General features: G+C 39.9%; 1 protein-coding gene, 1 long non-coding RNA gene and 2 pseudogenes across 3 annotated transcripts; 1 reads left to right on the top strand and 3 right to left on the bottom strand.

The window, feature by feature from the left end:
* The first annotated feature begins 7,782 nt into the window (after positions 1 to 7,782).
* Positions 7,783 to 9,967, top strand: LOC139360664 (olfactory receptor 13H1-like; annotated as a pseudogene).
* A 64,533-nt stretch (positions 9,968 to 74,500) lies between these two features.
* LOC105481435 (uncharacterized) lies at positions 74,501 to 207,641 on the bottom strand. 2 transcript variants are annotated; one of them, XR_986941.3, is made up of 15 exons: positions 207,276 to 207,641; positions 205,447 to 205,542; positions 202,307 to 202,450; positions 173,560 to 173,700; positions 163,358 to 163,510; positions 149,889 to 150,036; positions 148,119 to 148,271; positions 135,942 to 136,090; positions 129,585 to 129,737; positions 124,010 to 124,162; positions 116,567 to 116,719; positions 93,210 to 93,332; positions 91,004 to 91,097; positions 87,291 to 87,434; positions 74,501 to 75,977 (listed from the first exon to the last, which is right to left on the bottom strand). It is a non-coding gene; the product is annotated as an uncharacterized lncRNA (long non-coding RNA). The 2 variants fall into 2 exon arrangements; XR_011618300.1 differs by having other exon boundaries at positions 87,325 to 87,434.
* Positions 78,948 to 82,880, bottom strand: LOC139360798 (small ribosomal subunit protein uS15-like). The gene has a single exon (XM_071088840.1). The coding sequence runs from the start codon at positions 80,964 to 80,966 to the stop codon at positions 80,397 to 80,399; it is 570 nt and encodes a 189-aa protein (XP_070944941.1). The 5' UTR covers positions 80,967 to 82,880; the 3' UTR covers positions 78,948 to 80,396.
* LOC105481434 (probable hydrolase PNKD) lies at positions 176,156 to 182,196 on the bottom strand (annotated as a pseudogene).
* Positions 207,642 to 288,358: the final 80,717 nt, after the last annotated feature.

Raw genomic sequence — 288,358 nt, 5'->3', positions numbered from 1 at the left:
AGAGTTAATTGCAAAGCAGGGACATCCTATAAGTTCCCAAAGTGGAAACTTTTCTTCAAGACTGAGGTTATCAGTTCTTAAACCACCACATGATTATCTACATTTCTAAACATTATCTTACTCTTGCATTTGAATCCTGGCTCCTTTTAATGCTGCTTAAGTATTTTTGGTCTGTATGTAGACTATACTTTGGCAAACACCAACATTTTTAAAAGATTTCAGTGTATTCAGAAAGGACATCTCCTCAATTTATTTTTCTGTAGCTGGGAACACAGTAACAGAATTTAGAACACTAAAAGAAGAAATATCATTTTAATATTTGTACAGGCAAAGAAAAACTGCGTGTCATGAACTGGCATCTATATTAATATTACATATGCGAGAAAATGAATTTTTTATTGTTTCTTGGACACCAACCTTTCATGGTCGCCTTATTACATGCCACCTCTGTGTAAATAAAAGAAAAGGATATTTAAACAAGTAGAAATAATTGTGCATGATTCACCAGCACAGTTAACTTAAGATTTTCCAGCCTTATAACCAGAACTGATAGGAAGATTTATTACCACAGCTGCTTGTATTAAACTTCTTTTCCTTGCAGTTGAAGGAATCAAATTTCTTCTCGGAGATTAGTCATTTGTGGGGGTGTCGCCAACTGCAAAATGCTTCTGTTATGAATGAGGTGCACTTCTCTGTTGCTGTCCTCCAGCCCTAAGTCAGTGAGTAATTTTCATCTCTTTATGTGTCTTTCCTGCCTACCATCAGGAACAAATTTTAATGACTTACACAGTCAAACTTTCTTTAGTTGTTGCTCAAACCTAAAACTTCAGATTATATTGTTTCTGGTAATGTGATAACCTCACAAGGAAAGGTAGGGTGGAATGACATTTTGGCAGGTGTTTATAAAATGAAATCCAAACCGTAGGGAAGGTCTGCATGGGGCATGAAAGCAGAAGTTAAGGTATCTTGGGTGGCTATAAATGTACCGGGCACATTTATTTGTTTGTTTGTTTGTTTGTTTATAGAAATTATCTTATCTAATTCTTAGAACAATCCTGCAAGAGGCTGGGTGGATTCCCACTTCACATATGAGAAAACTGACTTTCTCAAGACTGTGCAGGTTTTAGTGACTAAACCAAAAGTTAAGCTTAGATCCAGCTGGCTCCCTTGCTTTCTTTCTGTATTTCAACAGTTTGCCTTTTAGTTAAAAAATTACAAGGAATTACACAATTATATACAACACTAATATAACTATACAGTATGGTGAGATTGATGCTGTTTCTAAATATGAAAATTCTAAAGCCAACAGACACTTCAATTGGCCATATCTTTCACTCCCTAATAAAACCATGTAAAACTGAAAAGGCTCTGTCTTTTCTTTTTGAACAGTCCTGGAAACATGCATTCAAATTTTGCCTTGTCCCTTTTCACAATTGCTAGTAACTGTTGTCTGCATGAAATCCTTTTATCTGTTAAGATTTCCCCATCACCCTTTAAGCTCTTGTTCGAAACTATATGGAGATGATAGGATCTGCACATAGTAAGCTTCTGTCAGTCGAAGATAAATGTCAGAACAATTGAGCAAAGAGTGAGATTTCAGTAAATCCACCAATTGCTTGGTTTATTGCATGTCAATTTGGCTACTGGTATTTTTCCATTGAATTGACTAGATGGTTTAGCTACATATACACTTTCTAATTCACCATATATAGGTGGTTCTAATATGACATATAAGGGGAAAAGAGGGTTGAAAAGTAAAGAAGTATTTCAAGCATTCAAAACTGTATCCTTGAGTTTAAAATTAAAAATTATTATTAAATTGGTGAATCAACTTAAATAAAGCTGGAAAACATTTTTGTTGGACAGATATAGCTTATTTGCCCTTTTTTCAGTCAAGTGTAAAATCAATCATGTAGCTAAACCCCTTTATGAGAGTAATAATTCTATTTGACTCAATGTCAATGTAAGTACTTCTATTTGGGTTTTAACAGTCCATACAACTAAATCATGTAGAGGACTACGTGCTCACAAACAAGGCATTCCCGATAAGTCCTGCTCTTGCAAATGAAGCAGGGCGTTGGGGGCTTGTTTATGTGTAAACATCTTGAAAATCCAGAAAGTCAGGGAAAGGTCATAAAAACAACAATGTGTCTTGTGACTTGGCAACATTCCACAAACGACTGTATAAAATAAAGCAGAGCGCGCCATTCGAGGCGGCCGCCATGTTTGTCTTGTCTTGTGTTGTCTTGTGTGTTCATTCCTTTGTTTAGGAAACACGCGGACCCCAACATCTGGCGCAGCGAGCAGGGTCCGTGGCTCCAAGAGAGCAAGGAACAGGAGGGGGAACACCCCGGGCAGGTAAATAAAGAAAGGGGGACTCACGGGAAAATTATGGGGAATTCCACCTCTCTGGCCTCTGAATATTTGCGGTTACTCCAGGGACTGTTGATGTCTATAGGAGTAGAAGTTACTTAAGGAACATAAGACTTTGAAGCGATTGTCTGCCCATGTTGAACAACATTGTTATTGGTTTCAATATCAAACCAAAGTGCAGTTAAATCGAAAGGAATGGTTACAAGTGGTTGAAGTCCTGCGTCGAGCTCATCAGCGAGGGCGAACGATGCCTCTGACTTTGTGGACTTTGTGTAGTTCCATTACTCAGGCATTAGAGTCACTTGAAACTGACTCAGAGCATGGCAATACTGCCACAGGAGGTGAGGCATCTGAAGCTTTAGAGAGGAATGATCCTAGAGAGGAACATATTTACGCCCCGGTTGTTGAGGACAAGGAACTGGAAAAAGAGCTAATGCCTCCTTCATCTGAAGGAAATTCTGATTTGCAGCGCATTTTAGAGATGTTACAACAGTTGTTAAAATTGCAAGGTACTGCTGCTCCTGTTTCTCCTATCTCTCCGCCATGAGCCTTCCCTGTTACCTTCCCTTCTGCTCCTTTGGAAGAGGACTTCCCTTTGCCTCCACCTCCAACCTCTTTGCCTATGTCAGGTCAGGTTTTCTCTATGCCTCTTCCTCCTGTAGGAGAAAAGAAGGAATCGAAGGAAAAGGATGATTTTGAGGAATTAGATTTATTCCCAATAACACGGGCTGCTTTCGGCCCCAATGCTTAGTTCCCAAACGGTGGCCAGAATGTGACTTTTACAGCCCTACAATTTAAATTTTTGAAAGAAATGCTAATTATGGACCTCAGTCACCGTTTGTTCTTGGCCTTCTCGATTCCTTCTCTTTAGAACGCATGATGATTCCTATTGACTGGGAAACGTTGGGACAGGCTGTCCTTGATCGTTCGCAATGGCTTCAATTAAAAAGTTGGTGGTGGGAGGAAGCAAGAGTACAAGCTAAAAAAAAATGCTACCTGAAATCCCCCAGGACCTACTGAAGAGCAGCTTATGGGTTCAGGACAATACACCACTCTTAATGCTCAGGCAGGCCTAGATGATATTGCTCTCACTCAGATTAAAGCCTTGTTTATAAAAGCGTGGACCCGTATCCAGATTTTGTAGCCCGTCTTCAACATGCTGTATTAAAGACTGTAGGTTCAGGCCCTGCTGCTAAAATTCTTTTGGATACTCTGGCTTTTGAGAGTGCTAATCCCGAGTGCCAAAAATTGCTGCGTCCTCTAAAAGCTAGTGGAGCTGATTTAGCTGAATACATTAGGGCTTGTGCAGGTGTTGGAGGAGCTATTTACAATGCTCAATTGTTTGCTGGGGCACTTTCTAAGGCTTTAAAAGGCAATTCTAAACAAAGTATATGCTATCAATGTGGGAAACCCGGTCATTTTAAAAAGGAATGCTGGAAAAAATTAGGCTCTTCTGCTCTAAAAGAAAAAAGGTTACCATCTGATGTGTGTAAACGATGTGGCAAGGGTCGACATTGGACCAATGAATGCCGTTCAAAAACTGATAAAAGTGGGAATGTATTGTCAACCCTCTCGGGCAATGGGAGCCGGGGCCCACAGGCTTGGGGCCCCAACAACTACAGTGCAGGCCTACCCCAGTACCCAGTGAGCAGTGGCTTACAACATCAAGAAATGACCTCGAGTCCTCCTTAAAGACATCTTACCCTACCCCAGTTTCTCAGCTTTATGCTGCCACTAAGCAGAGTGCCGCTGCTGACCTAGCTATTGTCCAACCTTATACTTTATCTCCTAATGGAGGAATATATAAGTTGGCTACCGGAGTGTGTGGTCCTTTGCCAAAGGGACATGTAGGACTTTTACTAGGTCGAAGCAGCAGCGCTATGCGGGGGTTAATGGTGGTCCTAGGAATTATTGATCCTGATTTTACTGATGAAATCCTTATTATGGTACAAGTCTCACAATTTATGCGCCTAGAGGCAAGGGAACGTATTGCACAATTGCTTTTATTGCCTTTTTTTCCTTTCTTATCTAGAGATGTGTCTCATCAAGGAGGTTTCGGTAGTACTGGGAAAACTGTTTTCTGGGAAACTTTAGTTTCTGATCAAAAACCTTTATGTTCATTGCAAATTAATGGGATACTTTTTGAGGGATTAGTCAACACAGGAGCGGATGTATCTATTATATATTTGGCTCAATGGCCTGATCATTGGAAAAAGAAGCAATTATCGGTTACTCTATCCGGCCTAGGTACTGCTTCTATAGTCTAACAAAGTGTCGAGCCCCTGAACTGTGTAGGACCTGAAAGACAACAAGGAAAAGTGTTCTTTTATATTGTTCCCATTAATATTAACCTTTGGGACCGTGATCTTTTACAACAATTTGGTGCCTTTTTAAGCATTCCTCATATTTCTTCAGCTGCCAAAAATATGATGTTCAAAATGGGCTACAATCTTTTAAACTCTTAGCCACTGTCCACAAGCCTCAAGCTTTACAATTAAAGTGGAAAACTACAACTCCTATTTGGGTGGAACAGTGGCCATTATCTAAAGAAAAACTTAAGGCTTTAAAGAATTTAGTTAAGGAACAATTGGCCGAGGGGCATATTGAACCAAGTACTTCTGCATGGAATTCCCCTGTGTTTGTCTTGTAAAAAAAAAAAAAAAAAAAAAAAAAGGAAAATGGCACTTATTAACTGATCTTAGAGCTCTAAATACTTGTATTCAACCTATGGGGACTTTATCCCCTGTAGCAAAAGAAAAATTGTCATTTGTAGAAAATAAAATTAGTGAAGCTCACGTTGATTATATTGCACCCAATCTTCCACTTTCGTTGTGTCTTTTTCATACTCCCCATTCGCCAACGGCCGTTTTACACCAAGATAATAATATTCTGGAGTGGCTGTTTTTGGCTAATAAAGCCATTTAAAAAAATTCACCCATATATTGATAAATTGGCTAAATTAATTATTAAAGGACGACATCGAGCTCGTCAGTTGCTTGGTGCTGACCCTATAAAAATTATTACCCAATTATCTAATCAATACATTGAATCTCTGTTGGAAATTCATAAGGGTTGACAAGTGGCTTGCGCTGAGTATACTGGTTCTTTTTCTCAAAATAAATTATTTGCTTTTCTGCAACAATATTCTTCACTGCCATATAATCCTATCTCTTACACTCCAGTTAAAGGTCCTACCTTTTTTACTGATGCTTCAAGCAATGGAAAGGCTGGATACTGGACTTCAGACAATTCAAAAATTTCTCACTATCCATTTGAATCAGTACAACAAGGAGAACTTTTTGCCATTCTTATGGTTCTACAAGACTGGCCTATATGTAACTAAATATATTTCTCAGACTTCTTTACCATTATTTCCTCAAACTCCTTTACAAAAATTATTTTCTTTATTATTTGTAACTCTTACTTCCCGCACTGCCCCCCTTTTTTATCCCTCATATTCATTCTCATTCAGCTTTGCCAGGACCTTTATCTTTTGGCAATAGTCAGATTGATTCTTTACTTATTGGCAGTGTCCAAAGGGCTCAGGATGAGCACCAACTACATCATACTAATAGTTTAGGATTACAACGGCGATTTTCTATAACACGCCGACAAGCCCGAGCTACTGTCAGAGCCTGCCCACCTTGTGCTCCTATTATTGCACCTTTTTTAAGTCCAGGTATTATCCTCAAGGCATTCAACAAAATCACATTTGGCAAATGGATGTAACTATGTTCCTTCCTTTGGTCGTTTAAAATATGTTCATCATACTATTGATATGTGGTCACATTTCCAGTGGGCTCTGCCATTACCCTCTGAAAAGGCTGACTCTGTTATTTACAACTGTTAAAACAAAAAGGGGGAGATGGGCGAGATTCCCCAAAACATCAAATTCTGAAAGCCCTTTTTACTTTAAATTTTCTCAACCATTGGCGCCAATTACAGCAGTCTGCAGCGGTGAAACATTTTCAACAGCCTTTAGAAAAGCCACAAAACAGTAATCTGTGGGTGTATTATCCTTCATTACAAGAGAAATATTTAAAAGGAAAAGTTTTACAATGGGGCCGAGGCTATGCTCTTGTCCGTACAGGTGCCGGAGACGAGTGGTTTCCATTTCGACGGTTGAAACAGTGCCATAGCAAAGAGGAGCCGATCCGTAGAGTTCCTGAAGGAATTCCAGGAGCTAAATCTGAGTGCTCAGAGAACATTCACCTTCGGAACTCAATGTGCGGAGCCCCCGACATGGGGACAACTGAAAAGGTTAAGAAGCTGAAGGGGTTGTTCAACAAGCTGGGCAGCCCAAAACCCCACTGATTTTATTCCTGGCTATGCTGGCCGTAGTAAATTGTCAGGTAATGGCTAGAGAATTTACATACTGGGCTTATATTCCTTTTCCACCCTTATATCAAGGTGTGGCCTGGGGAGACAGAGAAGTCCCAGTATTTACTAATGATACTGCTTGGATGCCATTGCCTTTTTTTAAACCAGGATCCTGAATTAGACACTGGCACAGTAAATAGTTCATATCAATTTGGGGTTGAAGGGTTACCTATATGTCTTTGGGGTAGTCCACATTGTCTGCATCTTTCTCATGAGGCTTGGGCTGTTCGCTATAACCATAGTCATATCTCTGCCTTTACTATGATTATTGTGGCTCAAAGTTTTAAGTATAATCATACTGCAGTACTTAATGAAACTCTGCCAAGTACATTATCTTTATGCCCTATCCCTGATGTGTCCGGAGGTGTTTCCCAACTAGAGTGGACTAGATGTAGAAGTAGTGGGCCACGATTCTTGTTAGAAGTAAAAGGGAAGAGTTGTAAATACCTTATTACAGATTGGAGTGTACATGGAGATTTTCAGACTAAATTCAGCCATGTCAACCTGCGTTGGCATAAAGGTAATCACAGCATTTCTGCAGATGGCAATGAAATTATTATTTGGCATGATGGTGGTCTATCACCCCCTATGCCACATTTGGCTAATACCTCACAAATACAAGGTCATATTTGGAAGTTGCTAGCTGCTGGTAAACCAATGTTCACTTTCATGGGAAACATGTCCTTAAATCTTACTAATATTGCTAACCCTTTCCATATATCTTTGCATCGAAATAGTTCTAGATATGTTATTGCATGTGTAAGAAAGCCTTACTTGTTGTTGACAGGAATTTTTAAATGGGATAATAATACAGGGGTAGTTAACTGTACAAACAATTGTACATTCTTAAGTTGTATAAATACTACTTGGTGGAATAATAATTGGAATGAGTCTCATTCCAATTTATATATACTAAGAGCCAGAAAAGAAACCTGGCTACCTATAAACTTAACATGTACTTGGAGTGAATCTGCTGGAGTTACTCAAATTTACAAGGTTATGCAAGATCTTGTCCACCGCAGTTGGAGGATGGTTGGAATCGTCGTGACCACGGTGATAGGACTTGTAGCAATTGCCTCCACTGCCACTGTTGCTGGATTAGCTCTACACCAGAGTATACAAAATGCAGAATTTGTGCAACAATGGCATGAACAATCACATTTGTTGTGGCAGCAGCAACGAGACATAGATGCTCATTTGACTGAACGAGTGGATAATCTGGAGCAAGTGGTTTCTTGGTTGGGAGATCAGCTAACAGTGTTGAATACCCGAGCTTTGTTGAAATGTGATTGGAACACTACCCAATTTTGTATTACTCCTGTTCCTTTTAACAGCACTGTACATAACTGGACTGAGATAAAGAGACTTTTAATTGGTCATAATAATCTTTCCCTAGAAATACAAGAATTAACACAGAACATTTCTGAAACATTTTGCAATCAGTTACCATTGCTGACTGGTGCAGATTTGATGACTGGTATTGCACAAAGTTTGATGTCTTTGAACCCTATGAGCCCTGTAAAAACCTTGCTGACCTCTGTTTCTAGTAATGTATTGATTGTTGTTCTTGCCTTTGTCATTTTCACAGTCTGCTGGAGACGGTACCAAAGGGCAAACACTGAATCCCAGTGAGCCCAACATGTAATGATGGTTTTAAAAGAAATTCAAATTTGTAAATAAGGAAAGGGGAAATGTAGAGGACTACGTGCTCACAAACAGGGTGTTCCCGATAAGTCCTGCTCTTGCAAACGAAGCAGGGCATTCCCGATAAGTTCTGCTCTTGCAAATGAAGCAGGGCATTCCCGATAAGTCCTGCTCTTGCAAACGAAGCAGGGCGTTGGGGGCTTGTTTATGTGTAAACATCTTGAAAATCCAGAAAGTCAGGGAAAGGTCACAAAAACAACAGTGTGTCTTGTGACTTGGCAACATTCCACAAACAACTGTATAAAATAAAATAGAGTGCACCATTCGAGGCAGCCGCCATGTTTGTCTTGTCTTGTGTTGTCTTGTGTGTTCATTCCTTTGTTTAGGAAACACACAGACCCCAACAAAATCAGACTGTCCTAGGTCATATAAGTTTCTACAAGACAGAAAAGCAAAGAGAACATATATTTCCACCACTGGATACTTGAACAGTTAAACCCAATCCCGTAAAATAAATGATGCACAGTAATTAATTAGAGCTCCAGAACATGAACTATAACAGGCTACTGAGATGCTCTTCCTCTTATTTCTTCATGTAGATGACATTGTTTTGTCTCTTTTCCCAACACTTGAGACAAGTAAATGGGCGGTCTAAAAAGAGACAATGCCTCTGAGATGACCGAACTCATCCTTGTTGAATTTGCCAACACCCTGAAACCCAGACTGCCTTCTTCTTGGAACTGCTGTTTCTCTACTGGTCACAATGTTTGAGAACATCCTTATCGTTGCTGTAGTGAGATGAGATTCTCGACTTCATACTCCTATGTTTTGTTTTTTTTTTCTTCAGTAACTTATCCTCCCTTGAAATGTGTTATTCCACCAGCTGGGAGCTGTAAGTCTTGGCTCAATGCATCAAGGACTTCCCCACCATCTCCTATAACAGCTGTTCTGTTCAGATGATCACATCCCTCTTTCTGGGGATGACAGTGTCTCCTCCTTGCTGGCATGGCTTACAACAGGTTTATTGGAATCTCTTATCTCCTGCATTACACTATTATTATGAACAATCGGGTCTGTATACAGTTGGCCTTGGGAATCTGGACCCATGCCTTCTTAGCAGCAGTCACACTAATCATTACAATTCCTGCTAGTTATTATTAACACAATGTCATCAACCATTTTACCTTGAGATCCAGGCCCTGCTGAATCTCATCTGCTCAGACACCCTTGTCAGCCTGATTCTGGGTCTGGTTATCAGTGTGTTCACACTGCCCCTGACATTCTCCTTCCTCCTCATCTCCTAATTTTTCATTGTTGCTGTGCTGTGGAGGCTAGGCATGAAGCTTTCTCCACCTGTGGATCTCATCTGACTGGAGTCACCATATTTTATGGGGCAGTCATCTACATGTACTTGAAACCTCAGTCAAAGGGAACTCAGGAAGAGGATAAAGTTGTCTCAAAACTTTATGGAGCAGTTACTCCCATATTAAATCCCCCAATTTACATTCAGAGAAATAAGGATATAAAAGGTACACTTAGAAAGTTAGCCAAAGGAAATGAAAAATCCTAATCGTTCTCTTTAAACTTCTGCAAAGTACAGGAAAAACAGTGAAAACTTGGCCCATTATTTTAATTTATGTTTCTTTAAAACACACGACAAAATTGTAGTGAGCATTCTTTCCATGGTCCCCACTAGGCACTCATTAACAATTTACTATAAATATTACCATAAAATTTACCACAAATATTAACATTTTGTCAAACCCCACATTAAGATCTAAAGCCATGGATGTGCCCAAAGTAGTTCACAGAGAGAATAATGGTAGTAGGTATGTGGAGGCAGGCGCAACAGCCATAGTAGCCTATCAGGGAGAGCCACTTCTCTTGGGTATAAGCCATAAGATTTTTGTAACCAAACATCTTTGTACTTGCCACACAAAGTGGGAAAAATTCATATACAAGACAGTGGTTACACAACCATAATACAACATTTGCTTCTCATAACACATTTTATAGGTGTCTGCACCAATTTGAACCTAATGGACAAATGGCCCCTCAGTTCTCCCATTTAGGTGATAACATTCCATGGCAAGAAGTGCCTTTTGTATGTAAAGTACTTTATCTTTTAATAAGTGCTTTTAAATTATATTTATAATTTCTTATTTTAAAGTAGTCTTCTCTCAACCAACATTGTTTCTACAAATATTAAATTTCCATCATATCAATTTCTTATAGAAATGTCTATACTGAAGTTGTTATTCTTTTGCCTTCTCCTGTTTCTCTGTCTCCTCTTCCATGATATGCTTTAGTGACCCTCTGGCCATTTCAACTCCGACTTCTCATACACATTTATGAGCTTTAGTATTTCTGCTCTTCCCAAGAGTCTTCATGACCAAGATCGGGATTATTTTTATCCTTTTTCACCATTTAATAAGATGCTATATGCACTTTCTGTTATAGGCAGCCAACATTTATTATATACTTTGTGTCATAGTAACTTGTTATTCTTTTTCTCATCTTAACTTTGACCAACTGACTCTAAAATTCCGCCGTAGCACATTCAGAAGGTGGATATGTATGTCTTCTTACTTCTAAAACCTCCTTTCCTCTCATGACTTTTCTTGGGTAGATGGCTTTCTGGTCACAATATTTTCTATACTTGGCTTTTTTATTTACTTTCTTTATGAGGATTGATGCTTTTTGGGTTCTTAAAAATACTTTACAAAATTGTCTCTTCCCATAAGTTTTCTGCCATTATCGTGGGCAAATGGAGTGTGACGCTTACTCCTTGATTGCTGTGATTTGCTGCCAGAGATCAAGAGGCAAATTCATTGGAAAGAACAATTCTCCATTGATTCTGCCTGACCCTCCTTCATTAGGGATTTTCTTCTGAATCAGTTTTTCTAGGTTTTAAGAGGGCCAGGAAAAAGTCCCTGTCAGTTCCACACTGCGCTTTGTTTGTGGTACCATGTATATATAATCAGAATATACTTGCTTCAATGGTGGGCAAAGGAATCAGAAAACTTGAGTTTGAATTCGAGCTCCACATTCACTAGCTGTTCCATTACAGCTTAGGCAAATTACTTAACTGCTCTGTACATCACTTTCCCCATCCACAGAATAAAAGTAGTAATAGTATTCCTCTTTTAGTGTTGTTGGAAGGATTAAATTTATGGTTCATGTAAGGCCCTTATAACAGCCCTTAGCACAGGGTAATCATTCAATAAATGTTAGATACAATTGCTATTTTCTATGTTTCATCCAAATGCTCCTGTTCTTTGTTTTCTAAAGTCTATTTCCTTTATGAATCTTTCCCTCCAGACTTCCCAATGAGGAGCCTCGCTGGCCCATTCTCTAATTTTAGAAACACTGTAATATCATATTTCCCTTTGGCTCTCATTTCTATGGCTTTGCTCTTAATCTGGGTGACTCCTATTCCAGTTCCTCTGACCTATGCTTGATATATTTTAAGTAGAGACAGCCCCAAACTTAGGAATGAGTTATGTCCAAAAGCTAACTCATAAGTCATCAGCTTGGAACTCAGAGCACGTTTTCTCTACTGAGACAGGGTGGCTACATTCCAAGGGCAGCTTACCAACACCTATTTAGGTCATCATTTTATCACTAATAATACTAAAAGTCCTAGGACCATACTTTTGAAAGTATGTTTATTGGAAGATAGGTGTTGAGTCCCCGTGCAGAATTCTAAAAACACTGACACTGTTAGATGAGATTTCTGATCCCCAAAAAAATATTCCATGAGGGTCTCTGCCACCACGCTCATGTCCTAGGGGGTGTATAAGGAATTCTCACAGCAAGGTATGAGTGGGACTTAGAGAGCTTCTCTAGAGACTATAAAAATAAAAACTCACTTCTGTGTATAAGTCACTCACAAGTCAGAAGACTTCTGATCCTCTCTTCATTTCTTTTTATGCTATTTATTACTGGTTTGGGATGACTTGATAACGCTCTACCTTGGGCCAATCATTCCACAAACATTTACTACATGTCTACTGTGTGTTAGGGATGCAAATCCAAATAAGACATTTTTACCTTTGAGAGGATCACATTGGAGCTGGGGAGCAAATATTCACCAGATACTGTGATCCACATTATTTATGAGGTACAAACACCAGCTATAACTGGGCCAGTCAAGAAATATTTAGTATTTTATCAGTCTTGAAAGAGAGTTTGCCAGTTGGATAAGGGAGGACAATTTTAGTGGACATAATGTAAACAAGTACAGAGGTACAAAACCCAGCTTGGTGTACTTCCAGATACTGCCAACAATTCAACATTACTGCAGCAGAAGGTGTGGGAAGTGTTTCTGGCAATATGTACGACCTGAGAAAAAATCAGTAAGCCAAATTAGGGGGAGACTTGTTATTCTCTATTAAAGAGCTTGCACTTTCTTTATTCTAGAGATCAACAAATTACAGCCTGAAGGGCCAAATGCAGCTCTTGGCTTGTACAGCCCACGAGTTAAGAATGATTTGCAAATTTTTAATGGATGTCAAAAAAAAAGCAAAGAAAAATGTTTTTACAAAGACTGTGTGTGTCATACAAAGCCAAAATTACTATCTGGCCCTTTACAGAAAAAAAATTGTGGATTTGTGCAACAAGTAAGTGGTGGATAATCACTGAAGGTTTTGAGCAAGTCAGTAAAATGTTCAGAATTGTGCTTTAGAAAGATCATTTTCACAACAAATGTGAAAAATTGATTGAAGAGATGCAAGACTGGACATAGGGTAATAAGGTTCGAGCAATAATCTGAGAGCCAATGTGGACCTGAACTGAGCTATAGCAATAGAGATTTGGAAAAGACCTGTATCATAGAGTACCCCTTCCTTTTTTCAGTTTTACATGCAATTTCATACACATTCCAGATACATTTTCTCAAAAGCAGCACAGATATAAGGGGCTTCAGTGATAAGATAATCTCACCTTCAACATCACTCATTTCTTTCCTCAAACTAAACGAGCACAGAGATATGGAGGGGGATAGGGTCTAAAGGCACATAGTTGTGTTTTATTCACATACTACAGCCCCTTTTCTATTCCAGAATAGCTCTGCGTGAGTTATAAAATTGCATTTGGTTAAAATAGAGTGTTTTTGTTGAGAGATAATAAATAGCCTCTCTGGCGTCTTACGTAATCTCTGAAGTTCACTGATCACCTTTAGACATCGTTTAGATGCGTTTTATGCATCATGAGTCATGCCACCATGAGTTTTTAATAGGAAGATTTCTAAAAGCATTGTTTAGAAATGTCAGTGACTTTCAGTTTCTAAGTTTTTCTTTTCTCAAACATCACTCCCTCTCCTTGTTTTATCATATTGGTCATTTCCTTCTTATGCCATATACCAGAGAAACCCACAGATAAATGTTTGCTCAGCCTATCCCAAAAAGTCTTGGAATAATAATATCTAAATGTTGTTCAAGATATTTGCATAAATGTTATCTCATTTGAGCTTCATAAAAACATGAGGTCTCTGTACAGATGAGAAATTTAAGAATCTGGAAACTAAAAACATTTGTCCAGAGTCACATGGCTGTTTACGTAGTAGAAGCGGGACTAAAAGTCACCTCTGATCACAAAGCTGGTAGATTTATCACTGTGCTGCATCTATAAGGGTTGCAGATCCAGATTTTCTCATCAACACCTTGTTCATGATGTTCACTCACATTTTGAGCTGTGAAGTCTGTTGCTGAGTCATTCCTTGATTTTCTGCTTGGTTTTGCGTACCCCATTATTAGCCTACATCCTTTCCTGTATTACAGCTCTATAAAGAACTCTCATAAATGACTTGAAGTCACCTTAACCTAACTGTCTAAAATATCTCAAACACATGACAACTTTCTTCTCTTCCTGAACGTGAGAAAATGTCAGTAGCCGTCCTTGCCTTTGCTGCTTCCTACTGTTACCTTGACTCTTTCAGCCCACTGCAGATATTTGTCATTTGCCCTTTGATTTTCCCTATTTCGGTTTTAATTTCTTTATTATTTTTTTTTTACTGTGCTCTTCATTAGTTTGTTCTGAAATTGAAAAATATCTATTTTTCTCTTCAAAGTATTTGGCTTCATTTCTTTCCTTGAGAGCTTTCCTCAAATTATTTTCTCATCTGTACCAATCCTCTCTGACAGCTTGGAATGAAAGCTGGGCTTCTCTCCTTGACCATTCCTCATCATTTTCAATGCCTTCTCTTAGTTATATGAATTTGCTCATCCTCCACTTACTTCTGCCAAATTTCCAAGCTTTTAAGAAATTAATTTCAGCTAGTACCATTGCATGATCAGAAAAAGTGCTATCTTTCATTTCATATGTCGGACCTCTACTCTCTCTTGCATATAAATCCTGTCAGCCCTACTGGATCACTTCTTTTTTTATGTAAGCATATTGCAAATTGTTAGCATGCACTTCCAAATAATCTTCTTTCAAGTCTACATTTTTGCACACAATTTTCTAAGTATTCAGCTTCACTGGTCAATTTCCAATTATCTCTGGCTCTATTCCCTTTTCTGAGATGTAATTGAAATGTCTCCACTCCAACATAAAATAGAGTGGTTTACTTTATTTTATGAAGAATGAAAAAAGAACACCACATCCTTAATTTACAAATCTGAGCTGTTCTCCTCCCTAATTGTCATCCTTGATCATGTCTTCCAGTTGAGATCTTCTATCTATCATCAGACCTTTGCATGATAATGTTTAACCCAAAATCTTACCCCATTGTTGTACTCTTTTCCTCCTTTTCAATAACAAGAAACTCAAACTTAGCCACTTCATTTGAATAATTGTCAAGTAGTATAAGCAAGCACTCTATGTTGTAAACATAAAGGAAATAGATAAATTACTTGTACGTAGGAAGAAATGTGGAATACTTATTTAAAATAGAAGAATTTGAGCAAGGTTAATGGAATATTTCTTTTAAGAGAGAAGAACTTGAGCATAGGTAGGATTATAATAATCAAAATGAAGTGCGGGATATGATTCTACTCCAAATGGCAGGAAAAAATGTGCACAAGTTTAGGGGCATGCCATGGGGTGCATTTTCAGAATGGCTAGTTCCTGTTGGCTGAAAGATAGCCTGCAAGTGATATACATCAGGAAAGATAAGGTGGGGGCATGTTGTAAAGCATATTGTTAACCAAAGTAGTTTAGACTTTATTCTATAGTAAAGAGTAAGCCATTGGAAATTTTAAAAACAAAAATAACATAGTAGACTCCAAAATCTTTACTGAAGGAGTAGGTGGATGAGTTGAAGATAAATCCAAAATGTTTCATTTGGATGACTAGAAAGAGAGCAACACTCTAAACAAAGAAGGAAAGGAGGGGACTTGCTGGTTTTAGTCAAAAGAAAACGGGTTCAGCTTTGGATATAACTGAACATAAGGTGTTAAAAAGCCATTCAAGTTGAGATAGTAATCAAATACATGGATATGCAGGTCTGAGAGTTTGGATACACAGATAAATTTTGGAAGTCAACCACATAGAGGGGATAAGAAATGTTGTAGGGGTATGTAAAATCACCATGCCTGAAGTCAGAGACAAGACTAAAAGGAGTGTCCATGGAGAATACCCACGCTTATAGGGTAGGAAGGGAAAGGGGCAGTTTAAAGAGAAAAAGTGGTTGTATGGAAGTTAGTGGAAGAATCCAAAGACTGAGCCAAAGGAAGAGAGAATTTAAAGAAGAGGGAGGGTGATTACCAATGTCAAATGTTTCCAATATATGGAGGAGGAAAAGTTCTGAAAAGCATTCAATTTGACAATTAGAAATTCATTAGAAACTGTCAAACAAGATGTGTGAGTAAACTGGAAGGTTCAAAAGCTAGAAAGTAGGCATGAGAAAGCATAGGCAACAATGTAAACTACTTTTTAGTGAAGTTTGGTGATAAAAGAAGGTGAAAAATGAGATAGCTCATTATTATCAAATAATTTGAATTTATCAGGATTAAGAAATGCATGCTTTTAGAACTGAAGAATCATCTGTATGATTGCAGGTATAAGGAAAGGAGCTTGGTACAAAGTAGGAAATGTATACATTTATGTATATATGTATATATTTTTTCATTAGAAAGGGAGGTAGGGAAGCAGGGAGGCAGGGAAGGGAAGGGAAGGGAAATATAGGGTAAAATATTTGTAGCATAGAAAACAAGGACAACTACTGAAGCAAGACCCTGAAAAAGCAAGAGGTGGAATTAGCTAATCATGCACATGCCATGGGTAGCTCTGGCAAGAAGGGAGGTGGGGGCTTCTTTCTCAGAAGCAGAAGGAAAGAATAAGTCCAGATACAGAAAAGAGTTAAAGTTGAAAGGAGAGAAAGGACCAAACAGATCTTATTCCTCTCTGATCGATCTAAATTTCTATTACGCACATCTATATTCCTCCGACTTCTGTGACTAGGACTCCACCTTCAGGAAGCCTGTAGCATTTGTTTCCTTGTGTGTGTCTCTTTTATTCCTGTTCTGCAGATGTTTTCTGTAGCAAGCCCACATCACAATTTCTCTCAGTAGCCATTAGTTTACCCCAGCTGTTTCTTGCTGCCCTGGCAGTTTTATTATATTCCTTTACTCCTTTCTCTACCCCTACCTAACATCTATTTTTATTCTTCTCCTTCACGTAAACCCCTCATCCACACATTTTACTGCCTGAATCTCTTAACTCCCTTTCATACAAACCCTTCCTGACTAGTAAATACTATAGCTAGTGATGGCTACATTTTTCAGGAGGTTGAACTGTGATAGGAAATGATAGCCAGAGAAGGGATAGCATAGTTGGGGGGAAAAAACCTTGAACAAGTTTACGGAATAAAGAAAAGGAGTCAGTAGAAAAAAAAAGAGGGAGATGTTAAAAACAAAATAAAGGAAATAATTTGATTCCAGAGCAGGTAGGAAGAAATGGAATTCAGAGCACAGGTAAAATGATAATCTTAGGCATAGAGATACTCCTGCTGAGGCGGGAAAGAGGAAGTAATAATGGGTCAAATGCATCCACATTTGTAGGAGGAGACATGAACTTTAAGAATTCCAACCTGATGACTTCTATTTCCTGGAGTAGTAGGGAGGCCAAGTACAGAGAATTAAAGTGGAAGTGATGGAGTAGTGATGGGAGGAGGCTCATGAAAGTTTCAACATGCTTTTGTGGAAAATGGAGGAGAGAGCAGTCTAGGAAAAATTGAGATTATCAAACAACATAAAGGATCCAAGCAAAATTGGAAGCAAAAAATATGTAGAGGCATAAATCCACATGGATGTGAGACTGTTATCTTAGTAATACTTAGCAGTCTACATGTAGGGAAATATGGCACAAATGAGATCTACATAGAGGAAAAGAGTTGAATTAATGTAGGTGAAATTGAAATAGGAATGGATTCCAATGTCCCAAGGGAGCATGCCATGCTTGAAAAACTACAGTAGCTTGCTATAGCTGGAAGCATTGTATATAAGACTAAAAAGTTAGTCAAGGACCCAACAAATGATGGTTTTATATGCTTTGGCAATGGAAATCCACTGAAGGGTTTTGAACTGGGGAATGACTTGATTTCATCTGTGTTTTGAAAACATTACTAGAAAACATCTACGGAGCGGGGAATAGAAGGAATAGACAAATGGCAAAGAGGCCATTTAAGAGGTTATTTCAACAGTATAGATGGGAAGGCCTGAACAAGGGCACAGAAGCGGGCATGAAAGGAAGAAATGGATTAGAGAGACCTACAGAGATGATTAGTTGAGGATAGGTTTGAGAAAACGTGGTGACTAAATGTGATTTTAGGTTATTTGAATTTCATTTCTTCCTCACAGATTCTTCTTCCTTACTCCCCTCTGCAGATGATTCTTCCTTTGACAGAAGCCGAAAAAAAACTAGTACTAATTGCATATAAAACTCATAAAGCATCATTGAAAGTTTAACAGTATAATTGAAAGAGTACAGACTTAGGAGTTTCACGTTCTGAGCCCTACTCTACCACTTAATATCTTCATGATTTGGCACAGTTAACCTCACTTAGCTTCAGTTTCTTCCTCTGTAAAATGAGGATCATATCTATTTTCCAGAGCTATTGTAAGGTTTAAATGAAATACTGCAAACACGTATAGAAAGTAGTTTGTTTGAATGCTTCCTGGTACATAATAGATGTTCAAATGGTAATTAGTTCTGTTTCCATTATTTTTGTTACTCTTAGTATCTTTGTTATTATCTCAGTGTTCATGGAGTGCTTTTTCCAGGTTCTGCTGTCCCCTCCAAGGCTGATTTCATCATGTTTCATTCTGCCCCTGCCTTCTCTTCACTGAAGTCGTACCAAGTCACATAGTAGATAGGTGATTCCCTAAATATTGCCCAGCAAGCCACATAGTGTGAGGGACCCTCCCTGACTCCAGTCCAATCACTGAGCCAGCTGGCCCTAGGTTCACACCAATGGCAGAGGCTGTCCCTCAAATCAGGCCGTATTTGGCTGGACAAGGAAACCAACCACACAAAGATGGCCTCTCAGATCATTTGTTTAACTATTGCCATATACTGACACATAAACCTCATATCATTGTGTGTGTCATAAGTGAATATGTTATATTCTCATATGCTCTGTTCTCATATATCATATTCTCCCAGGCATGCCTCATGTCCAACTACCTGAAAACATGCCAACCGGAAGAAGCCCCTCAAATCTCAACACATAAGGAGTGCAAAAAACAAAAACAAAATCTTAGCAGCCAAGGCCCCTCTGACTGAATCATGGCCAGCTGTCTTTAAAATAACATATGCCAATTTTATGACTGCCTACAGAGATTGCCCTGCAAATAACCTTAGGTAGGTGGTTATGCCTCTAATTATACCCCGTAAGTGACAGAAATCATGCTGCATCATGACTCTCTTCAGATTGCAGAAAAACAGACCTAATTAAAACAGTTTCCTGATGGCCAGGCACGGTGGCTCATGCCTGTAATCCCAGCACTTTGGGAGGCCAAGGTGGGTGGACCACCTAGGGTCGGGAGTTCGAGACCAGCCTGACCAACATGGAGAAACCCCATCTCTACTAAAAATTCAAAATTAGCCAGGCATGGTGGTGCATGCCTGTAATCCCAGCTACTTGGGAGGCTGAGGCAGGAAAATCGCTTGAACCTGGGAGGCAGAGGTTGTGGTGAGCCCAGATCGCACCACCGTGCTCTAGCCTGGGCAACAAGAGTGAAACTCTGTCTCAAAAAATAATAAAAATAAAATAAAATAAACAGTTTCCTGTTTTCCTCTGAATAAGTCCAGTATGATCCTTTTAACAGTAGCAGCATGTTTGAGGTTCTCTCCTCAAGAATCTACTAAGTTGTTGTTCAAAATGATTTTTTTCCCAGAACTAAGAATCAACCTGATATGGGGGTACAAAACAATTCATGCACAAAAGGAGAGCAAAATGTCAGGCATTTTCCAGAATTTCCCTTTGGCATCAGCCCTATGGTCTTAAATTGGTAAGAGCTCTAGTAAGACCTTTTTGGGTGCTCTTTACCCTACAATCTTCCCTTGCCCAACCTAGAACTAGGGTCAGTGGCATTCTCCATGCTCACATTTTCCTAATTATACTGTAGAACCACTTCCAAATTGCTAGAATTGGAATCGAGTGGGATAGTGAGAAGAGGGGGAAAAAGTGATCTATTTAACCTCATCTCACCCTTCCAAAATCCACAAGGCTTCTTTCATGGACAAAGATTTTGCATAATGGGAACCTTTACAAAGCGTGAGTAGTCTGCTTGGTTATCATAGGAGCAAAGAGTTTTAAGCAATAGATTAGGAATTCACATTAGGGTAAAAGCAGGTAGAACCTCTGTTAGCCTGGAGACTTCAAGGACGTTGATGACAGCAGTACCCATGCATCTTACTATTTGAAAGGGAGCCGAATGTCTATGGAATGTAGTATTAAAAGAAACTAGTAATTTTAATACATCTCTGTAAACAATCAAAATTCCACAAGGCTACTCTCAGAGGCAAGGATGGGAAGCCGTAGCAAGGAATGTCTCTGTTCTAGTCCTAAGAAGATTTGTGTCACTTTCCCGTAACCTCAAGTGTTTACTTGCTCTTGCAACAAATCAGGCCTAGACTATCACTGGTTAACAATTTTCCAGTATGCATCATTTTCATTTCAGCTCCTGCTAGTGTACCATGCAAAGCACCTGGGCATAGTAATTAACTTTAAGCATTTATGCATGCTAGCAAACAATTCTAGCACAACCTTGTGGTTGTGTTTCACTATTAAATGAGCCATTTTGGTTTTGCTGAAGTCCACACGTGTGCTTATGTATGTGTGTGTTTACATGTATCTGTGTAAACAATAAGTAACAAGCAAAAACAAGACAGTGTCCTACAGGAATGAGAGCAGTGAGTTTTTTACTATGTGCACCTGTTTATCCTCGCTCCAGGCTAAATTGTGTGCCCCTGTGTGTTAAAGTTAAATAACCATTACTACCTATGAAATCACATAACACTTCCACTTTAGGATTGTCAAACATCTGCTAGCATTTTCTTAATACATTCGATTCAGTAGCTGAATCCCAGGAATTCACCTATGAACACTGAAAGATTACTTCTGATGGCAGACATGAAATTAGTTGCTCCAATTTTTGAACTAGATGGAACCAACTGGAATAGACTACAGGGTGAGAGTATACATGTGAGTTTGAGTGAATATGTCATTTAAACCTAATTTTTGTCTCATTTTCAGGCGGTTATATAGAATATCATTTAAGAAATACTGAAATATAACTGAGACCTTGAAGAAACTAAAGGGTATGACAGTGTAATTGAAATGGAAAAGTTTACTTTCATCTTTAGTTTCTCTAGTGAAAGAAGTGACTCTATGTCTCCCTGAAAGCCCAAATTGGAGAACAACTAGGTCCCCCTGAACTGGTCGAGAAAATTAGGGATAAAGAAGTGCCATTTGTCAGTCCTACATCACCATTATTCAATTTCTAGTGGTTGGACAAAGTGTACCCAGCATGGAATTTTGAAAGGCAGGCAGATGAGCCTCCTCCGCAGCTCTTTGTTGGTCTACCTCTCATCTTCTAAAGAACAGTGTGCTGAGGGAAATAGCTAAAAATGAAAAACATTGAACAAAGGGTCACAAGTTACAATAGTATTAAAGATTTTGAGTCAGAAAAGGTCACTTCGAGTCAGATAAGGCCAAATACTAGCTCGAAACAAAGAAAGTAAGAGACTGAAAACATAAGCAGTTTACCATGACCTTCTACTTAGGCTCCGGGATAAGGTCTCCGTGACAGGTACTCACTGAAAATGGAGAGACAAAGAAGTAAACAATTATAATTCGGGGTGGAAAATGCTGTGAAGGAGGTAAATGCAGGATTCTACAGGATTACATTGACACCTTCCACCAACTTAAAGAATAACGGTAAGCAGGGAGGGCTTCCTGTAAGATATGACATCTGAAATTAGTTTCTAAAGACAAATAGGATTTTTCCTGATGAAGCAGTCATGGCAGGCATTACACCTGGAGAGAAAATACTCTGTCCAAAGCCATGAAGGCATGAAAGAGGAGAAGCATGTGCTAACTGCAAGTAGCTCCGTTTGGCTGGACTGTAAGGTCTGAAGTGGTGAGGAAGAGATGGAAAGATGGGGAGGAGAGTGAATAGGAAGGTAACAGGCTGCAGCAGTGAGCCAGAGCTGGATCATGAAAGGCCTTCTGTGGCATTATACTGGAAGCTGCATATAGGCCATGACTCTTAATAGCTAAGCTTCATGGGAACAGAAGCTATGTATATTTCATTTGTGGGTTCATCCCCAAAATAGATGCCCCAATAGCAGCATGAATGAATTCCATGCCAAAGCATTTAAACATTATCCTGAAGGCTAAGAAGATCCATTCTATGGTTTCAAGCATCTAGGGACATTGCTAAATTTCAGTTTTATAAAGGCTCTGGTTGCAGGGTGGAGAATAAATGGGAGGGATCAACACTAGATGTGAGAAGCAGGTCTATAGGGCTATTGTAGTAATCCAGGTGAGAGAAGATGGTGGGCAGGGATGGGGGATTTGGAAAACTAGGTAAATTTAGGAGGCATTAAGGAAATTGCATTAACAGGACAGGGTAACTGATGAGAAAGAAGATGGAAAGAAGAATGTGTCAAAGATGGTACTACCAGTTTGATGATTTGAACAAGGTGGTACTATTTACTAAAATTGGGAATATTGGGAACTGAGTGGGTTTGTGAGGCAGAGAAGAGGTATCATTGGTGGGGCTATGGCATCGGTGTGGGAAAATTGGAGGCAAGGAGAGTAACGAAAACAGTTCCATTTTGGAAACATTGAGTTTAAGGCATCTGAAGGATATTCAGGTGACTGTATATTCAGTACCCAGTTGACTATATATCTGAGGCTCAGCAGAAAAATCTGGAAATATAGATATAGGAGTTGCATATAGATAGCAGTTGAAAGTATATGTACCTTTTGGTTGGCTCATTTTTTGTTGTTGTTGTTTGTTTGTTTGTTTTGAGAAGAGTCTCACTCTGTCACCCAGGCTGGAGTGCAGTGGTGTGATCTTGGTTCACTGCATCCTCCGCCTCCCAGGTTCAAGTGATTCTCCTGCCTCAGCCCTTCAAGTAGCTGGGATTACAGGCGCGCACCACCACGCTCGGCTAATTTTTGTGTTTTTAGTAAAGGCGAGGTTTCGCCATGTTAGCCAGTTTGGTCGCGAACTCCTGTCCTCAAGCGATCCTCCGGCTTCAGCCTCCCAAAGTGCTCGGATTACAGGGGTGAGCCACTGCGCCTGGCCTGGTTGGCTCCCTTAATGATTCCTCTTATACCCCTGGCCCAGTGAGCTCTGCCTAAAAGCTAATTCACCACAACTCGAATTCCTAATGAGTATTTAATCTTCTTCCTAATGTCTTGTAACCCAGCCCAGGCCCCAGCGGTACCATCTAATAAGTCTCCCTCAGAAGACTGAGCAAGATTCCGCATCCTAAAGTTAGTGCCGCTTGTAGCCACAGCTCTCAGCTTCTAATAGCACAAGAGTGCCCTCTAGTGTTCAGCATGATGCATACAGGGGCACAGAGCACTGAATTGTGAACCTCGCCTTTCAACCAGGATCACTACCCTGCCACCTTCACTTCTGGGGAAATTCACTAGCCACATACAACCTCAAATTTGGAGGGACTCTAAGTACTTCAGATTCTAGCAGGGCATGAGGAGAGTCAGGCAAGCCATACTCTCTTAAGGCAATGTATTTTTTCAGTTGCCCATCACAGTTAGGGAGCAGCCTGTAGTGCCATCTCTTGAGTAGAACCGTCTGGGTTCTCAGTAAGCCTCAGGGGGGAAACTACAAGATAGATTCATCAGAGTTATACTCTTATTTCAGAAATAATAAGCCACTGAGTGTAGATACATATGTGTCTACAAAACTAGAGAACCACAAGGACACATACCACAGGCCTCCTGGATGCACTAGTCTCTGAATATATCCTAGCACAGGGTTAACCACTTTGTCCACAGATGCCACTCCCATCACTAGAAACTTTTGTATACTAACCAGAGAGCCAGGGTGAAAGTGGAAGGATCATCTTTTACCCTTACCTACAAAGGGCTGTGGGAAGGGCAGTACATCATAAGGAATTCTAGGTGGTACATTCACCTTTACACTAGTGAACTGATACCCTTGTACATATAGCAGATTAGGAGGAATAGACATCCTCCTATAGGATCGGTGTGCTCATGAGATAAGATGGAAAAGGAATCGGGGTGCTCATGAGATGAGATAACATGCAACAAAACCCCAGTATTATTACTGTGTTACTCCTTTTACTTAACCCTCTACAGAGTGGAGATCCAAGCGCCTACCTCACTATAGCCTAAGAAAACCTATGCTCTAAAAAAGAACAAAATCATGTCCTTTGCAGCAGCATAGATACAGCTGGAGGCCATCATCCTAAGTGAATTAATGCGGGAACAGAAAACCAAATACCGCATGTTTTCACTTATAAGTGGGAGCTAAGCATTGGAGATACATGGACACAAAGATGGGAACAATAGACCCTGAGAATTCCAAGGGTGGGGGCAAGGGAGGGGGACAGGGGTTGAAAAACTACCTATTGGGTGCTATGTTCACTACTTGGGTGACGAGATCATTAGAAGCCCAAACCTGAGCATCACACAATATACCCATGTAACAAACCTGCACATGTACCCCCTGAATCTAAAACAAAATGTTTTTAGAAAAGAAAAAAAAAAAAGAAAACCTATGATCTTCATCTTATTTTGCAACACTACCTTAAGTTCTAATGTGGCCCTCCACCATCTGTCATTTCCTTACCTAGGATTCCAAACAAATATGCCAATTACCAGAAGACATTTTCAGAACTGAAGGCAGAACTGAAAGTATGATTAACCTGAGTACGATGTCAAGCACTTGAATTGTTTCGCTAAGGCTAAGGTCAAGTCCTTTCAACAATATGTAGATAATAACTATGGCAAATGCACATCATGTCCCAGTACTAGACATATTTATGAAATGTCTGCCTATTCCAGTCATTACCTCAGCATCACAACAATAAGACTTTGCCCATACCTATTGACTCAGGGCCTCCCAGATCATCTTGGCAAACCATAACTTTGTTTTTAATCATTTTGGAGTTTGTTTGAATATAGTAACATTTACCCATTTTGAATGCACTTTATAATAAGCATTGACAAATTTATATACCCCCTGGAAATAACAACTCCCATACTCAAAATACAAGACACTGTCATCACCTCCTCCACAAAATTCACTTCTGCCCATCCCAGTCACCCAGAGCCCCACTTCGAGCCTAAGGTAAACAGTATTTTTGGTTTTGTCACCTAAAACAGATTTGCCATTCCTGAAGTTTCATATAAACAGAAGCATACATGATATCCTCTTTTGTGTCTATCTTAATTTAACGAAATGTTCTTGAATTTCATGTTCAAGTTAAAGTTATGTCCCACTGTGGTTTTTATTTGAATTTCCCAAATGACTGATGATGTTGAGCATCTTCTCATGCGCTCATTGCACATTTCTATTCTTTTTTTTAAGGAAATTTTGAACCATTGTTTTTTATGAAATGGATTTGTCTACAGCATGAATGAGAGTGATGTGTGGAAGATGGTAACTCACATGTGCCACAAGCAATATTTTTTTGCTGTTTGCCTTATTAAGTACCCCATATATTTTCAGAAACAGATGAATTAAATCCCATATGACCTCATCATGAGATCATGGTATCCTTTTCTTTTTTTTTTTTTTTAAGACAGAGTTGGGAGTTGCTCTCTTGTCACCCAGGCTGGAGCGCAATGGCGTGATCTCGGCTCGCTGCAACTTCCACCTCCTGGGTTCAAGCAATTCTCCTGCCTCAGCCCCAAAGTAGCTGGGATTACAGGTGTTCGCCACCACAACCGGCTAGTTTTTTGTATTTTTGGTAGAAATAGCATTTCACCATGTTGGCCAGGCTGGTCTCAAACTCCTGACCTCAGGTGATCCACCTGCCTTGGCTTCCCAAAGTGCTGGGATTACAGGCATGAGCCACTGTGCCTGGCCAATGATATCCTATATTTTATTCCTGATAATGAGATTACAGAGTTTCCTAGCCACTTGATGTAGCACCACTTTTGGAATAATCCTGCAAGAGGCCTACTTAAAAGTTAAAAGATAAAATTTTTGGACCATGTTCTATATATTCCATATGATGAAGATACGTCACTGTCTATTATGCATCAATCACATTAAACTTAGGAACACTCCAGGTAAATGAAGTTTGTCCTGAGATTTCTGGCATTTATCAGGTTCTACCCACAGTTCATTCCTTATGTTATTTTTCTAGTTAGTCCAATAACTTATTTCAAGAAAGGAACATAATTCGTTTCATTGTTAACTTTACTTACTGGGCTGTAGGTTTGTGAAATAGTGATCTTCTCAGCCCTTAGAATGGCCATGAAGACTTACGGCATCCAGAGCATGGGGGGAGTTGCCTTCAACTTTGAATCTTGCTGATTTCCTTAGTATACCATACACATACCGTTTTCTATGAGTGTTAACACATGAAATTTTGGGGAGCACTAGTTTAGTCCCCTATCATAGATATAGCCATCCAGCACATGAAGGTACTATTTTCTACCCTCATTCTCTCTCCTACACATAATCCTCCTCCCTAGCCCTAACACCAGCCTACTCCAACCTGGCAAATTCTTTGTTTATTTATTTAAGGTTTTTTTTACCATTATACTTGAAGTTTTGGGATACATGTGCAGAACGTGCAGGTTTGTTACATAGATATACATGTGCCATGGTGGTTTGCTTCACCCATCAACCCATCATCTACATTAGATGTTTCTCCTAATTCTGTCCCTCCCCTTGCCCCGACCCCCCGACAGGCCCCAGTGTGTGACATTCCCCTCCCTGTGCCCATATGTTCTCATTGTTCAACTCCTACTTATGAGTGAGAACATGCGGGGTTTGGTTTTCTGTTCCTGTGTTAGTTTGCTGAGAATGATGGTTTCCAGCTTCATCCATGTCCCTGCAGAGGACATGGACTCATTCTTTTTTATGGATACATAGTATTCCAACACGTATATGTGACACATTTTCTTTATGCAGTATAATATTGATGGGCATTTGAGTTGGTTCCAAGTCTTTGCTATTGTGAATGGTGCTGCAATAAATATACGTGTACATTTGTCTTTATAGTAGAATGATTTATAATCCTCTGGGTATATACACAGTAATGGGATTGCTGGGTCAAATGGTACTTCTAGTTCTAGATTTTTTTTTTTTTTTTTGAGACGGAATCTTGCTGTCACCAGGCTGGAGTGCAGTGGCAGATCTCTGCTCACTGCAACTTCCGCCACCTGGGTTCAAGTGATTCTCCTGCCTCAGCCTCCCGAGTAGCTGGAACTACAGGCACGCGTCACCATGCCCAGCTAATTTTTGTATTCTTAGTAGAGACAAGGTTTCACCGCGTTAGCCAGGATGGTCTCTTGACCTCATGATCCACCCGCCTCAGCCTCCCAAAGTGCTGGGATTACAGGCGTGAGCCACCGCGCCTGGCCTGTTTCCTGACTTTTTATGATCACCATTCTAACTGGTGTAAGATGGTATCTCACTGTGATTTTGATTTGCATTTCTCTAACGACCAGTGATGATGAGTTTTTTTTTTTTCATATGTTTGTTGGCCGCATAAATGTCCTCTTTTGAAAAGTGTCTGTTCATATACTTTGCCCACTTTTTGATGAGGTTGTTTTTTTCTTGTAAATTTGTTTAAGTTCCTTGTAGATTCTGGATATTAGGCCTTTATCAGATGGACAGATTGCAAAAATTTTCTCCCATTCTGTAGGTTGCCTGTTCACTCTGATGATAGTTTCTTTTGCTGTGCAGAAGCCCTTTAGTTTAATTAAATCCCATTTGTCAATTTTGGCTTTTGTTACCATTGCTTTTAGTGTTTTAGTCATGAAGTCTTTGCCCATGCCTGTGTCCTGAATGGTATTGCCTGGGTTTTCTTCTAGGGATTTTGTGGTTTTAGGTCTTATGTTTAAATCTTCAATCCATCTTGAGTTAATTTTTGTATAAGGTGTAAGGAAGGGGCCCAGTTTCAGTTTTCTGCACATGACTATCCTGTTTTTCCAACACCATTTATTAAATAGGGAATCCTTTCTCCATTGCTTATTTTTGTCAGGTTTGTCAAAGATCAGTTGTCAACCTGACAAATTCTTGTACTGTTATGAGAAATGTCTCTAACTACATAGTGATGACCATCGTATACTCAGAAAACCCCTAATTTGGGGAACATACACCTCAACACCTATCTGTTTAAGAAGTTAGCTAGACACAAAGTCAACCATATTTTATGAGACTTAGAATACTCACCACCAAGGCCTTCCTTGGGACTTAGAGGTGATACTTCACTCAGAACTCCATAGCTAAGAACAGCTAAGGCAGACCCAGAGCTCAGTTTGTACCAGCTATTCATTCTAGAAGTATTACTAAGTGCTTAGTGTGTATCAGGCACTGGTGCAATGCTTGATGGACCACATTCGCAGAATTTTTTGGTCTTACTAGGCAGCCCAAATCACCAGGTCTTGAGGGCAGATTATCCTCCTTAGCAAGCCTGCCCTGGCAGATTATCCAAACTATGAACTTTAAGGCCATCTATTTCCAACTATAATTAATCAGAATAATCTGGCAGAGAAAGTAGGCACACACGCAGGCATACTGATGTCAGACTGAAAGTCAAATATACCCAGAAACAATAATGTAAAGTACAGAATAACAGGCTGACCCCCGTTTAGGGAGGCCTGTCCTTAAATACTGTGCCTATGCAAAGACATTTATGTCTCGTGATTATTAAAGATATTGATTAAACTCTACAGAGACTTTTGAAGGATCCATATTTATTACTGCATCCTCCAATATAACGCATCTAGAAAACCTGTAGTCAGAACAAGAAATACTTTTAGCAATTCAGAAAAATAATACACCACTCACTTTCCCTATGTGTCTCTAGGATTCCACAACATTAAAATGTATCTTTAATTTGCTCCATTTCCACTGCCATAACTTCAACCTAGTGATTATGTAATTATTCACTAATATGGCACATTTTATTCATATACTGGTTTTTTATCCATTGACATTAACATAATACTGTAACTTAAATTAGCTATTTTGTTTCCAGAAACTCTGATGTTTTCAACTATGACACCAAGATTGAAGAATAATATTGAAGGCCTTTTGTAATTGCATCTACTATACATGGCTAAATGCAGCACAACCAGTTTTTTGAGGAATACTTCTTCTGTTCTGCTTACAGACAACTCAACAGTTCAACCTGCTTCATAGAGTTTGGCTGCAACATAAAACATTCACAGGAAACATCCCCTTCAAAGAAACCATTATACTAGAAAAGAAAAAGAATCTCAGGAAAAGAGAAATGGACAGGAACTTCCTTAACTTGCCAAACAATATCTCTGAAAAATACAGGTCATATTATTCTTAATATTGAAAGACTGAATGCTTGTTCCTAAAAGCAAGATCAGGGGAAGGATAACTATTCTTGCCACACCTATTCAGCACCATATTGGAAGTGTTAGCTAGTGAAAGGCTAGAAAATAAAATGTACACATAGGAGAAAGAAAGAAACAAAACAGTCCTTGCTTGCAGATAATATGATTGTCTACATAGAAAATACCAAGGAAATCATAAAAATCTCCTAGTTAGTAAGTTGCAGGATACAAGATCAACATACAGAAACCAACCGTGTTTTTATATACTAGATAAGAACAGGTGGATACCAAAAATAAAAAATACAATGCCACTTACAATTGCTCAGAAAGTGGAAGACTTAGGGGTAAATCTAACAAAACTTGTAAAGAAATTACAAACTGAACACTACACAATGCTGATGGAAGAAATTTTTAAAATCTAAGTGCATAAATGGAAAGACATAGTATGTTCGTGGACTTGAAGACTCAAGACAGATGTCAACTCTACCCAAATTGACACACATATTTAATGTAATTCCTGTCAAAATCCAAGCAAAAAATGTTTATATATAGGTTATATATATATATATACACACACACACACACACAATGGATAAGTAAATATGTGATATAGACAATATACCTACAAAAATGCCTAGATTTTGGTATGAATTTTTGCAAAATGTATATGAAAAGTCAAAAAACTCAAATAGCTAAAAACAGTTTTTTAAAAATACAAAGTGGGAAGAATCAGTGTACCCAATTGCAAATTTTATTATATAACTACAGTAATCAAGACTGTGTGATATTGACAGAGTGATAGACACATAGATCAATAGAGCAGCACACAAAACCCAGAAATAGACACACACAAATATGATCATTGATTTTCAGCAAAGGTGCAAAAACAATTCGGTGGAGGAAAGATAGCATTTCCAACAAATGGTATTAGAGCAATTGAAAATCCATAGGGTAAAAAGTGAACCTCAACCAAAAACTCATACCCTATACAAAAATTAACTAAAAATGTATTGTGGACTTACATGTAAAATGTAAAATTATAGAACTTTTAGGGAGAAAACACAAGAAAAGCTTTGGCATATAGGGTTGGGCAAAGAGTTCATTCACTTGATACCAAAAGCACAATTCATGAAAGAAATTAAATGATAGTTTGGACTTCATCAATATTAAAAACTTTAGTTCCATGAAAAAGGATAAAAAATCTTTGGCTCCATGTTAAAAAGATAAAATATAGCCTATAGAGTAAGAGAAAATATTTGCAAATCACAAATCTGACAAAATACCTCATATCTATAGTATATAAAGAAAAAATAAGCAATCCCAATTAGAAAATAAAGAAAAGACACAGACATTTCACAGACAAGGATATACAAAGGTAAATAAGCACATAAACAGATGTAAAACATCATTAGTCATTAAGGAAATGCAAATTAAAAGTGCAATGAAATATCATTACACACCAATAAGGATAGATAAAATAAAAATAGTTACAACTTCAAAAACTGGCAAGTATATAGAGGAACTGGACCTCTCATACATACTTGATGGGGATATAAAACAGTAGAGCCACTCTGAAACAGAATTTCAAAGTTTCTTAAAAATGAAACACAATCCAGCAATTGCCCTTCTGGGCATTTATCCCAAAGAATGAAGCCTTCTGTTATGTATACATACACATGCACAGCTCCTTGTACACAGATGTTTGTAGTAAATTTGTTCATAATTTAAAAAAAAAAAAAACTGAAAACAACCCAAATGTCCTTCAAAAGGTGAATTCAATGAGTCAATGCAATGGGTTATGCGACTGTGGTATATCCATAACATGGGATATTTCTCAGCAATGGAAAGGAACAAACTGATGCACACAAACCTGGATTAGCCTGTGCATAATTATGCTGAGTGAAATAACTATTCCCTAAAAGTCACATACTGTATCACTCCATTCATATAACAATCTTGAAGTGACAAATTATAGAAATGGAAAACAGATTAGTGGTTGCCAGAAGTTAAGGAGCTGATGAGAGCAGGACGGAAACTAGCATGACTACAAAAAGACAACATGAGGGATCCTCATGGCTATGAAAATGTTTCATATCTTTACCATATCAATGCCAATATCCTGTTTCTGATATTATACTACAGTTTTGCCAGTTGCTACCGTTGGAGAAAATTAGGTAAAGGATGAATGAGATCTGTGTGTATTTTATTTTGCAACTGCATGTGAATCCAAAATTATTTCAACATAAATGACTTAATTAAAAATAACAATATCCATTAAATATCCATAAAATTGAAACACCTTTAGCTAGACTGATCAAAAAAGAGATAATTCACAAACCACCAATGTCAGAAATAAAAGAAGGAGTATCTACCACAGAGGCCACAGACATCAAAAGGATAATAAGAAACATTGTCTCAGTAAGATTGGTTGAGTTACTATAACAAATTACCATAGACTGGATGGCTTAAGCAATAAACATTTATTTCTCATAATTCTGAAGACTGTAAAGTCCAAGATCAAGGTGCCAGCAGATCCAGTGTCTGCTGAGGGCCAGTTTCCTGGTTTGCAAATGGCCACTTTCTGCCTATACCCTTATGTCTTTTCTTAGGAGAACACTAATTTTATTCAGAAGGACTCCACCCTTATGATTTAATTACTTCTCAAAAGCCCCACCTCCTAATATCAACACATTGGGGATTAGGTTTTCAATATATTGATTTGGGCAGGACACAAACATTTAGTCTATAATATTCTATTCCTGGCTTCAAAAAGTCATGCCTTTCTGACATGCAAAATACATTCATTTCACCCCAACAACCCCAAAAGTCTTAACTCACTCCAGTGTCAACTCTAAAATCTGGAGTCCAGAGTCTTGCCTAAATATCATCTAAATCAGTTATGGGTGAAACTTGAGGTAAGATTCATCCTGAGGCAGAATTCTTCTCCAGGTGTAAACCAGTGACACCAAACAAGTTATGTGCATCCTAAATACAGTGGCAGGGCAGGCATATGATAGACATTGCCAAAATAGAAATTTGGTGGGGGGCGAGGAAAGTAAGAAAGAAGGAAGGAGTGATGAGCTCCAGGTAAGTCCAAAATCTAGCAAAGAAAAGTCTATGAAGTCTTAAGGCTTGAGAATAATCCTCTGGTTTGATCCTCTGTCTTCTGGACCCACTGTGGCAGTAGTCCTGCTTCCACAGCTCTGCTGAGTGGGAGTTAAGCGCCCATGGCTCTGTCTAGCAGATGTGATAAGCCCACGGTGAGATTATGCGAACATTGGTTCAGCCCTTTGAGACTGAGGTGAAGTAGACCTGCCTCTCAGGCCCGTGCATTATGGGCCTGTAGTGAGAGTCATAGCCCTGATGATCTTTGAATCACCTTTTGGGCTTTCTTTCCTTGTCTGAAGAATAATGCATGTCCACAGCTGGAACAGATGTATGATCTGGGTCTGTAGGCCCTGAGAAGTCTGATGGTCTTCTTTTACTTGGTCCCGTTTTCTGTTTTCTTTAGTCAAAGCTGGAAGCGTTTTTGCTAACATAATGGCTTCTGCTGAGATAGCTGAATAGGTCCATGTTTCACACCTGCACTAATCTCCTTAACAAATGATTGCTCTACCACACCCGTAGTGTTTTCTTCTGAACTCACTTTCTCACTTTTTGTTATGCATAGGCTGAGAATTTTCCAAATCTTTAAGTTCTCATAACTTTTTGACAAGTAATTGTGTCTTCAATTCATTTCTGTCCTCTTGCATTTTACTATAAGCAATCAGGAGGAACCAAACCACTCCTTAGACACTTTGTTTAGAAATTTCCTTGGTTAAATACCCAATTTTATTGTTCACAAACTCTAACTTCCACAAAACGCTAGAATACAAACATAATTCAGCCAAATTCTTTGCCACTTTATAGCAAGAATCACCTTTCCTCCAGTTTCCAATAGTGTGTCCCTCATCTCCATCTCAGACCTCGTCAGAATGGCCTTTACCATCCACGTTTCTATCAACATTCTGTTCATGATTATTTATGCATTCTCTAAGAAGACAAAAGTTTTCTCTACAGATCTCCATTTTTCTTTCTGAGCTATCACTAGAATCATCTGTAAAAATCTCTTCACAGCAATTCTGGCTTCTTTTGGCATGTACTGCTAAACCATTCTATCCTCAACCCATTACCCAGTTGCAAAGCCACTCCACATTTTTAGGTATTTGTTACAGCAGCAGAACACCACCTCTTAGTACCAGTTTCTGTCTCAGTCAGTTCAGACTTCTATACAAAATTACCATAGACTGGATGACTTAAGCAGCAAACATTTATTTCTGACAGTTCTGGAACCTGGAATGTCCAAGATCAAGGTGCCAGCAGATCTGGTGTCTGGGCCCACCTCCTGATTTGCAGACGACTGTTTTCTTGTTAGATCCTCACATGGTTAAGTGCAAAAAGTAAGAACAAGCTCTCATGTCTCTTCTTATAAGGGCACTAATCCCATTCAGAAGGACTCCACCTTAATGACCTAATTAGTTTTCTAAGACCCCACCATCAGATAAATAGCAATCCCCCACGAAATGTTTCCAAAAAAGTAGAAGTACATGCTTTGAAATAATTTTATGAGTCCACATAACACAGCAACTAAAATCAGGAAAAAAAGGTATTTAAAATGAATAAAACTGTAGATAATTTTGCACTTATCCCCATGTATACAATACTTTTTACATACTGGCATATTATGTATAAGAAGAAAGATAAATTACCAAATGAAGTATATTCAAGAAATGAAATATATGCTGCTAAGCAGGCTCTCTGGCTTTCACTTTGTCTTTATTTACTATCTAATCATGTTCAGTTTTTAGTATCTTTCTCCAAAGCATCAATAACCCCAATAAAAATAATTCAATTTCTTAGCTTTCATGTTTATTATGTCCCCGTGCCTCTCAAACATCAAAGACATTGTACCTACTAGTATATGCCTTGCATTAATGCTCCATCCCACTTTACCATCAGTACAAGTTTCAACAAATGCACGACAGAGGATATTAGTGTTTTACCTACCATCAGTGAAGGGTCCTTCTTTGTGAGACGGTCAGCAAGAATTCAGTTGGAAATCCCATTATAGTGTTGCTTCCCAAGTCTAACTCCCACAAGATGGGTGCCTCAAAGAACAGAATCTGAGAAAAGAATTTGCATGTAGGAAATGTATTGGTGGCCAGGGGCAGTGGCTCACACCTGTGATCCCAGCACTTTGGGAGGCCGACGTGAGTGGATCACTTGAGGTCAGGAGTTCGAGACCAGCCTGGCCAACATGGTGAAACACCGTTCGTACTAAAACTACAGAAACTAGCCAGGCATGGTGGCACCTTGTAATGCCAGCTACTCAGCAGGCTGAGGTGGGAGAATTGCTTGAACCCCGGAGGCAGAGGTTGCAGTGAGCTGAGATCCTGCCACTGCACTCCAGGCTGGGCGATAGAGTGAGATTCCATCAAGAAGAAGAAGGAGAAGGAGAAGGAGAAGCCTGTCAATCCTATGGAGAGCTCTAGAACTGGGGTGAATCTAGAAAAGTGACCCACATTGAGACAAGGGGGCTGGGCTTTTATACTTTTATACTCCAGCTTGAACCAGTGAATGGATACAGGCTTCCCCTGAAAGGGAAATCATAATATTTGAAGAAGTGGCTCCAATTGTCTGAAGGAAATTTTTGAGAAGACATTCAGAGATTCATCTACGAGTTGTCAGCATGCAACACTATTGGCAGCTGGGGTAATAGGTGTCTTAGTCCTGAGAGGGAAGAGAGGGCATATGGGCAGTACACACAGCATCCACTACTACACACACGTGCGTGCACGCGCACACACACACACACAGTATATATATAGTATACATATATACACTATATATGTATATATGTATACAATTACATATGTATACAGTATATATACACACTGTGTGTATAAATATATGCACATACTTTGTGTGTATATGTATATATTCAACAACATGCTTATTAGCGTAACAACCTGCTTCATCCCTTCTTCATTACACTTTTGCCCCACTTTCATTCATGTCCATATTTCTAGCATCATATCCTGTTCTAATTCCTTGTTTATGAGCTAGTTCTGACTGCTTCCACATCAGATTTAAGATATCTCTAATTAATTGGGATCCATGGAGAGGATGTCATCGTCATTCTCGGAAGCCTTAGTGACATAGATAGGAATAACTCAAGTTTACCTGAACCACCCAAGATGGATGTCTACGAAAGTCCTGCCTTTGCAAGTGCTCTATATGGGTTTGGAGTGAATCTAGCAGAGGTCATATGCAAGAAAGCCAGTATGTTTCATTTGTAGACTTTTGAGACTTGCCTGGATCCAATGAGAGAAGCAGAAAAGTGAAGAAGAGTTTAAACTATGGTCAATGAGAGAAGCTGGAAATCAGAAAAGCCAGAAAAGGCAGCACCCATAATTGAATCTGAGGAGTAAGGCAAGGTCACAAACATGAAAACAAAGTAAAAGTTTCTTGCAGTAACACCAGTTGGAACTTCTCCTCATTAACTGTGCCTTTTTCCTAGAAATTTCTGCAGAAAATAAAATAAGAATGCTGCGGTCAAAAGGGCAGAGTATTCAAGCAGAAAGCAGAAGAAAACTGCTTTCTCCGTCCAGAGAAACTAAGCTCTGTCACTTACTAATTATATCACATATGGCAAATCACTTAACCTATCTAAGGCCCTCATATTTTCTTCATATCTAAAGTGAGAATATGAATATAGGTACCCATTTCCTGAAAAATTTTTTCAAGATTCAATGAATTAGCAAATATGAAGATGTTTGGCTTCATAGTAGTGTCTGCTTTCAGAGAGATCTATAAGATGCTTCTCCTTGAGCAGGGGACCTGCTGGAGGACTCCCCTAAATGTCCAAAGGAGGCAGATAACCCTGAAAGGGAGAAGAAAGAAGCAGCCACCTTGGAGGGTGAGAGGACCCTTCCTGTGGAGTTGGAAAAGAACAGCACCCTCTCTGAGCCCGGCTCTGGCCGGGGGCCTCCCCAAGGGGAAGAAGAGGAGGAGGAAGAGGAAGAGGCTGCCAATGAAGATGCTGAGGTCCCAGGCGTCAGAGATCATGAGAGCCTGTAGCCACCAATGTTTCAAGAGGAGCCCCCACCCTGTTGCTGCTGCTGTCTGGGTGCTACTGGGGAAACTGGCCATGGCCTGCAAACTGGGCTCTCCTCTTCCACTCACTATTCCCACCCCAACCGGCTCTCCTCTTCCACTCACTATTCCCACTCCAATCCCAGCCCATGGAGATTCACCCGGATGAAGCAGGTCACCTAGCCCTCTCTTCTAGGTCCCCATAACCGTATTATCAGAGTCAGAGCCATGTCTTCTGCTCCTTCGGTTGAGATGAGGCTATTATGTTCCTTCCACTTGGAGCTATTTTCCAGGCTTCTGCTGGGGCCTGGGCCAACTGTTTCCACCTCCTGATATCCTTCTCCCACTCTCCTAGGTATTCTGGAACTCTGGGTTGGGATCAGGGGTAGGAATAGAAAAGATGGAGCATAAACAGCAGTGTGGGCTTGTGGGGCCTGGGAGGGGCAATCCTCAAATGGGAGGTGGGGGCAGCACAGGAGGGTGGCATCTTCCTGAGCTCCTGTCCCCTGCTACACCTATTATCCCAGCTGCCTAGATTCAGGTAAAGTGGGACAGCTTGTAGGGAAGGGGCTCCTTCCCATAAATCCTTGATGATTGACAACACCCATTTTTCCTTTTGCTGATCCCAAGAGTTCCGGGAGTTGTAGTTTATCATCAAAAGATTTTGGGGCTTCCAAGTTGTTTGGGCCAAGGACCTGAGACCTGAAGGGTTGACTTTACCCATTTGGGTGGGAGTGTTGAGCATCTGCCCCCGTTTAGATCTCTGAAGCCAGAAATGGGATGCTTGGGAAGGCCCCTAGCTGCCCTTTTCCCTCTCTGCACTGTGCTCAAGGCCAGCTTATAGTTATATATATCACCCAGACATAAAGGAAAAGACACATTTTTTAGGAAATGTTTTTAATAAAAGAAAACTACAAAAAAAATGTAAAGACCCTTAACCCTTTGTGTGTTCTGCATTCTGCTCCTTCCTTCCCCATCGTTGCCCCCATTTCTGAGGTGCACTGAGAGTCTCCCCTACTATTTGGGGCTTCATGACTTTCTTTTTGTAGCTGGGGCTTTGGTATTCCTTCCAGTGTCATTTCTCATCCACATACCCTGACCTGATCCCCTTAGTGTTGTCACCAGATCTGATTTGTAATCCACTGAGAGGACGGAGGAAAATAAGTGCCCTCTCCCACCTTCTTCCTAGTGGTCTCTCTATGCCTCTCTTCAGTATCTGGTCTCTTTTACCCTGGCACCTCCCCATTGGGCTCTGATGAATAATTGCTGACTGTAGCTTTGGAAGTTTAGCTCTGAGAACTGTAGATGATTTCAGTTCTAGGAAAATAAAACCCATTCATTTCCCCCCGCCAAAAAAAAAAAAATAGAAGTAGAAGATGCTTCTGAGCATATCGAATCACCCTGGGCCATCTGAAAAGGCACGCCTTTTCAGTTTGCATTCATAAAAATTAGTTCCTGAATGACTTCTATGCCTTTTTTTTTAAACTTTATTTCAGGTTCAGGAATATATGTGCAAGTTTGTTAATACTGGCAAACTTGTGTTACAGAGGCTTGGTGTACAGACCATTTCGTCACACATGTACTAAATAGAGTACCCGATAGTTATTTTTCCTGATCCTCTCCCTCTTGCCACCCTCCTCCCTCAAGTAGGCCCCAGTGTCTGTTGTTCCCTTCTTTGTGTCCGTTGATTCTCATTATTTAGCTCCCACTTAATAGGTAAGAACAGGCAGTATTTGGTTTTCTCTTCCTGAGTTTGTTTGCTAAGAATAATGGCCTCCAGCTCCATCCGTGTTCCTGCAAAGGACATGATCTCATTCTCTTTTATGGCTGCATAGTATTCCATGGTGCCTATGTACCACATTTTCTTTATCAAGTCTATCATTGATGGGCATTTAGGTTAAGTCCATGTCTTTGCTATTGTGAATAGTGCTGCAGTGAACATTCACATGTATGTCTTTATGGTAGAATGATTTATATTCCTTTGGGTATATACCCAGTGATGGGATTGCTGGGTCTAATGGTAGTTCTGTTTTTAGTTCTTTGAGGAATCATCACACTGCTTTCCACAATGATTGAACTAATTTACCTTCCCATCAATCACATATAAGCATTCCTTTTTCTCCGCAACCATGCCAGCATCTGTTATTTTTCTACTTTTTATTAATGCCATTCTGACTGGTGTGAGATGGTATCTCATTGTGATTTTGATTTGCATTTCCCTAATGATTCGTAATATTGAGCATTTTCTCATATGCTTGCTGGCCACATGTATGTCTTCTTTTGAAAAGCGTCTGTTCATGTCCTTTGACCACTTTTTAATGCGGTTGGGTTTTTTGTAAATTTGTTTAAGTTCCTTATAGATTTTGGACTTTAAACCTTTGTCAGATGCATAGTTTGCAAATATTTTCTCCCATTCTGTAGGTTGTTTGTTTGCTCTGTTCATAGTTTATTTTGCTACGTAGAAACTCTTTCATTTCATTAGATTCAATATGACAATATTTGCTTTTGTTGCAATTGCTTTTGGTGTCTCTGTTATGAAATCTTTGCCTGGTCCTATTCCAGAATTGCATTGCCTAGGTTGTCTTCCAGGGTTTTACACTTTTGGGTTTTATACTTAAGTCTATTCTCTCTTGAGTTTTTGGGGGTTTTGTTTGTTTGGTTTTGTTTTTATTTTTTGAGATGGAGTCTCACTCTTGTTGCTCAGGCTGGAGTGCAGTAATGCAATCTCAGTTCACTGCAAACTCCACCTCCTGGGTTCAAGCAATTCTCCTGCCTCAGCCTTCCGAGTAGCTGGGACATAGGCGCCTGCCACCATGCCTGGCTATTTTTATTTTTTTAATGTTTAGTAGCAACAAGGTGTCACCATGTTGGCCAGACTGGTCTCAAACTCCTGACCTCAGGTGATCCGCCCACCTTGGCCTCCCAAAGTGGTGGGATTACAGGCGTGAGCCACCATGGCCAGCCCATCTTGAGTTGTTTTTTGTATGTGGTGTAAAGAAAGGGTCCAGTTTCAATCTTCTGCATATAGCTAACCAGTTATCCCAGCCCCATTTATTGAATAGGGAGTCCTTTCTCCATTGCTTGCTTTTGTCAGCTTTGTTGAAGATCAGATGGTTGTAGGTGTGTGGCCTTATTTCTGGGATTTCTATTCTGTTCCATTGGTCTCTGTGCCTGTTTTTGTACCAGTACCATGTTGTTCTGGTTACTGTAGCCCTATAGCATAGTTTGCAGTAAGGTAAGGTGATGCCTCTAGCTTTGTTCTCTTTGCTTGACTTGTATATCTCTTGTAGTAGCTTGGTCTCATGTTTCTATTAAATAACTCTTGTGGTGCTCTCATGAGGTCTTTTTCTGCTCAACTGCCTCCTCCCAGGCTCAGGCTGCATTTCCTTCGTTGGTGAAAGACTCTAGGAATCTCAGCCTGCTTTCTCATGTTCTTTCTCTCTCTGTCTCTCTCTTTCTCTCTCTCTCTCTCTCTCTCTCTCTCTCTCTCTCTCTCAGCTTCTATCTTCTATTTTCACGCTTAGAGTTCTGCTGCCTTCCCTCCAAGTGTGGCTATAGATGCTTCAGTTTTCCCCTTTCTTGAATACAGGATCTTACTACTGTAAATGTTTTACTGAAGATCAGTGCAGAAAAAAAAGACATGAAACATAATATAATTCAGGGAGTATCAGTGGATTACAAGCCACAGAATTCTCATAATAATTTCTCTATCATTCCAAACTCCCTTGTGGGTTGGGTCTTTTCTCCCGGTAGGTGGAGTTTCAGAGGTGCTTCCATCCTGATTGCCTGATTGCCACTTGAGGGTACATCCTGTGATGCTTGAAACCCCCTCTTCTCATCTTGAATATGGAACATAAGCATGTTCCAGAAACAAGATATCCTAAATGTCCCTTTCTGCAGTGGGCAGCAGGTATCTCTGACCTCAGAAATATCACACAAGTGACCCATTGCTAACTAAGCCTATAAGTATTTTATTGCTCACACTGCTACTCATAGCATGTGGCTTCTCTGCTTCTCGGTTTTTCAATTTTATAATAAAATTTACCCTTCTTTCCAGCTTTCAATCTTCCTGCTTTGTTTTTGTATTCTGATTAGTGTCCTACTTCAATTCAGAAGAGGTTTGGCCATTTCCAAGACCAAGGTAAGCCCTTTGGCCTTTTCCATTCCTCTAGGTATTCTAGCACCAAAGAACAATTGGTCACAAACACAATTCTAATACATTCTCTGGGCACAGCCATGTACAAGACTTGAGCTGGCCTCACTGCAGCCATCTCCATGGAAACCAGGAAAAAAATGTGCATTTTGAGAAGCTGGAGGTCAAGTCCCTCTGGCACATGTTTTTTCCACAATGAATGACACAGGTCAAAGTGACCCAAGCAAAAGTCATACAAGATAAGTCTTAGATGGACCTGCTTCTCCTCAGCCTACCATCAAAGGTCACCCTGAGCTTTTTCAACTTCTCACACTACTACCACCTGACAGAGAGTTATCACAAACTTTCTTAGCCTCCCTGCCCAGCTATCTAACTTTTTAAATTGAAATAACAGGCCTGGAGAATTAATGGACTTTTTTCTCCATCATCCAAGCATAAAATTATCTGACCCAAGGGACCGTTCATACTTTCGAAACTAAAACAATATTATGCCAAAGGAATTCACAGAATTGTGCACGGTTATGTTGTGCTAGCCCCTGTCATATGTAAATATCCTTGGGATTAAGCTACAAAGTGCTATAGAAAGATACACTATCTGCAGACACTACATATGAAAACGTAATCAGAGATTTTTTTTTATATTTTATTTTTAATTTTTGTGGATACATAGTGGGTGTATATATTTATGGGGTGTATGAGACATTTTCATACAGGCTTGCAATACATAATAATCACATCATGGCAAGTGGGGTATCCATTCCGTCAAGCATCTATCATTTCTGTTATAAACAATCCAATTACACTCTTTTAGTTATTTTTAAATGTACAATTAACTATTTAGTCACCCTGTTGTGCTATTAAATAGTAGATCTTATTCAGTCTTTCTAACTATTTTTTTACCCATTAACCATTCCCACCTACCCCCCACCCCAGCCCCCTATTGCCCTTCCCAGCCTCTGGTAACCATCCTTCTACTCTCTATGAACAAGAGACGAATTTTGATTTTTAGATTCCACAAGTAAGTGAGAACATGTAATGTTTGTCTTTCTATGCCCAGCTTATTTCACTTAACATGATGATCTCCAATTCTACCCATGTTGTTGCAAATGACAGGATCTCATTGTTTTTTATGGCTGAATAGTACTCTATTGTGTATATGTATCACATTTTCTTTATCCTGTTATCTGTTGATGGAAACTTAGGTTGTTTTCAAATCTTACATATTGTGAACAGAGTTGCAACAAACACAGAAAGGCAGGTATCTCTTTGATATACTGACAACTGTTCCTTTGGGTACATACTCAGTAGTGGGATTGCTGGATCATATAGTAGCCCTATTTTTAGTTATTTAAGAAACCTCCAAACGGATCTCCATAGTAGTTGTATTAACTTACATTCCCACCAACAGGATTTGAGGGTTCCCTTTTCTCCACATCCTCACCAGCATTTGTTATTCCCTGTCTTTTGGACTTAAGTCATTTTAACTGGAGTGAGATGATATCTCCTTGAAGTTTTGATTTGCATTTCTCTGATGATCAATTATATTGAGCACCTTTTCATATATCTGTTTGCTTATTATATGCCTTCTTTTAAGAAATGTCTATTCAAATCTTTTGCCCATTTTTTTGAAAGGATTATTAGATTTTTTCCTATAGAGTTGTTTGAGCTCCTTATATGTTCTGGTTGTTAATCCCTTGTCAGACGGGTAGTTTACAAATATCTTCTCCCATGTTGTGGGTTGTCTCTTCATGTTGTTGATTGTTTCCATTACTGTACAGAAGCCTTTTAACTTGATGTGATCTCATTTGTCCATTTTTGTTTTGGTTTCCTGTGTTTGTGAGGTATTGCTCAAGAAATTGTTGCCGAGACCAATGTCCTGGGAAGTTGGCCAAAGTTTTCTTGTAGTAATTTCATAGTTTGAGGTCTTCAATTTAAGTCTTTAATCCATTTTGATTTGATTTTTGTATACGGTGAGAGATAGGAGTATAGTTTTCTTCTTTTGCATAAAGATACCCAGTTTTCCAAGCACTATTGTATCAAAGAGACTATCTCTTCCCCAGTGCATGTTTTTGGTGGCTCTGTCAAAAATGAGTTCAAGGTGGCTGTGTGGATTTGTTTCCACATTCTCTGCTTTGTTCCATTGGTCTATGTGTCTGTTTTTATACCAATACCATGCTGTTTTGGGTACTAAAGCTCTGTAGTATAATTTGAAGTCAGGTAATGTGATTCCTCCAGGTTTAGTTTTATTTACTCAGGATAGTTTTGGTGATCCTGAGTTATTTGTGGTTCCATATACATTTTAGGATAGTTTATTCTATGTTTGTGAAGAATGTCATTGGTATTTTGATAGGGATTACATTGAATTTATAGATTGCTTTGGGTAGTATAGATATTTTAATGACATTGATTCTTCCTATCCATGCATGGAATATCTTTCCATTTTTTGGTGCTCACTTGAACTTCTTTCATCAGTGTTTCACAATTTTCATTATAGAGATCTTTTACTTATTTTGTTAATTCCTAGGTATTTAATTTTATGTGTGGCTATAGTAAATCTGATTACTTTCTTATTTCTCAGATTTCCCAATGTTGGCATATACAAACGCTACTGATTTTTATATGTTGATTTTGTATCCTACAACTTTACTGAATTTATCAGTTCTAATTTTTTTTTGTGGAGTCTTTAGGTTTTTCCAAATATAAGATTATATCATCTGCAAACAAGGATAATTTCACTTCTTCCATTTCATTTTGGATGCCCTTTATTTCTTTCTCTTGTCTGGTTGTTCTAGCTAGGACTTCCAGGACTATGTTGAATAACAGTGGTGAAAGTGGGCATCCTTGTCATGTTCCAGATCTTAAAGGAAAGACTTTCAGTTTTTCCCCATTCCATATGTTACTGTGACTCTGTTGTATATGGCTTTTATTATGCACAGAAATTCTGAGTGGTCTGCACCTAATGCAATATGTTCAAGTATGTAGAAATGTATTATCTACACACCAGGAGGGTAAAGAAAGTCTATTGAGAACCAAAGACCTACTATACCCTCTTATGATCCCCAAGGGTTCCTGCATGATTGTTTCACTGGACTCTCTGTTTTAATTCAGTCTAGGGCTATGTTCCACTTTTTCATGACACATACACTGGTAAAGACTACACTTTGCCTTGGTGCATTATTTTATTAGCCAGGATCCTTGAGGAAAACAGATATCACACATAGACTGGGTAATTTGATAGCAGTTTAATAAAACACTTTTAAGATAATTAATGAAAGTGTGGGAAGAATTTCTAACTAAGTATTCTGTTACTGACAACAGGGAAGAGCCATTACCATGCCTACTTTGGAAGGGTTGGGGGGTGGTCACTGGAATCCAGAGAAGATAGCAAAAATGTAGGTAACATAACAGGAGCCATGACAGTCACCAGGCAAAGTAAAGTCAACAATGATGACTCTTCAGGGAAGAAGCCAGAAGAATAATACTCTGGCTTTAATTTTTCCCCACCTCCCAACATTCTCCCCATGTCTTCCATTGGCCAAACTCAACCAGGGACAGAAAACCAATGAGGAAACATTGGACTTAAACTGTATTTTAGACTAAATAGACCTAATAGACTGCTATGATTTCAAAGCCCCCTCCAAAACTCATGTTGAAATTTAGTTGCCATTGTAACAGTATTGAGAGTAGGGGCTTTTAAGATGTGATTAGGCCGTGAAAACTCCACCCACATGTGTGAGTTTAATGCCTTTAAAAGGAGGGCTTTTGAGAGTGATTTCTTACTCCCTTGTTCTGCTTTCCATCATGTGATGATGCAGCAATAAGGCCCTAACCAGATCTGAGCCCCTCAACCTTGAATTTCTCAGCCTCCAGGACTATAAGAAGTAAATATCTGTTTTTAAATAAATTACCAAGTATCCGATATTTTGTTACAGCAGCAGAAAACTGACTAAGACAGAAAATTGGTACAGAGATGTATGAACTGTCTGACAAGTAATTCAAACTAATTGTTTTAAAGAAGCTCAGTGAAATTCAATAAAATAAAGAAAACAATTCAAGGCCACGTGCAGCGGCTTATCCTGTAGTCCTAGCACTTTGAGAGGCTGAAGTGGGTGGATCACATTAGGCCAGGAGCTCAAGACCAGCCTGGGCAACAGGACTAACCCCTGTCTCTCCTAAAAATACAAAAGTTAGCCAGGTATGGTGGAGCACACCTGTAATCCCAGCTACTCAGGTGACTGAGGCATGAGAGTCACTTGAACCTGGGAGGCAAAGGTTGCAGCAAGCCGAGATTGTGCCACTGCAGTTGAGCCTGGGTGACGGAGTGAGACTCTGTCTCAAAAAAAAAAAAAAAAAAAAGACAAAACAATTCAATAAAATCAGGAGAGCAAGAAATTTAACAGAGAGACTAAAATTTATAAAATGAACAAATAGAAATTCTGGAGCTGAAAAATAAAATGAATGGAATGAAAAATGCAATACAGAGCATTAGCAGCACAATTGATCAATTAGAAGAATCTGTGAATTAAAGGATAGATTATTTGAAAATACATAGTCAGATAAGAAAAATGAATAAAGAGGAATAAAGAAAGCTTACAAGATTTATGGGACAGCATCAAAATAGCAAATATTTGAATTACAGGATTTCAAGAAGGAGAAAAGAGAGACAAGGGATGGAAAGTTTATTAAGAAATCCAAGAATGATGTAAATACGCAGGTATAGGAAAGTAAAAGATCACCAATCAGATTCATGCCAAACAAGACCACATCAAGACATGTTATAATCAAACTATCAAAAATCAAAATCAAAGAGAGAATCCTGAAAGCATCAAGGAAAAAGAAAAGCATATCACATATAAGGAAATCCAATAAGGCTAGCAACAAACTTCTCAGTAGAAACTCTACAGACCAAGAGAGTAAAATAATATATTCAAAGTGGTAAAGGAAAAAAACACTACCAATCAAGAATACTTTGCCTGGCAAAGCTGCCTCTTACAAATGACAGAGAGATAAAGACTTTCCCAGACAAAAGCTGAAAGAGTTCGTCACTACCAGACTTGTATTACAAGAAATTCAATGCTTCCAATTTCAAATTGAAAGAAAAATATGCTAATTAGTAATATGAAAACATATGAAAGTATAAAACTCACTGGCAAAAGTAGGCAAACAATCAAATTCAGAATAATCTAATACAGTAATGATGGGTTGCAAATTACTTATATCTTTGTTATGAAGGTTAAAAGATAAAAACGATTAAATATAATAATAACAACAATAATTTGTTAAGTTATACACAATATAAATCAATGTAAATTGTGACATCAAAAATTTTAAATGTGGGTGTATGGGGTAAAAGTGTAAAGTTATTTTATGTCATCAAAGTTAAGTTGTTATCAGCTAAAAATGTCCTGTTATAAGGTTTTATATGTAAGACTTGTGGTAACCACAAAGCAAGGTATTTTATGTAAGCCTTGTGGTAACCTAAAAGCAAAATCCTATAGTACATACACAAAAGATAAAAAGTAATGAATCACAGCATACCACTAGAGAAAATTATTTAATCACGAAGGAATACATCAAGATACGAAGAAAGAAATAAAGAATCTGCAAAACAACAGGAAAAAAATTGACAAGAGAGTGGCTGGCAAGATGGCTGAATGGGAACAGCTCCGGTCTGCAGATCCCAGCGAGATCAACACAGAAGGTGGGTGATTTCTGCATTTCCAACAGAGGTACTAGGCTCATCCCATTGGGACTAGTTAGACAGTGGGTGCAGCCCACGTAGGGTAAGCAGAAGCGGGGTGGGGCATTGCCTCACCCAGGAAGTGCAAGGGGTCAGGGAGCTCTCTCCTCTAACAAAGGGAAGCAATGAGGGACTGTGCCTTGGGGAACAGTGCATTCCGGCCTAGATACTACACTTTTCCCATGGTCTTCAAACCCACAGACCAGGAGATTCCCTCGGGTCCCTACACCACCAGGGCCCTGGGTTTCAAGCACAAAACTGGGTGGCCCTTTGGACAGACACCGAGTTAGCTGCAAGAGTTTTTGTTTGTTTGTTTGTTTATTTTCATACCTCAGTGGCTCCTGGAATGCCAGCAGGACAGAATCATTCACTTCCCTGGAAAGGGGGCTGAAGCCAGGGAGCCAAGTGGTCTAGCTCAGCAGATTCCACCCCCATGGAGCCCAGCAAGCTAAGATCCACTGGCTTGAAATTCTCGCTGCCAGCACAGAAGTCTGAAGTCGACCTGGGACACTCGAGCTTGGTGGGGGAAAGGGTGTCCGCCATTACTGAGGCTTGAGTAGGCAGTTTTCCCCTCACAATGTAAACAAAGCCACCAGGAAGTTCAAACTGGACTAAGCCCACCACAGCTCGGCAAAGCCACTATAGCCAGACTGCCTCTCTAGATTCCTCCTCTCTGGGCAGGGCATCTCTGAAAGAAAGGCAGCAGCCCTGGTCAGGGACTTATAGATAAAACTCCCATCTCCCTGGGGCAGAGCACCTGCGGGAAGGGGTGACTGTGGGCACAGCTTCAGCAGATTTAAACATTCCTGCCTGCTGGCTCTGAAGAGAGCAGCAGATCTCCCAGCACAGTCAGTGCTCAAGGTCTGCTAAGGGACAGACTGCCTCCTGAAGTAAGTCCCTGACCCCTGTGCCTCCTGACTGGGAGACACTTCACAGCAGGAGTCGACAGACACCTTACACAGGAGCGCTCAGGCTGGCATCTAGCGGGTGCCCCTCTGGGATGAAGCTTCCAGAGGAAGGAACAGGCAGCAATCTTTACTGTTCTGCAGCCTCTGCAAGCAATAGCCAGGCAAACAGGGTCTGATGTGGACCTCCAGCAAACTCCAGCAGACCTGCAGCAGAGGGGCCTGACTGTTAGAAGGAAAACTCACAAACAGAAAGGAATAGCATCAACATCAACAAAAAAGGTGTCCACACAAAAATCCTATCTGAAGGTCACCCATATTGAAGACCAATGGTAGATAAATCCAAGAAGATGAGGAAAAACCAGTGCAAAAAGGCTAAAAATTCCAAAAACCAGAATGTCTCTTCTCCGAAAGATCACAACTCTTCGCCAGCAAGGGAACAAAACTGGATGGAGAATGAGTTTGACAAAATGACAGAAGTGGGCTTCAGAAGGTGGGTAATAACAAACTCCTCTGAGCTAAAGGAGCATGTTCGAACCCAATGTGAGAAAGCTAAGAACCTTGAAAAACGGTTAGAGGAATTGCTAACTAGAATAACCAGTTTAGAGAACATAAATGACCCAATGGAGCTGAAAAACACAGCACAAGAACTTCATGAAGCATACACAAGTATCAATAGCTAAATGGATCAAGCGGAAGAAAGGATATCAGAGATTGAAGATCAACTCAATGAAATAAAGCATGAAGACAAGATTAGAGAAAACAGAATGAAAAGGAACAAACAAAGCCTCCAAGAAATATGGGACTATGTGAAAAGACCAAACCTACATTTCACTGGTGTACCTGAAAGTGACGGGGAGAATGGAACCAAGTTGGAAAGCACTCTGCAGGATATTATCCAGGAGAACTTTCCCAACCTAGCAAGACAGGCCAACATTCAAATTCAGGAAATACAGAAAATACCACTAAGACGATTCACCAAGGTTGAAATGAAGGAAAAAATGTTAAGGGCAGCCAGAGAGAAAGGTCGGGTTACCCACAAAGGGAAGCCCATCAGACTAACAGCAGATCTCTCTGCAGAAACCCTACAAGCCAGAAGAGAGTGGGAGCCAATATTCAACGTTCTTAAAGAAAAGAATTTTCAACCCAGAGTTTCATATCCAGTCAAATTAAGTTTCAAAAGTGAAGGAGAAATAAAATCCTTTACAGACAAGCAAATGCTGAGAGATTTTATCACCACCAGGCCTGCCTTACAAGAGCTCCTGAAAGAAGCTCTAAATATGGAAAGGAAAAAGCAGTACCAGCTGCAAAAACATACCAAATTGTAAAGACCATGGACACTATGAAGAAACTGCATCAACTAACAGGCAAAATAACCAGCTAGCATCCTAATGACAGGATCAAATTCACACATAACCACATTAACCTTAAATGTAAATGGGCTAAATGCCCCAATTAAAAGACACAGACTGGCAAATTGGACAAAGAGTCAAGACCCATTGGTGTGCTGTATTCAGGAGCCCCATCTCACATGCAAAGACACACATAGGCTCAAAATAAAGGGATGGAGGAATATTTACCAAGGAGATGGAAAGCAGAAAAAAAGCTGGGGTTGCAATCCTAGTCTCTGATAAAACAGACTTTAAATGAACAAAGATAAGAAAAGACAAAGACATTACATAATGGTAAAGGGATCAATGCAACAAGAAAAATTAACTATCCTAAATATATATGCACCCAATACAGGAGCACCCAGACTCATAAAACAAGTTCTTAGAGACCTACAAAGAGACTTAGACTCCCACACAATAATAGTGGGAAGCTTTAACAACCCATTGTCAATATTAGACAAATCAATGAGACAGAAAGTTAACAAGGATAGTCAGGACTTGAACTCAGCTCTGGACCAAGCAGAACTAATAGACATCTACACAACTCTCCACCCCAAATCAACAGAATATACATTCTTCTCAGCACCACATCGCACTCATTCTAAAATTGACCACATAATTGGAAGTAAAACACTCCTCAGCAAATGCAGAAGAAGAGAAATAATATCAAACAGTCTCTCAGACCACGGCGCAATCAAATTAGAACTCAAGATTAAGAAACTCACTCAAAACTGCACAACTACATAAAAAATGAATAACCTGCTCCAGAATGACTACTGGGTAAATAACGAAATTAAGGCAGAAATAAATAAGTTCTTTGAAACAAATGAGAACAAATGGAGAGTTGAAAAAAAAATAAGTTGAATTATTTATTTAAATAAATAGTTACACACACACACACACACACACACATATTCTTTTCTTTTTTGAGACTGAGTCTCGCTCTGCACCAGGCTGGAGTACCGTGGCACAGTCTTGGCTCACTGCATCCTCTGCCTCCCAGGTTCAAGCAATTCTCCTCCCTCAGCCCCCCAAGTAGCTGGGATTACAGGCACACACCACCACGCCCGGCTAATTTTTATATTTTTAATAGAGATGGGGTTTCGCAGTGTTGCCAACCTGTTCTCAAACTCCTGACCTCAAGTGATCTGCCAGCCTTGGCCTCCCAAGGCTGTGATTACAGGTGTGAGCCACTGTGCCCAGACAATCAATAGGTATATTTTAGCAAGACATAGATTGAGATTCCTACTCAGATGTAAAATTGCAGTATGACACAATACATACCTCAGACGAAAGCTTTAGTTCTTTCTCCAGTGGGTCTTGAAGGTGGCAAGAAACACATATGAAATAAATACTCCAGTTTAGTGTCTCTGATTATTCAGATGGAATGAAAATGTGCGGGAAATTGATGGGCTTGGGGAAAAGTGATTATAAGAAGTTGGGAGTATATATAAAGAAATGAAGAGCTGGAAGTGGGATGTAATAGGTTTTGTAACTTGTCTCACTTAGAAAGGATGTAGGATTGGTTTTAGAGTTTCCAGCAGGCCCAGTTTTAAGGGATGTGTCAGAAGAATCAGCTTGCATCTTGTACTCCATGATTTACACTGGTTAGTAGTGCTAACCAGAAAGATCCAAGGACCAGAAAATTCAACTCGAGATCCTTCTGAAGATTATATACGTTCATCCTTGTATAGACCAATGCCTGATATCAAAATGGCACTGGCTGGTATAGAAAATGCAGGGTTGAAATTCATAATGACTCTGAAAAAGGAGACCCTACATGGACAAGTGAATGAAAATTTATAAGCTCTTTGAGTAGTACATTTAATTCACACATTTCTTCTGGAAATTGGTTTGAGGGTTTGAGGTCATGGATATTTAGGTTTTAATTTGTAGGGCTTAAAAGTGAACCCCTCAAGACAGAATAATTTCGATGTGATTCAGCCTAATGTAAACCCTGGTTCAGAAAGCAATACACTAAATATCAAAGAATTATAGTATCTAGTGAATATGTACGAGCAGAAACCAGGACAATATGAGTGACAGTGAAGTGTTAACATCAGGAGATGGCAGAATGTAAGTCCAGATATAAGAATTCATTGCCATTGGGGAATTTACCTAGGAATAGGAATATTTTTTAACTTTTACTTTGACGTAATTTCACACTTAACATGAGCTGGAAAATGGCACAGAGAATCTCCAGATTCCCAATGTGTTGCAATGTTAATGTTTTTACCACATTGCTTTATCATTTACCCCTCTCTTCCTCTCTCATTTCCTCTCTCTTCCTCCTTTCTTCCCTCTTTCTTTCCCTACACATACACACACACACACACACACACACAAATTTTTCTTAACTGCCTGAGATTAAGTTGGAGACATAATACCCTTTAACCCTAAATACTTCAGTGTATATTTCCTAAAATCAAAGTCATTCTCTTACACAATTATAATACAATTAACAAAATGAGAATATTAACATTAATACAATGTTTTTAGTGAATTTATTCACCTTAACCAGAGTTAATCAGTTGTCCTAATAATCAATTGCTCCTTTACACTAAAAGAAAATCACGGATCACGAGTTGCATAAAGTTATCACATTCATTTAGCATACTTAATTGAAATTTAATGTTCTGGCAAGGCTAACTAGAGCCAGTGCTAATATTTGCTTGGGATGGCTCCGTGAAGCCTGGTCAGGTTGATAGCCTACAGTAACCCAGGTAGAGAGACCCAAACTGTCTTGATATAGTACAAAAAAGTAAGTTCAAGGGATTAGCGTTGAATTACAGTGCAAGACTTGAAAACCCATCAACTGATTGTACATCCATGTACACGAGGAGCAACGAAGACACTCTATTAAGTAATGTGCTAGTGATGGAAGCACTAGTATCTTTGAGAGGCTCAGCAGTGGTTGCTGCCTGTAGATTGGGGTCAATGCTCTATTTTGTCATGGAACTGGGCTGTATAATATCAATGTGGATGATGAGATTCTGGAATGCCAGAGGCCACATGGCAACACTGAGCCATTAAACATAATTAATATGATGTGCAGCAAGGCTAGAATGGAAATCACAATGTCTTACCATCCAGGAATCTGTGGCAATTGAAAAGAGGCCATGGTGTTCTCAGGGGTAAGATAGATGGGTAGTCAACTAGCTATTGTTCAATTTTATTATGATAAAAACTAGCTGTTGGTGATCAGAAGGTTGATGTCAGATGCCACGTGCAAAATTGCTCCTCTTCATGCAGTTTCTAGATCTGAATCAGTCCACAGACCCAAAATCCATTGATTCAAGTTGATGTTGGGTTACTTCAAGTATAAACAGTGAATATTCCTTTGATGTTTCCCCCAATGAGGGCTTCAGCCATTTTCCAAGGTAACTGTATGCTGTGGAAAAGGGAATATTCAGACTTCTCTAGAAATATATATACATTTTTTTTTGAGACAAGGTCTAGCTCCATTGCCCAGGCTGGAATGCAGCGGCGCTATCTCAGCTCACTGCAAATTCTGCTTCCCAGGATCAAATGATCCTCCCACCTTAGCCTTGAGTACCTGGGACTACAGGTGCACACCATTATGCCCAGCTAATTTTTGTATTTTTTGTAGAGATGAGGTTTCACCATGTTGCCCGGGCTGGTCTCAAACCCCTGAGCTCAAGCAATCCACCCATCTCAGTCTCCCAAAGTGGTGGGATTACAGGAGTGAACTACCGCACCCGGCCTAGAAATATTATATATAAGATTTGAACTGACACTATCACAGAGAATCTGAAATACATTTTCCTTTGATTAGTGCGGAGGATCATGGAATCCAGGCAAGAAATGGAGTTTTGGCTCAAGCCCATCTCATAAGGGATCAAAGAGCTCCACACATCTGCACTGTGGCTCTTTCTCTGGTCTTTGAGTGTGTAACTGAAATGCATATTCTCAAATGCTGGAAGTCTTCTCCCATTATTTTCCTGACCTGTGAATTAAGGATGATTATAATAGGAAGAATCACATGAAAGCTCCCCAAACCTCCGGAAATCTAAATCAGGAGAAATATCACATTGCTAGGGGCACTGCAGAACTTAGTCTCACCATCAAAAATTTAAAAGATGTAAGGCTAGTGGATCCGATTACATCTTTCTGAGTGCCCCAGTTTGACCTCTACAAAATCAGGTAGTTCATGCCTCATGAGAGTGGACTACTGTAAACTTAACAAATTGAAGTCCTGATTGAAGTTGCTATTCTGGATGTAGTGTTTTTATGAAAGATGAAAGCAGCTCAACAAAATTGTAGGCACTTAATATAATGCTATTGATTTGGCAGACTACTTTCTTTTTGATGCACATCAGCAGGAAACATTGAAAGCCATTCACTTTTGCATGTCAGAGATAGCAGAGTATATACATTCTCTTGCCTGAATGCTATGTTAACTCTTTGTTATTTTACATAATATATCCATCAGGACTTTGAATATTTTGAAATTCCTCAGAATATCATTCTGATCCACTTCATGTTAATTGAACCTGTTGAGCTAAAAGTGACAAATATCCTAGATGCCTGAATAAGATACATGTATACCAAAAGATAGGAGATAAATTCTGTATTTTGGATCTGCTGTATTGTTGAAATTTTTAGGGATTTGCTTGTATGCCAAAAAGGAGGTAAATAAACCTCATAAAGGTCCATGGGTCTGTCATATTGGTAACGTTTTGGCAGGATGGTCTTGGATGGTACTGTGACATTTTTCTAAAGTAAGGAACAAGTTGTTGCGCCTTATCACTCTCACGACCAACAGAGAGGAACATATATTTGGCCTCTAAAAGAAAGTCACAAGACAGACCTCCAGGACTTGCACAATGTGCTCATGGAAAAAAGGATCCCAACTGTGTCTGACCCCAACAACATGGATTCTTTTTCAACAAGGTTAATCCTTCTGCAACTGCTGAATGTCCCAATCCTCCAGCAGTGGAGACAGGCAATACATCTCCAATATGGAACAATTACTTGCCAGACACCTGGTAGAATTTCAGTTATATCAGACTCCTTTCAATTTTGGAAGAGCAGCAACTCATCTTTATCTGAATTGATACATAGTGAGATACGTGTTTGCCTTCTTTGTCTGCAAAACCCACATCATCCCCACAATACAAGGGCTTAGAAAATGCCTGATCTTATTGACATTAAATTGTACACAATAATGTACTGTACCAAAAGGCCCATTATATTGCAAAGGAGGTGCAACAATGGGCTCATGAAGAAGAGAATTCCTGGACTTACCATATCACTCAGTATCAGCAAGCTTAAAAGAACAGTGGACTGATGTGTTGAAGTCTTAGTTAAGGTACCAGCTCAGTCACAATATCTTGTGATGTAGTGTAATCACCAAAACTGTAGCCAATATATGCTGTTTTTCCTGTATAGCTAAAAAATTGAGGTCCATAAAACCCCAATGATTGTCACAGCAGTGACTCACTTGTGGAATTTGGGCTTCCTCATTCCTGCAAACATAGGCTATGGTGGATTTGAGATACTGGTTCTAAGAGTGGGAGGTCCAGGCCTGGCACAGTGGCTCACACCTGTAATCCCAGCACTTTTGGAGGCTGAGGCGGGCAGATAACCTGAGCTCAGGAGTTCAAGACCAGCCTGGCCAACATGGCGAAACCCTGTCTCGACTAAAAATACAAAAATTAGCTGGGCGTGGTGGCATGCACCTGTAATCCCAGCTACTTAGGAGGGTCGAAGCAGAAGACTCACTTGCACTCAGGAGGTGGAGGTTGCAATGAGCCAAGATCGCACCACTGCACTCCAGCCTGGGCAAAAGAGCAAGACTCCGTCTCAAACAAACAAACGAACGAACAGTAGGAGGTCCACTTCCACCTGATGACATAGTAAATGCTTCAGTGAACCAGAAGCCTCTATCACTATCTTGCAACTTTGAGCTCCTGATGCCAGTGGAATAACAAGCAAAGAAAAATTCCTATACTTACAGAGGTACTCACCCTCATTTCTGTCAGCAGTTAAAGTTGCTACTGTACATAGAGATAAGGAGGATTATGTTTGAAACTCAGGGGATCCACTGAAGCATTTCTTAGTGCATCTATTTTCAGTGATAACTGTGAACATCCAATTGCACCAACCATGGCTCAAAAAGAGAAAGGCAACTGAATGCTTAAACCCTTCTGGGATGATCCCACTAGACAAGTAACTTAAATTAGCCAAGGTGTTAACTAATTGTGAGGAAAGCCATAAGAATGGTGGTTGTAGACGGAGATGAGTAATATAAACTATGGTTCTGCAATAAGAATACATGGACACAGGGAGGGGAACATCACACACTGGGGCCTGTCGGGGGATGGGGGGCAAGGGGAGGGAGAGCATTAGGACAAATACCTAATGCATGTGGGGCTTAAAACCTAGATGACGGGTTGAAGGGTGCAGCAAACCACCATGGCACATGTATACCTATGTAACAAACTTGCACATTCTGCACATGTATCCCAGAACTTAAATTTTAAAAAATAAAAATAAATATAAATATAAAAGCAATATGGTTCTGGGACATGATATAGTAACAGCAACTTTATGTTGGCATAATAACCCTCATTCAATAAGCCTTTTTAGGAGAGTGTAACTGGCCACCAATTTGAAGGATTGCTTCTTCATCCAGGAAAAGAAATGAGGACATGTTGTTCTCATAAAATGATGGCTCCAAATTATAGTATCAAAGGGTAGACTGCATCAGCCTAAATTTATACCCCTATTCCGTTTACACAAGAGGAGTCTTTGGCCTGCCAAATTCTTGGCTGCTTGCTCAAAAGAGATGTCTGGCTGTCACCACTATCACTTTGTCTCCAAATATCAACAATGCTCATGGCCTCTCCTGGGCTGAGATCCAAACTCCCTCCAGCAGATCCTTCTTTATGCAGCTTCAGCACAAGGTCTGGCTTTTCCACTTCTTCCAGCCTCAGATGAAGTGCCATTCCATACTCTGCAGGATGTGACTTTCCATGGATTACTGGAAAGGGTGAGGTAAAACAATCTGGGAGTTCAAGGGAGTTAATCAGCTGAACCAAGGTATGGTGGGTTTCACAGTGCTTATCTAGACATATCCAAGGTGACAGAGCAACCAACTATGTTTTCTCATGATGTAGAAATCTCTGTAATGTGCTACTTTATATTTTCTATCCCTTATTCCTTGCCACATTACCTTTTTCTGTCCACTCTAACTGCTCTGTAATTGCAGCCCTCAATAAACCCCTAACACAAAGCTTTACTTCAACCTCTGTTTTCTAAAGAAGTCAGGCAGAGACACACTATATCTCTTGATCATCAACACCATACTATATTTCCATAGGTCACAAGCCTGAAGATTGTTGCTAGATGCATCCCTCTCCCTTCTAGTTTTATATCTACCTCCATCACCTACCCAGCAAAGTTTAAGCACTGAAATATGATGCACAATGGCCTCTGCGATGCAGCTTCTACATCTCTACAACCATTCCTTTTGGGGTTTTCCTCCTTATGTGGTTCTCTCCAGCTACAGTGATCTACCTGCAGGATGTTTTATGCCTCCTTCTATACATCTTCTCATGATACCAAATTCACCCATCTCTGCTCACAGCATCCTCGCTGTTCCCTATGTTCACTTGGTTAAAAAAAAAAAATGCAGCCGGGTGGGGTAGCTCACGCCTATAAACCCAGAACTTTGGGAGGCCAAGTTGGGCAGATCACCTGAGGTCAGGAGTTCAAGACCAGCCTGACCAACATGGTGAAACCCAGTCTCTATTAAAAATACAAAGTTAGCCAGGCATGATGGCACATGCCTGTAATCCCAGCTACTTGGGGAGGCTGAAGCAGGAGAATTGCTTGAACCCAGGAGGCGGAGGCTGCAGTGAGCCGAGATCACAACGTTGCATTCCAGCCTGGGCAACAAGAGCGAAAGTCCGTCTCAAAAAAAAGCTACACAACACTCAAAATGGAGCTCATGGGTCATATCCTCTGTGAAGCTGTACCCAACACTGCTGCTAAATATATAAAATATGAAACAAATACAGCTAACACTTATACGGTAGTCCTTATTCTGTGCCAGGTACTGTCCTGAGGGCTTTGCATGGAATGTGCTTACTTAGTTGTCACCACAACCCCGTAAATTTGGTACCATTACTATCTGCATTTCACAGATAAGGAAGCTGAGGTGCCGAGGACACATAGATATTCTGGTGCAGATGCTCCTGGACTTATCATTGTAAGTTGAAAATATCAGAAATCAAAATGCATTGAATACATCTAACCTACCAAACTCCGTAGCATGCCCAGAATATTGACATTAATGTAGCATTGGGAAAAATCATCTAACACAAAGCCAGTTTTATAATAAAATGTTAAATATTTCATATAGGGGTATGAGTTGTGCACCCTCATGGTCACATTGCTGCTTGAGAGCCGAAGCTTGCTGCTCTGCCCAGCAGGGCAAGAATCTGGTACTGCATATCACTAGCCCGGACAAAGGTCAAAATTCAAAGTACGGTTTCCACTGAATTCACTAATTACGTATCACTTTTGCATCACCATAACATCAAAAAATCTTAAGTGAAATCATCATAAATGGAGGACTATCTATATTTAAATGAACATTTATGCTCTTCCTAATCACCTTCTCTTGCCTCTCCATTACACTGGTTGGCCTGGTCGGGCATGCTGTCTTCTCTATGGTCTTCTATCAGAGCACTAACCATGTTTGCATCTCTTCTTTGTTCATATGTGTGCCTCTTCAGTAGACTGAGTTGCTGGAGTTGAATATGTTGATATTATTTCTGTGTGCCTAGCACAGAGCACAGGATCTAATGCAAAGATGCAATCTGATAAATGTTGGATAAATTAATTAGTTAATTAATCTGGTACAATCTTGAGTACAAAACACTCTCCCAAGAGTTATCTTCTTTTGTCCTTTCTATATTTTGGCAAGATATTTATTCTTAGCAAGGCTTGAATACAAATATTTGTACACAAAACCCTATGCTTTACCTAAGTGTATATATTGGCTCATCTGGTGGTCTCTCTGTGACATTAAGAGACATATTGGAAACAATTTCTCAATCTTCTGTCCCACAAGCTAGGTAAAACACCTATATCTCTGGAATTCTTTAGGCAGATAATCAGGCTTAGGCAGAATTTTATAGGCCCAAAATTATGTTTTATCAAAGTAGATACATTCCAACAGAAAATAAGATTAAACACGCCATCTAACGTAAAGAAAAATTATGAGTTGTACTGGCTAATATATACAAATGTACTGGGTCTCCAATAGTTAAAGAGAATAGTACTAAGCATTGCAAAAGTCCTTACTTTTAACATTAAAGATCCTTCACCTCCCTCAGTAACGATAGATCAGAAGCTATTGAAATTACCCTTTGTAATCCTCTTAGCAGGATTTACTAACATTTAAATCTATTACATATGTCCTTTAGTTGAACTGTTTAAGCTCACTGAAAGTGTTATTAATGCGTTTTTCACTCAGACAACTTAATGGAATGGGCCAGAATTAAAATCATTGTCACAACTTGAAAATGTGAATGTCGCATCTTGACAATTACCATCTTTCACATAAACAAACAGTCGTGCAAACATTGACTAAACTTCTAATATGTACTAGGCACTGTGCCTATCCAGATGGAAACAAAATTAACTCCATGTGAGTGAGGATGCTGTTTAACTCACCATTGTTTAAACATAAATTAGCGCTATGCTTGGCAAGTTGGAGGCACTCAAAAATATTGACAGAATATATAAGTAAAATATGACAAATGCATTGTCCCTGCCCTTAAAAATATTGCAATATAAAATATTTGAGCCACACGAGAACCTATCTTGAGCCCATGGGTAAACTCATGCTCCACAATTGTGCATGAGCATGTGTGGAGCTGCAAGTCCACTTCAGGAAAGCTAATTAGGTATAATGGGATGTGGAGAGCATGTGGTCATGATGGAACGTGTTAAGGGACACGTTCTTTTTAAGGGTTGTTTTGTTTTGTTTTGTTATGTTATGTTATGTTTTTGATGGAGTCTCACTCATTCACCCAAGCTGGAGTGCAGTGGTGCAATCTCGGCTCACTGCAACCTCTGCCTCCTGGGTTCAAGTGGTTTTCCTGCCAGTAGCTGGGATTACAGGCGCCCACCACTACACCCGGTTAATTTTTTTGAATTTATAGTAGAGACTGGGTTTCACCATGTTGGCCAGGCTGGCCTTGAACCCCTGACCTCAAATGATTCACCCGTCTCGGCCTCATAAAGTGCAGGGATTACAGGCATGAGCAACCACGCCCGGCCCAGGATTTCGTTTCTTCAATTTGTCCCTTTTGAGAAAAAAATGAGGTTGTGGGATGTGGAAGCTGCTCATTTGTGAAGAGTTCAGATCTTACGTCTTGTAGTTTGAGTCATTCTGTGAACTCTGTCACTCAGAGGGGATCCTAGCACAGGGCCATGACGTAGTAGGTGCTTTGTATGTATAGTGGAGTGAGGAAAATTGAGTTAGATGAAATAGCTGCTCTCAAACTCAGGAGTCAAAGAGGAGACTTCCAGGCAAGCTCTCTATCACCATCTTGTGGTCTCTACCAGCATCTTACGCTTGTGCAGGACACCTGATCCCAGAAATAAGAGCAATGCACATTTACAGAGGGGTGAGAGGGGAAAAGAGGGTGGTAATAGTGTGGGGGCAGAAAAGGTCAGAAATGTTCTCTAAGGGCAGGACTGGCTCCCACTTTGGTGAATCTGCCCCAGGATTCGGTGGGTACATTGACCCACAAGCAAGGGCCTTAGGAGTCCATTCTCTGTTTACAAAGGCACATCTCTGGGATGGAGGTAGGCCGAGAAAGTGACTTACTCTAAGGTGTCGAGGTCATCCCAGGACTAGGAGAAAACAGTCCAGGAAAGTTCCTGCCATGTCTTCCCAATGGCAAAGCTAAGCAACTGGGGTGAAGGTGAGAAATTGAGCGCCACATCACAACTGTGTGAAAACAAAAGGAGGCTCCTGATCTGAAAATGGCAAGATTAGGAGAACATGTGGTCCTGGTCCTGAAACAAAAGGGACATATTGTATAAGGACTTGTTATCTCAATCCTATAATGTTACATTTGCCCGAACTATTCATACACCTCAAAAAGACAGAGATGACATATTACATTTTGTTTATCCATTCATCAACCACAAAAAGGAATGAAGAAAAAATTTTGATACATGCAATTACACAAGTGGACCTTGAAAACATCATGGTAAGTGGAAGAACTTAGAAACAAAATGCCACATATTGTATGATTCCATTTAAGTGAAATATACAGAATAGGTAAATTCATAAACACAGAATAGTGGTTGTCAGGGGCTGGGAGTAGGAGTCGGGAATGAGCAATGACTGTTTGATTGGTATGAAGTTTTCTTTTGAGGTGATGAAAACGTTCTGGAATGAGATAATGGTGACTGTTGCAAAGCTTTGTGAATATACTAAAAAAAACACTAAATTGTGCAGTCTAAAAGAGTGAACATTATCATATGTGATTTAGATGTCAATTTTTGGAAAAGATAAAAAAAGAAAATGTAAGACAGATACAGGAAGGAAATTCCGGGGCAACATGAATATGGTGCACAATTCTCTGTGGCAGGTGAGCCACTGGGAAACCATAGGGCCTGTCACTACTCATTATCAAGTAGCATCATATACTTGAGTGGGCACAAGATTTCCTGGGGAAAGCTTAGTTAGTGTTGCCTGGGCAGCATTTTCTGTGTGGTATCTGATTCTGTGCTCCCAGGATCAAAGATTTATGCTAGAGGGGAAAGTTTTTGAGTGTGAATTGAGGAATGAGCTTCTACTGTCCACGTTCCCGGAGAATACTGCAACTCCAAAAATATACTGTTAAGGCCTATCTCAACCAGCGCATAGTAATAAAATCAACACTCAGACTTTGTAGAAAACTCAGACCAAAAAGCAGTTACCAACTGCCAGACATAGTTGATGACACCAGAGACACAGTCCATAGTCGAAACCTAAGAGCTCAAGATGGGAAATGCCAAGAAAAACAGATAATGACTGAGGCTTTACTCTGCAGGCTAAGATGACAAATTAGAATAGGTAACATATATTGGGTGCTTGGTTATGTACCAGGCATTGTCATAAGTATTTTAGAAATATTCATTTATTTCAGCCTCACAATAACCTCATGACATAGGTACGCTCTGACAATCCTCATTGAGTACATGAGGAAACCTGAGCATAGGGAGGTTAACTAACTAGCTCCAAGTCAAACAGCTACTAAGATGTGACACCAGTCCTCAGCTAAGCCTACAGTACTGTTAGTTGTTGGCGTCAATTATGCTGAATTCAAAAGAGCAGCTGAACCTCCAGGCCCCCTACCACATGGGGAGGGAGGCAGTAGGTACAAGAAACACGGGGACAGCCAAAGACAGCGACATCCCCAGCGCCTATACTATCCATGTTATTCGTGGAAATGCTCAGTCACATTGTACGTCTGGGAGGGGAGAGGACTGTAAAGGGAGGAGTATCCCAGGTGGCAGCAGAAAGTGGTTTCCAGCCTTCATTCCTTCTCACATTCCTGTGAGAGATATGGGGGCACTGGTTGGTCCTGAGCCCTAATTTCACCCATTGAACAGGAAAAACAGCCCTGGAAGAGGTAAGATGTCCTGCCAAGACCTCTTTCGCCATCTTGTGGCCACTGGGATGTATGACACACAACTCAGAACCTGCCGGGGTGGGGGAAAACACCCAGGTGGGAGGCTGAGAGATGTGGGGAGCAGGGGCTCCTAACCCGGGGCTTGGTAGGGCGAGGAGCTGGGAGGTTCTGAGAAAGCAAAACTCCTAGAATCCTCTGTATCAGCAGTTCTGGTGCATTTTCCCGAAGCTGCCATGAGATCCGCAGTGGGTTTTGGAACACACACAATGTAAGGGCCACGGCTGGAGGGTTGGGGAGTGGTGGCAAGAGAAGCCTGCTCCTGCTGCGGGTGGCTCCAGCTGGGGGAACTCCACCCACGGGAACTTCTTGATGGAGTTTAGGCTGTCTTGGCATGGAGAAGACAGGGGCGGCCCCTTCCCTGACAGAATCTTGTTGAGCCCTTCGCCTTTTGTTGGCCATCAGGGCCTGGCCTGGAGCTCCCGGAGCCCTCCTTCTGCCCAGTAGCCTGGGTTCCCTCTGACGCCGGGCCCAGCCCATCATCCTTTCCTTCCCGCCCTCTGGAGTAAGGCCCGGGGACCCTGCCTTCTCCCCTCTCCATAGCTGCCACCTCCTACTCCACCCTGTGGGTTCAGCTGTCCCTCCGGAATGTGGCTGCCAAGAGGGGCCGCAGCCAGCCCAGCTCCTCCCTTGCCTGGGACCCAGATGGCCGGCCCTGACCCTTCCTGATCATAAAGGCTTCACTCCACTCCTGCTCAGGCAGGGAGGCATTCGGGGTACACACAGTCAACTGACACCTCCGGGGCCACAAACAGCAAAGATGCTTCCAGAGGGCTCACAGTCACCACCACTGGCCTGCAGGTTCTTCCTGCCTTTTGACTCAGAGATGCCATGTGTAATCTCTCTATATTTCAGAATAGCAGCTCCCCTACTTTATTCCTGACCCCAATCCATCCTACTATGCACTACTTATCTGAAGCAATATGTATTCCTTCTCGGCACAACCCTTATCCTCACACTTGCTTCCACCCCAACTTGAGCTCTATCCCTGATTCCAACCTAATCCCTTACCCTATGTAAAATTGGTGCTTCCTATTATCAAGGAAATGAAAAACAGACATCTTCAACCCTCACAAAAGTCCAAATACATCCCATCCCTAACTATGATCCTAACATTCAGAATAACTGCAAAAATCCTGCGTTGTGAACACACCTGATCCTCACTCACCCCATCTCTGACTCTTACTTGATCCCTGACTGCTACCAAGACCCTTTTCACCTATAGTGAATCTTTTTCAACATTCATGTGATTGCCAAAGCACACATCCCTGGTTTCATCCTGTCATTAGTCCTGACCATCTTTAACTGTCACCAACTAGTAGACACACACCTAATCCTTTATCTTTTTTAATGCCAATGATTATGTGTTTATCAAGTAACATAAGTAACATTCCCAAACTTTAATCCATCCCTAACCATCATTCTATTTAAAATCATTCTTTTTGTTGAATTATGGGGACACAACTTTGTTCCATAAATTGAAACAAGAAAAAAAAATCATTATTTTAGGAGATTGAGATGAGAGTAGAGGTTGTTTGTTTGCTTGTTTTTGAGATGGAGTCTCACTCTGTTGCCCAGGCTGGAGTGCAATGGTGTGATCTAGGCTCACCGCAACCTCCGCCTCCCCTCCCGGGTTCAAGCGATTCTCCTGCCTCAGCCTCCCAAGTAGCTGGGATTATAGGCACCCACCACCATGCCCAGCTAATTTTTATATTTTTAGTAGAGATGGGGTTTCTCCATGTTGGCCTGGTTGGTCTCAAATGCTTGAACTCAGGCGATCCGCCAGCCTGGGCCTCTCAAAGTGCTAGAATTACAGGCGTGAGCCACCATGCCCGGCCGAGAGTAGAAATTTTAATGAATAAGAGAGAGAGAGAGAGAGAGTATGTGTAGGGGAGTTCACTCTTTCTTCCTCTCTCCTCCTTTCTCTACCGCCCAACTCTTATCCTCACCTTCTCTGCCAATTCTAACTGTCCTTTGTCATTTAGCACCCTCATCTTCCAAAGTCTGGCTGCAGGGGATGTACAATAGCCACTTCCCACTCCCCCACTTTGAGACCCCAGATGGCCAGCACCTAGAAAGTTCTTATTTTGAAAATGTGACCACTGAGCCTGCAGGACAGCATTCTGAGCATAAAAGCCCTATCAGATGCAGAAACAAGGGTTTAAAAGAATCTAACAGAGTTTGCGAAATCAACATCTTGGGTCATAGGTTCCATAGTTTCCAACTTCATTTTGAGGGCACTATAATCCTGACCCAAGATCCCAGTGGTCTCTCGCATGCTCCTCTATTTCCCCTCCTCTCACCTTGCTGTCTTTTAAGAAATCAAGGCTGGAAGATACGCAGTAGTGAGATGTCCAGGAGGTGCCCCCTTGATTCTGTGGTCTAGGAGGTCCTCCAGAAAGGGTAAACCTTCGTGCCCACCCACGCACCCCGGCTCCAACCCCATTTCCTAGGCCTCTGCCTTTCATTGAGGAATGATTTCCAATGGTTTCCTGTAAGGCCATGTCACAGATACGGTTAGAACTTGTGTCTGGATCTCATTCTACTCTGCTTCTGGGGCCTGGCCTGACATGAAATGCTAATCTGGTCCTGCTTATGTTTACGTCAGTGAAGCCATCCTCATGAAGAGGACGTGCACATTAGACCACAGTGAGGTTTCTAGAACATGTCCTGTCCCTACATAGGAGACACTATGGGTCAGGGTATCTTTGGTCCTAGATGCAGGTGATAGCAGACTCTTTGTGTAAAAGGCCTGATGGTGAATCATTTAAGCTATGTAAGCCACAGGTGACCTCGGTCACATAGCCTCCATTTTTTCAAGCAAAGCTTTAAAAATGTAAAAATCACTCTTGGCTTTCAGGCCTTACAAATACAAGTCACTGGCCACATCTGTTCTGTGAGTCAGCTTGCCAACCCCTGGCTTAGACATTCATTCTCACCTCTCAAATCCATCAAAGCCCTCCCTCCTCTCCTGGGCTTTCTGCAGTACAAGTGCAGGTTTATAATGAATTTCCTCACCATGACTACCTGAAAAGAGACTATGGAATTGAGTTTTGTCTACAGTGTGAGGGAGAAGTAAAGTTTCATTTGCACGCACGGATGGCCAGTAATCCCAAGACCACTCATTGAAAACTCAGTCATTTCCCCCACAGAATTGAAATGCTGCAGCTGACATATATCACATGTTTTATTTTAAAAGCTATGGCTTTCTCATCAGTGACTATGGAGGCTACAAGACAGTGTCACGTCCTCTTGAAAGTGCTGATGGGAAAAAAGTCAACCCAGAGTTCTCTATCCTTGAAAATATCTTCACAGATGAAGGTGAAATAAATGTTTTCACATAAAAGACAACTAAGATTCTTTGTCACTGGTAGGCATACAATAAAATAAATGCTATAGGACATTCTTCAGGTTGAAGAAAACTATATCAGAGGAAAATTCAGCACTTCCAGAGCCAGAACATGTTCCAGAGTAAAGAACATCAGAAAATGTTAGTGTCTGAGCATGTACAAAAGACCATATTTTCACTTAGTTCCTTTAAAATACACTTGAATGCTTAAAGCAAAAGTTCTAACATCATTTTGTGGTGTTTATAATGTACGTACATAAATTACATATGACAATAATAGTATAAAGGACATTGAGGAATAGTAAAAGTATATATGTGTGTGTATATATATATATATATATATATAATTACAAGGATTTTACATTCTGTGTGAGGTGGTAAAATATAAACTCTAAGTCTATTATAAAAAGTTAAGGACACATTTCACCATGTTAGCCAGGAAGATCTTGATCTCCTGACGTTGTGACACACCCACCTTGGCCACCCCAAGTGCTGGGATTACAGGCGTGAGCCACCGGGCCTCGCCAGCTTCCCTACTTTATGGGGTTTGGGGATTTGGAATGGCTTCCTGATTCCTCAGCTTGCAGATGGCCTATTGTGGCACTTCACCTTGTGACCGTGTGAGCCAATTATCTTAACAAACTCCCCTTCATATATTCATCTATCCTGTTAGTTCTGTCCCTCTAAAGAACCCTGACTAATAGATATGTCACATTTTGTTTATTCACATACATGGCGATGGAAATTTGGATTTTTTTCCAGGTCGAGGCTGCAATAAATAATGCTACTACAAATATTTGTGTATGTCTTTGTGCGGACATATATTTTCATTTCCCTTGGATAGTGTTGTATTTAGAATGTGTCCTCCAAAATTCATACGTTGAAACTTAATCAACAGTATGATAGTACTGAGAGATGGGGCCTTTAGGAAATAATTAAGTCACAGAAGAAGAGCCCCAGGGACAGAATTAGGGCCCTTATGAAATGATTTGAGGGAGTGGGTTCATCCCTTCCTGTTGCTTCCACCATGTGAGGACACAGCATTTATCCCTTCCAGAAGATGCAGCAACAGGGCACCAGCTTGGAAGGCGAGAGACTGGACCCTCGCCTGATACCAAACCTGCCAGCACCTTGATCTGGAACTTCCCAGCCTCCAAAACTATGAGAAATAAATTTCTATTGCTTATAAATTACCCAGTCTGTGGTATTTTGTTATAGAAGCATGAATGGTTTAGGACAAGTAGATACCTTAAAGGAGAATAGCTGGGTCATACCCTAAGTTTATGTTTTCTTTTTAAATAAATTGCTTGTGCCTGTAATCCCAGCACTTTGGGATGCCAAGGCAGGCAGATCTCTTGAGGTCAGGAGTTCGAGACCAGCCTGGACAACATGGCGAAACCCCGTCTCTACTAAAAATACAAAAATTAGCCAGTCATGGTGGTGGGCGCCTGTAGTTCCAGCTACTTGGGAGGCTGGGACGGGAGAATTGCTTAAACCTGGGAGGTGGAATTGCAGTGAGCCAAGATCGTGCCATTGCACTCCAGCCTGGGCGACAGAGCAAGACTCTGTCTCAAAAATAGAAAAGAAAAGAAAAGAGAAAAAGAAAAAGAAATAGTCAAGCTTTTCTCCAAAATGGTGAAAAAATTTTACATTCTCACTTGCATGACTGAAATTTCCAGTGTCACTGCACCCTCAAAAATGTGAAATTGTCTGGTTTTCTTATATAGCCATTCTAATGTGTGTAGTTTTATCACCTTATGGTTTCAATTTGCATTTTCTTAAAGGCTAATGATGTTTGGGCATATTTTCATGTATTTTTATCTATGCATATATCTTCTTTAGTAAAGTATCTATTAAATATTTGACTCATTGTTATGAACTGAATGCCTCCTAAATTTGAATCTTGTAGCCTAATTCCCAATATGATGATATTTGGAGGTGAGCCCCTGGGAGTTAGTTCATGAGGGTAGAGCCCTCAGGAATGGGATTGGTGTCTGAGACGAGGCATGACAAAGATGATCTCTCTCTTAGCCATGTGAGGATATAATAAGATGGAAGCTGTCTCTAAGTCAGGAAACAGTCCCTCACCAGACACCAGTTTTGCTGTCACCTTGATCTTGGACTTCTCAGCCTCCAGAATGGTAAGGAATGAATGCTTGTTGTTTAAGCCACCCAGTCTATGGTATTTTGTTACAACAAATCTACCTATTTTAATTTTTTTATTATTATTGAGTTTTGAAAGTTCTTTACAGAAGACTTGCATACAAGTCCTCTAACAAATATACGTTTTAGAAATATTTGTATAAGCTATGGCTTACATTTTCATTCTATTAACAGTGTCTTTTGAAAAGCAGAATTTTATAATTTTGACTACGTCCAATTCAATTTGTCAATCTTTTGTTTATGGATTAGCCTAATCCAAAAACAAAGATTTTCTCCCATTTCCTTCTAGAAGTTTTCTAGTTTTTGCTCATATACTAGGGTCTGTGTGGCCAGGCGTGGTGACTCACACCTGTAATCCCAGCACTTTGGGGCGCCGAGGCGGGCGGATCACCTGAGGTCAGGAGTTCGAGACTAGCCTGGCCAAAATGGTAAAACCTTGTCTCTACTAATAATACAAAAATTAGCTGGGTGTGGTGGCACACACTTGTAATCCCAGCTACTCGGGAGGCTGAGGCAGGAGAATCACTTAACCCTGGGGGGCAGAGGTTGCAGTGAGCCGAGATCAGGCCACTGCACTCCAGCCTGGGCGACAGAGTGAGACTCTGTCTCAAAAAAAGAAAAAGAAAAAAAAGTTTAGGTCTGTGGTCCATTCTGAGTTAACCTTTATGTGTGATGATCTGAGGTTTAAGTTCACTTGTTGCATGTGGATAGCCAAATGTTCCAGCACCATTCCCTGAGAAGATTGTCTTTTTTCTTAATGATTTGTGCTAGTATCTTTGCCAAAAATCAAATGAATACAGATGTAAGGATTTATTTCTGTACTCTCCATTCTGTTCCATTTATGTATATGCTTATACTTTTGCCAATTCTATACTCTCCTGATTACTATGGTCTTTTGTTGTTGTTGTTGTTGTTGTTGTTGTTGAGATGGAGTCTCACTCAGTCGCCAAGGCTGGAGTGCAGTGGCCTGATCTCGGCTCACTGCAAGCTCCGCCTCCCGGGTTCACGCCATTCTCCCGCCACAGCCTCCCAAGTAGCTGGGACTACAGGCGTGCACCACCACGCCTGGCTAATTTTTTGCATTTTTAGTAGAGACGGGGTTTCACTGTGTTAGCCAGGATGGTCTCGATCTCCTGACCTCGTGATCCGCCCGCCTCGGCCTCCCAAAGTGCTGGGATTACAGGCGTGAGCCACTGTGCCTGGTCTATTATGGTCTTATGGTAAGTTTTGCAATCAGTTAGCATATCTTTCAACTTTGCACTTTTGCAAAAATTGTTTTGGCTATTCTAGGTTATTTGCATTTCCATAAAAATTTGAAAATCGTCCTATCAATTTCTATTGGAATTTTGATGGGGATTGATTTGAATTTATAAATAAATTTAGGTACAATTGCCATCTTAACAGTAATGAGCATTTCAATTTATAAACATGGAATGTGTCTCTGTTCATTACCTTCTTTGATTTCTCTCAACAGTGTTCTCTCAACTATAGTTCATGGACAAGTCTTGTGCTTCTTTTGTCAATTTTTTTTAATTATTATTTTGAGACGGAATCTCACTCTGTCTCCCAGGCTAGAGTACAGTGGCACGATCTTGGCTCACTGAAACCTCTGCTGCAGGGGTTCAAGCTACTCTCCTGTCTCAGCCTCCCCAGTAGCTGGGATTACTGGCACCAGCGACTGTGCCCGGCTCTTTTGTCAATTTTAACCCTAAGTATTTTTTTTCTTGTTGATGTTGTGGTGAATGGCATTGTATTTTTAATTCAATTTTCTGATTAATTGCTAGTATATAGAAATATCAGTTTTGTATATTGATATTGTGTGATGTAAATTTATAAAACTCAATTACTAGTTCTATAGTTTTCATGCATTCCTTGATGTTTTCTAGAAAAAAAAGGCATTTTAATATTCCCTTTATAATCCAAATGCATTTAATGTCTCTTTTTGAACTTGATTGCACTGGCTAAAAAATCCAGTAAAATGTTAAAACACAAGTGGCAAAAGTGAACATCTGTGCCTTGTTAGTAAAGTGAACATCTGTGCCTTGTTAGTGATCTTAGGAGGGAGGAAACAATACCTTTCTTCAACATTAGCTGTGTTGTTAGCTCTGGGTTTCTCATAGATGCCCTTTATCAATTTGAGGAAGTCTTCTTCTGCTCCTAGCTTGTTGAGGCTATTTATCATAAATGCGTGTTCCATTTTTATAAATACTTTTATGCATCTACTGAGAAAACCATGTGATTTTAATCCTATATTCTACTAATATTGTGCAGTACTTAGTTGACTTTTGAACATTAAACCAACCCAGTTTTCATGGGATTAATCCCACTTGGTCATGACATACAATCTTATTTGTATGTTGTTGGATTAAGTTTACTAATATTTTAAGTGTTATGTCCATGTCCATGAAGGATATAAAGGGTCTTCTGTTATTCTGATGTCTTTTTCTGGCTTTGGTGTCAGAATAACACTGGCTTCACAGGATGAATCAGAAGTGTTTTCTCAGCCTCTATTTCTGAAACAGTTGTGAAGTACTGGCATTATTATTTCTTTTAAAAATATTTAATATAATCCACCAGTGAAGCCAACTGGGCTGGGATTTTTCTTAGTGTAAATATTTTTGATTATTAATATATTTACTTCTGTCGTAGGTCTAGTCAGATTTTTTATGGTTTTTTTGTTTTGGTTTGGTTTTTGTTTTTGAGGCAGAGCCTTGCTCTTGTAGCCCAGGCTGGAGTGCAATGGCGCTATCTCGGCTCACCGCAACCTCTGCCTCCTGGGTTTAAGTGATTCTCTTGCTTCAGCCTCCTGAGTAGCTGGGATTACAGGCACCTGCCACCACACCTGGCTACTTTTTTTTTGTAGTTTTAGTAGAGACGGGGTTTCACCATATTGGCCAGGCTGCTCTCCAACTCCCAACCTCAGGTGATCCGCCCACCTCGGCCTCCCAAAGTGCTGGAATTACAGGTGTGAGCCACTGTGCCCGGCCAGATTTTTACTTTATTCTTAAATAAGTTTTAATAATTTGTGTCCTTTGAGAAATTTGACCACGTCATCTAACTTGTGTAATTTTCTGTCAGATTCATAATATTCCCTTACAATCCTTTTAATTTATGTAGGATAAGTAGTATCCCAATGTCCCATTTTCATCACTGAGTTTGATAATTTGTACCTGTTCTCTTTTTTAAAGTTCTTTTTTTTTTTTTTTTTTTTTTTTTTTCCTGAGATAGAGTCTCGCTTTGTCACCCAGGCTGGAGTGCAGTGGCACCATCTCGGCTCACTGCAAGCTGCGCCTCCTGGGTTCACGCCATTCTCCTGCCTCAGCCTCCGAGTAGCTGGGACTACAGGCACGCACCACCACACCTGGCTAATTTTTTGTATTTTTAGTAGAGACGGGGTTTCACCGTGTTAGCCAGGATGGTCTCGATCTCCTGACCTCGTGATCCGCCCGCCTCGGCCTCCCAAAGTGCTGGGATTACAGGCGTGAGCCACCGTGCCCAGCTTTAAATTTCTTTTAAAGAGATTGGGGCGGGGGTCTCACCCTGTTGCCCAGACTGGAATGCAGTGAGGTGACTGTAACTCACTGAAGTCTCAGACTCTTGGGCCCAAGCAATCTTTCGCCTCAGCCTACCACATAGCTGGGACTCCAGGCACGTGCCACTATGCCTGGCTAATTTTTACATTTTTTGTAGAGACAGGGTCTTCATTTGTTGCCCAGGCTGGTCTTGAACTTCTGGCTTCAAGTGATCCTGCTGCCTTGGCCTCCAAAAGTGTGTGTGTGCGTGTTTTTTTTTTTTCTTGGAGTTTTAAATATTTTTTGGCAGGGCATGGTGGCTCGCACCTGTAATCCCAGCATTTTGTGAGGCCAAGGACGGCAGATCTCTTGAGGTCAGAAGTTTGAGACCAGCCTGGCCAACATGATGAAACCACATCTCTACTAAAAACACAAACATTAGCCAGGTGTGGTAGCACGCACTGGTAGTCCCAGCTATTCGAGAGGCTGAGGCAGGAACATCTCCTGAACCCAGGAGGTGGAGGTTGCAGTTAGCTGAGATCATGCCATTGTACTCCAGCCTGGGTGACAGAGCAAGACTCCGTCTCAAAATAAATAAATAAATGTTTTTCAATTTTTGTATTTTTTTATGGAATGAATTTTGATTTTATTGACTTTCTTCTCTTGCTTTACTGTTTTCTATTTCATTCATTTCTATTCTAATCTTACTGATTTACTTTCTTCTGCTTGCTTTGGACCTAGTTTTTTTCTTTTTCTAGCTTCTAAAAGGGCAAATGAGGTTTGAAATCATTCTTTTCTGATATAGTGTTTAAACCTATAAATATCTTTGTAAGTACTGCCTTAGCTGCGGTCCATAGATTTTGATATGTTGTTTTAAATTTCATTCTACTAAAAATATTTCCTAATTTCCTTTATGATTTCTTCCTTAACCCATCCCATTTGTTATTCAGAACTATGGTGTATAATTCTGTGGAATTTATGGATATCCAGATTTTATTCTTTTATTATTTTCTAATTTACTTCCATTCATACTTTGTATGACAGGAATCTTTAAATTTCCTGAGGCTTGTTTTGTGGTCCATCACATGTTCTGTCATAATGTTCCATGTGTACATGAAAAGCAGGTGTATGCCACAGGCTTGTGTGAAGTGATTTTATATATCAGTTAGGTGAAGTTAGTTGATGTTGTCTTTTCAAGTGTTATATATTCTTCCTGGCTTTCTGTCCACTTGCTCTACCAGTTATTGAGAATGAGGAATAAAAATGCTCCCCCTCCTTTTTTTTTTTTTTTTTTTTAATGAGATGGAGTCTCGCTGTGTTGCCCAGGCTGGAGTGCAATGGCACAAACTCGGCTCACTACAACCTCCACCTCCTGGGTCAAGCGATTCTCCTGCCTAGCCTCCCAAGTAGCTGAGATTACAGGTGCTGGCACCATGCCTAGCTAATTACTGAATTTTTAGTAGAGATGGGGTTTCACCATGTTGGCCAGGCTGGTCTCGAACTCCTGACCTCAGGTGATCCACCCGTCTCTGCCTCCGAAAGTGTTGAGATTACAGGCGTGAGCCACTGCACCCAGCAAAATGCCCCATTATTATTGCTGAATTGTGTAGGCCTTCTTTTGTTTACGGCACTTTTTGCTTTATGTATTTTGAGGCTTTGTTGCAGGCATATATACATTTATGACTGATCTAGCTTCTGGATATACTAACTCTGGCACTATTATGTAATTTTTATCTGTGTATTTCATAATATTCTTATCATGAAACCTTGCCATAAATCTATTTCTTCAGATATTAATATAGCCACTCTAGCTTTCTTATGATTACCATTGACACTGTGTATCTTTTTTCCATCCTTTTACTTTCAACCTATTTGGGTGTTTGATTTAAGACTGGTCTCCTGTAGGTAGCATAAACTCAGATCTTGCTTTTTTATCCCACCTAATAATCTCTGCCTTTTAATTTTGGTGTTTAAATCACTAAAATTTAATGTAATTTTTGATATAGTTGAATCTGAATTTGCCATTTTGGTATTTGGTTTCTATATATCTCCTGTCTGGATTTGTTCCTCTGTTCCAGATTGACTGTATTCTTTTGTGTTCAGTAAATATTTTTAACTTCTCACTACATATTCACTAAATATTTTTATGTACCACTTTAACTTCTCTTTGAATTTTTAATTATGTTTTTGATTTATTTTAATAGTTGTTTTAAGGGTTACAATGTGCATTTTAACCTATCAGAATATACATCAGCTTAATACTAACTTACTTCAAGTAAAACATAGAAACTTTGCTCATATTTATTTCCAAACCCCCCCCAACATTGGGCTGTTATTATATAAATTACATTTATATGTTTTAAAGCCAACAACACAATGTAATAATTATTGCTTCACATAATCTTAGGTCATTTAGATAATATAGAAAAATGAAAAAACAATACATAGAGTCTTTTTTATATTAACCCAGCTATTTACCATTTCCTGTGCTCTTCATTTGTTCTTGTGGATTCAAGTCACCATATAGAGTCATTTCCTTTTAGACTGAAGGACTATTTTTAGTTATTTCTTATAATACAAGTTTGCTAGTAAGGAATTTTATCAGTCTTTATTTCACTTTGGCAGAATCTCCCTATAGATGGACCTGGGAAAGAGGAATATGGAAGCAGCCACAGGCCAGACCAAAACAGAGTTTGTATTAGTGCATTCTTGCATTGCTATTAAGAAATACATGAGACTGTGTAATCTAGAAATAACTTATAGATTGTAGCTAAGGAAGTTGTTACAAAGATATTTATAGGTTTAAAGACTAAAGACATTTAATTGACTCACACTTCCACAGCCTGTACAGGAAGCATGGCTGTAGAGGCCTCAGGAAACTTACAATCATGGTAGAAGGCAAAGGGGAAGGCCTGGAATCAATAGAACAGAGTGTCTGGGTTAATATAAGGTGCTGTGGAGACCAAGGTTTTTATTACATAGATGAAGTCTCATAAGTGGCTGCCCTCAGAGATAACAAATGGTGAATGTTTCCTAAGTAGACTTTAAAAGGTGCTAGAATCTCAGTTAATCGCTTCAGGTTTAGGAGGGCCTGGAAGGGGAAAGATCTAGTTATGTTCATGAGCTGCTTTACAGATGCAAAATTTCCCCAATTGCCTTGCAGGGCCATTTCAAAATATGTCAAAGAGACCTATTTTGGGAGTAAAATATTTTTATTTCCTTTTTTATCATGTGAAGTCATACTAGAGTCAGGTTGGAATTTGGTATCTTATTGCTACAAAGAATCTGTTTTGTCAGTTTTAAGATCTGTTTTAATATTGATTGTCATGGTCTGAACTAGTTTTTCAGGATTCTTTGGAATCCCCTTGGCAGATGAATGGAGGGGAATTCAGTTGATTGGGGGTTAGAATTTGATTTTTCTGGTCAGGATTTAGCAGAGGAGGCCAAGCGTGGTGGCTCACACCTGTAATCCCAGCACTTTGGGAGGTCGAGGCAGGTGGATCACCCAAAGTCAGGAGTTCGAGACCAGCCTGGCCAACATTGCAAAACCCTGTCTCTACTAAAAATACAAAAATTAGGCCAGGCGTGGTGACTCACGCCTATAGTCCATCACTTTGGGAGGCTGAGGCAGGTGGATCACGAGGTCATGACTAACATGGTGAAATCCCATATCTACAAAAAATACAAAAATTAGCTGGGCCTGGTGGTGCATGCCTATAATCCCAGCTACTCAGGAGGTTGAGGCAGGAGAATTGCTTGAACCCGGGAGGCGGAGGTTGCAGTGAGCCGAGATCATGCCACTGCACTCCAGCCTGGATGACAGAGCAAGACTCTGTCTCAAAAAAAAAAGAAAATACAAAAATTGGCCAGGTGTGGTGGTGCACGCCAGTAATACCAGCTATTTGGGAGGCTGAGGCAGGAGAATCACTTGAACCCAGGAGGCAGAGGTTGCAGTGAGCCTAGAATGCACCACTGCACTCCAGCTTGGGCAACAGAGCAAGTCTTCATAAAAATAAAAAAAATAAAAAAAAAAAATTTCCCAGAGGCAACATCAATGGCCAAACTATCATTTTGTCCCATACCATTGCTGGGGTGGTGTGGTTATCTGCCCTGGGTCCATCCTATCCCTTGGTGGGGACTCACAGCCAACAGATTTAGAGCCAAAAGACTTACAGCCAATTTAAATATTCTAGGCCAGAAGGGAATGGAAGTGGAGCAGGCATTTATCAAACCTTAAAATTTTGTAATGTAAGCGTCAAGAAACAAAAGTCAAAAGGCAAGGTTACAAAATTGACTTAGCTGTAAATTCTACGCATTAAGCTAGAATATCCTCACTTGGCCACTTGAGAAGTGCCTTTCTCAAACATTTTATATTTTATGAAAAAGTCAACAAGAAAAACGCAGCTCTGTAAAATATTCTTTAAATTTTATTCTGAGCCAAATATGAGCGACCATGGCCCAAGGCACAGTCTCAAGAGGTCCTGAGAACATGTGCCCAAGGTGATTGGTTTACAACTTGGTTTTATATATTTTAGGGAGACCTAAGACATTAGTTAATACATGTTTTAGTTATAGACTTGTAGCAATTAGCTTGCAAAACATAAGTATTTTGTTAAAACTTTTTAAGCTACAGAATTTAGAGACTTCTGTTGTGTCACAATGCTTTTGGCAGTCTTTTTAATAGTTTATCCTAAGGTGTTTGATTTTAAAAACTTTATATAACAATCTGCATAAATCTCATAACTGGGAGCACTATACCCAGGCGGTTTTGTTACCAGGTATGTTCATATCCTCTTTGCAATTTTCTTTTAATTCTATGGGAAAGAAGAAATTATGGTTGGGATGGATGAAAAGGGACCACATACTGGTCCAGGAGGTAAAGTATCTTATTTTGCCAACTATTTGGGCATCTGTGTGCCCATTTTTGATTTGGAAGATCTAAATTAATTTTGTTGCTCGAAAATCAACCTTACACACTTACCTCTTCCAAGATAGTGCCTGAGCCTAGGGGGAAGGTGCTTATATAGTTTTAGCAGTGGAGCATTAGCATTGAAAATAGATTGGGCCAGTGGGATTCTAAATAGTTTTAAATTTCAGCGATATTAAGCAGAGACAGAGCAAAAAAGTAACCTTTGTTTTTTTACCCAATTTTGCAAGCTATGTATCAAGTTAGTAATGTTTAAACAAAAGGGACTTAAGCCCTGCCTAGCTCTGACAATGGCAGGAAAAGAAAACTCATAGGTAACTAAACATTTATCTAGTAAGGCATAGAACAAATTATATTTAGATAGAGGAAACATTATTCAATGATTATTTATGCCTTTGTATATAGGCCTGGTCCAGTGTCACATGAAAGCAGTTCATTTTGACTGTCATCTTCTCCAAGGTCTGAAGATGGAACTTTGGTCAACTTGAATTTGATGCCAGATATCAACGTTGACTGTTAAGATTCAGTAGGCATCAGGGTTCCCTTTCGGAAGAGATACATGTACCCAGGAGTCAAAGCCCTGCAACTTAACAGCACAAGGGTTAGTTAATAACATTTCATACAGACCTTTTTTAAGTGGGGTTAGAGGGAGTCTCTCAACTGATGTCTAATTGTTAGGCTGGCGGTGGTGATACTGGAGTTTATGACTTGTTGGCAGCTGTGGAAAGATTCTATATCCTTAGGGTGATTAATTTTTATAGTTTTAATAAGCCTCCAGCAGTAAGTCCAAGTCAGAGACTTAATTTGGGATTTGATTTTGAGGATGTTTGTCAAAAACGTTAAAAGTCTCAAAATATTTTATTAAAACAGAACCATATAACATTATAAAATAATAGTTAATCATTTAACAAGAGTCATAATCAAAAGACTTCAACAACAATATAGGAAGTTACACAAATATAAAAACATTAACCCTTTCTAAGTTTAGTTAAGTATTTTTAAAAAACCTAATTAAAAAAACACAGGAATTATTTCGATAAAATGTAAAATCGCTGTTCCTTAGGCTAATCACCAAAAAAGTAAAACAACAACAACATAAAAGACCTATGGTAGCAATTATTTTTTCCTTATGGGAAGCTTATTTGAATAACCTGAAAGTTAAACCTGCATCCCAGGCCTTCTCAAAGAGAGAAAGGCTAAAAACATCAGGGTACAGCAGAATTTGAACTTCTAAGATATCAATCTCAAAAATTTCAAGTTTGAAAATGGTTACATAATTAAAAATTTAAAACTTCTTGCAATTTCATTGAGTAACTCAATATTTTAAGAAAATCTATTCTAACCAAGACTTTAGTTTTATATTAGTGTACTTTTAGTATCAAAGCACAATTTCTAGAAGGATGATTATAAATAATTTCCAGTATAGCCAACTTAATCACATACAAAATTTCTTTTATAAATTCTGTTTTTTATGAACCCTATTATGAATCACACATACTATTTATGACATGCTTGAACTTTATGTTTTATTCTAGGACAAAAATTTATCATACAAGATTCTTTTTCACACAAAATTATTTTCCTTCTAAACTCTATTACCAAAAGTACTGCTTTTATAGCTATAGCTTTCTTTACATTTCTTTTACTTACTAGCTATCAGCTCATTTTACCTTGTTTCAAAGTAACCTTTGAATTAGACAAAAATTATTTTCCTTTTATTAGGAACACATTTTTATGTCTTATAATTTTTCTTATTTTCATCAGAATACACCTTTCTTTGGCATTTTTTTATATGTAGAATTATATATTCAATTCAATTTTTATTTTTAGTAACCTTAATTTTTTGTGAAGACCTAGAAAATAGGAAATCTTAAATTGTTTGTCACATGAGCATTTTATAGATGAAAACCATTTTATAATTAATTTGTTTGAAAATGTTTTTGTATATATAATCTTTTAAAACAATTGGACATGATCCAGATATTTAATAATTATCTCTTATTCAACTTAACATAACTTTAAGAGTTTAAAATTACAGGACAAGTTTATTTATAAACATTTATTCCATTGCATTTATTTGACTATTTATTTTTAATAGTTTACCTAGAGTACTTATGAAAACTGTGATGTCAGACAAAACTAGTCATCATTTAAAGTTATTTCTCTGTTAACCAGTTTTATAGCCTGTAAATATCAGGTGTTTAAGTATGAAATTTACAGTTAAATAAATGTTGGGGTTTTTTTGTTTTTTGTTTTTTTGCTGATAACTCAGGATTTAGCTGTTTTCATTAGACCAACAATGTAAAATGCCTTATTTATCAAAAATTACACAAAGATCATAGGTTTGGGGCTGAGTTTATACTTCCATATCCTTTGTGCCAAACTTTAACACCTTATAAAATATCTGCAAGAGATAAACATAAAACCGCTTGACCAGTAAATCTAGACAAAATGTGTGCTGACAATTCAGAAGACATTTTTAAAGTAGGCTTATTTGTTAAAGATTTACCTAAGTCACATGAACTGGAAAAGCATTGGGCTTATTTACTTAATTTATGAGTACTCCTTTACTGTAAAGCCAATTTGGTACTTTGTGGCCACAACACATTAAAAAAATGCATGTACATACACACAAACATACCTAAACACACATACACACATAGAAACGAAGATCTTATAGCTTTTATTTCAGAACTCTAACCATGAGATAAATACAAACTCACCAGTTTGATAAAACGAAAGAAAAATAAATGGTTGAATGCAAACAGTGGTTTTTATCTCAACCCCAGTAGAAAAATAACAGCAGATTTAAAGCAGGCAGAAAAGAAAATAGAGAAATACACATAAAACTTTAAAAACTCTATAGTCGCAGGTCGACTTTTGACCTCTGAATTTTTCTTGATGTAATTTAGCCGCAAGTTTAAAATGTGCACAAGAATAGACCATAATATGTAACCAACTGGAGTATTAGAAAACCTGGTATGCCTTCAAACTTTTCCATTTACACAAATGCTTGCAAGTAGAGGCATCGTAAAACCAAACAGCATGCCCAAAAGGGGGTCGTTATCTTTGTATTTCCTCATTCTTTGATTATTTGTTTCCCTTTTTTTTATTTTCTTTAAGGGAGGAACCAAACTGTAGTCTGCGTTTCAGTGGAGTGGAGCTGAGAAGTTCAGTCTCTCGTTGATTTACACAAGGGACAGTTCAGTTTCTCAAGCAAATGCACAAACAAGCCAAGTGAGATTAATTGGAGAGAAAGAGGCAATGGAAAAGATCCTTCAGAATGCACCTCTGAATCAAAATTAAGATCCTGAACAACAACTTCCTAGGAAAAGAACCAGATCAGAATAAACCAGAGGACTGTCAACCGAGAAAGAGGTTCAGGGCTGAGGAGGACTTACCAGTTTCACTCAAGAAGAAGCTTGGAGTTGGGGGGCTTTCAATGGGCCCCTACTGGTACCTTAGTTCTGGGTTTGGGTGACTCTTTTAGGGTTCTGAGTCTTCTCTGAGGCCCCATATATAGGGTGCCAATTAATGTTGATTTAAAAAGCCAAACTGTAACATATGTAAAGAGGTTTATTCCAAGCCAAATATGAGTGACCACGGCCCAAGACATGGTCTCAAGAGGTCCTGAGAACATGTGCTCAAGTTGGTTGGGGTACAGCTTTCTTTTCTATGTTTTAGAGAGATATAAGACATCAGTCAATACATGTGAGGTATACACTGGTTTGGTCCAGAAGGGCAGGACAACTTAAAGCAGGGGAAAGTGGGTGCTTACAGGTCAAAAGAGGATTCCAAGATTTTCTGATTGGCAATTGCTTGGAAGAGTTAAGTTATTTTCTAAAGACCCAGAATCAATTGAAAAGAATGTCTGGGTTAATATAAGGGGTTGTGGAGACCAAGGTTTTTATTACATAGATGAAATCTCAAAAGTGACTAGTCTTAGAGATAATAGATGGCAAATATTTTCTATTTAGACTTTTAAAAGGTGCTAGATTCTCAGTTAATCTCTTCAGGTTTGGGAAGGCCTGGAACAGGAAAGATCTACTTATGTTAATGAGATGCTTTACAGATGCAAATGTTTCCCAATGACTTTGCAGGACCATTTCAAAATAGGGCAAAAAAAAAATACTCTGGGGTAAAATACTTTTATTTCCATTTTTATCATGTGAAGTTATACTAGAGTCAGGTTGGAATCTGGTATCTTATTGCTACAAAGAGTCTATTTTGTTAGTGTTAGTGTTAAGATCTTTTTTTTTTTCTTTGTTTTTGTTTGTTTGTTTTGAGAGGTGGCCTCACTTTGTCACCCAGGCTGAAATGCAGTGGCACAATCTCAGCTCACTGCAACCTCTGCCTCCCAGGCTCAAGCGATTCTCCTGCCTCAGCCTCCCAAGTAGCTAGGACTAAGGTGTATGCCACCATGCCTGGCTAATTTTTGAATTTTTTGTAGAGACAGGGTTTCACCATATTGTCCAGGCTGTTCTTGAACTCCTGACTTCAAGAGATACACCCATCTCAACCTCCCAAAGTGTTGACATTATAGGCATGAGCCACCTCACCGGACCAAGATCTGTTTTAATGTTCATGCTGGTCAGTTATGCCTGGACTTCAAATGGGAGAGGGTATAATGAGGCATGTCTGACCACCTACTTCCTTCGCGTTATGGCCTTAACTAGTTTTTCAGGTTTCTTTGGAATCTCTTTGGCAGAAGTGGGGGATCCATTCAGTCAGTTGGGGGATTAGAATTGCATTTTTTTGTCACGAAACTTGACCTTGAATGATATTTTATGAATATGAACCATTTTCTTTTTTATTATTATTATACTTTAAGTTTTGGGATACATGTGCAGACTGTGCAGGTTTGCTGCTTAGGTATACACATGCCATGGTGATTTGCTGCACACATCAACCTGCCATCTACATTAGGTATTTCTTCTATTTTTTTTTTTTTGTTGTTGTTGTTGTTGTTAAACAATCATTTTATTGCTTGAGTACACAGACAAATTTATGCGACCAGGGCAGAGGCTATAGATGATTCATATTTCCAATTGGGAGGAAGGACTCGCTTGGTCTTATAATATCGAGCCAAATGGTGAATCTGGCTCTCTATCAGAATCAGACGGAATTGAGCATCCTTATCCTTTCTGTTCCTCTCAAGATGCTTTCGAACAGCAACTGCTTTCTTAATTAAATGGTAGAGATCTTCAGGAAGATCAGGAGCAAGTCCCTTAGACTTAAGAAATCTTAAGATTTTATTGCCTGTCACAAAACGTACTTGTGCAACACCATGTGAATCTCTCAGGATCACACCGATTTGTGAAGGAGTCAGGCCCTTCTTGGCCAGTTTGTAAATCTGCTCCTTCACGTCGTCAGATGTCAACTTCAACCAAGTGGGGACTCTGCGTCGATAGGGCAAAGCCGACTGGGACAGGCCTTTCCCGGGAGCATGCATGCGACCCATGATGGCAGCGGTCAGGCAGCGAAAAGAGGTATTTCTTCTAATGCTATCGGGATAGCCCCTAGCCCCCAACCCCTGACAGGCCCCGATGTGTGATGTTCCCCGCCCCGTGTCCATGTGTTCTCATTGTTCAACTCCCACTTATGAGTGATAACATGTGGTGTTTGGTTTTCTGTTCCTGTGTTAGTTTGCTGAGAATGATAGTTTCCAGCTTCATCCATGTCCCTGCAAAAGACATGAATTCATCCTTTTTTGTGGCTGCATTGTATTCCATGGTATATATGTGCCACATTTTCTTTATCCAGTCTATCATTGATGGGCATTTGGGTTGGTTCCAAGTCTTTGCTATTGTGAACATTGCTGCAATAAACATATGTATACGTGTGTATGTGTCTTTATAGTAGAATGATTGATCATCCTTTGGGTATATATCCAGTAATGGGATTGCTGGGTCAAATGGAAATTCGGGTTATAGATCCCTGAGGAATAAACACACTCTTCCACAATGGTTGAACTAACTTACACTCCCACCAACAGTGTAAAAGCATTCCTATTTCTCCACAACCTCTCCAGCATCTGTTGTTTCCTGACTTTTTAATGATCGCCAAATACCTTTTTAATGATTGCCCCAAATACCTAATCCCGATGGTAATGGTATTAAGAGGTAAGGCCTATGGGAGGTGATTTGGTCATGAGGATCTGCCCTCATGAATGGGATTAGTATCCTTAAAAAGTGGCCTGAGGGAGCTCTTTTACTTCTACTACCATATGAAGACATAGCTAGAAGGTGCCAACTTTGAAGCAGAGACTGAGCCCTCATTGTACACCACATCTTCTGCCACCTTAATGTTCGAAATCCCTGACTCCAGGATTCTCAGTAAATTATGTTTTTAAAAATTACCCAGCCCAAGATACTTTGTTATAGCACCCTGAAAGAATCAAGGTAGAAATTGATAGCAGGAAGTGGGGTGCTGCTCTAACAAATACCTACAAATGTGGATGCAGCTTGGGAACTGGGTAATGGGTAGAGGCTGTAAGAATGCAAAGGATCAGGCTAGAAAAAGCCTACGTTTCTGTGAGCAGAGTGTTAAGAGTGATCTGGTTATGCCTCAGAAGAGGAGAGCTGTAAATAATGCCTTAATCTTCTTAGAGATTTCCTAAGAGATCATGAACAGACTTTTGGTAGAAATCTGGATGGTAAAGGCCATTCTGATGAAGTCTCAGGTGAAAATGAGAAATGTTATCAGAAACTGGAGGAAAAGTCATCCCTCTTATAAAGTGGCAAATAACCTGGCTGAACTGTGTATGTATCCTAGGGCTTTGTAGAAGGTAGAACTTGTGAGCAAAAAGTTGGTGAAATAAATATCTAAGCAAAGTCTTGAGGGTGTAGTATGGCCTCTCTTGAACGCTTGTAGTAAAATACAAGAAGATAGAAACAAATTTAAAAGAATTTATAATCAAAAGGGAAGCAGAATGTAAAGATCTGGTAAATTCTCAGTGTGGCTATGTTGTAAAGAATTAATGAAAAAGCATATTCAGAGGAGAATACTAAAGGTATGACCAAACCACCATTTGAGAAGATTAGTAGGGATAGAAGGAAGCCAGATGCTATTCTGCATGACAGTAAGAGAATGACCCTAAAGGCATTTTAGAGACCATCCAGTCTGCCACTCACATCACAGGCTCAGAATACCAAACCTGGGGCATAAAATGAGGTCAAAAGAGGGACCATGGGCACCCAAGGAACCTCAATGTTTGCTGCCCTGAACTACCTCAAGTCTCCACTCCCTGCATTCTGGCACAGCATTTTTCAGCTTCCTCTCTCATCAGATGTGTCTCAAGTGGGCCCAGATGTGGTTCAGGCCACCACTCTAAAGTGCACAGGCAGTAAAAATCTTGGCAGCATCAACACAGTGCCATCTCCATAGGAGCACAGAGCAAATGAGCTGTAGGGACATGGCTACCTCCACCTATATTACTAAGAGTACCCCAGAGAGCTGCAGGGCATGGACAAAGATGTCCCACAGAGACAGGACTACAATAAAGAGCCACCCTTAGGCCAGGCGCGGTGGCTTACGCCTGTAATCCCAGCACTTTGGGAGGCCGAGACGGGCGGATCATGAGGTCAGGAGATCGAGACCATCCTGGCCAACACGGTGAAGCCCCGTCTACTAACAATACAAAAAATTAGCTAGGGGTGGTGGCGGGCGCCTGTAGTCCCAGCTACTGAGGAGGCTGAGGCAGGAGAATGGCCTGAACCTTGGAGGTGGAGCTTGCAGTGAGCCGAGATTGCGCCACTGCACTCCAGCCTGGACGAAAGAGCGAGACTCCGTCTCAAAAAAAAAAGGGCCACCATTGGGGCAATGCCTATTAAAGCCATGGAGGAACCACCATAAAGGCAAAGTCTGGTAAAACCATGAGGGCATGGCCATCCCAGAGACCCCAGAATGGTAGAGCCACCAGTGTGCAACTCCAGCCTAGGAGAGCCACAAACACAAGACTCCAACACATGAGCACTGTGGCATGGGCTATGCACGGAAAAGTCATTGGGGGCCCAATCTTCATCCAAGTGTGTCTGAAAGGCACGACACTGAGTCAAAGAAGATTCTTCTCCAGGCTTAAGGTTTAATATTGCTTGTACTCTTGGGTTTTGGACTTGCTTGAAACATACTACCCCTTTTTCTTTCTTCTCTCTCCCTTATGGAATGGGAATTTCTAACTTATGCCTGTCCCACCACGGTTTTTTGGAAACACAAAACTCGTTTAACTTCAAAGGCTCAGAGTAGAAGGGGAATTTGGCTCAGAATGAATGATACCTTGAGTCTCACCCAAATCTAACGTAGATGATATTTAGATGAGACTTTGGACTTTAAACTTTTGAGTTGCTGCAGAAAGAGGTTAAGAATTTGGGGGCTATCAGGATAGAATGAATATATTTTGCATGTGGGAAAGACACAAATTTGGGGGGCCCAAGGGTGGGAAGATATGTTGTAAAAGTCTGTATTCCCAAAAATGTATATGTTGAAACCTAACCCCCAAGGTGATATTATTAAGAGATGTAGCCTTTGGAAGCTGATTAGATAATGGAGGGTCAGTCATACTGAATGGGATTAGTTCCCTAATAAAACAGACCTGAGAGAGCTTGTCACCTCTCCTGCCATGTGAACACATAGCTAGAAGGTACCATTTTTGAAGCAGAGAGTGAGCCTTCAACAATGAATGTGCTGAGGCCTTGATCTTGGACTTCCCAGACACCAGAAATGTGAGCAGTAAGTTTTATTATTTATAAAATATTATAAATTACCTAGCTATGGTATTTTGCTATAGCAGCCTGAATGGACTAAGACAAGGCTGACATATTTTATTGTTAATTTCAAAGAATCTGCTTAAAATTCATTGATTATTGATTTTTGGCTTTCTATTCCAGTGACTTCACTTTCAAAATGTTTGACTCAATTTTTCTCACTTGTTTGGATTATTTGTTTATTAACATTTCATAAGATTAGCTCTTTTCTGTCTTATTACCTTAATTTTCAAAACTGTTTTATATAACACTTAGTTGAGCTTATGATAATAAATAAATAAATAAGCGTTTTAATAAAGTCATTAATGGATAAAGGCTTTCCTCTGAGAAAAGTATCTGCAGACGTAATAGGATTTGACTTGATGTATTTTGCCTTTAATTATTCTCTGGATATTATGTAAGTTCCTTTCCATTTCCTATTTGAGTAAAAGAGAAGCTTAAACATGTTTAGTTTATTAATTTCAGATTAGATAAGATTTTGGTAACATTTGTTTACTTCCAAATTTATTGAACAGACAAATGATATGGATGGCTAAATCTCTACTACTTTAATATATTAAATGATTTTGTGCCAAATGACTGATAAACCTATTAAAAGTTCTCATTCTCGCCGGGCGCAGTGGCTCACACCTATAATCCCAGCACTTTAGGAGGCCAAGGTAGGCGGATCACTTGAGGTCGAGAGTTCAAGACCAGCCTGGCCAACATGGCAAAACCCCGTCTCTACTAAAAAATGCCAAAATTAGCCAGCGTGGTGGCAGGCACCTGTAATCTCACCTACTTGGGAGGTTGAGGCAGGAGAATCGCTTGAACCTGGGAGGTTGGAGGTTGCAGTGAGCCAAGATCAGGCCACAGCACTCCAGCCTGGGCAACAGAGCAGAGCCAGAAGTCCGTCTCAAAAAACAAAAAATCTCGTTCTCTAATTGTGAGATGTAAGGTGCTTTATTTAATATGTAAATTGTGTTTATTGATTGAATAATTCAGTTCTTTATGTCTTTTACAAGAATCTAAAGACTGATTTATGCATAAATCAAGAGAATCAGAAGTATTAAATTTAATCAGTGCTTATTATGACATGGTCCATTTATATCAGTGCTTTTCTTTTTGAGAGTATTTCCTTATTTTCTGAATCCATTTATAAATAAAAGGTATTTTCTACTAAAAAAAAAACCCCATAGTAACACGGATCAATAAATAATAAAGATCAAAGCAGAACTAAACAAAATAGAGATGAAAAACCAACACAAAGGATCAACAAAATGAAAAGTTGGTTCTTTAAAAATATGAACAAAACTGCCAGGTGAGATGGCTCACTCCTGTAATCCCAGCACTTCGGGAGGCCGAGGCGGGTGGATCACTTGAGGTCAGGAGTTCGAGACCAGCCTGGCCAAAACGGTGAAATCCCATCTCTACTAGAAACAGAAAAACTAGCTGGGCATGGCGGTGCACGCCTGTAAACCCAGCTACTAGGGAGACTGAGGCACGATAATCGCTTGAACCCAGGAGGTGGAGGTTGCAGTGAGCCAAGATCACACCACCGCACTCCAGCCTAGGTGAGAGAGATATATATACAGACACACACACACACACACACACACATATACATATGTGTGTGTATATATATGAATGTATATTTATATATGTATATATATGAATGTATATTTACATATGTATATGAAACTGATAAACCACCAGCTAGACTAACCAAGAAAAGAACAGACCCAAATAAACAAAATCAGAAATGGTAAAGGAGAGATTACCACTGATACCACAGAAATGCAAGAGATCATCAGAGAGTATTACGAACGACTATACACCAACAAACTGGAAAACCTAGAATATGTAGTCTATATATACACAATGGAATACTTTTCAGCCATTAAAAAAATGAAATCATGTATTTGCAGCAACATGGATGGAACTGAAGATCGTTATGTTAAGTAAAATAAGCCGGACACAGAAAGGAAAATCTAGCTCTCATTCATCTGTAGGAGCTAAAATACCTGTTGGCATGGAGGTGGAGCGTGGAATGACAGACACCAGAGGCAGGGAAGGGTGTATTTGCAGGAGGGCAGTGGGGCTGAAGAGAGTTGGTTAATGAGTAGAAACATACAGTTAGAAAAAATAAGTTCTAAACTTTGATAGAAGAGTAGGGTGACTATAATTAACAACTTTCTGTAGTTTTAAAATAGCTGGAAGAAAGGACTTGAAATGTACCCAATACATAGAAATGATAAATACTTTGTTGATAGGTAACTTAAATATCATGAATTGATCATTACATATTGTATGCATGTAACAAAATTTCACATGTACCCTTAAATATATACAAATATAATGTATCAAAAAATTAAAAATAGGAAATTAAGAAAATAAACTAAAAAGCTTAAAATATGTAAAGAGTAAAAAGCCGTTTAATAGTATTGAAAAGTGCTTCTGTTGCAATCTTAAATGAGATCCACGGCAAGCATACATGACTTTTTTTTTTTTTTTTAAGTGTCTGTTTTGGAAGGAGAGTATAGAAATGTGTTACTCTCTGTAAGGCAATTTCTGTAATATACGAATTATCCCTAACTACCTCTATTGCTATGCTTAGAAAAGTATTGTGGCAGGCCAATTCTCCCTGACAATCACACAGACAGGCCTGCATGACAGTCACACAGGCAGGCCTGCATAGCACCTCAGTTACACAGACAAATTTCTACAGAGCTGCCTTAATATTGAGCAAATAGTTAAACCAAGGGAAATCTGTGCCCAGACATCAAAGCTAGAAATGAAACATATGGTCAAGGCCGGGTGCGGTGGCTCACGCCTGTAATCCCAGCAGTTTGGGAGGCCAAGGCCGGCAGATCACCTGAGGTTGCGAGTTTGAGACCAGCCTGACCAACATGGAGAAACCCTGACTTTACTAAAAATACAAAATTAGCCGGGCATGGTGGCACATGCCTGTAATCCCAGCTACTCAGGAGGCTGAGGCAGGAGAATCGCTTGAATCCAGGAGGCGAAGGTTGCCATGAGCCAGGATCACGCCATGGCACTCCAGCCTGGGCAACAAGAGTGAAACTTCGTCTCAAAAAAACAAAAGAAAAGAAAGAAACACATGGTCAGCAGGAACCTTGCACCGGCTTCTCCCTTACCTGGAGCAAGCCAAAATAATGGAAACAGTCTTACATTCCTAGTGCCAGGACCCATCTCGGGTCAACGGAATCTGAGACGAGTCAAGGTAACAGAGGCAACTGTTTGAATTCATTGGAAAGTCCAAGGCAGCTCTCCGGACCAAGCTGTAAAGGAGATAAGATAGAAATAATCATTCCAGTACCACAGTAGACAGACTTTGAAGATACTGGGGCCCTTTTTAATTGGACTTAGCAAGCATTTTTATTTATTTATTTATTTATTTATTTATTTATTTATTTATTTATTTTTGCCTCTGACATTCTAGTTAAAGCAAAATTAGTTACCAATGGACATAGGCGAATGCTATACTGCAGTAGGCACATAACCCCAACCTATATAAGCACTAAGAAAATTGTAACACTTTGAGTTGGTCTGGTGGAATTATCTCCGGCCTTCTTCCTGTATCCAGTTACAGCAATAAATTCCCGTCTTTCCTAGTTTGCCTGTTTTTCCGTACTAGGCCTCTAGAAAATGCAGCGGGCCCGGCTTCGTTCCTGTAACTCCCAAACAAGTATTAGTGTAGGACTGAAAATAAACGCAGAATATCTTGAGAGTCTCAAAGGAAAATAGGGTGGCTAGAGAGGACTTTCTCTAAGTCTTGAACTTCCAGCATTTTATTCTCTCTCTTAAGCTTGGATACTTCGCACTTATCCTTTCAGGTAGAAAATCTGATACTATGGGAAAGTACTGGATATAGAATGTTGAGCAGAACTGCACAGATTGCATATAATGAAAGCAGAACGCCATAGACAAGGTAAGGTGTCAATTTAATTTCTGAAAGAACAATATTCCTGATGAGGGTGGGTGGTTTTAGGTCTCAGTTTGATTTCAGATGGAAAACAAAAGCGAAAGTTGAGTAGTACGACCAGGTTGCCCCCAAACTGGGCAAAACTTAAGGCAGCCATGTTTGGTGGAGTTTTTTCAGACACAAGGGGCGGGAGAAGAGGGAGCTAGGCAGCGCTTCTTGGCGTATCTGGAGTACTACTGCCATCGTGAGGACGGAGTTTCATGAACCCCTACGCCATTACATTGTTCTCGAGAACAGCGTTCTTCTCTCTGCTGCGGAAGGTCTGATCTCCGGGGAGATGGAAGAGGTGTGGGTTCCAGGCTAGGTCTTCTTGCCTTCTCCTCTAAGACCCTAAGAACAGAGCTGGACATTGGCGGTATCTTGGTGTAGAACCTGGAGAGTGAGTGTTTGGAGTGAACCAGCCCCTGCCAGGCGGTCCTGGCACAGGAAGTCGTGGGGCGGGGCCTCGGTTCCTCGTCTGGGCAGGACTGCAGGAACCCACTCAAAGACTAATGCAGGCTCTTGTGGGCATCTGTCTCCTGTTCCTGCCCCTTGAACCAACAGGCAGGAGGTTTTCACATCTTGCTACGGGTCTTTGGGTCTCTTGCGGCATCAGTATCCTCGCACAATGAACAGCGTTCTTCCAGAGGAAGTTTACAGGATTTGCTATTAGAACCTTCACTCTCCAGGTTCTACACCAAGGTACCGCCAATGCTCAGGTCTCTTTTAAAGCCTCAGATGAGACTAAGCAAGGATTCCCAGCATGAAGGCAAAGCCTCTTCCATCTCTTACCAGACCACACCTGCCCCAACAAGTAGTCCTCACTAGAAGTCTGTAATGGCTTAGGGTATCGTTAAACAACATCCTCACGATGGCAGCAGAGCTCCAGATATGTCAAAAAGACTTACCTTGGATTCCTCTACTCCCGCCCTTCTTGTGTGAAAAAACGCCACCCATAGACAAAGGAGCCACCAAACATGGCTGCCTTGCATTTTGCCCTGTTTGGGCCACCTGGTCTTACTGATGCACTTTCGCTTTTGTTTTCTCTCTCTCTCTCTCTCTCTCTCTCTCTCTCTCTCTTTCTTTCTCTATCTCTCTCTCTTTCTTTCTTTTCTTTTTTTTTTTTTTTTTTTCCTGAGACGGAGTCTCGCTCTGTCGCCCAGGCTGGAGTGCAGTGGCGCGATCTCAGCTCACTGCAACCTCGGCCTCTCGGATTCAAGCGATTCGCCTGCCTCAACCTCCAAAGCAGCTGGGATTACAGGCACCGCACTCAAGTCGAGCTAATTTTTTTATTTTTAGTAGAGACGAGGTTTCACCATGTTGGCCAGGTTGAACAAGAACTCCTGACCTCAGGTGATCCGCCCGCTGCGGCCTCCCAAAGTGCTGTGATTACAGACATGAGCCACCCCGCCTGGCCTTGCTTTTGTAGAGACAGAGCTTCACCATGTTACCCAGGCTGGTCTCGAACTCCTGAGCCCAAGCAATCCACCTGCCTCAGCCTCCCAAACTGCTAGGATTATAGGCATGAGCCACCGGGCCTGGCCAAATCTTTAAGACACTCCTGAATGCCAATAGCATCTATGTCTACAGACCATCACTCAACTCAACTATAACCAGCTGGAGGAAGAGCTAGGTATAGTCAAGGATGTCACAAAAGCCAGGTTCCTTATCCTGGAATGCCTGCCTGAATCCTCAGAGGCCAGGAGAAGTCCTACCTGAAGAAGCTCTTGACTGGAAGGTCACACTACAGTACCAGACTAACATTACATCCTTTTTTAAAAGATTCAGATACTGAGATAATAAACAGTGAAAAAGAATGTCATGGGGAACAAGTCACCCATACAATTTTAGCCGCCCTTGTTGATTTTGCAATTATGAGTCATGGAGTATCTGGAGGTCTCCACACCTAGGAGTGGATATCTTTATGAAGAACTAGCTTTGAAGCTGGTATACAGAACACTCACTAGGATGAGATAAATACTGGTTTGCTCAGGACTAAACAATGCCATCCTTCTCAGAGAATGTCCAACGGAAAAAAGCCACCTATCTGCCCTCCTTGAGAGAACTGAGATAACCATCAGTGTCCTATTATGAGAAAAGACTTTTCCATGAACGTATAAAGTCACAGATAATCCTGGCTTGTGGGCTTAGATAATTGCTTAGGCTTTCCATTACATTCTTATTTCCTCGATGCAGCTGGCTCAGTCCTGGTCCCTCACTCACCAGATACTTCACTAAGACTTTGCGTTTGTCCATTGCTTCTGCCAGACCTCAGAGACAAGGGTAGGAATGCCAGCTTGTGCCTTGGGCCTGTTCAGCCTCCACTGACTATTCCTTCCGCGACTGCCGGGGTTTACGTGGAGGAAATGCTCACAGTTTCAGATGCTATGAAACTATTTCCGCACGATGGCAGTATTGCCCGAAAAAAGCCAAGTAACTCTAGGCGCTCCTCTCCTGCCCATCACGTTTGAAAAAAATGCCATGAAGGGACAAAGATACCAGAAATTAAAACTATTTAACATTTTGCTTGATTTGCATAAACGTATTCCAGTCAGCATTTTGCTTTTGGCTTCCATTGGATTTTTTTTTTTTTTTTAAGACGGAGTTTCTCTCTTGTTGCCCAGGCTGAAGTGCAGTGGCGCAGTCTTGGCTCACGGAAACCTCTGCCTCCCGGGTTCAAGTAATTCTCCTGCCTCAGCCTCCCAAGTAGATGGGATTACAGGGACGCACCACCATGCCCAGCTAGTTTTTGTATTTTTAGCAGAGACGGGTGTCACCATGTTGACAAGGATGGTCAGGAACTCCTAACCTCAGATGAGCCACCCACCTCGTAATCCGACCACGTCTGGCCCCATTGGATATTAAACTGAGATCTAATCCACTCACCCTAATCAAACATCTCCTCTTTTCAAGAACTCAGTAATGGCCAGCCGAGATCGCTCCATTGCACTCCAGCCTGGGTGACAGAACGAGAATCGGTCTCAAAAAAAAAAGAAAGAAAGAAAAGAAAAGGAAAAGAACTCAGTACCCGCACAACCAAGTCTTCCCCTTTCTGCTTTTTCACTCAGCATCATATCTGAAGTGTTTTATTATGATATCAAAATGTCTTGTAGTAACAGGGACAGACTTCAGGGATCCATGCCTACGGAAACAAACAAACAAACAAAAAAAGCAGCAACAAATGTTTACCTCTAAGGTCTTGGAGAAGAGCAAATCTAAGCACCAGGCCATGTGGTTCTTGTCCTGACTCTACCCAGGTTCCCTGGGAGTTCTACTCTATGTTCTGACCTAGGCATTAGGTCTTACATGTTGAGGGGAAGGCTGCTATTGCTACTTAGTAGAGCTCTAAGATAAGGGTCCAGACAGCTCTTAAGCTTGACTGACACACACAACCCTTCTTGAATGTACACAAATACAGGAATGACTATAAATGCTAATCAGATGGATCACAGTATTTTGCCTCATGGTTTCATTATTTAATAATTGGTACAGAAATATTTTCCAGTGTCATGAAATGGCAATGGCTTACGACCATATCCTATGACTTTGCTGTGTATGTGTCTTACCGTTTTTCCATTAGGATTCAATCCTATATTTTCTCATTAGTAGAAAAGATGTGGAATTTGCAAAGAAGTAAAAAGAAACTATGTGCTGATCAAAAGAAAAGCAATGTCATAAAACTGTGTATTAAACACTGATAACTTTTTCCATATTTTGTCCCACTTTCAATACATAGATAAAAGTTCTACATATATATGCGAACACCACAGTAAATTTACATTTAAATTGGATTTAGCTAGACATCATGTTTTAGAGTGAAAATTTTCACATGTGATTCTTGAACAGTTTTTGACATTGTTATAAAAAATTTGCAATATCTGGATTTTAAACGATAAAATATTTGCAAAGAATTACTTGATTGGATGAGTTGTTAAGAAATAAGCTCTCAGCCAGGTGCAGTAACTCACGCCTGTAATCCTAGCACTTTGGGAGACCGAGATGGGCGGATTGCCTGAGCTCAGGAGTTCAAGACCAGCCTGGGCAACATGGTGAGATGCTGTCTCTACTAAAATACAAAAAAAAAAAAAACAGCTGGGAGTGGTGCAGGCGCCTGTAATCCCAGCTACGCGGAAGGCTGAGGCACAAGAATTGCTTGAACCCAGAAGGCAGAGGTTGCGGTGAGCCAGGACTGTGCCACTGCACTCCAGCCTGTGCAACAAAATGAAAACCTAAAAATCCACCTATACATACATGAAAACATATATAAATACATATTATATATAACATAAATATATATTATACATGCTTATACTTCAGAATTAGTTTTTAATTCTTCTCAAATTTTTATCCCTAATTCTTACCTTAAATTTTATCTTTAAAATCTCAAAAGAAATATAACAAAATTCAATAAATGATAGTTGAGATAGGCATCTCTCACATTCCGTCACCTAGATGTGTAACCTAAGAAAACTTTAAGATGGAAGTATTCACACTACTCACATGCAGCTACGTTTCATTAATGTCTGTCTTAATATAAATATGAATTAATAATATAAATTTGTTGGCCAATACTATCATATTCAAACATGGACTCACTATAACACTGACTATGATTTAAAATATATGGCATTAGGCCGGGTATGATGGCTCACAACTGTAATCCCAGCACTTTGGGAGGCCGAGGTGGGCAGATCACACGAGGTCAGGAGTTCAAGACCAGCCTGGCCAACATGGTGAAACCCTGTCTCTACTAAAAATTCAAAAATTAGCTGGGCGTGGTGGCAGGTGCCTGTAGTCCCAGCTACTTGGGAGGCTGAGGCAGGAGAATCGCTTGATACTGGGAGGCGGAGGTTGCAGTAAGCCGAGATAGCAACACTGCACTCCAGCCCGGGCGACAGCGAGACTGTCTCAAAAAAAATAATAAAAAGTAAAATATATGGCATTGGGTAGGTGTGGTGGCTCACAACTGTAATCCCAGCACTTTGGGAGGCTGAGGCAGGTGGATCATTTGAGCCCAAGAGTTTGAGACCAGCCCAGGCAATGTAGTGAGACCCTGGCTCTACAAAAAATAGCCAGACACGGTGGTGTGTACCTGTAGTTCAAGTTACTTGGAAGTCTGAGTTGAGACGATTACTTCAGCCCAGGGAGGTCGATGGTGCAGTGAGCCACGATCATGCCACTGTATTCCAGTCTGGGTGATAGGGTGAGAGCCTGTCTAAAATATATATATGTCATTTAAAAACTGTGTATACATCGAGACGGATATGATACAGATACACAGTCCCACACACATTTTGCTTTCAAAATAATTCAATGTATACTGTTTGTAATTTTGTACAAAATCTTTAGAACACCTTATAATATCTGCATGAATCCATATCAATATATACTTTTGAGGGCTTGAGTTTTCTTATATTTTACTCTAGAAGAACTTTAAGAAATTATAATTCGAAAAATATATGGTAGGTCAAACATAGTGAGATGAAGTAATTTAAAATGTCTGGGCCATGTGTTATCATCTGTTGACGATTCACATATAATATGAACTTATAAACTAATGTTCAAATTATCCTGTAGTATGACTATTAAAACAAGTTATCTTCACTTACAAATTGAGTACTTTTCAAATATAATAATTAATTATTCTTGGAAATAATAATAGGTTTTAAAATATTGGCACTTTTTAGAACTGAGTTATGCTAAATTATTTCCTTATTGTACTCTACTGGCTAAGGAACAAAAAGGCCCACCCGGCATTCAGTTCTTATTACAGTTCACGGCTATTCTTATAAAGTTCATAGAAGGCTCTAGAGGGAATGCATGTAAAGTGGCACCAGTGCTCACCTAAGTAACGCCAGAGACGTCTGGAAGTCTAAGTTTGGATCCCACAAGAGGACGCTCTGGAAGATCCTCCAGACCTCAAACTCTCCAAAGAGGATGCCTTCTGCAGAGGTTCTAAGGTCTAGTATTAAGCCCTCCTTGGAATTTTCTCTCAGAGTTGTAATGTTCCTTGGCCCCAAAATTGTTTAGAATCTGAAGTTTACTGTCTAATGGAAAAGCAGGATGGCGTTGCATGTAACTAGGCTTTTGTGCTGCTGTTCTAAGTAGGGGGCCTGGTTAACGTGTGATGCCTTCCTTTGATAGTTTGGCCCCAGCGATCCTTGTTGGAGTCTGGGGAGGTTTAGACTTTAAAAATCAAACTGCCATGGAGACTGCTTTACCCAGAATTTTGGTTCACAGCCTTTATTGGATTATCTGTTGGGGCAAAGTAAAACCGGCAAGCTTATATTGCTATCTCATAGCTAAGGTTGCAAGCTATTGGAGCCTGCAGCTCCCACATGAGGGGAAAAGGAAAAAGTCCTCCCTTACAAAGCGAATTCACAAACTTGGAAGAAGCAATTTACACAAGATGTGCAGATCTCAACAGAAGGACACCGGAAACATAAAAAAGCAAGGAAACGGGATGCCTCCAAAGGAACCCAGTAATTCTCCAGCAACAGATCCCTATCCAAAAGAAATTCAAGAAATGTCAGATAGAGAATTGTGCATACTGATTTTAACCAATATTAGGGAATACAAGACACTTCTGAAAAAGAAAGGAGCAAAATGACAGAAGCAATTCTGGATATGGTTGACGTAATTACCAACCAGATATGGAGTTTTCTAGGACACACAGCAAATGTGGAACTGAAGAAATCATAGGATGAAAATACAAAGTACACTCAAAAGCTTCAATGATAGACTAGATCAAGCAAAAAAAACCCTCAGAACTTAAAATCTGAAGCCTTTTTCTTAATTCAAGCATTTAAGGGGTTGTACTCTGGCCATTCATGTGAACAAAATCTGCTGGGTTAATTGGTTTGGGGTTTTTTTTCTTTTCTTTTTTTGAAACAGAGTCTCACTCTGTCACCCAGGCTAGAGTGCAGTGGTACAATCTTGGGTCACCGCAATCTCCACCTCCCAGGTTCAAGCAATTCTCTGGCCTCAGCCTCTCGAGTAGCTGGGATTACAGTTGCCCACCATCAAGTGAAACTAGGCCGCATAAAACTTAGAAACTAGGCCTCATAAAAAAAGAACTTAAAAAAATTAACACCAGGTGGCTCTGGATAGGGTCCCATCCTGCCTCGATAGGGTCCCACCCTGCCAATTCCGGGAAACAACCTCATGGGGTCCCACCCTGCCAATTCCGAGGGTCCCACCCTGCCTCGAAGTTCCTGGAATCAACAACTCCAGGAAAAAAACCTCATAAGGTCCTGCTCTAACCAATTAGAACAAGACACCTTGCTCAGGCCATAGACAGACCCAATTACCACGCGCCTAAAGCTTTGTTTGAATTTCGCGCCCTAAGCTGTGTTTGAACTTGTGTTTGCCTATATAAACAGCCTGTAACAAGCAGTCGGGGTCCCAGGGCCAACTTAGAGCTTGGGACCCTAGCGCGCTAGTAATAAATAACTCTCTGCTGTGAATCTCGTGTCGGTGATCCTTCGCGGCCACCCCTGACCAGGAGGGAATCGACAGTTCGGTTCCAACATTTGGTGCGTTGGCCGGGAAGTGGGGTCGTCCGAGGACCCCCGACCCATCCGGCGGAGACCCATCTGGCCCGGGCCACGGACTGCTGACTGAACGGACCTACCAGGTACTTTCGTTTTCTTCTGTCTGCCTTGCCGGCTAACTCTGAACTCTGGGGAGTACTCCTTCTGAATTAAGTGGGGAAGGGGGACAGACGTGTCTGGCACCTTCCCACTTACACCCCGGGGGACGCCCTGGCGGTAGTCTGGGAGAAGGCTGACGACTCAGTCAGCCTTCTTAAATCTGTAGGCAGGTCGCCCCTGCCGTCTGAGTATTTTATGATCTTGTGGCACCACTCTCTGGCCGCGCGGCTTCTCCTTACTTGTCTGGTCTTTGTTTTTGTTACTTTCGTTTTGTCCTTGTTATACGTGGACGAAATAAGACAGACATTGACGACTCCTTTGTCTCTGACCCTGACTCACTTCCCTGACGTTCGGGCTCGAGCCCACAACCTCTCCATAGAAGTCTGTAAGGGACGATGGCGAAAATTCTGCTCGTCCGAGTGGCCTACCCTCCATGTTGGGTGGCCCCAGGACGGAACATTTGACCTCCCAATTATCTTACAGGTTAAAGCAACAGTGATAGATCCTGGGCCACACGGACACCCAGACCAGGTGGCCTACATAATTACTTAGGAGGATCTGGTCCGAAACCCTCCCTCTTGGGTGAAACCCTTCCTCCATTCCCCTTCCCCACCCCAGTCTACCCTTCTTGCCTTAGAAGCCCCCCCCCAAAAAAAAAAAAATCGGAAACCGGACCCGCATAAGCCAGTCCTCCCAGATGAACCCCAGAGGGATCTCCTCCTTCTTGACCCCCTGCCTCCTCCACCTCAAAACCCCCTTCTGAGACCTCCACCTTACGCTTCACCCTTGCCCCCTGTCTTGTCCCCAGCTCTTTCCTCTACCGCCTCGGCCCCTACCCTTTCTCCAACTTCTCCCTCGGCCCCTCCCTCCACCCCGTCTCCTTCGCCAGCCCCGCCCAAACTCACCCCTCGGATGCCGCCACCGACACCTCCTCGTCTCTGCTTGCGGCGAACTGAGGACCCAGATGGCCCTTCCACTTGGCAATCCTCCCTTTTTCCCCTCCGTACCGTCAATCGCACGGTCCAGTACTGGCCCTTCTCTGCCTCTGACCTCTACAACTAGAAAACCCATAACCCTTCCTTTTCCCAAGACCCCCAGGCCCTAACCTCGTTAATAAAATCCATTCTCCTCACTCACCAGCCCACTTAGGATGATTGCCAGCAACTCTTGCAGGTCCTCCTAACCACTGAAGAAAGGCAGCAAGTCCTCCTGGAGGCCCGGAAAAATATGCCAGGACCAGGAGGCCTCCCAACCCAACTTCCCAATAAAATAGACGAGGGATTTCCCCTCACCCGCCCAGACTGGGACTATGAAACGGCACCAGGTAAGGAGAGTCTCCGAATCTATCGCCAGGCTCTGTTGGCGGGTCTCAAAGGGGCAGGAAAGCGCCCCACAAATTTGGCCAAGGTAAGGACCATAACTCAGGAAAGGGATGAAAGCCCGGCAGCCTTCATGGAAAGGCTTCTGGAAGGGTTCCAAATGTATACCCCATTAGACCCAGAAGCCCTAGAACATAAGGCTACCGTAGCTATGGCATTCATAGACCAAGCTGCATTAGATATCAAAGGAAAACTCCAAAGACTAGATGGAATCCAAACCTATGGATTACAGGAATTGGTTAAGGAGGCAGAAAAAGTGTATAATAAGAGAGAAACCCCTGAGGAAAGGGAAGCCAGGTTAGCGAAGGAACAGATGGAGCGAGAGGATCGTAAGGACCGAGTGAGGGATAAGCATTTAACAAAAATCCTGGCGGCAGTTGTGAGAGAAAAAGGACCAGGGAGAGAGGGAGAGAAGCGGAGGCGGCCGGATGGCCCCCGTGTCTTCGCATCATGGCAGCCACCGCTATGCTGGTCAAGGACTCTGCTAAGTTAACCCTTGGGCAGCCACTAACTATTATTACCCCACATGCTCTAGAGGCCATAGTGCGGCAGCCCCCGGACCGGTGGATAACCAACGCACGCCTAACCCACTACCAGGCCCTCCTACTGGACACGGACCGCGTCCAGTTTGGCCCTCCGGTCACCCTAAACCCTGCTACGCTGCTGCCGGTACCAGAAGACCAACCAAGCCCACATGATTATCGGCAAGTACTGGCTGAGACCCATGGAACACGGGAAGACCTTAAAGACCAAGAACTCCCAGACGCGGATCACACCTGGTACACAGACGGCAGCAGTTACCTTGACTCAGGTACCCGGAGGGCGGGAGCGGCGGTAGTAGATGGCCACAACACCATTTAAGCACAATCACTACCTCCTGGCATGTCTGCACAGAAGGCTGAGTTAATAGCACTAACCAAGGCCCTAGAGCTGTCCAAGGGAAAGAAAGCTAACATTTATACTGATAGCCGGTATGCCTTTGCAACGGCTCATACTCATAGAAGTATCTATGAAAGAAGAGGTCTCCTAACCTCAGAAGGAAAGGAAATCAAGAACAAAGTTGAAATAATTGCCTTATTAAAAGCCCTTTTTCTTCCTCAAGAAGTGGCTATAATTCACTGCCCCGGGCATCAAAAAGGACAAGATCCAGTCGCAGTAAGAAACAGACAGACCGACCAAGTAGCCAGGCAAGCCGCCATGGCGGAAGTACTGACCCTAGCCACAGAACCTGATGAAACCAGCCACATAACTATTAAACATACTTAAACCCCAGGAGACCAGGAAGAAGCAAAAGCCATAGGGGCTATAGAGAACAAAGACACTAAAAACTGAGAAAAAGGAGGAAAAATAGTCCTTCCCCAAAAGGAGGCCCTGGCAATGATCCAGCAGATGCATGCCTGGACACACTTGAGTAGTCGAAAAGCTAAAATTACTGATTGAAAAAACTGACTTTCTAATCCCAAAGGCAAGTACCCTCATAGAACAAGTGACATCTGCCTGTAAGGTCTGTCAGCAGGTAAACGCTGGGGCTACCCGAGTGCCAGAAAGGAAACGAACTCGTGGTAATCGCCCAGGAGTCTATTGGGAAATAGACTTCACTGAAGTAAAACCTCACTATGCTGGATATAAGTACTTACTAGTGTTTATAGATATCTTTTCAGGATGGGTAGAAGCCTACCCCACCCGGCAAGAAACGGCACACATAGTAGCCAAGAAAATTCTGGAAGAAATCTTTCCTAGATTCAGACTTCCCAAGGTAATTAGGTCAGATAACGGGCCGGTCTCCGTTTCTCAGGTAAGTCAGGGGCTCGCCAGGATATTGGGGATTAATTGGAAATTACATTGTGCCTATAGACCCCAGAGCTCAGGACAGGTAAAAAGAATGAATAAAACAATAAAAGAGACCCTTACTAAATTGACCTTAGAGACTGGTTTAAAAGATTGGAGACACCTCCTATCCTTAGCTCTGTTAAGGGCCCGAAATACGCCTAACCGTTTTAAGCTCACTCCATATGAAATCCTCTATGGAGGACCTCCCCCTTTGTCAACCTTGCTTAACTCCTTCTCCCCCTCCGATCCTAAAACTGACCTACAGGCTCGGCTAAAAGGACTCCAAGCAGTACAGGCCCAAATCTGGGCCCCCTTGGCAGAACTGTACCAACCAGGACATCCACAGACCAGTCACCCCTTCCAGGTAGGAGACTCTGTCTACGTTAGACGGCACCGCACTCAAGGACTAGAGCCTCGGTGGAAAGGACCCTACATTGTTCTCCTGACCACGCCCACAGCCATAAAGGTTGACGGAATCTCCACTTGGATCCACGCATCCCACGCCAAGGCTGCTCCAGAGACGTCCGGACCAACACCACTTAAGACATAGAAACTCCGATGCTCCGCGGACCCGCTCAAGATAAGACTCTCTCGTATCTAACTCCTTGCTTATTGTTTGCCCTTCTTCCCTGCGCCGTCTCTAGTGTAGTTTTTGATGCTAACCCCCACCGGCCATTTAGCCTGACCTGACAGATAATTAATTTTAATAATCAAGAGGTCTTAAATAAGACCTCCAAGAATGCTCCTATAAAGACTTGGTTTCCAGACCTCTATTTCAACCTAAAAAAAAAAAAATAGCAGGAAAGATAAAAAACACAGGCCCCCGGTTTACTGGTCCCACAGGAGTCCTATTAAGGACTCCTCAGGATGGACAAAAATGGAAAGGACAGGCTAGAAAGGTGTCCATCAGCCAGAACAGGTTTTATGCCTGTCCCGGATTCAGGACAGGACAAATAAGAAAAACTTGTGAAAATCTGACTCACTTGTATTGCAAAAGCTGGTCCTGTGTGACTACTAATAATAGAAAGTAAAAATAAGCCACAAAACCTTGGTATATAACCATGTCCTTTGTCCAGCCCTGTACCACAACCCGATATTCGGAAAATTGCAACCTGGTTCGCATCAAGTTTGAAGATGCGGCAGAATCTGATAACAGATAGATAACAACAAGGTTAATATAGGGTCTCTATTTATACCAGCACAACCCGCCTAAAATTCCCCTCCAAATCAGACTATTAGTCAATCCAGACACTGCCCCTGTTGCAGTAAGGCCAAACCAGGTTTTATTAGAAGCTAGGAAGCCCCCGGTTTCCATATCGGAGAAGCCCCAACTAAAAGCTCCTCAAAGCACCTCCCCGCCCTTAATCTCCCTCACCCTCGCCAACATGTTAGGAATTAAGGTAGCGGCTAGAGTTGAGACCAGGACAGCAGCCCTAGTGCATGGTAACCATCATCTGCAACAACTTAGAGTAGCCATAGATGAAGACCTTAGAGCCATAGAACAATCTATCACAAAACTTGAAGAGTCCTTGACTTCTCTGTCTGAAGTTGTATTACAAAACCGACAAGGACTAGAAATTGTCTTTCTGAAAGAGCGCGGGCTCTGTGCAGCCCTGAAAGAGCAATGTTGTTTTTATGCAGATCATTCCGGAATAGTTAAAGATTCTATGGCAAAACTAAGAAAAAGATTAGACAAGAAAAAAAAAAAGAGAAAAAATCTCAACAAAGTTAGTTTAAAAATTGGTACAACCAGTCCCCTTGGCTTAGCACCCTAATCTCCACCATCTTAGGACCCCTCATCCTGCTCACGCTCATCCTGACTTTCGGGCCATGCATACTCAACCGCTTACTCACCCTTATTAAAAATAGATTAAACATAGTACATGCTATGGTTCTGACCCAACAATACCAGACCCTCAGGACTGAAGAAGAGGCTCAAGATTGAGCCTCTGACACAAAAAGAGGAGGGAATGAAACTAGGCCGCATAAAACTTAGAAACTAGGCCTCATAAAAAAAGAACTTAAAAAAATTAACACCAGGTGGCTCTGGATAGGGTCCCACCCTGCCTCGATAGGGTCCCACCCTGATAGGGTCCCACCCTGCCAATTCCGGGAAACAACCTCATGGGGTCCCACCCTGCCAATTCCGGGGGTCCCACCCTGCCTCGAAGTTCCCGGAATCAACAACTCCAGGAAAAAAACCTCATAAGGTCCTGCTCTAACCAATTAGAACAAGACACCTTGCTCAGGCCATAGACAGACCCAATTACCACGCGCCTAAAGCTTTGTTTGAATTTCGCGCCCTAAGCTGTGTTTGAACTTGTGTTTGCCTATATAAACAGCCTGTAACAAGCAGTCGGGGTCCCAGGGCCAACTTAGAGCTTGGGACCCTAGCGCGCTAGTAATAAATAACTCTCTGCTGTGAATCTCGTGTCGGTGATCCTTCGCGGCGACCCCTGCCCAGGAGGGAATCGACAGTTCGGTTCCAACACAAGCCCAGCTAATTTTTGGTATTTTCAGTAGAGATGGTGTTTCACCATCTTAGCCAGGCTGGTCTTGAACTCCTGACCTCATGATCCACCAGCCTCAGCCTCCCAAAATGCTGGGATTACAGGCGTGAGCCACCGCATTCGGCCACTGGGTTAATTGTTATACTGGGGTCTTGGATAATCATTAAAAGTGAAATAAAAATTTTAAAGAAAGTATTGGTGGAATAAAAATAGAAATGCCTTCAGAATTGTCGACATGCATTTTGTCTGAATTTTATGTTTGTCTTTGCCAGATATTTTATTTATTTATTTATTTATTTATTTATTTATTGAGATGGAGTTCTCTATTGCCCAGGCTGCAATGCAACGGTGCAATCTCGGCTCACTGCAACCTCTGCCTCCCAGGTTCAAGCAATTCTCCTGTCTCATCCTCCCAAGTAGCTGGGATTGCAGGTGCCTGCTACCACACTTGGTTATTTTTGTATTTGTAGTAGAGATGGGGTTCCACCATGCTGGCCAGGCTGGTCTGGACCTCAGGTGATCTGTGGCCTCAGCCTCCCACTGTCTTTGCTGGATATTTTAAAATGTCGGTGTTAATTCAAGTTGGGGGCTTGGGGCGAGCCTGCCTCCCATTCTATTCAAAGTCTCACTGAGATAAATGCATATGTGATTGCTTCCTTTGGAAAAGCTAATCACAAACTCAAAGGATGCAACCCTTTGTCTCCCACCTGTGATCTAAAATCTCCCAAGCTTCCTCCTCTCCAGTTGTCCTGTCTTGTTTGTTTTACACATGTTGATTGATGTCTCATGTCTCCCTTATTAAAAGGAAAAATAAGTACGGTGAATGAGATAAATGTTTTAGATAAATTTTTGTGTAAATTAAAATCTTAAAGTTATTTTTTATGCTCATGTAATATCTGGGTCATTTTCAATTAAGACAGGGTTGTGATATGGGGAAATATGTTGCTAAAATTGTGGAATTGTTCTTATCTATAAATGCCTATATCTGATAGTTCAGAATTTAGTGCTGTTTTGGGTTTCACTGACATTTTACGTTACTAAGGATAAAAATTTTAGTTATCAAGTAATTTTGTATACAAAATGGGCCAGAAAGGGTTATGTTATTAGTGGAAACATAATAATTTTGTCTAATTCAGACGTTATCTAAATTTTGTTCAAATTACAGTTTTGAAAAGATGATTTATGAAACAATGTAGTAAGGAATCATAAGTAGGGAAGAAAGTTGTGGAAAAGTTTAAATAATAAAATATTCTTTAAAACCTGAGAGAATTGGAGACATTTGGCTAATGAACATTTTCATAGCTAAAGTTCTTAGTCTTCATTAAAGTAAAATAAGAAATATTAAACAAATGTATCAGCAGCCTGGAGGGGTGGCTCACGCCTTTCATCTCAGCACTTTGGGAGGTAGACGCGATTGGATCACCTGAGGCCAGGAGTTCAAGACCAGCCTTACCAACATGGAGAAATCCCGTCTCTACCAAAAATACAAAATTAGCCGGGCGTGGTGGTGCATGCCTGTAATACCAGCTACTCGGGAGGCTAAGGCAGGAGAATCCCTTGAACCCGGGGGCAGAGGTTGTGGTGAGCCGAGATCGTGCCATTGTACTCCAGCCTGGCCAACAAGAGTGAAATTCTGTCTCAAAAAAAAAAAAAAAAAGTATCAGCAGTTTGACAATTCTTTTTTTAAATATAGGTAAGCATGAAGCTGGAATTAGTGTGAAGCCAAATTTCACATACATGCTTGCATTGCTTCACGCTATGTTGAAGGGGCATCCGCCACCATGCTGGGCTAATTTTGTATTTTTGGTAGAGATGGGGTGTACTCCATGTTGGTCAGGCTGGTCTTAAATTCCCGACCTTAGGTGATCCACCTGCCTCGGCCTCCCAAAGTGCTAAGATTACAGGCATGAGCCACTGCGCCGTTTGGCATGGATACTGCTGGAGTACGTACTGGTCATGTGCCTAAAGTAAATTTCTTAATTGTACAGAATGTATAATGATATTGGTGAACTTAAGGGTATTGAATTGTGTATCAGGAATTAATGGAGCACACCAGCTTTTTATCCATAAACTAACTTTTTGGATTTTAGGCTTCCTGATATCTTAAGTGTGTTGAGTATACTCTCACAAACAGAATTTGAGTCATATTTCTCTCTCTCTGGCTAATTTCTCCAAAATTTATAAACTACGAATATTCTTAATTCACGGCAATGTGTTTGCTTGCATACAGTCAAGCAGGGTCACCAGGGTCACTCAGGGAGAAAGAACCCAGAAACCTGGCATGCGGGCAAAAGGGTAAGAATTTCTTACCAGTCAATCTCTGGCCTCTATCTCTCTGTGCAAACTGGTTAATCTCCTCTCAAGTTTTAAATTACTTGGTTTAATAATAAAAAGAACTTAAATCAAATATTTTGTCACAAAAGTGGAGAGTGTAATGCCTTTTAGTTCACATAACGTTAGCAATCTTTGGGATATAAAGATGGTTTTATAGAGTATTGGCTCACGCCTGTAATTCCATCACTTTGGGAGCCTGAGGCAGGCGGAACACCTGAGGTCAGGAGTCCGTGAGCAGCCTGACCAACATGGTGAAACCCCATCTCTACTGAAAATACAAAAATTAGCAGGGTGTGGTGGCGGGAGCCTGTAATCCCAGCTACTTGGGAGGCTGAGACATGAGAATTGCTTGAATCTAGGAGGCGGAGGTTGCAGTGAGCCCAGATTCTGCCATTGCACTCCAGCCTGGGTGACAGAGCGAGACTCCATCTAAAAAAAAAAAAAAAAAAAGGCCAGGTGTGGTGGCTTACACCTGTAATCTCAGCACTTTGGGAAGCCAAGGCAGGCGGATCACCTGAGGTCGGGAGTTTGAAACCAGCCTGACCAACATGGAGAAACCCCATCTCTACTAAAAATACAGAATTAAGGCCGGGCGCGGTGGCTCAAGCCTGTAATCCCAGCACTTTGGGAGGCCGAGGCGGGCGGATCACAAGGTCAGGAGATTGAGACCACAGTGAAACCCCGTCTCTACTAAAAATACAAAAAAAATTAGCCGGGCGCGGTGGCGGGCGCCTGTAGTCCCAGCTACTCAGGAGGCTGAGGCAGGAGAATGGCGGGAACCCGGGAGGCGGAGCTTGCAGTGAGCCGAGATCGCGCCACTGCACTCCAGCCTGGGCAACAGCGTGAGACTCCGTCTCAAAAAAAAAAAAAAAAAGAAAAATACAGAATTAGCTGGGCGTGGTGGCTCATGCCTGTGATCCCAGCTACTCGGGAGGTTGAGGCAGTAGAATTGCTTGAACCTGGGAGGCAGAGGTTGTGGTGAGCCGAGATCGTGCCATTGCACTCCAGCCTGGGCAACGAGAGGGAAACTCCATCTCAAAAAAATATGTATATATATATCGGTCAGATGCACAGCTTGCTAAGCGTTTTCAGGTTACAAACTGCTTTTTGGATTTTGAGAACTGTTTGTCTTGACTGCTTCACAATTGGTGACACCTGGGGACATATGAAACTAACCACACCCTTAACTTGGCAAGCCTTGGCTGCACTTAGCACACAAGTAAAGCAATTTACCATGTTTTACCTTAAGGGTAAAATTCCTAGGAATTAATTGAAACTACTGGAAATAGATTTACATGCAAGGTGTGTAAAAACAGCAAAATGTGTTTTTATAGTAAAAGGTTAAAAGAAGGCATGGAAATGTCAAGTTTTGCCTAGGGTTAAAGAATTGTTTTGAGTTAAATTAGGAAAAAGCTGAAGGTTCAAAGAAGAGGTGGAAGAATTGTGGAAATTAGTCTTGCAGAAGAGGTTCTCTGTGTGAACATGTTGACTAAATTCAAAAGGGTTATAAAAGGTTTTCGCTTCTTTAAAATTTCTGAGCCATCATTTTGGCAAAACAAATAACTTGTAGTAATCTAGAATTCCCAAAATCAAACTTCAGTTTCAAAATTGTCTTCCGTGGCACCTGGCCTTTGGAATACTTCAGAGGTCCCCTGAAGTGTCCAGAAAAGAGAGGTAAACAAGATTATTTGACATGTTTAGGTACATGGTGTTAAATACAGTGAGTTCTAAATTTCTCTTCAAAGAATCAGTATGTCAGTATGTTCAGTTCTTTGTATTCCATTTTAAAGTTTAACTTCTTCATTCTCCTTGTCTCCTTGCCCCTAGTTTCAGTAAACGACCTTTTCCATCAGTTCTAATCAGTAGTTCACATCTGTTCCCCGGGCCACCTGCTCTATCCTGAGTCACCCCAGTCACCTGCTCTGACCTGTCACATTTAGTCATGTGTTCCATAAATATCCTTCCCACTGAAGCTGCTCACCCCATCATTCTGGTTCTTACCTCTGCTCTCTTTAAAATAGCCAGTCGGAATTAGCTTAGACTGTATGGTCCAACCCTAGCCTATAGGGCAATGACACAACAGTAGGGGCTACCTGTGTCAGGGATAAGAACCCCTTCCGCTCCCCTGTTCAGGTGTGCTCTCGCCATTGCTCCATCTGTGAGATGCACCCTTCTATAGAAGAAAAATTGCCTTGCTGAGAATATTCATGTTCGAGTGCTATTTCTTCTGCAGCACTGAAAATTTATTTCAAACAATGAGATTGCCAAAATGATGCTCAATCTTCTTTAGGTTATATTTTTTGTGAATAATATTAATATATATTCCAAAATTGTATGGGATTTCTAAAATTCTAATGTCTACACATATGCTACCAATAACGATTATAGTTATTATGCTGTTATTGTAAATTACAGAAATAACCAAATTTCCTTGTATAAAGCTACTAACTCAAGTAAATCAAATAATTAAATATCAAGAAAGTGGTGTTAAACCATCTAATACTAAAACTGTTTAAAATAGCTTATAACCAATGCTTGATCCCATATTCCTGGGAAAACAAAGTTTCAGGCACATTTGGTCACCTGATTGGCCATTCAAACATTTTATAATGGGATATCATTCAATTGTCATTTCAATGCATGTTTTCTTGTTGCAGTTTTCCCATGCAACAGAGCTGATGTTATAACAGTAGATTATTATGCTACAGTGTATTTACACCAGGTTAAAAAAAAAAAAGGCTTTTTATGGTTTGGATCTTCTGAGAACATCAGAAAAAGACTATCCTTGCCATCCACACTACAACAAAATTTAGGGACCTTGAGCTTTGGGTTCATGGTCTCACAGCTAAGAAGGGTCCCTCCACTCTTTTGGAACTGTGCGCCCACTGGAACCCTTGAGGTAAAGCTAACCAGGGAAATTTCTCCCAAGAAGAAGATGGCATCCTTGATGTGAATAGCTTTCCCAAGTTCACAGATTAAGACTTCTAGTGACATGAAACTCTTCTCTTTGAATGTTTTTTCTTGCTTATGCTTCTGTGAACAACAGAAGTGAAAAGTGTCTGTTATGTGCACTAATAGGGTGTACTTTTATTTGTGAAGGAGCTTGCAGCCAGCCTGCAAGTATAAGGTTACATGGATAACCTTATACTTTGGTAGATAAAGGATAAAGGCCCAATGTAGGTAAGAAACTTTACTGGTACATGCATTGCCTCATCATCAGTCAAAAGCAGAACATTGGTTCACTCCTCTTGGCCCATTTCATGGGTTGAAGAGAATATTGCCAGACGGCCTTCACTCTTCTCAAAGGGCATCATTTGTTAAGTCCTTTTTCCGTGATTTGCAGTAAAAGAAGCAATGATTGGAAATATATCCCTCATGACAGGTTCTATAGCAAATTCTACTGTAAAGGCTGCAGTTGCACAGTGATTCTAAATTCTCCTGTGAAAGTTGGGATAGAATTGGCTAAACAGAAAAAGTATCTGTGCGGCTGCTGGTACTTGTGGCCTATGGGGAAATACATCAAATGAGGATTATAGAAATTCAGTGGAGTCCAGGCGTGGTGGCTTACGCCTGTAATCCCAGCATTTTGGGAGGCAGAGGTGGACAGATTACAAAGTCAGGAGATGGAGACCATCCTGGCTAACACGGTAAAACCCCCGTCTCTACTAAAAATACAAAAAATTAGCCTGGTGTGGTGTCGGGTCCCAGCTACTCAGGAGGCTGAGGTAGGAGAATGGCATGAATCCGGGAGGCATAGCTTGCAGTGAGCCGAGATTGCACCACTGCACTCCAGCCTGAGCGACAGAGCGAGACTCCATCTCAAAAAAAAAAAAAAAAAAAATCAGTGTTTGGGGATTGATGAAGAAATTGCTTCATTAAGTGAGTGAACTCTTTGTCTAGCTCATTCTTTGATCTGTTTGGTTTTAGGAGGTTTGGTTTATGGGGATCTTGGGTAAGGGCATACTCCAAACTCTTGGGATATCCTCCCAGTAGTCATAATCATAGTCTCCCTGGTGTGCCGCATTCTCTCAAAGGTTTTAAATGCTTGCATGCAGCCGTCTCTAGAATGAAATATAGTTTCTTTTCAACTGGAATAACAAGAGCCAAAAGAATGTGCAACCATGAGGGCACCATAACCTATACATGACATGCTGAGAATGAAAACCCAAAATGATAATAACCAAGAGTGGTGCTAAGGCCTTAAGTTTTGGTCACACTCTCACTCAAGGGAAAACCTGAATAAAGGGTAATTTTTAAAACAAACTTCTGGGAGGTCATTGTTTTGACTGAGCTCATGCACTACGCCGCAACAAACCAAACCAAACCAAACCAAATGGAGTCACTCGTGCTAAAACTTTAGGGAAACGCATAGATTCTACAAGAGACCAGATTTTGTTTGTTTCTCCTGCATATCTCTATAACAAACATTTCTGACAGCATAGGTATCAACCCCCTGAAGTTCCCATTAAATATTGTAGCAAAATTCATTTCCTCTCGCCTAGAGACCATCAAGCTTCAAATGATCATGCAACCAGGGTTCCAGCCGGTTCCAGGTGAAGACACCACCCCTGGCCATCAAGAAACTACCCTGCCTCCACTAGATAAAGCATAGTGAGAGTTCTGTGATTTCCAACAGGTAGGGACTATGCCCCAGATCAGCATGAAGCAGTTACAGAAGAAAGCCCTTCAGTCCCTCTGCCTCACATAAAGATTTATGAGGATCACCTCTCAGCGGGGAGATGAAGCAGGAGAATAGGGTCTGGAGGCAGGGGACCTAAGGCTGTTTTATGCTGACTTCCTAGAACTAAATTGAAAGGAAAACCCTAACTTTCAATGCCTACGTAACAGAAGGACCAGAGACTATTCCCTTTGACCTTTTCTGCACTACAGATGGAAAACTGGCTGTGGCAACAAATTAGACTGATTTCTGGCCTAGTCTTCCTTTGCATAGAAGTATAACTTTGTAACTTCACCCTAGCCTCTGATTGGTTTCTTTTTGCAACCAATCAGATGTTTGCACAGGAGTGTGTCCTTTGTAACTTCACTTTAGCCTCTGGTTGGCTCCTTTCTGCAACCAATCAGACTGATTTCGGGCGACCACTTCACTTACATGAGGTGAGCATGAAGTGGCCAATGGGAAACTTCTAGAGGGTATTTGAACCAAAGAAGATTCTGTATCCAGGTCCTTGAGCCTCTGCTGAGGCCATCTCCCCCACTGTGGAGTGTACTTTCGTTTTGAGTAAACCCCTGCTTTCATTCTTTTGTTGTTTCATTTTTGTGCAATTATTTGTTCAAAATGCCAAGAACCTGGACAACTTGCAATCCTGACCCTCTACGGGTCACAAGACCAGGTTGCAACAAACTGGACAAATCTCCAGGAATCCATGTTCAGTGGCGCCTTTATCTCTGGGTGGCGTTTTTTGATAAACAAAACGCGGGTGAAAAGGGCTCCAAGACAGGACTTGTTGAAAATGTGGAGCACTACTGCCACCGTGAGGAAATCGTTTCAAGATGGACTACGCCATCATGGCGTCCTTCCCGGGAAACTTCCCTATGGGGGAAAGGCTGATCTGTGAGCTTGGTTTCCAGGCTGCCTTCTTGCCTTCTCTAAGGCCTGAAAAGAGACAGGGACATTAGCGGTATCTTGGTGTAGAATCTGGAGAGTGCGGGGTTTGGAGTGAACCAGCAGCTGCCAGGAAGTACTAGCACAGGAAGTCGTGGAGCGGAAACTTGGTTCCTCCTGGTGTGGGCAGGACAGTAGGAACCCAGTCAAACACACATAGAGGCTCTTGTGGGCATCTGTCTCTTCTACCTGCCCTTTGGAGCAAGAGTCAGCAGGCTTTCACGTGCTGGCATTTTGCTATGGGTCTTGGGGTCTCTGGTAGCATCAGTATCGCTCACAAGGAACACAGTTATTCCAAGGGAAGTTTACAGGATTTGCTGTTAGAACTTTCACTCACCAGGTTCTACAACAAGGTAACGCCAATGTCCATGTCTCTTTTAAGGCCTTAGACGAGAAGGCAAGGACGCTGAGCATGGAGTCCAAGCCTATTCCACCTCCCCACAGACCAGACCTTCCGCAACTGGTAGTCCTTACAAGAACGCTGTAATGGCGTAGGGATTCGTTAAATGACATCCTCGCGATGGCAGTAGTGCCCCAGATATGCCAGAAAACCCTGTCTTGGAGCCCTCTTCTCCCGCCCTTCCTGTCTGAAAAAACGCGACCCATAGACAAAGGTACAACCAAACATGGATGCCTTCTATTTTGCCCAGTTTGGAGCCTGCTGGTCTTACTGCTGCTCTTTTTCATTTTGTTTTCCACTTGAAATCAAACCGAGGCCTAAAGCACTAGTCCTCAGCAGGAATCCAGTTCTTTCAGAAATTAAATATCCTCCTGACCTACTCTGTGTGGGTTTGATTTACTTCAGAGTTACAGGTCCAGTAATTTCCGAGGCATCAAACTGTCTCCTTCAGGGAATAAATTCAGTGGACGAAAACACAAAAAAGAGAAAAGGGACCGGGCGCGGTGGCTCACGCCTTTAATCGCAGCACTTTGGGAGGCCGAGGCTGGCGGATCACCCGAGGTCAGGAGTTAGAAACCATTATGGGCAACATGGCAAAAATCCTGTCTCTACTAAAAATACAAAAACTAGCTGGGCATGGTGGCACACGCCTGTAAACCCAGCTACTTGGGAGGCTGAGGCAGGAGAATCACTTGAACCTGGGAGGGGGAGGTTGCAGCAAGTGGAGGGCGCGCAATTGCTCTCCAGCCTTGGCAACAGAGTGAGAGTGTCTCAAAAAAAAAAAAAAGAAAGAAAGAAAGAAAGAGAGAGAGAGAAAAGGGCTGAACGCTTGGAAAAGATCTCCAGCAAACAATTTAAAAATCCCAGAGGTCTTGGCCCTGGCTCCCCTGTCAGGCATCCAGGGAATTCTTCCTATTCTAAGAGCCTTATGTGATGCACTGTAGGCAACACTTTGGCATGAGCCATTAGAGAGGAAACCAGGTGACGCTCCTTACTGCATGCCATATGTACTCCAAATGCCATGATACTCATAGTACATATGTTCAATTCCTGTCAAGGTGGCTCAGAGTTTCATCTCATGGTCTCATCATTTAACATCAAAACACAGCATGTGCACATGCCTTTACATATTCTTCAAGTATCTCCTGAGAATTTATGGGGTGTGTGTTTGTGTTTGTGTGTGTCTCTGAGAGTTTTATAATTGGTCTTTCAGGTATAAGGATTACAGTATTCTCCAACTAGTAAATTAAAGAATAATGCTTGACAAATATTAAGAAAAATCCGTGTATTAATAACGTAGAAAAAAACCGCTACCATACAACTTGTCAAGGTAACTCATGAACTTATGAATTATTTCCATGCATATCTTTCAATATGTGCATACATTAACTTCGTGCAAAAAGATAAATCTGTATAAAAGGTGGATTACTGTGTACACCATGGTTTGAATCAGACCAAGTATGTATTTTAATGAACCTTTCAGATGCATGAATTCATTTGAATGTCACCAGTACTAAGTATTATATGTCAACATTTCATGCCTTCAATATAAATAAAGGTAAATCTTAACATACGGCCTCAGGAAAATTACTTCAGTAAAGCAGACAATATCAACTCTTTGATTTTTTACAGCTACATCACTGCAAGTTTCTGAAAAAAAGTTCATGAAGAGAAAAAGACATCAGAAATTATGGCTACCTAAAATTTTGCTCAATTTGTGTAAACAATTTCCATTCTTAACAATTTGCTTTTGGTTTCCATTGGATATTAAACTGAGATGTAATACATGCACCCTCATCAAGTATCTCATCTTTTTAAGAACTTAGTTTCTGCACAACTAAGTCTTCCCATTTCTACTCTTTTTCACTCTGCATCATATCTGCAGTATTTTATTGTGATATCAAATAGTCTTGTAGTAATGGGGAGAAACCTTAGGTTTCCATGCCTAAGGAGAGAAGAAAAAAAAAAAAAAAGCTTACCTCTAAAGGCTTGGAGAAGAGCAAATCTAGTCACCAGGCCACGTGGTTCTTGTCCTGATTCTCTACTCAGGTTCCCTGGGAGTTTTACACCATGTTCTGATCTAGTCAGTAGGCCTTATACATTGAGGGGGAGGATGCTATTTAGTGGGGCACTAACATAAGGGTACGGATACCTCTCAAGCCTGACAGGACACCCACAGCCCTACTTGAATAGACACAAACACAGGAATCACTGTAAATACTAATCAGATTGATCACAGGATTTTGTCTCATAGTTTCATTATTTAACATTGAATTAGAAATATTTTCCTGTGTCATTAAACAGCTGTCACTTAGAACTGTGCCCTATGACTTTCTTGTGTGTCATATTGCTTTTCAGTTAGGAATCAGTCCTATATTTTCTCATTAGTAACAAAGACATGGAATTTGCAAAGAAGTTAAAAATAACCATGTACTGATCTCATAAAACTGTATTAAACAATGATCATTGTTTCCATATTTCCTCTCATTTTTTCAACACGCAGATAAAAAGTTCTATATATACAGTCAAACACCACAATAAATTTACATTTTAATTGAATTTAGCTATATATAAGGTTGAAGAATTAAAAGTTTCACATCTGATTCCTGAGTTTTTTTAATTCTCATAAGAAAGTTGCAATATCTGAATTTTGGACAATAAAATATTTGCAAAAACTTCTTGATTGGACTATTCATCAAAACATAAGTTCTCCATTTTCACTTTTATATCTAAAATATATATATATTTATACACACATAAAATAGAAATACATGTTTATATACAATATAAACATATGTATTATACACACTTATACCTAGAAAATTAGGATGTTTAATTCTTCTCAAATTTTTATTAATTCTTTCCTTAAAATTTTATCTTTGAAATCTCAAAAGAAAGACAACAAAATTCAATAAATGATAGCTGAAATAGGCATCTCTCACATTCAGTCACCTGGATATGTAACCTAAGAAAACTGTAAGATGGATGCATTAATATAACTCACACGCAGCTAGAATGCTTTATTAGTGTCTCTGTTTATATAATGATGAATTAAAGTTTTGAATTTGTTGGCCAAAAATACCATCTTCAAACATATACTCATTATAACACCTACCATGATTAAAAATATATAGCATTGGAAGGGCCCAGTGGCTCACTACTGTAATCCCGACACTTTGGGAGGCCAAGGTAGGTGGATAGCTTGAACCCATGAGTTCAAGACCAGTCCTGGTAGTGAGACCCCGTCTCTACAAAAAATACAAAAAATAACCGGGCATGGTGGCGTGTAACGGAAGCCCAGCTATGTAGGAGGCAGAGATGGGAGGACCACCTGAGTCCAGGGAGGTTGATCTTTAGTGAGCCATGATCATGCCATTGCACTCTTGCCTGGGCAACAGTAAGACACAATCATATATATATTTAAAATATTGTTATATACCTACAGATATAAATACACACACACTCAACACAGTTTAAATATAATTTGCATGCATACTGTTTGAAATTTGTACAAAATCTTCAGCATTGTCTTATACTCCTTGAATATATCTACATCCATATATACTTCTGAGTACTTGAAATTTTTTTATATTTTACTCTAGAAGAACTTAAAGGTATTATAAAGCAGAAAACATGCTGGGTCTCATATAGTGAGAAGAAATAATGACTTTTAAAATGTCTGTGCTAGGTATTTTCATCTGTTCATTATGCACATATAATATGGACTTTTATAACCTAATGTTCAAATTCCCCTGTTGCACAACTGTTTTTGTTTTTTAATGTTAGATATGGGGTTTCCCTAGGTTGACCAGTTTGATCTCGAACTCCTGGCCTCAAGCAATCCTCCCATGTCAGCCTCCCAAAGTGTTAGGATTACAGGCATGAGGCACCAAGCCCAGCCACTTTGTAGTAGAACTGTTAAAACAAGATTTCTTCACTGATAACTTGAGTACTTTTCAAATATAATTAATTATTCATGGAAATAATGACAGGTTTAAAATCACTGGCACTTTTTAAAACAGTTGGTAAAATCCATATAACATAAAATTAACCATTAAAATGTGTGAAATGCAGTGGCATTTAGTACTTTCACAAGGCAGTACAAGTACTACCTCTATCTAGTGGCAAATCATTTTCATTACCACAAAAGAAAACCCTGGACCCATGAAGCAGTCATTCCCCATTCCACTCTCTGCCCAGCCCCTAGCAAACACTCATCTACTTTCCCTCACTACTGATCATCACAATAAGTGGCTTTTTCAAAGTCTTGCTTTTTTCACTTAGCGTGTTTCAAATTTCATGCATTGGTTATCTATCTTATTGATATCTACCTCTTGGATATCTATCTTTGCTGTTGTAACTTCATCCACCCAATTTATCACCTGAAGGAGACAATTTGATGCCATGGAACTTGCTGGACCTGCAACTGTGTGAAGTAAATCTAACCAGATAGACTCAGTGAGGATTGTATTTAATTTCTGAAAGAACAAAATTCCTGATAAGCATGGGTGGTTTAAGCTGCATTTTGTTTTTAAATGGAAAAGAAAAACAAACAAAAAAAATTCAACAGTAAGACCACGTTGCACCAAACTGGACAAGTCTCCAGGCAGCCATGTTTAGTGGTGCCTTTATCTCTGGTTTGCTTATTTCACAGAGGAAGGGCAGGAGAAAGGGCTCAAAGATAGGGCTTCCCTGAAAATGTGGAGCACTACTGCCACCGTGAGGAAATCGTTTAAAGAAAGAATACTCCAGTACAGCCTCCTTCCCAGGAAGCCTAGCTGCAGGGAAAGGCTGATGTATGGGGAGGTGGAAGATGCTTGGCCTCCAGGTGACGTCTTCTTGCCTTCTCCTCTAACGCCTGAAGAGTGACCTAGACATTGGTAGTATCTTGGTGTAGAACCTGGAGAGTGAAGGGCTTGGAGTGAACCAGCAGCTGCCAGGCGGTCCTGGCACAGGAAGTTGTGGGGCGGGGCCTCAGTTCCTCCTATGTGGGCAGGACTGCAGGAACCCACTCAAACACACATTGAGGCTCTTGTAGGCATCTGTCTCTTCTTCCTGTCCCTTGGAGCAAGAGTCAGCAAGCTTTCTCATGCTGGCATCTTGCTATGGGTCTTTGGGTCTCTGATAGAATCAGTACCGCGCACAAACAACAGGTTTATTCCAAGGGAAGTTTACAGGATTTGCTATTAGAACCTTCACACTCCAGGTTCTATAGCAAGATATTGCCAATGTCCAGGTCTCTTTTAAGGCCTTGGACAAGTAGGCAAGGACGCCCAGCATGGAGGCCAAGCCTCTTTCACCTCTTACCAGACCACACCTACCCCAACAGGTAGTGCTCAGAGAACTCTGTAATGGCGTTAAACGACTGTAATTTGTTAAACGTCTTCCTCGCGATGGCAGTAGTGCTCCAGATATGTCAAGAAGCCCTGTTTGTAGCCCTCTTCTCCCGCCCTTCCTGTCTGAAAAAACGTCACACATACACAAAGAGCCACCAAACCTGGATGCCTTCTATTTTGCCCAGTTTAGAGCCAGCTGGTCTTACTGCTGTGTTTTTTCTTTTTGTTTTCCACTTGAAATCAAACCAAGGCCTAAACCAACCACCCTTGTCAGGAATCTTGTTCTTTAAGAAATTATTCTCCTGACCTAGTCTGTGTGGGTTTGATTTACTTCAGAGTTACAGGTCCAATAATTTCCATGGCATTAAACTGTCTTCTTCAGGGGATAGCTTCAGTGGATGAACGCACAAAAAGGAGAAAAGGGCTGAAAGCTTGGAAAAGATCTCCAGCAACAATTTAAAAATCCCAGAGGTCTTGGCCCTGGCTCCCCTGTCAGGCATCCAGGGAATTCTTCCTATTCTAAGAGCCTTATGTATACATTGTAGGAAACAATTTGGCATGAGCCGTTAGAGGAGAAACCAGGTGACACTCCTTACTGCATGTCATGTATACTCCACATGGCATGATACTCATAGTACATATGCTTAATTCCTGTCAAGGTGAATCAGAGTTTCATCTCATGGTCTCATCATTTAACATCATAACACAGTATGTGCCCATGCCATTACATATTCTTCAGGTATTTCCTGAGACTTTATGGGCTGTGTGTGGTTGTGTTTGTGTGTGTCTCTGAGAGTTTTATAATGTCTTTTAGGTATAAGGATTAACTAGTAAATTAAAGAATAATGCTTGACAAAGATTAAGAAAAATCCATGTATTAATAATGAAGAAGACCACTACCATACAACTAGTCAAGGCAACTTAAGAACTTTTGGATTATTTCCAGGGATATCTTTAAATACATATATACATTGTTAATTTCATGAAAAAAATAAATCTGTATTAAAAGTGTATTACTGTGTACACTGTGGTTTGGATCAGATCAAGTGTGCATTTTAACAAACCTTTGAGGAGGGTGAATTCATTTGAATGTCACCACTACTAAGTCTTATATGTCAACATTTCACGCCTTCAATATGAGTAAAGGTAAACCTTAAAATAGGGCCTCACAAATATTACTTTAGAAAAGTAGACACTTATCACCTTTTTGTTTGGATTTTTAAAGATACATTACTATACGTTTCAAAACAAAATGCCATGAAGAGACAAAGAGAACAGAAAGCATGAATACCTAATATTCTGCTCAATATGTGTAACCATTTTCCACTCTTAACCATTTGCTTTTGGCTTCCATTGGATATTGAACTGAGATGAGATCCACTCACCATCATCAAGCATCTCCTCTTTTTAAGAACTCAGTTTCTGCCCAACCAAATCTCCCCATTTCTACTGTTTTTCATTCAGCATCCTATCAGCAGTGTTTTATTACGATAACAGATAGTCTTGTTGTATTGGGAACAGACCTTAAGGATCCATGCCTAAGGAGAGAAGAAAAAATAAAGCTTATCCCCAAGGTCTTGGAGAAGAGCAAATCTAGGCACCGGGCCACATGGTTGTTGTCCTGATTCCCTCCCCAGGTTCCCTGGGAGTTTTACTCCATGTTCTGACCTAGTCATTAGGCCTTATATGTTGACGGGGAGGCTGCTGTTTAGTGGGGCTATAACATAAGTGCCCATATAGCTCTCAAATCTGACAAGACATACATAGCCCTATTTGAATGGACACAAACAAATGACTATAAATGCTAATCAGATGGATCACAGGATTTTGTCTCATGGTTTCATTATTTAACATTGGAACAGAAATATTTTCCAGTGTCATTAAAAGGCTATGACTGGCTGGGTGTGGTGGCTCACACCTGTGATCCCAGCACTTTGGGAGGCCAAGGTGGGTGGATCACTTGAGGTCAGGAGGTCGAGACAAGCCTGGCCAACACGGTGAAACCCTGTCTCTACTAAAATACAAAAAAATAATTAGCCAGGGATGGTGGTACGTGCCTGTAATCTCAGCTACTTGGGAAGCTGAGGCAGGAGAATCGCTTGAACCGAAGGCAGAGGTTGCAGTGAGCCAAGATCGTGCCAATGCACTCCACCATGGGTAACAAAGTGAGACTCCATCCGTCTCAAAACAAAGCAAAAAAAGCTATGGCCAGGCCCGGTGGCTCACGCCTGTAGTCCCAGCACTTTGGGAGGCCGAGGCAGGCGGATCACCAGGTCAGGAGATTGAGAGCAGTCTGGCTGAGATGGTGAAACCCCATTGTGGGGTGGGGCCTCAGTTCCTCCTATGTGGGCAGGACTGCAGGAACCCACTCAAACACACATTGAGGCTCTTGTAGGCATCTGTCTCTTCTTCCTGTCCCTTGGAGCAAGAGATGTCCCTTGGGCAACAAGAGGAAAATATCTACTAAAAATACAAAAAATTAGCCGGGCATGGTGGTGGGCACCTGTAGTCCCAGCTACTTGGGAGGCTGAGGCAAGAGAATGGCATGAACCCGGGAGGCGGAGCTTGCAGTGGGTGGAGATCTCACCACTGCACTCCAGCCTGGGCGACAGAGCAAGACTCTGCCTCAAAAACAAACAAACAAACAAACAAACGAACAAAAAAAAAAACTATGACTTAGGACTGCCTCTTATGACTTTGTTGTATATGTGTCTTACTGTTTTTCACTTAGGAATCAGTCCTATACTTTCTTATTAGTGAGGAAGACATGGAATTTGCAATGAAGTTAAAAAAAAACCCTTTGGGAGGCGGAGGCAGGCGGATCACAAGGTCAAGAGATTGAGACCATCCCACCAACATGGTGAAAACCCGTCTCTACTAAAAACACAAAAATTAGCTGGGCCTGGTGGTGTGCACCTATAGTCCCAGCTACTCGGGAGGCTAAGGCAGGAGAATCACTTGAACCTGGGAGGTGAAGGTTGCAGGGAGCCAAGTTCGTGCCACTGCACTCCAGCCTGACAACAGAGTGAGACTCCCTCTCAAGAAATAAAAGGGGCGGGGGGCTGAGCACGGTGGCTCACACCTGTAATCTCAGCACTTTGGGAGGCCTGGGAGGGCAGATCACCTGAGGTCGGGAGTTCGAGACCAGACTGACCAACATGGTGAAAGCCCATCTCTACTAAAAATACAAAATTAGCCGGGCGTGGTGGCACATGCCTGTAATCTCAGCTACTCGGGAGGCTGAGGCAAGACAATCGCTTGAACCTGGGAGGCAGAAGTTGCAGTGAGCCAAGATCATGCCATTGAACTCCAGCCTGCGCAACAAGAGCAAAACTACATCTCAAAAAAAAAAAAAAGGAAAAAAAAAATAAAAATAACCATATGCTGATCCAGAGAAAACCAATGTAATAAAACTCTGTATTAACCAATATTAACCATTTCCATATTTACTCCAATTTTTTTCCTACACAAATAAAAAGTTCTATATATACAGTCAAACATGACAATAAATTTACATTTTACTTCAATTTAGCTATATATAAGGTTAAAGAACTAAAAGTTTCACCACTGATTCCTTAGCAGTTTTTGATATTCTCATAAAAAATTTGCAATACCTGAATTTTAGACAATAAAATATTTGCTGAGAACTTGTGATTGGCCTATTCATCAAAACATAAGATCTCAATTTGCACCTTTAAATCGAAAATATATATGTATTTATACATACATAAACATATAAATACATATGTATATACAACATAAACATGTATTATACATATTTATACACAACATAAACATATGTATTATACATATTTATACCTCTGAAAATCAGGATTTTTAATACTTCTCAAATTTTTATTCCTAGTTCTTAGCACAAAACATTATCTTTAAAACTTCAGGCTGGGTGCAGTGGCTCACACCTGTAATGCCAGCACTTTGGGAGGCTGAGGTGGGCGGATCACAAGGTCAGGAATTCGAGACCAGCCTGGCCAACATGGTGAAACCCCGTCTCTACTAAAAATACAAAAAAATTAACCGGGCATGGTGGTGCATGCCTATAGTCCCAGCTACTCGGGAGACTGAGGCAGGAGAATCACTTGAACCCAGAAGGCAAAGGTTACAATGAGCCGAGATTGTGCCACTGCACTCCAGCCTGGTGACAGAGCGAGACTCCGTCTCACAAAAAAAAAAAAAAAAAAAAAAAAAAAAAAAAATTCAAAAGAAAGATAACAAAATTCAATAAATGGTAGTTGAAATAGGCATCTCTCACATTCAGTCACCTAGATGTGTAACCTAAGAAAACTGTAAGATGGATGCATTCACAAAACTTACATGCAGCTAGAGCGCTTCATTAGTGTCTCTGTTTATATAACGATGAATTAAATATATGAATTTACTGGCCAAAAATATCATCTTCAAACATATACTCACTATAACACCTACCACGATTAAAAATATATGGCATTGGCTGGGCATGGTGGCTCACAACTGTAATTCCAGCACTTTGGGAGGCCTAGGCAGGTGGATAGCTTGAGCATAGGAGTTCAAGTCCAACCCTGACAATGCAGAGACACCCCATCTCTACAAAAAATACAGAAAATAGTCGGGCATGGTGACCTACAACAGAAGCCCTAGCTACGTAGGAGGCAGAAATGGGAGGATCACCTGAGCCCATGGAGGTTGATGCTGCAGTGAGCCATGATCATGCTTCTGCAGTCCACCCTGGGCAAGAGAGTAAGACGCTGTCTAAAATATATATACACACATATACATACACACATACATGTATATGTACATGTATGTGTGTATATACGTATACACACACATATATATTCACCATTACCTTATACTCTTTGAATATATCTACATCAATACATACTTTTGAGTGCTTGAAATTTTTTATATTTTACTCTAGAAGAACTGTAAGAAACTATAAAGTAGAAAACTTGTGGTAGGTCAAACATAGTGAGAAGAAATAATCACTTTTAAAATGTCTGTGCTAGGTAATATGATCTGTTCCCTATACATATATAATATGGACTTTTATAAACTAATGTTCATATTCCCCTGTACTATAACTTGTTGTTGTTATTGTTGTTGTTGTTTTGCATTTTTAATTTTAGATATGGGGTTTCACTCTGTTGACTAGGCTGATCTCGAACTCCTGGCCTCAAGCGATCCTCCCATCTTGGACTCCCAAAGTGCTAGGATTACAGACATGAGGCACCTTGACTGGCCACCATGTACCATAACTGTTAAAACAAGGTTTTTTTCACTGATAACTGGAGTATTTTTGAAATATAATTAATAATTCATGGAAATAATGATAGCTTTAAAAGTATTGGCGCTTTTTAAAACTGAGTTTGTAAACTTCATGTAACATAAAATTAACCATTAAAATGTATTAAATTCAGTGGCATTTAGGACATTCACAATGCAGTGCAAGCATTACCACTGTGTAGTGGCAAATCATTTTCATTACCACAAAAGAAAATCCTGGACCCATCAGTTAGCCATTCCCCATTCCACTCTCTGCCCAGTCCCTGGCAAACACTCATCTGATTTCCCTCACTACTGATCATTACAACAGGTGGCCTTGTTGGTCTTGTTGCCAGAATCAGGAGACCAGAGAGACCAACAAGTGGAATAGGAGGATTTTACTAGGTGGTCACCAACACAGCAGATTAATGTCCAAAGGCTGAGCCCCGAACCAAGACAGGGCTTGACTTTTATACATATATCTGAAAAGGGCCCAAAACCTGTAAAGCAGGTAAGCAAGCTTACAGAAGCAGAACAAAGGCAGTTTATCAAACAGTGACAGGTTTTACAACTCAGGCATGTCTTGTGACCTTCGCCATAACTGCACAGCTGGAAAACAGGAACTTAGAAAATCCTTACAAGCTTGCAGAAATAGTTATAAAAATAGTTGTGAGAGCAGAACAAAGAACAATGGTACGGGGAAAGAATTTCAAAAGGGAAACTGATAAAAATAACTTGTTTTCCTTTTCTGTTTTTTTTTTTTTTTTTTTTTTTTGAGATAGAGTCTCACTCTTGTTCCCCAGGCTGGAGTGCAATGGCGCAACCTCGGCTCACTGCAACCCCCTCCTCCCCGGTTAAAGCGATTCTCCTGCCTCAGCCTTCCAAGTAGCTGGGATTACAGCTGCCTGCCAACATGCCTGGCTAATTTTTGTATTTTTAGTAGAGTTTCACCATGTTGGCCAGGCTGGTGTTGAACTCCTGACCTCAGGTGATCCACCCACCTTAGCCTCCCAAAGTGCTGGGATTACAGGTGTGAGCCACCGTGCCTGGCCAAAGAACTTGCTTTTCTTATCCCTGCTTCTAAAGCCCATTCCTTCTGGGCCCCTGCTCTGCTGAGAGTGCTATCAAAGTCCTGACAGAGTCCTACTTACTGCTGGGCCTTGGAGTGAGTCAGCCCAGCACAGAGAACTAGTTTTTCTCTCTTTTTTTTTTTTTTTTGCTTTTACATCTCCTGCTTCAGTCCTGCTTCTTTCACTTAGAGTTTCGAATTTCATGAATTGGTTTTCTATCTCCTTGATATCTATCTGTTAGACATCTGTCTTTGTTTTTGTACCTTCATCCACCCAATTTATCATCTGAAAGAGACAATTTGATACCATGGAACTTCCAGGACCTGTAACTGTGTGAGGTAAATCATACCCATATAGATTAAGTGAAGAGTATATTTAATTTCTGAAAGAACAGAATTCTTGAGAAGCTTGGGTGGTTTAGACCTCATTTTGCTTTCAGATGGAAAAAAAAAAAAAAAAAAGGAAAAATTCAACAGTAAGACCAGGTTGCACCAAACTGGACAAATCTCCAGGCAGCCATGTTGGGTGGCGCCTTTGTCTCTGGGTGGCGTTTTTTCAGACAGGAAGGGCGGGAGAAAAGGGCTCCAAGATAGGGATTCCTTGACAATGTGGAGCACTACTGCCACCACCAGGAAATCGTTTAAAAACGCCATTACAGCGTCCTTCCCGGAAAGAGTTGCTGTGGCGGAAGTCTGAACTGTGGGAGATGGCAGACGCTTGGGCTCCAGGCTAGGTCTTCTTGCTTTCTCCTCAATGGCCTGAAGAAAGGGCTTAACATTGGTGGTATCTTGGTGTAGAACCTGGAGAGTGAGGGGCTTAGAGTGAACCAGCAGCTGCCAGGCGATCCTGGCACAGGAAGAGGTGGGGCGGGGCCTCGGTTCCTCCAAGTGTGGGCAGGACTGCAGGAACCCATTCAAACACACATGGAGGCTCTCGTGGGCATCTGTCTCTTCTTCTTCCTGTCCCTTGGAGCAAGAGTCAGTAGGCTTTCTCGTACTACCATCTTGCTACGGGTCTTTGGGTCTCTGGTAGCACCAGTACCGCGCACAAACAGATTTATTCCCAGGGGAGTTTATAGGATTTGCTATTAGAACCTTCACACTCCAGGTTCTATACCAAGACACCGCCAAAGTCCTGGTGTCCTTTAAGGCCTTAGACGAGAAAGCTAGGATTCCCAGCATGGAGCAAGCCTCTTCCACCTCCCCACAGAGAACTTCCCCAACAGGTAGTCCTCAGGAGAACACTGTCATAATGGCTTAGGGATTTGTTAAACAACATCCTCACGATGGCAGTAGGGCTTCAGATATGCAAAGAAGCCCTTTTCCAGAGCCCTCTTTTTCCGCCCCTCCTGTCTGAGAAAATGCCACCTGTAAACAAAGGCCCTGCAGAATGGGTGCCTTATATTTAGCCCAGTTTGCAGCCAGCTAGTCTTACTGCTGAGCTTTTTCTTTTGGTTTCCAGTTCAAATCAAAGCAAGGTCTAAACCACCCGCTCTCATCAGGAATCTTGTTCTGTATTAAAAGTGGATTACTGTGTACACTGTGATTTGGATCACACCAAGTGTGTGTTTTGTTTTTTTGTTTTTGTTTTTGAGACGGAGTCTCGCTCTGTCACCCAGGTTGGAGTGCAGTGGCGCATCTCCACTCACTGCAAGCTCCGCCTCCCGGGTTCACGCCATTCTCCTGCCTCAGCCTCCCACATAGCTGGGACTACAGGCGACCACCACCACGTCCGGCTAATTTTTTGTAATTTTTTTTAGTAGAGACAGGTTTTCACCGTGTTAGCCAGGATGGTCTGGATCTCCTGACCTCGTGATCTGCCCGCCTCGGCCTCCCAAAGTGCTGAGATTACAGGCCTGAGCCACCGCACCCAGCCACCCCAAGTGTGTATTTTAACAAACATTTGAGGAGAATGATTTTATTAGAATGTCACCAGTACTAAGCCTTTTTTTTTTTTTTTGAGACAGAGTCTTGCTCTGTGGCCCAGGCTGGCACGCAGTGGTGGGATCTCAGCTCACTGCAAGGTCTGCATCCTGGGTTCAAGGAATTCTCCTGCCTCAGCCTCCTGAGTAGCTGGGTTTACAGACGTGTGCCACCACGCCCTTGGAGTTTCACCATGTTGGTCAGGCTGGTCTCGAACTCCCGACCTCATGATCCACCTGCCTCGGCCTCCCAAAGTCCTGGGATTACAGGCGAGAGCCACCTTGCCTGGCCCAGTACTAAGTCCTATATCTCAACATTTCACGCCTTCAATATAAATAAAGGTAAATCTTAATATAGGGCCTCAGGAATATTACTTTAGTAAAGTAGACACTATCAGTTTTTTGTGGAATTTTTACAGATACATCACTACATGTTTCTAAAAAAAAAGGCCATGAAGAGACAAAGACACCAGAAACTATGGCTCCCCAACATTTTGCTCAATTTGTGTAAACATATTCCACTCAGCCATTTGCTTTTGGTTTCCATTGGCTATTAAACTGAGATGTAATCCACTCACCCTCATCAAGCATCTCCTCCTTTTAAGAACTTAGTTTCTGCACAACCAGGTCTTCCCATTTCTACTCTTACTCACTCAGCATCATATCTACGGTGTTTTATTATGATATCAAGTAGTCTTGTGGTATTCTGGAAAGACCTTAGATTTCCATGCCTAAGGAGAGAAGAAAAAAAAAAGCTTACCCCTAAGGTCTTGGAGAAGAGCAACTCTAGGCACCAGGCCACATGGTTCTTGTCCTGACTCCCTCCCCAGGTTCCCTGGGAGTTTTACTCCATATTCTAACCTAGTCATTAGGCCTTATATGTTGAGGGAGTGGTGGCTATTTAGTGGGGCTCTAACATAAGGGCTCAGATAGCTCTCAATCCTGACAAGACACACACAACCCTAGCTGAATGGACACAAATACAGGAATGACTATAAATCCCAATCAGATGAATCACAGGATTTTATCTCATAGTTTCGTCATTTAACATTGGAACAGAAATATTTTCCAGTGTCATTACAAGGCTATGACTTACAACTGTGTCCTACGTCTTTGTTGTGTATGTGTCTTACTGCTTTTCAGTTAGGAATCAGTCCTGTATTTTCTCATTAGTAATGAAGACATGGAATTTGCAAAGTGAAAAGTAACCAACTGCTGATGAAGAGAAATGCGACATCATAAAACTGCGTATTAAACACTGATAACCATTTCCATGTTTACTCCTATTTTTTCAGTATATAGATAAAAAGTTCTATATATACAGTCAACCACCACAATAAATTTACATTTTACTTGAATTTAGCCATACATAATGATGAAGATTAAAATTTTCACATCTGATTCCTGAGTTCTTGATATTCTCATAAATATTTGCAATATCTGAATTTTTTACAATAAAATATTTGCAAAGAACTTCTTCTTTGGACTATTCATCAAAACATGTTTTCAACTTGGACTTTTAAATCTAATATAGGTATATTTGTACATACATAAACATAGAAATATATATTTATATACAATATAAACATATGCATTTTACATACTTAGACCTATGAAAATAAGGATTTTTAATTATTCTCCAAATTTTATTACTAATTCTTACCTTAAAATTTTATCTCTAAAATCTCAAAAGAAGGATAAAAAAATTTAATAAATGATAGTTGAAATAGGCATCTCTCACATTCAGTCACCTAGATGTGTAACCTTAGAAAACTGTAAGATGGATGCACTCACAAAACTCACATGCAGCTAGAACGCTTCATTAGTGTCTCTGTTTATACAACAATGCATTAAAAATGTGAATTTGTTCACCAAAAATGCCATCTTCAAACATATACTCAGTATAACATCTACCATGATTAAAAATTTATAGCTTTGGCTAGGCCTGGTGGCTCACAACTATAATTCCCGCACTTTGGGAGGCCGCGGCAGGTAGACAGCTTGAGCTCAGGAGTTCAATACCAGCCCTGGCAATGTAAGTAGACCCTGTGTCTACAAAAAATAACCGGGCATGGTGGGGTACAACAGAAGCCCCAGGTACGTATAGGAGGCAGAGTTGGCAAGATCACCTGATCCCAGGGAGACTGATGCTGCATTGATCCATGATCATGCCACTGCACTCCAGCCTAGGCAACAGTGAGACAGTCTCATATATATATGTGTGTGTGTGTGTGTGTGTGTATATATATGTATAGATATATGGCATTTAAAATTTTGTAATATATCTCCAGACAGATATAAATACACACACACTTGACACTGTTTACTTTAAATATAATTGGATGCATAATGTTTGAAATTTGTACAAAGTCTGCAGTATCGCCTTATGCTCTTTGAATAAATATATCTACATCAATATATACTTTTGAGTGCTTGAAATTGTTTTATATTTTACTCTACAAGAACTTTAAGAAATTATAAAGCAGAAGACATATGGTAGGTCAAACATAGTGAGAAGAAATAATCACTTTTCCCTATGCACATATAATATGGACTTTTTAAAACTAATGTTCAATTTCCTCTGTAGTATAACTTTTTTTTGTTTGTTTTGCTATGTTTTGGTTTGATTTGGTTTTTTTGAGATGGAGTATTGCTCTGTCGCCCAGGCTGGAGTGCAGTGAAGTGATCCCGGCTTATTGCAAGCTTCCTGAGTAGCTGGGACTACAGGCTCCCACCATGCCTGGCTAATTTTTTTTTTTTTTTTTTTTTTTTTTTGTATTTTTAGTAGAGACAGGGTTTCACGGTGCTAACCAGGATGGTCTGGATCTCCTGACCTCGTGATCCGCCCGCCTCGGCCTCCCAAAGTGCTGGGATTACAGGTGTGAGCCACCACGGCCAGCGGTTTTTTATTTTTTTATTTTAGATACGGGGTTTCGCTATATTGACGAGGCTGACCTCGAACTCCTGACCTCAAGCGATCCTCCCATCTCGGACTCCCAAAGTGCTAGGATTATAGGCATGCGGCACCCGGCCACCTGGTAGTATTACTGTTCTAAACAAGTTTTCTTCACTGATAATTTGAGCACTTTTCTAATATAATTATAATGATAGGTTTAAAAGTATTGGCACTTCTTAAAACTGAGTTTGTAAAATTCATATAACATAAAATTAACCATTAAAATGTGTGAAATTGAGTGGCATCTAGTACATTCAAGATGCCGTCCAAGCATTACCACTACATAGTGGCAAATCATTTTCATTACCACAAAACAAAACCCCGGACCCATTAAGCAGTCATTCCGCATTGGGCTCTCTCTGTGCCCAGTCCCTGACAAACACTCATCTGCTTCCCCTCACTACTGATCATAACAATAAGTGGCCCTTTTCAACTTCCTTCTTTCACATAGCGTGTTCAAATTTCATGCATTGGTCATCTATCTCTTTGATATCTTTGTTGTTGTACCTGCATCCACACAATTTATCACCTTAAGGAGACAATTTTATGCCATGAAACTTGCTGGATCTGTAACTGTGTGAAGTAAATCATACCCAGATAGACTCAGTGAGGAGTGTATTTAATTTCTGAAAGAACAAGATTCCTGATGAACCTGGGTGGTTTAGGTCTCATTTTGTTTTCACACGGAGTAAAAAAAAGGAAAAATGCAACAGTAAGACCAGGTTGCACCAAACTGGACAAATCTCCAGGCAGCCATATTGGGTGGCGCCTTCGTCTCTGGGTGGCGTTTTTTCAGACAGGAAGGGCGGGAGAAAAGGGCTCCAAGATAGGGCTTCCTTGAAAATATGGAGTATTACTGCCACCGTGAGGAAATGGTTTAAAGACTCAATACGCCATTATAGCTTCTTTCGGGGAAGCCTGGCTATGGGGGAAGGTCTGATCTGTGCGAAAGTGGAAGAGGTTTGGGCTCCAGGCTAGGTCTTCTTGGCTTCTCCTGGAACTCCTGAAGAGAAACCTGGACATTGGCGATATCTTGGTGTAGAACCTGGAGAGTGAGGGACTTGGAATGAAGCAGCAGCTGCCAGGCGGTCCTGGCACAGGAAGTCGTGGGGCGGGACTTCGGTTCCTAGGGTGGGCAGGACTGCAGGAACCCACTCAAACACAAATGGAGGCTCTTGGGGACATCTGTCTCATGTAATTGCCCCTTGGAGCAAGAGTCAGCGGGCTTTCACGTGTTGGCATCTTGCTATGGGTCTTTGGGTCTCTGGTAGCATAAGTACCGTGCAAAATCAACAAGGGTATTCCAAGGGAAGTTTACAGGATTTGCTATTAGAACCTTCACTCTCCAGGTTCTATACCAAAATATCGCCAATGTCCATGTCTCTTTTAAGGCCTCAGACAAAAAGGCAAGGGCCCAAGCCTCTTCCACTTCCCCACAGACCAGTCCTTCCCCAACATGTAGTCCTCAGAGAACGCTATAATAACGGCGTAGGGATTCACCAAACGACTTCCTCGCGATGGCAGCAGTGCTGCAGATATGCCAAGAAGCCCTGTCTTTGAGCCCAGGTCTTCCGCCCTTCTTGTCTGAAAAAACGCCACCCATAGACAAAGCGCCACCAAACATGAATGCCTTCTGTTTTGCCCATTTTGGAGCCAGCTGGTCTTACTGCTGCACTTTTTCTTTTTGTTTTGCACTTGAAATCAAACCAAGGCCTAAACCACCTGCCTCCATCGGGAGGAATCTTGTTCTTTCAAAAATGAAATATCCTCATGACCTAGTCTGCGTGGGTTTGATTTACTTCAGAGTTGCAGGACCAGTAATTTCCGTGGCATCAAACTGTCTCTTTCAGGGGATAAATTCGGTGAATGGACACACAAAAAGGAGAAAAGGGCTGAAAGCATGGAAAATATCTTTCCCAGTAAACAATTTAAAAATCCCAAGCGGGAGGGTGCGGTGGCTCAGGCCTGTAATTCCAGCACTTTAGGAGGCCAAGGCGGGCGGAATGACTGAGGTCAGGAGTTGGAGACCAGCCTGTCCTACGTGGTGAAACCCCTGAAACCCCGTTTCTACTAAAAATGCAAAAATTAGCTGGGGATGGTGGCGGGCATCTGTATTCTCAGCTACTTGGGAGTCTGAGGTAGGAGAATTGTTTGAACCCAGGAGAGGGAGGTTGCGGTGAGCCAAGATCGCGCCACTGCGCTCCAGCCTGGGTAACAGAGCAAGACTGGTCTCAAAAAACAAAACAAAACACGACAAAGCAAAAAGCATCTTGGACCTGGCTCCCTGATCAGACATCCAGGGAGTTCTTCGTATTCTAAGAGCCTTCTGTAGTGCATTGTAGGCAACGATTTCGCATGAGTCATTAGAGGAGAAACCAGGTTACGCTCATTACCGCATGCCATATATAGTCCAAATGACATGACACTCATAGTACCTATGTTTAATTCCTGTCAACGTGGCTCAGAGTTTCATCTCATGGTCTCATCATTTGACATCAAAACACAGCATGTCACTATGTCATTACATATTCTTCAAATATTTCCTGAGAATTTATGGGGTGTGTGTGTTTGTGTTTGTGTTTGTGTGTGTCTCTGAGAGTTTTATAACTTGTCTTTTAGGTATAAGGATTACAGTACTCTCCAACTAGTAAATTAAAGCATAATGCTTGACAAAGATTAAGAAAAATCCATGTATTAATAATGAAGAAAACTGCTACCATACAACTTGTCAAGGCGACTCATGAACTTTTGGATTATTTCCATGCATATCTTTCAATATGTACATACATTGTTAATTTCATGCAAAAAATAAATGTGTTAAAAGTGGATTACTGTGCACATTGTGGTGTGGATAAGACCAAGTGTGTATTTTACCGAATCTTTCAGATGCGTGAATTCATTAGAATGTCAACAGTACTAAGTTTATATGTCAACATTTCACGCCTTCAATATAAATAAAGGTAAATCTTAAAATAGGGCCTCAGGAATATTGCCTTAAAAAAGTAGACACTATCAGCTTTTTGTTTGAATGTTTACAGATACATCACTACATGCTTCAATAAAAAGGCCATGAAGATACAAAGACATCAGAAACTATGACTACCTAACATTTTGCTCAATTTGTGTAAACATACTCCACTCTTAGTCATTTGCTTTTGGTTTCCATTGGCTATTAAACTGAGAGGTTATCCACTCACCCTCATAAAGTATCTCCTCTCTTTAAGAACTCAGTTTCTGCACAACCAAGTCTTCCCATTTCTACTCTTTTTCACTCAGCATCATATCTGCAGTGTTTTATTATGATGTCAAATAGTCTTCTCGTATTGGGAACAGACCTTAGTGAGCTATGCCTAAGGAGAGAAGAGAAAAAAAGCTTTCCGTTAAGGTCTTGGAGAAGAGCAAATCTAGACACCAGGTCATGTGGTTCTTGTCCCGACTCCCTACCCAGGTTCCCTGGCAGTTCTACTCCATATCTGACCTAGGCAGTAGGCCTTACATGTTGAGGGGGAGGCCAATATGTAGTGGAGCTCTAACATAAGGGTACGGAGAGCTCTCCAGCCTGACAAGACACACACAGCCCTATTTGAATGGACACAAATACACAAATGACTATAAATGCTAATCAGATGGATCACAGGATTTTGTCTCATGGTTTCATTATTTAACATTGGAACAGAAATATTTTCCAGTGTCATTAAAAGGCTGTGACTGTGTTCTGTGACTTTGTTTTGTATGTGTCTTATTGTTTTTCAGTTAGGAATCAGTCCTATATTTTCTCATTATTAACAAAGCTGTGGAACTTGCAAAGAAGATAAAAATAATCATATGCTGATCAAGAGAAAAGCAATGCCATAACATTGTGTATTAAACACTGATAAACAGTTCCATATTATGGGCCAGGCGTGGTGGCTCACACCTGTAATCCCAGCACTTTGGGAGGCTGAGGCGGGCAGATCACGAGGTCAGGAGTTTGAGACCGGCCTGGCCATCATGATGAAACCCCATATCTACTAAAAATACAAAAATGTAGCCGGGTATGGTGGCGCATGCCTGTAGTCCCAGCTACTCAGAAGGCTGAAGCAGGAGAATTGCTTGAACCCAGTAGGCGGAGGTTGCAGTGAGCTGAGATCATGCAACTGCATTCCAGCCTGGGCAACAGAGCGAGACTCTGTCTCAAAAACAAACACACACACAAACAGTTCCATATTTACTCCCATTTTTTCAACACAGAGACAAAGTTCGATCTATACAGTTTACACCTAATGTAAATGACGAGTTAATGGGTGCAGCACACCAACATGGCACATGTATACATATGTAACAAACCTGCACGTTGTGAACATGTACCCTAGAACTTAAAGTATAAAAAAACCCACAACAATAAACTAACATTTTAGTTGAATGTAGCTATACATAAGGTTGAAGAAAGTTTCACATATGATTCCTGAGGAGTTTTTCATATTCTCATAAAAAATTTGCAATATCTAAATTTTAGACAATAAAATATTTGCAGATAACTTCTTGATTGGACTATTCATGAAAACATAAGTACTCGGCCGGTTGCGGTGGCTCACGCCTGTAATCCCAGCACTTTGGGAGGCCGAGGCGGGTGGATCACGAGGTCAGGAGTTAGAGACCAGCCTGGCCAACATGGTGAAACCTGATTCTACTAAAGATACAAAAATTAGCTGGGCGTGGTGGCAGGCACCTGTAATCCCAGCTACTCAGGAGGCTGAGGCAGTAGACTCGCTTGAACAGGGGAGGCAGAGGTTGTAGTGAGCAGAGACTGTGCCTCTGCACTCTAGCCTCTGCCACAGAGTGAGACTCCATCTCAAAACAAACAAAAAATAAGTAGTCAATTTGTACTTTTAAGTATAATATATTTATGCACATATAAACATAAATACATATTTGTATACAATATAAACGTATGTATTATGCACACTTATACCTCTGAAAACTGACATTTTTAATTCTTCTCGAATTTTTATTCCTAATTCTTTCCTTAAAATTTGATCTTTGAAATCCTAAAAGAAAGATTAAAAAATTCAATAAATGATAGTTGAAATAGGCATCTCTCACATTCAGTCACCTTGATGTGTGAACTAAGAAAACTACAAGATGGATGCATTCACACAACTCACATGCCGCTAAAATGCTTCATTAGTGTCTCTGTTTATATAATGATGAATTAAAGACATGATTTGTTGGCCAAAAATACCATCTTCAAACATATACTCACTATAACACCTATCAGGATTAAAAATATATAGCATTGGCCGGGCACAGTGGCTCACAACTGTAATCCCAGCACTTTGGGAGGCCAAGGAGGTGGATAGCTTGAGCCCAGGAGTTCAAGACTAGTCCTGGCAATGTAGTGAGACCCCGTCTCTACAAAAAATAGCCGGGCATGGTGGCTTGCAATGGAAACCCCAGCTACTTAGGTATTGGAAGTAGGAGGACCACCGGAGCCCAGGGAGGTTGATGCTGCAATGAACCATGATCATGCCATTGCACTCCAGCCTGGGCAACAGAGTGAGACACTGTCTAAAAAAAAAAAATATATATATATATATATATATATATATATATAAAATACATATATATAGATGGCATTTAAAATTTTTGTAATATACCTACAGACAGATACACACACACTCAACACAGTTTACTCTAAATATAATTGAATTCATATTGTTAGAAATTTTGTACAAAATCTTCAGCATCACCTTATACTCTTTGAATATATCTACGTCAATATTTACTTTCAAGTGTTTGAATTTTTTTCATATTTTACTCTAGAACTTTAAGAAATTATAAAGCAGAAAACATACGATAGGTCAACCACAGTGAGAAGAAATAATCAATTTTCCCTATGCTCATATAATATGAACTTTATAAACTAATGTTCAAATTCTCCTGTAGTGTAACTGGTTCTTTTTCTTTCTTCTTCTTTTTTTTTTTCCCCTAAATTTTAGATATGGGGTTTCGCTATGTTGACCAGGCTGATCTCGAACTCCTGGCCTCAAACGATGCACTCAACTCGGCCTCCCGAAGTGCTAGTATTACAGGCATGAGGCACCGAGCCTGGCTGCCTTGTAGTATATCTGTTAAAACAAGTTTTCTTCACTAAAAACTTGAATACTTTTCAAATATAATTAATTATTCATGGAAATGATAGGTTTAAATGTATTGGCTCTTTTAAAAACTGAATTTGTAAAATTCATAAAACAAAAAATTAATCATTAAAATGTGTGAAATTGAGTGTATATTCACAATGCACTGCGAGCATTACCACTATCTAGTGGCAAATCATTTTCATTACCACAAAATAAAACCCCGGACTCATTAAGTTGTCATTCCCCGTTCTACTCTCTGCCCAGCCCCCGGCAAACACTCATCTGCCTTCCCTCACTACTGATTATCAGAGTAAGTGGCCTTTTTCGTTTTCCTTCTTTCACTTAGCATGTTTCAAATTTCTTGCATTGGTTATCTATCCATCTGATATCTATCTTCGTTGTTGTACCTTCATCCACCCAATTTATCACCTGAAGGAGACACTACGCCATGCAACTTCCAGGACCTGTAACTGTGTGAGGTAAATCATACCCAGATAGACTCAATGAGCAGTATATTTAATTTCTGAAAGAACAAGATTCTTGATGAGCATGGGTGGTTTAGGCGTCATTTTGTTTAAAGATGGGGGAAAAAAAAAAAAAGCGAAAATTCAACCGTAAGACCAGGTTGCACCAAACTGGACAAATCTCCAGGCAGCCATACTGGGTGGCCCCTTTGTCTCTGGGTGGCGTTTTTTCAGACAAGAAGGGCGGGAGAAAAGGACTCCAAGATAGGGATTTCTTGAAAATGTGAAGCACTACTGCCACCGTGAGGAAATCGTATAAAGGCATAATACGCCATTACAGCGTCCTTCCCGGAAAGATTCGCTGTGGGGAGAAGTCTGAACTGTGGGAGGTGGTAGACGCTTGGGCTCCAGGTCTTCTTGCTTTCTCCTCTAAGGCCTGAAGAGAGGCCTTAACGCTGGCGGTATCTTGGTGTAGAACCTGGAGTGTGATGGGCTTGGACTAAACCAGCAGCCGCCAGGCTGTCCTGGCACAGGAAGTCGTGGGGCGGGGCCTCGGTTCCTCCTGGTGTGGGCAGGACTGCAGGAACCCTCCCAAAGACGCATGGAGGCTCTTGCGGGCATCTGTCTCTTCTTCCTGTCCCTTGGAGCCAGAGTCAGCCAACGTTTTCGTGCTGGCTATGGATCTTTGGGTCTCTGGTAGCATCAGTACCGCGCACATAGAACAGGGTTATTCCAGGAGAAGTTTACAGGATTTGCTTTCAGAATGTTCACTCCCCAGGTTCTATACCAAGATACCGCCAATATCCAGTTCTCTTTTAAGGCCTTAGATGAGAAGACAAGGACTCCTACCTAGAATGGAGCCCAAGCCTTTTCCCCCTTCCCACAGATCAGACTTTCCCCAACAGGTAGTCCTTACGGGAAGAACCCTGTAATGGCGGAAGGATTTTTTTTTTTTTTTTAAACGACATCCTCGCGATGGCAGTATGGCTCCAGATATAGGAAGAAACCCTGTTTCAGAGTCCTCTTCTCCCGCCCTTCCTGCCTGAAAAAAAAGCCACCCATAAATAAAGGCGTTCCAAACCTGGATGCCTTGTATCTTGCAGTTTGGAGCTTGCTGGTCTTACTGCTGCACTTTTTCTTTTGATTTTCAACTTGAAATCAAACCAAAGGCCGGGCGCAGTGGCTCACGCCTGTAATCCCAGCACTTTGGGAGGCCAAGGAGGGCAGATCACCTGAGGTCGGGAGTTCGAGACCAGGTTGACCAATATGGAGAAACCCCATCTCTATTAAAAATACAAAATTACCCGGGCGTGGTGGCGCATGCCTGTAATCCCTGATACTCGGGAGGCTGAGATAGGAGAATCGCTTGAATCCGGGAGGCTGAGATAGGAGAATCGCTTGAACCCGGGAGGCGGAGGTTGCAAGATCGCGCCATTGCATTCCAGCTTGGGCAACAAGAGAGAAACTCCGTCTCAAATAAAAAAAGAAAGAAAGAAAGAAAGAAAAGAAATCAAACCAAGGCCTAAACCAGCTGCCCTCATCAGGAATCTTGTTCTTTCAAAAATTACGTAGTCTCCTGAGCTAGTCTGTGTTAGTTTTATTTGCTTCAGAGTTACAGGTCCAGTAATTTCCGTGGCATCAAACCGTCTCTTTCAGCGGATAAATTCGGTGGGTGAACGCACAAAAAGGAGAAAAGGGCTGAAAGCGGAAAAGATCTTCTCCTGCAAACAATTTTAAAATCCCAGAGTTCTTTGACCTGGCTCCCCTGTGAGACATCCAGGGAGTTCTTCCTATTCTGAGAGCCTTATGCGTCTTCTGTGGTGCATTGTAGGCAAGAATTTGGCATGAGCCACTAGAGAAGAAACCAGGTGATGCTCATCACTGCATGCCATATATATTCAAAGTACATATGTTCAATTCCTGTCAAGGTTACTCTGAGTTTCATCTAATGGTCTCATCGTTTAACATCAAAACACAGCATGTGCCCATGCCATCACATATTCTTCAAGTATTTCCTGAGACTTTATGGGCTGTGTGTGTTTATAATTGTGTGTTTCTCTGAGAGTTTTATAATTTGTCTTTTAGGTATAAGGATTACAGTATTCTCCAAATAGTAAATTAAAAAATAATGCTTGACAAATATTAAGAATAGTCCATGTATTAATAACGAAGAAAACCACTACCATACAACTTGTCAAGGCAACTCATGAATTTTTGGATTATTTCCATTCATATCTCTCAATAAGTACATTGTTAATTTCAGCAAAAAATAAATCTATATTAAAAGTGGATTACTGTGTACACTGTGGTTTGGATCAGACCAAATGTGTATTTTAAGAAACCTTTGAGGAGCACGAATTCATTTGAATGTCCACAGTACTAAGTCTTATTTTTCAACATTTCACACCTTCAATATAAATAAAGGTAAATCTTTTTTTTTTTTTTTGAGACGGAGTTTCACTCTTTCGCCCAGGATGGAGTGCAGAGGCACAATCTCAGCTCACTGCAACCTCTGCCTTCTGGTTTCAAGTGATTCTCCTGCTTCAGCCTCCCAGGTAGCTGGGATTACAGGTGTGTGCCTCCACACCTTACTAATTTTTGTATTTTTGGTAGAGACAGGGTTTCACTATGTTGGCCAGGCTGGTCTCGAACTCCTGACCTCGTGATCGGTCAGCCTCGGCCTCCCAAAGTGCTGAGATTATAGGCATGAGCCACTGCGCCTGGCAAATAAAGGTAAATCTTAAAATACAGCCTCAAGAATATTACTTTAGTAAAGTAGACACTATCAACTTTTTGTTTGAATGTTTACACATACATGACTACACATTTCAAAAAGAAGGCCATGAAGAAACAAAGACACCAGAAACTATGGCTACCCAATATTTTGCTCAATTCATGTAAACATGTTCCCCCACTTAGCCATTTTCTTTTGGTTTCCATTGGATATTAAACAGTTATGTAATCCACTCACCCTCATCAAGCATTTCCTCTTTTCAAGAACTCAGTTACTGCACAACCAAGTCTTCCCATTTCCACTCTTACTCAGCATCATATCTGCAGTGTTTTATTATGATGTCAAATAGTCTTATAGTTTTGGAGACAGACCTTAGGCTTCCATGCCTAAGGAGAGAAGAAAAAAAAGTCTTACCCCTAAGGTCTTTCAGAAGAGCAAATCTAGGCACCAGGCCATGTGGTTCTTGTCCTGACTCCCTACCCAGGTTCCCTAGGAGTTTTACCGCACGATCTGACCTAGTCATTAGGCCTTATATGTTGAGAGGGAGGGCAATATTTAGTAGGGCTCTAACATAAGGGTTCGGGTAGCTCTCCAGCCTGACAAAACACACACAGCCCTAGTTGAATGGACAAAAATACGGGAATGACTATAAATTCTAATCAGATGGATCACAGAATTTTGTCTCATGGTTTCATTATTTAACATTGGAACAGAAATATTTTCCAGTGTCATTAAATGGCTATGACTTAAGACTGTGTCCTATAACTTCGTTGTGTATATGTCTTACTCTTTTTCATTAGGAATCAGTCCTATATTTTCTCATTAGTAACAAAGACATGGAACTTGCAAAGTAAAAAAGTAACCATATGCTGATGAAGAGAAAAGCAATGTCATAAAACTATATATTAAACACTGATAACCATTTCCATATTTACTCCCATTTTTTCAATATACAGATAAAAAGTTCTATGTATACAGTCAAACACAATAAATTTACATTTTAATTGAATTTAGCTATACATAAGGTTGAAGAATTAAAAGTTTCACATCTGATTGCTGAGGAGTTTTTGATATTCTCATAAAAAATTGTAATATCTGAATTTTAGACAATAAAATATTTGCAAAGAACTTCTTATTTGGACTATTCATGAAAACATAAGTTCTCAATTTTCACTTTTAAATCTAAAAAATACATATACATATATAAATACATATAAATATAATAATTTTCTTTTTGAGATGGATTCTCACTCTGTCTCCCAGGCTGGAGTGCAGTGATGCCATCTTGGTTCACTGCAACTTCCACTTCCCGGGCTCAAGGGATTCTCCTGCCTCAGCCTCCAGAGTAGCTGAGACTACAGGTGTGCGCCACCACGCCTAGTTAATTTTGTATTTTTAGTAGAGACGGGGTTTTGCCATGTTAGCCAAGCTGGTCTCGAACTCTGGACCTCAGGTAATCTGCCCGCCTCGGCCTCCCAAAGTGCAGGGATTACAGGAGTGAGTCACCGTGCCTGGCTAAAAAATATATATATTTAAACATACATAAACATATAAATACATATTTATCTACAATATAAACAGATGTATAATACATACTTATACCTCTGAAAATTAGAATTTTCAATTCTTCTAGAATTCTTATTCCTGATTCTTACCTTAAAACTTTGTCTTTAAAACCTTCGAAGAAAGATAACAAAATTCAATAAATTGTAGTTGAAATAGGCATCTCACACATTCAGTCACCTAGATGTATAACCTAAGAAAACTGTATGACCAGGCACAGTGGCTCATGCCTGTAATCCCAGCACTTTAGGAGGCCGAGGCGAGTGGATCACGAGGTCAGGAATTCAAGACCAGCCTGGCCAACATAGTAAAACCCCATCTCCACTGAAAATACAAAAATTAACTGGGAATGGTGTCGCATGCCTGTAATCCCAGCTACTTGGGATTTGTTTGAACCGGGAATTTGTTTGAACTTGGGGAATTGTTTGAACCGGGACCCGGAAGGCAGAGGTTGCAGTGAGCCAAGATCATGCCACTGCACTCCAGCCTGGGCTACAGAGTGAGACTCCGTCTCACAAAAACAAAAAACAAACAAACAAACAAACAAAAACAAAAAGAAAGCTGTAAGATGGATGCATTCACACCACTCACATGCAGCTAGAATGCTTCATTAGTGTCTCTGTTTATATAACGATGAATTGAAGATATGAATTTGTTGGCCAAAAATGCCATTTTCAAACATATACTCATTATAACATCTACCATGATTAAAAATGTATGGCATTGGCCAGGCATAGTGGCTCACAACTGTAATCCCAGCACTTTGGGAGGCCAAGGCAGGTGGATAGCTTGAGCCCAGGAGTTCAAGGTCAGCCCTGGCAATATAGTGAGACCTTGTCTATACAAAAAATACAAAAAATAGGTGAGCATGGTGGTATGCAATGGAAGCCCCAGCTACATAGGAAGCAGAGGTGGGAGGACCACCTGAACCCAGGGAGGTTGATGCTGCAGTGAGCCATAATCATACCACTGCACTCCAGCCTGGGCAACAGAGTGAGACACTGTCTAAAAAGTCATACATACACAGCATTTAAAATTTTGTAATATACCTACAGACAGATATAAATACACACACACTCGACACAGTTTAAATATAATTGGATGCCTAATGCTTGAAATTTTGTACAAAATCTTCAGTATCACCTTATACTCATTGAATATATCTACATCAATATATACTTTTGAGTGCTTGTAATTTTTTCATATTTTACTCTAGAAGTTTAAGAAATTATAAAGTAGAAACCACACGGTAGGTCAAACATAGAAGATATAATCACTCTTGCCTATGCACACATAATACCAACTTTTATAAATTAATGTTCAAATTCCCCTGTAGTATAACTGTTTTTTATTTATTTATTTTTTTAAATTTTAGATACGGGGCTTAGCTATGTTGATCAGGTTGATCTCGAACTCCTGGACTAGAGTGACGCTCCCATCTCAGCCTCCCAAAGTGCTAGGATTAGAGGCATGAGGCACCATATCAGGCCACCTTGTAGTATAATAGTTAAAACAAGTTTTCTTCACTGATAACTTGAGTACTTTTCAAATAGAATTAATTATTCATGGAAATAATGACAGCTTTAAAAGTATTGGCACTTTTTAAAACTGAGTTGGTAAAATTCACATAACATAAAATTAACCATTAAAATGTGTGAAATTCAGTGGCATTTAGTACATTCACAATGCAGTGCAAGCACTATCTCTATCTATTGGCAAAGCATTTTCATTACCACAAAAGAAAACCCTGGACCCATTAAGCAGTCATTCCCCATTCCACTCTCTGCCCAGCCCCTGACAAACATTCATCTACTTTCCCTCACTACTGATCATCTCAGTAAGTGGTCTTTTTAGTCTTGTCTCTTTCACTTAAGGTGTTTTCAAATTTCTTCCATTGGTTATCTTTTTGATATCTCTCTCTCTCTTTTTTTTTTTTTTTTAAATGGAGTCTTGTTCTGTTGCCCAGGCTCGAATGCAGTGGGGCAATCTCGGCTCACTGCAACTTCTGCCTCCTGGGTTCAAGCGATTCTCCTGCCTCAGCCTCCCCAGTAGCTGGGATTACAGGCACATGCCACTACACCCGATAATTTTTGCTTTTTTTTTTTTTTTTGAGACGGAGTCTCGCTCTGTCACCCAGGCTGTAGTGCAGTGGTGCAATCTCAGCTGACTGCAAGCTCCGCCTCCTGGGTTCACGTTATTCTCCTCCCTCAGCCTCCCAAGTAGCTGGGACTACAGGTGCCCGCCACCACGCCCAGCTATTTTTTAATTCTTTAGTAGAGACGGGGTTTCACTGTGTTAGCCAGGATGGTCTGGATCTCCTGACCTAATGATCCGCCTGCCTTGGCCTCCCAAAGTGCTGGAATTACAGGCGTGAGCCACTGTGCCCAGCCTAAATTCATCCTTTTGCATGTGCATAACCAGTTGTCTAAGTACTATTTGTTAAAGACTCTATTAACTACTCATGAAATGACCTTAATAACTTTGTCAAAAATGAATTGACGACAATGTCTGGGTTTATTTCCAGACTCTCCATCTCTTCCATTAATCACTGTGTGTATTCTTACTTAATTATCACACTGCTTTGATTATTCTAGCTTTTCTAGTAAGTTTTGAAATCTAGAAGTGTGACTCTTCCGCCTTGATTTTTCTTACTCAAACTTTACATTGGTTATCAGATCTCTTGCAATTTAACAGGATCTTTAGAATTTGTGTTCCTTTTTTACAAAAACAACCAATGCTCATTGGGATAATAAGAAGGATTGCATTAAATTTATAGATCTCAATGGGCAGTATTGGTATGTTAAAAATATTTTGTCTTCCAACCCATTACCATGGGATGTCCTTTTTTAAAATCAGGGTTATCTTTAACTTCTTCTACAATATTTTGTGATTTTCAATGTATAAGACTTTCATCTATTAACTATTGTCCTAAAAATATGATTCATTTTGATGCTATTGTAAAGGGAATTGCTTTCTTAATTTTCAGATTATTCATTGCTAGTGTACACAAATAAAACTACAACTGATTTTTCCGAGTTAATGTTCTATCCTGCTGTGCTTGTGAGATACTGTTCACTAGCTCTAATGTTGTTTTTTTCTGGATTTTTAAGCATTTTTTATAAGATCATCGCATTCGTGAAGAGAAATAATTTCAATTTTTTCTTTTCAATTGGGTTGTCTTTTATATAGCTCCATTGCCTGATGCCCCGGGCTAGAATTTTAAGTATAATGTTCAATAGAAGTGGCAAAAGTGGATGTTCTTCTCTTCATGATTTTAGAAGCAAAGCTTTCAGTCTTTCCCTCTTGACTATATTATTAGCTGTAGGTTTTTAATAAATGCCCCATATATCGTGCTGAGAAAATGATCTTCTAATTATACATTATTAATTGTTTTGAGTTGCTTTTCTGGAGAGATGGACTAACAGAAAGTGTCTACTGCACCATTTTCACTGATGTCACTTTTGTCACCTGTTTTTGAATTTGTAGAAACATTCATCCTTCTTCAAAATCTGCCTGATGCAACAGTCATACATGAAAAAGCAAAGTTGTTACAGTTAGTTACATAGGCAATGAGCAGGGCAGTAAAGGGCTCTCCCCCAACCAATAGGAATCTCACCTGATGGTTCAGCAATGATCACATTGTGCCCCTAAAAAATGATAATTTGGTAGCACGGGAGAGGCAATCTCCTGATGGTCCACATGTTAATATTAAAAGTGTGAATTGAATGCAGGCCCCAGGGAGAAGCAGCTTCTTGGGCATGCATATTAAGAGAAAAGATGGCGAAATATGACATTCCAGGTGCATGCCACCAGGAAAAAGGAAAAAAGCCTCAGATGGGCATGTGTATAACTCCCTGAACACACTGCACAGTGCTCAATTCCAAACGGTAAGGAGAGCACTGCGCATGCGGAAAGCTCACCCTAAAGGAAGAATCATGGGAAAGTGGCGAGCCTATAAGGTCCCAGGATCAAGGTTAAAAGGTCTTTTTGTTCTCTTGGCCATTCAGGCACCCACTTGGATCTCTTCTGAGCGTTCTTTCTTTCCTTTCTTTCCTGTTCTAAAGCCTGTTAAATAAATTTCCAATCCTGCTCTGAATTTTGCCTCAGTCTCTTTTTCTGCTTTATGCCCCTCAGTTGAGTTTTTTCTTCTGAGGAGGCAAGGACTGAAGTTCCTCTGAACCTATATGGACATGCTGCCTGTTACTCGGGGTAACTTGGTTCTCTGCCACCACTAACAAAGTGAGATCATGGGTAATGCTACCTCCAACAGACAAGCACTTTTAAAATGTGGATTGATTTTCAATCCTTTTCACTCCTTTTGGTTCCCATCCCTTTATGTGTAACAACTACACTAAGAAAGTAAATAAATAAAAAATTTAAAAACAGGAACGACCTAGCACAGTCGCTTAAGGCTGTAATCCAGCACATTGGGGAGTCAAGACGAGCTGATCACACGAAGTCAGGAGTTTGAGACCAGCCTGGCTCACATGGTGAAACACCGTCTCTACTAAAAATACAAAAATTAGCCGAACATGGTGGATCCCACCTGTAGTCTCAGCTGTTCAGGCGGCTGAGACAAGAGAATCCCTTCAACCTGGGAGACAGAGGATGCAGTGAGCTGAGATCGTTCCACCGCACTCCAGGCTGGGTGACAGAGCAAGACTCCATCTAAAAAAACAAAACCAAAAAACAACTCTACTAGAAGATGTGAAACTTTAGGTCCTTTCAGTCTCTAGACAGCTAGATGCCCTTGAGACTATCAGAAAACATACTGGCTCCTGCTTTATCACACCTGGAACAGGCCTGTGTTTGGTGTTCTCATACTGCTGCAACAAAGGACCATGATATGGTAATACTGCCTGAAAGCCTGCTAACTATTGCTCCAAGGGGCAGAACATATCACACACATCCATCCCCCCACACACAGCATCTAATGTCTCAGGAAATGCCTGAAGAATATGTGATGCATGGGAACATGCTGTGTTCTGGTGTTAAATGTTGAGACCATGAGATGAAACTGAGTAATCTCTACAGGAAATGAACATAGGGACTATGAGGATCAAGCCATGTGGAGCATATATGGCAGGGAGTAATGACTGCTCTCTGGTCCTCACTCTATGACTTAAACCAAATTTTTTCCTACAATGCAACCCGTGATTCTAGAACATGAAGAACTCTCTGGTTGTCCGAGAGGGGAACCAGGTCAAAGATCACCAGGATTTTTAAACTGTTTGCCAAAGATCTTCTCCAAGTTTCAGATATATTTTTTCCTTATTGTACCTTTATCCACCCAATTTATCACCTGAAGGAGACAATTTAATGCCATGAAACTTGCTGGACCTGTAACAGTGTGATGTAAATCATACCCAGATAGACTCAGCGAGGAGTATATTTTAATTTCTGAAAGAACAAGATTCCTGAGGAGCATGGGTGGTTTAGGCCTCATTTGTTTTCAGGTGGAAAGAAAATAGCAAAAATTCAACAGTAAGACCAGGTTGCACTAAACTGGACAAATCTCCTGGTGGCCATGTTTGGTGGCGCCTTTGTCTCTGGGTGGCGTTTTTTCAGGCAGAAAAGGCGGGAGAAGAGGGCCCCTAGACAGAGCTTTCATGAAAATGTGAATCACTACTGCCACCGTGAGGAAATCGTTTAAACACAGAATCCGCCATTACAGCGTCCTTCCCTGGAAGCCTCACTGTGGGGGAAGATCTGATCTATGCCGAGGTGGAAGAGGATTGGGCTCCAGGCTACGTCTTCTTGGCTTCTCTTCTAAGGTCTTAAGAGAGGCCTGGACATTGGTGGTATCTTGGTGTAGAACCTGGAGAGTGAGGGGCTTGGATTGAAGCAGCAGTTGCCAGGCAGTCCTGGCACAGGAAGTTCCGGGGCAGGGCCTGCTTTCCCCAACTTGCGGGCAGGACAGCAGGAACCCACCCAAACACACATGCAGGCTCTTGTGGGCATCTGTCTCCTGTTCCTGCCCCTTGGAGCAAGAGTTGGCAGGCTTTCACATGCTGGCATCTTGCTACGGGTCTTTGGGTCTCTGGTAGCATCAGTACCGCGCACAAGGAGCATGGTTTTACCAAGGGACATTCACAGTATTTACTTTCCTTCACTCTCCAGGTTCTATACCAAGACACTGCCAATGTCCAGTCTTTGTGTGTGTGTGTGTGTGTGTGTGTGTGTGTGTGTGTGTGTGTGTGTGTGCGTGTGAGATGGAGTCTCGCTGTGTGGCCCAGGCTAGAGTGCAATGGCGAGATCTCGGCTCACTGCAACCTCCCCTTCCCAGGTTCAAGCGATTCTCAGCTTCCTGAGTAGCTGGGATTACAGGCGCCTGCCACCACAACCGGCTAATTTTTGTATTTTTAGTAGATATGGGGTTTTACCATGCTGGCCAGGCTGGTCTCGAACTCCCGACCTCAGGCAATCTGCCCACTTCGGCCTCCAAAAGTGTGGTCTTAGAGGAGAAGGCAAGGATGAGCAGCATGGAGCTCAACTCTCTTCCCTCTCCCCACAGGCCAGACCTTCCCCAACAGGTGGAAGGATTGTCCTCAGGGGAAGGACATTGACATGGCTTAGGCATAGGGCGTAGGGTGTCGTTAAACTAAGTTCTCACAGAGGCAGTAGTGCTCTAGATGTGTCAACAGGTGTCTTGGAGTCCTCTTCTCCCGCCCTTCTTGTCTGAAAAAACACCACCCAGAGACAAAGGCACAAGGAAACATTGCTTCCTTGCTTTTTGCCCAGTTTGGAGTCATCAGGTCTTACTGTGGCACTTTTGCTTCTGTTTTCCATCTGAAATCAAACCAAGGCCTAAACCACCCACCCTCATCAGAAATCTTATTTGTTCAGAAATTTAAAATCCTCTTTACCTAGTCTATATGATTATGATTTACCTCAGATTTATAGGTCCAGTACTTTCCATGGCATCAAACTGTCTCCCTCCGGGGATAAATTTGGGGATGAAGGCACAAGCATAAAATTGCTTGAGTCTCCCAGACCAGCAGGATTTACAAATCCTGGTGGTCTCTGTTCTGGCCCCCCTTCCAGACAACCAGGGAGTTCTTCATGTTTTAGCTCATGTGTTGCATTGTAAGCAACAATTTGGCATAGAGGAGGGACCAGATAGCTGTCATTACTGCATGCCATAAATGCTCCACATAGCATGATACTCATACTACATATGTTCAATTCCTATCAAGGTTATTCAAAGTTTCATCTCCTGGTCTCGCCATTTAACATAAAAACTCAGCATGTTCCCATTACACTACATATTCTTCAAGTATTTCCTGAGGGTATGTCTGTTTGTGTGTATGTGTGCGTGTGTATTTTATAATTTGTCTTTTAGATATAAGTCTTACAGTATTCTCCCACTAGTTAATTAAAGAATAATGCTTGACAAAGAGTGAGAACAATCAATGTACTGATAAAGATGAAAAGCACTACAATACAATTTGTCAAGGCAATAAATAAATAAATTTGGATTTTTCCATGCATATATATACATACATATATATATATATATATATATATATATATATATATATATATATACACACACACACACATACACACACACACATACACACTTTATTTTTTCTTTTTTGAGACCAAAACTCTATCACCCAGGCTGGAGTGAAATGGCTCATTGTAACCTCCAGGCTCAAGTGATTCTCCTGCCTCAGCCTCCTGAGTAGCTGGGGTTACAAGTGCACGCCACCAGGCCTGGTTACCTGTTTTTGGATTTTTTTTTGTTTTGTTTTTTTTGTTTTTTTTTTTTTTTTGAGACAGAATCTCACTCTGTTGCCCAAGCTGGAGTGCAGTGGTGTGATCTCTGCTCACTGCAACCTCTGCCTCCCGGGTTCAAGTGATTCTCCTTCCTCAGCCTCCTGAGTAGCTGGGACTAAAAGCGCATGCCACTTGCCTGGCTAATTTTTGTGTTTTTAGTAGAGACAGGGTTTCACTGTGTTAACCAAGATGGTCTTGATCTCCTGACTTCGTGATGCGCCCACCTAGGCCTCCCAAAGTGCTGGGATTACAGGCGTGAGCCACCGTGACCAGCCCCAATTGTTTTGTATTTTTAGTAGACACGGATTTCGACATGTTGGCCAGGCTGTTCTCGAACTCCTCCCCGCAAGTGATCCAATCACCTTGGCCTCCCAAAGTGCTGGGATTGCATGTGTGAGCTACCACGCCTGGCTATACATACATTCCTAATTTCATATAAATAACAAATCTGTATTGAAATTGGATCACACTCTACATTGTGGTTTGGAGCAGATCAAGTGTGTATTTTAACAAAGCTTTCAGGAGGATGAATTCATTTGAATATCATAAATGGTAAGCGTTGTTTTCAACATCGCAAGCCTTCAGTGTAAATGAAGGTAAATCTGAAAAATATACACTCAGAAACATTCCTTTAGAAATATAGACACTATTCATTTTTTGTTTAAATTTTTACAGATGCATCACAATGCTTATATTGGTTCTCTAGAATACATACATGACTGTATGTTTGGTTTAAGGTTATGACATGTTAGAAGTAGAGTAAAATACACTGGGCGCGGTGGCTCACGCCTGTAATCCTAGCACTTTGGGAGGCTGAGGCGGGCGGATCACCAGGTCGGGAGATCGAGACCATCCTGGCTAACACGGTGAAAACCCATCTCTACTAAAAATACAAAAAATTAGCCGGGCATGGAGATGGGCACCTGTAGTCCCAGCTACTCAGAAGGCTGAGGCAGGAGAATGCTGTGAACCCGGGAAATGGAGCTTGCAGTGAGCCGAGATTGTGCCACTGCACTCCAGCCTGGGTGACAGAGCGAGACTCTGTCCCTCCCCTCACCCCCCCACCCCCCCAAAAAAAGTAGTAGAGTAAAATACACTTTACTTTGCTATTTATCTTATGGTGTGGTAGGTTCAATCCTCAAGGTTCAACAATTTGCTTTTCTCCCTAAATCAGAGGCAGGGAATGGCTGTTTATGAGGACACAGAGAATGCAATTAAGATTTTGTGAGAGCTAAAAGGACTACCTGGTGCAGATGAATGACATGTATCCAACCTAAATGGGAATGATAGGCTCATTGCCCCACCGCACTATCTTCCATTTCAGAAGAAACCATTCAACCTCCTTGTCACTACCACTGTGATTCAGCTAGGTGTGATTTCCATTCCAGGCTTCCATCCACTGCCCAGGCACATAGCCTCTATTAAACATAGTTAGCAAGGAGTGAATAAAAGATCACTTAGCCTAAAGAATTCTAGGTTTGGGTACATCAGCATTTCTACCTTCAGATATGAGATACTGTCCCACAGGTATCTGTATTCTTCTGAGAAAATGGTCAGGTCAAACTATTCCTCCATAGGAGGTAGTTTAGCAGTTGTCTAACTCTACTTTAGGTGAAATACTCTGGGGAGGTAAGATATCAAGGGTCACGGAGAAATGCTTCCCAGAGAGTCTCCAAGACACTTGTGCATGCCAATAGCATCTACGTATGCAGATCATCACTCAATTAGACACAGTGAAAGATGTCAAAAAAGCCAGGCTACCCTAGAATGCCTTACCCTGGAATGCCTGCCTGAATCCTCAGAGGCCAGGAGAGGTCATACCTGAACAAGCTCTTGAAGCACTGTAATGTCACAGTGCAGAACCAGACTAACATTAATTCCTTTCATTAAGAATTCAGATACTAAGATAATAAACTCTGAGGAAGAATGTCATGAGGATCAAGTCACCCATACACTTTTAGTCACCCTTATTGATTCTTCAATTATGAGTCATAGAGTATCTGGAGGTCTCCATACCAAAGGTTGGATATCTTCATTAGGAAATGGATTTGAAGCTGCTAGAGAAAATACTAGCTTGGATGCAGTACATAATGATTTGCTCAGGCCTAAACAATGCCATACCTCTCAAGGACATCGAACAGGAAAGAGCCACCTATCTGCCCTCCTTGAGAGAACTGAGATGACATCGGGGTCCCATTATGACAAAAGACTTTCTCCTGAACTTATAAAGTCACAGAAGCTGCTGGCTTGTGTGCTCAGATAATTGCTTAGGCCTTCCATCACATTCTTGGCCTTCATCCACTTTAGCAAATCGGCTCTCCTAAAAGATGATCTGGCCCTCATAGGCATGTTAATGTATCCTCACTCCTCTACAGAGGTCCCTCTAGTTGTAGGCAACAGTGTTTAGAATTTTTGTGTATTGAGGACCATATGAATGACACTGGCTTCAGATAGATGGTCCCTGGAACTGGCCTGTCCATTGCAACCTAACAATGCTGCTGTAAATGTCACAGCCCCATAACACAGGGACAACCAGATTGCCTAAAACTCCCAACAGCATATTCATGACATAAATGCCCCAAGGGTCTGCATTTGGCTGTGTCATCTTCTAATCTTGTCCCCACTATGAGGAAACTGAGGCCCTGTCCTCTGTTTCCTGTACTAGGACTTCCTGGAAGCAGTTGGCTTAGTCCTGGTCTCTCACTCAGCAGATACTTCACTAAGACTTTGCATTTGTCCATTGCTTCTGCCAGGCCTCAGAGAAAAGGGTAGGAACGTCAACTTGTCTTGGGCAACTTTTCCTTCCGCAGCTGCTAGGGCTTACAGGGAGAAAACGTTCACGGCTTTGGATGTTATGGAACTATTTCCGCACGATGGCAGTATTGTGCGAGAAAAGCCAGCTAATTTTGTTCCAGTCACTCCTATCCCGCCCATCACGTTTCAAAAAAAAAGGCCAAGAAGAGACAAAGATACCGGAAACTATGGTTACCTAACATTTTGCTACATTTGCGTAAAGGTATTCCACTTTTGGCATTTATTGGATATTAAACTGAGGTGTCATCCACTCACCCTCATCGAGCATTTCCTCTTTTCAAGAATTCAGTTTCTGCTCAACCAAGTCTTCCCATTTCTACTCTTCTTCACTCAGCATTGTGTCTGCAGTGTTCTATTATGATATCAAATTGCCTTGTAGTATTGGGGACCAACCTCAGGGATCTATGTCTAAAGAGAAAGAAAAAAAAAGATGTTGACATTTAAGGTCTTGGAGGAGAGCAAATCTAGGCACCAGGCCATGTGTTTCTTCTCCTGACTCCCTATCCAGGTTGCCTGGGAGTTTTACTCCATGTTCAGACCTAGTCAGTAGGCCTTGTATGTTGAGAGGGAGGCTGCTATTTAGTGGGGCTCTAACATAAGAGTCCAGATAACTCTCAAGCTTTACAGACACATACAACCCTACTTGCATGTACACAAATACAGGAATGACTATAAATGCTAATCAGATAGATCCCAGGAATTTGTTTTACGGTTTCATTATATAACATTGTAACACAAACATTTTCCTGGTTCATTAAACTGCAACGGCTTACAACTATGTCCTATGAGTTTACTGTGTATGTGTGTTACTGTTTATCAGTTAGGAATCAGTCCTATATTTTCACATTAGTAACAAAGAGGTGGGATTTGCAAAGAAGTTAAAAAGATGTGGTGATCAAGAGAAAAGCAATGCCATACAACTGTGTATTAAACACTGAAGGCTGGGTGCGGTGGCTCACGCCTGTAATCCCAGTACTTTGGGAGGCCGAGGCAGGTGGATCACTTGAGGTCAGGAGTTCGAGACCAGCCTGGCCAACATGGCAAAACCTCGCCTTTACTGAAAATATAAAACTTAGCTGGGCGTGGTGTCACATGCCTATAATCTCAGCTACTTGGGAGGCTGAAACAGTAGAATGGCTTGAAAAGACTTTCTCCTGTACTTATAAAGTCACAGAAGCTGCTGGCTTGTGTGCTCAGATAATTGCTTAGTCCTTTCATTACATTCTTGGCCTTCATCCACTTTCGCAAATCGGCTCTCCTAAAAGATGATCTGGCCCACACAGGCATGTCAATGTATCCTCACTGCTCTACAGTGATCCCTCTAGCTATAGGCAGTGGTGTTTATAATTTTAGTGTATTGAGGACCGTGTGAGTGACATTGGATGGCTCCTGGAATTGGCCTGTTATTGCCATCCAACACTGCTGCTATAAATGTCACAGCCCCACAACACAAGGACAACCAGGTTGCCTAAAGCTCCCAAGGGCATATTCTTAACATAAACGCCCCAAGGGTCTGTACTTGGCTGTATCATTTTCTGGCCTTGTCCCCACTATGAGGAAACTGAGCCCTGTCCTCTACTTCCTGTGCCAAAACTTCCTGGAAGCAGCTGGCTCAGTCCTGGTCTCTCATTCAGCAGATACTTCACGGAGACTTTGCATTTGTTCATTGCTTCTGCCAGGCCTCAGAGAAAAGGGTAGGAAGATCAAATTGTGTCTCAGGCCTGTTCAGCTTCCACTGGCTTTTCCTTCCTCAACTGCCAGGGCTCACATGGAGGAAATGCTCAGGGCTTTGGATGCTATGAAACTCTCTCCGCATGATGGCAGTATGGTATGGAAAAAGCCAACTGACTTTGCTCTAGGTGCTATTCTCCCGCCCATCACATTTCAAAAAAAGGCCAAGAAGAGACAAAGCCACCAGAAACTAGAACTACTGAGCAGTTTGCTCAATTTGTGTAAACTTATTCCACTCTTAGCATTTTGTTTTTGTTTTCCATTGGATATTACACCGGGGTGTAATCCACTCACTCTCATCAAGCATCTCCTCTTTTCAAGAACTCAGTATCTGCACAACCAATCTTCTCATTTCTACTCTTCTTCACTCAGCATTGTATCTGCTGTGTTTTCTTATATCAAATTGTCTTGTAGTATTGGGGCAGACCTCAGGAATCCATGCCTAAGGAAACAAACAAGCAAACAAACAAATGTTGACACCTAAGGTCTTGGAGAAGAGCAAATCTAGGCACCAGGCCATGTGTTTCTTTTTTTTTTTTTTTTTTTTTTTTTGAGACGTTGTCTCAATCTGTGGCCCAGGCTGGAGTGCAGTGGCGCGATCTCGGCTCACTGCAAGCTTCGCCTTCCAGGTTCACGCCATTCTCCTGCCTCAGCCTCCTGAGTATCTGGGACCACAGGCGCCCGCCACCACGCCCAGTTTTTTTGTTTTTGTTTTGTATTTTTAGTAGAGACGGGGTTTCACCGCGTTAGCCAGGAAGGTCTGGATCTCCTGACCTCATGATCCGCCCGCCTCGGCCTCCCAAAGTGCTAGGATTACAGGCATGAGCCACTGTGCCTGCCCAGGCCATGTGGTTCTTGTCCTGACTCCCTACCCAGGTTCCCTAGGAGTTCCATTTCATGTTCTGATGTAGGCATTGGGCCTTATATGTTGAGTGGGAGGCTGCCATTTAGTGGAGCTCTGAGATAAGGGACCAGATAGCTCTCAAGCTTGAGAGAGACACAGAACCCGACTTGAATGGACACAAACACAGGAATGACTATAAATTTCAGTCAGATGAATCACAGGATTTTGTCTCATGGTTTCATTATTTAACATTGGAACACAAGCATTTTCCTGTGTCTTTAAATGGCCATGGCTTAAGACTGTGCCCTATAACTTTGCTGTGTATATGTGTTACTGTTTTCCAGTTAGGATTCAGTCCTATATTTTCTCATTAGTAACAACAAAAAGGTGGAATTTGCAAAGAAGTAAAAACAAAAAACAAAACAAAACAAAAAACCCATGTGCTGATCAAGAGAAAAGCAGTCTTATAAAACTGTATATTAAACACTGACACCCTTTTCCATATTTATTCCTTTTTTCAATGTGTAGGTAAAAAGTTCTATATATAGTCGACACAATGAATTTACATTTAAATTGGATTTAGCTATACACTGTATTTTAGTATGAATATTCCATAGTATGAATGAAGATTTTCATTCTAAAATTTGATTTCTGACAGGTTTTTGACATTGCCATATAAAATTTGCAATTTCTGGATTTTGGACAATAAAATATTTGCAAAGAACTGTGTGATTGGACTAGTCATTAAGAATTAAGATCTCACCTTGCTCTTTTTAATCTACAAAATCTATTTATACATATATAAACATATATAAATATATATATTTTACATAGTTATGCCTCTGAAAATTAGGATTTTAAAATTATTCCTGAATTTTTATCTCTAATTCTTACTTTCAAATTTTATCTTTAAAATCTCAAAAGAAAGAAAACAAAATTCAATAAATGATAATTGAAATAGGCACGTCTCATATTCAGTCACTTAGATGTGAACCCCAGGAAAACTTTAAGATGGATGTGTTCACACCATTCACATGCAGCTATAATGTTTCATTAATGTCTGTGAATTAAAGATATGAATTTGTGGGCCAAAAATACCATATTCAAACGCACACTCAGTATAACACTGACCATAATTTAAAATATATGGCATTGGCCGGAGTGGTGGCTCACAACTCTAATCCCAGCACTCTGGGAGGCTGAGGCAGGAGGATCTCTTGAGCCTGAGAGTTCAAGACCAATTTATCAATTAGCAATTTAGGCAATTTAGCAAGTCCCTGTCTCTACCAAAAAAAAAAAAAAAAAAAGTCAGGCATGGTGGCATGTACCTGTAGTCCCAGCTACTCAGGAAGTGGAGGTGAAAGGATCACCTGAGTCCAGGAGGTTGAGGCTGCATTGAGCCATGATCATGCCACTGCACTCCAGCCTGGGGAATACAGTCTGATCCTGTGTAAAAAAACATGTATATGGTATTTAAACATTTATATATGCATATGAACAGATATGAATATACACAGAGTCCTGCACACATTTTACTTTCAATATAACTGGATTCATACTATTTGAAATTTTGTCCAAAATCCTCAGCATCACCTTATAATCTTTGAATATATCCATATCAATATATACTTTTGAGTGCCTGAACTTTTTTATATTTTACTTATTTATAAAATATAACTTTTTAATATTTTATTTATAAGAATTATAAGCAGAAAACATATGGTAGGTCAAACCTAGTGAGAAGAAATAATCACTTTTAAAATATTTGGGCTACGTATTATGATCTGTTCCTTTGCATATATAATATGTACATTTATAAACTAATGTTCAAATTCCTCCATAGTATAATTGTTAAAACAAGTTTTCTTCACTGATAACTTGAGTACTTTTCAAATATAATTATTTATTCTTGGAAATAATGATAGGTTTAAAAATACTGGCACTTTTTTAAACTGTTCATATAATTCACATAACATATAATTAACCATTAAAATGTGTGAAATTCAGTGGCATTGAGTATATTCACAATGCAGTGCAAGTACTACCTCTATGTAGTGGCAAATCATTTTCATCACCACAAAAGAAAACCCTGGACCCACGAAGCAGTCATTCCCCATTCCACTCTATGCCGAGCCCCTGGCAAACACTCATCTGCTTTCCTTCACTACTGATCATCACAATAAGTAGCCTTTTTTGTCTTTCTTCTTTCACTTAGCATGTTTTCAAATTTCATCCATGTTGTAATACATGTCAGTACTTCATTTCTTTTTGTAGCTGAATAATATCCATATGTATATATCACATTTTGTTTATCCATTCATCAAGTGATTGATGTTTGCTTGTGTTCACCTTTTGGGTATTGTTAATAAATATATACAGTGAGTATATACATGTACTTGTTTGAGTATTTGTTTTCAATTGTTTGCGGAGTATACTTAGGAGTAGAGTTGCTAGGTCATACGATTATTTCTATGTTTAAATTTTTGAAGTACTGATAAACTGTTTTCCATAGCAGATTCGCAATTTAGCATTCCCATCTTCACTGCAGAAGGGTTCCAATTTCTCCGCCTTGCCACCCATATTTGTTCTTTTTAAGTAATATCCATTCTAGCGGGTGTTAAGTGGCATCATGAAGTGGTTCTGATTTACATTTCTGAAAACACCAATAATGGAAGCATCTTTTCATGTAATTGTTGATCATTTGTATATCTTCTTTGGAGAATTGTATATTTAAGACCTTTGCCTATTCTTTAAATTGACGCATCATCATTGTGCATATTTATGGGGTACACATGATATTTTGATGCACACATAAAATGTGTGATAACCAAAAAAAGACAACTGCGATACTTATCCCCTACTGCATTTATTATTTGTGTTCGGGCACATTTCAAATGTGTTTTATCTATTTGGAAATAGCCATTAAATAATTGTTAACTATAGACATCCTGACTGTGCTATTGAACACTAGAACTTACTTCTTCTGTCTAACTGTATTTTTGTAGTCATTAACCCACCTCTCTTCATTCCCTTTCCTTCCTAACTTCTGGTATCCATCATTCTACTCTATACATTCCATGAGATGGATTCCTTTAGCTCCTACATAAGAGTGAGGACATGTGATAATTTGTCTTTCTGTATCTGGCTTATTTCACTTAATATAGTGTCCTAAAGTCCCATTCATGTTGCTGCAGATGACAGAATTCTATTCTTTTTTCTGGCTCAAATCAATAATCTTCCATTTTATATGTATGCCACAGTTTCTTAACCCATTCATACATCAATGAACACTTAGGTTGATTCCATATCTTTACTACTGTGAATAATGCTGCAATATACATGAGAATGCATATAAACATGAGAATGCAATGTATATATACTTATATTTGATGTACTGATTTCCTTTCTTTTGGATATATACCCAAAAGTGGGATTGCTACATCATATGGTAATTCTATTTTCAGTATTTTTGGGAAACTCCATCCTGTGTCTCATAGAGGCTGTACTAATATACATTGCAGGTAACATTATACAAGCTTTCCTCTTTCTCTGCTTCCTAGCCAACATCTGTTACTCTCTGTCTTTTTTGTAAGAGACATTTGAACTGGGGTAACACGGTATCCCATTGTAGTTTTGATTTGCATTTCCCTGGTGATTAGTGACGTTGAGCACTTTTAGATGTATCCATCAGCCCTTTGTGTGTCTTTCCTTCAGAAATGTCTATTCAGATCATTTGCACATATGTAAATCAGATATATTTGGTTTTTTTTCTATTGAGCTGAGTTTTTTTAAGTTTGCAAAGATATTCTCTCTTACTGTAGGTTGTCTCCTCACTTTATTGTTTTCTTTGCTGTGCAGAAGTTTTACTCTCATTTGTCCATTTTTGCTTTGATTACCAGTGCTTTTTGAGGTCTCTTACAAAAAAATCATTGCCCAAAATGATGTCTTAAAGCATTTCCGCAGTCTCTTCTAGTAATTTCATATTTTCGGGTCTTTTCTTAAATTTGTTGAGCCTTGTTCTGTGGCCTAACACATGCTCTGTACTGGAGAGTGTTCCATGTGCTGACTGATGACAAGAATGTATATTCTACAGCAGTCGAATGAAATACTTTGTAAATGTCAGTTAAGTTCATTTGGTGTAGAGTACAGTTTACTTCCAATGTTTCTTTGTCTAGATAAGCTGTCCATTACTGAAAGTGGGGTACTGAAGTCTCCCACTATTGTTGTACACCAGTCTATCTCTCCGTTTAGATCTCCAAATGTTTGCCTTATATATTTGTGTGTTCCAGTGTTGGGTACATACATATTTTAAATTATTCTATCCTCTTGCTGAATTGGCATCTTCTTCTTCTTCTTTTTTTTTTTTTTTTTTTTGGGATGGAGTCTCGATCTGTCGTCCAGGCTGGAGTGCAGTGGCGTGATCTTGGCTCACTGCAAGCTCTGCCTCCCGGGTTCACGCCATTCTCCTGTCTCAGCCTCCAGAGCTGCTGGGACTACAGGCGCCAGCCACCTCGCCCGGCTAAGTTTTGTATTTTTAGTAGAGACGGGGTTTCACCATGTTAGCCAGGAAGGTCTCGATCTCCTGACCTCGTGATCTGCCCGCCTCGGCCTCCCAAAGTGCTGGAATTACAGGCGTTAGCCACCGCACCCGGCTGGCATCTTCACTGTTACACAGTGACCTTCTTTGTCTCTCTTTACAGTTTTTGACTTTATTTTATATAAGACCAGCCTTTCTTGTTCTTTTTCCATTCCTGTTCATTTTCATGTTGCTGCTGATGTTCCTCTCTGGTTTGAGATCTTTGCCTGAGTAAAAGAAGAGTCCCCTAAATTTAATGTACTGGGGTTGCTAGTTTCAACTCCACTTTCAGTCTCAGACTACCCCCCTCAGGGATTTTTCTTCCTACAGGCAGTCAGGATGCCTCCTAGGGATTGAGGCAAGAATAGCATTCTTGCAAGGGACACCAAAATGGAAGAGAAGCTAGCTCTCTGTCTTGATCTCACATTTTACAGAGCAAACTGTGAATCAAGGGAGACTTTTCTTTTTTTTTCTTCCTTTTTTTTGGGGGGGGTGGCTGGGGGACAGAGTCTCACTCTGTCACCCAGGCTGGAGTGCAGTGGTGCAATCTGGGCTCACTGCAAGATCAGCCTCCCAGGTTCAAGTAATTCTCCTGTCTCAGCTTCCTGAGTTGCTGGGATTATAGGCGCACACCACCACGCCTGGCTAATTTTTGTATTTTTAGTAGAGACGGGGTTTCACCATATTGGTCAGGCTGGTCTCAAACTCCTGAACTCAGGTGATCCACCTGCCTCGGCCTCCCAAAGTGCTGGGATTACAGGTGTGAGCCACTGTGCCTGGCAGCATTTTTTATATGATCATCATATTTGTGAAGAGAAATAATTTCCATTTTTTCTTTTCAACTGAGATACGTTTTATATATCTTCATTGACTGATGACTCCGGCTAGATTTTAAGTATAATGTTTAAGACAAGTGGCAACAGTGGGTGTTTTTCTCCTGTTCATGATTTTAGGAGCAAAGTTTTCCGTCTTTCCCTCTTGACTATATTATTAGCTGTAGGTTTTAATAAATGCCCCATATATCGTGCTGAGAAAATGATCTTCTAATTATACATTATTGATTGTTTTGAGTTGCTTTTCTGGAGAGATGGACTAACAGAAAGTGTCTACTGCACCATTGTCATTGATGTCACTTTTGCTACCTGTTTTTGAATTTGTAGGAACACTCATCCTTCTTCATAATGTGCCTGACAGAATAGTCATATACGAAAAAGTAGTTACAAGTAGTTAGATAGACAATGAGCAGGGCAGGAAAGGGCTCTCCCCCACCCAGTAGGAATGTCACATGATGGTTCGGCAGTGATCATATTGCCCTCTAAAATTGATAATTTGGTAGCCTGGGAGAGACAATCTCTTGATGATCCACACCTGTTAATATTAAGCATGTGAATTGAATGCAGGCCCCAGGGAGAAGCAGCTTCTTGGGCATGCGTGTTAAGAGAAAAAAATGGCAAAATGTGATGTTCCGGGTACATGCCACCAGAAAAAAGAAAAAAGCCTCACATGGGCATGTGTATAACTCCCTGAACACACTGCACAGTGCTCAATTCCAAACGGTAAGGAGAGCACTGCGCATGCAGAAAGCTCACCCTAAAGCAAGAATCATGGGAAAGAGGTGAGCCTAAAAGGTCCCAGGGTCAAGGTTAAAAGGTCTTTTTGTTCTCTTGGCCAGTCAGGCACCCACTTGGATCTCTTCCAAGGGTTCTTTCTTTCCTTTCTTTCCTGTTCTAAAGCCTGTTAAATAAACTTTCACTCCTGCTCTGAATTTTGCCTCAGTCTCATTTTTTGCTTTATGCCCCTCAGTCGAGTTCTTTCTTCTGAGGTGACAGGACTGAAGTTCCTCTGGACCCATATGGACATGCCGCCTGTTACTTGGGGTAACTTGGTTCTCTGCCACCACTAACAAAGTGAGATCATGGGTAATGCTACCTCCAACAGACAAGCACTTTTAAAATGTGGATTGATTTTCAATCCTTTTCACTCCTTTTGGTTCCCATCTCTTTATGTGTAACGACTCCACTAAATAAATAAATAAATAGAATGACCGGGCACAGTGGCTTATGCCTGCAATCCAGCATATTGGAAGGCCGAGACAGGCTGATCATCTGAGGTCAGGAGTTCGAGACCAGCCTGGCCCACATGGTGAAACCCCGTCTCTACCAAAAGTACAAAAATTAGCCGAACATGGTGGAGCCTGCCTTTAGTCCCAGTTGTTCGGGAGGCTGAGACAAGAGATTCCCTCAACCTGGGAGACAGAGGATGTAGTGAGCTGAGATGGTGCCACCGCACGCCAGGCTGGGAGAAAGAGCAAGACTCCATCTAAAAAAACAAAACCAAAAAACAACTCTACTAGAAGATGTGAAACTTTAGGTCCTTTCAGTCTCTAGACTAGATGCCTTTGAGACTATCAGAAAACATACTGGCTCCTGCTTTATCACACCTGGAACAGGCCTGTCTTTGGTGTTCTCAGACTGCTGTAACAAAGGACCATGATACGATAATACTGCCTGAAAGCCTGCTAACTCTTGCTCCAAGGGACAGGACATAACACACACACCCATCCCCGCCACACACAGCATCTAATGTCTCAGGAAATGCCTGAAGAATATGTAATGCATGGAAACATGTTGTGTTCTGGTGTTAAATGTTGAGACCATGAGATGAAACTGAGTAATCTCGATAGGAACTGAACATAGGGACTATGAGGATCACGCCATGTGGAGCATATATGGCAGGGAGTAATGACTGCTATCTGATCCTTACTCTATGGCTCATGCCGAATTGTTGACTATAAACAACACATGAGGCTAGAACATGAAGAACCCCCAGTTTTCTGGGAGGGGAGCCAGGTCAAAGACCACCAGGATTTGTAAATTGTTTGCCAAAGGTCTCTTCCAAGTTTCAAATAACGTTTTCCTTATTGCACTTTTATCCACCAAGTTTATCACCTGAAGGAGACAATTCGATGCTATGGAACTTTCTGGACTGTAACTGTGTAGTAAATCCTATCCAGATAGACACAGTGAGGAGTATATTTAATTTCAGAAAGAACAGGATTCCTGAGGAGCATGGGAGGGTCAGGCCTCATTTTGTTTTCAGATGGACAGAAAGAAAGTAAAAATTTAACCGTAAGACAAGGTTGCACCAAACTGGACAAATCTCCATGCATCCAGATTTAGTGGCGCCTTTGTCTCTGAGTGGCGTTTTTTCAGACATAAAAGGCGGGAGAAGAGCGCTCCAAAATAGGGCTTCAGTGAAAATGTGAAGCGCTACTGCCACCGTGAGGAAGTTGTTTAAAAACAGACTCCGCCATTACGCACTCCTTCCCAGGATGTCGCGCTGTGGGGGAAGGTCTGATCTGGGCCGAGGTGGAAAAGGACTGGGCTCCAGACTAGGTCTTGTTGCCTTCTCCTCTAAGGTCTTAAGAGAGGCCGGGACATTGACGGTAATTTGGTGTAGAAACTGGAGAGTGAGGGGCTTGAAGTGAGGCAGCGGCTGCCAGGCTGTCCTGGCACAGGAAGTCCGGGGCGGGACCTCGGTTCATCCTGGTGTGGGCAGGACAGCAGGAACTCACTCAAAGACGAATTCTGGCTCTTGTGGGCATCTGTCTCCTGTCACTGCCCCTTAGAGCAAGAGTTGGCTGGCTTTCCCATGTTGTCATCTTGCTACAGGTCTTTGGGTCTCTTGTGGCATCAGTATCCGCGCACAATGGACAGGGTTCTTCCGAGGGAAATTTACAGGATTTGCTCTTCTTCACTCTCCAGGTTCTATACCAAGACACTGCCAAAGTCCACATCTCTTTTAAGGCGTTAGACGAGAAGGCAAGGAGGATCAGTACGGGGCCCAGGCCTCTTCCACGTCCCCACAGATAAGACCTTCTCCAACAGGTAGTCCTCAGGGGAAGAACTTTGTTGTGGCTTAGGGTGTCTTTAAACTACCACCGCACGATGGCAGTAGTGCACTAGATGTGCCAAGATGTGTCTTGGATCCCTCTTCTCCCGCCTTCCCTGTCTGAAAAAACGCCACCCAGATACAAAGGCACAAGGAAATATGGCTGCCTTGCTTTTTGCTGAGTTTGGAGCCATCTGGTCTTACTCTGGCACTTTTGTTTTGTTTTCCATCTTAAATCAAACCAAGGCCTAAACCACCCACCCTCATCGGGAATCTTACTCCTTCAGAAACTTAAAATCCTCCTAACCTAGTCTATATGATTATTACTTACCTCAGACTTATAGGTCCAGTAGTCTACATGGCATCAAACTGTCTCTTCAGGGAATAAATTTGGGAATGAAGGGACAAGGATAAAATCGCTTGAACCTCAGAGATCTTCTCTAGCAAACAAGTTACAGACCTTGGTGGTCTCTGACCTGGCCCCTCTCCCCGACAACCAGGAAGTTCTTCATCTTCTAGCTTATGTGTTGCATTGTAGGCAACAATTTGGCAAGAATCATAGAGGAGGAACCAGAAAGCTGTCATTACTGCATGCCATATGTGCTCCACATGGCATGATACTCATACTACACATGTTCAGTTCCTGTCTAGGTTACTCAGAGTTTCAGCTCATGGTCTCATCATTTAACATCAAAACACGGCATGGTCCCATGACACTACATATTCTTCAGGCATTTCCTGAGACTTTAAGTGGTGTGTGTGTTTGTGTGTTTCTTTTTTAATAATTTGTATTTTAGATATAAGTCTTACAGTATTCTCCTATTAGTTAATTAAAGAATAATGCTTGACAAAGATTGAGAAAAATCAATGTGCTAATAAAGATGAAAAGTACTACCATACAATTTGTCAAGGCAAAAAATAACCATGTGGATTATTTCCATATATATGGAAATATATATAAATATATATATAAATATATGAAAAATATATAAATATATATTTTTATATACTTTATACATAAATATATATTTTTAAATATAAATACATAAATTATATTAAATAATGGATTTTTATATGATTATATATAAATATATATTTTTATATAACATATATAAATATATAAAAATATAGATATAAATAAATATATACGTGTATATATATACACGCTTTTTCTCTTTGGGGGGACCAAAACTTTCTCTGTCACCCAGGCTACAGTACAATGGCGCAATCTCGGCTCACTGTAACCTCCAAGTTCAAGCGAATCTCCTGCCTCAGTCTCCTTAGTAGCTGGGATTACAAGCACAGGCCACCAGGCCTGGTTAATTATTTTGTATTTTTAGTAGACATGGGGTTTCGCCATATTGGCCAGGCTGGTCTCAAACTCCTAACCTCGAGGCATCCAAACACCTTAGCCTCCCAAAGTCCTGGGATTACAAGTGCGACCCACTGTACCCGGCTATATATACATTCCTAATTTCATGCAAATAATAAATCTGTATTGAAATTGGGTTACACTCTACATTGTGGTTTGGAGCAGATCAAGTATGTATTTTAACAAAGCTTTCAAGAGCATTAATTCATTTAAATATCATCAATACTAAACGTTGTTTTCAACATTTCAAGTCTTCAGTGTAAATGAAGGAAAATCTGAAAAATATATGCTCAAAAACATTCCTTTAGAAAAGCAGACACTATTTATTTATTTATTTTTGAGACAGAGTTTTGCTCTTTTTGCCCAGGCTGGAGTGCAAAGGCCTGATCTCGGCTCACCGCAACTTCTGCCTCCCAGGTTCAAGCGATTCTCCTGCCTTAGCCTCCCAAGTAGCTGGGATTACAGGCGTGCACCACCAGGCCTGGCTAAATTTGTAGTTTTATTAGAGATGGGGTTTCTCCATGTTGGTCAGGCTGGTCTTGAACTCCCGACCTCAGGTGATCCGCCCACCTTGGCCTCCCAAAGTGCTGAGATTGCAGGCGTGAGCCACCGCACCTGGCCAATTTTTTGTTTAAATTATTACAGATACATCACAATGTGCATACTGGCTCTATAGAATACATACTTGACTATATGTTTGGTTTAAGTTTCTGACATGTTAGAAGTAGAATAACATATACTTTACTTTATCATTTATCTTACGGTGTGGTAGGTTTAATCCTCAAGGTTCTATAATTTTTCTTTTCTCCCTAAATTAGAGGCAGGGAATGGTTATTTATGAAGACACAGAGAATAAAATTAAGATTTTGTGATGGGCCAGGCGCGGTGGCTCACGCCTGTAATCCCAGCACTTTGCGAGGCCAAGGCAGGTGGATCACGAGGTCAGGAGTTGGAGACCAGCCTGGCCAATATGGTGAAACCCCGTCTCTACTAAAAATACAAAAATTTACTGTTTGTGGTGGTGCACGCCTGTAGTCCCAGTTGCTTGGGAGGCAGAGGCAGGAGAATTGGTTGAACTCAGGAGGCGGAGGTTGCAGTGAGCCAAGATCATGCCACTGCACCGCAGCCTGGGCAACAGAAGGCAACTCGGCCTTAAAAAAAAAAAAAAAAAGAAAGAAATTGTGAGGGATAAAGGGACTACCTGGTACAGATGAATGACATGTATCCAACCTAAATGGGAATGAGAGGCTCATTGCCCCTCCACACTACCTTTCATTGCAGAATAAACCAATCAATCTCCTTGTCACTGCCACTGGTAGTTGGCTAGCTGTGATTTCCTTTCCAGGCTTCCATCCACTGCCCAGGCACATAGCCACTTTATTAAAGATAGCTAGCAAGGGGTGAATAAAAGATCACTTAGCCTAAAGAATTCTAGGTTTGGCACCACCAGCATTTCTACCTTCAGATATGAGACACTGTCCCATAGGTAGGTCTGTATTCTTCCATGAAAATGGTCGGATCAAACTATTCCTCCATAGGAGGGAGGCAGTTTAGCAGATGTCTAAGTTTACTTTAGGTGAAATACTCCGGGGAGGTAAGATATCCTTTTTGTCCTTTCCAGGAACAGGGATCATGGGGAAATGTTTCCCCTAGAGTCTCCAGGACATTCATGCATGCCAATATCATCTATGTCTGCAGATCATCACTCAACTCAACAAAACCAGCTAGAGTGAGAGCTAGACACAGTGAAAGATGTCAAAAACGCCAGGCTACCCTAGAATGCCTTACCCTGGAATGCCTGCCTGAATCCTCAGAGGCCAGGAGAGGTCATACCTGAACAAGCTCTTGAAGCACTGTAATGTCACAGTGCAGAACCAGACTAACATTAATTCCTTTCATTAAGAATTCAGATACTAAGATAATAAACTCTGAGGAAGAATGTCATGAGGATCAAGTCACCCATACACTTTTAGTCACCCTTATTGATTCTTCAATTATGAGTCATAGAGTATCTGGAGGTCTCCATACCAAAGGTTGGATATCTTCATTAGGAAATGGATTTGAAGCTGCTAGAGAAAATACTAGCTTGGATGCAGTACATAATGATTTGCTCAGGCCTAAACAATGCCATACCTCTCAAGGACATCGAACAGGAAAGAGCCACCTATCTGCCCTCCTTGAGAGAACTGAGATGACATCGGGGTCCCATTATGACAAAAGACTTTCTCCTGAACTTATAAAGTCACAGAAGCTGCTGGCTTGTGCGCTCAGATAATTGCTTAGGCCTTCCATCACATTCTTGGCCTTCATCCACTTTAGCAAATCGGCTCTCCTAAAAGATGATCTGGCCCTCATAGGCATGTTAATGTATCCTCACTCCTCTACAGAGGTCCCTCTAGTTGTAGGCAACGGTGTTTAGAATTTTTGTGTATTGAGGACCATATGAATGACACTGGCTTCAGATAGATGGTCCCTGGAACTGGCCTGTCCATTGCAACCTAACAATGCTGCTGTAAATGTCACAGCCCCATAACACAGGGACAACCAGATTGCCTAAAACTCCCAACGGCATATTCATGACATAAATGCCCCAAGGGTCTGCATTTGGCTGTGTCATCTTCTAATCTTGTCCCCACTATGAGGAAACTGAGGCCCTGTCCTCTGTTTCCTGTACTAGGACTTCCTGGAAGCAGTTGGCTTAGTCCTGGTCTCTCACTCAGCAGATACTTCACTAAGACTTTGCATTTGTCCATTGCTTCTGCCAGGCCTCAGAGAAAAGGGTAGGAACGTCAACTTGTCTTGGGCGACTTTTCCTTCCGCAGCTGCTAGGGCTTACAGGGAGAAAACGTTCACGGCTTTGGATGTTATGGAACTATTTCCGCACGATGGCAGTATTGTGCGAGAAAAGCCAGCTAATTTTGTTCCAGTCGCTCCTATCCCGCCCATCACGTTTCAAAAAAAAGGCCAAGAAGAGACAAAGATACCGGAAACTATGGTTACCTAACATTTTGCTACATTTGTGAAAAGGTATTCCACTTTTGGCATTTATTGGATATTAAACTGAGGTGTCATCCACTCACCCTCATCGAGCATCTCTTCCTTTCAAGAATTCAGTTTCTGCTCAACCAAGTCTTCTCATTTCTACTCCTCTTCACTCAGCATTGTGTCTGCAGTGTTCTATTATGATATCAAATTGCCTTGTAGTATTGGGGACCAACCTCAGGGATCCATGTCTAAAGAGAAAGAAAAAAAAAGATGTTGACATTTAAGGTCTTGGAGGAGAGCAAATCTAGGCACCAGGCCACGCGTTTCTTCTCCAGACTCCCTACCCAGGTTCCCTGGAAGTTTTACTCCATGTTCAGACCTAGTCAGTAGGCCTTGTATGTTGAGAGGGAGGCCGTTATTTAGTGGGGCTCTAACATAAGAGTCCAGATAACTCTCAAGCTTTACAGACACATACAACCCTACTTGCATGTACACAAATACAGGAATGACTATAAATGCTAATCAGATAGATCCCAGGAATTTGTTTTACGGTTTCATTATATAACATTGTAACAGAAACATTTTCCTGGTTCATTAAACTGCAACGGCTTACAACTATGTCCTATGAGTTTACTGTGTATGTGTGTTACTGTTTATCAGTTAGGAATCAGTCCTATATTTTCACATTAGTAACAAAGAGGTGGGATTTGCAAAGAAGTTAAAAAGATGTGGTGATCAAGAGAAAAGCAATGCCATACAACTGTTTATTAAACACTGAAGGCTGGGCGCGGTGGCTCACGCCTGTAATCCCAGCACTTTGGGAGGCCAAGGCAGGTGGATCACTTGAGGTCAGGAGTTCGAGACCAGCCTGGCCAACATGGCGAAACCTCGCCTTTACTGAAAATATAAAAATTAGCTCGTGTCACATGCCTATAATCTCAGCTACTTGGGAGGCTGAAACAGTAGAATCGCTTGAACCCAAGAGGTAGAGGTTGAAGTGAGCGAAGATCACACCATTGCACTCCCGCCTGGGCATCAAGAATGAGAATCCGTCTCAAAAAATAAAAATAAAAAACACTGATACCCTTTTTCATATTTGCTCCCACTTTCAATACATAGATAAAATTTCTGTATATACAGTCACAATATATACAGTCAAACGCCACAATAAATTTACATTTAAATCGGATTCAGGCCAGACGCAGTGGCTCATGCCTGTATCCCAACATTTTGGGAGGCCAAGTCGGGCGGATCACTTGAGGTCAGGAGTTTGAGACCAGCAATTTCTTGATTTTAGACAATAAATTATATACAAAGAACTTTGTGATTGTACTAGTCATTAAAAAATAAGTTCTGATTGCTCTTTTTAATCTAAAAATGTGTTTATACATGTATAAACACATAAATATTTACATATCATATAAATATGTATATTATACATGCTTATACCTCTGAAAATGAGGATTTTAAAATTATTCTTGAGATTTTAGCTCTAATTCTTACCTTCAAATTTTATCTTTAAAAACTCAAAAGAAGGAAAACAAAATTCAATACATGATAATTGAAATAGGCATCTCTCACATGCAGTCACTTAGATGTGAACCCTAAGAAAACTGTAAGACAGATGTATTCACACCACTCACATGCAGCTACATGGTTTCATTAATGTCTCTGTTTATATAACTGTGAATTAAAGATATGAATTTGTGGGCCAAAAATATAATATTCAAACATATACTCACTATAACACTGACCATGATTTAAAATATAAGCCATTGACTGAGTGTGGTGGCTCAAGACTGTAATCCCAACATTTTGAGAGGCTGAGGTAGGAGGATTGCTTGAGCCTGGGAGTTTGAGACCATCTCGGGCAATTAAGCGAGTCCCTGTCTCTACAAAAAAATACAAAATATACCTGGGCATGGTGACATGCACCTGTGGGCCCAGCTGCACAGGAGGTGGAGGTGAAAGGATCACTGGAGCCCAGGGAAGTCGTGGCTGCTGTGAGCCATGATCACGCCACTGCACTCCAGCCTGGATGACAGGGTGAGAGACCCTGTGTAAAAAAAACGTATATATGGCATTTTAAAATCTGTATATGCATATAAACAGATATGAATACACACACAGTCCCACACACATTTTACATTCAGTATACTTGGATTCGTGCTGTTTGAAATTTTGTACAAAATCTTCAGCATCACCTTATAATCTTTGAATATATCCATATCGATTTATACTTTTCAGTGCTTGAGTTTTTTTATATTTTACTCTAGAAGAAATTTAAGAAATTATAAGCAGAAAACATATGGTAGGTCAAACCTAGTGAGAAGAAATAATCACTTTTAAAATATCTATGCTATGTATTATTATCTCTTTCCTATGCACATATAATATGTACATTTATAAATTCATGTTCAAATTCTCCTGTAGTATAATTGTTAAAACAAGTTTTCTTCACTGATAACTTTGAGTACTTTTCAAATATAATTAGTTATTCTTGGAAATAATGATAGGTTTAAAAATATTGACACTTTTTAAAACTGTGTTGGTAAAATTCATGTAACATAAGAATAACGATTAAAATGTTCAAATTCAGTGGCATTTAGTACATTCACAATGCACTACCTCTATGTAGTAGCAAATCATTTTCATTACCACAAAAGAAAACCCTGAACTCATTAAGCAGTCATTCCCCATTCCACTCTATGCCCAACTCCTAGCAAACACTAATCTACTTTCCCTCAGTACTGATCATCACAATAAGTAGCCTTTTTTGTCTTTCTTCTTTCACTTAGCATGTTTTCAAATTTCGTCCATGTTGTAATATATGTCAGTGCTTCATTTCTTTTTGTAGCTGAATAATATCCATATGTATATATCACATTTTGTTTATGCATTCATCAAGTGATGGATGTTTGCTTATGTTCACCTTTTGGGTATTGTTAATAAATATATACAGTGAGTGTATACATGTACTTGTTTGTTTGTTTTCAATCATTTGTGGTATATACTTAGGAGTAGAGTTGCTAGCTCATATGGTTCCTTCTATGTTTAAATTTTTGAAGTACTGATAAACTGCTTTTCGTAGCATTTCCACCAACACTCTAGAAGAGTTCCAATTTCTCTACCACCCAACTGATATTTGTTCTTTTTAAGTAATTCCCATTCTAGTGGGTGTTAATTGGTATCATGAGGTGGTTTTGATTTACGTTTCTGAAAAGACTAATAATGGAAGCATCTTGCATAGAACTGTTGGTTATTTGTATATCTTCTTTGGAGAATCGTATATTTAAGACCTTTGCCTATTTTTAAAATTTACACATAATTGTACATATTTATGTAGTACATATATTTTCATGCATCCATAAAATGTGTGATAACCAAAAAAGGATAACTGGGATACTCAGCACCTAATGCATTTATTATTTGTTTGTGTTGGGAACATTTCAAATGTTCTTTTAGGTATTTAAAAATAAGCATGAAATTATTGTTAACTATGGTTGCCCTAACTATGCTATTGAACACTAGAACTTACTCCTTCTGTCCAGCTGTATTTTCGTAGCCATTAACCAACCTCTCTTTATTCCCCTCCCTTCCTAACTTCTGGTACCCACCATTCTACTCTATAGTTCCATGAGATGGATTATTTTAGCTCCTGCATATGAATGAGGACATGTGATAATTTGTCTTTCTGTATCTGGCTTATTTCACTTAACATAGTGTCCTACAGTTCCATTCATGTTGCTGCAGATGACAGGATTTTATTCCTTTTTCTGACTTAATAATCTTCCATTTTATATGCATGCCACATTTTCTTAATCCATTCATCCATCAATGAACACTTAGGTTGACTCTATATCTTCGCTATTGTGAATAATGATGCAATGAACATGGGAATGCATATATCTCTTTGCTGTACTGATTTCCTTTCTTTTGAATATATACTCAGCAGTGGGATTGCTGCATCATATGGTAACTCTGTTTTTAGCTTTTTGGAGAAACTCCATCCTATGTCCCATAGTGGCTGTATTAATATACATTTGCAGCAACAGTATACAAGCATTCCTCTTTGCTTCCTAGCCAGCATCTACTATTTTCTGTCTTTTTAGGAAGAGCCATTTGAACTGGGGTAATATGGTATCTCACCATGGTTTTGATTTGCGTTTCCCTGACGGTTAGTGATGTTGAACATTTTTTCATATATCTGTTGGCCATTTGTGTCTTTCTTTCAGAAATGTCTATTCAGATCATTTGTCCATTTGTAAATCAGATAATTTCGTTTTTGGTTATTGAGCTGAGTTCATTTTACATTGCGATTTGTTACTCCATTGTTAGATGAATAGTTTGCTAAGATATTCTCTCTTTCTGTAGGTTGTCTCCTCACTTTACTGTTTTCTTTGCTGTGCAGAAGCTTTCTAGCTTGATTTACTCTCATTTGTCCATTTTTGCTTTGATTGCCGGGGCTTTTCCGGTCTTATACAAAAAATCTTTGCCCAGAACAATGTCTTAAAGCATTTCTGCAATCTTTTCTTCTAGTAATTTCATATTTTCAGGTGTTTTCTTAAATTTGTTGAACCTTGTTCTGTGGCCTAACATATGCTCTATACTGGAGAATGTTCCATGTACTGATGACAAGAATGTACATTTTAGAGCAATTGGATGAAATAATTTGTAAATGTCAGTTAAGTTCATTTGGTCTAGAGTATAGTTTAATTCCAATGTTTCTTTGTCTAGATAAGCTTTCCATTACTGAAAGTGGGGTACTGAAGTCTCCCTGTATTGTTGTACACCATTCTATCTCTCTGTGTAGATCTTCAAATGTTTGCCTCATTTTGCTCTCCAAATATCTGCGCATTCCAGTGTTGGGTAGATACATATTTCCAATTGTTATATCTTCTTGTTGTATTGTCATTTTCATTGTTATACAGTGACCTTCTTTGTCTCTCTTTACAGTTTTTGACTTTTAATCTATTTTATCTAAGTATAGCCTTTCTTTTTCTCTCTTTTCTTTTCTTTCTTTCTTTTTTTTCTTAATGGAGTCTTGCTCTGTGACTCAGGCTGGAGTGCAATGGCATGATCTCGGCTCACTGCAATCTCGGCTCACTGTAATCTCTGCCTCCTGGATTCAAGGGATTCTCCTGCTTCAGCCTCCCAAGTAGCTGGGATTACAGGCGTGTGCCAACGCATCCAGCTACTTTTTGTATTTTTAGTAGAGACAGGGTTTCACCATGTTGACCAGGCTGGTCTTGAACTCCTGACCTCAGGTCATCCGCCTGCCTCGGCCTCCCAAAGTGCTGGGACTCAAGCATGTGCCACCATTCCCGGCCAAAGTATAGCCTTTCCTGTTCTTTTTTCCTTCCTGTTCATTTTCATGTTGCTGCTGATGCCCTCTCTGACTTGAGGTCTTCTTTGAGTAAAAGAGGAGTCCCCAAATTTAATGCACTGGGGTTGCTAGCTTCAACTCCACTTATTGTCTCTCACTGCCCTCAGAGATTTTTCTTCCTACAGGCAGTCAGGATGCTGTCTAGGGAGTGAGGCAAGAACAGCATTCCTGCAAAGGACACCAAAATGGGAGAGAACCTAGCTGCCTGCCTGGATCTCACATTTTATAGAGGAAACCGTGAGTCCAGGGGGAATTTTCTACGTGGTGCCTAGCAGCTTCTGGTTGGAGAAGAAGTCCATCATGGAGAGAGAAGTCCATTAATCTTACCAGCTGCTCATATGTATTCACTTTCTTATGGCCCCACAGATCGTCATAGTCTCAATTTTCAGTTCTGCAATATTGATTGTGACAATCTCTACACTAGACAGCTGTTTTTAGTTTTTTGGGGGATAACGTCAGATTGCTTCCACTCTACCATTTTGGTGACCTCACTCTCCCTTGGCCTATTTTTTTTTAAATTGGGTTGTCTTTTGTTGTTTTTAAGAGTCCTTTATATGTATTGGATATTCGCAGTTTTTAGATAATTGATTTGGAAATATTTCCTCCCATTCTGTAAGCTGGCTTTTCAAGTTCTGAATTGTGCACTTCGATGCAAAAAGTTTTTAATTCCAGGGAAGTCCAATTTATTTTTTCTTTTGTTATTGGTGCTTTTGGTTGTCTAGCTAAAAAATCATTGCCAAATCTAAAGTTCTGAAGATTTATTCCTATAGTTTCCCTGAAGGTTTTATAGCTTTAGCTCTTACCTTTAGACATTTGATACATTTTGAGTTAAGTTTTGCATATGATGTGAGGTAGAGGTTTAACTTCCTTTGGTATGTGGATAACCAGTTGTCTAAGCACTATTTCTTAAGGAGTCTATTCATGTCTCATTAAATGAACTGGATAACTTTGTGAAAAGTCAATTGACCAGAATGTCTTGGTTTATTTTCAGACTCTTCATCTCTTCCATTAATCACTGTGTGTATTCTCATTTGATCATCACCCTGATTTGATTACTCTAGCTTTTCTAGTAAGTTTTGAAATCTACAAGTGTGTCTTCCACCTTGGTTTTTCTTATTCAAACTTTGGTTACTCAGATCTCTTGCAATTTAATAGGATCTTTAGAATTTGCTCTTTCTTTTTCCCAAAAATAAATGCTCATGCGAATAATAATTAGGATTACATTAAATCTATAGATCTCTATGGCTAGTATTGCCATATTATAAATATTTAGTCTTCCAACTCATTACCACAGGATGTCTTTTGTAAAAATCTAGGTAATCTTTAAGTTCTCCAATATTTTGTGATTTTCAATGTACAAGTCTTTCATCTGTTTAGTGAAACATTCTCCTTAAAATATGATTTATTTTGAAGCTATTATAAATGGAATTGCTTTCTTAATTCAATTTTCAGATTGTTCATTGCTAGTGTACATAACTATAACTGATTTTTACCATTTAATGTTCTATCCTGCAGGGCTTGCTGAATATTGTTCATTAGCTCAAATATGGTTTTTCTGCATTTTTAAGCATTTTTATAAGATCATCAACTTTATGAAGAGAGATAATTTCCATTTTCTTCTTTTCAACTTGGATGCCTTTTATATATCTTCATTGTCCCATGACCCTGACTAGAATTTTAAGTGTACTGTTCAAGAAAAGGGCAAAAGTGTGCATTTTTACCTTGTTCATGATCTTAGGAGGAAAGTTTTCAGTCTTTTACTCTTGAGTATAATACTACCTATAGACTTTTTATAAATGCCCCATATATTGTGTTGAGACAATGATCTTCTAATTATAGATTCTTGATTGTTTTGAGTTGCCTTTCCGGAGAGATACACTACAGAAGTTCCCTAATGCATAATTTTCATTGATGTCACTTTTGCCACCTGTTTTTGAATTTGTAGAAACAATCATGCTTCTTGAAAACATAACTGCCACAATAGTCATACATGATAACGTGAAGTGAGATCATGGGTAATGCCATCTCCAACAAATACTATTAAAACATAGATTGATTTTCAATCCCTTTCACTGCTCTTGGTTTATGTGTTTATGTACAGCAGTCCACTAGAAGAAGATGTAACTCTTCCTCGATGCTCAGTGGTTCAATTTCTCTTTATGCCCTTCTAGTCTTCTCCAGACAATTGGGTACCCTTGAGACCCTCAGAAAACTTGCTCGCTCCTGCTATATCCCACTTGGAACTGGTCTGTCCTTGGTGTTCTCACATTGCTGCAACAAATGACTCATGCCTCACAGCAGAGTGACACTGCCTGAAAGCCTGCTAACTCTTGCTGTAAGGGAGAAAACATAATGCACCCATCCATTCCCCACATAGGCACTGTGTAAAGTCTCAGGAAATACTTGAAATATATGTAACACATGGGAAATGTTGTATTTTTATGTTAAATGATGCGACCATGAGATATAACTCTGAGTAACCTCGACAGGAATTGAACATAAGTACTATGAGTATCATTCCATGTGGAGTATATGTGGCAGGCAGCAATGACAGCTATTGGATCCCTCCTCTAAGGCTGATGACAAATTACTGCCTATAATGCAACACATGAGGCTAGAACATGAACTCCCTGGTTGTCTGGGCGGGGAGCCAGGTCAAAGAACACCAGAATTTGTAAATTGATTGCCAGAGAAGATCTCCAAGTTTCAAGTAATTTTCTCTTTATGCCTTCATCCCTGAAGAAGATAATTTTATACCATGAAATACACTGGCCCTGTAACTCTGTGAAATAAATCATACCCTCAAAGACTTGGGCAAGAGGATATTTAATTTCTGAAAGCAAAGATTCTTGGTGAGGGCGGGTCTTGTTTGATTTCAAGTGGAAAACAAAAGCAAAAGTGCAGCAGTAAGACCTGCTGGCCCCAAACCGGGATAAATATAAAGCAGCCATGTTTGGTGGTGGCTTTGTCTATGGGTGGCGTTTTTTCATACAAGAAGGGCGGGAGTAGAGGGCTCCAAGACAAGACTTCTTGGCACATCTGGAGCACTACTGCCATCGTGAGGATGTCGTTTAACGAAACCCCTACGCCATTATAGAGTTCTAGTGAGGGCTACCTGTTGGGGCAGATCTGGTCAGGTAAGAGGTGGAAGAGGCTTGGCCTCTATGCTGGGAGTCCTTGCCTACTCCTCTAAGGCTTTAAAAGAGACCTGGACATTGGCGGTATCTTGCTACAGAACCTGGAGAGTGAAGGTTATAATAGCAAATCCTGTAAACTTCCCTTGGAATAACCCTGTTGATTGTGCGCGATGCTACCAGAGACCCAAAGATCCATAGCAAGATGACAGCTCGTGAAAACCCGACTCTTGCTCCAAGGGGCAGGAACAGGAAAGAGATGCCCATAAGAACCTACATGTGTCTTTGAGAGGGTTCCTGCTGTCCTGCCCACACCAGGAGGGACAGAGGCAGGGAATGGCTGTTTATGAGGACACAGAGAATGCAATTAAGATTTTGTGATGGGCCAGGCGCGGTGGCTCACGCCTGTAATCCCAGCACTTTGCGAGGCCAAGGCAGGTGGATCGAGGGACCGAGGCCCCGCCCCACGACTTCCTGTACCAGGACCGCCTGGCGGCTGCTGCTTCACTCCAAGCCCCTCACTCTCCAGGTTCTACACCAAGATACCGCCAAAGTCCAGGTATCTCTTCAGGCCTTACAGGAGAAGGCAACAAGACCTATAGCCTGGAGCCCAATCCTCTTCCACCTCCTCACAGACCAGACTTTCCCCTACGGCGAGGCTTCCCGGGAAGGACGCTGTAATGGCCTAGTCTGTCTAAACGATTTCCTCACGGTGGCAGTAGTGCTTCAGATTTTTAAGGACACCCTGTCTTGGAGCAGTCTTCTCCCGCCCTTCCTGTCTGAAAAAACGCCACCCAGAGACAAATGGGCCAGGAAACATGGCTGCCTTGCATATTGCACAGTTTGGGGCAACCTGTGCAAATTCCTGTATTTTTGCTTTTCTTTTTCATGTGAAATCAAGTCAAGGCCTAAACCACCCATCCTCATCAGGAATCTTGTTCTTTCAAGAAATTAAATGTTTTCCAGACTTAGTCTATGTGGGTTGGCTCAGCACTTTCACATGGTATCAAAATGTCTGTCTCAGGCAGGAAATTAGACTGATCAGAGAAGAAAGGCGAGAATAAATTATCAGAAGCCTGGAGATCATCATGAGCCACCAATTCACAAGTCTAGGTGATCTTTGACCTATTCCCCTCCCCAGACAACCAGGCAGTCCTTCTCCATTTTCTCAGCTTATGTGATGAATTGTCAGACAGTGTTTGGTAGGAGTCGTAAGAGAAGGCCAAGACAGCACACATCATTGTATGTAATACATTGCTCCACAGAGCATGATACATACACTTACATCTGTATAAATTCCCATTAGAAGTTACACAGTTTGGGGGCAGACGCAGTGGCTCACGCCTGTAATCCCAACACTTTGAGAGGCCAAGGCGGGTGGATCACTTGAGGTCAGGAGTTTGAGACCAGCCCGGCCAACATGGTGAAACCCTATCTCTACTAAAAATAGAAAGATCAGCCAGGTATGGTGGCCCACACCTGATGTCCCAGCTACTCAGGAGGCTGAGGCAGGAGAATCGCTTGAACCCGGGAGGTGGAGGTTCCAGTGAGCCGAGATCACGCCACTGCATTCCACCCTGGGCGACAGAATGAGTGAGACTCTGTCTCAAAAAAAAAAAGGTACGCAGTTTTAAAAATTGTCCTATGTTTAACAGTGAATAATTTATTTTTCCACATGTTCCTATGTCATTAAATATTTTTCAGCTTCTTCTTGTGATCTGAGTGTGTGTGTATGTGTGTGTGTGCCTGCATGCGTGTGTGTGTGTGTGTGTGTTACCTCTTATCTCTTAGGTATCAGATTTACAATATCTTCTTATTAGCAGTGGTATTTGCAAGCCAGGTAGTTGCGTGATCCTGTAGTTTCAGCTTCTTGGGAGGTTGAGGCAGGAGAATAGCTTGGACCCAGGAGCAGAGCAACCTGAAGAACATAGTGACACCTTAGTCTCTTAAAAAAAAAAAAAAAATTTAAAGAGTATGATGTTTGCCACGTAGTTCAAAGATAATCTTGTGTACACCAAGAAGAAAAATACCATAAAATCTGTTAATACAACTGATAATATGTTGGGTTATTTTCTTCCATACTTTTCAATGTATACATACATAGGCCTACTATATTTAGGTTCACACAAAAAATAAATCTATATTAAAATTGGATTAATCTGTAGTGGTTTGGATCAGACCAGATGTGTATTCTGACAAAGTTTTGAAGGGAAAGTATTTGCTTGCATTAAATGCATGTACAAACTCTCCTTAACATCTTGTTTTGTATAAATAAGTACATATACACATACATACGGATATAGGCACAAAGCGAGGTAACTGAAATGATTACCATGGCTAAAATATAGTTAGTAAACATGTGTACACACATAGGTGTATATATACCATAAATAAGTGGTCTCTCAATCCCAAGAGGAAATGACTTTTAAAATGGTTTTATCACACATTCACGTATTCCATTGGTCATATAAGAACTTCTCTATTTAAAGTTCCCATGTATTTGTATGTCCAGTGTATGTCCAGTGTTCAAATATGTTCTCTTACAAATGGATTCTATGATTGTTCATGAGAGGTGATACTATTTTACTAAATCGATAGAGGCTTATTAATATACTCCCTTATTTGCACAACAAGGTGTTCAACACAAACACACACACACACACACACACACACACAATCACATTAATTATTCCTTTCAATTCCATCATCAGACTATAGGTAGTATTTAGTGCCTTGAATATTTCACACAATATTAGGTAATGGGAAGTTTCCAATGGTATGGAGTAACTAATAGTACTTTATTGCTAACTCTCATGACATTTCTTTATAGTTCAAAAATAACAATGAATCAAATTGCACTCAAATCCTAAGGATAATATAAACATTTGGTAAAAAAATGAAAAATGGAACAATTATAACAGAAGCTAATGAGGCATATTCTGTATCACAGAAACTCAATCAAAATTCAATTACTGTTTTTCTCAATTGCATTTTGCTTGTTCTTCTATTTGCATTATATTGGGGGGTTAGAGGGAATGTACATGTGCAGGAATTTTTTGTTATAAACATCAAATAACACCCTTTATGAGAAATTTCCTTCTGATTTAATGTTTTTCCTTCTATCATTTTTCTCGGTTTTTATATAGAAAGGCTACTTAAAATGTCACTAAACATATTTCAGCTAATTGGATTTTGTGTTAAACAATAATTTGTTGGAAGGTTTTAATTTTCTTGACTAGTAAGAGCGAGACATTTAATCATCCTAGCATGTAAACAGTGCCATTTATTTTTAGATAAAAATATGGTATTACTCAGAATGTTATCAGTACTAAGCTTATTTGTCAATGTGTCAAGCCTTCATTATAAATACAGGTAAAACTGGAAAATGTGCTCTCAGAAAACTCAGCTTTAGAGAATTAGACACTCTTAGTTGTTTTGTTTGAGTTTTTTCAATTTACAGATACATTACAATGTGCATATTGGCTCTCTAGAATACATACATGTTTAGACGTTTGATTCAAGGTTATCACATGTTAGAAGTAAAACGCCCTTGACTTTGCCATTTCTCTTACCTAGTGTTAGCAAACTTACATGGTTTGATTCCCAAGGTCGAACTGTTTGCTTTTCTCCCTAAATCAGAGGCAGAGAATGTCTCTGCCAATCAGGCCACAGAGAATGGAATTCAGGCTTTGTGAAGGCTGAAGAGGCTACCTAAGGAGCCTAACTCATCTAGTCAAGGCTTTCTCTGAGTGTTCTTTAGATGATATATGAAGGGAAGGTTAGAGATCATTTTCCTCTTTCACAAAATACCTGGAAGACGTCGTGCTTGCTTCCCGGAGCCTCTGCAAGGCACTCCTGTGTGTCAGTACACCTATATCCATATGCCATCCTTTAAGTCTAAAAGAGAGTTAGGCACAGGCCAGGATGTCACAAAAGCCAGTTCCCTTCTCCTGGCATAGCATGGTCTACATGGTAGGTGATGGAATCTTACCTTTCAAGGAAAGATATATTTTTATATCTTTTAGGTGTAGTTGACTTATAACTTTGTTCACATTCTCTAATTCCTTAATGATCTTCAGTTTAGTTGTTTCATCCATTGTTTAAGGTGGAGTATTGGGCTGGGTGACGTGGCTCATGCCTGTAATCCTAGCACTTTGGGAGGCCGAGGTGGGTGGACCACTCCAGGTCAAGAGTTCAAGACCAGCATGGGCAAAATGGTGAAACCCCTTCTCTGCTAAAAATACAAAAATTAGCTGAGCATGTTGGTGCACGCTTGTAATCCCAGCTACTTGGGAGGATGAGACATAAGAATCGCTTGAACCCAGGAGGCGGAGATTGCAGCCAAGATGGTGCCACTACACTCCAGCCTGGGTGATAGAGCAAGAGACTCTGTCTCTAAATAAATAAATAAATAAATAAATAAATAAATAAATAAAGTGGGGTATTGAAGTCACCAAGTTATTTTTTAGAACTCTCTATTTTTTCCTTTAGTTCTGTTCAGTTTTTGCCTCATGTATTTGGGGACTCTTGTAAAATAAATATGTATGCTTAATTAGTACATCTTGACAGACTGATCGTATCATTATATAATGTCCATCTTTGTCTCTTGAAATAATTATTGTCTTAAGGTGTATTTTGTCTTGTATCAGGACAGTCAGACCAACTTTATTTTGGTTATTTTTCACATGAATTTTCTTTTTTCATGCTATTACTATTAACCGTTTGTGAATTGGATCTAAAGCCAACTCTTTTAGACAGCATAGAGTTGGATGTTCTAAAAAATGCATTCTGCCAATCTCTGCCTTTAAATTGGAGAGTTTAATCTATTTAAAGTAATTACTGGTAAAGAGGTACTTACTCCTCCTATTTTGCTATATATTTTCTGTATATCTTATAGCTTTTTTCTCAATTCCATAATTCCTACCTTCTTTTGTGATTAATTGATCTTTTCTAGTGTACCACTTTTATTCCTTTCTGTTTCTTTTTCCCTATATACTAATTTTTTATGGCTATCCTGCAGAATACAATTAATATCTTAATTTTAGAGCAATCGATTTTTATTAAACTACAAATTAGTTTATATAGTACATAAAACCTACTCCTTTAAAGCTCTAATCCCTTTTGTGTTATTTTTACAAACTATATGATTAAACATTATACAATGTTAATTAATACAGACTTATAATTATTGTTTCATGCATTTGTTTTTAAAAGCATATGGGAGGAAAAGAGAATTATAAACCAAAAATATAATTCTTCTGGCTTTTTAATGTATCTATGTAGCTACCCTTTTCTTTGTTCCTTATTTCTTCATATGGTTTCGAGTTACTATCTAGCGTCTTTTCATTTCATCCTGAGAGACTCCGTTTTGCATTTCTGTTATGGGAGGTCTACTACTGGTGGAATCTGTAAAGTTTTTTTCTATCTAGGAATGTCTTAATTTCTCCTTCATTTCTGAAAGTTAGTCTTGGGGGATATGGAATTTTTGACAAGTTTGTTTGCTTTTGCAACTTTAAATATGTTATCCCACTGCCTTTTGGTTTCCATGGTTTCTGAAGAAAAACTGGCTGCTAATCTTATTGAGGAGTCCTTGTATATAATTAAGGCCTTTCTCTTATAACGCTTTCAAGATTCTTGCTTTGTCTTTGTCTTATGACAGCATGGTTATAAGCTTTCTCATTGTAGATTTCTTCATGTTTATCTTACATGGAGTTTGTTGAGCTTCTTGCATGTTTATACTCATGTGTTTCAATTGCTCTAGCTTCACATTCAATGACTTTTTTCTAACTTCTAATCTGCTGTTGGAAACTTCCAGTGGTTTTTTTTTTTTTTTTTCATTTCAGTTTCTGTACTTTTCAGTTCCAAAAGTTCTATTTGTTTTTTTAAAAAACAATATCTCTCTCTTTATGGATATTCTCTACTTGGTGAGACATTATTCTCTTGGTTTACTTTAGTTCTTTGTATTTTATTTATGGAAACACTTTGAGCATATTTAAGAGAGTTGACGTAAGTCTTTTCTAGTAAGCCCAATGCCTGGGCTTCCTTCTGCACAGTTTCTATTAATTTCTCTTTTCCCTGTGAGTAGGCCACACCTTCTTGTTTTCTTTGCATGTCTTATTTTTTGTTTATCATTAAAAATTAGATGTTTTGATATCATACTGTATTAACTCTGGAAATTAGATTTCTAGACACACTTCCCTCCCCACCCCATGGGTTTAGTTGATAGCATTTGTGTGTTGTTGTTTTTTATTTGCTTTTTTAGTAACTTTTCTTAAATATTTTTGTAAAGTCTGTATTTTTATCATTTGTGGCCACTGGAGTCGGTGTTCTGATAGCTTAGTGGTCACCTAGTACTCCGACAGTTTCCTTAAACATGTGGAGCCTAAGAAAGAAAGAGAAGTATTCTCTAAGTCCTTGAAGGCTGGCTCTGTGTGTTGGGGCACTCTTTCAACTAGCCAGGCTGTAGTCTTCACTTCTAGCTTGCAAGGGGCCTGAAAGCTAGTGAGATATGAGTCCTTAAGGTCTTCTCAGGCATTTTCTGAATAATTGTCCAGCCCTGCGCATGTGCATGGCTTTTTATTTCTCTAGTATATACAAGAACTTTTTAAAGTTCTTATTCCCCCAAGTATTTCCTTTCATAGCCTCTTCCTTCCCATGCTTTTCCATCTGTTTACTGTTTAACTGTTGTCCCTTGCCCCAGACTCCTATAGCCAATACTTGTATCTTTAAGTTTTTTCAACACATGCCCCTCAGGAAGCTGTTCCAAACCTGGAAACACTCTAAGTGAGGCAAAACAAAAGCAAGATTACACCAATCCTTTAGGGAGCCAAAAGACAGGTCCAACTGGAATGCAACAATTCTTTGAGAATAAGTTCTGTATTATACCTATGCACAAGGGTGGGAGCTATACTGAAGGCACTGTGGAAGCTGGGGGATGGTAGACAGGCAATTTAAAATGCCGTAGCTCTCTTGCTCTCTCACCACAAAGCAGCCACTTCTTTCTTCACCAAGGCTTCCTTGGGTGTTGCAAGTTTTTGACAAGCTCTAGAGTTCTGTAAAAGTGGATTCTGACACTTCTTTCTAGTTCATGCCTGGCTCGTTGTTGCTTTTGTGGAGGGTTGATGTACCAACGTGTCCTCCTTCATGATCTTCAGTGACATCATTTTTGCCACCTGATTTTTGCACTTCTAGAAATAATCACATTTCTTTACAACGTTCCTTCTACAACAGGCATGTATGAAGTCATAGAGTTGTATCACAAGGAATGACACCTCTGACAGGCAAGGACTTTTCAATCCTTTTCACTGTCTGTGTTGAAATAAATGATAAATATTATTTAACAGCTTAGTCATATGTAAAACATATAAATTAGATTGAATTCTACTTCAGTTTTCGTTTATGCTTGGCTAACATATTTGGACTACTTCTTCTCCATCTGTTTTTTTGTATCTACTCCTTTAGACGTTTCATTACTTCTTGGTTTGGCTACTTGGCCCCACTTCTCTTCAATTCCTCCTGGCTGCAGGCAGTGAATCTCTAGATGTTTGAGTGACCTGAGATCCTCAGCAAGCACACTTGCCTCTGCAATACGTCACCTGGAATTGGCCTGTTCTTTGTGTTTTGACACGGCTGCCACAAGAAACCAATGCCCCATATCTTCCTTGAGGAGTCCTTGTATATAATAAGGCCTTCACCATAGGATGGTGGTACCACGTGAAAGCCTGCTAACTCTCGCTGCAAGGGGCAGAAGACAGATGCCCACAAGAGCTTGCATTCGTGTTTGAGTGGGTCCCTCCAGTCCTGACCACACCAGGAGGAAATGAGGCCCCACCCCACGACTTCCTGTGCCAGTATCGCCTGGCAGCTGATGGTTCACTCCAAGCCCCTCACTCTCCAGGTTTTATACCAAGATACCACCAATGTCCAGGTCTCTGTTAAGGCCTTAGAGGAGAAGGCAAAGAGGCTCAGCATGGAGCCCCAGCCTCTTCCACCTACCCACAGAACAGCCCTTCCCCAACAGCTGGGTCTCAGGGAAAGAACGCTGTAATGGCGTATTCTGTCTTTAAATGATTTCCTCACGGGGGCAGTAGTGCTGCATATTTTCAAGGAAGCCTGCCTTGGGGCACTCTTCTCCCGCCCTTCCAGTGTGAAAAAACGCCACTGAGAGACAAAGGCGCCACCAAACATGGCTGCCTTGCATTTTGCCCAGTTTGGGGCGACCTGCTCATACTGCTGGAAGTTGCTTTTGTTTCCATCTGAAATCAAACCAAGGCCTAAACCAGCCACTTTTTAACTGAAATTTTTCCCTACTAAACGCTCAATAATTTTATTTGCCTTTGGCTGGCTCCTGGGTGTGGGGCGGGGTAGGGGTTGGCAGCAGCCTGGGATTCATGCGCCCTCTGGTGGACCTCGAGAACTGGAATCCGGGCCAAACCTGAGGACTTCACAGTCAACACAGTTTAGGAGGGTTGCATCGTTCCTCAGGTCTGCACCCCAGACTCAACATGAGGGGACGGGGCACGTTGGGGGGATGCCCTGAACCTCTGGCTCTCATACTGTCCCGTGTTGGACACCCGCATGTTCTGCCGAGCCTTCATCTGCTTCACACGGTCCTTGTCCACTTCCCGCTTGTTGAGGATGAAGAGAAGGATACCACAAGGGAAGCCGATGGCCCAGGCCAGTCCCTGGCTTTCATGGGGTTCTTGCTCCTCTTTCTGGGAATGTATTCCAGCTCGGGGGTTAGGGGTTCAGGTTCCTCCCTGCCCTCTGGGGAGCTGTGGGTTTGCAGTGCCTGGGTCCTGTTATGGGAGGCCGTGTTAGCTGTGATTCCTGCGAGAATCCCCCGGAGGACACAGGCATTTCTCACCCCCCATATCCCCGGCCCTTCAGCACCATAGCAGCTACCACCGCCGCCATGTTCAGATCCCACCTTAAAGCACCCACTTTTATCAGGCAATATTATCTTTCAAGAACGCAATTTCCACTTAACCTAGTCTTTGCAGTTCTGCTCTTAACTCGGTTTTACATCTCAAGCATTTTCTCTACATTACTAAATTGTTTACGTCTAGGGGCAAGTCTCAAGGAGCTAGGCCTAGGAGGAAGAAAACAATTCTGAAAATTAAGGGCAGGATTGGGGCATTTCTAGGCAGCAGGCCACATGTTCCCTGACTTGGCTTGCTGTTGTTAAAGAGAAAATTATTCTGGCACTTGTAAAAGTGATAAAGAAGACTTTATTCAAGACTATTGCAATAGGGACATTACAACAGGTGAGAAATAGATCAGTCTCCATTCTGAGCATAGTAAAGACAGCCGGGGATTTACAGTCAAGGAGCAGAATGAGGGGTGTCAGTGCATGGAACATCACAGAGAGGAGACATCAAGGGTAGGGGAATTCTTGCTAAACTGAGTTAAGATTTGTATTAAAACTGGATTAGGCAAGCCAAAGACAGTACTCAAGAATGAGCTCAGTCAAAAAGACGGCTCAGAGGAGCCTATCTACAATTTGGTCAAGGAGATAGCCTTTGTCAGTATTCATGCCCTCAAGGAGTTTTTCTCCATTTACGGGGTTAGACTGTAAAATGAGAGGCACCTGTTTTCTTGGAGCCCTAAGAGGAAGGCTTAGATACCGCTCATCACTTCATGCCATAAATGCGGACTTTGAGTGGTATACATATATAAATATGTATAAACCCCTATCAGAAGTTACTAAAAGGTTGTCTCATGATTTCATCTTTTAACATGGAAACACAAGCACTTTCTAATATCATTAATTTTGTACCTTATATTTTAAAATTTTTATTTCACTTTATTTTTTGTTTGTTTTCATTGTATTCTCATTTGAAATTAGTTACTTAGTTTCTTCAGAAAGTTAAGGAAAATATTCATTGAAATAAATTACAAATATTACTGAACAGCTTAGTCATATTTCAACTTGTTAAATACATTTAGGCTTAATTCAGTTTTTGTTTATGGTTGGCTATAATTTTTGGACCATTTCTCCTCCATATCTCTCCACTGGAAACAAAATATATAGGATGAAATACAAAATTCTCCCTAAAAGTGTCAAAGAATTCACAAAAGAGAAACTCTCAGATTAAAGCTCTATAGACAGAGAATTAAGGGGAACACCAGACTACCCAGTCTTTTTGGCCTTTCAGGTATTTGCTTAGCTGGGTAGTATTGGCCTTCATTTTCAGGGACCTCACAGGTGGCAAAGAGCAGAAGATAGAAAAAGCCTGAAGGGAAGTATAACTATTAAAAAATAAAACACACTTAGGGATTTTCCTTTAACACAAACATCTATCCCACATGGTTACAGGTTGGTTCTATGAATTTTTTTTTTTTTTTTAAGATGGAGTTTCACTCTTCGTGCCCAGGCTGGAGTGCAGTGGTGCGAACCCGGCTCACTGCAACCTGCACCTCCTGGGTTCAAGTATTCTCCTGCCTCAGCCTCCGAAGTAGCTGGGATTACAGGTGCATGCCACCATGCCTGGCTAATTTTTGCATTTTTAGTAGAGATGGGGTTTCGCCATGTTGGCCAGGCTGGTCTCGAACTCCTGACCTCAGCTGATCTGCCCGCCTCGGCCTCCCAAAGTGCTGGGATTACAGGCAGGAGCCACCATGCCCGTCCGGTTTTATGAAGTTTTAAGCAAAAGATGATTCCAATCTTATTCAAAATATTTTAAAGGGGAACTAGAGATGAATTACTCCCCAACATATTCTGAGCAACTTTTATAACCTTGATACCTAAATCAAACATAGATTGTGACTGAAGAGAAAAATACAAACCCACTTCGATTATGAGTGGAGACTTAAAAATTGAAAGATATAAGCATGTTTAATCCATAGTTCTATAAAAGACAATAAACTATGATCAGCTTGGATTTATCTCATGACTGAAAGGGAGTTAAAACATTGCAAAAGGACGAAATGTCATACACCACTTTTCCAAATAAAGGAGAAAAGTATATGGTCATCTCAATTGATGCAGAAAAATAAAAATATTTGGTAAATTCAACAGCACTTACAACATAAACTTTTAGGAAGCCATGAATATAAAGGAACTTTCATAATCTGGTTATTATATCATTTAATCATTGCTCTGTGAAACACTATTTTTTAACTCAGTGGCTTAAAAAACAAGCACTTATCATAGCTCAAAAAGCTACAAGTAAGACCAAGTGCTGTGGCTCACGCCTGTAATCCCAGCACTTTGGGAGGCTGAGGTAGGCGGATCACCTGAGATCAGGAGTTCGAGACCAGCCTGGCCAATGTGGTGAAACCCCGTCTCTACTAAAATTACAAAAATTAGCCAGGCATGGTGGCATGCCCCCGTAGTCCCAGCTACTCGGGAGGCTGAGGCAGGAGAATTGCTTGAAACCGGGAGGCAGAGATTGCAGTGAGCCAAGATCATGCTACTGCACTCCAGCCTGGGTGACAGAGCGAGACTCTGTCTCAAAAAAAAAAAAAAAAAAAAAAAAATCCACAAATATACTGTGTTGTTATCATGGTCTTGCCTGGATTCTCAAGCATCTGGCATCATCACTAGGTCAGGTTGGCAGCTTTGCTAATGCTATCTCTTACATGTTTGGGGGTAAATTCACCATAGAGACTGCTGGTCTTTCCTCCCCACCCTGCAACAGGCCAGCCTGAGCATATTCACACACTGGCAGCAGGTTCGCAAGGGAAAATGGAAGTGCACAAGTCTTGTGAAACTCAGAGCTGACACACCATGACTTCAGAGTTTTATTAACTAAATCAAGTCACGAAGACAGCCCAGATTTAGAGTCCACCTTTTTCCTGGAAAAGAAACTGAAAATTCACATTTACCCTAGGAGGACAATTTAGGACGTTTTCACATTCAATCTAGTAGAGATAGCTACAAAAACCTACATCTAACATAATGCTTAATGGGAAAACAGCTAAAGAATTCCTTTCACGGCCATGAATAATAAAAGGCTACTCAATTAGAGCAATTCTACCAAATAGAGTACTGAAGGCAATGAAAAAAGAAAAATGAAATGAAAACAGGATTAGAAAAGAAGAAAAGTAAAATGTCATATATATTATATAATTCTATACATGTATAAAATAAGAGAATACATCAAACTGGGCATAAGATCAATATATAAAAGTAAACTGTATTTCTATATAGCAAAGGACATTAGAAAACATAAATTTAAAGAAGACACCATGTGCAACAGCACCAGTCACTATAAATTAACTAGGGATAGGCTGGGCTCGGTGGCTCACGCCTGTAATCCCAGCACTTTGAGAGGCCGAGGAGGGTGGATCACCTGAGGTCAGAAGTTCAAGACCAGCCTGCTCAACATGGTGAAACCCCGTCTCTACTAAAAATTCAAAAAAATTGGCCAGGTGTGGTGGCAGGCATCTGTTATCCCAGTTACTTGGGAGGCTGAGGCAGGAAAATCACTTGAATCCGGGAGGTGGAGATCATGCCATTGCGCTGGGGCAACAAGAATGAAACTCCATCTCGAAAAAACAAACCAAAGTGAATTAACTAGGAATAAAAGATGTGTAAGACTTTTCATTTGAAAATGTAAAATTGCTAAGTGGGCCAGGCGTGGTGGCTCATTCCTGTAATCCCAGCACTTTGGGAGGCCTAGGCGGGCGGATCACCTGAGGTAGGGAGTTCGAGACCAGCCTGACCAACATGGAGAAACCACATCTCTACTAAAAATACAAAATTAGCTGGGCGTGGTGGCGCACGCCTGTAATCTCAGCTACTCGGGAGGATGAGGCAGGAGAATCGCTTGAACCTGGGAGGTGGAAGGTGCAGTGAGCCGAGATCATGGCATTGCACTCCAGCCTGGGCAACAAGAGCGAAACTCTGTTTAAAAAAAAAAAATAAAAAATTACTAAGTAATGGTAAAGAAGATTGAGATAAATGCAGACACCATGATCAAACATAGGAAAATGCAGTATCATAAAGGTATCAGTTCTACTACAATTGGTTTATTGGTTCAATGCTACTCAATTTATCATTGCAAAATGTCCTTGTTGTAGTGCTTTTTTTTTTTTTTTTTGAGATGGAGTCTCCCTCTGTCACCCAGGCTGGAGTGCAGTGGCGCAATCTCAGCTCATTGCAAACTCTGCCTCCTGGGTTCACGCCATTCTCCTGCCTCAGCCTCCCCAGTAGCTGGGACTACAGGTGCCTGCCACCACGCCTGGCTAATTTTTTGTATTTTTAGTAGAGACGGGGTTTCACCGTGTTAGCCAGGATGGTCTCCATCTCCTGACCTCATGATCCACCCGTCTTGGCCTCTCAACGTGCTGGGATTAAGGCGTGAGCCACCTCGCCCAGCTTTTACGTTTTAGTGCTTTTAACTTCAAAGCGCATTTGTCTGATATTAATATTGGTACTGCTACTTTCGTTTTGTGTGATACTTGTTTGCCCCAACCTTAATTTTCAAAACTTCCTATAATTCTTGGCTTTAAGTGACTTAATTTTTAAAAGTACTGCATAGGGTTCTTTTTGTTGCTGTTTTGTGTTTTGTATTTTAGCCCGATATAATGACTTCTGTCTTTTGAGGAGATAATTGTGTCCACTCACATTTACTCTAATGAAGAAAACATTTAACTTTATTCCTGCCTTCCTACCTTATGTTTATTATTTCTTTTTCCAGTTCTTGTTTTTGATGTTTAAGTTGCTGATTATATCTTTTTACCAATTGTTAATTTCCATTCATAGTTACCTTCATTTCTCCATGTCCACAAACAGCCACATATTTTTCTAATGTTGTCCGAAACAAAGTCCCTCAAAGCACACTATTTCTTAGGTCAAGGTACTTGATTTCTTCCTCAAAACTAACCCAAGATGTTGTGTCCATTAACATATGTATTCCAATTCATCCTTTTATATTTTTCCTACTTAAAAGACTTGTTAAAATTCTTTAATATTTTATTGTGTACTCTTAGTGTTATTTCCTTTGCAGTATAGTCCCTCAATTATGACCATTTAGAGTGCTTATGTTCTTCATTTATAGAGTATAAGGTCTTTATTCCTGCTTCTCCTTCTTCATCCACTTCAGTTCTCTTTTCTGGAATATTCACTTGGCTAGATTTTTTTTTTTTTTCTTTTTTTTGAGGCGGAGTGTTGTTCTGTAGCCCAGGCTGGAGTGCAATGGCGAGATCTCGGCTCACTGCCACCTCTGCCTCCCAGGTTCAAGCGATTCTCCTGCCTCAGCCTCCCAAGTAGCTGGGATTACAGGCGCCCGCCACCACGCCCGGCTAATTTTTTGTATTTTTAGTAGAGATGGGGTTTCACCGTATTAGCCAGGATGGTCTTGATCTCCTGACCTCGAGATCTGCCCGCCTCATCCTCCCAAAGTGCTGGGATTACAGGCGTGAACCACCATGCCCAGCAAGGTGACTTTTTAATAATTCTAGTATTTTACCAACATATGCTTAGTGCATATCTTTATTCCATTCTGTACCATAGTGAGACTCTACAATCTGGGCCTTCTTCAATTGTGGGAAGTTTTCTTCTACTTGTTACCTTAAATTTTGCCTTGTTTATTCTGTTTTTTCCCAATTGTAACATCTTTAGGCAAAGTCACAGAAGAACAGTTAGAAACAAATTTTATAATCGGATTAGTCAGGCTTCAGAATTCACATTCTTAAGATCTAGGTTAGGCAAACTGTCAGCTCACTTCTGAGGCACTTTGAGGAAGCCTCCCAACTTTTATTGGTTTTCTTGCATTCTGCAAGTCTCAGGTCCAGGGAGGACTCAGGTAACAAATTCAGTTCTATCTTGTGTTCTTGGCATAGGGGAACAACTGGCAAAAATAAGTCTGACTCAGTTGACCTTCCAGTTATTATTAGTCCACCTGTTTCTCAGGTCAAGCCCTTCCCACAGTCTGTTCCTTTTCATTGCAAGCTTTAAAATTTTTGGCCGGGAGCGGTGGCTCCCGCCTGTAATCCCAGCACTTTGGGAGGCCGAGGCAGGAGGATCACGAGGTCAAGAGATCAAGATCATCCTGGCTAACATGGTGAAACCCCTTCTCTACTAAAACAAATACAAAAATTAGCTGGGCTTGGGGTCGCGCGCTTATAGTCCCAGCTACTCAGGAGGCTGAGGCAGAAGAATTGCTTGAACCCGGGAGACGGAGGTTGCAGTGAGCCAAGATAGTGCCCCTGCATTCCAGCCTGGTGAGCAGCCCAAGGGAGAAATTCCCATAAAGGCCCCACTTATCCTCAGCTACCTGCAGGCCCAAGGACTCCCTTGGCTCGGAAGAAAAAGATAAATTACAGTTGGGAATGTAGAAATACACAGTCACATTCAGGTTCCAATGTTATAATTTTAAAAAACGCTGACATTGTTTAACTATATTTATGGGTATATGGGTATTTGTTATGGCTGTTTGCCAAATATTTCCATTACTCCTCCAGGATACTGTTAAGATAGTGGTATTTGGCTAAAGGATGGAGTCAAACCCATAGATCTGATTAAATAAATACCTAACCTACCCCTGCAATCCTGCCAGAACCCTTTATAGGAGAATGTAACCAGGACCTGTAGAGCAAGACAGCCAGATTACATAGTCCATACAGATTAGCCATTTGATACACAGAGAAGTAGAGAAAAATGAAGAGTGGATTAAAGAGGAGAAAATAGAAATATCAGGGAAAAACATCCAATATACGCTATTACGCAATTTGTGTTTAAAGAAAAAATACATACAGATTATAGTAATATGATAGGTCATTTTGTGTTCACTTTTCTGAATTCCATATTTTCTAAATATTCTGTATTGAAAGAGTCTATTTCTCTTAATTTTAAATATTTCTATTTCTTATAAATAAATAGCTATTTTCATATTTTTAAATCGTACTTTTGGATAACTAAAGTCCAACTGTCAAAATGCTCATAATATAGCCAAGAGAAAAAGTATAAAAGAAAAAATATGCAGGACAAGGCCCAATTTTTGTAAGCATGTATATGTATATACAAATTAAAATTTATTGGCCAGGCGCACTGGCTCACACCTGTAATCCCAGCACTTTGGGAGGCCAAGGCGGGCCAATCACCTGAGGTCAGGAGTTCGAGACCAGCCTGGCCAGCATGGCGAAACCCCGTCTCTACTAAAAATATAAAAATTAGCTGGTCATGGTGGTGCACGCCTGTAATCCCAGCTACTTGGGAGGCTGAGGCAGGAGAATCGCTTGAATCCAGGAAGCAGAGGTTGCAGTGAGCTGAGATTGTGTCACTGCTCTCTAGCCTGGGTGACAGAGCAAGGCTCTGTCTCAAAAAAAGAAAAAAAATGTATTTAGGTAAATAAAGCATAAAGATGTGATCACTGTTTGTCTCAAGACTGTGGAATTATAAATAGGGTGAACATTCCTTTCAGTTTGCCTTAGGAAGTCAGTTCACACAGTTGTCCAACTTGGACAATAAATTATATAATTACCTAAGAAGGATACACAATGTATATTCTCTACCTAAGTGCCCAATTAATTATTTAAAATGTGTTGTTTCTTTATTCATTCAAAGCATCATCTATGTGCAAATTAAAACATGAATATAAATGAGGCATAAAAATGTAAAAGTGTAAGACAAGGTCATATGGTAAAATTGATAATGTTGTTTTAACATATTAGTTCAAAACCTATGGAAGAGCTTAACTCTAATGTCCTTAAATTATAATAGCTAAATATTAGTATTTATTTTGAACATCAAGTTTGAGCAACTGAAATATTTATTAGTGAGTTCTCCATCTGGAAAGACATTTAAAAAGAAGGATGCCATTTTGGTTACTTTCTAAACTATGTGAGCCAGAAAATGGAGTACACCATAAGAGCTTGGGAAATGAGCCAGGTCAAAGACCACAACGTCTGATGGAGACAGATAGCCTCGTACAAGCTTTGGAGTTCCAGCAATTTCTTTTCCTCATGCACGGACTCCTTGGGACTTGAACCTTGTATCAGAAAACTTGAAAATGGGGAAAATCATACATATCTAATGGTGACTGATGAGGAGATCTGTGAAGCTGTGGTAGAGGAAACTGAATTACTGAAAAGAAAAGATGCCTGATGAGAGTGTGTGGTTTTAGGCTTCAGTCTGATTGTATATAGAAACCAAAAGCAAAAGCGCAGCAATGTGAGCAAGTTTCTTCAAACTGGGTAAGACTCAAGGCAACCATATTTCCTGGTAGCTTTGCCTTTTAGTGGTGATTTTTTTCAGATGGAATGGGCGGGAGAAGAGGGCCTGGGGGCAGGGTTAGTTGGCTTTCCTGAGCTCATACTGCCATCGCGAGGAAGTAGTTTGACAAAAGCAAAAGCTTTGGATTTGAACTTCCCTCCCATCTAGCAGTTAAGAAAGATTTAGCAAATTCAAAGGTTCAATAGGGCCTGACCCCAAGATGGGCCTTCTCAACTTCAACTCTTAGGCTTTCCAGGAGCTCAATCTGGACAAAGGCAAAATCTCAATGAAGAAGCTGCTGAGTAAGGTGCCAGGACTGATGCAGGGTTTGGTTTCTTCTCACTGTGGGCAGGACTATAGAAAAATTAGTCTACACACAGCTTCTGGGCATTGATCTTCTGGCCCTGCCCCTTAGACCATGAGATAGTTGGGCTGGCACAAGATATCCCTGTACTTTGGAGTATGGGCCCCAATGTCAGCAACGTTAGAATGTGGGGAGGGGAAAATGAATCTCATTTGAGGTGGCATCTAACAGCCGCTGGAGGTCTCAGGGACACCAAAAGTCTGGTGCCTCTGTTGCCTAGAGCAAGAGGGATCTGAGGAAAAGGAGCATGTGTCACTGTGCCAAGTCAATAAATTCCAGAACATCAATAGGAGTGCAGATATACACAACCAGAAGGCCTGGAAGTGTTCTCTGAGCCCAGGAGGTAACAGCTATAGTGGCTTTGCAGCATTTTGTCTAGGGTCCAGTGTGAAGGCATACCCACGTGGAGGGATCCGCTCTCATTTCAGTTCTCTTAATGGGACAGAAATGGGTTCTTTAGCTTTCTTCTAACGAAGATGAGGCCTTTAAGGCTCAGGATCTAACTGTTCATTAAGGTTAGCAAGTAGTGTTCTCTGTGCCTGTTCCTTAGCCTTTTTCTGATGAAGATTCCTTGTAGGCCTGACAAGATATCCTTCTTCAGGGAGCTGAGTACATCAGGAGCCCCAGAAAACTTGCCTCTTTAGTGCCACGCTTTCATACCAGAGATGATCTCTGTACATGATCCTTTTGAGAAAATGCTGAGCAGTCCATGAAAACAAGCATGAGTATTTTGATCTTCTTTCTTCTGCTCTCTTCTAAATCTATTCCATTTGAATATTTGCATGAGTACATGTATATGTGAGCACTCATGGGTTTGTTGGTATGACTTTAGGCTTCCACATAGTTTGCAAATCTCCTTGGGTTTTGAAATTTTTCCTTTTATCATACTTTTCCTTTTTATTATAAGGCCACCTCATGGGTCACTAAATATCCTTCGGATTATTGGATTTTGTGTTACTTATAAATTTGCCCAAAGATTTTTGTTTTCTTCACTATAAAAAGTGGTCTTTTTTATTTCCATATGTAAACAGAGCAATGTATAATTTTCAGAGAAACTGATTCTTACACTGAAGGCTATTTTAAAACCTGAAGGGTATACCTTTCTTTCTTTCTTTCTTTCTTTCTCTCTCTCTCTCTCTCTCTCTCTCTCTCTCTCTCTCTCTCTCTCTCTTTCTTTCTTTCTTTCTTTCTTTCTTTCTTTCTTTCTTTTTATAGACAGAGTCTCACTCTATCGCCCAGGCCACATTGCAGTGGCGCGATCTCGGCTCACTGCAAGCTCCGCCTCCCAGGTTCAGGCGATTCTTCCGCCTCAGCCTCCGGAGTAGCTGGGATACAGGTGCCTGCCACCACGCCCGGCTAATTTTTTGTATTTTCAGTAGAGACGGAGTTTCACCATGTTAGTCAGGATGGTCTCGATCTCCTGACCTCGTGATCCACCCGCCTCGGCCTCCCAAAGTGCTGGGATTACAGGCGTGAGCAACCGCCCCCAGCCTACCTTTGTTTCTTGATTTCGAATGTAAACCTTGCTTGTTACTATTTCAAGCATGGAGACATGTATGACGTTAATACTTGAGGGCATGGCCTTAAAATAATTACTCCAGGAAGGTAGACACAATGAGTATCTTCGTTAGAAGGCTCTGCAAATTCATTCTTTAGAATTCATATATATGCACTCAACTTAGGACAGTAGTCACACATGGAATAAGCAGAGAGAGATAGACTTTATTGTTTTTCTTTCTTTCTTTTTTTTTTTTTTTGAGATGGAGTCTTGCTCTGTCGCCCAGGCTGGAGTGCAGTGGCACTATCTTGGCTCACTGCAAGCTCCGCCTCCCTGGTTCACGCCATTCTTCTGCCTCAGCCGCCTGAGTAGCTGGGACTGCAGGCGCCCACCACCACGCCCAGTTAATTTTTTGTATTTTTAGTAGAGACGGGGTTTCACCATGTTAGCCAGGATGGTCTCTATCTCCTGACCTCATGATCCACTCGCCTCGGCCTTTCAAAGTGCTGGGATTACAGGTGTGAGCCACCGCACCTGGCCTGTTTTCTTATATTAGTAAACTAGGATGGTTTGATCCCAAAGAGTCAATAATTTGCTTTAACCCCTAATCAAAGAGGTGGAATATCTTTACTCATGTGGACACTGAGCATGGAATTCATTCTTTTCCAAGAACTTAAGAGGACCACCTGGTACAGCTGAAACATGTGGAGTCAATCTACTAGAGAATAGACCCTTTGCTCCTCCCCACTGTCTGACGTTGCAAAGGAAAGCTGAATGAACCTACTCATCTCTATACTCCTGTCTCCTATGGGAATGTGACCTTGACTCTGGAGAAGGAGTGTGCTCATATGAAAGGTTAAGTGATACACATATATTGCCCACCAAATTGTAAAACCAATTGACAATGCTTCCCACCTCACGGGAACTTGTCCGATTCTACAAATGTTCACACAAAGTAGGTGTTTTCAGTGGTTTCATGTTCAGTAGCTTGCTCAGGGATATTTTGAAGAGGTGGGGAATGTTTGAGACTTTGTCAAATTGTAATTTACTTGAGTATTGGTGAATTTGAGAACCTCTGCTGTTGTGGGAAGTCAGGGATCCCAAACAGAGGGACCAGCTGAAGTCATGTCGGAAGAACACAAATTGTGAAGATTTCATGGACATTTATTAGTTCCCCAAATTAATACTTTTATAATTTCTTACACCTGTCTTTACTGCAATCTCTGAACATAAATTGTTAGGATTTCATGGACATTTATCACTTCCCCAGCCAATACTCTTGTGATTTCCTATGCCTGTCTTTAATCTCTTAATCCCATCATCTTCATAAGCTGAGGATGAATGTTGCCTCAGGACCCTGTGATGACTGTGTTAACTGCACAAATTGTTTAAACAATATGAAATCTGGGCACCTTGAAAAAAGAACAGGATAACAGTGATGTTCAGGGAACAAGGGAGATAACCATTAGGTCTGGCTGCCTAACAGCCAGGTGGAACAGAGCCATATTTCTCTTCTTTCAAAAGCAAATAGGAGAAATATCACTGAATTCTTTTTCTCAGCAAGGAACATCTCTGAGAAAGAGAATGTGTTCCCAAGGGGAGGTCTCTAAAATGGCCGCTTTGGGAACGTCTGTCTTTTATGGTTGTAGATAAGGGATGAAATAAGCCCCGTTCTCCCGTAGCACTCCCAGGCTTATTAGAATGAGGAAATTTCCGCCTAATAAGTTTTGGTCAGACTGGTTGTCTGCTCTCAAACCGTGTCTCCTGATAAGATGTTATCATGACAATGCATGCCAGAAACTTCATTAGCAATTTTAATTTCGCTCCATCCTGTGATCTCGCCCTGCCTCCATTTGCCTTGTGATATTTTATTCCCTTGTGAAGCATGTGATCTCTGTGACCCACACCCTATTCGTACACTCCTTCCCCTTTTGAAAATCACTAATAAAAACTTACTGGTTTTGCGGCTTGGTGGGCATCATGGAACCTACTGACAGGTGATATCTCCCCCGGACACCCAGCTTTAACATTTCTCTCTTTTATACTCTTTCCCTTTATTTCTCAGACCGGCCAACACTTAGGGAAATAGAAAAGAAGCTACGTTAAATATCGGGGGCTGGTTTCTTGTTCCATGGTCTTTTTCTTCTGGGAAGTTTGTGCCTGGTTCCTTTTCTCTTTCCTTGCTGAATTGTTTCTCTTTAACTTTTCATCTTGGAATAGCTAATGATCTGTAATGGATGCCAATGGTTGAAAGGCAGTAAACACGGACAAATAATTGCTTGTAGTTTCCTGTTTTTGCTGTTATTTTTATTATGCCTGAAACAATGAAATTGTTTCCATCTGCAATCAGGCCTGTTAGCCTGTATTAAGTATAGCCAGGTGAGGTGAATACAACATTCTTGAGCCTGAGGAATTCCTGAGCTGAGGCCACTGCTAGTGTCATCCACAATTCTGTCTCCTCACATTTGTCTACCCTACTTCAAGCATAGGACCTAGTCAAAATGCAGCTCCAAGGCAGGCATGCTAACCCATCTAGTTCAGGTCTTCTCTTTCAGTCTGTTTTAACTGAGATAATGTCAGAAGATCAGCAATGAACTTTCACCTTCACAAGACATCTGGGATCACTGAGGGATGCTTTGCCACATGTCTCCAAGACACTCCTGAGAGTTATTCACCCTTCTTGTCAATTATCTATTGCCTCTCAACTTTGAATGCATTCTTCAATATATGCTCTTCAATAAATAGTGGGAATTTCCCCCCTGCACTCTGAGCTCCCGCACTACTGCCAAATGGGGCTCATATCCCAGGCCCCAGTGTGCTAGAGGACTGTGTCCCAGACTGTCTGCCTCTACCACAAGGAGCAGGAGCAGGAGACAAATGATCAGAAGCCCTGCACTTAGCAGTGAACTGCTTCTTCTAGTTCTTCCTGTACTGGGAGGACACAAAAGCTCCACCTCCAGGACTTCCTGTGCATGAATTTCCTGCCTGCCCCTTGGTCAGTTCTGGCCGCTTCTACAACTATATCATGCCTTTGTCCACAGATCCTAGAAGGCCTGAGAGATGAAGGCAAGGACATCATGCTTGAGGCCAGAAGCCTTTCCAACTTCCCCACAGGTCCAACCTTCCTCGACATACTAGTTTTTTGGGAGGAATTGTTCATGACTTGGATTTTCATCAACTGATTTCCTCACGATGGCAGTAGTGCTCCAGAAATGTCAACTGTCCCCAGGGCCTCTTCTCCCGCCCATCCAGTGTGAAAAAACGCCAACAAAAGACAAACGCACAAGGAAACAAAACTGTTTCAATTCTTGCCCAGTTTGAGGAAACTTGTTCACATCACTGTGCTTTTGCTTTCTATTTCCATCTTAAATCAAAACGAGTCCTTAACCATCCCGCCCTGGTGAGGCATCTTCCCTTTTCCAGCATTAAATTTCCACCAGATCTTTGGCTTCACAGTTCAGCTCTTCTTCACTGAACATTAGTTCTTCAGCATTTTCTCAATTTATTAAGTTCACTTCTTAAAGTTGAACAAGACTCAGGATTCCAGAATGAAATGGGAGAAGAAAACGCCGTAAGTTCCAGGCTTGGAGAAGGTCATCTCTAGTCACCTGGTATTATGGTCCTTGACATAGTTTTCTAGGTTACCAGGGAATCTCCCTCCATTTTGTAGGAGACACTAATCTTTCTGTTTGGTGGAAGGCTGTTATTTGGCCAAATTCCTGAGATTATTTTCTTATAGCCTATATAGCTCTCATTGGTTTGACATGTCATATATGACATACCAAATGTACCTTTACATTTATTTATTTATTTATTTATTTATTTATTTATTTATTTATTTATTTTTGAGACAGAGTCTCTCACTCTATCTCCCAGGCTGCAGTGCAGTGGCACAATCTCGGCTCACTGCAACCTCCACTTCCTGGGTTCAAGCGATTCTTATGCTTCAGCCTCCCAAGTAGCTGTGACTACAGGAACCCGCCACTACACCTGACTAATTTTTGTATTTTTAGTAGAGATGGGGTTTTACCATGTTGGCCAGGCTGGTCTTGAACTCCTGACCTCAAGTGATCCTCCTACCTCAGCCTCCCAAAGTGCCGGATTTACAGGCATGAACCACTGGGCCTGACCTGTTCTTAGGAAACTCTTAATGAAAAAAATGTATTAAACAAAAAGGTGAGTTCTTATCTAAAACAAGTCTTCAGATGTAACTTTTCTTTGCACTTTGGTGTATCTATTTTAAAAATTCAGTACATCTGTCATGTGACCAATTTGTCTTTGTAATTATCAATACATTTCTTACAATGCTAAATGTGGAAGTCCAAACGGACACACACACACACACATACACACACACACACACACACACTCCTTTTTCACTTATGTCATTACACTGAATTCACAGGTTTGCATTTTACTATTTTATTTCCCTTAACAAAACAATAGTCAATATATGTTCTTTAAAGTTTATAAACTGAATCTCCTACATTATTTTCTTAGAGGAAACCAGTTTTAATATTTCTCCATACTTTATTCTAGATGTTTTAGTCAAGGAGGGCTGCCATAAAAAAATCATAGATTTTTAAACAAAATAAATGTATTTCTCACAGTTCTGGAGGCTGGGAAGTCAAAGATCATGGTGGGAGCCAATTCCGTTCCTGGCTAGGGTCCTCTTCCAGGTGTAGATGGATACCTTCCTATAATGTACTCACAAGGCAAAGAGAGAAAGCTCTGTCCCTTCATCTCCTTATAGGGGCACTAATCATAATGCAGGCTCCACCCTTACGACCTCATCTAAACCTAACTACCTCCCAAAAGTCTCATTTCCAAATACCATCGCACTGTGGGTTAAGGCTTCCACATACGAATTTTGAGGTGACACAAACTTTCAGTCCATACTACTAGGTTTTCTTTTTTTTTCTTCCCCGTGTGTAAGCATTGCATTCATTATCTCTTACTATGTAACAAATTACATCAAACTTAATAGCTTAAAACAGCATACATTTTTTATCTCAGTTTCTGTGAGTCAGGAGTCAGGGCATAGCTCAGGTAGGTCCTCAGCTCAAGGCTGCAATCAAGGTGTCGGTTAGGGCTGGGGACTCATCTGAGGCTCAGGATCCTCTTGGAAGGTCATGTGGTTGTTGGCAGAATTCATTTTGTTGCAGCTTTAGAACTCACAATTGCTTACTTCTTTGAGGCTAGCAAAAGAGAAGATCTCAGACCACCAGGCCCTCTTTCCCTGTCCTGATTAGATCCGGCCCTCCCAGGGTAATCTCCCTTTTAAGACACTATCATTTTTGCCATATAATATAAAGGAATCAGAGGAGTGATAATCTATCATATTCACAGGTCCCACTCATACTTAAGGAATTATACAGGGAGATGGAATCATCTTAGAATTCTGCCTATATACCACAAGGATGAATGGATGGATAGATAGATACAGTTTTTAAAGATTTTAAGTCAAAATTATACATGAACACATTTTTCAACGTTAGTTATTTGTACAATACTTTACAAACAACATTATGCCATCTCTGACATTCCTCCGAGATTGAAACTTTTTTTTTTTTTTTTTTTTTGAGATGGAGTCTCACTCTGTCACCCAGGCTGGAGTGCAGTGGTGCGATCTCAGCTCACTGCAAGCTCCGCCTCCCGGATTCACGTCATTCTTCTGCCTCAGCCTCCTGAGTAGCTGGGACTACAGGCACCTGCCACCACGCCCGGCTAAGTTTTTGTATTTTTAGTAGAGATGAAGTTTCACCGTGTTAGCCAGGATGGTCTTGATCTTCTGACCTCGTGATCTGCTCGCCTTGGCCTCCCAAAGTGCTGGGATTACAGACGTGAGCCACCGTGCCCAGATGATTGAAACACTTTTAACACTCTTAGCTAGTAAGTTTTTACTTGCTTATATATCCCTAAATAGAATGCCCATATTACCAATTCCTTCTAGAAGAATATTTTACTTTCTTTGCCCTCACTACACTTCACTAATACCAATATTAGTACTTCACTTACATCCTTCCTTCCTTCCCATCCTCCCAATGTAGCTATAATTGCTTGTGTCAATATTTAATGCATACAATACTATAACAATGTAAATATCTTGAGATGATCCATGTACTAAATTGTGTTTGCTTTTCTTTTTCTGGACTTCTTTCCCCTAGTCTCTGTCTCCTAGAATAATTTACTAGTCATTTCATTTGATGGTCTGTGTACTCAAAGTTCATTCAAACACACACATATACAAGTTGACTAAAATATCTCTCAAGGCTCTCATTCATATTACAGATTTTGATCAATTTAATTTTCCTCGCAAAATTTATCTCAAAATTTTCTGACCTCCTCCAATGTGTCCAATTTCCCCTATGTCTGATGCCCCAGCACTTTGGGAGGCCAAGGCGGGTAGATCATTTGAGGCCAGGAGTTCGAAACCAGCCTGGCCAACATGGTGAAACCCTGTCTCTCCTAAAAATACAAAAATTAGCTGGGTGTGGTGGCACACGCCTGTAGTTCCAGCTACTCTGGAGGCTGAGGCAGCAGAATCGCTTGAACCTGGGAGGTGGAGGTTGCAGTGAGCCGAGATTGCGCCACTGCACTCCAGCCTGGCGATGGAGCGAGACTCCATCTAAAAAAGAAAAGAAAAAAAAATTAGCCAGGCACGGTGGCACATGTCTGTAATCCCAGCTACTTTGGAAGCTGAGGTGGGAGGATTGCTTGAACCTGGGAGGCGGAGGTTACAGTGGGCCAAGACACGCCACTGCACTCCAGCCTGGGCAAGAGAACAAGACTCTGTCTCAAAAAAAAAAAAAAAAAAAAAGACTCTTACTATTGATGATACTTTATAATCTGAATTGTATTTTTAAATATATTAAAACAATAGATGTTTCTTATCTTTTATAAAGCATCCTTTTTTAAAAAACGTGAAAAATGTTTTTTTAAAAAAAGACATGAGCATCCATTCATAAACAGTATATGGTAGTACAGTTACTAGTATTTGCACTTTGGTGTTTACCATCTCAGATCTCTCAATATGTAGAGGAAATCATACATTCCTTTAACCAATATTTATCTAGTTCCTGCCAAGTTCTGGGCACTGTTCTAAGTCTTGGGGATAAAAGAATATTAAATAGGATATTTAATTGAATAGAATCACTTAACTGAATAGAATTATTTAATATTTAACTTAATATAATTCAGTTGTATTTATTTACTATATCAGTTATAATTAATATTTAACTGAAATAATTGATATGTAATTGAATATAATATTTAAGTGAATAGAATTATTTTAATTGTGCACACACACATTTACACATACATGTCTTTATATATACCTCTATATTTGTAAAAATTGTATATAACTTAATGTGCATGCATATATACATAGTACATATAAATATATATATAACAGGCATGTATGCATAGATATAGGAATATGTGCAAATATTGGTGCATATATTTATAAACTAACACAATACATACATAAACACAATGTGTGTAGATAATTGGAATGTCATAAACAGTAGTAAAATTGAGTATCTTTTCATTTATTTAATAAACAGCTGGAGTTCTTCTTTTGTAAATTGCCTGTTTAATTCCTTTACCAATTTTGCCATTGGTTTAAATACGACAGAAAAGAAAGTTTTAAATTTTTTAGTCACAGGACGCTTACACGCAAACACACGTACAAAAAATCATCTTCAACTACTCTATGAGGTCAAATGCTAACTGAGTGAGGAAAGTAGAAGAGGGGGCCAGAATGTTTCTCCATTATGCAATGAATCCCAAGTAATTCTAGACGTTCTCCATCAACTTGGGAGCAAGAAGTATGGGTTATCAGGCTTACCAGGTATCCTCAACTGGAGCTTTTTATGAAGAAGTAACAGAGAAGAACAATTGTTATGTATGAGGAGAATCACTAGACTTCAAGGAGTTCAGCATCCTCTGGGAGAACAAATAAAGAGATGAGCACTCCTCCCTTCCTCCCCACCAACCCCACCAAGAGATCTGAGATGATGGCAAAACTCTATTAGGGGACAGGCCTTGGCTATAAGCATAACATTTTTTGGCCTCTTTGTGTATGCCTCTGCTCTCTAAGCAGGAGAGTTGGCCTTTTTTGGCTTGGCAGGATGGCTCCCAGTGTTTCTTCATTTCCCTCCTTGCTCTAAGGCAATGGGGTCCAGACTTTTGCTGTGTATGAGATCCCCCAGCAAGCACAAATGCTGTTATAAGATATCTCCTCAAATTAGCCTATTTTATGAGTTGTGATGCTGCTATCAAAGGGAGCCCAGGTTCTATGGCTCCGGAACAAGGTGAATCGACCTGAGCCATCTTCTGAGGGGCAGGGACAGGAACAGGAGACAATGGGCACAAGCCCTTCACTGGGCCCTGAAAGTTATCCTCAACGGAAGCCCCACCCAACAACTTCCTGTGCCCGGACTTCTGGCAGCCGTTGGCTCTGTCCTGCCTCGCCAACAACAGACTTTTACACCTGGATATCACCTTTGTCATATTAGCATCAAGTCTTTGCCCAGAGATCCCGGAATAACTCAGAGAAGTCAGGGAAGCCCAATTTGGGGTTAGGGCCTGTTCAATCTCTCCGCTGAACCGACGTTTCTAAACCGAAAGACCTCACGGGACGGACGCTGTAATGGCGTACGGCATTTTAAAACTATTTCCTCACGATGGCAGTAGTGCTCCAGATATACCAACACGTACTGCTCCTTAGTCCTTCTCCCGCCCTTTCTGTCCAAAAAAACGCCAGCAAGAAAAGGACGCCAGGAAATATGGCAGCCTTACTTTTGCCTAGTTTGGGACAATCTGATCACGCTGCTGTACTTTTGCTTTTGGTTTCCATTTGAAACGAAACTGAGGCCTTTTCTTTTTAAGAACTACATTTCCAATAGGTTTAGCCTTCACAGTTGTGTTCTCGCTCACTCAGCATTACATCTCCAGTATTTTCCCAAGTTACCAACTTCTGCTTCTGGATTCAAGACTCAAGAATCCAGGCCTAAGCAGAAAAAGAAAATGCTAGAAACTCAAGGCCGGGAGGTTCTCTCTAAGTACCAAACCACATGTCCTTGCCTGGCTCATCCATCTGTAAGGCTCCCAAGGAATTCTATATTTTCAGGATAGAGATCTAAGTCTTACGTGTTGACTTGTTGGTAACCATTTGGCTGGAGTCTTAAGAGAAGTGCCCAAATGGCTCTCATTCCAAGGGTTTTGTCTTGTGATTTCATTTACCATTCGAAGACACTTTCCGATGCCATTAAATGGTCTCCAATTGCTTCCTACCACTTCACTGGGTATGTAGGGGTGTGTGCGTGTGTGTGTGTGTGTGTGTGTGTGTGTATTTATCTTTGTATCTGTATTTACCATTTATCTCTTAGAGATAAGCCTTAAAATCACTTCCTCATTAATAATTAAGACATGATGTTTGCCAAGGATTCAGAAATAACCATGCACTGATAAAGAGTAAAGCACTATCATAAAACTGATTAAGACCACTGATAATTTTTTAGATCATGTCCTCCTACTCCTTTCAATACACACAGAGTTTTATATTTATGTTCATATGTGACAATAAATTTATATTAAAATTGGTTGTTTGTACATGATGGTTTGCCTAGGAGATTGCCACTCCTGATTCTAAGACAGTTTGGCCACATTATATAAAATTTTTGTCTTCATATTTAGTAATGAAAGCATTGCAGAAAAATGTTTCTTGGCTGGGCGCGGTGGCTCACGCCTGTAATCCTAGCGCTTTGGGAGGCCGAGGCGGGCGGATTACCTGAGGTTGCGAGTTCAAGACCAGCCTGGCCAACATGGTGAAATCCCGTCTCGACTAAAAATACAAAAAATTAGCTGGATGCAGTGGCGCCCAGCTGTAATCCCAGCTACTCTGGAGGCTGAGGCAGAAGAATCGCTTGAACCTGGAGGCGGAAGTTGGGGTGATCTGAGATCACGCCGCTGCACTCCAGCCTGGGCTACAGAACGAGACTTCGTCTCAAAAAACAAACAAACAAAAATGTTTCTTATTGCTCCATTTATTATATAGTTTAAATATGGCATATATAACATATAATATTGCTATATATATATAACACATAATATTGCTATACATATATATGCACATTTATTTCACCTTAATTATAACTTGACTTATACTGGGCATAGTTTTCTACAAAGTCTTCTGCAACAACTTACATAAATTGCATGTTTCCGTATATCAACATCTATTTTCCCTAGCTGGAAATTTCTTTATACTTTATTCTACAAGGAAGTTTCTCTTCGAAGGAATTATAAAGGTAACATCTGCTGTTGGAAATCTGCTCATATTTTGAGAAATTACAAAGCCAAAAATAAATGGTATCTCAATGAAAACTAGAAGAAATGACTTTTAAAATGTCTTTGCCATACATTCTCATATCTTCCCTATCCACATATAATGTATATTTTTTAACCTAAAATCCCAGTTACCTTGTATGTCAGACATGCTTTTCTCACTTATGACAGTTTGAGGTATTTGGAAACATCATTAACTACTCCTTGGAATAGGCAATATTTTTAAGGTTGCTTCTTAAATTTTTGCATTTCCTAAAATTAAGCATACATGTTTACAAAATAACCAGATACATTAGCCTTGTACAAAGAAGTGCAGTGAGGCCACAGGTAATGCCCACTGACGCGGATAAGGATTTTTAAAATATGGGTGTCCTGAATACACCTGTTTTCTGTGATCAGTTAAAGATATAAATATATTAGGTTTCAAATAGCCAACAAATCAAGTTTTCACCAATAATTTCTTTTGCACATATTTGTTCTGGGTTGACTCTCAAATTACAAATATATCATCAGCTTCTTGAAAAATCTCTTAGAATACGCAATATATGAAGAACAAATGGAAACACTTTATCACAAATCCCACTTTTTTGAGGCATCCACTATTAGCAGCTTGATGAGTATATTGGTTTAAACATTAAAAAATGATATATAACTGTTCAATAATAACTGATGCTATTTAATGAAATAAATTTAGTCTATATCTCATCAATATACTCCCCACATTCCTCAGCACAATGCTAGACACACACACACACACACACACACACACACACACACACTTTTCCATTTCTTTTCTTCAAATCCATCCTCACTGGTCCCACTACACATAGAATTTGGTGCCCTGAATTCTCAACTCAACTCTAGACCATGAGTACTCTCCAATAGCATTAACTTTTCTTGAGGAACAAGATAGTTTTTTATGGCTAAATCTCATAGCATTCTTTTACTGTTGATCAAACCGTAAGAATCATATGCATCTGGGAAAAAATCAGTAAGTGGAACAAATATATAGCAGTAAAGAAATGATATTCTTAAGAAGTTTAATTGATATTCCATTGATGTTTGTTATATTGCATTCTGCTCTTTTTAATATATAATTGTACATTGTGGGCACATGTGGACAGGTTGTCAGGATTTGGTGAGTTTTTACTTACATGATACATGAGGAATATCCTTGCATGATACATGAGGAATATCCTTGCAGCTTGAGTTGCTTCTTTCTATCATAGTTTTCTCAGGTCTCACATCACATAAGTCTCATCATATGTCATTAAATGTGCTTCAGAAAGCTGGATTTTCTGTTAAGTAAAATTTGGAAATAGAATTCAGAATAGAGCCTTTAAATCTTGCATGTGTGTAGAAGTGTGTGCGTATGTTTTAAAGAAAAATACATCTTGTAATATGTTCTTTTCCTAATTATATATTGAGATGGTGCTGGTTTCTTGAATTTTTTAAAAACTTGCAAATGTAAGCTTTTCTCCTTTTCAACATTTCAAGGCTTTGGACAAGTGTAAGTTAAAACGTGAAGGCAAGTCATTAGAAACATCACTGCAGAAAATTACACACTGTTAGTTGCTTGACTGGGGAACTTTCCAGATAACTTCCTTTCTGCCTATTTACTTTTCTGAACCAACATGTTTATGTGTTCAACTTGAATTAATAATGTATGTAATTAAGAGAGAAAGAAAAACTTCATTTTTCTTTTCAATTTCCTTGTTGTTAGCCAACCAGAATGGTTTGATCCCGTTACAACATTTTGCATTTTCTTGCCTAAATCAGAGGTGTGGTCACCTCCCCTATTGAGGACTTGGCGAATGGATTTCAATCTTTCCAAAGGCTTAAAAAGACTACCTACTATAGCTGAACTTAACTGTAGTTGAACTTGGACAATGGATGTTTTGCCCCCTCCCCACCGCCATCCTTGCAAAAGAAATCTCAGCTATCCTCTTTGTCCTCTCCTTTCTACTTTCCTGTGGGAGTTTGGCTGTGCGATCACTTTCAAGAGGTAGTCTCTGGACAAAGGGTATGCTCATGTGAAAGGTTAAATGATTTGGCCAATTGACCTTCAAAGAGGTGAACCAATTAACAGTGCTTCTCACTTGGTAGGAGCTTGTCCAATTCTACAAATCATTACACAAACATTGACATCAATGGATTCCTTTTCAAAGGCTTGCTAGGGGTTATGATAAAGATTTAAGGGCATAATGGAAGAATACAGTGAACTGCAATTTACTTCTGTACTGGTGAATTTGAGACTCTGTGATAACAGAGGTGCCTTATTCCTTTGCCATCTTTCCTGCTGAGTGGTTTTCTTTTTAACTTCATTTTGAAACAGCTTTTGATCTGAGATGAGTGTCAATGATTGAGCGGTATTGAGAGTTGGCAATAGTTATAATCTCCCATTACTGGTCACAGTGTCATGTTTGAATTCCTGGAACTCAGCAAGGTGCTGCTGCTTTAGGCCTTTATCCACTCTCTGACCAGATAGTCTCTTAATGTAAACCAAAATGTGTGGGAATACAAAATTCCTGACCCTGAGGAATTCTACGGCTGGGGCTACCTCTCTGTCACTCACAATTGTAAGTTCAGATATGGTGCACTGACTCCATACATCTGGCTTTCCTAGTCTAGCATATGGTCAAGTCAAACTATGACTCAACAGCTGGCAGCCTAACCCATCTGATGCAGGGTTTCTCTCAGTCACCTGCTTAGCTGAAGTAGGCTGAAAAGGTCAGAGGTCACCTTACACTTTCATAGGTTATTTGAGACCATTGAGACATGCTTTCTCAAATGTTTTCAAACCCTTCTTGGCTCATGTCAACCTATAACATCCTCAAGGACAGCTAGACCAAGACATGAATAGTAGGAGAGTCATTTTCCCCAGGGACCCTATGGTCTTTGTAGTAGTTGCTAAAAACTTCCTAATAGATGTTATAGCTCCACCCTGGGCAGGTTGAATTCAGATGGTGACCATATATTACAGCAGTACCCAAGAATAACATTTCTTCCTCTTCTGTAAGTGGTCAGCCACTGAATCCATCATTGATACACAAGAAAACTCTCATGTGCAGTCAATCTTAAGAACTTTTTGCCTTTTCTTGCTATGCTATGGGCAAGTGTCCTGAGGGTCCTGATGTGCTCAGCTTTCCAAAGGAGGGTGTCCTTAGAGGCCTTACAAGGAATCTTCATTAGAAAAAGGCTAAGAAGCAGGCACAAAGAACAATATTTGCTAATCTGAATGAACAGTTAGGTCCCAAGTCTCAATGGCCTCATCTTCCTCAGGGGAAGGCCAACAGCTAAAGAACTCATTTCTGTTCCCTTAATAGAGCTAAGAGTATGTCTCTCTAAATAGGGAAGCCTTCACATTGGGCCCTAGAAAAAGTGCTGCAAAGCCACCATAGCTGTTACCTCCTGGCTTCAGAAAATACTGCCAGGTCTGCTGGTTGTGTATATCTGCACTCCTGTTGATGTTCAATGATTTATTGGCTTGCCCAAGTGACACACACTACCTTCTCCTCAGGTCTTCCTTGCTCTAAGCAATAGGGGCACCAGACTTTTAGGTATCCTTGAGACCCCTAGAAAGCACGCTGGCTGCTGTTAGACATCATCTGGAATGAGATGTTTCATCTGTACCCTAACATTGCTGACACCTTGTGCCAACCCCCACCTCATTGCTCAAGGGGCACAGCCAGAGGATATGTGGCCAGAAGTCCCCCTAGATAGGATCCAAGCCATTTGTTTTAGCCCCACCCTCACTGGGTAGATATCTAAGCCCCAATACTTCCTATACTCCACCTGCCTAGCAGCTGTCCCCTCAGTCCTTCCCCTGACCCTCCACTTATCAGCTTCTCCCCCGGGATCCTGCCTTTGTCCAGAGCTCCTGGAAGACTTCAGATTTAAAGTGAAGGGGACGTACTTAGGGCTAGGGTCCGCTCAACCTCACAAAAGGCCCAACATTTCTCAGTTGCTAAAACTTGGGGGAACTCTAACAACTTTGGGTTTATGTTTTGTCAAACTACATCCTCTTGATGGCAGTATTGCTCTGGAAAAGCTGATTAGCCCTGCCTGTGCACCCCACCCCCAAAGCCCTTCTCTTCTCACCCATTCAGTCTGAAAAAGCCACCAAGACAAAGGAGACAGGAAACAAAGTTGCTTTGCTATTGGCCCTGTCTGGGGGAAATCTGCTCATTCGAATTCACTTTTGCTCCTGGTTTCCCTCTAAACTCAGACTGAAGCCTATACCACCCAGTTTCATCAGCCATACTTTGTGTAAAGAATCCCATTTCCACTCTACCTTAGCTTTGTAGGTCTGCTCTTCTTCATTCAACCTTGATCCCCAACATTTTCCCAAGTTATCTGCTTCAGTGGGAAATTCCTTAGGGACCTAGGGCTAAGAAAGTGAAGAAAATAATGGAAATAACAGCCTGGAGAAGAGCAAATCTAGGCACCAGGCCATGTGACTTGTTTCACTGCCAGGTTCCCTGTGAGTCCTCCATTTTCTGACCTGGGCACTAGGTCTTGTGTATTGAGTTGGGAGCAGCCATGTTAGAACCCTAATAGGAGGGTCCAGATAGATCTTAAGGCTGAATTCCATACAATGTCCCTCTTGGGGTGACACACACACTCCAAACTTACAAAATTCCAGTAGAAAGGAACATGATTTTGTCTTACGGTTCCATCATTCAACATTAGAACACAAGCAAGTTCCCACGCACATCATTATTTGACTTTTAATGGCTTCCTATGACTTTATTATGTATGTGTGTGCCACTGCTTAAGCCTTAGGAATCAGTCTTATGGTGTTTTCTCATAAGTAATTAAGACATGGTGCTTGTAAAGAATTTAGAAAATAACTATGTGCTGATCAAGAACAAAAGCACTGTCATAAAATCTTGTGTTAAACACTAATAGCCTTTTGCATATTTACTCCCATTATTTCAACACACACACAGGTCTGTGTTTATGGTAATACACTACAATAAACTTATATTTAAATTAAATTTATATATGCATCATGTTTTAGATGCAAACTTTTCACTGTTGGTTCCTGGGTAACTGAAATTGTCATGAAATATTTGCAAGACCTGGATTTTAGATAATAAAACATTTGCAATGAGCTTCTTGATTGACTAATTCATTAAAGAATATTAGGTTCTCAATTTTTTAAAAATTTATACACAGGACGTAATACCTATAATACCACCACTCAAGTGTCTTAATTTTGATACCTGCTTCACCTAATCATTACTATGCTGACTATAAATGTGTGTGTATATATATATACACACACTAACATTGGAAGAGGCACTACGTGCTTATGCCTCAGAACATTAGGGTTTCTTTTGTTTGTATTTTTCAAAACTTATACCAAAATTTTATCTTAAAATTTTATGTAAAATCTGTAAAGTTGAAACGCATACTCACTCTAACACTGACCATGATTATACATATATATGCATAATGCATATATATGTATATGCATTATGCATATATATGTATATGCATTAGATAGATAGGTCCAAGTTACCTAGTTACAGGCCTAGAGAGAAAAAAAATGGTTGCACCTATTATATATATATATATATTTACTTCTCTTTATTTATTTATTTTTATTCAACCCCTGGGAGCATGGACTATTCTTCTCTTTAAAGATAATTGAATGCAAACTGGATATAGTTTTGCACAAAGTCTTCAACACTACCTTATACCATTTGCATACATGAATAACAATGTATATTTTTGAGTGCTTGGATTTTTTTTCTATCTTACTCTAGAAGACCTTTCTATTTCAAGAAATTACAAAAGTTACACCCACTGCTGGCACCGTTTAGATTTTAAGAAATTATAAAATAGAAAGTAAATGGTACTTCAATCACAACAATAAATAGCCACTTAAAAATATCCTTGCCATACATTCTTATATCTTCACTTTGCACAAATAGTATATACTTTAAGAATATGTTCAAATTCTCTTGTACTTTGAATGCTAAAACAAGTTTTCCTCATTTGTAACTTGAATGCTTTTCAAATCTCATTAAGTATTCTTCAGAATAATGACAGGTTTTAAAATCTTGCCACCTGTTTTTGCATTTCTAGAAACAATCATGCTCCTTTACAATGTACCTGCTATAACAGCCATGTATGGAGAAGTGAAGCGAAGTCACAGGTAATGCCACCTCCAGCAGATAAGAACTTTTAAAATGTGGGTTCATCTTCAATCCTCTTCACTCGATTTTGGTTCTCATCTGTTTGTGCGTGGTCAGCTCTCCTAGCAAAAGTGCTAACCCTTCTTGGTTTGGCGGGCTGGTTCCATTTCTCTTCAAGGTCCTCCTAGCTGCAAGCAATTTGGTTGTACCTGAGACCTCCAGCAAGCACATGGCATCCTTCTATAAGCAACCTGGTATTTTCTGGTTCTCTGCACTGACTCTGCTACCACAAAGGTCCTAGGCCCCAGAGCCTGAAGGCACCACGTGTCGGCCTTTCCCAGACTCTCAGGGGCGGGGAGAGAGACAAATACCCACAAGCCCAGTACTTCGTTGGTTGGTGGCTTCCTCCAGTCCCGCCCATACTGGGAGAATACCAAGACTCCACCCTACAACTTCCTGGGCCTGGACTTCCTGGCAGAGACAGACTTAGTCTTCCCTCCCCGCGGGCCATTTCCTACACCTGGACCTCAGTCTGTCCAGAGCTTCAGGTAGGCCTCAGGAGGTGGAACTAAGATCCAGCTCACGGTCAGAGCCTGCTCAGCCTCTGACAGAATGGACCTTTCCAATTTAAGTCCTCTAAGGGATGGGGCTTTTTCCAAAAATTTCCTCACGATGGCAGTGTTGCTCCTGGAATTCCATCCAACACTGCCCCAAGCCCTCTTCTCCCGCCCGTCCGGTGTGAAAAAAAGATGTGACCAACATACTAAGGCACCAGGAAATATGGCTGACTTGAGAAACTTGCTCACAGTATTGTGATTCTGCTTTTGGTTTTCATCTGAAATCAAACTGGCGCCTAAACCTACATTCTCATCAGGGGTCTTTTCAGTTCAAGAACTCAATTTCCACTTACCTAGTCTTCACAGTTCTGCTTTTTCTTCACCTAGCTTTTTCTCATGGTACTAAATTATCTTGGTGTATCAGGGGTCAAACCTCAGGGATCCAGGCCTAGAGGGAAAAGCAAATGGTTGCATCTAAGGGCTTGGAGAAGACCAAATCCAGGCACCTGTACATGTTGTTCTTTCCTGACTCACTTCCCAGGTTTCCTGGGAGTCCTACTCCATTTCTGGCCTAGGCACTAGGCCTGTGTGTTGAGGGAGAAGCAGTTGTCTGGAACCCTAAGGTAAGCGTCCAGATGGTTCTCAAGACTGTGTGCTATGCAGTGCCCATTTGGAGGGATACACAAACTCAAATATATATAAATTCCAGTCAGAGGAGACTGATACAATCTCATGGTCAAACTAATTTAAGATCGGAACACAGGCATGTTCCTATGTTATTATATGACTGTCAATGGTTTCCTGTGACTTTAGTGTGTATGTGCTTATCACTTAGGGGTCAATCTTATAGTATTTTATCTTAAGTAATTAAGATGTGGTGCTTGCAAAGGATTTGCAAAGGATTCAGAAAAGAACCATGTGCTGACCAAGAGTAAAGCACTGTCATAAACAGTACCTATTAGTAATACTGATAAACATCTGGATTATGTTTTGTAAACTAAAAAATATCTGAGACAGGTCTCAACAGTTTTAGAAATTTATTTTGCCAGTTTAAGCACATGCATGCCTGGGAGGTAGGTCCATGTTTCTTCAAAGATGATTTTGAGGGCTTCAGTATTTAAAGGGGAAAGGGCAAATACGGAGAAAAGGGGAAGAAATTTTGAAAAGGTGCGGGTAGATAAGAGGCACAGGGTAGCATTCTTTTGAGTCTTTGATCAGCCCTTCGTAAGTGAGATGAGGGTAGAGGAATAGTCACGTACACATTCATCTAGCTCAGTGAATCTGCATTTTTTATGTAGGATAAAATAAACACAGGGCAGAGGAAGCAATCAGATACGTATTTGTCTCAAGTGGGCAGAAGGAAGATTTTGAGTTCTGTCCTTTGTTCCATACCTGTGAGGATAAGCCAACATTTACATTGTCAGGGTGAAATTCAACAGAACGGTTTTACGGTAAAAATCTTGAGGCTCACAAGGAATTGCCTGATGGGCAAATTGTGAGGGAGATATGGCATTTTATGTTTTTGTTTTGTCCAATCATTGTAGTCATCTTCTTTAGGAATAAAATGGGAGGCAGGTTTGCCTGACACAGTTCCCAGCTTGACTTTTCCCTTTGGCTTAGTGATTTTGGGGTCCTGAGATTTATTTTCCTTTCATAGTTTCAACATAAACATGCAAACTCACATACTCACGCACTAATTTCAATATATACACACAAACATTTAGATTTCGTGTCATACACAATAGTAAGTTTACATTAAAATGAGGTTTGTTTGTATGTTACGGTTTGGAGTATATTTTCATTTTTGTTTCCTGGGCAGTTTGTCACTATCATAAAAAATTTGCAACACCTATATTTATATTAAATGAAACATTGACCAAGAGCTTCTTGATTGCCACATTCAATAACAATATGGTCTCTGAAAACATGTTCACTTCATAAAACACTTATTTAACAATTGGAAATTTAATTCCTATGATGTCTCCTCTCAGGTATCATGATTTGAAGAGCTTCTAATCTTTATTATGCTGACATGTATATACTCTAAAACAAATATTGAATCACAAGTATAACATGCGTGCATCAGAAAATACAGGGTATTCCTTCCTTCTCAAAATTTTAACCTACAAGTAAATCTAAAATTTCATCTTATTTTATTTCTTTATTATTATTTTTAGAGACTGGGTCTGGCGAGTCTATGCAATCATGGCTCACTGTAGCCTTGACCTCCAGGCTCAAGCAATCCTCCCACCTCAGCCTCTGGAGTAGCTGGGACCACAGGCACACACCACGGCACCCAGCTAATTTTTCCTTTTTTATATTTTGTTGTAGAGAAGGGGTCTCCTTATGTTGCCCAGACTGATCTCTAACTTGTAGGCTCAATTAATCTTCCTACTCCAGCCTCCCAGAGTGCTGGGATTATAGGCATGAACCACGGCACCTGGCCTAATCTTATTTTACTACTAAAAAAAATTAACAACAGATTGCATTACTGTATAAATAAAGTCTGTGTCCTCCTCTCAAAGGTTCAAGGTGAATGCATTAGCATATTTTTATATTCATCTATAATCTTTTCTTAATGTTTCCCTTTATATGTATTTATTTCCTAAAAATTAAGTCTTGCAAATTTTTCATAATGGCAAATTGCCAAGAAAACAGAAGTGAAAATATGATCTGAATCCCATATTAATGTAAACTTATATATGAAGCTAAATATCAAAGTTTCTATGTGTATACATATATACATGTACACATATACATACACATACAAATACACATGAATATACAGACAGAGTGAAATTTAAGTGCATTGTTACTACAACAATCATGATTTAAAATATACACTTTTTAGGGAGACTGAGGCAAGATAATTGTTTGAACCTGGGAGGCAGAGGTTACAGTGAGCCAAGATCGCACCACTTCACTCCAGCCCTGGAGACGGAGTGAGACTCCATCTCAAAAAATATATATACTTTTTAAACATAAGTACACATATAGATGGATAAGGAGTCATACCTCATTTAATGACAGGGATACATTCCGAGAAGTGCGTTGTTAGGTGATTTCATCATTGTGCAAACATCGTAGTGTACTTACACAAATCTAGATAGTATAGACTACTATACTCCTAGGTTGCGTAATATAGCCCATTGCTCCTAGGTTACAAAGTGGTATAGCATGTTGTTATACTGAATACTGTAGGCAATAGTAACCATGGTAAGTATTTGTGTATCTAAACAACAGGTACAATAAAAATACGATATTATAATATTATGGCATAACCATCATATATGCAGTCAGTCATTGACCTAAAGATCGTTATACGGGGCATGACTGTATACTAATGTGTATGCTTATTTATCTTTAAACATAATTGAATGAATACCGAAGGTAGTTTTGAACAGAACCATCATCATTATCTCATACAATTTACATGTTCCCATATACATATAGGTACTTAGAGAACTTGAAATCTCTTTATTCTACCCTAGAAAGAGCCTTGTTATCTAGAAAATTTAAAAAGCAATAGTTGCTGTTGGCAAACTGTTCAGATATTGAAAAATCATGAAGCCAAAAATAAATGATAGTTCAATCCCTACAAGAAAAAGACTTTTAAAATGTCATTCTCCCAGCCTGGGCAACATGGTGAAACCTGTCTCTCCAAAAAGTACAAAAATTATCCTGGCAAGGTGGAGTGTGTTTGTAGTCCCAGCTACTTGGGAAACTGAGGTGGGAGGATCCCCTGAGCCCAGGGAGGTCGAGACTTCACTGAGCCAAGATCATGCCATGGCACTCCAGCCAGGGCGAGAGAGTGGGACTCTGTCTCCAAAATAAATAAATGAGGCCGGGCACGGTACTCACGCCTGTAATCCCAGCACTTTGGGAGGCTGAAGTGGGCAGATCACGAGGTCAGGAGTTGAAGACCAGCCTCACCAACATGGTGAAACCCCGTCTCTACTAAAAATTCAAAAATTAGCCGGGCGTGGTGGCACATGCCTGTAATCCCAGATACTCAGAAGGGTGAGGCAGGAGAATCCCTTGAATTCGGGAGGCAGACGTTGCAGTGAGCCAAGATTGTGCCACTGCACTCCAGCCTGGGCAAGAGAGCAAGACTCCGTCTCAAAAATAAATAAATAAATAATAAATAAATAAATAAATAAAATTTCATTCTCATTTCCTACTTATGTACATATAATAACATTAAAAATCATATTCAAATTCCTTTGTACCTTTAGTGTTCAAATACATTTTCTGTACATATTGTAGCTAGAGTACTTACCAAACTTCATTAAATATTCTTTGAAATACTGATTGTATTTTAGAGAGTAGCATCTTTTGGGATTTCACAAATCAGATGTATTTCTAAATAATGCGTTCAGGTAAAACATCCATTTCTAAAGAAGCATAGCAAAATCATAAGTAATGCCACCTCAAGAGGACAAGGACTTAGAAAATATGGTTGTATTTTCAACCATATTTCACAGATATATGTTGTATACATTCAGAAATATAGATTCCTTAGGACTCTCTCATGTGTTCAACACAGCAAGTTTTCACCAATAATTTCTTTGGTACTTTTTTTTTTTTTTTTTTTGAGAGAGAGTCTCACTTTGTTGTTCAGGCTGGAGTGCAATGGCGCGATCTCAGCTCACTGCAACCTCCGCCTCCCAGGTTCAAGCGATTCTCCTGCCTCAGTCTCCCGATAGCTGGGATTACAGGCATGAGCCACCACGTCCAGCTAATTTTTGTATTTTTAGTAGAGACAGGGTTTTGTCATGTTGGCCAGGCTGGCCACAAACCCCTGACCTCAGGTGATCCGCCCACCTCGGCCTCCCAAAGGGCTAGGATTACAGGCGTGAGCCACTGTGCATGGCTTTCTGCACATATTTATTCTGGATTTGTTATTGAATTACAAAGATAATATAAGCATTATGAAAAATTTCATAGAGTGCACAAATCAATGAAAGACCTAAGGAAATACTTTATCCCAAATCAACCTATCCCAAGGGAACCACCATTAGCAGCTTAATGGGTACATGTATTCAAATGTTGTAAACAAAGTGTACAACCACTCATGAGAGCTGATATTATTTAACTAAATAAATATATCCTACTGCACATCAATAAACTCCCCTATTTGCTGACAAGATGCTTGGAATATACATACATTTATCCAGGGAGGAATATATCATTATTTATTTTCTTCAATTACATTCTAGTTAAAATGTAGGTGGAGTTTTGTGTCATTGTTTCTTATTCAACATTGAATAATGCATACTGAATAGCATATCTTTTCATGATAATACTTTATTTTTAATCTCATATAATTGCTTTGATTTTAAGTTCTTAAGGATAATAGAGGCATCTGGCAAAGAAATGATAAATGAGTAATTGTAAAACAGGAAAGAGAGGATACTTTCAATCACATAAACTCAATTGATATTTCAATCTAGTACATTCCACCTTTTCTTCTATATACACTTTTGCATGGGAGTGTACAGGGGTTTTTTGGTATGAATTTAAACTGACATGGTCTATATGTAGAATTCTCTTTTTAATTTATTTTTCTTTTTTATGCTTTACTCAGGTCTTTTAGAGCAAGGCCACTTACAATGCCGTTAGCATGCCACAGAAGACTGGATTTTATGTTAAGTAATTATTTGCCAGAAGTTTTTCTTTCCATAACCATTAAAAGTAGGACATTTAATCATTTCAACGTGTATATAGAAGTGTGCTTATTCTTCTGGAAAATAGAATCTAAAATAAAACTATATTGTATAACTTGTACCTTTATTAAATGTATACTATGACCCTTTTTGGGTTTTCTGTAAATTTCAAAAGCAACCCTTGCTCGTTTTCAACATTTCAATTTTTAAGACAGAAATAGTTAAAACCTGTAAACTCTAACTTGTATTTTTGAGATATAAACTATACTAGTGTTTGATAGGAAACCTTCCAGACATTGTACTTAGTACATATTCACCCTCTAGAATCCATATATGTTTATGGTTCTGTGTAACAGTAGAGAAAACCAGTCTTTCATAAGAGTAATCCTCATGATTTTGTTTTAGACACTAGTTTCTTAGGGATACCAAAAGCATAGCCAACCAAAGAAAAAACTCGACAAACCAGATTTCATCAAGTTTTTAAAAAGTTGTTTCACAAATGATACCATCAAGAAAGAAAAAAATAAACTCACAGAATGGTAGATAATATTTGCCAATCATATATTTGGTAAGGGACTTGTATCCAGAATATACAAAAAGCCTTACCTCTCAGTCACAAAAAGATAACTCTTTTAAAAATGGGCAAATGATCTGAATAGACATTTAACTAAAGAAGATATGTATATGGCTAACAGCATGTGAAAATATGGTCAACCTCATTAGCTATTAGAGAAATGCAAATGAAAACCACAGTGAGGTACTACTTCACAGCCCCTAGGTTGTCTATATTTTCAAAAGACAGATAATAACAAGTGTTGGTAAGGATGTGGATAAGCTGCAAGCTTCATATATGGCTTGTGGAAATATCACATGGTACAGTCGCTTTAGAAGTAGTCTGGCAATTCCTCACAAGTTTGAAGATTCTATCATCATATGACTAAACAATTCCAAACATATTGATCTACAAAAGAGAAATGAAAACATGTTCACACAAAAAGTAGAAACAACCTAAATGTCCATCAACTGATGAATATATAAATAAAATGTGGTATATTCATACAAAGGACTATTATTAAACCATATTGAAGAATGAATTATTGATACATTGTACAACATGAAAAATTCTTCAAAACATTATGCTAAGTGAAAAAAGCCAGACACAAAAGAGCATATCTTGTATGATTATGATTATATATAATTTCTAGAATAGGCAAATCCATAGACACAGAAAGTAGATTAGTGTTTGCCAGGGACTAGAGGAAGCTGAGACTGAGAACTAACTGCTAGTAGGCATATTTCTTTTTGGAGTGATGAAAATATTCTAAAATTGATTATGGTAATGATTGCACAATTCTTTGAATACATTGAAAACCACAACATTGTACATTTTAAATTGGTGGAATTTATAGTGTGTGAATTCTAGCTCAATAAAGCTGTTTTTAAAAGTTTCAAAAATTAACAGGTTAATTCACATTTATAAAATTAATAAGAAAAAGTACACAATCATCTCAAATTGTGTAGAAAAAGTATTTGACAAACATAAACATCAATCCTGATTTAAAAAATCTCTCACCAAACTAGAAATTGAAGAAAATGTATCTTCAATATGGTAAAAATATACAACTAATATCATACTTAACACTGAAAAAGTCAACACTGTTTTTAAGATCTAGAGCAAGATGAGGAATTCGTCTCTCACCTCTTCTATTCAACGTCATACCAGATCTTCTAAGAAGTGCAATTAGGAAAAAATAATAAAAAGAAGAAGAAGAAAAGAAAGAAGGAAAGAAAGGAAAAGATTGAAGTTTGGAAAGAAAGAAGTAAAAGTGCTTTCACAGATGACAGTATTGTTTACATAGAATGATTCTACAAAAACACTTCTAAAGCTGCTAATTTAAAGTCCATATCTTACAGACAAGGTAAGATTAGTCTCGCTTTTGTATCCATTTAAAAAAATGTGTCTTTTATGTGGAATGTTTAACCATTGACAGCTAATGTATTTATTGATAGGTTTGAATTTCAGGCTACAATTTTATACTTTACATTGTTTGTCCTCATTAATTTGTATCCTTCCATTTCCCCTTTCCTTCCTTTCAAGTATTAGAACATTTAGTCTTTTAGAATTCTATTATAATATATCTGTTGGCCTTTTGGCTATACCACTTTGTGTTATTTTTTTAGTGGTTATTCCAGAGATTGCAATATGTGTCCTTAACTTTTTATAATTTTCTCAGAGTTGATATTTTACCACCTCATACAGAATGTGAAATCCTTATAACAATATACATACTTTTACTACTCCTCGGTGTCCTTTATTCTATTATTGTCATATGTAATTTATCTACATACATTATAAACACCACAAAATGATGTTAGAACTTTTGCTTTAAGCATTCAAGTGTATTTTAAAGGAACTAAGTGAAAAATTTTTTGTACATACTCAGACACTGAAAAGTTCTGATGTTCTTTACTCTGGAACATGTTCTGGCTCTGGAAGATCTGTATTTTCCTCTGATGTAGTTTTCTTCAACCTGAAGGATGTCCTATAGCATTTATTTTATTGTATGCCTACCAGTGACAAAGAATCTTAGTTGTCTTTTGTCTGAAAACATTTATTTCACCTTCATCTGTGAAGATATTTTCAAGGATAGAGAACTCTGGGTTGATTTTTTTTTCTCATCAGCACTTTCAAGAAGACATGACACTGTCTTGTAGCCTCCATAGTCACTGATGAGAAAGCCATAGCTTTTAAAATAAAACATGTGATATATGTCAGCTGCAGCATTTCAATTCTGTGGGGGAAATGACTGAGTTTTCAATGAGTGGTCTTGGGATTACTGGCCATCCGTGCGTGCAAATGAAACTTTACTTCTCCCTCACACTGTAGACAAAACTCAATTCCATAGTCTCTTTTCAGGTAGTCATGGTGAGGAAATTCATTATAAACCTGCACTTGTACTGCAGAAAGCCCAGGAGAGGAGGGAAGGCTTTGATGGATTTGAGAGGTGAGAATGAATGTCTAAGCCAAGGGTTAGCAAGCTGACTCACAGAACAGATGTGGCCAGTGACTTGTATTTGTAAGGCCTGAAAGCTAAGAGTGATTTTTACATTTTTGAAGCTTTGCTTGAAAAAATGGAGGATATGTGACCATGACCACTTATAGCTTGCATAGCTTAAATGATTCACAATCAGGCCTTTTACAGAAAGAGTCTGCTGTCCCCTGCATCTAGGACCAAAGATACTTTGACCCATAGTGTCTCCTATGTAGGGACAGGACATGTTCTAGAAACCTCACTGTGGTCTAATGTACACATCCGCTTCATGAGGATGGCTTCACTGACGTAAACATAAGCAGGACCAGATTAGCATTTCATGTCAGGCCAGGCCCCAGAAGCAGAGTAGAATGAGATCCAGACACAAGTTCTAACCGTATCTGTGACATGGCCTTACAGGAAACCAGTGGAAATCATTCCCCAATGAAAGGCAGAGGCCTAGGAAATGGTGTTGGAGCCGGAGTGCATGGGTGGGCATGAAGGTTTACCCTTTCTGGAGGACCTCCCAGACCACTGTCGCACAGAATCAAGGAGGCACTTCCTGGACATCTTCTCACTACTGTGTATCTTCCAGCCTTGATTTCTTAAAAGACAGCAAGGTGAGAGGAGGGGAAATAGAGGAGCATGCGAGAGACCACTGGGATCTTGGGTCAGGACTATCTTGCCATCAAAATGAATTTGGAAACTGTGGAACCTACGACCCAGGATGTTGATTTCGCAAACTCTGTTAAGTTCTTTTAAACTCGTGTTTCTGCATCTGATAGCGCTTTTATGCTCGGAATGTTGTCCTGCAAGGTCAATGGTCATATTCTCAAAATAAGAACTTCCTAGGTGCTGGCCATCTGGGGTCTCAAGGCGGGAGTGGGGAGCAGCTATTGTACCTCCTTTGCAGCCAGGCTTTGGAAGATGAGGGTGCTAAATGACAAAAGACAGTCAGAAATGGCAGTGAAGGTGAGGATAAGAGTTAGGCAGTAGAGAAAGGAGGAGAGAGGAGAGGAAGAAAGAGTGAACTCCCCTACACTCTCTCTCTCTCTCTCTCTCTCTCTCTCTCTCTCTCTCTCTCTCTCATTCATTAAAACCTCTACTCTCATTCTCCTAAAATGATTTTTTTAACATTTCCATTTCTGGAACAAAGTTGTGTCCCCATAACTTAATAAAAAGAATGATTTTAAATAGCATGATGTTTACAGATGGATTAAAATTTAGGAATATTTCTCATGTTACTTGATAAGCACATAACCATTGGTATTAAAAGGGATAAAGGATTAGATGTATGTCTAATAGTTGGTGACAGTTAAAGATGGCATCAAGACTAGTGACAGGATGAAACCAAGGGTGCGTGCTTTGGTGATCATATGGACGTTGAAAAAGTGATCTATAGGTGAAAGCAGTCTTGGCAACGGTCAGGGATCAAGTGAGCATCAGAGATGGGGTGAGTGAGGATCAGGTGTGTTCACAACGCAGGATTTTTGCAGTTATTCTGAATGTTAGGATCATAGTTAGGGATGGGATGGATTCGGACTTTTGTGAGGGTTGAAGATGTCTGTTTTTCATTTCCTTGATAATAGGAAGCACCGATTTTACATAGGGTAAGGGATTAGGTTGGAATCAGAGATAGAGGTCAAGTTGGGGTGGAAGCAAGTGTGAGGATAAGGGTTGTGTCGAGAAGGAATACATACATATTGCTTCAGATAAGCAGTGCATAGTAGGATGGATTGGGGTCAGGAATAAAGTGGGGGTGCTGCTATTCTGAAACATAGAGCGATTATACATGGCATCTCTGAGTCAAAAGGCGGGAGGAACCTGTAGGCCAGTGGTGGTGACTGTGAGTCCCCTGGAAGCATCTTTGCTGTTTGTGACCCCGGAGGTATCAGTCCGCTGTGTGTACCCTGAATGCCTCCCTGCCTGAGCAGGAGTGGAGTGAAGCCTTTATGATCAGGAAGGGTCAGGGCCGATCATCTGGGTCCCAGGCAAAGGAGGAGCTGGGCTGGCTGCGGCCCCCTTGGCAGCCACATTCCGGAGGGACAGCTGAACCCACAGGGTGGAGTAGGAGGTGGCAGCTATGGAGAGGGGAGAAGGCAGGATCCCCGGGCCTTACTCCAGAGGGAGGGAAGGAAAGCATGAAGAGCTTGGTCTGGCCTGGGAGGGAGCCCAGGCTGCCGGGCAGAAGAAAGACTCTGTGGGCTCCAGGCCAGGCCCTGATGGCGGAGAAAAGGTGAGGGGCCCAACAGGATTCTGTCAGGGAAGGGGCCGCCCCTGTCCTCTCCAAGCCAAGACAGCCTAAACTCCACCAAGAAGTTCCGGTGGTTGCAGTTCCCCTAACCGGAGCCACCCGCAGCAGGAGCAGGCCTCTCTGGCCACCCTTTCCCGACTCTCCAGCCGTGGCCCTTACATTGTGTGTGTCCCAAAACCCACTGCGGATCTCATGGCAGCTGTGGGAAAATGCACCAGAATTGCTGATATAGAGGATTCTAGGAGTTTTGCTTTCTCAGAACTTCCCCTCCACTTGCCTCGCCGAGCCCTGGGTTAGGAGCCCCTGCTCCCCACATCTCTCCCTCCTCCTACATGGGAGTTTCCCCCTGGCAGATTCTGAGTTGTGTGTCATACATCCAAGTGGCCACTAGATGGCGAAAGAGATCTTGGCAGGGCGCCTCACCTCTTCAGGGCTGAGGGCAACCTTTTCACAGGTCATTTTTCCTGTTCCAATGGGTGAAATTAGGGCTCAGGACCAACCAGCACCCGCATACCTCTCACACACATCTTTGAGGGAATGAAGGCTGAAAACCACTTTCTGCTGCCGCCTGGGATACTCCTCCCCTTACCACCCTCTCCCCTCTCAGATCCCACAGTGTGAATGAGCATCTCCACAAACAACGTGGGTAGGATAGGCGCTGGGGGTGGCGCTGTCTTTGGCTGTTCCCGTGTTCCTTGTACCTGCTGCCTCCCTCGGCTCAGCACAATTGACGCCAACAACTAATAATACTGTAGGCTTGGCTGAGGACTGGGGTCCCGTCTTAGTGGTTGTGTGACTTTGAGCTAGTTAATTAACCTCTCTGTGCTCGGGTTTTCTCGTGTATGCAATAAAGATTGTAATAGTGTACCTATGTCATAAAGTTACTGTGAGGCTGAAATAAATGAACATTTCTAAAACACTTATGACAATGCTTGGCACATGACCGCACATCCAATATGTGTTAGCTATTCTAATTTGCCATCTTGCCCTGCAGAGTAAGGCCTCAGTCATTATTTGTTTTTCTTGGCATTTCCTATCTTGAGCTCCTAGGTTTCGACTACGGACTGTGTCTCTGGCGTCATCAGCTGTGTCTGGCAGTTGGGAACTGCTTTTTAAAAATTAATTAATTTTTAACATTTACAGATGAAAGTTGTATGTATTTATTAGGTATAGCATGTTGTTTTGAAAAACGCATACATTGTGAAATGCTTAAATCGAACTAATTAATTAAATCGAACTAATTAATATACACATTATCTCACATACTTATGATTTTTTAAAATGAGAATACTTAAAATCTACTCTCAACGATTTTAAATAATGTAATGCATTGTTACTATAATCACCATGTTGTACAATAGATCTCTTGAACTTATTTTTCTCCTGTTTAATTGAAAGTTTGCATCCCTTGACTAGCATCTCCCCAACTCCCCCATCCTCACCCATAGTAACCACCTTTCTACTCTGTGCTTCTATGAATACAACAACTTTTTCGATTGCACGTTTGAGTGAGATCATGTGGTATTTGTCTTTCTGCGTCTGGCTCATTTAACTTAGTATAATTGTCCAGGTTCATCCATGTTGTCACAAATGACAGGATTTCCTTCTTTTTAAAGGTGGAATTCCACTGTGTGTATATGCCATATTTTCTTTACACACTTAGCCTTTGATGGAAACTTAAGTTGATTCCATATCTTGGCTATTGTGAATAATGGTGCTCTGTACATGGGAGTGCAGATACCTCTTCGACATACTGATTTCATTTCCTTTGATATATACCCAGAAGCACGATTGTTGAATTATATGGTAATTCTAATTTTAGCTTTTTGAGGAACAGCCATATAATTTTCCATAATGGATGTACTAATTTACATTCCCACAAACAGTGTGCAATGGTTCCTTTTTCTCCATCTCCTCACCAACACTTATGACTTTTTGATAATATCTATCCTAACAAGTGTAAGGTGATGTCTCATTATGGTTTTAATTTGTATTTCCCTGATGATTAATTATGTTGAGCATCTTTTCATATACTTGTTGACCATTTGTACATCTTTTGAATAATGTTGCCAGGTGCGGTGGCTGACACCTATAATCCTAGCACTTTGGGAGGTCGAGGCAGATGGATTGCCTGAGCTCAGGAGTTCAAGACTAGCCTGGGCAATGTGGTGAAATCCCGTCTCTACTAAAATACAAAAAAATTAGTTGGGCGTGGCAGTGTGCACCTGTAGTCCCAGCTACTCTGGAGGCTGAGGCAGGAGAATTGTTTGAAACTGGGAGGTGGAGGTTGCAGTCAGCCGAGATCGTGCCATTGCACTCCAGCCTGGGTGACAAGAGTGAAACTCCATCTCCAAAAAACAACAAAAAAAAGTCCATTCACATCCTTTACGCATTTTTAAAGTTGAGCTATTTGTTTTCTTGCTATTGAGTTCAGTTCCTTATATACTTTTGATATTAATATTTTATGAGATTTATGGTTTAGAAATATTTTCTCTCATTCCATAGGTGTATCTTCACTCTGTTGATTGTTTCCTTTGTTGTGCAGAAGCTTTTTAGTTTGATGTAATCTCACTTGTTTATTTTTGCTTTTGTTGCCTGTGCTTTTGAGGTCACATCAAATAAATAATTGTCCAAACTAATGTCATGGGGCTTTTCCTTTATTTTTTCCTCTAGTAGTTTTACATTTCCAGGTCTTATTTTTAAGTCTTTAATCCCTCATTCATTTTCAGTTGATTTTTGCATATGGTGTGAGACAAGGGTCTAGTTTCATTCTCTGCATGTGGATATCCAGTTTTCCCAGCATTGTTTACTAAAGAGACTGTCCTTTTCCCATTGGGTGTGTGTAACTTCTTTTTGATCTCAGTTTTTTTTTTTTTTTTTTTTTTTTAGAGACAGGGTCTCACACCATCACTCAGACTGAAGTGCAGTGGTGCAATCACAACTCACTGCAGCCTTTAACTCCTGTGCTCAAGCGATTCTCTCAACTCAGTGTCCTGAGTAGCTAGGGACTACAGGCTTGTGCCACCATGCCCAACTAATTTTTAAACATTTTTTCCTAGAGACAGGATCTTGCTATGTTGCCCAGACTGGTCTTGAGGTCCTGGACTCAAGTGATCTTCCTGCCTTGACCTCCCAAAGCATTCACATTACAGGTGTGAGCCACTGTGTCCATCTCTGGTCCTAGTTTTTTGTTTTGTTTGTTTGTTTTGTTTGTTTTGTTTTGTTTTGTTTTGTTTCTTTTACAGAACTTTGGTGTTGCTGTTACTGGGTAGAGAGAGGCCTGACGTTATGTTTCCAGAGTGAGTCCCAGTGTTCTCTGAGAACACATGAGAAAAATAGAAACTTCTCTCTCCACCTACAGGACGAAATCCTCCCCCGCTGATATAAACATTTGAATTGGGGAGCAGAGCTTCAGGGGCCATTAAGAAAATGCTGCTCTGGGGACACTAATTGAACTTTCATGTAGCAGGTCCTGTGCCCTACCTGCTCAAGAACAAGTTCTGTTTGATGAAGAATTTACACAGCTCCCAAGTTCCCTCATTCCACTACCTGTCTAACCCCAAATTCAGGAATGTCTCCATATGTTGACTGTGCTGACTTTTTCACTGTCCTAGTGGAACCACAGCTTAAAAAATGGGAAATGGAGGCAGTCCCATATGGCAGAGTCTCCAATGTGGAATTAGGCATCGTCCTCCAAAAGCCAGCCTGCAGGCCCTTTGGAGAGCTTACTAAACTACAAATTGTCAACTGTATTACATGATAAGCCAGATGTGCCCATACAGTAACTCTTTTGCTAATAAAAGAGGTCTAAATTCCAATAATAGAACCAAGTGTTCCTAATGAATGCATCACAAGAATAATTTCAGTGAATGGAAGAACAAGGCCCATTACCAAGGAAGGTGCTTGCAAGGATAAGACTATCCAGATAGTGTATAATCCAGATGGACAGCTTCATTAACATTTCCCTCTCTGCCAGTGTCTGAGCTCACCCTACAAAAAACCATGACGCACTTCCAGATTTATATAAAGATAGGCGAGGTTATTCATACCAACCCTGCCTCTGGAAACAACTTTTAAAAACCTAAATAATATGTAAACAGTGCCTTCTTTAAACAATTGAAGAGCTCAGAAGGGGGTAAGATGTTACCTGTCCAAAACAAATGGAAAACGAAGACGTAGGGAGATAAATGAGAACTGGAAGCTACTTTTGCCATGTGAATATTTGCCAAATCAGAAAATTGTAATTTTTGTTCTGATAGCCTCCTAGGGCAAGACAAATATAAACTAAAAGCCACACTATATACAAAGCAGAGCCTTCCTTCAATAAGGTGGCCCCCAAAAAGGCTAAACCACAGAGAATAGATGAATAGGATTTGCCTGAGCTCTCACATAGAATTTCATCTTTTGTTCTATTTACCTAATAATCCAGGGAATCCCAAGCCTTAAAATTTAAGATCATCCTCAACTGAGAATAACCCCAATAACTTGGCAGAGGTAAAGGGAAATCTTCTCTGGAGGAAAGTTACTTCATCCTATCCTAAAGTCACTGCTACAGATAACAAAGTATGATGACCGAAATAACCAGGCCCATAAGCAAACACGACACAATGGGCAAGAACAGGCAGAACAATAGGCAAAAAAGGCACAAAATTTCAGTTAATGGAATTATTAAGACACAGACCATAAAAAAACTATGCTTACAATGTTTAAAGACATGAAAAAGGAAATCCCACTTCTAGTCACTCTGGAGGAACAGAGACCAATTTGCCCTCATGCTTGAAATAACCAAAAACTACAAATATATGAAACAACAGTTACTGAGATCCTGGATATCAGGTTACAAGGGATGATAACCCTTGGATAGGGGCAACAGATAATGTAATACCAAGAAATATGTCAGCTTACTGCCTTAAAAGAGTTTCTAGGTTTCCAATGAGAACACATGGACATAGGGAGAGGAAAAACACACACTGGGGCCTATGGACAGGTGGGGTGGGGAGACGGAGAGCATTAGGAAAAATAGTTAAGGCTTGCTGGGCTTAATACCTAGGTGATGGGATGATCTGTGCAGCAAACCACCATGGCACACGTTTACCTGTGTAACAAACCTGCACATCCTGCACATGTACCCTGGAACTAAAAGTAAAAAATAAATAAATAAAATAACAATTCTAAATAGTTTCCAAAAAGGTGAGGTTAAGAATATAAGACCCATTTTCCATGACTCCAGACTTCAAAATGTAGTATTTAAAAGAACTCCCACTTCATTTCTTTTTTTTTTTTTTTTTTTGAGACAGAGTCTCGCTCTGTTGCCCAGGCTGGAGTGCAGTGGCACCATCTCGGCTCACTGCAAACTCCACCTCCTGAGTTCAACTGATTCTCCTGTCTCAGTCTCCTGAGTAGCTGGGATTACAGGTGCATGCCACCACGCCCAGCTAATTTTTGCATTTTTTTTTAGTAAGGACTGAGTTTCACCATGTTGGGCAGGCTGGTCTCGAACTCCTGACCTCAAGTGATCCACCCGCCTCGGCCTCCCAAAGTGCTGGGATTACAGGCATGAGCCACCACACCTGGCCAAAATTACAAACTTTGAAATAACATAGAAGTCAAGGTAGAAACTCAAAGGGAAATTAGAAAATATTTTCAATGAAATGAAAATAAAATCACACGTCCAAATTTGTGGAATGTGACCACATCAGTATGTAAGGGTAGATTTATAGCACTAAACCACCTGTATTACTAAAGACTACAGGCCTCAAATCCATGACCTGAACTTCTAACTTAAGAATGAAAAAGATGAGCAAATTAAACTGAAAGTAAGCAGAAGGAAGGAAGTAATACAATTGGAGTTAAAGTGAAATAAAAAGAGAAAACCAATAAAGACAAACCAGTAAAACCAAAAATTGATTCTTTAAGAAAATTAACAAAATTTTAAAACCTCCAATCAAAATAATTAGAAATAAAAGAGTGAAGGCCCCCAAAAACCTATATTAGGAATGAAAGAAAAGTAATCACCACAGATTATGTTTATTAAAAAATAAGGGGCCTGGCGCAGTGGCTCATGGCTGTATTCCCAACATTTTGGGAGGCCAAGGCTGGCGGATCACCTGAGGTTAAGAGTTCTAGACCAGCCTGGCCAACGTGGTGAAACCCCGCCTCTACTAAACATATAAAAATTAGCCGGGCATGGTGGCAGACGCCTGTAATCCCAGCTACTCAGGAGGCTGAGGCAGGAGAATTGCTTGAACCCGGGAGGTGGAGGTTGTAGTGAGCAGAGATCACGCCACTGAACTCCAGCCTGGTCAACAAGAGCGAGACTCCATAAAAAAAAAATCATATTATTAATAACTTTATTTCATATCATATAGTTAAAAATGTAAATGAAATGGATAAAAATTATTTGAAAGACACAAGCGCCATGAGCAAGGAAAGCTCTCCCAAGAATGCATAGTCCTGTATCTTATTTATTTTTATTTTTATGATTTCTTTTTAAGTCAGGGTCTCAATCTGTCACCCAGACTGGAGTGCAGTGGTGCGATCTCGGCTCACTGCAACCTCCACCTCCCAGGCTCAAGTGATTTTTCTGCCTCACCCTCCGGAGTAGCTGGGATTACAGGTGTGTGCCACTATTGTCCGGCTAATTTTTGTATTTTTAGTAGAGACGGAGTTTCACCATGTTGTCCAGGCTGGTCTCGAACTTCTGACCTCAGGTGATCCACCTGCCTAGGCCTCCCAAAGTGCTGGGATTACAGGCATGAGCCACCATGCTCGGCCATGCATAGTCTTATATCTATTCAAGAAATTGAATTAGTAGTTTAAAATATTCCCACAAAGAAGACTCCAGACCCAAATAACTTCACTGTTGAACACTACCAAACATTTCGGGAATAAATAATACCAATTCCAAATAAGTCAAGTGAAGAGGATAATTCCCAACTGATTCTAAATGGACAGCATCACCTTGAAACTAAAATACTATGTGGTGTTATTATAGGACATAATATTACAGGACAAGAAAATTAAAGATCAATATTGCTCGTGAACATAGATGCAAAAATTCTAAACTTCTTTTTAGGAAATCTAATCCAATAAAACATGCAAAGGATAGTACTTCTTAACCATGTGGAGTTTATCTCAAGAAAGCAAGGTTACGTTATAATTCAAAAGAGCAGTCAATGTAATTCACTATGTTAAAATCTGAATAATTAAAAATATATAAAAATAATAAAATCATATACATTAAAATCATATGAAATCATTTCTAATGCAGATAATGTATTTGAAGAAACCCAGCATTCATTCTTTTAAAAAAGTTGTATTGATAAATGATATTTGTACATATTTATGGTGCACATATGATACTTTGTTGCATGTATTGAATATGTAATGATCAAGTCAGGGTATTTGGGATATCCATCACTTTGAGTATTTATCATTTCTTTGTGTTGGGAATATTTCAAATTCTCTCTTCTAGATATTTTGAAATATATGGCTGGGTGAGGTGGCTCATGCCTGTAATCCCAGCACTTTGGGAGGCCAAGGTAGGCGTACCACCTAAGGTCGGGAGTTCAAGACCAGACTGACCAAGATGGAGAAACACCATCTCCACTAAAAATACAAAATTAGCAGGGCATTGTGGCACATGCCTGTAGTCCCAGTTATTCGGTAGACTGAGGCAGGAGTATCGCTTAAACCTTGGAGACAGAGGTTGCGGTGAGCCGAGATTATGCAATTGCACTCCAGCCTGGGCAACAAGATTGACACTCCATCTCAAAAAAAAAAAAAAAAGAAAGAAATATATAATATGTTGTTGCTAACTATAGTAACCCTACTATGCTATCTGACATTAAAACTAATACTTTCTATCTAATATATTTGATCCTATTGACCAACCTCTCTTCATCCACCCTCCCACCCACATAACCTTCCCAGCCTCTGGTATCTACCATTCTACTCTCTATCTCTATGAGATCAATTTGTTAAGCTCCAGTATGTAAGTGGGACAATGCAAATTTTTTCTGTGTCTAGTTTATTTCATTTAACATAATGACCTCCAATTCCATCCATGCTGCTGCAAATGACATGATTTCATTCTTTTATATGGCTGAATAGTATTTCATTGTGCATATATACCACCTTTTCTTTATCCATTCGTCTGTTGATGGATACCAGTTGGTTCCATATCTTAGCTATTGTAAATAGTGCTGCAATAAACAAATGAGTGCAGGTATCCCTTTGACATACTCACTTCTTATTCTTTGAATAAATACCCAGTAGTGGAATTGTTAGACCGCATGGTATTTCCATGTTTAGTTTTTTGAGAAATTTCCATACTGTTTTCCTTAGCGATTGTACTGATTTACATTTCCATTAATAGTTTCTAAGAGTTTCGCTTTTTCTGCATCCTCAACAGCATCTGTTATTTTGTCTTTTTAATGATAGCCATTCTAATTAGGGTAAGACGGTATCTCATTGTGATTGTGATTTGCATTTCCCTGATAATTCATGATTTTGATTTTGAGCATTTTTCACATACCTGCCAGCCATTTGTATTTCTTCTTATGAGAAATGTCTATTCATGTCCTTTGCCCACTTTTTAATGGGATTTTAAAAAATTGTTGACTTGTTTGCATTCCTTGTATATTCTGGATATTAGTCCATCATCAGATGAACAGTTTACAAGTATTTTCTCCCACTCAACAGGTTATCCCTTCACTCTTGATTGATTCCTTTGCTGTTCAGAAGCTTTTTAGTTTAATATAGTCCCATTTGTCTAGCCTTGTTTTTGTTGCCTCTGCTTTTGAGTTCTTAGCTATAAAATCCTTGCTTAGATCAATGTCCTGAAGGGTTTTCCCTACCAGCATTCATTCTTGATGAAACCTCTCAACAAAGAAATGAGAAGGAACTTCTTCAACCTGATAAAGGCTTTTATGTAAAACCTATCATACTTAATGATGAACAAATGAATGCTTTCACCCTAACATCTGGAGGAAAACAATGATTTCTATTTCTACCATTTATATTCTAGTGTTCTGTAGATTTTAGCCAGTGCGACAAGGCAGATAATCAACAGAGGCATTCATATAGAAAAGGAAAAAATAAAACTCTGTTTATTCACAGAGGAAATGATTTTGTAGAAATTCTGATGGAATCTATTTTAAAAGCCCCACATGAACTAATATGTGAGTTTAGTGAGTGAAGTAGCAGTAAACAAAATCAATATACTTTTAAAAGCTATTTTATTTCCATATACTCACAAAAATTGAAATAAAAAATAGAATATCAGTTATAGTAGCATCAAAATATATGAAACACTCATGCACGAAGTTGACAGATGATGTCCAAGACATACAAACTATAAAATATTGCTCGGAAACATTAAAAAAGACCTAAACAAATAAAGAAATACACTGTGTTCATGGAAAGTTTTCAGTCTTTCACAACTAAGTATGATGGTAGAATGGTAGACACAAGTTTTTTTTTCTTTTTGGAGCAACATGCTGTTTTAATGAGCACCTGGGTGCAGGCTGGCTGAGGCCTAAAATGGCGTCAGCACCAAATGAGGACGGGGCGGGATTTTATAGTCTCCTGTAAACAGGCAGTGTCCCAGTCTGACGTGACTGTTACGTAGTACCCGGACGGCCTCTTTCTCGATCTTCAGGGATACCCCTTCTTCTGGTCAGGGTAGGTGTCTTCTGGCCGGCTGTCTTCCTGCTTCTGCTGTCTTGCTGATGCACTCTGCTCATGCAAGTGGCCTTGCGCCTTGGGACTGGGCCTGAGAAGGGAGGAGTTATTCATCCCTTCAAGCCTTCAGGCCCCAGGGAGAATCTTTAATTCCTGTCTATTTGGTTATAGAAAAAAGGGAAAAGGGGCGACTTTCTCAATAACTACTTCAGGCGTGACATAGGGGGTGGCATGGGCAGCTTGGAAAAAGAAAACCTTAATTTTGGGGGTATTCTTGAGAGATGGGTTGGTATCCATTGTGGTGTTGTAGCAGGAGCATTGTCTGGATTGTCTGGCAGTTAACTGTAGTTTCAACAAGAGTTTTAATGGCTTTTATTATCAGTGGGATAACACAGGGGAGAAACAGGAGGAGCCCAGTGATGAAGATTACCGTTCTTACCAGCATTTTAAATCCTCCTAAATTAGAGAACCACTCTCCTAGAAGGTTTGTGGGTCCCATCCTTTCCAGGTGTGGACTGGTACATGGGCTACTCTTCTGATGTTTGAAGCGATTTCTAGAACTGATTTTCTGTTATTGTCTATGTTAAGACAGCAATTAGAGATATTAAATTTACCACAGACACCACCCTCTTCTGCTAATAAGTAGTCTAGTGCTACCCTGTTTTGATAAATTGCTGTGCGCATTTGGTTTTGTTGTTGCGTGAGCATTTCCAGGGCTGAGGTGGTTTGGTTAGTGATTATCTCTAGAACCGCCTGTAGTGTAATTATTCTATTTAGCATATATATGGGAGTGCAATAACTCCATGAACCATCCTCAGCCCAGGTGGCAGGACTGTAATATTCGATGATCTGTTGTGGAGGCCATCTGTCCTCTTGCCATCTTTGGCTTCCTTTAAGGATTGTTTTTCTCTGTTTAAGTTATCATACACAGGGACTCCAAGGGTGTTGCCCGCAGTTAATGTTTTGGAGGAAGGAGTAGCCTTGGTGGTGAGCTTGGCCCTGGTGTGATGGACCCCATGGGGGAGTCCTTGGGCTTTCACTGCAGTTGGCGTGCTGAGTATCACAGTGTATGGGCCTGTCCACTTCGGTTGTAGCTTTTGTTGAGGGTCGGGTTGGCAGATAAACACGTCTGTGCCTGCAAGACAGTTATGTTGAGAGGACAGGGAGGTGTCGACAGGGAGAGGCATGGCCTCATTTGCTGCTTCACAAATAAAAGACCGTGTCTGGATTAAGGAGGGGAGGCAATTCCTGAATGGCTCAGAGTCTGGTAAGGGTGGAAGCCCTAAGACAAAAGTTTGGCCATACATGATTTCAAAGGGACTATAAAAAGAGGGTGGTTTTGGTGTTGCGTGGAGGGTAGGCACAAGATTTTCATATTTCCTTTTGGGAGTTTTCTGAGAGTTTTTTTTTTTCTTTTCCTCATGAATTGGGGGAACTGTTGCCAGATTTTGACGAATGCTTTTTCCGCATCTATTGAGAACAAATGGTTTTTCTCATTAAATCTATTAACGTGGTTAATTACAATAATTAATTTTCAAATGCCAAATCAAATTTTATACAAGATGAATGAGTTATACAAGATGAATAAGTTCTGGAGATCTGATTTACAGCATGGTGACTATAGTTAACAACACTGTATTATATACTTGATATTTCCTAAGAAGGTAGAGCTGAAGTGCTCTCACCACAAAATAGAAAAGAAAATGAAATGATGACTATGTGAGGTGGCAGACATATTAATTAGCTTGATTGTTGTGATCATTTCACAATGTACTTCAATATCAATACATCAATCTTCATACCTTAAAAATACACAGTTTGGGCCAGGTGCAGGGGCTCATGCTTGTAATCTCAGTACTTTGGGAGGCTGAGGCAAGAGGATTGCTTGAGCCCAGGAGTTCAAGAGCAGCCTGGGAAACATAGTGGAACCCCATCTCTACAAAAAATTTTAAAAATTGGCAAGTGTGGTGGTGGTGCATGCCTGTAGTCCCATCTACAGAGGCTGAGGCAGGAGGAACACCTGAACCTGGGTGGTCCAGGCTGCAGCGAGCCATGATTGCACCACTACACATCTGCTTGGGTGACAGAGGAAGTCTCTCTCTCTCTCTCTCTCTCTCTCTCTCATTATTGTATAATAATAAATATATACAATTTGTTATTAGTCAATTATATATAAGTAAAGCTGACAACATACTAAATATTGTATCCCCGGGATAAACTCCATTATTCCTGATGTATTATCTTAGGCTTTTTCTAACTTTAGTAGAAATGCATTCGGTGTTTGCCAATGAAGATACTGGCTTTAACATTCAGATATGAACATGATTGATACAATTATGTTAAAGGTTTTTATCATCAATTTCTGGTGATTGAGTGTCTTAATACAAATAGGCATTGGGTATGTCAAATGATTTTTTTCTTCTTCTACATTTATGAGAAGGATCACACATTTATAGGAGGTTCTATTAAAATGACAAGTTATTTTAAAGGCTTTCCTGATATCAAAACCCCTTGCATTCCTAGAATAATATGATTAATCATGAAATACTTTTATTTTGCTGTCGGTTTTTTAAAATAACATTTAATTCTTTGTGTCAATATAAGTGAGTTTGGTCTATAGGATTTGGGTTAGTTTGTTTGTTTTGGCGTTTGGTTTTTTTGTTGTTGTTGTTGCTGTAGGATCAGTGTTACAATTACTCTAAAAATAAATTTTATACGGGTATCTCAGTTAATAACAGTGCCATAAATCTGAATCTCTCAACATATACTCTAAAAATTCAAACATAACAAAAGCAGATGAATATATGGAAATCCACATCCGTAGCATAAACAAAAACATAGAAAATACCCAAACTTTGAAATCTGTACTTGGAAAAGTAAGCTTCAAATCTCAGTGAACTTTCTTGCGAGGACTCCTATCACATTTCTTCATGGAAAACACTCTGGGAAATCTGATTGGAAGAGAGAATAGAGGAGCCAGCAATACACTTAAAATTGATTATAAGAGTGCTAGTAGATTGGAGTTCTTACAACAAGGAAGGGGCTTAAAGAACAGATAAAATGACAAAAATCAACACCCACAACTTAATTAGAAGATGGACAATGCCCAAACTTTAAGTTACCAGTAAATAGAGTAAATTTAAGTTATTTATTATTTAAGTTGCAAGTAAACAGAAAATTCAACAAATCCCAGTGAGCTACCTCTCAAGCACTCCTGTCACATTCCTTCACAGACAACGAGGACAATCTGGGAAAAACTACATGGAGAAAGAAGTGGGGAAGCATCACACCCAAGATGAATCTAAAGTATTTGTCAGAAAGACTAAGTCATTCTAAGTGTGAAAGTACTGAAAATGTCCTAGAAGACCAAACATTTTACTACAAGAAGGGAATTTAAAAGTGCCCTAAGACGAAAAGTCACCACTTCTGGTAGAGAAGACGGTGAAAAAGATGGGAGAAGCACCCTTTGAAGACTGAGTAGTGAAGAGGAAAAGAAGCAAAAGGGCAAAATATAGGTCTTTGCAAGACAAAAGAAAACCCAAATATGCAGAGCACACAATCCCTCCTATTACCACTAAAAAGTTTTTTTAAAAAAGATGTCAAGCAAAACATTGAAAAATAAAACTCTATTCTGCCAACCAAACAGAAGAGGGTGCCCTTGAACTTCAAATGTTATAAACTACTGCAAATTCATGAAATGATTTAGGCAAAAATAAGGCTATTATAAGAAGAAAAAAAAGAAAAAGAGAGAACCTTGCTGATGAAATCTCCACCCCCGAAAGCTATGATGGTGACGAAGATTAAAATAATACTCCTATGTAAGTTTCTTATGTTGCTGTAACAAATTACCTCTAGCTTACTAACACAAGTTGTTTGTTGGCTTAAAACAATGCAAATATGTTATCTTACAGTTTTGGAGGTCAGAAATCTGAAATGGATCTTACGGATAAAATTGAGGTTTTGGTAGTCATTCTGAAGATCCTAGAAGAGAATCCATTTCCTTGTTGTTTCTAGCTTCTAGAGGCTGACTGCATTCATTGTCCTTTCTTCCATCTTCGAAGTGTATCAGATATGAAAGGGGGAACACTAAGCAGCACCATGTTTTGTTAGATTGGTGTTAGAGGTATTAGTATGAAGTCATGGTGTGATAGATTAAGGTGAACAGATAGATGCACAGATAGAATGACACAATTATAGATATGGAAAGAGAAATAAGTATATGCATATATTATGCATATACCTTTATATATACATTTACATATACATGTATGGATTTGCATACATGTATATACATACACATATTTTCTAATTCTGTCTACTCAGAGAGCCTATAAGCAGTGGCACCACAGTAGCAATAATCACGTTTAGTGCTCAGCTCTTAGTTGAGATCAACTATTCTCCACTAAAAGGAATAAATTCTTTGGAGAAATGGCTGATCAAAAAGCTGAGAATTGGCAAGTACATGATGATGTGAGCACCATGTTGTTCAGAAAATAAGAAAGTGGCCAATGAATGGTATATACATGTCAAAAGGACAGAGAAGCCAGATTATAGTGTGTACCAATGGCCAAACCAGGGACAACTGGAACATCAGTATAAATTACGAAGTAACATTATAACTCATAGAAAAAAAGAATCCCACTATACTGAAATAAATAAGAAATTTTAAAGGAGAAAAAAAGTCTTCCTTATAGTGGTTTATGAACTAAGCATATAGAAAGAAGGATGAATATAAAAAAATTACCATTTGCAGCCATCATGGCAATAATTGATTCAGGCAATAATTAACAATAGATGCTAAAACTAGGGATAAACGTTTGATGAGTAACCAATTAATTACATAGTCTCAAAGTATCTACCACAAGATATTTATTATTTACAAAGGGGAAAACTTTAACTTCACAGTGAGGAAACCTGGCAGGTACCACCTTAACAAAAGGATCACATCAAATGCTAACAGTACTGGTAAAGGGACAAATTGACATTTCTTTGTCTCTTGTTATAATGCACTGTGCAGAACTTATCATTTCTGTAATATTCTCGTCAAAAACACATAACCTGAAAATAATCATGAGGAAATGTCTGACAAACCCCAATTAAGGTACATTTTATAAAATAACTGCTATGCACTCCTAGGAAATATCAAGGTCATGAAAGATAAAGAAAAATGGATTTTTTTTTTCAGGTTAAAAGAAACTAGAGAGACATGGCAATTGAATATGACTCATGATCCAGAATTTTCTTTTCCTATAAAAGACATTATTGAGATAACTATTAAGATTTGAATAAAGTCTGTAGACAAACTAGTAGTACTATGTTAACATTAATTTCTTGGATTTTTTTTTTTTTTGTAATTGTGCTTTGGTTATGAAAGAGAATAATCATGCTTTTAGGAAATACAAACTATTGTGTTTGCAACTTACTTTCAGTGGGTCAGAAAACTATTATACATATACACAGACGAATACATATATAAATACACACAGAGAATGATAAGCAAATATAATAAAATAACTTTTTGGTAATCTTGTTGAAAGGGGTGAGGAAATTTTTTGTACTATGCTTTCAACTCTTTAGTAGGTCTGAAATTAGGTTTAAAAAGTTTTTATGGTTGGGCGCGGTGGCTCATGCCTATAGTCCTAGCACTTTGGGAGGCTGAGGCAAGCAGATCACCTGAGGTCAGGAGTTTGATACCAGCCTGACCAACATGGTGAAACCCTGCCTCTACTAAAAATACAAGAAAATGAGCTGGTTATGGTGGTGGGCATCTGTAATCCCAGCTACTAGGGAGGCCGAGGCAGGAGAATTGCTTGAACCCAGGAGGCGGAGGTTGCAGTGAGCTGGGATCGTGCCACTATACTCCAGCCTGGGCGACACAGCAAGACTCCGTCTCAAAAAACAAACAAACAAACAAACAAAACATTTTCACCTCTGCACTCCCACCTGGACAACAGAGTGAAACACTGTCTCTAAAAAGAATATAGTTTTAAAAAATTCATCATGTTTAACAAAATGAAAGTATTATTAGAACTCTTAGGTGGAAATTTTATGAGAGACAAGATATTTATACAGTGTCAAAATTTCTCCTCATAAAATAACTATCACACAAAAGAGAAATAATACTAAGGAGAAAATATAGTAATAACCTGACAGTTGAGAAACTGGGCAGGTACCAATATATAACCGAATGTTCAATGTTCACATCATTAACAGTGGAACACAACAGTGTCATGTACCTCCTGATACTATGCAATGAGAAGGACAAAATAACTTCTGTGGTGTCAGTATGAAAACCTGAGTCTAATTATGAGACAGTATCACGTGAACTCAAAGTGAGTGGCCATTTTGAAAAATAACTAACCTCTATTCTTTAAAAAGGTGAAAGATGGCCAGGCTTGTAATCCCAGCACTTTGGGAGGACAAGGCAGGTGGATCAACTGAGGTCAGGAGTTTGAGACCACCCTGGCCAACGTGGCGAAATCCCATCTCTACCAAAATTACAAAAATTAGCTGGGTGTGGTGGCGCATGCCTGTAATCCCAGCTACGTAGGGAGGCTGAGGCATGAGAATTGCTTGAACGCAGGAGACGGAGGTTGCAATGAGCCTAGATCATGGCACAGCACTCCAGCCTGGGCTACAGAGTGAGACTCTATCTAAAACAAACAAACAAACAAACAAACAACAACAAAAAAACCCAAAACCAAACCAAACCAAAACAAAAAAATGGTGGAAGTCATGAAAGACACACTCTGAGGAACTCAGTGGATAAAGAGACATGACTACTAAAACCAATGCATGACCCCAGACAATAAATTTTTTGTACTCTTCTTGCAACATTTCTGGTGCCATGATTTTAGAATAGGAAGTGTATAAATTAATCTGAAAATGTTGTTTCTTTTTCAAAGCTCTCAGATTAAGTAGCATTGGAATAATATTATTTTTGAAGGTTTTGCAGAATTCTATGAAATCTTCTTAGTTTGGTGCCATTTATTAGAGGGAAATCTTTATCAAAACTTTTATTTTTTATTTTTAAATTTTATTTATTTTACTTTTTTGAGACGGAGTTTCGCTCTGTCCCCCATGCTGGAGTGCAGTGGTGTGATCTCGACTCACTGCAAGCTCCGCCTCCTGGGTTCAAGCAACCCGGAGGGTTTTTTTTGTTTTGTTTTTCATTTTGCCTACTAGACTTTCTGTCTCTACTGGAGTCGGCAGGGCAAGTTGAATTGTTCTAAAACTTACCCGCATTTTCAAGTTTATTTGCATAGAGTTGTCCAAAACAGTTTCTTTTTTCTGGCTTAAAACAATGAATATTTATTAATTTTTAACAATTTTGTGGACTGGCTGGCTGATTTTTCTAGTTAGGACTACCTCAGCTGATCTCTAAGTTCTGGATGGTTTGGGAAGGCCTCACTCACATATCTAGTGATTTGGGATGTTTTTTGAAGCACCTCAGTTCTCCTCTACATGACCTCTTCAGTAGACGATTTAAGAATCATTCACATAAAAATGGTTTCAGAATTCCAAACTCAACAAGAGAAAGTGCCAATGCATAAGAATTTTGAAAACATCAGCCGGGCGCAGTGGCTCATACCTGTAATCTCAGCACTTTGGGAGGCCGAGGCGGGCAGATTACCTGAGGTCAGGAGTTCGAGATCAGCCTGGCAACATGGTGAAACCCCATCCCTACTAAAAATACAAAATTAGCTGGGCATGGTGACACATACATGCCTGTAATCCCACCTACTAGGGAGGCTGAGGCAGGAGAATCACTTGAACCTGGGAGGCGGAGGATGCGGTGAGCCGAGATTGCGCCATTGCACTCCAGCCTGGGTAACAAGAGTAAATCTCCATCTCACTAAAAAATAAAAAAATTAAAAAAAACCCAAAAAACAGAGAGAGAGAATTTTGAATACATCATATTTGTTAAAGCACTGTTAGCCACCAAAGCAAGTCACATGGTCAAACCCTAGTCCAAGGAATGGAGTAACAGACTCTGCCTCTTGATGAAGAGAGTGGGAAAGTCACGTTGCTAAGGGACATACATTTAGGAATGGGAAAATTTTGTGGTCATTTTACAATCAATCACATCTTTTCTACCTAAGTATTGAGAGCCTTCTTTAAAGTGGATATATTCTGGTGGACATTTACATGGAACGTAATTATAATCAGTGCCCACTGAGAGGGGTCCATCTACATACCTTTTCTCCATACTTCCTAGTCACCAGTCTTCTAAAATTGCTCTCTTCAAGTTTCTAACCAGTTGATCAAGCCATGCTAATGTCCCTGAATAGATCCATATTCTAGGCCATTTGTTCATCAAATGGACACTTGAATTCTGACCAGTCGTACTATTTCATTACTGCCTTTCTGGGATAACCCTAAGTGAGGCTGCAGTGCACCATCCATCCACATCTGGTAGCTCCAGCATACCATGATGATCTACATGTAAACCAGTTCCATTCATTTCTTCTCCTGCTAACTAGCCGCAGGAAACTTTCCCTGAGGGCTAAGGAAAAAGCAGTGAAGCATGTACAGTGAAAGTCTGAGCCATCTTCTTAGGCAGCTTACTAAAGTCTTTCATATTTATTCAGCTTTGTTTCTCTATATCATTTTCATTTTACAATCAAATACTGCCACATGTATCCAATTTTATGATTTGGTGGATTAACAACACTCACTTCATGATAAGAAATTCAGGTTAACTAGTTATTTGGTGTTCCATAATCTGATATTCAGTCTCTACCAGGGCACAGTAGGAGTTTGTTTTCTTTTCTTTTCTTTTTTTTTTTTTTTTTTCTGACAAAAGGTCTTCCTTTGTTGCTCAGGCTGAAGTGCAATGGCATGATCACGATTCACTGCAGCCTCAAACTCCAGGCTTAAGCGATCCTGCCACTTTAGCCTCCCCAGAAGCTGGGACCACAGGCATGTGTCACCATGCCAAGCTAATTTTATTTACTTACTGCAGAGACAGGGTCTCCCTATGGTGCACAGGCTGGTCTCAAACTTCTGGGCTCAAGACATCCTCCCACCATGGCCTTCCAAAGTGCTGGGATTATAGGCATGAACCACCTCGCCCAGCCAGTAGTTGCTTTTCTAATAGTTGTTAGCAAAACAGGGCATGCCTCACTCAAAAACACTAGGAGTCTGTGCAGTAATTCTCCAATTGAATCTTGCCAGAGACTACATTGAACATTTCTGTGTGCCATAGACACTCTGACACTTCTAATATCCTTGGATCTGTTGAAGTATAAGAGTCAAGCAGTAGGGCAGTTTTTATCACAGCCTGTACCTGCTATAGAACCTTTTCTTCCTTCTAGCCTATATTAGTCAGTGTTCTCCAGAGAAACAGAGCCAATAAGATATGTAGATATACAAGAGGAGATTTACTATGGGAATTGGGTCACATGAATATGGAGGTCGAGAAGTTCCACAATGTATCATCTACAAGTCAGAGACTCAGGAAAGGCAGTGGTGTAAGTCAGTTTGAATTTGAAGGTCTATGAACCAGGAGAGCCAAAGGTGTAACTCAGTCCAAGATCAAAGGCCTGAGAACCTGTGGGGTAGGTTGTGGGAGGAACTTTGGTATAACTTCCAGAATCTGAAGGCCCAAGAACCACGAGCTCTAATGTCTGACAGTAGGAGAGGATGGATGTCCCACCTTAAGAAGCAAGAGAGAATTCACCTTTCTTCCTCTTTTTCATTCTCTTCAGGCCCTAAACAGATTTGATGATGCCTGCCCACACTGGTGAGGGTGAATCTTCCTTATTCAATCTACTGATTCAAATGCTAATCTCTTTTGTAAACACCCTCAGAGGCACATCCCAAAATAATGTTTTACCAGCTATCTGAGCATCCCTTAGCCCCATCAAGTTGACGCATAAAATTAAACATCATAAGTCCATCCTTTATCAACTTGGTACCCATACACATCTCCCTCAACCGTACTTAATATCCAAATAATGGAAACAATGAGGATTTAATTCTGCCTAACATGATACAACTATCCTATATAAAGCAGCAAACACACTAATCCCTTCCCCAGTAGAGCAGGTAAAGTTCTGAGTGATGTTTATTCTTCTCCTGAGAGCCCATAACTTAAATATTATGATGTAAAATTCATAATACTTAAATACCAATATAAAGTCAATACATCTTGTGTTACATGATTAGGGAATAAGAGAGAAAAAAAGAAAGATACTTGCTTACTATATGTATATACACACTAATATATTCATTAACAAAACAAAGAGGAAACATTCATAACATGGCCCTACTCAAAAATGGCAATATTATATATGACCTGGTAAATGAGTTGGAGCAGGCACAACTGAATGTGGTGTCTGCTCTCTCCAATATCCAAAGAAGCCTACCAAATATTGTACTCTTTTCTTTTCTTAGTTGTGAGTGATGCCAATGTGTAGCGATTTGATTTCCAGATTACTGGACTCCTAATAACTTCTCTAATGAGTCAGGCCACAGAATTTGATGAAGTTTATCTCTCATGCCCTGACATGCAACTATCTTACTAAGATATCTAGAGTGGCTTCTACTTTCTGTTCATCAGCTCCATTAAGCATGATATCATCATTGTAAGTGGACTGTACAATGATTTGCGTGACATCAGGATGATTATGACTCCTCTGACTATCTTGTGACAGAGCAAGAGAATTGACATAGCACTGATATAAGAAAGAAAGAAAGCGAAGCAGTTTCTCCAGTTCTCTAAAAGGCAGACTCCTTATTACCTTGATGGGGATGGGAGGCAAAGCATTTGCTAGGTCAGTTTTCGCATAGCGATGAAGGAGACATTGACTTTCCAGGCCCAGAGACAAAGGGTGGTGAAGAAAGATCATACTGAAAGAGACATTCTTGCTGGGTTTCCAGGGTTAGAGAGGAGTTCACATGCATCTTACAGGCACTGCGTCAATCCCGTGCACAGAGCTGGAAAGGAATGAGGTGTTTATGGGAACAGTAATAAGTTTATGTAGATGGATCAGTAAGAGTTAGGGCATGCACACAGTCTGGGTTTATATCTTGGAACGCCCCTAAGAAGGCCTGGAGAGTCAGCCTCTCCTTCATTGGTAGACTCACACACACACACACATTTTCTTTTTTCTTTTTTTTTTCTGAGACGGAGTCTCGCTCTGTCGCCAGGGCTGGAGTGCAGTGGCTGGATCTCAGCTCACTGCAAGCTCCGCCTCCCGGGTTTACGCCATTCTCCTGCCTCAGCCTCCGGAGTAGCTGGGACTACAGGCGCCCGCCAACTCACCCGGCTAGTTTTTTGTATTTTTTAGTAGAGACGGGGTTTCACCATGTTAGCCAGGATGGTCTCAATCTCCTGACCTCGTGATCCACCCATCTCGGCCTCCCAAAGTGCTGGGATTACAGGCTTGAGCCATCGCGCCCGGCCTCACACACACATTTTCATGTGCCTCCTTTGCACATCGCTTACACTTTGTATACAACTGTACAATGCAGCACTTTTCATGTGGCTAAAGGTCTTGGGAAGCAGGGGAGAGTGGCATGCCTCTGAGCCAGCACTAGAGTATACTCATGCTGATGTCTGAATTTCCCCAGACATTCACATAAATACCGGGTCATGAGAGGTTCACAGAGCAGCTTGGAGCAATAAAAAGGCCACTTCTACTCTACTATCCGTCTTCCCTAAAAGCCCCAATGGCAATTTTGTCTCCTTTCCAGGCCTGGTATCACCCAAGTTTTGTGCCTGTACTTGCTAGGGGACCCAGGCTCTTCTCAGAAGTCCCTCTAAACCAGTGACTTTGTCTCCTAAGTGATAAGATGCATTTGAGCAGCCAGGCCTCTCACCTTAACTGACCCTTCTCAATCACTAAGGACACTGTTCACTGTTGCTCGGTCTGAATGCTTATGTAGCTGGAATCTACTCACTGTCACTAAATTCAAGATGTCAGGGGAAATATTGTCTGAAACTTCTTGTTTCTGTCTCTTTTTCTATATGAAAATATGATCTCTGTCCAGTTACACTCCCACCCCCAGCCTAAGCCTAGAGTGAAGTGGAATAAATGCAGAGAAGTGGTCCTATTTTCTCCACAGTTCAGAAATGGAAAATTCAATATGTGTTTACAATGACAGCAAAGTTAAAATAGCTCATCTCATGCAATGTTGCCAAATGAAGGATAACAGAGACATAAACACTGTCCTTAAAAAGATTCTTTTAGAAGAAAAGTATGAATCGAATCATTTACTGAAGTACTGTTTGAACAGATGGTGTGATTAACAGCTAACATGTAAGCCATCTTGGGAGTTTATGGAAAAGTAAACAAGTACAGCTAAAAAGAAATCACTTTATTCCCCAAAAGGTTCTTTCATTCATTTTACTAAGTAAATTGGAAAGCCCGGGTTTTGAAGGCTGCATTTCCTTGGGGGATGTTAGGAAGGAGCAGAGGAGAGTCTCTTCAGAGCAAGACCATGTCGGTGCAGGATCAAGCTCTGAACTTGCCTCCTGAGGGATGAGTTGGTCTGAACAGCCGGGCCCCTCCCCTCAGCTGGCCCTTGCCAACCACTGAGGATGCTCTGTTCAGCTTGCTTGTCTCCAGTGGCCTCATGTGCCTGGGAGGAGGGGAAAGGAGTTAGAGTTTGGGAATCAGTTGTTCCTGGTCCTCTCTGGGCAGTTTGCATGGACTGTTTCCTCTAAGGCTAACATCTCTGGGGTCACATGTTATAAGGCCAACTTACCCAATAGGGAAATGGGGTTTAAAAAGGAGGAAGTTGCCTACGAAGGCTGCACAGACACTTCTTTCATGGAGTTGCCATTGAAATCCTGGCCTGTTGAGTTCCAGAGCTCTTAGGAGAGGCAGTGGATTGTCAAGGAAAGAGCATGGAGCAGGATGTCTGGAGACATGGGTATGAAAGTCTGCTCTGCTAGCTTGTGCCTTGGGGACAACTGCTGTTCCCCTATGCACCACAGCTTCTACATCTGGTGGCTTTGAAATGATTTTCCTTTGCAATATTGCAACCATTGATACTGTGTCCCCTAGCAGGTGTGACTCCACTTCCTTCCTATGTGTGTGTGCGTGCATGTGTGTGTTTACTGTTATTATATTATTATTTTACAAAACAGCCTTTCAGAATATTCCTCTCTCCATTCAATAAAGGAGGTGCCCCTTTTGAGTTACATTTGAATTTCACTCCAGGTCTCTACTAACTGCAATGAAAAAGTTTACTGTGTTTTTTGTGTTGATATTTGACACTCCTCAGAGAAAGGGAGAAAGGACTCCTTTCTTGGATGGCATGACCCATTGCAACATTGCTCCTGGTCAACAGAAGAAATTTCTGTCCCACCTCAGATACCCATCTACTATAATTCTTGACCGTTTGCACCTCATTTTATAGACACTTGAATCTGTGTCATCCTCACCACTCTTATCCTACTGTATGTTTCTGCAGGCAACAACAGTGCCTTGGGCTTCCTGAGATGCCACTTGCCTAAGGCCAATGCCTTATATGTAGTAGGTGCTCTTTCAATATTTGGCCAATGTCCAAACTTGCAACATTGTTTTATCGAGCTCTTAATATGTTTCATTAGCACATAAAGCCTGCCATAATTCATCTTCGAAGGCAGCCATCTTCACTCCTTTCCACATGGCACCAATATTGTTTCATTCATTTACCAGGTGCTAAAAAGGTATATTCTAAACCATTCACTCTGAGGATCTTTTAGATTTTTAAATCTTTATGTTTATTCATCTCCAATAATTTGTCATGAAAGCTAACTTCTGACCTTACAAATCATATGCTTTTCCTAGGAGAAAGAGAAATGGCAAAATCAGCCCTTCAATTCACCATGCTGGAATTTTCTTTTGAGTATAATCCAATAAAGGAACAATAAATGCTAATAAAGCATTGTATTAATTTCATTTCAGTCTATAGTTTCCATGAAAAACTTTATGTTGAGTTCTTTTTTGATTAACAATCAAATATCATTCACTATTATTTTTCTTTATCCATAAGACCAAGAAACAAAAAAAAAAAAAACAAAAGAAATCAAATGTACCTGAAATTCATAGAGCTAAAAGAGTTCTTAATGATTGTATAATGCCATGTGAGAATGGTTGAGTGGGAAAGCAGATCATATATTTTCTGTAGTGTGACATAATGGCTATGAAAATATTTAGATATAAGAATGGGGAAAGAGCCCATATGATGATAGTGATCATGACTAAACAGTATGAATCTGGGTGGTTTTGTTCAATTGCGTATAGATTTTGGAGTTCCCACATTTTCTCTTTTGTCAAATAAAATGTTTATTAGAAATAGTAATAGTGTAATGAGATCATTTTGCTTTACAGATGAGAAAATTAAAGTCCAGGTGTTTTGGGAAAACCACATCAAGAGATCTGGCCTCAGGAATTTAAAATTAAATTATACTTTGAATTCTGATTTAAGAAAGACAGAGATTTATAATTTCACTTGTCAATTCATCCAAAAATTTGGGTGAAATAAAAATTCTGTAAAATTTAAGAGCAGGCACACATTTTAAAGTGGGAAAACATGGTTGTACATGAACAAGGAATATGTTTACCAGGTTTCCTCTTTCTTTCAGATGGAGTAGCCATTTGGACTCATCAGCTTGTGGAAATATCTATTGCCCTACTCCCTAATGTCTTCTGTCAGTTATCTGCTCTTCCAAAGGGCCCATTGCCAATAGCAGCTTCAGCCATCCAGGGATGCTCACAACCTCTGGTGCAAAAGGAGATTTGATTGTTTTGGCAAATGGCTGTCAACGTGTCTAGGTATGAGTTGGTTTCACTAAAGGAAACCTGAATTTTTTACATGAGTGTTATTTCTGCTAATTATTAACACCTCATAATTAGATTGGCAGAAGTTTCACACCATGTTCAAGGACTGCAAAAACTGGAAGACTTAAATGCAGACTTCTCTGAGGACATTGAGACTGGAGACTAAGATCAACAGGATGTTTCCACGTCTCAGTTCCAATGAGGGATTCAGAGAGCACAAAGGACTCCAAAGGAATGCTGTTTTAAGCATTGTCTGTATATTTTGGATACAAGTCTTTTATTATATATGTCTTTTGAAAGGATTCTCGTGGTCTGTGGATTGTCATTTCATTCTCTAAACTGCATCTTTTGCAGAGCAGACATTTTCATTTTAATGAAGTGTGATTTATCAAATTTTTCTTTCATAGATGATGTTTTTGCTGTTGTATCTAAAAAGTCATTGCCAAACCAAAAGCCACCTAAATTTTATCCTATGTTATCTTCTTGAAATTGCATTTTAAAAATTTAGGTCTATGATCCATTTTGAGTTAATTTTTGTAAAAGGTTACATGTCTATATCTAGATTCATTTTTTTTGGCATGTGGATGTCCAGTAGCTTGAGCACCATTCATTGAAAAGACTATCCTTTCTCCACTGAGTTACCTTTGCTCTTTTGTCAAAGATAAGTTGACCACATTTGTGTAAATTCACTTCTGGGCTCTGTTTTATTCCACTGATTTGTTGTCCATTCTTTTGCCAATGCCACATTCTCTTTATCACTATAGTTTTATAATAAATCTTGATGTCATATATCAGTCCTTCATTTGTTCTTCTTCAGTATTGTGTGGGCTATTCTGGGTCTTTTGCCTTCATATGCAAAGTTAGAATCAGTGTGTTAACATCCACAAAATAATATGCTTGTATTTTGGTTAGGATTGTATTAAACCTATAGATCAAGTTGTAAGAATTGACATCTTAATAATATTGCCTTCCTGTCCATGAACATGAAATATTTCTTTATTTATTTAAGTTTTATAGTTTTGTTCAAATATATGTTTCTTATACATATTTTATAAAATTTACTTAAGTATTTCTGTCTTTTTTTTGGTGCTATAGTAAATGGTGCTGTGTTCCTAATTTCAAATTCCAAATGTTTATTTCTGGTATGTAGAAAAACAAAAGGCTTCGTAAATTAATTTCTTATCCTCTAAACTTGCTATAATTGCTTATTAGTTCAAGAGATTTGGGGATTTTTTTGGAGGGGGTCTTAAACAGGCAATCATATCACCTATGGAACAAGACAGTTTTATTTCTTATTTCACAATCTCTGTATCTTTCATTTTATTTTCTTGTCTCAGCACAAAGTTGAGTAGCAGGGATGAGATGGGACATACATGTCTTCTTCCTAATTCCAGGAAGAAAACATCTAGTTTCTCACCATCAGTTGTGATGTTATCTGTAAGGGTTTTTTTGTAGATATTGTCTATCGAGTTGGGAAACTTCCCCTCTATTCCTTGTTTTCTGAGAGTTTTTATCATTAATAGATGTGGGATTGTATCAAATGCTTTTTCTCAATCTACTGATATGATCATATGATTTTTTTCTTCTTTAACCTGTTGAAGTGATCAATTATATTAATTGATGAACCAGTCATCCATACTTGGAAGAAATTCCACTTGGTTGTGATATATAATTCTTTTCATTCATTTGTGATATATAACTGTTTATATATAACTCAATAATTTGTTGAGGATTTTGGCATCTATACTCATGGAAGATATTTGTCTGTAGTTTCTCTTTCTTGCTATGTCTTTGGTCTAGTATTAGGGTAATCTGTCCTTATAGAGTGAGTTAAGAAGTGTTATCCCTGCTTCTATTTTCTGCAAGAGATTGTAGAAAATTTGTATCATTTCCTCCTTAAATGTTTGATAGAATTAATCTGGGAATGATGCTTTCTATTTGAGGTGGTTACTAATTGTTTATTTAATCTATTTAATAGACATAAGGCTATTCAGATTATGTATTTATCCTGGTGTGAGTTTTCATAGATCTCTGAGTCTTTCAAGGAATTGGCCCATTGCATCTAAATTATCAAATTTGTAGACATAGGGATGTTTATAATATTCCTTTATTATCCTTTTAATATCCATAGTATAAGTTGTGATGGCATCTCTTTTATTTATGATATTAGTAATATACCTCTTCTTTCTGATTTTCTTGGTTAGCTGGGGTTGAGGTTTATCAATCCTGTTGATCTGTTCAAAAAAACAGGTTTTGGTTTTGTTGATTTTCTCTATTAATTTATTGTTTTCAATTTTATTGACTTCTACTTTAATTTTTATAGTTTCTTTTATTTTGCTTACTTGAGTTTAATTTATTCCTCTTTTTTGAGTGTCCTAGGATGAAAAGGTAGATTATTGATTTTAGATCTTGCTTTTCTAGTATATTCATCAACACTGTAAATTTTCATCTAAATACTGCCTTTACTCCATTACACACATTTTGATAAGTTGTGTTTTCATTTCTAGTTAGTTTAAAATATTTCTAAAATTTCTTTTGAGTGTTCTTTGACTCATGTACTATTTAGAAGTGTGTTGTTTAATCTCCAAATATTTTGGGATTTTCTAGCATTTTTTCTGTTATTGATTTCTGGTTAAATTCCATTGTATTGTGACATCATACTTTGTACAATTTCTATTCTTTCAAATTTGGTAAGTTATACTTTCTATCTTGGGGAATGTGCCATGTGAGCTTGAGAAGAATGTGTATTCTTCTGCTGTTGGATGAACTATTCTATAAACGTTAAAGATGTTGAGTTGATTGATCGTGTGGCTCAGTTCTGGTATATCCCTATGGATATTTTTGCCTGCTGCATCTGTCAATTACTGATGGAGGAGCATTAAAGTCTTCACTATTATAGTGAATTTGTTTATTTTTTTCTTACAGGTCTATCGGTTTTGCCACACATAATTTTCATGCTCTATTGTTAGGTGCATGCATATTCAGCAACATTATGTCTTCTTGGAAAATTGATTGCTTTATCACTAGGTAACACTCTTTTTTATTCCTGATACTTTTTCTTGTTCTGTAGTCTGCTTCAACTGAAATTAATATAGCTACTCTAGCTTTCTTTTAATTATTGTTAGCATAGTATATCTTTCTTCGTCTCATTACTTTTAATCTGTGTCTTTATATTTAAAGTGAGTTTCTTGTAGATAATATATAGTTGGGTTGCATTTTTAATCTATTCTAATAGTCTGTATCTTTTAATTGGTGAATTTAGACCATTCATATTAAAGGTGAATATTGATATTGTGGGATAAATATTTATCATTTTTGTAACTGTTTTTTATTTATTGCCCTTGTTCTTTGTTTCTTATTTTATATTCCACTCTTTCTGTTTTGTCTACTCTGTTTTTTTTCTAAATGATGTACTTTGATTTTAATTGAGCATTTTATATGTTTTCATTTTCTCTCCTATATTAGTATTTCACTTTTATCTATTTTTAATTTTTTTAATGGATACCCTAGAACTTGAAACAAACATTTACAACTAATCTAAGTCCACTTTCAAATAACACTATACTATTCACAGATAAGGAAGGTACCTTTAACAGAGTATTTCCAGTTACTCTCTCCCACTCTTCATAACATTGCTCCCATACATTTCACATATCTATAAGCTATAACCTACCATATTGTTGTTCTTATTATTTTGAATAAGCTATTATCTGTTAGATCAGTTGAGAATGAGTAAAATAACCACACATACTCATTAAGTTTCTATTCAACAACTGTTGAATAGAATGTGAAGAAATCAAAACCCTTGTGCACTTTTGATAGGAAGGAAAAATCATGCAGCTACTATGGAAAAATGATATGGCAGTTCCTCAAAAAACTGAACATGTAATAGCCATATAAATCCAGCAATTCTACCACTGGTGTTTGCCCAGAAGAATTGAAAGCAGGGTCTTGAAGAGCTATCTGTACACCAAGGTTCACAGCAGCATTATTTAAAACAGTCAAAAGGTAGAAGCAATTCAAGTCCCCATTGACAGATGAATGGATAAACAAAATGTGGTGTACACATAAAATGGAATATTATTTAGCCTTTAAAAGGAAGGAAATTCTGACACACGCTACAACATGGATAATCCTTGAGGACATTATGTTAAATGAAATAAGCTAGTCACAAAAGGACAAATACTGTATAATTCCTCTTATAGAGCTACCCCGAGTATTCAAATTCATGAAGAAAGAAAACAGAATGATGATTGGCAGGGGCTGGGGGGAGGGAGGAACAGGGAACTATTGTTTAATGGGTATAGAGTTTCAGTTTTGCAAGATGAAAAATGTTTTATAGATTGGTTTCACAACAATATGAGTGTACCTAACAGTAGTGAATTGTACACTTCAATGTAGTTAAGATCATAATTTTATGTGTGTTTTTCCATTAAAATTTTGAAAAAAATTAAAAGATTATGCTAAATAAAATATTTCATTTTCCTTCATTCACTCATTCTCAAACAATTTTTTCAAATTTGATCTAAAAATTAGATGCCACACCAAACAAAATTTCAGCAGACTTTTTGGTAAGCCATAACTGATTATAAAGTTCAATGGAAATCCAAAATACCTAGAATAGCCAAAAGAACTTTGAAAAAGAAAAATGTTTGAGACTAACACTTCTGATTTCAGTATTTATTTTAAATCTCCAGTAAACAAGATGATTGTTAATGGTATACAAAGCTAATCAATCCATGAAAGAGAAGCAAATCCAGAAATAGATTCACATACTTATATTGACAACCTATTTTGGACAAAGGCACAGATGCAATTCAATGGATTAATGATAGCCTTTTCAAGAAATAGTGACAGAACAATTAGATATTCATATGCAACAAAAGAGCATCAATCCATATCTTGCACCACATACAAATAATTAACAGAAAATATGCTTTAGACCTAAATGTATCACTTAAAACTATTAATCTTCTATATATAAATACAGGAGAAAACCTCTATGACCTTGAATTAGGGAAAACTTTCTTAGATACAACAGCAAAAGCATAATCCTTATAACAAACTGATTAATTGGACTTCACCAATATTATAAATGTCTCTCTTTGAAAGACACAGTTAAGATAAAGAAAATATAAGCCACAGACAGAAAAAGAGTAATCTGATAAAGATTTATATCCAGATTATATAAAGGCTTATGTTCCTGATATATTTATAACCAGAATACATAAATTGGATTAAATTATCCAATTTTTAAAAGTAAGAAAATATTTGAAGAGACATTTCACCCACAAAGACAAATGAATGGCACTACGCACCTAAAAATATGTTCAACCACATTATTCATCAAGGAAATGCAAACTATAAATATAGTGTGTTCCACTACACACCTATTTGAATGGATAAAATGAAAAGATTGACCATATCAAATATTGACAAGAACTCGGTGAACTGGAAAGCTTATACACTGTTTGTGGAAATGTAAAATAGTACAACTTTGGAAAACTGACAGTCTTAAAATGTAAGCATACACCTGCTGTAAGATCTAGCCATTCCACACTTAGATATTTACCTAAGAAAAGCAAAAACACATGTCTGTACAATGACTTTACATGAATGTTTGTAGCAGCTTTATTTATAATAGCCCAAATTTGCAAACAGTTCAAATGTCTATTCACATGCACATGTACAAACTGTTATATTAATACAGTGGAATGCTATTCAGGAATGAAAAGAAGTAAACAATCAACACGTGCTAAAATGTGAATAAATCTCAAGATAATTATACTGTGTGAAAGAAGCCAGGAAAAAAACATACTCACTGTCTCATTTTCTTTATGTAAAATTTTAGGAAATGCAAGCTAATGTAAATTAATGGAAAGCAGATATGTGATTTTCTGGAGTTAGGAGGGGAAGGGGAAGAATGGGAAAGAGAATATTAAGAGGCTCGTAGAAACTTCAGAGAAGTGACGAATATATTAATTGTTTGATTGTGGAGATAACTGCATGGGTCTGCATATATGCCAACTTGTCAAACTGGACACTTTTAAATATGTGCAATTACACCACAACAAAGCTATTTCTTAAAAGAAAGAAACAGGCTGGGCCCGGTGGCTCACGCTTGTAATTCCGGCACTTTGGGAGGCCTAGGCAGGTGGATAACCTGAGGTCGGGAGTTTGAGACCAGCCTGATCAACATGGAGAAACCCCGTCTCTACCACAAATACAAAATTAGCCGGGCGTGGTGGCCCATGCCTGTAATCCCAGCTACTTGGGAGGCTGAGGCAGGAGAATCACTTGAACCCCGGAGGCGGAGGTTGCAGTGAGCTGAAATCGCGCCATTGCACCCCAGCCTGGGCAACAAGAGCAAGACTCTGTGTCAAAAAAAAAAAAAAAGTAAGAAAGAAACAATTAGCATAAAGCATAGTTGGTACAATCCCAGTTTTTGTTACTGGTCACAAGGCCTAATTATAGCTTCCTTCCTTCACTACCTATCTGATGTTCCTCTTATACTCTGCCAAAATCTTGGCTCATTGATTTTTGCTTTTGTGTGTTGGAGTGATCCAAAATTTAGTTCTCACTCAATCTAAGAGCTCAGTGGTCCCATTTTTACGGAGTTGTCACAGTTTCTCGGCAAACATATATTTGGATATGGGAGTACTAAGAGGTATCTTATTAAATCCCTAGCGTTCCATCTTATTAAATCCCTAGGGTTCTAGACGTAGTACTCTTGACCCTAATCTGTAGTAGCAACCTAATTTCTTTGTTAGTAATTGAGACCAATCACCTTGACCAGCAGTGTAATCTCCCCTTCTTTGCCTGTTGGTTTAGCAGCATGAGGTAATAAAAATCCTCAGAGGGTAGTATCAGTTTTCAGTTGAACATAATAATGATCTTGATCTCTCATTGAAGCATAATTCCTTTAGTTACTAGGATCTCCAACCACTGAGACCAAGGTTGCTGGGACAAGAAGCAAAAAATTATAAACCAATTATTAGGTGTAACAGTGAGATGGCCACTCTTACTTCCATCCTAGATGCCTGTAGTCTAAAGATGGAAGAAATGACAACATTTATTAGCCCCTGACTTAAGGCATATACTGCATCTTGTAAGACAGCACCCTAACCTTGCAGGTTATTTCACCATAAACTGCAACTACGCCTTCAAAAGGTAATTTCTCCACTCTATCATTTGGGTAAGGAGCAAATCTAAGATCAGTGAAATCTGGTGGTGTATGTCCATTGCCACACTTCTCTCATATAAAATGAGTTCTTTGATCAGAGGTAACATTGTATGAAATGCCATGGCGACAAATACGGCATTTTAAAGTTCACAACTGGTGGTGAAAGCCAAAGATTTGTGGTCAATGAAGGCAAATCTTTATCAAGAATATGCATCTATTTTGTGAGGACGTATCACTCCCTCTATATGATAGAGTCAACCTTCTCCAGATGACTGGCTAGTCTCCAAAGGGAATGGTGCCAGACTAGAGATCAATATTTGTCCCTGCTCATGTAATATTAGGAGCTCAACAGTGTTCGTAGCAAGATGAGCCTTGATAAGAGGAAATCTTCTGTCTTGACCCAAAGCATGCCCTCCTTCACTACTGCCATTACTGCTTTATACAACAGGTCATTGGGCAAGCTTCAAGATGGCACAGGTAAAGAAGCTGACTGGTATTCACAGATCATGTCATCTTGTCTACCTGATTATTGATATTGCAGTGCAGGCCCTCTGGTTGGCAATTAGATGGAACACTAGGATCATCACATCCTGTCCCCGTTCAGAGAAGTTCATTCATTTACCTTTCCTAGAAACTTCCTTTTTCCCAAAATTTTAATGTTATTTTTTCCAAATCCTTTTCCAGCCATCTAATCTGTTAGCCATTTCTCATGAAGCAGTATAGATTCATATCTCTGGCCATTTGCCCTTCCAAACAATGTGGAGAAGCAAATATACTACTCACACTTCTGCTCACTGGGAGGATTTCTATTTACTACTGTTTTTTATTTTTTAAAAATAATTTCAATATGTATTATAGATTAAAATGTATATGTGCAGGTTTGTTACATGGATATATTTTGTGATGCTGAGGTTTGGTGTACAAATGACCCCATCACCCAGGCAGTGAGCATAGTGCCAATAGGTGGTTTTTCAGACCATGGTTTCCTACCCCCACCCCATCTAGTAGTCCCCAGGGTGTATTGTTCTCATCTTTATGTATATGTGTACTCAATGTTTAACTTCCACTTATAAGTGAGAACATGTGGCATATGGTTTTCTGTTCTTGTGTTTATTCACTTAGGATAATGGCCTTCAGCTATATCCATGTTGCTGCAAAGGACATGATTTTGTTCTTTTTTATGGCTATGTAGTACTTTTTTTTTTTTTTTTTGAGATGGAGTCTCACTCTGTCTCCCAGGCTGGAGTGCAGTGGCAGGATCTCGGCTCACTATAACCTTCACCTATTTCATAGTGTATATGTACCACATTTCTTTATCCAATCCATCACTGATGGGCACATAGGTTGATTCCATGTCTTTGCTATTGTGAATAACTCTTGCTTTTTAGGCCTGACACTGCACGGGGCTATAGTGCAGTGCTGGTGCCTGTATATACAAATTAATGGGCCTGGTTCAGGAGTGGCTCTGCTAAGTGCCTAATGCTTAGGCCTATGAATTTCTTGTTATTGTATCTGCTCATAGAGTACTCCTCGTGATGCTATAGGTTTTGGTAGAGGAAGAGGCAGCCAAGCAGCAGGGGTAAATACCAGAGGGCTCTGGCCACCTGCTTGTATGGTTTACTTATGCCTTCTGGAACTACTCTTACCTGTTTTATGCATTGCATTTACATTTTATAGTGAAATGGTCTGGTGTACATTCAATTTCTTGGTTCAGTGGATTCTATAAGACCCAGCACAGAATGGTGAGCTGGAGTCACATAGTCATTTGCTGCCCCATAGTCAGATATTTGTTTCTACCAGGCCCAGTAACAAACCAGAAGCTGCTTTACAAATGGAGATTACTTTGTAGACAGAAGAAGGTATAGCCCAAGTCCAAACTACAGAAGCCTCTATTGTGATTCAACTACTAGGACTCCATAAACTTCTGTGTTTGCCACAGCTACCTCTAACATCATTGGTTCTGTTGAGTCATAGGCCCAAGTGGCAGAGAAGCTTGCACTGCAGCTTGGATTTGCTGCAAAGCTTTCTTCCCCCTACTCTAAATCCTACTTAAAATTGGTATCCTAGGCTGGGCACAGTGGCTCACGCCTGTAATCCCAGCACTTTGGGAGGCTGAGGCTGGCGGATCACGAGGTCAGGAGATCGAGACCATCCTGGCTAACACGGTGAAAACCTGTCTCTACTAAAAATACAAAAAATTAGCCGGGCGTGGCGGCGGACACCTGTAGTCCCAGCTACTCAGGAGGCTGAGGCAGGAGAATGGCGTGAACCCAGGAGGTGGAGCTTGCAGTGAGCAGTGAGATAGCACCACTGCACTCCAGCCTGGGTGACAGAGTGAGACTCCATTTCAAAAAAAAAAAAAAAAATTGGTGTCCTACTAGGTTATCTGGTAAATGGATTAGAGTATCATAATTAAGCATGATATATTTTGCCTCTTCCAAAATCCAAAGAGGACTATTATATATTGTGACTCTTTCTTTATGATGGATATATCATGAGTATATAATGTGACAGCAAATTGCTTCTCACTTTATAGGGTATAACCCTACACGCGCAGATCACTATACTCTTAAAAACATCGCCAAGTTGTTTAACAGTGTGTAGCACCTTCCCATTCTATCTCTCCCTCCTGCTCCAGTCATGTAGAATGTGCCTGCTTCCCCTTTGCCTTCCGCTGTGATTTTAAGTTTCCTGAAGCTTCCCCAGGCATGCTTCCTGTAGAGCCTGCAGCACAGTGAGCCAATGAAACCTCTTTTCTTTATAAATTAAAAAAAAAAGTCACCAAGGTCCCAGACAACTGAACTTTCATGGAGTATATCTCCCACATTTTGACATCTGTGCCTTACTAAGGGCATCTAAGGTACTTATTACTTCCCTATCAGTTCAAGTAGCATAATTACATCAGTGTAATACATCAGCGTAATATTTTTTAGAATGTTGAGATAATCAAGACTTCGTTGGACTGATTGTATTATGACAGAGCAGGAAAATAGACTTTGGTCAATGTAAGACTGAGAAGGTGTGCTGTTGACATTAACAGGTAAAGATGCACTGTTTCTGATGATTTTTTTCTGATAGGAATTTAAAAGGAGGCATTTGCTTGGTCAGTGGCTGCATAACAAAGTGGCAGAGCTGTTTCAATTTTCTACAGTCTGAAGACACCATGTCTGAAACTGCAGTGGTGAATTGCATCACCACCTAATTTTGTTTATAATAATCCACAGTCATTTATAATACCCGTATGACTTTTGCACTTGACAAACAGGTAAATTAAATTAAGTTGTTATAGGAATCAACATCCGTGCATCTTTTGAGGCCTTGGTAGTGGCACTGATCTCTGTAGCTCCCCCCAAAGATAAGGTATTGATTTGGATTTATTATTTGGGTGAGGATATTGAGGGGAGAAGCAAGTTAATAGGATCTTCGCTCGGCCCTTTCTACTGCAAGAGCCCTCATTCCATGGTGATTCTGACAGTTTCTAAGTATACTTATTCCTGCTACATATCAAAGGACTGGGAAAAATATTACAGAGTGCATCTGTGGGACCAGTGGATCCAATGTTGTATAAACTTGGGCCAGTGCTCTGTCTATACCTTGAATTTCAGAAACTACTATTCTGATCAGTAGGCCATGATGGTATTTGGGATCTCCAAGTTAATAAATAGTAACTGATGATTCTTGGAAGAAATGGAAATTTCTCTTTTCATAGTACATAGTAGCCCTGGTAAAGGGTTGCATTTCTCTCCAGGTGAGGTTTGAAGGAAGATTAACTGTACAGGCATACCTTGTTTAGTGGAATTTTGCTTTACTGCACTTTGCGGATACTATGTTTGCTACAAATAGAAGATTTGTGGCAACCCTGCATTGGCGAAGTCTACTGGTGTCATTTTTCCTACAGAATGTGCTAACTTTGTGTCTCTGTGTCACATTTTGGTCATTCTCAAATTTTTCAAACTGCTTCATGATTGTTATATCTTTTATGGTAATCTGTGATCAGAGATCTTTATTGTTACTATTGTAATTGTTTTGGGGTGCCATGCATGTCCATATAAGACAGTGAAGTTAATCAATAAATATTGTGCTTGCTCTGACGGCTCCACCAATGGGCCATTCCCCCATCTCTCTTTCTCTCCTCTGGTCTCCTTATTCCCTGAGATAAAACAATATTGGAATTAGTCCAATTAATAACCCTGCAATGGCTTCTAATGTTCAAGTGAAAGGAAGAGTTGCACATCTTTCACTTTTTAAAATTCTTTTTTAATTATACTTTAAGTTCTAGGGTACATGTGCACAAAGTGCAGGTTTGTTACATATGTATACATGTGCCATGTTGGTGTGCTGTACCCATTAACTCGTCATTTACATTAGGTATACCTCCTAATGCTATCCCTCCCACCTCCCCCAACCCCACGACAGGCCCTGGTGTGTGATGTTCCCCTTCCTGTGTCCAAGCGTTCTCATTGTTCAGTTCCCACCTATGAGTGAGAACATGCGGCATTTGGTTTTCTGTTATTGTGATAGTTTGCTGAGAATGATGGTTTCCAGCTGCATCCATGTCCCTACAAAGGACATGAACTCATCCTTTTTTATGGCTGCATAGTATTCCATGGTGTATATGTGCCACATTTTCTTAATCCAGTCTGTCACTGATGGACATTTGGGTTGGTTCCAAGTCTTTGCTATTGTGAATGGTGCCACCATAAACATACATGTGCATGTGTCTTTATAGCAGCATGATTTATAAAACTTTTGGTATACACCCAGTAATGGGATGGCTGGGTCAAATGGTATTTCTAGCTCTAGATCCTTGAGGAATCACCACACTGTCTTCCACAATGGTTGAACTAGTTTGCAGTCCCACCAACAGTGTAAAAGTGTTCCTATTTCTCCACATCCTCTCCAGCACCTCTTGTTTCCTGACTTTTTAATGATTGCCATTCTAAATGGTGTGAGATGGTATCTCATTGTGGTTTTGATTTGCATTTCTCTGATGGCTAGTGATGATGAGCATTTTTTCATGTGTCTGTTGGCTGCATAAATGTCTTCATTTGAGAAGTGTCTGCTCATATCGTTCACCCACTTTTTGATGGGGTTGTTTGTTCTTTTTTCTTGTAAATTTGTTTGAGTTCTTTGTAGGTTCTGGATATTAGCCCTTTGTCAGATGAGTAGATTGCAAAAATTTTCTCCCATTCTGTAGGTTTCCTGTTCACTCTGATGGTAGTTTCTTTTGCTGTGCAGAAGCTCTTTAGTTTAATTAGATCCCATTTGTCAATTTTGGCTTTTGTTGCCATTGCTTTTGGTGTTTTAGACATGAAGTTCTTGCCCATGCCTATGTCCTGAATGGTATTGGCTAGGTTTTCTTCTAGGGTTTTGATGGTATTAGGTCTAACATTTAAGTCTCTAACCCATCTTGAGTTAATTTTTGTATAAGTTGTAAGGAAGGGATCCAGTTTCAGCTTTCTACATACGGCTAGCCAGTTTCCCAGCACCATTTATGAAATAGGGAATCCTTTCCCCATTTCTTGTTTTCTGTCAGGTTTATCAAAGATCAGATGGTTGTAGATGTGTGGTATTATTTCTGAGGGCTCTGTTCTGTTCCATTGGTCTATATCTCTTTTTTTGGTACCAGTACCATGCTGGTTACTGTAGCTTTGTAGTACAGTTTGAAGTCAGGTAGCGTGATGCCTCCAGCTTTGTTCTTTTGACTTAGGATTGCCTGGCAATGTGGGCTCTTTTTAGGTTCCATATGAACTTTAAAGTAGTTTTTTCCAGTTCTGTGAAGAAAGTCATTGGTAGCTTAATGGGGATGGCATTGAATCTATAAATTACCTTGGGCAGTATGGCCATTTTCACGAGATTGATTCTTCCTATCCACGAGCATGGAATGTTCTTCCATTTGTTTGTGTCCTCTTTTATTTCGTTGAGCAGTGGCTTGTAGTTCTCCTGGAAGAGGTCCTTCACATTCCTCGTAAGTTGGATTCCTAGGTATTTTATTTTATTTGATGCAATTGTGAATGGCAGTTCACTCGTGATTTGGCTGTCTGCTTGTCTGTTACTGATGTATAAGAATGCTTGTGATTTTTGCACATTGATTTTGTATCCTGAGACTTTGCTGAAGTTGCTTATCAGCTTAAGGAGATTTTGGGCTGAGCCGATGGGGTTTTCTAAACATAAAATCATGTCATCTGCAAAGAGGGACAATTTGACTTCCTCTTTTCCTAATTGAATACCCTTTATTTCTTTCTCCTGCCTGATTGCCCTGGCTAGAACTTCCAACACTATGTTGAATAGGAATGGTGAGAGATGGCATCCCTGTCTTGTGCCAGTTTTCAAGGGGAATGCTTCTAGTTTTTGCCCATTCAGTATAATATTGGCTGTGGGTTTGTCATAAATAGCTCTTATTATTTTGAGATACGTTCCATCAATACTGAATTTATTGCGCGTTTTTAGCATGAAGGGCTGTTGAATTTTGTCAAAAGCCTTTTCTGCATCTATTGAGATAATCATGTGGTTTTTGTCTTTGGTTCTGTTTATATGCTGGATTACATTTATTGATTTGCATATGTTGAACCAGCCTTGCATCCCAGGGATGAAGCCCACTTGATCATGGTGGATAAGCTTTTTGATGTGCTGCTGGATTCGGTTTGCCAGTATTTTATTGAGGATTTTTGCATCGGTATTCATCAGGGATATTGGTCTAAAATTCTTTTTTGTTGTGTCTCTGGCAGACTTTGGTATCAGGATGATATTGGCCTCATAAAATGAGTTAGGGAGGATTTCCTCTTTTTCTATTGATTGGAATGGTACCAATCAATAGAAAAAGAGGAAATCCTCCCTAACTAATTCAGAAGGAATGGTACCAGCTCCTCCTTGTACCTCTGGTAGAATTTGGCTGTGAATCCTTCTGGTCCTGGAGTTTTTTTGGTTGGTAGGCTATTAATTATTGCCTCAATTTCAGAGCCTGCTATTGGTCTATTCAGGGATTCAACTTCTTCCTGGTTTAGCCTTGGGAGAGTGTATGTGTCTGGGAATTTATCCATTTCTTCTAGGTTTTCTAGTTTATTTGCATAGAGGTGTTTATAGTATTTTCTGATGGTAGTTTGTATTTCTGTGGGGTTGGTGGTGATATCCCCTTTATCACTTTTTATTGTGTCTATTTGATTCTTCTCTCCTTTCTTCTTTATTAGTCTTGCTAGCAGTCTATCAATTTTGTTGATCTTTTCAAAAAACCAGCTCCTGGATTCATTGATTTTTTTGAAGGGTTTTTTGTGTCTCTATCTCCTTCAGTTCTGCTCTGATTTTAGTTATTTCTTGCCTTCTGCTAGCTTTTGAATGTGTTTCCTCTTGCTTCTCTAGTTTTTTAAATTGTGATGTTAGGGTGTCAATTATAGATCTTTCCTGCTTTCTCTTGTGGGTGTTTAGTGCTAAAAATTGCCCTCTACACACTGCTTTAAATGTGTCCCAGAGATTCTGGTATACTGTATCTTTGTTCTCATTGGTTTCAAAGAACATCTTTATTTCTGCCTTCATTTCATTATGTACCCAGTAGTCATTCAGGAGCAGGTTGTTCAGTTTCCATGTAGTTGAGTGGTTTTGATTGAGTTTCTTAATTCTGAGTCCTAGTTTGATTGCACTTTGGTCTAGGAGACAGTTTGTTATAATTTCTGTTCTTTTACATTTGCTGAGGAGTGCTTTACTTCCAACTATGTGGTCAATTTTGGAATAAGTGCGATGCGGTGCTGAGAAGAATGTATATTCTGTTGATTTGGGGTGGAGAGTTCTGTAGATGTCTATTAGGTCCGCTTGGTGCAGAGCTGAGTTCAATTCCTGGACATCCTTGTTGACTTTCTGTCTCATTGATCTGTCTAATGTTGACAGTGGGGTGTTGAATTCTCCCATTATTATTGTATGGGAGTCTAAGTCTTTTTGTAAGTCTGTAAAGACTTGCTTTATGAATCTGGGTGCTCCTGTATTGGGTGCATATATGTTTAGGATAGTTAGCTCTTCTTGTTGAATTGATCCCTTTACCATTATGTAATGGCCTTCTTTGTCTCTTTTGGTCTTTGTTGGTTTAAAGTCTGTTTTATCAGAGACTGGATTGCAACCCCTGCTTTTTTTTTGTTTTCCATTTGCTTGGTAGATCTTCCTCCGCCCCTTTATTTTGAGCCTATGTATGTCTCTGCATGTGAGATGGGTCTCCTGAATACAGCACACTGATGGATCTTGACTCTTTATCCTATTTGCCAGTCTGTGTCTTTTAATCAGAGCTTTTAGCCCATTTACATTTAAGGTTAATATTGTTATGTGAGAATTTGTTCCTGTCATTATGATGTTAGCGGTTATTTTGCTCATTAGTTGATGCAGTTTCTTCCTAGCATCAATGGTCTTTACATTTTGGCATGTTTTTGTAGTGGCTGGTACCGGTTGTTCCTTTCTGTGTTTAGTGTTTCCTTCAGGAAGGCCTGGTAGGTGACAAAATCTTGTAGGGCAGGCCTGGTGGTGACAAAATCTCTCAGCATTTGCTTGTCTGTGAAGGATTTTATTTCTCCTTCACTTATGAAACTTAGTTTGGCTGGATATGAAATTCTGGGTTGAAAATTCTTTTCTTTAGGAATGTTGAATATTGGCCCTCTCTTCTGGCTTGTAGAGTTTCTGCTGAAAGATCCACTGTTAGTCTGATGGGCTTCCCTTTGTGGGCAACCCTTCCTTTCTCTCTGGCTGCCCTTAACATTTTTTCCTTCATTTCAACTTTGTTGAATCTAACAATGATGTGTCTTGGAGTTGCTCTTCTCAAGGAGTATCATTGTGGCATTCTCTGTATTTCCTGAATTTGAATGTTGGCCTGCCTTCCTAGGTTGGGGAAATTCTCCTGGATAATATCCTGCAGAGTGTTTTCCAACTTGGTTCCATTCTCCCCGTCACTTTCCAGCACACCAATCAGATGTAGATTTGATCTTTTCACAGTGTCCCATATTTTGGGGGGGTTTTGTTCGTTTCTTTTTATTCTTTTTCTCTAAAGTTCTCTTCTCGCTTCATTTCATTCATTTGATCTTCAATCACTGACACCCTTTCTTCCACTTGATTGAATTGATTACTGAAGCGTGTACATTTGTCACATAATTCTCTTGCCATGGTTTTCAGCTGTATCAGGTCATTTAAGTACTTCTCTACACTGTTTATTCTACTTAGCCATTCGTCTAATACTTTTTCAAGGTTTTTAGCTTCTTTGTGATGGGTTCAAACTTCCTTCTTTAGCTTGGAGAAGTTTGATCATCTGAAGGCTTCTTCTCTCAACTCGTCAAAGTCATTCTCTGTCCAGCTTTGTTCCATTGCTGGTAAGGAGCTGTGTTCCTTTGGAGGGGGAGAGGTGCTCTGATTTTTAGAATTTTCATCTTTTTTGCTCTGTTTTTTCCCCATCTTTGTGGTTTTATCCACCTTTGTTCTTTGACGATGTTGACATACAGATGGGCTCTTGGTGTGGATTTCCTTTCTGTTTGTTAGTTTTCCTCCTAACAATCAGGACCCTCAGCTGCAGGTCTGTTGGGGTTTGCTGGAGGTCTACTCCAGACCCTGTTTGCCTGGGTATTGGCAGGGGAGGCTGCAGAAGAGTGAATACTGCTGAACAGCAAATGTTGCTGCCTCATTGTTCCTCTGGAAGCTTTGTCTCAGATGGGTACCTGGCCGTGTGAGGTGTGAGGTGTCAGTCTGCCCCTACTGGAGTGTGCCTCCCAGTTAGGCTACTTGGGTTGAGGGACCCTCTTGAGGAGGCAGTCTGTTCGTTCTCAGATCTCAAACTCCATGCTGGGAGAACCACTACTCTCTTCAAAGCTGTCGGACGGGGACATTTAAATCTGCAGAGGTTTCTGCTGCCTTTTGTTCATCTATGCCCTGTCCTCAGAGGTGGAGTCTACAGAGGCAGGCAGGCCTCCTTGAGCTGCAGTGGGTTCCACCCAGTTCAAGCTTCTTGGCCGCTTTGTTTACCTACTCAAGCCTCAGTAATGGTGGGCGCCCCTCCCCCAACCTTGCTGACCCCTTGCAGTTAGATCTCAGAATGCTGTGGTAGCAATGAGGGAGGCCCCCTGGGCATGGGACCCTCCGAGCCAGGCGTGGGATATAATCTCCTGGTGTGCCATTTGCTAAGACCCTTGGAAAAGCACAGTATTAGGGTGGGTGTGACCCGATTTTCCAGGTGCTGTGTGTCACAATTTCCCTTAGCTAGGAAAGGGAATTCCCTTACCCCTTGCACTTCCCGGGTGAGGCATGCCTCGCCCTGCTTCAGCTGTTGCTCAGTGGGCTGCACCCACTCTCCTGCACCCACTGTCTGACATGCCCCAGTGAGATGAACCTGATACCTCAGTTGGAAATGCAGAAATCACCCATCTTCTGTGTCGCTCACACTGCGAGCTGTAGCCTGGAGCTGTTCCTATTCGGCCATCTTGGAACTGCCCTCCTCTTTCACTTTAAATCAAAAGCTAGAAATGATTAAGCTTAGTGAGGAAAGCAGGTCAAAAGCTGAGATAGGCTGGAAGCTAGGCCTCTTGTGCCAAAACAGCGGCAGGGTTTGAGAGACTGACTCCAGTCTTGAAAGAAGTTCTGCTGTGTGTAACACACTATTAAGCAGCATCACATGCTATAGAGAAATCTTTCATGAAAGGAAGAGTCAATCGATATGGCAAACTTCATTGTTGTCTTATTTTAAGAAATTGCCATAGCCACCCTACCCTAATCACTTAGCAGCCATCCACATTGAGGCAAGACCTTCTGCCAGCATGAAGATGACCACTTGCTGAAGGCTCAGATATCGTTAGCAATTTTTAGCAATACTGTATTTTTAAATTAAGGTATGTACATTGATTGTTAAAGACATAATGTTATTACACACTTAATAGACTAAAGCATAGTTTAAACATAACTTCTATATGCACTGGGAAACCAAAAAATATGTGTGATTTTGCCACATTGACATATTAACTGTATTATAGTGTTCTGGAACTGTTCACGCCCTGTCTCCGACATACACCTGCATAGACCTGTGGTTGCATTGTAAGTTTCTTCCATAAAGAGACATCACCTTCCCCATAATCAAGGATCTGTAGGCCTGTAAAAAGGAATAGGCTGGGAACCAAATAAGAGACTATTATGATTTCTTACTATGGCAACTTGAGTAAGGTTTCTGTTAAAATATTTCCTCTTGCACAGATTAATTGCACCTTAGTAGGCTACCTATCTCATTCATTTCTATGAACCTTGTGATTAATTAGCTACCACACCAATAACTGCAGGTCAGAAAACATTCTATATCTGCCTTATTGTGGTAATTTGGCCATCCTGTCAATGATGGTTAAGCACACCACCTGGCCACACTTCTCTGTGATACAATTATTATTGTTGAAAGCAGGGCTCCCAATTCCATGTTGATAACTACCACAATAACCTCGGGATATGGAGGAAAACCACCGTAGATCTTTCTTAGCATGGATTTTGTAATGCCTTGGTGAAGAGACTGTCTTCTGGTCTCTCCCAAATGCTGTAGTTAAGGCGTGACTGAGCAAGTTGCATGAAACAGATCTGCGACTTTCCCATCTTTCTTCTTAAGTCTTTGTGTTCCTTTCTTAAAAGTATACTAAGAAAGTCTGGTACCTTAACGCATTTGACTGTATGCTACAATTGATTTTAAATAACCAAGTCGAAAGACAGTTAACAATAGTCCCAAGTGCTCAAGTTAACAAATTAAATCCAGAATTTCAGATAAATATACCCATATCAATAAATTCAACCAAATACAATTTCACTTTTTTTCCTTGTTGGTCTAATACTCTTTGAATACATTTCCATATCCGCCCTTCAAATTCCTGCTGACATAAATTAGCAAATTTTGCAACTCTTTTAACACATACATTATCTCCTCCCTGATCACATCTTGCATTTCTTCTGTGGTATACTGGGACCTAATTTTAAATCCTACATTCAATAAAGGATACTGACAATAGATTTTGAGAGGAATAGATATTTTGTGAGGCAACTTCCTCAGGTGAAGTCATTGAAAATATTTCATGCAAAGGAAGAATGGTACCCTCACATTAATGGGTTGGGGTGGATTGCTACTACTTCTGGATCTGCCCAAATGTACCCATCCTACAGCTTATGGTCCCACACTTTTCCTACTACTGCCCTTGACCTAGCATAACTTGGTGCGGTTGAGACAGTGCTACAACTTTTGAATTCTTACAATCAGGCCTTTGTCCTGCTTCCCAGCCATGTCTGCACTTAATATAGGTAGGCTAATGAAGGGATTCTAATTACGACTGCCAAAGAGACTCTGATTCTCCATTCTCTGCTTTGATTTGAGAATTTAAGGTATTAGGTTTATCTTTTCATCCTACTTCTCTGAACACTCGTTCATGTTCTCCTTCAGAGGCTTACCCTCCTCAATATAGTCATTAAACATTGGAGTTACTCAAGACTTGCTGTTAGCATTCTCCTCTTCACATTGTATTCTCTCTGTTTGAGAAATTATCCATTCCCAGTAGTTTCAATGATCATTTGATGTCTGCAGGCACCTCAAAATCTACATATACAAAATGTAACCATTACTCCTTTAATATTTGCTCTTCCCCTTATGTCTCTTATTTCAGCGAATGGCACTACAACCCACACAGTTGACAATGGCAAAATCTTTGATATCACTTCCAATTTCTCACTCTCAATCATGACCACCCACATCTAACCTATCAATGATCATTGTTAACTGTATATCTTAAAATTTTACAAAAAACTACATTCTAGACAAAAAATCCTCCAGGAAGATAGGAAGAGAGTTTTTTCTCTACTGTTTCATCACCATGTGGCATGTAGTAGGTTGCTGGTAAATATTGCTGTATTAATGAATCAATCCGTAATTTGACAAATGAGTGAGTATGCACTTTTCTCCTTATTTTCTTTGCTACTATTCTACTTCAGGTTACCATTACTTCTCACCTGACTTACCACAATGCCTTCTTAACCGGTCTCTCTAGCTTTAGTCATCTGTGCTTTCATCCGTCCATCATGCTGTAGTCAGATTTACCTCTCCATTCAGGACATCTCTTTGTGTAAAACCTTTCAGTATCTTAAATATGTAATAGTTGCATTTTCCTCTATTCCCCCTACTAAATACAATGAAAAGCCCTGGGCAATATGTATAAAATAAATGTACAAAGACGCTCAAAGGTGAAGAGAAGAAGGCAGATCAACTAGGGACCTTGACATGCAAAGAATGACAAGGTGGTGACTTCTCTGAGTTTTCTTTTTGCTTCATATATACAAGTCTGATTATGGAGAAGCCGGTAACTAGGAAACACTAATGGAATGCATACAAGAAATAAAGCCCTAACAAAAGCCTGTTCTCTCTAATCAAAAACCCAGGAAAGCGACGGGTTAGCAAGAGAGAAAGCTTTTAGAAAACAACTGCTTTACTGCAGCCAAACACCACATTTAAAACCATGGCTCAATCCCAGATCGTGCCAGCAGAAGCCACATGGGGATGTAAGACTTCCACCCACACCATGCTGTCATGAGGTGCCCCAAATTCCTACCACCACTGGAACGGTGTCAGAGGAGGCTTAGTGGAAAGAAGGAGAGACAGTTCTTTTTTTTTTTTTTTTTTTCAATTGAGACTGGGTCTCTCTCTGTTACCCAGGCTGCTGGAGTGCAGTGGTGGAATCACGGCTCACTGCAACCTCCACCTCCAGGGCTCAAGTCATCCTTCTACCTCAGCCTCCCGAGTAGCTGGGACTACAGATGCACACCACCACACCAGGTTAATTTTTGTATTTTTTGTAGAGATGGGGTTTTTCCATGTTGCCCAGGCTGGTCTCTCAAACTCCTGGGCTCAAGCAATCTTGAGCCTCGGCCTCCCAAAGTGTTGGGATTACAGGCATGAGCCACTTCGTCCAGCCAAGAGTAAGGTCTTTCCCCATCACTCAGTGATAACAATGTGAGTTTCCTTTCCTTTCCACAAAGTGTCAGTGGAGGTCATGCGAGGAGCAGTCATGAAACATCCTACTCCTCCTACTCAGGGACTTTTCAGTGGAAGCCTAGAGGACAGCTAGAAATTCCACCTCTGCCCAGCAGTAATGAAAAGATCCCCCTTGGGTATTGTAGAAGGTTAAATGGGGGAAACTAGACTTCTACCTCCATCTGTCAGTAAAGATGATGTACTCCCTCCCTCCTCCCTTCTGCCTCCAGAGCAGTGTAAAAAAATAAAAAACCAGTTAAACACAAGATTTAGAAAAGACCCACAATCTCATCATAATAGTCAAACTGCATAAGTTTAAATAAAAAAGTTACTCTGCATACCAGGAACCAGAAAGGTCTCAGACAGAATGAAAAGAGATAATAAATCGCTGCCAACACAGAGATAACAAAGATGTTAGATATATCTGACAATGATTTTAAAGCAACTATCACAAGATGCTTCAATGAGCAATCACAAATATGCTCGAAACCAGTGAAAAAATAGAATTTCAGCAAAGAAACATAAGACGTAGAGAAGAACCAAATCGAAATTGTAGAACTGGAAACTATAACAACAACAGCAACAACCACAACAAAAACACTGAAAGGGTGAGCTCAACAGAAGAATGGAGAGGGCAAAAGGATCAGTGAGTTTGAAGATAGGACAATAGAAATTATCTAATCTGCACAGCAATAAAAAATACGAAATAAATCAGGCACAGAAAGATGAATACCACACGTTCACGCATATGTGGAGGCTTAAAAATTGGTCTCATAGACGTAGAGAGTAGAATAGTGGTTACTAGAGACTGGGAAGATGTGGGGAGGCTAACCAGAGGTGAGGTGGGTTAATGGATACAAAATTACAGTTAGATGGGAGGAATAAGTTCTAGCATTCTATAACACTGCGGGGTGATTATAATTAACAATTTATTGGATATTTTCAAATAGCTAGAAGAGCAAATTTTGAATGTTCCTGACACCAGTTACCCTGATTTTTATCATTGTACATTGTATACGTGTATGAAAATATAATGCTGTACCCCATAAATATGTACAATTATTATGTGTCAATTAAAAATAGTAATATAAGAAAAAATAGACTAAAGAAAAATGAATAGACTGAGGGATCTGTGGAATTATAACAAAAGATCTAATATTCTTCTCCTTCTTTTCTCCTTCTTCTCCTTATACTTCTTCTTTTGAGATAGGGTATCACTCTGTCGTCCAGGCTGGAGTGCAGTGGAGCAATCTTGGCTCACTGCAACCTATTCCTCTTAGGCTCAAGATATCCTCCATTCTCAGCCTCCTAAGTGGCTGGAACTACAGGCGTATGCCACCACGCCAGGATAATTTTTGTATTTTTTGTAGAGACGGATTCACTATGTTGCCCAGGCTGGCCTTGACCTCCAGGGCTCAAGTAGGCCACCTGCCTTGGTTTCCCAAAGTGCTGAGATTACAGGTGTGAGCCACTGCACCTGGCCAATCTAACATTCTTATAATCAGAGTTCTGGAAGTAGAAGAGAAGCAGGGTGTGGTTAAAAAAGTATTATAGGTGGGAACTGAACAATGAGATCACTCGGACTCAGGAAGGGGAACATCACACACCGGGGCCTATCATGGGGAGGGGGGAGGGGGGAGGGATTGCATTGGGAGTTATACCTGATGTAAATGACGAGTTGATGGGTGCAGCACAGCAACATGGCACAAGTATACATATGTAACAAACCTGCACGTTATGCACATGTACCCTACAACTTAAAGTATAATAATAATAAATAAATTAAAAAAAAAAAAAAGTATTCAAAACAATATAGTTGAAAATTTCCTAAATTTGGCAGCCATGAATCTACAGATTTAAGAAGCTGGGCAAACCTCAAACAGGATAAACACAAAGAAAGCCATACAAAGACACATATATTCAAACTTCTGAAAACTAAAGGCAAAACAATTTTGAAAGGAGCTAAAGAAAAACAACATATTACAGGGAAACAATAATTTCAATAGCAGCAGTTTCTCATCAGAAACCATAAAGGCCAAAAGGAAGTAATATTTTTTTGACTGCTGAAAGATAATAATGTCAAATGAGAATCCTATATCCAGTGAAAATATCCTTAATGAATTAAGAGAAAATCAGCATATTCTTGGGTGAAGGAACTCTAAGAAAATTTGTCACCAGGAGAGTTATCCTAAAACAATGGCTAAAGGAAGTTCTCTAAACTAAAAGGAAACAATAAAAAACAAAAGGAATCTGGGAACACTAGAAAGAAAAAGAACATGGTAAGCAAAATATATGGATAAACACAATAGACTTTTCTCTTCTTGAGTCCTCTAAGTTAAGTCTGATGGTTGAAGCAGAAATTATGACATTGATTGGTTACAAATGTATGTTGGGAAACTATTTAAGACAATTATATTATAAATGCAAAAGGGTAAACAAATGTAAAGAGAGATAAGGTTTCTACACTTCACTCAAATTCTTAAATAATAGCAATAGACTGTGATAAGTTATGTATATGTAATGTAATGCCTAGAACCTCTTAAAAAGCTATGGAAAGAGATAATACTCAAAATTGCTAGAGGTAAATCAAAATGATATTCAAAAAAACTAAGTACCCTCAAGAAAGCAGAAAAAAAACCAGAAACACGAAAAACAGAGAGTACAAAGATAATGACAATAATACTTTTTAAAATACCAAACTTAATTTCCAATATATCAATATTTGTGATCAATATAAGTGATCTAAACACACCAATTAAAGATAGAGATTGGTGAAGTGGATACAAAAATATGACCCAAACTATACACTGTCTATAAGACACTTACTTTAAACAAAGACATAAGCAAATTGAAGGTAAAAGGATGGAAAATACATATCAAGAAAATATTAAACAAAATATGGTAGAGTGGGTATATTAATATTGGATATTAGAGCAAAGAAAATTACCAGAGATAGAGAAGAATCTTATAAAAAAGGCAAGTTCACCAAGAAGATATAGGAATTCTAAATGCGCCAAACAAGAGAATTGTAAAGTATTTTTCAGTGAAACAAAAACTGATATACTTGAGAAACAGAGAATTCCACAATTATTGTTGGAGACTTCAATATCCTTCTCTCAGCAATTGATAGAACAACTAGGCACACACACAAAAAATCACCAAGAATATAAAAGAACTCAACAACACTATCAACCAAGAGGATCTAATCAAAATTTATAAAACCACTTGGCAAACAAAAACAGAATACACATTTCTTACAGGTGCCCACTGAACATATACCAAGATACACCACACCCAAAGCCATAAAATGAGTTTCAACAAATTCTTAAAAAATTGAAATCATACAAGTGGTTCTCCAACCAAAATAAAATCAAAATATAAATCAACAACAGAAAAACAATAGGAAAATCACCAAACACTTGAAAATTAAACAATACACTTTATTTTTTCTTTTTATTATTTTTTAATCTTTTACTTTAATTTTAGGGGTACATGTGCAGGTTTGTTATATAGGTAAATTGAGTCTTGCAGGGGTTTAGTGTACACATTATTTCATCGCCCAGGTAATAAGCATTGTATCTGATAGGTAGTTTTTTGATCCTCACCCTCCTCCCATGCTCCACCCTCAAGTAGGCCCTGGTGTCTATCGTTCTCTTCTTTGTGTCCATGTATGCTCAATGTTTAGCTCTCACTTATAATTGAGAACGTGCAGTATTTGGTTTTCTGTTCTGCATTAGTTTGCTTAGCATAACGGCCTCCAGCTCTATCCATGTTGCTGCAAAAGACATCTCATTCTTTTTTATGGCTGCATGGTATTCCATGGTATACATGTATATTTTCTTTATCCATTCTACCATTGCTGGGTATTTAGGTTGATTCCATGTCTTTGTTATTATGAATAGTGCTGTGATGAACATATGCATGCATATGACTTTATAGTAGAACAATTCATATTTCTTTGGGTATATACCCGATGGATTGCTGGGTAAACTGTTAGCTCTGTTCTAAGTTCTTTGAGTAATCTCCAAACTGCTTTCCACAGTGGCTGAAATAATTTACATTCCCACCAGCAGTGTATAAGTGTTCCTTTCTTTGCAACTTTGCCAGCATCTGTTTTTTTTTTTTTTTTTTTTTTTTTTTTTTTTTTTTACTTTTTAATAATAGCCATACTAACTGGTATAAGATGGTATGTCATTGTGGTTTTGAGTTGTATTTCTGTAATGATAAGTGATGCTGAGCGTATTTTCATATGCTTATAGGCCATGTATATGTCTTCTTTTGAAAACTGTTTATGTCCTTTGTCCACTTTGTTATGGGGTTGTTTGCTTTTCGGTTTTAATTTGTTTAAGTTCCTTACAGATTCTGGATATTAGCCCTTTGTTAGGTGCACAGTTTGCAAGTATTTTTTCCCATTCTGTAGGTTGTCTGTTGACTTTGTTAGTTTCTTTTGCTTTGCAGATGCTCTTTAGTTTAATTAGTTCACATTTGTCAATTTTCATTTTTGTTATAATTGCCTTTGGCATCTTTGTCATTAAATCTTTGTCAGGGCCTATGTCCATAATAGTATCTTCTAGGATTTCTTCAAGGGTTTTTTATAGCTTTAGGGTTTTTTTTTTTTTTTACTTTAAATTCTAGGGTACATGTGCACAAAGTGCAGGTTTGTTACACATGTATACATGTGCCATGTTGGTGTGCTGCACCCATTAACTCGTCATTTACATTAGGTATGGCTCCTAATGCTATCCCTCCCGCCTCCCCCCACCCCACGACAGGCCCTGGTGTGTGATGTTCCCCTTCATGTGTCCAAGTGTTCTCATTGTTCAATTCCCAAGTATGAGTGAGAACATGCGATGTTTGGGTTTCTGTTATTGCGATAGTTTGCTGAGAATGATGGTTTCCAGCTGCATCCATGTCCCTACAAAGGACATGAACTCATCCTTTTTTATGGCTGCATAGTATTCCATGGTGTATATGTGCCACATTTTCTTAATCCAGTCTGTCACTGATGGACATTTGGGTTGGTTCCAAGTCTTTGCTATTGTGAATAGTGCCACCATAAACATACGCGTGCATGTGTCTTTACGGTAGCATGATTTATAATCCTTTATAGCAGCATGATTTATAATCCTCAAAGGGAAATCAATAGAGGAAAGATAGCTTTTTCACCAAAGTGTTCTGGAGAATTTGTGGACATTCATGTGCAACAAAGTGAACTTTAATGTAAGTCCCACACCTTATTAAAAAACTAACTGAAGACGGATAATGGACATAAACATAAAATGTAAAATGAAAGCCTTTACTAATAAAGCATAAAAAATCACCAAGTTCAAGAAATAAATACTTTCTAGACGACTTGAAAAGCAAGAGTTATGAAAGAGAAAATTGATAAATAGAACTACATCAAAATTTAAAACTTCTGCTTTTTGAAAGAGTCTGTTAAGAGCATGAAAAGAGAAACTCTAAAATGGGAGAAAATATTTTAAGTTAAATATCGAACAAAAAGCAGTTCCAAAAGGTTACATACCATTTGATTTCATTTATATAAAAAACTAAAAAGACAAAATTGCAGAAATGGAGATTATATTAGTGGTGGCTAGGGTTTAAGGAGATGGGGAGAAAGAGGGATGTGGAGGCAGCTATAAAAGGGCAAAATGGGGGATCTATGTGGTGATGAAACGTTCTTTACCTTTACTCTGTCAAGGTCAATATCTTGATTGTGGTATTGTATTAAAGTTTTGTAAGATTTTACCTTTGGGGAAACTGGGTAAAAGGCATAGAGGGTCTCTCTGTATTATCTCTTATAACTGCATGTGAGCCTACATTTATATCAAAACAGAAATTAAATTTTAAAATGTGATTTTTTAAAAAAGTTCACTGTTTTTTCCCTTTTGCTCCTAAGGGAAAGACTAATATGGTAGCATGCCCTATAATGCCCTGCATTTTCTGACCCCTGCCTCTTTGTCTAGCTTCATCATTTGCCATTTCCTCTCTCTCACTCAGCCACACTGAATGTGTTTTTTTAGTTCCAGGAGTTCAACATGGTTTTCCCCTGTCCAGGACTAGTTATCAAGTCATTCTTTCTACCTGGATCATTTTTCCCTCCCCTTCTTAACTTGTTTGACTCCCATTCATCTTGTAGGTTTCATGCTAGAAGTCACTCTTGTTGGAAGCTTTTTATTACTCAACACATCCCAAATCTGGGTTAGCTGTCCCTCCTCTAATTCCCAACAGCATACTGTTCTTGCCACTACCATACTACTCACTGCACTCTTTTGTAGATATCAACTTGTCAGACTCAGGCTCAGTCTTTTTCATTGGACCACAATCTTCGGGAGAGCAAGAATTATGTCTATATTGTTAATCACTGCATACCTGGCACCTAGCACAGCACATGGCACATAGTGGGGTGCTCAATAAATCTTTTATTTAAATGAACGAATACATGAATGAATGAAGCAAGCCTCAGCCTCAAATTACTAGTACTAAAACATGGTCCATCCTAAACACTCTGTTGCTGTAGCCAAAACTCCCATCTTTCCTCTTCCTCCTCTGCTCACATCCATCTGTCAAAACATCCTATGGCTCTAGCTTAATTTTCTCACTATCTCTATTGCTATCACCATATACCAAACCACCACTGTCTCTTTACTGAACTACTATAAGAACTTCTGGGCTGGTCTTACTCTTTACCATCCTAACTCATTGCCATAGCCAGGTTCTATGTGATCTTTGTTCAGAAAATGTATACATCTTCTCTGTGCAAGGCAGAAAGATTGGAATACACACACACACACACACAAAAAAAATAAATACACATATATATGCATAGATAGATAGTTTTTTTTTTTTAACACAAGGGACTTTAAGCCCTATATATATCATGGAAGCTAAACTTGAGTCTCTTAAAAAGAGAACGAAAATTAATTTGGTCTGTAAATTCAAGTTGTATGGAATTCAAAACTTATAAAATGAATAGAGCCCAAATTAGTTTTCATTATACAGGGTCTAAAATCCCTCATTTAAAAAAAGATAAATATTCTGACAGTTGAGCTAACACAATCATACTTTGGGGAAAATCTGATTGATTAATATAATGCTACATTCTAAGGATCCAGAAGGTTTACAAGTTAAGCAAGTTTAGGCCAGCATATTATGGTGGGCCTCCAGGTCTTTTAAAATCCTTAATTCAGGAGACATCGAGAGAGGTGATGTCAACAAGAAGGCGGAACAGAAATTTCCAATGCTTATCCACTAGCAGAAACATCAATTCAAATAACCATCCACATATGAAAATACCATCACAAGAGCTGAGGAATCCAGGTGAGAGATAACTGAACCTTGGTGGAGCACAAAAATAAGAAAAGATGTATTGAATAAGGTAGAAAAGATAGTTTCATTTTACCTGCATCACCTTTTCCCCAAGCCCACACAGCAATATGCAGAGCAAGATACTCTGTGTGTTAGCGAAGCAGAGTGAAGTGTGCACCAGATTTTACTGCAGATCCCAGCACCAGACCCACCCCAGTGAACTCTGGTATCAGACCAGCCCCCAGGGACTCAGGCTGCAGACCTGAATCTATGAACCCCAGTGATTGGACTCAAATTCTAAGCCCACTGCAGTGGCCCCAAGCTCCACACCAGCCCCTCTGCACCCAGGCACAAGATTAGACCACCTGAGGACCCTATCAGTCAGCCCACCGAGAATCTCTGGATGGGCTGACTGGTAAAGAGCTTTCCCTGTCAACATCTGTCTGTAAAACTGGATGAGGTGCCTACTTGAAATGAGCAGACACCAAATGCAAGGTTACAAGGATCATAAATTACTTTCTCTTCTGTGTTCTTTGAGAACACTGGGACTCTAGTAATTCCTGTCAGGCCTGTCTCAATGCAGGGCATAATAGCAGCAACACCAATGCCAAGGCTTTGTAGAAAACTGGGACCAAAAAGGATTTAGGAATACACAATATGGAAAGGATAGTCTCTTCAATAAATGGTGCTGGGAAACTGGATATCCACATGCAGGGGACAAAATTAGACCCTTATATCATACCATATGCAAAAGTCAACTCAAAATGGATTAAATACTTATAGATTAGACCTGACACTGTAAATCTACTAGAAGAAAACAAAGGGGGAAAGTTCAATGACATTGGTCTGGGCAATGATTTTTTGGATATAACCCCAAAAGCACAGACAACAAAAACAAAAACAGACAAATGGGATTACATCAAATTAAAGAGCTTATACACAGCAAAGAAAACAATCAACGGAGAGAAGAGACAACCTAACTAATGGGAGAAAATATTTGCAAATGGTACATCTGATGAGAGGCTAACATCCAAAATATATAAGGAATTCAAACAAGAGCAGGAAAACAAACAACCCAGTTTTTTAAATGGGCAAAGGACTTGAACAGACATTTCTCAAAAGAAGACATATAAATGCTTAGCATCACTAATCATCAGGGAAATGCAAATCAAGACCATAATAAGATATTATCTCTCACTTGTTGGAATGGCAAAAAATCAAGATAGCAAGCATTGACAGATACGTGGAGAAAAGGGAACCTTTGTACACTGTTGGCAGGAATATAAATTGGTACAGCCATTATGGAAAACAGTATGAAGGTTTCTCAAAAACCTAAAAGTAGAATTACAATATTATCCAGAAATCCCACTTCTGGGTATATGTCTAAAGGAAATGAAATCAGTATGTCAAAGAGATATCTGCACTCCCATGTTTATTGCAATACTATTCACAATAGCCAAGATATGGAATCAACTTAAGTGTCCATCAATGGATGGATTGATAAAGAAAACATGGTATATATGTACAATGAAATAGCCTTCAGCTGCAATAAAGGAGAAATTTCTGTTATTTGTGACAAGATGGACGAACCTGGTGGACATTATGCTAAGCGAAATAATCCAGGCAAAAAAGGACAAATATTGTATGATCTCACTTGTATGTGGAATCTAAAATAGTGAAACTCGTAGAAGCAGAGATTAGAATGAAGGTTGCTAAAGGATAGGAGATATGGGAAATGGGGAGATGTTGGTCAAAATTTATAAAGTTTCAGTTTTGTGAGATAAATAAATTCTGTAGATCTAATGTACAACATGGTGGCTACAATTAATAATACTGTGCTGCATGCTTGAAATATGTTAAGGGTATATCTTAAATATTCTCACAAAAAAAGGTAACTATGGGAAGTGATGGGCATATTAATTAGTTTGACCATAATAATCATTTCACAATGTTTATGTATATAAAAACATGGCATTGCACACCTTGTGTACAATTTTTATTGGTCAATTATAGCTCAATGAAGCTGGAAAAAATAAAATCTTTAATTCAGGTCCTCATATTACTACTTTAAATACTTAACTATCTCCCAGAGGAGAGAATAAATGAAAAATTACCCATATGGAGAGGACATGAACAGATAGATGCTTCTCAAAAGAAGACATTCATGAGGCCAACAAACATGAAAGAAAAAAAGCTCAACATCACTGATCATTAGAAAAATGCAAATCAAAACCACAATGAGATATCATCTCACGCTAGTCAGAATGGCAATTATTAAAAAGCCAAGAAACAACAGATGCTAGTGAGGTTGTGGAGAAACAGAAATGCTTGTACACTGTTGGTGAGAATGTAAATTAGTTTAAACATTGTGGAAGACAGTGTGGTGATTCCTCAAAGACCTAGAAGCAGAAATACCATCTGACCCCACAGTCTCATTACTGGGTATACACCCAAAGGAATATAAATCATTCTATTATAAAGACACATGCATGCATATGTTCATTGCGGCACTATCCACAATAGCAAAAACATGGAATCAACCCAAATGGCCATCAATGATAGACTGGATAAAGAAAATCTGGTACATATACACCATGGAATACTATGCAGCCATAAAAAGGAATGAGATCATGTCATTTACAAGAACATGGATGGGGTTGGAAGCCATTATCCTAAGCAAACTAATGCAGGAACAGAAAATCAAACACCACATGTTCTCATTTATAAATGGGAACTGAACAATGGAGAACACATGGATACGGCGGGGGCGGGGATCAACATACACTGGGGCCTGTCGGGGGTGGGGCGGGGGGTGGGAGAGCATAAGGAAAAATAACTAATGGATGCGGGGCTTAATACCTAGGTGATGGGTTGATCTGTGCGGCAAATCACCATGGCACATGTTTTCCTATGTAACAAACCTGCACACCCTGCACATGAACCCTGGAACTTGAAATAAAAGTTGAAGAAAAGAAAAATTGCCCACATGGAAAAAAAATTCTCTTAGATCAGATCTTGTTTCCCCACCGTCATTGCTGAAGTAACAGTTCTTGGAAATTCTTATCAAATACATTGACATGAAAATGAACATTACTTTTCGTTAGGCAAATATAACAACTGTCTACTTTTCCATTAGAATTGTATTCTTCTCCCTGCCTCCCACCCCCAGCCTAACACAAATCCCTATTTTTTTAGGCAACTCAATTGCAAATCAGGGACATGTTCCTTTATGTTCCTAAAGTGGAAACACTACTTTGAGACTGGGGTTATAAATATTTAAATCACCACAAGATTTTCCATAGTTGCATTCGAATTGTGAATTCTTTTTAATCTGGTTAAATATTTGGGGTCGGTCAGTAAACTATACATTTTTGGCAAAGGCCAATATATTTAAAATTTCTACATATAATCAAATAGTCCTTTCCTTAATTTATTTTTCTGTGGCTGGGATCAAGGCAACAATATCTTTAGCACTGCAAGCAGAATATTATTTTAATATTTGTACAGAGAAAGGAAAACTGCATGTCATGAATTGGGCATCTATATTATTATCATGGATGTCAGAAAATGAATTCCCTTTGGTGGTTTTCTGACACCAGTGTTTAACGGTAGCTTTATTATAAGCCATCTCTGTGTAAATAAAGGAAAAACATATTTAAACAAGTAGAAATAAATGTGCATGATTCACCAGCACAGTTAACTCAAGATTTTCCAGACTTACAACCACAACTGATAGGAAGATTTATCACCACAGCTGCCTGTGTTAAACTTGTTTTCCTTGCAGTTGAAGGAATCAAATTTCTTCTTTGGGATTAGTCATTTGTGGGGGTGTCACCAACTGCAAAATGCTTCTGTTTTGAATGAGGTGCACTTCTCTGTTGCTGTGCTTTAGCCCTAATTTTTCACCCCTTTTTGGGTCCTTCTCTTTTCCATACAGACAAATTTTAATGACTTACACAGTCAAGTATTCTTCAGCTGTTATTCAAACTTAAAACTTCAGGTTGCCTGGTTTGATGGTAATGTGGTTACCTCTCAAGGAAGGATGGGATGAAATGACATTTTGACCTATGTTCACAAAGATGAAATCTGGGCAAAAGAGAAATTCTCCATAGGGTGTGAAAACGGAAGGGAGCAAATATTTCTTGGGTGGCTATAAATGCACCAAGCACTGTGCTAGGCTCTCTGTTGAAATTATCTCATCTTGGAGCAGTCCTGCAAGAGGCTAAGATGATATTCCTGTTTCACATCTGAGAAAACTGGCTTTATTAGAGGTTGAGCAGATAAAAGAACTCAGTACTCAGTCAAGTGCAGCAGCTCACACCTATATTCTCAGTACTTTAGCAGGCCAAGGTGGGAGGATCTCTTGAGCCCAGGAGTTTGAGACCAGCCCAGGCAACATGGTGAGACCCTCCTCTCTACAAAAAAACATTAACATTAGCCAGGCATGGTGGCGTGGCCTGTAGTCCTAGCTACTTGGGAGATGGGAGGCTCACTTTAGCCCGGGAGGTCAAGGCTGTAGTGAGCTGTGATCATGCCACTGCACTCCAGTCTGGACAACAGAGGGAGATCCTGTCTCAAAAAACAAAACAAAACAAAACCCAAAACAACAATGACAACAAAAACCCAGACACAAATAACTCTAAATCTCTTATGTGTTTTTTCTCCTTTTGACTATATAGCCTCTGGCGTCTGGAATACAGTTAAACAATACATTTTTTTATGAATATACAAATTAGAGGGATTTTAAAGTAACAGCTTTACTAGGAAATAATTCACATACCATACAATTCATTCTTTAAAATTGTACAATTTGATGGCTTTTTGTATTTTCACAGTTGTGCAACTACTACCACAGTAAATTTTAGATTTTTATCACCTCAAAAAGAAGTCCTGTACACTTTAGCTATCACCTGCATATCACCACATTCCCCGCTAGCTCTCAGATACCACTATTCTAATTCCTGTCCCTATAGATTTGCCTCTTATATGGACTATTCATATAAACAAAATCATACAATATGAGTCTTTCATGGCTGGCCTCTTAGCATGTTTTCAAAGTTCATCCATTGCTACTCTATGGCATATATTAGTAATTCATTCTTTTTTATGGCTGAATAATATTTCATTGTATGTATATACCACATTTTATTTATCTACCACTTATAAAGATTTGATGTTATGTTTGAAAAAGAAAATTCTAAAGGTGAAAGAGTCCTTAATGGTTCACCTATTATTTTATCTACCTCAATCATGTAACACTTACAGGGTTTGTCATACTTTTTTCTAAGGGCTCTAAGGACCATGCATCCTGAAACTCAACTAGTATTACTTCATAATTTCTGGTAACCTTTGACTTTGTGGAACCATTTTGATTAATCAGATTTTGTTTGGGCTTATATGGAGATGGAGGATCTATACCTATTAAGTATCTGTCAATTGAAGAACAATGACAGAACAATTGAGCAAGAGTGAGATTTCAGTAAATCCAGTAGACGTTGGCTTTACTTTATGCCACTTTTAATAGTTTGGTTTTCTTTTTTTTTTTTTTTTCTTTTTTTTAAATTTATTTATTATTATTATACTTTAAGTTCTAGGGTACATGTGCATAACCTGCAGGTTTGTTACATATGTATACTTGTGCCATGTTGGTGTGCTGCAACCATCAACTCGTCAGCACCCATCAACTTGTCATTTACATCAGGTATAACTCCCAATGCAACCCCTCCCCCCTCCCCCCTCCCCATGATAGGCCCCGGTGTGTGATGTTCCCCTTCCTGAGTCCAAGTGATCTCATTGTTCAGTTCCCACCTACGAGTGAGAACATGCGGTGTTTGGTTTTCTGTTCTTGTGATAGTTTGCTAAGAATGATGGTTTCCAGCTGCATCCATGTCCCTACAAAGGACACAAACTCATCCTTTTTTATGGCTGCATAGTATTCCATGGTGTATATGTGCCACATTTTCCTAATCCAATCTGTCACTGATGGACATTTGGGTTGATTCCAAGTCTTTGCTATTGTGAATAGTGTCGCAATAAACATACGTGTGCATGTGTCTTTATAGCAGCATAATTTATAATCCTTTGGGATGGCTGGGTCATATGGTACATCTAGTTCTAGATCCTTGAGGAATCGCCATACTGTTTTCCATAATGGTTGAACTAGTTTACAATCCCACCAGCAGTGTAAAAGTGTTCCTATTTCTCCACATCCTCTCCAGCACCTGTTGTTTCCTGACTTTTTAATGATTGCCATTCTAACTGGTGTGAGATGGTATCTCATTGTGGTTTTGATTTGCATTTCTCTGATGGCCAGTGATGACGAGCAATTTTTCATGTGTCTGTTGGCTGTATGAATGTCTTCTTTTGAGAAATGTCTGTTCATATCCTTTGCCCACTTTTTGATGGGGTTGTGTGTTTTTTTCTTGATATGACCCAGCCATCCCATTACTGGGTATATACCTAATAGTTTGGTTTTCATTGAATTGCCTGGTTGTTTTAGCATCATATAGTCTAATTTAGCATATTAGGTAGTATCTAAAATGACAGCTGGAACAATCAGTTAAAAAGCAAATAAATTTACGGCCATTCACATGGCATCATAACTGTTTGATTTTAAATTTAACAAAAAAGTACAAAGTGTCTAGCCAATTTGCTTAAAAACTGGCAAAAATTATTTGTGAGGAGATATAGTGCAAATGCAAAAATAAACCACTACTTCTTTCTGTCAAAGCTTCAGTCAATCACTCAGTTACGTTATTTATGAAAGTAATAGGACTATTTAATTATAAGTTTGACTATTGGCCAGAAATGGACCAGAATCATTGATGTAATATAACCTAATATACGGACCTTTCTTCAGGATCCAGTAGGTTACACATCTTTATCAGCCTTCCCTTGCCTTTATAGGTCCTAAATAAAAAGAGAAGAAGGCTCGTATTCAAGCAGTTGTACAAGTGTACGGTAGAGTCTAATACATTTGTACAAACTCTACAAAGTCATGGCTAGAGTTGAACAAGGAACTCTTTAGCATTTATCTTGATTAATTGTAGAATATAAGCATTTTGGAAACCACTTTAAGCTCTAAAAACACAAGTGTGTTCAAAATTAAGTATACAGAGAGAGTAGTACTAACTAGAACCACCATAGCAGCTCCTTGGAAGAGGTTCTTTTCTAGGGTAAAAATAGCAAATTTTTTGTGACCTACACTTTGTTGGTACTTGTCACACAAGATGAATGGAATTAATACACAATATAGGGTTTACGCAACTATTATCAAAGAATTCCTCTTCAGATTTCATTTTACAGGCAAACACCCTCTTTGAACTAATGTGCAACAGATCCTCCAGTTCCATGTTAAGGTGATTCTATCTCATGATAAAAATTCTCTTTCATATGGAAGATACTTTACCATTTTAGAAGTATTATTGCACAAATTATTATTCCTTATACTCATAATTTCTTCTTTTAAAGCATTTTATGTATCATAATAAATTGTTTTTCAACATCATTTCTACAAGTATTAGATTTCCATTACATCAATTTCTCATAAAAAGGAAAAACTGGAAAAAGAATAAATTATATTCTCTCCCATCTCCTGTTTCATTGCTTTGTCTTCCATGGTGTACTTTAACAACCCATCTGGCCATTTTTACTCCCAATCCTTACACACACTTTTGAGCTTAGCATTTGTGTTCTCCCTGAAAATCATGGCCAAGATTGTGATTCTTTTTCTCCTTCTTCCCCATGAGACCCCATATACATTATGTAACTTATCTAATCCTTCTCATTGCCATCTTGGCCAACTAGCTCCCAAAGACTTCTAACACAGCATGTTTATAGGGTTCTTGTAACTAGGTCTCTTCCTCCTCTGTCCTATCCTTCTTTCTCCTACACTAATCCAGTGTTTTCTTGAGTTGATGCTATCTCTCTTGATCAAAACTTTTCAATCCTTATCTTGATTTCCCTTTGTAGATTTTTCATGCATTTCTCAACTATACTTTGCAAAATGTCCTCTCTTTGGGTGTTGGGTATAGAGGGGGAAGCATGAATAGCAATTCCCAGGTGATAAAGATAAGGAGAGTGATGACATAAGGAGGTGGGGGATACGTACTCAAATGTGTTCTGATTTAGCCAACATGTTTGCCTGGAGTTCTGGAGAGAGGCCTAAGCTGCTCATATAAATTTGGAAGGAAAGAGAAGAGGATGGAACCACAGAATCTTGGTAAACATCAACATTTAAGGGACAGGAAGAGGACCTACTTCAGAAAGCAGTATGAATAAAGGTGGTTAGAGACATAGGAGGAAAGATTTTGCCTTTTCAGTAAGGCTTTTCCTGATGACTTATTTAAAATTTGTAACTCTCTCCCTGGCACTCTTGTCATTGGTGATTTGGAAAGATGGTTTCAAAGATGTATAGGGGTAAAATGTGAGATTTCTGTGAGGTGTGAATCAAATACTGGCGAGGAAGAACAAATAGCTACTATAGTTCTCTTGGGTATAAAACAGAAGAAGTTACAGGATCTGTTAGAGGGCAATATGGGAGACTTTTAAAGATAGGAAAGAATGGAGAAATTTATGGACTAGGAACCAAAAATCAATAGATAGATTCAAAGCTTATCAGAATATAGTTAATTGATGTAGAAAGGTCACTGAACAGAGGAGTTGCAACCCAGAATATCTATCTATCTATCTATCTATCTATCTATCTATCTATCTATCTATCTATCTATCTATCTATCTATGTATCTGTCTGTCTATCTATCTATCTATCTATCTATCTATCTATCTATCTATCATCATCATCATCTATCTATTGATTGAGAGAGATGGATTTTTACTGAGTGGCTGAAAGGTGCCTTCTTCAATTAAAAAAAGTGGTTAGAAAGGACATAGTTTGGCATAAAAATTTTCTGGTAATGGCAATAGAAAGACTGGAAACCTCTGCTCTAAGGTCTCGATTTTCTGTGAAAATGAAGGAGTATGCAATGTAGGGTGTTTGAAAAGACTGATGAAAGTTTGAAATACGTTTTGAGAAAATGGAGGAAAGGTGTTGACAAGGCTAGACCTGCAGTGATCCCCAAACTTGAGCTTACATCATAATTGTATGAAGCACTCATTAAAACACAGAATACTGAGTCCTACCTCCAGAGTTTTTGATTCAACAGGTCTGGCTGGGGCCCTGAAATGTGGATTTCTAGCAGGTTACCAGGTGATGCTAAGACAGCTGGTTCAGGGGATCACATCTTGAGAATGACCAGCCAAAGGAGATAGAGAGCAGTTGCCAGTAAGTGTAAAGAAGGTTCAGCTGAAGTTGAGCACTAGCCAACAAGTTTTTGAAATTTTTTTCAAGTAGTTATCAGCAACCTGGGTATAGAGAATCAGAGAAGGTAGCTGGTTGGGTTGCTGGGAGTGTTCTGATGTGCAAAGGTGAAGAGCAAGCAAATTAAATTAAATGCAAATTAAAAGCAGATTAAATAAAATGCCAGCCTGGGAGGCACCTAGTTGGTGCTCAATAAATGGTAGCTGCTTTTCTATGCCCATGCAATAGTTTTTGCCAGATTCTGCTCTCCCCAGCAGGACTAGCTTCATAGTGATGCCATCTGGACTAGCTTCATAGTGATGCCATCTGCCCCTGTATTTTTCACTAAAGTCATACCAGGCAGGCCCCCAAATGTCACCTTAGACAAGTGACTCTTCAAATATTGCACATAAGTCGTAGTGTTTCAGGTCACTCCACCAATGCATAAAAGCTTCTATGTTAAACTAAATGGGCAACTGTTGCCTTCTGAATGCCCCAAGCCCCTTACTTGTACCTGTCTAATGTTAACTAAAGGTTGTTGCTTCATGGTTTTATTATGTACACGCTATGTCCTATGGCGTCAAATGCAGGAATCACATCCCGTTTCCATTTGCCTCACCTGCGAACACTGAAGTCGTCTAGTATAGGGGATCATCTCTGAGTCTAATCCCACTATTACATGAGCTCTCTTTAGGTTCACACCAAAGTCAAAGACTGTATCTCAAACCAGACAGTATTTATACAGCCAGTGAAACCAAACTGCATGGAGATCGCTTGTCAGATCACTTGTTCAACTGTTGTTATGTTTTATGCACAAATGCATCTCATATGAGGTGTCTGTCATATGTCCCTTTGACTACATGTCATATGAGGATATGCCACATTCTTACCTAGAGAGGATGTATTACATGTTTCTTAACCTGAACCCAGACCATGGCAGCACTTGCTCCCCAAATCACATTGTACTTCAGATACAGGGGACATGCTAATCTCTATAGTGTTCCAATTTTAACATAGGTGCTGCTGGGCTGAGCACAAACCACATTTAATGCACAGGGTGTGGGGGGCTGGCTACTTCCTATATATCTAAAGATAAAACCCCTCTCCTATCCCACTTATGCCTCATGTCCTATTAGCAAAAGTCCCTCAAAATCCATCACTAAAGCAACTCTCCCATAAGCAAAACCTTAGCAGTCAAGGCCCCTCAAACTTCAATATGTATAGAATGGTTATATACAGTATTTCTATGTGTGAGATTAGGCACTAACAATAATTGAAGAACTAAGAACATCTCTGAGGAATTGCTTGAATGATTTCCAATTATTAACATGGAATAAGATGTCCAGGATAATATGGGAAAATTATAAGATTTGTATGGAGAACAAAGAGGAGTATTGAGCTAATTTCTAAATAGCATGCATATAGACTTATGGACACTGTATATTTTAGAGGCAGCTGTCACTGAGATCACACCTGCCACTTAGCTGCCTGCAGGGACTGCCCTCCAAATAACCCTGGGTAGGTGGCTGTGCATCCAATTACACCCTGTGAACCAGAGTCCCAGAAATCAACTATGAAAAGTCCCTCCTCAAGTTACACCATTTACAGATGCAATGGAAGCCATTTACAGTTTTATTCTAAGTAGGCCCAATAAGTCTACTTCAACTGAGACAGTTTGCAATTGAGGTCATCTCCTCAGGAATTTGCTATGGAGTTGCTAAGGGGGATCAGTTTCCCGGAGCTAAAGTGAACTTTGCTGTTGTAACTTGAGTTGAGGCACATAAGACAGCTGGTGGTCTACCAAAAGGAAGGGAAAGCATGCTGAACAGAATAAAAGCAGCTGTGGGATTCCCAAACATAGAGTATACCACATCTGGCACTGGCTGGACTTCCAAATTATCTGGAAGTTTTCCAGGCTGCTGTCTTCTGATTTCATGATCACCAGTGCTAAACCTCCTGGACCTGGTTCCTCTAATCTTTAGAACCAACAATTCTCATTCGTATACAACGTGGTTGGTTACAGCTGGAAACTGCTTTTTCAAGATGTGCATATATGGGCCAAAGTCTCTAGAGATCATCTTACAAAAAGATTACCAACACTTCCCTGTTGGAGACATCTGTCTATGTTGATAAAGACAGGTCATGGTGAGCTAGGTTTGAGGAGGTAAGCAGTCTATAGTTATTGGATTGTGTTGGCCATGCAAACATTTTACCATTCTTTGGGAGTTTTATTACATGAAATACCAGAATGGTTAAATAAAACATAAATTTGTGAATGCTTGAGGGTGGTGGTGGTTAGGAGGGTCGCTACCATTTTGAAAACACAGGATAAGCAATGTAAATCATCAAAATAATTACACTGTACTATGTATTTATGCACATAAGTGATTTTCTAATGTATTTACCAGAATCTCAGTGATCCTGGAGATCCCATCAGCATTCTTTTAAGAAAAGGGGATAAGGGAGACCAAAGTGAGAATGACTCAGGATACTACATATGATACTCCATAGTTCTGTGTTGTCCAGTATGATAGCCATTAGCCATAAGTGGCTATGTAAATTTAAATTAGCCTTAAGCAAAATAAAACTTCAGCTTCTCAGTCACATTGGCTACAATTGAAGTACTCAATAGTCACATGTTAGTGGGTATCATATTGGACATTGGAGAGCATAGATTTAGAACCTTTCTATAACCTCATGAAGTTATATTGAACAACACTGCTAGAGAATTTCAGCTTACATATATAGGATACATATATATATATATTCCATAATATATATGTATTTATATTCCATAATATATGTGTATCTATCTAAAATATATATACATATTTGTATATATCTATATATATGTAATATATATACATATATTATTTTCTCCTCCCTAGGCTCTGTACCCTTGGCCACTTTTAACCCAAAATGTCCCCTCCACCACCCCCAATCCCACCTGATTGATGTTATCTCCTTCTATAGACTAATCTGTACTTCTCTGTTCCAGAGAATTCCTGTAACTGTACCCGTTATGTGGTGTCCTTATAAGGCCAATCGTCGATGAACAATAAAACTCCAAAGAGTAGTTACAGATGCTGATGGTTTTCCTTTCTTGATGGAGGAAGAAAAATATATTAATGCTAGAGTCATACTTTCCCCTCAGTGTGGCCACAAATTTTATATAATCTTCACACACATACAAAAAGATATTCCTCAAGTGATGATTACTTGGCTTGTTTAGGAGTTCACAATGTAATCACACTGAAAAGAGGCCTTCCATCTTCAGGTCCCTTCTCATTCCTGCACATTCTCTCTGCATTTCAAAGCCTCTTACAACACACACACACACACACACACACACACACACACACACACGGACTCACCATGGGTACTAGGGTCTTAAATGTGATTCAAAGTCTTGGGAGCTAAGTTAAATTTGTCCAAATTAACATCTAAGCTTCTATTTTTCCCAGTTCTTTTTTTAGCCAACTTGAAATCAATCCTTCTTGTTCCCTGGCCCCTCTTCTACTGCACTACTCCAGATTGATGCCCTGTGTAACTTCCTTTACTTTCCTTTATCCTAAATTTTGGCTAATGTTCTGCTTATTAATTAGTCATTTCTTCTGAGTAGTAGTCTTATGGTTTATATAGACTAAATATGGCAAACAGGTTACATTTCATTGGCTAACTCTGATCAATCACTAAAAACTGCCTATAGTGTTATGCTGAAAAGAATTCAGAGGCCATGTTCAAGCTCAGTGGGATAGAATGCAATAATTGATTAGTGATGTGTGCCATGGGCATAGCAGGTATATGCCACATATTGTCATCCCTGAAATAGATTAGTTCGCTCCTATGTCTTCATACAAATCCACCAATCCTTCTTACTCTCTTTGGTTCCTTTCACAATTCACCTCTCCAGTTTGATGCTCCTTTAACATTCCTCCCCCTGCTTAATAGGTATAGGCCCATGAGCTACCCATATTCCATAAATATTCTACCCAGGCTTCACGGTAGGCTTCTTGTAAACTGTTCTGCATTTGGATCCATCTTTACTGGGGCAAAAGGAGGGAAAAAGCAATCTAACCTTTTAGGATTTATACAGCAAGTCCCAGTGCACCAGGTCATTTCTCTTACTAGACATGAATCACATTTTCTTTTAATCTAGCCCCCTACAAACACATTTTTGAGGGACCTCCAGTAAATAGAAATTAATTAATTATAATTTTTGTTTCATGGTACTTCATCATCATTACTCCATATATGTATTTTTTCTATCTATCTATCTATCTATCTATCTATCTATCTAATTATAACTGAACACAAATAAACCTGCCACCCAAACAAGAACTAGAATATTAGCAGTAATTTCCATCTACCTGCATTCTTCTTTTGTATCCCATCCTGCATCTGCCTCGTCAAAAGTCATCACTCAGTGTTACCACTAGCCCAAACAGCAGATATTTTATGCAAATTAGAAGAAGATGCCCAGTCACCTGGTAAACATTTTAGTTAACATATTATTTATTTATCAAAAATATAAACATCATACTCATTCTGTATAAATTATACAAATTTATCTCATTCTTGTTTATGGGTATATAGTATACCATGGTGTATTTTCTTTATCCAGTCTATCATTGATGGGCATTTAGGTTGATTCCATATCTTTGCCATTGTGAATAGGGCTGCAATGAATATACATATGCATGTGTCTTTATAATAGAATGATTGGTATTCCTTTGGGTATATACCTAGTAATGGGATTGCTGGGTCAAATGGTACTTTTGTCTTTACGTCTCTTAGGAATTGCCACACTGTCTTCCACAATGGCTGAACTATAAGTGTTCTGCCAGCAGGGTATAAGTGTTTCTTTTTCTCTGCCGCCTCACCAGCATCTGTTGTTTTGTGACTTTTTAATAATAGCCATTCTGACTGCTGTTAGATGATATCTCATAAAACCCAAAACTAAAAACCCTGGAAAGACAACTTAGGCAATACCATTCAGGACACAGACATGGGCAAAGATTTCATGATGAAGATGACAAAAGCAATTGCAACAAAAGCAAACATTGACTGATGGAATCTAATTAGACTAAAGAGCTTCTGCACAGCAATAGAAACTATCAACAGAGTAAACAGCCTATAGAATGGGAGAAAATTTTTGCAATCTGTGCATCTGACAAAGGTCTAATATCCAGCATCTATGAGGAACTTAAACAATTTATAAGAAAAAAAACAAACAACCACGTTAAAAAGTGGGAAAAGGACATGAAAAGATACTTTCAAAAGAAGACATACATGTGGCCAACAATCATGTGAACAACAAAAAAGGCTCAACATCACTGATCATTAGATAAAAGCAGTTATTTCAGATGTTATTAGAATCAACAAAGTCTTTCAATTATCAAACCTGACTGTCAATTGTTGCTTTCAATAGAATAATATGTATCCATCATATTAGAAAAAGGCACTTTGCTTCCAACAAAATGTCAAACAATGTTTCTGCAGATACTGATTTTGTTAAAAACAAGAGTGTTTACCACAATGTGTGGACAACTACTGAAATAAAGATTCAAATTACCTGTCTTTGGAGTCAACAATTTTATAATAAGCATAAGAAAAACATCAAACGGGTAAGATGTTTAAGATATAAATGGTCTCCCCTTAGGTGTGATGCTTTTATGCAAGGAATAAACTTTAAAACTCTACTTCTGTTTGGTAGCTCTGAATTCTTTATCCTGAATTTCATGTTTAACATTGCTTGATGTAAGTTGAAGAAGAGGCAAAAATGCAACAAAGTTAGGTGACATGGGCATCTGGGCCACTGTTCATATAGTTGATTCATGCCTTCTAGACCTGCTTGAGCCAATTCTAAATTGATTACTTCATTGTACAGGGGATTAAATAGATAGCTGCTATGTCTGCTTAAAGTTATGATGTGGTGGATCTAATAGTAACCAGATCACAATGGGAATCTAGCTTGCAAAATATCTTGGTATCTTGTGCCCAGTCTCAACTAGGGCCCAGTAGCATATCAGACAACAATTTTCAAACAGAGAACAGGTTTTTGCTATAAATGGCATGGCCTCCCTCCAGAGCCCTGAACATCTGTACTATTATACTTCTATTGGGGCCAAATTAAATGCTGTCCCTGTCTCTTGGTGGCAGTAGGTGCAACAATCTGTCTTTTACTTGGGAAAATATACCAGCAGGTTCCAGATCCTCCTTTAACTTCATCAATATGGCAGGGCGATGAATGTTTATGGAGCTTATCTTCCATCTTTTGACATACAAGTATCTTACTCTGGAATTTAGGGGCATTGCTACATCCAGCTCAGCAGACTCAGTTAATACAATATGAGAAGAACAACTTCTCAGAAATTTTGAGATGTTTAGGGTTCCTATGGCCTATATTACATCAAAGAGCATGACTTAACTTAGCACTATTTACAAAGTAATTGTGAATTGCTTTCAATCCTCACTATATCTAGCACAGCAACTGCAATCAGAACTTCCAGTTGGTTAAGTTTACAGTAATCACTGTCATCTGTCATGAACCATCTGGTTTTACAGAGTTCAGATGTGAAAACAGAGAAAACAGAATATATCTTTTAAATCTTTGATGGTGACATTAATTTTTTGCAGTGACTCTAGAAATATAATTTTTTTTCTGATTTGAATATTTGTCAAAAGGTTGGAAGGGTTTCACTTGTTTTTTGTTTTTTTTTTTAAATACTATAATAGTTTTCATCCACAGGTCAGTGAAACAATAGAAGTCTTTCATTCTTGGCGTCTAAGAATGCGTCTCCCAATTATACACTCAGAGACCAGAAAAAAAGCCACAGTGTGGGTGTGTGGACCCATTTGACCCGATATAAGATGGAATTCAGCCGAAACTCCGTTTCTTACCTGAACCTTAAAGCCTACATATGAGTCAGATGAACATGATAGTGTTTTAGGACCTCTGTGATCAGTCACCTCAAACCCTATATATAACAGTACTAGAATTTGAATATTTCCCTTTCCCCAGTCTAAATGTATCCTGGACAAAAGCTGAAAAAAGAAACACTAAAGAAATATTCACTATTTGTACTTAAGGTGAATCGGCATGACCTTGAATCAATGGGTCTGTGAATGACATAGATCTGGAAACTGCATGAGAAGTGCAATTTTTCATTTATGGCATCTGACATCAACCTTCTAATCACCAGCTTTCTATTTCTTTATCATAACAAAATAGAGAAACAGCCTAGTTGAATCCCCATCTAGGAACACCACCATCGTCTATTTCAGTTGCTGTAAGTTTCTATG

The sequence above is a fragment of the Macaca nemestrina genome, chromosome X (genome assembly GCF_043159975.1).
Source record: "Macaca nemestrina isolate mMacNem1 chromosome X, mMacNem.hap1, whole genome shotgun sequence".
Taxonomy (NCBI): domain Eukaryota; kingdom Metazoa; phylum Chordata; class Mammalia; order Primates; family Cercopithecidae; genus Macaca; species Macaca nemestrina.
This window is presented reverse-complemented; position numbering and strand designations above follow the sequence as displayed.

What these genes read in the sequence shown, in the direction of transcription:
- LOC139360798 (XM_071088840.1), bottom strand. Translation starts at nt 80,966, where the DNA reads ATGGACACGGGGCGGGGAACATCACACATCGGGGCCTGTCAGGGGTTG.